Genomic DNA, 231,062 nt, shown 5'->3' on the forward strand with positions numbered 1-231,062 from the left:
GCCTAATTAGGGCAAGCCGTCTTCTTTTCTCAGCGTTGTACGCAGGGTAGCTCCCTCCTCCTCCCTTTTCTTTCAGCTGCCATAGAAGTCTATGGGAGCTTGCAGCGTATCATGGCGAAAGATAGGGCAAGGCCTATGTTTTTACGCGCCGTATAAAAAAAAACAGCTGAAAAAGATCGAGTAGGTCCTATTTTTTCTTGTGTGAATATTTTGCGCATAAAAACACATTCGTCTGAGAGAAGAAATTGAAATTCCTCGTAAGGAATCGTTCATTATTTCCTATGGGATCTTTAAAACATTGCATCGCACTCACATGCTGTGCAATTTCATGCGTGTGCAATGTGATTTTTACCATTGAAAACTTTTGGAAAAACTTGCATTTATTTCGCGAACATGAAAATCACAAGTACATGCATGTGATGCGTTTTATAATACGCTATTAAATTACGCTCCTCTGAGCCTGGCCTAATGATTTGGGCTTTTATTTTTGGCTCAATAGAGCAATCCTATACTTTCTAGTGATCATAATCACAGGCACTTCAAAGGACAAACTCTTGTCTGGTACTTGGTCCACTACAGTAAACTATTCAGAGCTCACCCTCTACCTATGCAGAACACATCTAGTGTCAGGCTGGGTTGCACAGGGCTCGCCAGTAAAATTAATTCTGGGGGCCCACTATACAGATACATGTATATATTACCTGATCCTCATTCACAAATTACACGTCTCTGCGTTCTCCATACACTTCAAAAGAAAGGTGGCCATGTTTGCCTGTAGCCATGATTCCACTGAAGTACATGAAGAATGCTGTGGGCAGAAATGGGTAAACTCCCATTCACCCAATATGTGCAGATCCTGTGCATAGGTTGTGTGGGGGTGGGGAACTGGTGGCCCAACCTGGCTTCAACCCCTCGGGAAATCACCATTGTCATATGAGAGCCTGGGCCAACCCAGGGTTCCTCTGATACTCTGCCAAACCAATTTTGCCCTTTCTACATTTTTGCAGATACACTATTCTTTCCTGTAAGATCACTTCAAGAGGAATAAGTTAGCGCAAGTTCAATCTGATAATATGTGTTGCAGATTCTGCATGGAAAATCGACGAACTACAATGCGATGCAGATGAAAGGGCTGTCAAGAACCAATTCACATCATGCAGGCAATCCATATAGCTATTAGGACGTTCAGAAAATGCTCTGCAAAAAAGTGGTGGCTTTCACAGAAGATTTCTCACTAGTATGAGTATAAGGGCTTATTCACACAAACGGATGCATAAATACGGTCACCCGTACGGAATGAATTTATGCATGAATGAATTTTTACTAAGCTCGACTTTTGATTGTAATTGGCATATTTAAAGCCATTTACACCGCATGCTGGTCAAAAAACACATTGAACCAATTGCAAGTAACAACCGTGAGAAATGCTCGGAACTAAAATAAAATGCCTAATTAGAGATCATTCACACGGGCGTGGAATTCACACAGCTGTTAGCTGCGCAAAAAAATCCGCAACTCTAGCTTCAGAAAAATTGTCTGAATGTTTTCTTTCAGATGGTTTTACCGCACTGAGGTCCTGAGCTTCAGCTGCTATCTTTCCACGACGAACGGGAGGGACTGAAAATATGCGCGGCTGGAGAGAGAGATGAAGGGGCTTCCCTTCATCTCCCCCCCCCCCCCACGGGGGCTCCCTTCATTGCTGGAGCTCCCTTCATCTCAGTGCAGCTGAAGCAGTTCCCCTGCAGGGGAGATGAAGAGACTCCCCAGCAGCACAGCTGGAGGAATTTCCCAGCAGCAGGGTTGGAGGGATTCTCCGCTGCTGGGGAATCCCTGCAGCCCCACTGGAATAAAGTGGAGTCCCAGTGATTAAGGGAACCCTTGGGGAAATGAAGTGGGTCCCCTGGGGCTTCCCTTCATCTCTTTCTCTCCAGTGAAGGGAAGCCTCAATAAAGGGGGTTCCCCAGGGGCTTCCCTTCATGGTCGGGGGCTCTCTTCATCTCAGCGGGGATGAAGAGTTTTTCCTGCAGTGGGGATAAAGGGATTTTTCCCACAGCAGAGATAAAGCGATTTCCCCCCACAGCGGGGATTAAGGGATTCCCCTACAGATAAAGGGGTTTCTCGCGGCGGGGCTTCCCTTCATCCCTGCGGGGATACAGTGCTTCTGGGTTAAGCGGTACAGCTAAACTATCTCCCCCTTTCTTTTTTTCCAGCTCCGATAGGAGTTTATGGACACTCCTGCACTTTATGCACCAAGGATAGGTCAAGACCTATATTTTCGCATAGCAGGGAATATCAGCTGCTGATGTCCTATCTTTTTAGGTGCGATTTTTTTGCAAGGCTAAAATTCCTTGGTCTGAATGTTTCCATAGAATACCATTGGTCCCAATAGTCACTTTCTTCGTGCATGTAAGTTAGCCACACAAATTCTCTTGTATGAATGAGTCCTTAGGTGGAGCTGTCTTCTTTTCCTTGCGTTGTACTCAGGTTAACTCCCTCGCCCTCCCTTCTTTTCTACTGCCCTTAGAAGTCCAGGGCAGCTTTCTGCGTAACAGAGCCAAAGATAGGTCAAGACCCACGTCCCGTATAAAAGATGCGTCCAAGAAACACGAATTTTGCACTGAAAAAACACGTTCCTCTGAACGATGTCACTGAGATCAAAGGAATTGCTTGGTCACGTTATGCATGCAAATTTTTAACGTGCGGAAATGCCCCCACAAATACTGTGCTTCCCCGAAAATAGCACACTGTCTTATATTAATTTTTGCATTGACAGCACCCTCTTCTTGGTAACGGGGGCTTTGAATACCCCCCTCCAGCAAGCGACTGCTGTGATTGGATTAGAGCCGGCGCTCGATGAACCAAATTACAGCCATTCAGTGATGTCATTCACTGAATGACTGTGAACGATCTAACGCCGTCTCTGATCGGCTGAGCCAGCAGCGCTCATGATCCAATCACAGCACTCGCTTGATGGAGGCGGGTTATTCAAAGCCCTGTTACCAGGTAGAGAATGCTGTCAATGGGGAGGACACAGCAGCCTGCTGCAGCGCCGGAGACAAGCGCGAGGGACCGGGATGCCACTACGCCAGGGCTATGTGAGTATTGCTTTTTTTCCAATCTAGTGTAAGTATATAGTCAGGGTAGGGTAGAGTATTAATGGTAGGGCTTATTATCAGGTAGGTCTTATGTTTGGGGAAACATGGTACATTTGTGTGAAATAGGCCTAACTTGGATGGGTGACTAAAAAAAGGAAATATTTTGCATATTGGATACTTCTCTTGTTGAATGATTTTCTGACAAAAGTTTCTTGCTAGTCACTCATACATATGGTGCTGCCCTTACCTTCTATAGTGAAGGTTCACACATACCATGCACGTAAATTAATGCCATGCTCACACACTATGATTTAGTTCGAATTTAGGTGTGGATTCCACAATTTAAACAAATCACAGAAAAAAGACATCAATTCAAAACCTCACTGCCAGCAACCATATTAATGTTTTTTTAAGACAACTGTATTTACGCGTGTTTTTACACGCGTAAAATATATGTGCTCAACGCTCAGAGAATAGAACCTCTTGGTGTCAGTGGGTTCGTTGTGTCCCGTGCCCATGTGAAATGGCCCTGCAAGTGCAAAAATGACAGTAAAATGTGCAAAAATTAGTGCAAAAGTGTATTGTTCACAGCGCGATTGCGCTGCGCTTATGCAAGCGTTTTTTCACGTATGCCCGTTTGAGTCCACCCTTACTAGTATACTGATACAAAAATACAATGACAGGTATGTACCAATTCTCAACAGCATGCAGACAGGAAAATTGCACAAGTGCAAAATACTGATGAACAACCACTCACACACCCACCACTTATTGGGAGGGGGATGGCTGTTAAGTATTAGGGACTTTTCACACAAGACGGAATATTCTGCAACAGAGTTGTGGAATATGCTGTCCCTGAATTCCTCACCAAAATTCGCAGTAACTGCAGATGTCCGCTCGGAGAGTAAGAGTGGGGAATCCGCTGGGCGGACCCCATTGACTATAATGGAGTCTGCCGCTTTCCTCCTAGGCAGACGGAAGAAAAAGCATTGCATGCAGCTCTTTTTCTTCCGGTATTTTCAGCCAGATCTGTGATGGAACCTCTGGCAGAAGGTTCTGACGCAGATGGGAAACCGACCTAAGGGCGCATTCAGATGACCGTATATCGGCTGGGTTTTCACGCCAAGCCAATATACGGCGTCTCTCTCTGCAGGGGGAGAAGGCTGGAAGAGCCAGGAGCAGTGCTCTGAGCTCCCGCCCCCTCTCTGCCTCCTCTCCGCCCCTCTGCACTATTTGCTATGAAAGGAGGCTGAACAGGGGCGGGGCGAAGTTTTTGGGTGAATTAGCCCCGCCCTGTCCCGCCTCTTCTCATTGAAAATAGTGCAGGGGGGTGGAGAGGAGGCAGAGAGGGGGCGGGAGCTCAGTGCACTGCTCCCGGCTCTTCCAGCCTCCTCCCCCTGCAGAGAGAGACACCGTATATCGGCTGGGCGTGAAAACCCAGCCGATATACAGTCGTGTGAATGCGCCCTAAGCCTGCATTGTGTACTACATGTATCAGTGGGACTGGCACCATTTTTATGCCTTATCTATGTGCAAGGGTATTACTAAACAGCCACCTCCCCAGTATATGGTAGGTATGTGAGGGGTTGTTCATTAGTATTTTGCACCTGTGCAATGCTCCTCCATATAGTAATCTGACAGTCTGCATTCTGCTGGGAAGTTGTGTCTATACCTGCCCTTGTATTTTGTACACCTGTGATACCTAAGATTGCATTAAATCTCCAATTTGCCCTAAAATATGTAGTCAAGCAGACACAAGGCTGCTTCATATAACTGCAATTTGGATGTATTTTTGAATCCATACTACAGCCCCAATACCTGGACCTCACATAGTTCTACTGAATGGTTTGCTTCAGCAGGTACTATAGCCATAATTATGGCTACTAAAATGCGGCCCCATTACAGCTTCCCTTAAGTAAGCTAGAGCCCACCCACACAGTTTTATTACTGTAGATTCCACACCAAAATCTGCATTGGAATCCATGTCATTTGTACATCCTATTGCATCCAGTGGGAATCCATACAGTAATTTGACTGTAAAATCTGCATTCCACAAAAAAGAATTGACTTGCCAATTTTTGACGTAAGAACCAGGTCAGGTAGCTGCATGGGAATTCGCTCACTGAAAGGAGCTGGATCTGTGTGTGGATCTGCATGCAAATCCGCAGCCTAATTTGAGGCTCAGATTCAGATTTTTGCCGTGGACGATTGTAGCAGATTCACGTTGGAAGAATCAGATGTGGAGCTGTAATAATAAACTCTGTTTGAATATTCCCTTACATACAGATGACACTCTTGAGGCTTCCTTTACATATACTTTGTAGTATTTTTTATGCTTGTAGAAAACAACATGAATTTCCGACTTTTTTACAAGCAATTTTGGGTGCCGTGTTCTTAGGTCAAACTATTTTGACGTGCATTTTTTTCAAGTCTTTCATTTTTTTTCCCAATAGAGAACTCTATAGGGAAACATCTGACATGAGACATACATAAAGTGTGTTATGTCTTGGGGAAAAAAAGAACAAAAGCTATATGTGATGTCACTTTCAAAATATATCAAATATAGCAAAGTTCATAAACACAAGTAAGTGTGCCTTAATATCTGGTCTTAACCTGCAATAATATTACGCAGCCCAAAAAGCTCCTGGACTAAGAAGATCTGCAAAAAACATGCAGTCTATAAAACTACAACTCAGGGCTCATCCACACAAGCGTAAGTACGCTTCGTATTACATGTGACTTTAACGAGCAAAATATGCAGTGAATTAAGCCCATGGCTTTTGATTGTGTAAAAAATAATGCAACGTGTCCTATCTTGGTGTTTATTACGCACCATAAAAGCCCATTGAAATCAATGGGCTGCAATAAATATGGAGGAAGCCAGTGTATTTATGGACAAAATCAATGGCATTGTGAGTGCTTTTACGTGCGCAAAAATTCGGTGTATTTCAGCATGGAAAAAAACTGCCGATAGACAGAAACACGCAAGGTATCCGTGTAATACGTTGCAAATTTACGTGCTGAAATACGCATACAGTCATGCAAATGTACCCTCAGTAAGGCTCGTCTGACATGACCGGATTTGAATTGTGGAATCTGCGATCGTCACCAGCGTGGACGACCCGTGGAATTCCGCACACGTTAAAAGAATAGAACATTCGCATATCCGCTCAGATGAGCTGATAGTGATTTCTGCAAGCGGACTTAAAATTGCAGCATGTTCTATTTTTCTGCGATGTCTGCCTGGACAGCTTCCGTTGAAGCCAACGGAAGCCGTCCAACCCGTGGCCCATCCGCAATTGACATTCTGGCTGGGTTGCGGGTACCTGCATCATCGCCTAGCAACAGCACAGGAAAAAAAAATTGAAAAAAATCAGTATTGCGCATGACCAACCGCGAGTCGCCGCGATCATCTACAATACAGAAAAGAACAGGTAGGAGGGTCGCCGGCCAGGGACACAGCCGGATTCTGCTGTGGGCTGCTTCATGTGGAAACTGACCTGTCCGCGTAAGACCGGCCTAAGTCAGAGTCTCTTTGCAGCTTTGCAGGATTCGGTGATTTTATAGCACAATTTACATAAAAATTCAATGATAAAAATGCTTATTGCCATATGAGAATAAGAAATCAAACTAATCTGTTGTGTGTTTATGAGGAGCATCACTATTTCTGACCATTATGTGACCCTGCATTTTAAGCAGTTTTTTCCCTCTGCAGGATCCATCTCTAGTAGAAATGAGCGAGTATACTCGCTAAGGCACATTACTCGAGCATCTCCCCGCTCGTCTCTAAAGATTCGGGGGCCGGCGGGGAGCGGCGGGGCAGAGCGGGGAGGAACGGAGGGGAGATCTCTCTCTCCCCCCCCCCCCCCACTCCCCGCCGCAACTCACCTGTCACCCGCGCCGGCCCCCGAATCTTTAGAGACGAACGGGGAGATACTCAGCTAAGGCACTACTCACTCGAGTAATGTGCCTTAGTGAGTATACTCGCTCATCTCTAATCTCTAATTTTCAGTTTTCACAGTTATACACAGATAGCTGTCAATCACTGATAGCTCCACCCATTGGACTGTTCAGCTTTGAATGAGTAGAGATATAAATGAATATACTACAAGTTCTACTCATTTCCCCATAAAACTAGATATCAATCTGATCGGCTCCTCCTGCTCTATAACATCATGCCTGCAGAATAGACTGCATGTTTGAGGTGACAAATTCCTTGAGGAACCTGCTGAGAGAGCAGCGATATGCATGGGGTATTTGCTCCTACATGGTCCTGGGACTCCTACCTTTATTTTATACCCATTTCAATTAGCACTAATGTTTAAGATTTTTTGCATTAGCATTCAGTGGTGGATTATAATATGGGTAATTTATATGTCTATTCTTGGCCCAAACCTTGTGGTTTTATTACATTTTTGTGGGGATTAGAGAAGAAAATGCTATAAAACTGTTTTGTGCAATGATCCCTGGTCCAAAAATCTGAAGCACCATCGTGGTTTTATCATGCTTTTTGCCAGAGTTTGGCAAAACTCTCAACAAAACTGCTTTGTGCAATGATCCCTGGCCCTTATGTGTACAGGACCTGCAGAAGGACCTGCACATATAAGGACACATGATCATATCTTATAACATTGCTGAATTTCTTGCAATTGTCAGGTTAGGGTTGTAGTAATTTGTGAGCTGCAATCTCAGCATATTGACTTCCATTATATTGCAGGGCTATACTGCAATCGTTCACTGCATGATCTGTGTTGTGGAAGTATTGCAGTATACTGACATCCTGAAAATGGAATCAGAGCAACAAAGGTCCAGAAAGGGAAGATAAAGTACAAGTAAGATACTCCTCCCCCCTCTAGTCCCGAGATAGAAACTGGGAGGTTACTTTAATCCACAACTTTATGTACTTTATACTCCACTCTTTTGTACTCTATCTACTGTTGTTAGTCACATTTGATTAGGAAGATTCAGTTTAAGGATAGCACTGCAGAATTGTTATGATGTTTTAATAATCAGTCAAGTCAGCACTATATATTATACAGCGTTAAAGGATCTGCCTGGAGGGAAGACCTGTGGGAGAGGACAATTATATTGGGGTGTGTTGCAGGTTTTGATGTTTTTAATTATGTTGTACCTTTTTTGTTTTTGACTGGACATTTTATTTTCATACAATAAAAGATGTGATTTATGCAACTTTGGTAAATTGCCTGGTGGATATAATCTTTTTCTTCTGTCAATTGTGTTAAAAATTGAATGAATTGAAAGAGAAGAACATTTTTACTTGACAGATTTCAATGACTGCAAACAACTAGACTTTATTATTCGTATTTAGTGACATGCATCCATTCCTGTTGGGCCACATTCAAACGTATTTGAGTTTCTATGGATATTCAGTGTGAATTCCACACCAAAGTCCACACTATTTGCACAACCCCATCATATGTAGTGGAAAATATTACCTAAATCAGAGAAAGTTTAAAATCAGATTTTCACTGAGAATTTCACCCTTTGGAATGCATAGAAGAAAAAAAATTGAGCAAAATCCATATACTAGTAGAACACATACCAACTTTACCACCGATTGGGATCAGATTTGCATCAAAGTCTGTTTCGTTCACATCAGTATTTTGGGTTCCGTTTTCCTGCTCTGTTGTAGCAGCAGCAAATCTGAGTCCACAGGCTGTACAAATCTGTTTTATGTCGGAACGGAATGTCGCAAAATGCATCCCATTGAATAAAATCTGTATTTTAATATAATTGAGCTGGAAGCTTGAAAAAAACCTTTTAACTGTTGTCATCATTTTTGGAAAACCGCTGTCTTCTATGAAGTAACTTGTGACTGCCTGTTATAGGGACACTGTGGCTGGCTCTTACAATTGACTGTGCGTGTCACTGTTATGGGGGCTCTGAGGCTGGCACTATCATGAAAGCACAATAATTGAATATGCTCAGCCAGGGCTAGCACAAAACATACATACATATATAGAGCTATTAATTAATATAGGTGATGGACAAAAATATGGAAACACTTGTACGAAATGCATGGGATTTTAATCATTAGCACTGAGCTGCCCTTTTGAACCCTGCTTGGCTGAGAGCTTTCCTGCCAAGTTTGTGTTCACTTCACCTCTTGCCCTGCTCTGGGTGGTTTAGAAAGCCAGCTGATTATAGCAGCTGAGTGGCTCAAACCCCTTACCAATGGAACCTTGTAGCTTGGGTAGATGTTTACATCTGCCAGGCAGCATTTGTGTTATATTACCTCCCTTTAAAATCGGTTTCTACATATTTTATTGAAATATGATTTATAATCCCATGTAACTTAAGACATGCATAATATGGTGTTTCCATATTTTTGTCCACCCCCTGTATGTTAGCAGTTCATTTTCCTTTTATTTATCATATTCACCCCCACTGCCCTCTTAATATTAATGTAATGTATTATACATCAATGAGGTGCCGTGACACCCATGTGATCTCAAATGACTGTGGCAACCAATGTCATGTCAGTATTTACTATGCTATAATAGTGTTCTAAGTCACATCACACGATCATAGACACCGATATTGGCATGTTCTGCTGATTTAATGTCCACCACTAAAGGGTGAATAGTATGGACACCTTTGGGGGACAAGTTTTAGAACATCTCAATTTTCCCAGTTATTTTTTATATTAACACAGTTATAGTCCAGCAAATATTGTGAAACAGTTCAAAGGTGCAAAAGGAAGTTAAAAACATAAAAAAACATTCTCAGTTTGTTCTGTCATTGTATTGACTGGCTTCAAGAATCTAACTGGTATACTAACGATCACCTAGAAAGACAGATGGCATCCCCACGGAATTTGACAGCTCTTTTACACACTAAGTTTACAGCTCTGCCGTTGGCACTCCGATCATCTTTAATATTTAGGGGATACTATTAGTATGTGGAAGACAAAACGGGAGCTGTTCCGTCACTCGTATCTTATGTCAAAATATTTTACATTTTGGGATCATCCGGAGTTCAGTCCCCGGAGAGATAATAAATTGTTTCTCGAGTGGAAAACAAGAGGCATTTGTCAGTTTATACAGCTGTGGCATCCTCAGGAGAATAGGTTTTTGACTTTTACAGAATGTACCACACAGTATAATTCAGGCCGCCACCATTTTCTTGCTTATTGGCAGTTAATTATGTTTATTAAGTCCAGACTCATAAATTGGGATAAGGAAACATGGACCTCAATATTTAATGAATGTATCACTTCTTCTAAAGCTAAAAACTTTAGTTTCACAATCATGGTAAATTATTGAATGGTGTACATGAGGCACAGACGGTTCAAATATTTAGATACTAGACAAAACATTTCCAGGACCCCGACTTTCCTTTTACAATTGTAGAAGGGTGGGATGTCTATGTGGTACAGACAGTAATCGTGGATGCGGGATAGGGAGAGACATTTTAAAGTGATTCACAATGCCTTCTATCTAGAGATGAGCGAGCATACTTGCTAAAGGACAATTACTCGATCGAGCATTGTCCTTAGCGAGTACCTGCCCGCTCGGAAGAAAAGATTCGGCTGCCGGCGCGGGTGAGTGGTGAGTTGCGGCAGTGAGCAGGGGGATGCGGCGGGGAGAGAGGGAGAGAGAGATCTCCCCTCCATTCCTCCCTGCTCCTCCCCGCCGCTCCCCGCCCGCTGCCGGCAGCCGAACCTTTTCTTCCGAGCGGGCAGGTACTCGCTAAGGGCAATGCTCGATCGAGTAATTGTCCTTAGCGAGTATGCTCGCTCATCTCTACTTCTATCCTACAGAGATATTGCCAAGAAAGCCAAGGGGGCAGTCAGTACAGTTGCCTATACCATCAAAGGCACTTGGCAACTGGAGGAAGAACTCAGGCAGACCAAAGACCACTACAAAAATCTAATGACAAATTTTTGAGAGTCAACAGTTTGCATGATTGGCGCCTCACAGCATAAAATCTTCACACACAGCTTAATGCAGCAAACAATAAACACATTTCAATTTCAATTGTGAAGAGAAGACTTCTATCTGCTGGTTTGACGGGTAGATTATTAGTACAAGATTGCAAAATAAGACTTGTCTGGGGCATGCAGCACCTCCAGTGGACTTCTGAAGAGTGGAAGAAGGTGTTATGGACTGATGAATCAGAATTTGACACCTTTGGTACATCATGCAGGGTTTTTGTACATCGTTTAGTAGGTGAAAGGATGGTTCCTGCGTGTGTGACACCAGTTGTCGAACATGGAGGATCAAGCATGATGGTCTGGGGTTCCTTTGCTAGTCCAAAGTTGGCAACTTGCACAGGTGGACTGGCACACTTGACAAAAAGGGCTTACCACAGCATTTTGATATGCCATGCAATACTCTCTGGTATGCGCCTAGTTGATCAGAGGTTCATATTACAGCAAGACAATGATCTGAAACATACTTCCATGTTGACAAAAGTATAGGGAGATACATAGAAAGTGATGAAATTACATTTTATTCACATTTTTCAATACAGTGTTAAGTTGCCTTTGGCCTCAATGACTGCAGTAACCTTCCTAGGCTGCTTTCCACCAAATTCCGATAGATGCATGGAGGGATTTGCCTCCATTCCTTGAAAGCTTCAGATACTGAGGCAGGGGATGATAGGTCTGTTGGGCATGCACAGATACGGCGTTCAAGTTCATTCCAAACATGCTTGATGAGATTAAAGGGGTTGTCCCGCGGCAGCAAGTGGGTCTATACACTTCTGTATGGCCATATTAATGCACTTTGTAATGTACATTGTGCATTAATTATGAGCCATACAGAAGTTATAAAAAGTTTTATACTTACCTGCTCTGTTGCTAGCGTCCTCGTTCCCATGGAGCCGACTAATTTTCGCCCTCCGATGGCCAAATTAGCCGCGCTTGCGCAGTCCGGGTCTTCTGCAGTCTTCTATGGGGCCGCTCGTGTAGAATGCCGGCTCCGTGTAGCTCCGCCCCGTCACGTGCCGATTCCAGCCAATCAGGAGGCTGGAATCGGCAATGGACCGCACAGAAGCCCTGCGGTCCACGGAGAGAGAGGATCCCGGCGGCCATCTTCAGCAGGTAAGTATGAAGACGCCGGACCGCCAGGATTCAGGTAAGCGCTGTGCGGGTTGTTTTTTTAACCCCTGCATCGGGGTTGTCTGCTTCTCAAACCAAGTCTCAACACTCTGTTCTGCATGATATGGTGCTCGGTCATGTTGGTAGAGGCACAAAGCTGTACCAAAGTATCACCACAGGGTGGGTAATGCCACATTGTCTAAAATGTCTCTGTACCACATTGGTGCTGAGAGTGGACTGCATTATAACCCATGGCCCTAGTCCTAGTCCCACAATAGAACCTCCTCCAAACTTCAGTGTTGTGATGATTCAGTTGCATGGAAACCACTCTCCAGGCAACCACCACACCCAAGTGTGGCCATCCAATTAGAAGATGGTGTACTGAGATTCATCTATCCAAAACCTTTACTTACAGTCATGTACAGTCTGAAGTTCCATGCACCATCACAGGTGCCTCTGTGCATTCACTGCTGTGACGTTAGGTTTGTGTGCAGCTGCTCTTCCATGGTAACCCTTCGCATGCAGTTCCCTACAAATGGTTCTGATGCTAATGGATTGTGAGGCCTACTGTTTCAGCGTAGAATGTGCATGATGCCTTCACAGTTCATACAAGGCTTTGTTGTCCTTCTTCTGTCAGTTTACAAGGTCTCCACAAACATGGCTGCACCGCACACACACCAGATGTTTGCCATTTTCAAATAACTGACAAAAGTGGACTTTGGAAGGCCCAATGTCCCATACTGATTGGTTGCTCAGGTGACATCCCACCATCAAACCCCATTGTCAACTCTACACCTTGTGACATTAGGGTGGTTTCTATGCTGGGATATGCCTGTATGATACTCTCCTTTATACCTAATGCTCACACATCCGATTTGCACATCCCCTTCGCATGACAACACAGGATTGGTGGATGTCCAGATACTTTTGTCAACATAGTATATTAGTGTATAATATATTGTAACATTTCTACAATTTGACAAAAAGCACTAATGCACTAGAAAAGATGGGGGAAGGGAGAGTGAATGTTTACATGCATACATTTTGTATAGACTCCATCATGGACAGGATATACTATATTTAATTCAAGGGAGCAATGTCTAAATAGCAATTTATGAATATATATTATATATATGTATAAATGAATTTGTGAATGTACCCACACATGGCCTTCTCTGTAGCTGTGGTTCCTGAGATTAATGCTCATAGACTGAATTATAGTTATTTTTCTAATATAGGTTATATGTTAGTGGCGCACGTCTTCATTGTTAAACTATCTTAATGTATCTTTGTTCAGCATACAATAAACAGTAATTATTGTAGAAGAGCACATATATATATATATCTTGTAGGTGTTATACAAAATTGGGCTATACATTCTTTGCTGAAGGCTTGCTTCATATGCATTCAAGGATAAAATATGCTGCCTCATTTCTTCTGGTATATAACTGCCCTTAAAGGGGTTGTCCCGCGCCGAAACGGGTTTTTTTTTTTTTCAACCCCCCCCCCGTTCGGCGCGAGACAACCCCGATGCAGGGAGGTAAAGAAAGCTCACCGGAGCGCTTACCTGAATCCCCGCGCTCCGGTGACTTCTCTACTCACCGCTGAAGATGGCCTCTTCCTCCGTGGACCGCAGCTCTTCTGTGCGGTCCACTGCCGATTCCAGCCTCCTGATTGGCTGGAATCGGCACGTGACGGGGCGGAGCTACACGGAGCTACACGGAGCCCCATAGAAGACTGCAGAAGACCCGGACTGCGCAAGCGCGGCTAATTTGGCCATCGGAGGGCGAAAATTAGTCGGCACCATGGAGACGAGGACGCCAGCAACGGAACAGGTAAGTATAAAACTTTTTATAACTTCTGCATGGCTCATAATTAATGCACAATGTACATTACAAAGTGCATTATTATGGCCATGCAGAAGTGTACAGACCCACTTGCTGCCTCGGGACAACCCCTTTAATCTCTCAGTAATAACAAACTAACTGGCCCCTCCTGTCTCTCCATTGTTAGAGGGAGAGGTTAAGGGGTAATCCAAAAAGACAACACAGAATGGCATTTTGCCTACCCAGCCTTGAAAACATCTTTCAGAAGCCTAATTCTTTCCACCACGTTGTTAATTTCTTAATTTTGACTGATACGTCCACTTAGTTCATTTTTAGAATTGAACAAATAAGTTATATTTTCGCATTAACCCTTTTTTAGCTCAAGAAGCATACTTCATTTGTTATAGTCAGCAACTTTTTAAAAGTAAATATGGAGACAGATCTGTGAGAAGGGAGGAAGAGATGAAGGAAGGGAAACATAAGAAAGAGGCTCGCTAAACAGGAATGACCTGGGGCCTCATTGAATTCTGTATGCAGAGTCAACTAAGAGTTACAGGAGCTGTGAAGTAGGAGAGATGAATGTCCTTAAGTACAAATCTATTTCCCCTTTCCAAAAAAACTCAACTATTACATAAAAGGATTACAATGTTTAAATAAAGTGTAATTTTAGCCAAAGAGAATATGTGTAATAACATAACAAAGAGTTAGAATTGTTATCACATTTATGTAAGTTATCTAACACCTATCTCACTTGTGAAAAAGCAACAACCTACTTACACTTAAAGGGGTTGTCTCGCAGCAGCAAGTGGGGTTATACACTTCTGTATGGCCATATTAATGCACTTTGTAATATACATCGTGCATTAAATATGAGCCATACAGAAGTTATTCACTTACCTGCTCCGTTGCTGGCGTCCACATCTCCATGGCTCCGTCTAATTTCGGTGTCTTCTGGCGTTTTTAGACGCGCTTGCGCTGTGCGGTCTTCTGCCTGGTGAATGGGGCCGCGAACGCCGGAGAGCTGGTCTGCACGTCGTCATCGAAGCTCCGCCTCCGTCACGTGGTGCCGATCAGCCAATGAGGTGGCTGTATCGGCAGTGGAACGCGGAAGACAGAAGAAGAAACTCCACGGTGCACCATGGGAGAAGACCCGCAGTGCACCGTGGGAGAAGACCAGCGGCGCCATCTTTAAAAGAAGAAATGAAGAAGCTGCAGAACGCTGATGCATGTAAGTGCAATGTGCTTTTTAAAAACTAACAAATGCTTTCTTTTTCACAGGGCATAATGCAGGGGTCCATTTAAAAAAAAAAATTCGCTTTCGCCGCGAGACAACCCCTTTAAAGGGGTATTGCCACAGCAGCCCATCATAGCCATGATGAAAATGCTCTTCTTTACTCCACAGCCAGTGTGGCTGAGGGCAGGGAAGCAGCCAAGTGGGCTGCGCTATGCTGTTTCCATAAACTCCATAAATGTGAATGGGAGTTACGGAAACAGCGTATCACAGCAAGTAATGTTGCTTCTGAAACTCAGAGCTATGGAGACAGCAGTTTGCTGTCCTATGCTATTTCTATAACTTCCATGCACTTGTTTGGAGTTATGAAAATAATGTAAGGACATGTTGACATGTAGTGGAAAATCTGCACCAAAATCTGTATCAAGACTGCGTAAAAACTGTGTTCAATTCAACATCAAAGTATGCACAGGGTGCAAAGTTTCATGCGGCTTTTTACACAGTTTTGGTGTGGATTTTTGTGCTCATTTTCGCTACAAAAATACGCACCATTTCCGCTACATGTGAACATACCCTAAGACAGCTTGCCTGTTTCCGTAATTACTGACCACTACTGCTGTGCCAGGGTTGGGGAAAGTGAATTCTGGACATAGGTCGAGTACCATAGTAACATAGTATGCTAGGCTGAAAAAAGAGAAATGTCCATCCAGTTCAGCCTGTTTCCACTCCCCCTTGTTGATCCAGAGGAAGGCAAAAAAAACCCTAATGAGGCTGTTAGGGTTGTGCTGGCTCGGAACTGTTGTACTACATGGTTTGCAGCAGCACAGTTCCACAGGTGGGGTTGATTGAGCTGGCTGGGTGTGGGATGCTCCAGCCAGCCAATCTCCCAGGTCTGCTGCTCATATAAGGCCAGCTCCTCAGCTTGAGGCTGCTGGTCTTTCCTCTGTTTATTCAGTGTGAACAGTGTTATGTTCCTGTGTGTCTGTGCAGCTTTCAGTATCTTCAGTGTGAACAGTGTCATGTTCCTGCATGTCTGTGCAACTTTCAGTATGTTCAGTATGAACAATGTTATGTCCCTGTGGGTTTGTGCAGCTTTCAGTGTGATCAGTGTCATGTTCCCGTGTGTCTGTGCAATTTGCCTTTTGTGTAGTGTTAACTGTGTCCTGCTGTCGATCCTTCATCAGCTAGGTTGAGGTAGGTCCTTAGGCTCCAGTGCGGGGTTGACCCTGTCAGGATGATCCCCCACATGCAGTTAGGTTTTCTTGGGTTAGTTGTCTCATTAGTGTAGGGACCCGTGAGATGAGGATCTGTGAAGTGGGCTCGTGGGCTTAAGTATCTTGGTCAAAATTCGAACGAATACCTCGTACATGCTATAGTTATTCCATCTGGCTATGTGTGCCGGTATGCAAGTGACTGTTTTGTGCGCTTGACAGTCCTTGGTTTATGCCTGTCTGTGAGTATCTAGTCCGTCTCTGTATCCTGTGGTTCTGTCCGAGTTCTCCTGAGTCCCACATTTCTGTGTTCTATCTTAGTTTGCCGTTTGGTGAGTGTGAAGTCTGTTTCTTTGTGTCCATATTCTGTGTGGTTTCTGCAATGCTGTACGAGTTCTGTCCGAAGTCCACTTGGAAGAAGTAACAGAGGCAGAAGCCAATTTACTCCATTTTGGGGGAAAGAAATTCCTCTCTGACCCCATAATGGTAGTCAGAATAATCCCTGAATCAACATTTGAAAAGTTCTTACCTGACTCCAAGTCCATCAGTCGGAAGACACCTGGATCAACAACCTTTCTGGATATTTAATGTCTATACCCTGTAATGTCGTAGTGCTCCAAAAAAACATTTAGTCCACTCTTAAACTCCTCTATCAATTTTGCCAACACCACGTCCTCAGGCAGAGAGTTCCACAGTCTCACTGCTCTTACAGTAAAGAATCCCCTTCTGTGTTGGTGATGGAACCTTCTTTCCTCTAACCATTGAGGATGCCCTCTTGTTACTGTTATAGTCCTGGGTATTAAATAGATCTTGGGAGTGATCCTTGTATTGTCCCCTAATGCATTTATATACAGTCATTTGGACGCCCGTTAAACGTCTTTTTTCTGAATAATCCCAATTTTGATAGCCTATCTGGGTATTCCACTCCACCCATTCCTTTTGCTAATTTAGTTGCCCGTCTTTGGACCCCCTCAAGCACTGCAATGTCTATCTTGAGTACTGGTGTCCAGAACTGTACACAGTATTCCATTTGAGGCCTGATAAGTTCCTTATATAGTGGAAGAATATTGTTCTTGTCCCTCGCCCCTATACCTCTTTTAATGTACCCCAAAACTTTATTTGCCTTTGCAGTAGTCTACAGTCAACTAATACCCCCAGGTCTTTTTCCATCTCACTTTTACCTAGCAGTGCCCCATTTAGTGTATATTGGTGACATCTGTTTCTCCTGCCCATGTGCATAACCTTACATTTGTCAATGTTGAACTTCATTTTCAATTTTTCTACCCAAGCCCCCAGTTTCTCTAGATTCTTTTGTAGCCGTACATTGTCCTCTGCTGTATTAACCCCTTCCCGCCCCATGACGTAAGGGTACGTCATGGGAGCGGGGTACTTCCAGCAAAATGACGTACCCTTACGTCATAGGGATAGCGGGAGATCATAGCAGATCTCGTGCTATCCCGCAGCAGGAGCCGGCTGTCAGTGATAGCTAGCGTCCCGCTGCGACAGCAGGGGGCATCAGAGTTGCGCCCACCGCAGTTAACCCCTTCCCTGTCTAAGTAGGGAAGTGAGTCACAAAGGGAGCGCGCTCCCTCTGTGACTCCAGCCAGCTCTCGCAATAACATCGCGAGAGCCCAGCTGGTTGCTATGGCAACAGAACGCCAGACACCGGCGTCCTGTATTGCCATAGCCTAAGATCACTGTAATAAGCGATAAGGTATGGCAGGAGAGAAGTCCTGCCATGCCTTATCGCAGCGATCTGCAGTGCTGTGGTGAAAGTCCCTCAGAGGGACATAGATGGTGTAAAAAAAGAGAAAAATAAAGATCAAAAAATAAAAATGTAAAAAAGAGTTAAAAAACCCTTTTTTAATGCTTTTTCTTATATTAGCATTAGGGATGAGCGAGTATACTCGCTAAGGCACTACTCGCTCGAGTAATGTGCCTTAGCCGAGTATCTCCCCGCTCGTCCCGAAAGATTCGGGTGCCGCCGCGGGGTGGGGAGCTGCGGGGGAGAGCGGGGAGGAACGGAGGGGAGATCTCTCTCTCCCTCTCTCCCGCCCGCTCTGCCCCGCTCCCTGCCGCAACTCACCTGTCAGCTGCGGCGGCCCCGAATCTTTAGGGACGAGCAGGGAGATACTCGGCTAAGGCACATTACTCGAGCGAGTAGTGCCTTAGCAAGTATACTCGCTCATCCCTAATTAGCATTAAAAAATCCCACATATTTGGTATTGACGCGTCCGTAACAACGCGTACAATACATTGAACATGCTTTTTTATCCTGCACGGCAAAAAGCATTTTAAAAAACGCTAAAAAACTGAGGCAATAAAAGTGATTAAAAAAAACATATGTACCTCAAAATGGTACCAATAAAAACTACAGCTCGTCTCACAAAAAATAAGCCCTCAGAAAGCTCCGTCCATGGAAAAATAAAAAAGTTATAGCACTTTGAATGCAGTGAGTTTAGAAAAAAATAATCATTTCCAAAAAAAGGGCTTTTATTGTGGAAAAGTGGAAAAACCTAAAAAAAAAGATAACAATTTTGGTATCGTAACCGTACCAACCTGCAGAAAAAAAATGCAGTGTATCATTTATGCTGCATAATTAACGCTCTAAAAAACCCCAAAAAAATCTATGGCAGAATTGATGCGTTTTCTCTCCCTACGATCATAAAAAAAAAATAATAAAAGTTTTACAATATAGCCTGTGTACCCAAAAATGGTACCATTAAAAAACTACAGTTTGCCACGCAGAAAACAAGCCCTTATACGGCTGTGTCGACAGAAAAATAAAAAAGTTATGGCTGTTGAAAAATGGAGATGAAAAAATACCAAAAATCGTTTGGTCCAACGCCAAAATAGGCCATGTCATTAAGGGGTTAATTATCTTGTATAATTTTGTATCGCCTGCAAATATTGATATTTTACTGTGTAGTCCCTCTATCAGGTCATTAATAAATATATTCAACATAATGGGGCTCAATATCAAACCCTGTGGCTCCCCACTAGCAACGGTGGCCCAATCAGAGTACCAAACATTTATTACCACCCTCTGCTTTCTATCTCTGAGCCAGTTCTTTACCCAGATACACACATTTTCGCCCAGACCAAGTTGTCTCATTTTATATATTAACCTATTATGCGGCACGTTGTCAAATGCTTTAGAAAAATCCCGATATACGAGATCAATAGACTCTCCCAGGTACAGCCTAGAACTTACTCTGTTGTAGAAGCTGATCAAGTTGATTTGACATGACCGGCCCCTCATTAACCCCTGCTGATGAGGAGTTATACTGTTGTTTTCCTTGAGATATTCCAGGATGGCGTCTCTCAGAAACACCTTGAATATTTTTTCAATTATTGAAGTGAGACTTACCGGCCTGTAGTTACCAGGGTCTCTTTTGGACCCCTTTTTGTATATTGGAACCACATTGGCAATGCGCCAATCCAGTGGTAGAACCCTGGTCTCAATAGAGTCCCTAAACATAAGAAATAGCAGTCTGTCTATCATGTCACTTAATTGTCTTAGAACCCTTGGGTGTATTCCATCTGGGCTGGCGATATTTCAATTTTAATCTTTTTTAGCTAGCTCTGCACTTCCTCCTGCATTAGGCAGGTGATATTTAGTGGGGGGTTCGTTTTATTCCTGTGCATCTTGTGCAACATTTTTTTCTCTAGTGAATATACTTAAGGAAAAACTATTTAATAGATTTGCCTTTCCCCCATTGACTTCTATGGTTTCTCCTGCATTATTTGTTAAAGGGCCAGTACTTTCAGTGTAAATCCTTTTACTGTTTTTATAATTGAAAAATAGTTAAGGGTTATTTTTGCTCTCTTTGGCAATCAGTTTCTCTGCCTCCTCTTTTGCAGTTTTTATCTTTTCCTTACATATTTAGGTTTTTTTCCTGTATGTTTTTAGCGTTTCTTCACTGCCTTCTTGTTTTAGTAATTTAAATGCTTTCTTTTTTTTCACTTATTGTACCCCTTACAGTCTTGTTGAGCCACATTGATTTCCTCCTATTCGTGGTACTTTTATTTTTGAAGGATATGAACTGCTCACATGAGATATTTAGAATGTTTTTAAACTTCTACCATTTGTTACCTGTACTGTTATTTTTGAGGACATTGTCCCAATTTATGTTGCCGAGAGTAATTCTGAGCTGATCAAATTTTGATTTACTAAAGTTAAGCTTTTTTGTCGCTCCCTGATAAGGCTTCCTATTGAACAACTGGAAATTTATTATATTGTCAATATTTCCCAATTGTCTCTAAACCTGCGCCCGGTGATTCTGTCCAGTCTGTTGGTTAATAACAAGTCCAGAGTGGCCCCCCCTCTAGTTCTCTTACCCATAGAGATTCATCTCCCATACCTATATCTTCTTGTAGTCTGGGCATTAAGTAGGATTTAACATAGAGACATATCCCTCAATCATTTCAGTGGTCTCTTCTGAAGAGATTGTAACCCTGGAAATTCACTGCCCAAATCGCATTTATCATCAAGCCATATTTTCATTATTTCTATCATATCGTAGTTTTCTTCAGACATTCTCGCTTCAAGCTCACCCACTTTACTGATCAGACTTCTTTCAGTCATTATCATACAGTCTGTGGTTGTTACTTGTATTCATTATGCTACTTATAGCCCTACTAGCGGCTATGTCAGTTTAAGCTGTACTAACTGCTCCCTCCTCCTGCCCACCCTGCTCAACCCCTATTTGCATTCCTTAGACCTGCTTTACATGGGCAGCATGGCATCGCCACAAGAAAGTCGCAGCGATATAGCATCGCTGCATTGTGCGATAGCGTTGCGTATTCTCGCAGCAACACCACGATTTTGTAGCGCTACAAAGTCACATGTAATGCTAGAAAGTCGCGCAACTTTGTAGCATTACATGTGAGGATTTTCGAGGGGGACACTTGAAATATAAGCCCTACCCCGAAAATAAGTTGTAGCTGAAGAAAAAAAAAAGTATACATCACCTCTCCCGTGCTATCCGGGGCGCCGCTGCAGCTTCTCCCCGGGTCCCGTCACTGATCATCTTCTTCATCTTCTGTCCGGGGATTGAAAAATCCCCGGCTGCTGGAAGCGCTGGCTGTCACTTGTTGACGCTTAGCCAATCACAGCCAGTGCTCGATGAATGCCTGTGATTGGTTCAATCCCTGCCATTCATTGAGCACTTGCTGTGATTGGCTAAGCAACAGCCAAACATAGGCAGCACTTTTTCAATCCCCGGCTAGAAGATGAAGAAAAGAAGCAGTGCCGGAACCCGGGGAGAAGCTGCGGTGGAGAGCGCTTCTAAGGTGATGTATGTATTTTTTTATTTTTCCCTGCAGCTAGGGCTTAGATTACAGCTTTGACAGTAGGATTTCCTATTGTCAAAGTTGCATTGCACCACACAAAAATCGCGTTTTCGTTCAATGCAATGCAACAGGGAGGAAGGCTCCATAGGGAAACATGGGCTACAAAACCTCACGTGTCACAGGCATAATGCTGGACCCATGAGGTTTTTGTGTCGGGTTGCTGCCTGCTGCAAAGCATCGCATGTGTGAAGGAACCCATAGGAAAGCATGGGCTTCTCATACATGCGATTCGTAGCATTACGACAATATCGCACGACTTTGTCACCCGTGTGAAGGAGGCCTTAATCCCAGAACTCTGACTATGCTATCTTCCTCTCTATTTCTCTTGTTGCCCTCTCCCCCAGTCCCTAGTTTAAATACTCCTACAGCCTGCTAGCCATCTTCTGCCCCAGCACAGCTGCACCATCTACCAGACTGTGGATATGTCTTAAAGTTTGAGATTGGAATACCTCTTTTTTTTGGGTATTGTTCCTTTATAACAAACCTTTCACCTTTCTTGAAATGAAGCCAGTACATTGATCAATGGTTCACCGCTGGTCTAGCTTCTGAAATCCCCAATGTTCAATGGCAGTTATGTCTAACCACACATTGCATTATTACATAGCGCCCACTCAAGTTGATGACCATCCAAGCATTGTATGGATGGACCAGTAGCTGTAGGGCATGTGACTAGCTAGCTGAGAGTTCTCCCAGAAATATCAATTTGCTGAGAGAAGGACCAGGGCACATTCTGAAGGGTGTTATCTCTGATGAGACAACACCTTTAAGAGTGGACAGTGGGAGAGCTCCTAAGACTTCATACACTAGCTTCGCCAGTGCCAAACCAACTGGGGCAATAGAGGTTGCACTTATGTGAATTCCATACCTCAACATCAAAATAAAAAAGTAGTTTCAGCAAATAAAATATTTAACAGCGCACAAAATGTGCAGCTGCAAGGCGTTTATGCTTTAATGACATATGTAGAGTAGAAGAATATATATATTATTATTCAATACTTGCCAACTCTCCCAGAACATCCAGGAGACTCTCAAAAAAAGAGAGACCTCCTGGAAGAGTTGGCAAGTATCCCATGTGCTGCAGAAATCTACTGAAACCTATTGGATCCTATTGGGCCCGTAAGGGTGAAAAACTGACTAGAACTGTGCAGTGTTTCTTATTAGGATGTTGGGGGGAAAAACTGTCTCCATACCTCCTGTTGAGGATATGGGGGCAGAGGTAACTGCAGCTACTCATACATCCTTCTCCCTCGCTGAAACAGAGGGAGACATTTTTATTTTAAACCAGTTATACATCCCCTACCAGAGGTGTAACTTGAAGCTCCTGGGCCCTAATGCAAAATATGTAACAGGGCCCCCAATTTTAATGCTTTGTTCAAAGTACTGCACTTCCTATATAAATAAGAGAGGCCTTATGGGCCCCCTATTACTTCTGGGCCTGGGTGCAACAGCATACCGTATATACCGGCGTATAAGGCGACGGGGCGTATAAGACGACCCCCCAACTGTCACCTTATACGCCGGTATACAGTGGAGAAAAAAAAAAATTCATTACTCACCTCCCACGGCGTTCTGTCGCGCTCCGGCAGGATGTCGCTCGCTCCGGCAGGATGTCGCTCGCTCCTCGTCCCCGCCGCAGCATAGCTTTCTGAATGTGGGGCTTGAAATCCCTGCTTCCAGAAAGCTAATACACACGCCGGCAGCCATGACATCATTGAATGGCTGTGATTGGCTAAAGCACACGTGGCTTCAGCCAATCACACTATTCAATGACATCATTGAATGGGTGTGATTGCTAACACGTGCGCCTTCAGCCAATCACAGCCATTCAATGCTGTCATGGCTGCCGGCGTGTGTATTAGCTTTCTGGAAGCGGGGATTTCAAGCCCCGCATTCAGAAAGCTATGCTGCGGTGGGGACGAGGAGCGAGCGACATCCTGCCGGAGCGCGACAGAACACCGTGGGAGGTGAGTAATAAATTTTTTTTTTTTACACTTTTTTTTTTTTTTTGTATTACCGGCGCATAAGACGACCCCCGACTGCAGAGCAGATTTTTCGGGGTTCAAAAGTCGTCTTATACGCCGGTATATACGGTACTCTGCATACCTTATAATTACCCCCCTTTCCCCTACCAATTCAGAGTAATTTGTATATTCATCACTAAATTACTATAATCTAATCCAGGGGTCCCCACCTCCAGTCCTCAGGGACCACCAACAGGTCATGTTTTCAGGATATCCTATAGTAAGAACACCTGTGGCAATGTCTGAGGCACTGACAATAATTACATCACCTGTGCAACACTGAAGAAATCCTGAAAACATGATCTGTTGGCAGTCCCTAAGGACTGGAGATGGGGAACACTGGTCTTATCTATTGTCAGTATAAGACTGTGCTCACAGTTTCTCTTCCAAATACCAGAAGAAAAACTGCAAAAAAACCTGTGTGTGTACCTTTCAAATTAGTTAAAAAATAAATTGTGTTAGATTATGGTCAATGACAAGTCATCTAATATGCTGAATTCTTTCATGTCCAAATGGGATGCTGTTAGGTTGGCTGCCGGGGTCTGCCATTCTTCTGCTATTGTGGGCAGACATGGGCGTCGCCCTGCCCCTCCTGCATGAATAAGTCTTTTACTTTCAACACTGCTGGAGTTAATCTTCCGCAGTGCTGTGTGCTTTCCACCAGCATTGCAGGAGTTAACCCTTCTCCCTGCTCCCAACCCAGCTGCAGGGTTAAAGGGCGATTACTCTCCTATTTAAGCTCCTTGCCAGAGTATTGGTGTTGTTTGTCTCCTGTTCCCACCTAGCTATTCTGATCTTTACCATGTACCGACCCTTGGACCTGTTTACCGAACTTGCCTGAACTCTGCCTACGTTGGCCTTAAGAAATTTTTCCTTGACTTGCTTAAACTCTGCCTGTCTTGACCCTCGGACTTGTGACCCAGATTTAATTTATATACTGCCTAAGTTATGATGCTCATAGTACAGGTTCCTTGGACCCAGGGGAGGTACTTATTTTACATACCTGCCCCCTGATGCCTGCGCTGTCAGCCCTGGAAGTTGGCACCAAAATCCCCAACAAAATCATGTTACACACTGATGGTAACTAGCCTTACAAGTTTAGAAAATATGCCCCAAACATCTGAGGTTTCCCTCACACAGACGTTTTTCTGCAGCGCTTAGCACTGCCTTTTCAGCGCTGCCCTAAACACTGTACAACGCTCCCATTCATTTCAATGGGGCTGTTCACACAAACATCAAAACACAGCGTGTTCAACGGTGTGCTTTGACAGCGAAGCATGTTCTATCTTTGGCCGTTTTCAGCCGTGCGTCGTCCATTGAAATAAATGGGCAGCAGTTTCAGCGCTGCTGAAAACGTGGCACAACTTGGTACCACCTTTCTGGCAGCGCAAAATGCAAGTGCTAGCTGCACTACTTTAAAAAAAAAAAAAAGGAATGTTTTCCGGAGCTCCGAACAGGCTGACTGTGACTTGTCAGGTCGACAAAGCATCTATTGCTAGTGATGGGGTGAAATCCCCGCCTCCCAGTGAGAGATTGCTCTGATTGGTTCAGGAGTGCCGCCAATCAGAACCGGTGCTCGATGCGCCAATCACAGCCATTTAATGAATCAGCTTCTTTATACCCCATCAAGCACTGCAACTTCCTTCCTGAGCACCAGTGTCCAGAACTGTACACAGTATTCCATGTGAGGCCTGACAAGTGCCTTATATAGTGGAAGAATAATGTTCTCAGCCCTCGCCCCTAAACGTCTTTTAATGCACCCCAAAGACTTTGCTTTTGCAGCAGCTGACTGGCATTGATTGCTCCAAATGAGTCTATAGTCCACTAGTACCCCCAGGTCTTTTTCCATATCACCTTTCCCTACCAGTACCCCATTTAGTCTATATTGGTGGCATCAGTTTCTCCTGCACATGTACATACATAACCTTAGGTTCATTACACACTGGGCCGGCTGCTTGTAGTTAAGGCCGGCTCACACAGCCGTATGAGTAAAACCCTGCGTGATTCACACAGGGTTTTTTCGCTGTGGAACCGCCGGTGAGTTGGCCTATCATTATGTATGGCAGGGATATTGTACTGCACATGACAGGGTATCTCATGCACACTGTCATGCATAGTCATCCTGTTTTTTTGGTTAAATTTCCCGCACTGTCAATTTGCAATGGCGGGTATACATGCCACCCATACGCAATGTAATTGCGTATAGGTGGCATTAATTACATGCCCATAGAGAACAATAGTGCTCTCTCGCACGTAATACGTGGTGAAATAGAACATGCTGTTATTTTTTGCGCTCTCTTTTTATGTATACGCAACGTATACATGCAAATGTGAGCGAAACAGTCTAAGGCAATATATATGCGATTGTTTGCAAATTGCTGTGTATCACATACATTGTGTGCATAATATGCAGTAAACGTATGCTTGCATGAGCCCTACCTAACTGTCAGTGACAGTGGCCAGACCAGTGTTAAATAAACAATAGAGTTTGGCCCAACATATACTCACAGGGGCGGTCAGCCCACTAGGAAGATTCCTGGTGGAATACATCGCCAATCAACCCCTGCTGGTGATTTAAGTGTGCTGGATTACGGTTTTCTCCAGCAGGTTTTGGGGTATTTTGTAGCTTCCGAATTGTATCGTGTGCACACATCGTCGAGCAAATTAGACATAAGCGATCAGCCTCATATCCAAAATGGCTCTCTGCCCAGAAACAGCCAGACAGGGCCTTTTATTGTAAAGACACACAATGGGCGTGCAACAGGTTACATCAGTAACATATAGGATTCTCATTTGTCGGATCATATAGAATCTCCCACCTCTCTACCCACCCTCCTCCAAGTGTTGATGTGGCACGGACTTTGTCCTCTATGCAGGCAACCTTAAGCAGTTTCTGTGTATGTGGCAACCCATTGTTTATCTAGCTTCAGGATGGGAGGGGTGGAGAGGTCTCTGTGTTATTTAGTAACTTTCTGTGTGGAGGCAGGGCTGGGGATTCATCCAAGATGGGCACAAGCTATATATATATAACACTGTGATTTAACTCTTTCCTTATGCAGCAGAGTTCCACATTAGGTTGAAGTCATTACAACAGCATAATACATTTGGTTTATACAAATCAATAGACATTTTATACTAATTAATTATCATGTCTACTACATAAGTCTATTCGTGATATGAATAGCTACTACCCCGCCCCTTTTTTCTACTCTGTCTTTCCTGTATATGTACCCAGGTATAACTATTTCCTAGTCATTACAATCCTTGAAACATGTCTCTGTTAGGGCAAACAGGTGTAATTTAGCCCTGGATATAATAGCCATTGTGTGGAGAATAGAGATGAGCGAGCATACTCGGTAAGGCGATATACTCGAGAAAGCATCGCCTTTTTCGAGTACCTGCTGGCTCATCCTTGAAGAGTCGGGGGGACCGTGGGGGTCGGGGGTGGCGCATCGAGCTGGAGTGGGGAGAAGAGTGAGAGAGATCCCTCCCTCTCTCTCTCCCTTCCGATCCCCTCTGCAACCCCCCGCTCACCCCCGCGGCCCCCCCGAATTTTCAGGGACGAGCCAGCAGGTACTCGAAAAAGGTGATGCTCTCGAGAGAGTATATCGCCTTACCGAGTATGCTCGCTCATCTCTAGTGGAGAACATTACTTTTTGTTCCAACTATATCAATTCTAACTTCAATGATAACAAGTTCAATTACATTTTCAGATGTTCTGCTTGTCTGAGATGAACAAGGCACTTCTGTTCTCAAAGATTAAAGGGGTTTTCCAGACAACTTCTATTTATGAGCTATCCTCAATAGTTGATTGATTTAACTCTTTCCTTATGCAGCAGAGTTCCACATTAGGTTGAAGTCATTACAACAGCATAATACATTTGGTTTATACAAATCAATAGACATTTTATACTAATTAATTATCATGTCTACTACAATCCCCCCTTAAAATGTCTATCCTTTAACTCTCTATCTAATTTTCACAGTTCTCTGTGCATGAGCCTATAACTGGAGCGCGTTGAAGGTTCGTTTTAGGGTCTTCAAGGGGGTGTAGGATTTGTCCACTCCTTCTGGGGATGCATCCAGCAAACTCATGGTGGGAGCGGCTTTTCCAGCATCAGTTTCACAGGTCTCTCTGACACAGGGGATAACACAGCAGACTAGAACAGAAAAGATAACCATCAGTTCACATACAACAGCGACGCCCGTCTGTGCCAGGATCCTTTACCACCCGCTCATCCATGGCGAGTGCTGGTCCCAAAAGTTAGCTCTTTTTAGTTAGCGCGGTCAGCTTCTTAATGGCAACTGCGTCTTTACCCACGGGTCACGTGTCGTCTAGGATGTAGGTACAACAAGTCTCCCCTATCATCTTACAGACACTCCCCTTTTTAGCTAAAGTCATATCTAAGGCCATTCTATTTTGAAAAGTCATAGTCGAAGTAGGTCCTATTGGTCGACTAGTCCCTATAAGGTGTCTCTAGTATAATTTATAAACCACTGCTAATTATAAAAACCATAATTAATCCAATCAACGTTTATTTACCATAATGATCAGGAAAATGGACTCACATCTAGTTTTAACTTGGTCTCTAATTTTTTTAAACTTGTCAGGTACCCCCCTTGGCTATCCTATGACGTCAATGTATACGTGTAGATCAAAACTACCACCAGGGGTCTCTCTTCTCGCTCTAGTATAATGCTACAATACTAGTAGTGTGCACAGGTACGCACGGCGTGGGACTCCCTAATCTTCACCCACACCAGTGTCCCTCCTGGAGATAGTCCTAATGGTGAACACGTCCAGGTCGCCTCACCCTGACCCTACACTAACTAGTGACAAGATTGGAAGGAACCGCCGTACCTATGCGGAAAACAAGCACAAGGTATAGAAGAGCAGCACTCCAGGGATTTTCAATGAAGTAAAAATCTTTATTGCCCCATAGAAACAACGTTTCAACTCTCTGCTGAGAGTCTTTGTCAAGGACAAAGACTCTCAGCAGAGAGTTGAAACGTTGTTTCTATGGGGCAATAAAGATTTTTACTTCATTGAAAATCCCTGGAGTGCTGCTCTTCTATACCTTGTGCTATTTGAACGATTGTCCAGGATCCAGGACCCTGAATGAGCGTGCACTGGCGGTGAGGATTATCTTCCCTTTTACACTATAAGGTGGAAAGTGTGCTGTGATCTATTTAATATTTGGGACTATGCGGAAAACAAGGATAGACCAACATGACAGGATAACCACAAAACACAGACTGTGTTGGATCGAGATAAAGTAACTATTTGGGGTAACCTCATTATCCTCAATGCTGTCTGACAGGATGTGGAGGAGCATAAGGGCTTTACTAAGGCACACTCCCCTGTCCAATTACCCTCCAGGCGGGTCCTCTACCTCATGTCTCCAAAAAGCCAGTAAACGTCTCCTAAGGACTGGACCTGATTCTACATCTATTCCCCTCCTATCGTACCGTAGGAGGAGCAATACCCGTTGGTGAGTTCCCCAAAAATCTCTCTCCACCCTGCCTATTTGCCTGGCAGGTGTAGTTTCCAGGGTAGTCAGTAATACTCTCTCTGGTGCAAAACACTTAAGTAGTTATAGAGTATTGCTTCTTCCACTTCTCACGGACAGTGTAATTAGTGGAAATGTTCGTGAAGAGACTAATAAACCACTCTTCAGCATCTACCGGGAGATTTAGGGGGACCATCCCCGAGTGTGGTCGGGCACTACTGCACACGCAACAGTTAGACTTGTTGCTCCTGTTAGCATTGTACCTCATCAACTCCAACCAGAGATCCTGGTCAGAGTAGCCAGTCGCTACTGTCAAGGTGTCCTCAAAGGGTAGGGTCGGCTATGATCATCATGTTCGTCAAGGTCTTTATCTTACGGCGGAGGGGGTTAATTATGGGCACGGGACTAAGTGAAGGCTTCCATTCGGGTGCATCTACCATATCCCTTATTTTAAACTTCCCTAAGGGATCTGTCCTCCCATACCGGTATGTCCCCAGACTATAAGTCCCCACCATCCCCCGGGCTTGGATCTCCCATGGTTAATGTAAAAACCGCATTAAAACCAAGCAACATACTAAGTTCAGCCTTCCAATACCTGCTGTCCTTATTATTTTCAAGGAGGGTTATGCGACTAATTAGGGATTTCCCGCTCTTGTCTTTCTTATTTAAGGCACTTCGCGGTTTATAGGACCAGTCTATTCCTGTGTTACATCCCACTAATCCCCAATAACGTCAGTCTTCTCCCCAGACGTTATCAGTGGCGCAAACATATTGTATTCCCCGGGTATATAAGTCATATAACCAGCTGGACTGAGCTAAATCTGGCCTGCGGTGGGATCTTGCGCCTAGACACGGGACCACAGTACAATAGTCGAAGGAATATGTGGCTACTTGAGCATTGGACGAGTTATACTAGAAGGTAACCATACCCTCATATTCTTCCGACTAAGGATTCCAGTTGCCACCCTCCTCTCTCACTAGCCCTAACCAGAGTAATGTCTTTGGCACAACTAAGACTGGTCTCCCGGATCTGAAGCTTTCTTACAGTATGAAGCATGGATCCATGTAAGTCTTTCGGCTAGTTTCACAGCTGTGGCAGTAGTCAGAAGCACCTGGTAGGGGCCATCAAATCGGGGCTCAAGAGGGTGCTTCCTGAGGAACTTCTTGACGCACACCCAATCCCCAGGCTGCAAGATATGTGTCCCAGTGTCTGCCTCTGAGTCTGGAAGAGAACACCTGTGCATAGGCTTTGGTTAGTTCTTTAACAACGAAAATCACATACTCAGTCAACACATCAGATTGTAATTGTAACTACTGAGGATAGTAACGACCTAGCCTTGGGGCTAGCCCAAACAATCTCGTAGGGAGATAATGTATGATCCCCCCTGGGTTCATATCTAACACTGTATAAGGCTATTGGATGACAGTCTTTCCAAAGTGGCGTCATTTTTAAGTATCTTACTTTTTAGCGTGCCACTACGTCTCTCCACCTTTCCACTACTCTAAAGATGGTACAGTATGTAAAAGGCCTGGGATACACCCAGAGCAGACATGACATGTTACATTCACCTGCGAAGTTTATACCTCTGTTTGACTCTGAATCACTTCTGGTACCCCATATTCACAGTTTACCTTGTTCATGAGCTTCTTTGCGGTTACCTACTTGTTTGCCTTGGTAACAGGGTCGGCCTCCAACCTGCAAAGACATCAACAACAACAAGCACGTATTCATACTTGCCAACAAGTGGGAGCTGAACGTAGTCAATTTGCAATCCCTGAAATGGGTAGAGTGTTCCCGGCAAGTGTGATGTGGCAAATTTACTTCTGCCCTGTCTCACCCATGGCATAGATCATGCTAAACTGGACAAATGATGCAGCAGCTACAGAGAACCCAGAAGTCGCCCATCGTCTTTCAAGCGTCGTCGTCATTGCTGGTTTACTAGGTGGGTCTTTCCGTCCATCAGCTGGGCCATCATGGGATACAGGAACTGTGGTGGGCAAGTGCTGTTGACTGTTCACCACACGCTGTCCTGTTTCTGCTGCTCCCATATTAGTCCATTTATTCTTTCCTTCCTTGCTGGCTTGTAACTGTAAAAGTCTTTTGCATATCAAAGTCCAAATTTTTATCAATGTCCAAAGTTTTTTACCACTGACTCATGCTGTCAGTATCTTTCTCTTCTTTCTTCCACGGCTTGAGGGCCGCTGCCTTTGCTATGCTGTCAGCGAGGGTGTCGTCTCTCGCCTCTCCAGTGTAGGAATCGGTGCGAACTCTCAACTTTGTCAGGTAGAAGTAGGGCCTCCATGCGACTCTGTACCGCTGCACCATTCTCAATTGGTTGTCCTGCTAAGGTAAAAACTGTCTGACCTTCCATATTGGGCCGTAATCATGAGCTGTGCCAAATGCATACCAGGAGTCAGTGTAAAGGGTTGCCGGTCTTACCTCTCGCCACTCTACTCGCCTCAGTGAGGGCCTTCCATTCCGCTTCTTGTACTGTGACATGCGGAGGCAGAGCTTCTGCTTCTAGGACATCTTGTTGTGTGACCACTGCATATCCGATGTGGAGTCATCAATCCTCACCCTGGTACCATCTGCAAAAAGCTCAACATATACATTATCAACAGAGGTTCTGGTAACTGTTTGCATACCTGCAGTTTCTTACCGAATTAGTACTAAATACTCGTGCTGATGTTCTATTTCACATGGCTTGGAATCTTGTAGCACAAAATCTTTTTTTTTTTTTTTTAAAAGCCCAATAGCTGATCTACAACACCTAGATCATCTATGACCCAGATCACCTATGCCTCCCCCCTTTTGAACCAGAATACTCAATGGAAAAAGAGTAATTGCGTTCAAATTAGTAAACCAAGAGGCACAAAAACAAGCACTTTGTAGGTCAAGGTGACATTGTATACAGCGAAGTCTGAGCGAAAATATCCTTTAGATTTTTTTTTTCCAGGTTGCAGTTAGCATTTTTTAACACAAGGGGGCGCCACACAATTCAAATTTTACGTCACCCAGTGTAATAGTATTTCAGGGAATGGCCAGCGTTTAGCTTTTACTCTCCTGTCGGAATATAATTGTAGCTTCAGTGTAGACTGACACTAGAATATACAAAAGACTTAAAGAAAAACTAAAGAATACGGATGAATTAACATCCTACTCTGGGCAATTCAGTCCCTCTTTCTTCACATAAAAAGTAAAATTACTTCACCAAATTGCGTGAAAAAGTTTGCTGGGTGACTATAGGGAAATTATTCCATCTGTAGGAGCCTTCCATAACATCATCTGTCTGAGCATCCATTGGAGAAGCGGGCAGTGGAAAACAGAGCCCCTGGGAACATTAGAGAGCGTCCCCTGTCATGTATTCCTGGCCTCTGCCCCCCATGCATCAACTCCAATCTTCCATGCACTATAAACCAGCTTAGTCATCTACTATGTCCCAAGCTGCATCTTCACAAAGGTTTGTTTCCCTGAACTTATCACACATCCAAAGTGGCCACATCTTGGAGCGCAACAAAGTCTGGTCAAACAAAACCTTACTTCAGACAATCATGATGTTAGCACTGGATACTGTGGCATTGGGGAATATAGGCCTCCCAAGTGCAGCAAAATGGCCGCCAGAGGCAGAAAGGGGTGGGGCTACAGATCTCCCAGGTGAGGCAAAATGGCTGCCGGAGGGAGGGGCGGGGCCAGGGGCAGCAGCACTCCCAGGTGAGGCAAAATGGCCGCTGGAGGAGGAAGGGGCGGGGCCAGGTCCTGTCCCGGATGGGGAGGGACCGGAAGTAACATCACACACCCTGAAAGTGAGCACATGGGGGGAAGTGCTGCAGAGTCACACTATGTGGAGTTGTAAACATTGCAAGCGCGGCCGCCATTACAGGGAGGGGCTGTAGTCAACACAAAGGCATTACATTGTTCATAAGCAATACACATACCCCGCTACATGCTTTCTCCTCTTAAATCTCTTAACTACGTTATACCAAAAAACTAGCTAAAAACGCCTTTCTTTCTGCTAGGCTTCCTGCTCATCTTCTGAAAACTTTCTTCAGTCTATCTTATCTGTCCATATTCATTTCTGCTTATCTGTCCATAACCTGACATTTCTTTTTGCAACTTTTCCTGGTCCTTCTCTTTGTATAACATTTCTACATGTTTTGCATATTCCAAAACATCCTGTACTGATCCCTCATTCTATTCTACCTGCTTATTCTATCCTATCCGAAGTTTATGGACACAGTAGTGTTTCTCTTATAAAATCTGCTTTCTTCAAATCCTTCCAATATAACCTCTCTTTCCCACTCAGATTACAATGCACATTAATTCTACAAAATACAAGACAAAGGGAACGGAAGGGTTAATTGAGAAATGCTTTCAGTCTTATCAGCAACCCTCCCCCCAATAATAAACACTGCACATTCTTTCTATAATACCAAACAGACGGGATTACTGGAGAATACCCACAACGGCTCAAGGTATATATCTCATCTACCTTTATAACAACCCACCGTCTACTAGTAATCCCCAAGAGCACTCCTTGTACACGATCTAGACAGGACATTTAGCTATACACAGAGACTGACGATTATTTTCAATGACCAAAACCTCAACAATATTCTGGAGACATCAGCCGTCACACCACGGCTATATTCCCGCGTATATACCTTTTCACATATGAGAACATAACACGCTCAATCATAAAAGGTAAATATGCGTATCATAAATCTTCCTAACCTCACACTAGTTTACCTAGGAGGAAGTGTCTCTCTCTCTCTGGCGTGCTCCCTCAGACTTAAACAGCCGAGTCCGCCCTTCTGACACATTAACCCTCACAGAATTTGTCTCTTGGTCTTGCATACACAATTTTTAACCGTCTCAGACACAACAGCTACAGCATACAAAATACCCCTTAAGCAGGTTAAAACGGTGGTCTTTTTTCCGAGTAAGAAAGAACTATATTACCTGCCTTTCATTGATTTATCGCTCTGGATCAGAAATATGCAGAAAAGCAGTCAGAACCCAGCTCACATCGGTAGATTTACATAAAGCAATCTTACCGTGTTCTGTAGATTTTCGGGCCCCTGAGTTCTGCGTGCCATCCGCCGATCTCTGTATTTTTCCAGAATGAAAGAAATCAAAATCTCTTAACTCGGTCCACCCAGGAGACGCCAATTGTGCTGGATTACGGTTTTCTCCAGCAGGTTTGGGGGTATTTTGTAGCTTCCGAATTGTATCGTGTGCACACATCGTCGAGCAAATTAGACATAAGCGATCAGCCTCATATCCAAAATGGCTCTCTGCCCAGAAACAGCCAGACAGGGCCTTTTATTGTAAAGACACACAATGGGCGTGCAACAGGTTACATCAGTAACATATAGGATTCTCATTTGTCGGATCATATAGAATCTCCCACCTCTCTACCCACCCTCCTCCAAGTGTTGATGTGGCACGGACTTTGTCCTCTATGCAGGCAACCTTAAGCAGTTTCTGTGTATGTGGCAACCCATTGTTTATCTAGCTTCAGGATGGGAGGGGTGGAGAGGTCTCTGTGTTATTTAGTAACTTTCTGTGTGGAGGCAGGGCTGGGGATTCATCCAAGATGGGCACAAGCTATATATATATAACACTGTGATTTAACTCTTTCCTTATGCAGCAGAGTTCCACATTAGGTTGAAGTCATTACAACAGCATAATACATTTGGTTTATACAAATCAATAGACATTTTATACTAATTAATTATCATGTCTACTACATAAGTCTATTCGTGATATGAATAGCTACTACCCCGCCCCTTTTTTCTACTCTGTCTTTCCTGTATATGTACCCAGGTATAACTATTTCCTAGTCATTACAATCCTTGAAACATGTCTCTGTTAGGGCAAACAGGTGTAATTTAGCCCTGGATATAATAGCCATTGTGTGGAGAATAGAGATGAGCGAGCATACTCGGTAAGGCGATATACTCGAGAAAGCATCGCCTTTTTCGAGTACCTGCTGGCTCATCCTTGAAGAGTCGGGGGGACCGTGGGGGTCGGGGGTGGCGCATCGAGCTGGAGTGGGGAGAAGAGTGAGAGAGATCCCTCCCTCTCTCTCTCCCTTCCGATCCCCTCTGCAACCCCCCGCTCACCCCCGCGGCCCCCCCGAATCTTCAGGGACGAGCCAGCAGGTACTCGAAAAAGGTGATGCTCTCGAGAGAGTATATCGCCTTACCGAGTATGCTCGCTCATCTCTAGTGGAGAACATTACTTTTTGTTCCAACTATATCAATTCTAACTTCAATGATAACAAGTTCAATTACATTTTCAGATGATCTGCTTGTCTGAGATGAACAAGGCACTTCTGTTCTCAAAGATTAAAGGGGTTTTCCAGACAACTTCTATTTATGAGCTATCCTCAATAGTTGATCGCTTGGGACCCATCGATCAGCTGTTCATGGCTGCCAGTGTCACAACACAATGTACAGAGCGGAAGCAGATAACCCAACTCCTGATAATTGCAGGCGCAGCTCCCACTGATTTTAATGAGAGCTGTGTCTGCAATTGGAAATGCCCTTTAGACTCTGACATAGAAATGCCTAGTTTTTCTGATTACAGACCAGCAGAACTTCTGAAAACGTATCTTACAAAACTGTCGGCTAAAAGTCTGGAATTGTTTTTGTGCAGAAACTACATTATTTTGTGACAAATCATTGGTTCTAAGATGCACCACATGATCAACTTCATTATCTCTTCTTGCAGCCTTGACAATATTCACAGTACATCTCTTGTCCCTACTGACTGTGGCACCTGAAAGACACCGCAACTCCTTCAGCACATCTAACTTCTGTTCTAAATCAACATCTCTAATGGTTGAATCACCAATAAAAGCATATTTTCTCTTCTTGATTATTCCATCGACTGCATTGGGTTGGTTAGTAACACTAGATACCTGATGCAGAACAACCTCACCCTTGTTAGTTACATTATCCTGCACATTAGGAACCCTATTTGCAGCAGCAGCTACATCACCATCAAGTTCTGAAATAACATAGGAATTATATACAGATAGTTCAAAATTAGCAAGTCCCACATCTCCAAGAACCAACTGTTATCCACTGCACCCCTCTACTCTGACGTCTTTTGAGGGATATGTGGCTGATTACAGGGCAGTTTAAAGGGGTTTTCGGGGAAAATACTATTGATGATCTATCCTCAGGATAGGTCATCAATAGTTGATCAGCTGGGGTCCATCGCTCGGGACCCTGACTGATCAGCTGATCGTGCACCCGCTGACAGCACTGCAATTACACGGGGGTCGGAGCAGAAGTCTCAGCTCTGACCTCTGTGAAGTGGATGGCGCTTGTAATTGAAAGCATGGCTCCCATTGAAATCAACAAGAGCTGTGCCTGCAGTTACAAGCGCTGGCCACTACACAGACATCAGAGCAGAGACGTCCGCTGCTTCTGCTCCGACCTCTGTTTATTTGCAGTGCTGTCAGTGGGCGCACAATCAGCTGATGGTCAGGGTACCAGCGATGTACCCAAGCCGATCAAGTATTGATGACCTATCCTGAGGATAGGTCATCAATAGTATTCTCCCTGGGAAAACCCCTTTAACAGTACTTTGCTGAGATAGCCTTATAACCTCACACTGACCAGCACAAACTAAAGACTGCAGCCTAGAAAGATCACCATGTAAACAAGACAACTGTATACATATCGGACAGCATCCCAAATTCCAAAGCATATTCTGAAAGACAGCAAAAAACAAGTATTGCACTGTACCAACCCAGGCATCCTTCGGTAAAAAAAAAAACTTTGTAAATCGGTAAGTACTCACTAAACTCCTGCTGTTTTCAAACTATTGCTGTTTTTGAAACTATGCACTTCTTACTTGCTGCTTGTATGTCAAGATGCACTCATAAGGAATAAACTCACATAGCAAGCTTGATATGGATACTAGGAAAAGCCATACCCCTAATTAAAGTGGTATAAATAAACTCTTAGATGAATTTGAAATTAACTTTCACTACAAGGCTCATTTGAATGCCTAATATTGCATATAAATTTACATAAACTTTAGACTGCAATCTAAGTAAGTCTCGTGAACTTTACCTGCGCTACCTATTTCAACAAAGCATCACTTAGGAGCATGGAAGCAATTTTTCTTGATAATGAGAGTCAGTCAATTAGAGCATTTAATATAAAGGTGCAGACACTGGCTTTGAGTGTTTTGCAAATTACGATGTTTGAATGATGTGCAATAACCAGACCCAGTTAGTGATCTTGCACCTTCATTCATTTAAGACAACTGTGCCATGGCATCTTAAACTAAAAATAATACCCCTGTATACCTAACCCCACTTACAAATAAGCCTTTAAACCACATCTACTCAGAAAGCTATGCTTGCAAAGGCCACCACACTAGGAGTATTACTACAATATAGAAATAGGAATACTGCCAGATCTAAGTGTAACAATAATTTGATAATTTTGTATACTGTATGTGTAATATGTAGTACTAGCTGATATACCCGGCTTCGCCCGAGTTAATTTGGTACTAGTGTTTATCTGGTGGTCACATGGAAATCTTATAAAGTCGTGGTTACTTTAGAGATACCAGAAAAACATATGTTCACCATTTTGCATAGTTCTCTGCGTTACCCAGGAAACACCACGGGAGGTAACCATGTGACGTTTCCTTTATATAAAATGACATCAGGAAGTGAGAGAATTAGATTTCATACGTAAAATGTGGACGCTAATTCTTTTGCGCATAGAATTGAATAATCGAGTTGGGACCTATTAGCTTTTCCTACTTAATGACATAATCAATGCTCGTGCCAAATTTCACATTTCTATGACACTGAAAAGTGAGAAAAAGACATTCAGTACGTAAAATTTGGACGCTAATTCTTTTGCGCATAGAATTGAATAATCGAGTTGGGACCCATTAGCTTTTCCTATTTATGACATAATCAATGCCCGTGCCAAATTTTAAGTTTCTATGTGAGAAAATTGCATTCCGTACGTAAAATTTGGATGCTAATTCTTTTGCGCATAGAATTGAATAATGGAGTTGGGACCCATTAACTTTTCCTATTTATGACATAATCAATGCTTCTGCCACATTTTGAGTTTCTATGACACCGGGAAGTGAGAGAATTAGATTCCGTACGTAAAATTTGAACGCTAATTCTTTTGTGCATAGAATTGACTAATCAAGTTGGGACCCATTAGCTTTTACTATTTATGACATAATCAACGCCCGTGCCAAATTTCGAGTTTCTATGACACCGGGAAGTGAGAGAATTAGATCCCGTCCGTAAAATTTGGACGCTAATTCTTTTGCGCATAGAATTGAATAATCGAGTTGTGACCTATTAACTTTTCCTATTTATGACATATTCAATGCCCGTGCCAAATTTTAAGTTTCTATGACATTGGGAAGTGAGAGATTTAGATTACGTACGTAAAAATTTGACGCCAATTCTTTTGCACTAGAATTGAATAATCGAGTTGGGACCCAATTACTTTTCCTATTTTGGAGATATTCTATGCTTGTGCCAAAATTCATGTTTTTTACGACATCGGGAAGTTGGAGAACTTTTGGCGAGTCAGTCAGTGGGTGAGTGAGTGAGTGAGTGAGGGCTTTCGTCTTTATATATATAGATGTAACTAGCTGATATACCCGGCTTCACCCGAGTTAATTTGGTACTGGTGTTTATCTGTTGTTCACACGGAAAATCATATGAAGTCGTGCTTACTTTAGAGATACCGGAAAAACATATGTTCACCATTTTGCATAATTCTCTGCGTTACCCAGGAAACACCACGTGGAGGTAACCATGCGACATTTACTTTATATAAAATGACATCAGGAAGTGAGAGAATTAGATCACGTACATAAAATTTGGACACTAATTCTTTTGCGCATAGAACTGAATAATCAAGTTGAGACCCATTAACTTTTCCTATTGATGACATAATCAATGCTCGTGCCAAATTTCCCGTTTCTATGACACCGGAAAGTGAAAAAATTACATTCCGCACGTACAATTTGGACGCTAATTCTTTTGCGCTAGAATTGAATAATCGAGTTGGGACCCATTAGCTTTTCCTCTTTATGACATAATCAATGCTCGTGCCAAATCTCCCGTTTCTATGACACCAGAAAGTGAAAAAATTACATTCCGCACGTAAAATTTCGACGCCAATTCTTTTGCGCTAGAATTAAATAATTGAGTTGGAACCCATTAGCTTTTCCTATTTATGACATAATCAATGCTCGTGCCAAATTTCCTGTTTCTATGACATCGGGAAGTGAGAAAAATAGATTCCGTACGTAAAATTTGGACGCTAATTCTTTTGCGCATAGAATCGAATAATGGAGTTGGGACCCATTAGTGTTTCCTATTTATGACATAATCAATGCTCGTGCCAAATTTCACGTTTCTATGACACTGGAAAGTGAGATAATTAGATTCTGTACGTAAAATTTGGACGCTAATTCTTTTGCGCATAGAATTGAATAATCGAGTTGGGACCCATTAACTTTTCCTATTTATGACATAATCAATGCTCCTGTCAAATTTCGAGTTTCTATAACACCGGGAAGTGAGAGAATTAGATTCCGTACGTAAAATTTGGACGCTAATTCTTTTGCGCATAGAATTGAATAATCGTGTTGGGACCCATTAACTTTTCCCATTTATGACATAATCAATGCTCGGGCCAAATTTTAAGTTTCTATGACATTGGAAAGTGACAGATTTAGATTACGTACGTAAAATTTCGACGTCAATTCTTTTGCGCTAGAATTGAATAATCGAGTTGGGACCCAATTACTTTTCCTATTTTAGAGATAATCTATGTGTGTGCCAAATTTCAGGTTTCTACGACATCGGGAAGTTGGAGAACTTTTGGCGAGTCAGTCAGTCAGTGAGTGAGTGAGTGAGTCAGTGAGGGCTTTCGTCTTTATATATATAGACTAGCTGATATACCCGGCTTCGCCCGAGTTAATTTGGTACTGGTGTTTATCTGGTGTTCACACGGTAAATCTTATGAAGTCGTGGTTACTTTAGAGATACTGAGGAAAAACATATGTTCACCATTTTGCATAGTTCTCTGCGTTACCCAGGAAACACCACGTGGAGGTAACCATGCGACGTTTCCTTCATATAAAATGACATCAGGAAGTGAGAGAATTAGATTACGTACATAAAATTTAGACATTAATTCTTTTGCGCTTAGAATTGAATAATCGAGTTGGGACCCATTAACTTTTCATATTTATGACACAATCAATGCTCGTGCCAAATTTCATGTTTCTATGACATTGGGAAGTGAGAGATTTACATTATGTAAGTAAAATTTGGACGCTAATTCTTTTGCGCATAGAATTGAATAATGGAGTTGGGACCCATTAGCTTTCCCTATTTATGACATAATCAATGCTCGTGCCAAATTTCCCGTTTCTATGACACCGGAAAGTGAGAAAATTACATTCCGCACGTAAAATTTGGACGCTAATTCTTTTGCGCATAGAATTGAATAATCGAGTTGGGACCTATTAACTTTTCCTATTTATGACATAATCAATGCTCGTGCCAAATTTCATGTTTCTATGACACCAGAAAGTGAGAAAATTAGATTCCGTACGTAAAATTTGGACGCTAATTCTTTTGCGCATAGAATTGAATAATGGAGTTGGGACCCATTAGTGTTTCCTATTTATGACATAATCAATGCTCGTGCCAAATTTCACGTTTCTATGACACTGGAAAGTGAGATAATTAGATTCTGTACGTAAAATTTGGACGCTAATTCTTTTGCGCATAGAATTGAATAATCGAGTTGGGACCCATTAGCTTTTCCTATTTATGACATAATCAATGCTCGTGCCAAATTTCTCGTTTCTATGACACCGGAAAGTGAGAAAATTACATTCCACACGTAAAATTTCGACGCCAATTCTTTTGCGCTAGAATTGAATAATGGAGTTGGGACCCATTCGCTTTTCCTATTTATGACATAATCAATGCTCGTGCCAAATTTCACGTTTCTATGACACCGGAAAGTGAGAAAATTACATTCCGCACGTAAAATTTGGGCGCTAACTCTTTTGCGCATAGAATTGAATAATCGAATTGGGACCCATTAGCTTTTCCTTTTTATGACATAATCAATGCTCCTGCCAAATTTCACGTTTCTATGACATTGGGAAGTGAGAGATTTAGATTATGTACGTAAAATTTTGACGCCAATTCTTTTGCGCATAGAATTGAATAATCGAGTTGGGACCCAATTTCTTTTCCTATTTTGGAGATAATCTATGCTTGCGCCAAATTTCATGTTTCTACGACATCGGGAAGTTGGAGAACTTTTGGCGAGTCAGTGAGTCAGTGAGTCAGTCAGTCAGTGAGGGCTTTCAGCTTTATATATATAGATATTGCTACACTTGTGCTAGTCTCTATGCCTGTGCCGGCTGCCCAGATTCGTCAGCAGCACATTCTGTTAATGAGTCTTACGTAGTCATAAAGAGAATGTATCATCAGAAAATGACCTATTGTTTAAATCGGCTTTTAATTTAAATATATCTTTTTAACATTTTCAATGATGGCTATTATTTTCCATATAACTATGTAGATTTTAACAAAATCTAAATATCTGTCATTTTTCACTAAGTCTAGAAATGGTCTGAGACCTCCTGTTCTGTACAGCAGCCCCAAAGGTCATAAGACACAATGGACAGGAAAGGACTAATTGACTTCTATGGCAGACTCTACTAGACATGTTCTGGGATTTGTACAGGGAGAGGAGGAGGTGATCTGTGACCATTACCTATTGTGAATGGTGGATCCTGTATCTATTTATAGGTGTTTAGCTGTCATTGTAATCCTGACAGTGATGACTGCTGAAAGGTGATCCCTAAATAACAGGAAATGTCAGACAATTATTAGCTTAGTGACCCGAAAACTGCGAGATATTAGGATTTTTTTTAAATATACATAGTGACGTAGAAAATGAAAAGAAAAAATACTAAAAATGAAGAAAAAAACACGTTTAACATAAAAACTTCCTTCAACCCTTTAATGACCAGCAATTTCTCAAATTTTTGTTTCTGCCTTTTCAACCTCTCTTCTCAAGAGCCATAATTGTGTTATTTTTCTATTGACATAAATATATGGAAGCTTGTTTTTTGAGTGCCAAGTTTTACTTTTTAATAGTACTAGTTAATGCGCCATATAATGTACTGAAAAACATTTTGGAGTGGGTTGAAAAGGAAAAAACCCAATTCTGCTTTTTTGGGGGGGTGGGGGTGTCTTTACAGTGCTCATGGTGTGACAAAATTACATGTTCAATGTATTAATTATATTAATATTAAACATATAGAAAATATTATTAATAATTATTATTGATATATGTTTTACTACTTTTAAGAAATTTAAAAAAAACCCTTTCTTTAAAGAAAATTGCTGTCTGTAGCCATAATCTAAGACTCGTGACTTTTTTATTCTTCCGTCGATAGAGCTGTGTGAGAGCCTGTAGTTTGGTACTAATTTGATCACTTAACTTTTTGATCACTTTTTACTACATTTTTTTAGGAGACAGGGTTCCCCAGAAATGCAATTCTAGCATTGTGTATTTTATTATAATATTCACTGTGTTGGACAAATATCGCAATCTTTTAATAGTGTGAACTTTTATGGAGGTGGCAATACAAATATTTTTTACTTTTATATGGAAAAGTTCTTTAATTTCATTTTTTTTTTAAATTGTAAAACGTAAAAAATTTTGCTTAAACTTATTTTTATACTTTTTTTCTTTGTCCCACCACAGGATTTGAACTTGTACAATATACTGGAATACTTTTGTAGAGTCAGCAATGAATCACAATTCTGTTTCAACAATGCTGATCACTGAGCAAGGGTTTGAGGACAATCTGGCAATTGGGCTCAACCTTCCATCATTTTAGAGCGACACATGGTTTGTCAACATGGAGTCATGGTTTCTAAGACAGTGCTATACACAAGTGCTCAGGACTAGTGTTCAGTGAACCGAACCAGTAGAACCCTGCTTCAGGTAGACCTTTGCTAAAAGCCCTATTCAGGTTTATGCCAAACTGAACTTTTAGCAAAGTTCAACCTGACACAAGGTTCTACTTAGTCAGCAGACATGTTTTGATCTCTCGCCCTTTGAAAATCTGTGGGACATAAATGGATGCAAATGTTCTCCTACAGCCTGAAGACAAACTGTATATGATAGTCAGTACAACATGGTCAACAATACCTTAGGAAAGTATTCGAGCACTCACTGAATTGATATTATGTCTTGATGACTGTATTGTCTAACATGGTGGCCACACTACTTACTGATCATCCTAATTATTGGGCCACAGGAGACGTGTAATTGTTTGAAATTAAAGGGGTTGTCTCGCGGCAGCAAGTGGGGGTATACACTTCTGTATGGCCATATTAATGCACTTTGTAATATACATCGTGCATTAAATATGAGCCATACAGAAGTTATTCACTTACCTGCTCCGTTGCTGGCGTCCCCGTCTCCATGGCTCCGTCTAATTTCGCTGGCTTCTTGCTTTTTTAGACGCACTTGCGCTGTGCTGTCTTCTGCCTGGTGAATGGTGCCGCTCGTGCCGGAGAGCTGGTCACAGCGTCGTCATCGTAGCTCCGCCTCCGTCACGTGGTGCCGATCAGCCAATGAGGTGGCTCTATCGGCAGTGGACCGCGGAAGACAGAAGAAGACACTCCACGGTGCACCATGGGAAGACCCGCGGTGCACTGTGGGAGAAGACCAGCGGCGCCATCTTTAAAAGAAAAAAAGAAGAAGCTGCAGAACGCTGATGCAGGTAAGTGCAATGTGCTTGTTAAAAACTAACACATGCTTTCTTTTTCACAGGGCATAATGCAGGGGTCCATTTAAAAAAAAAAAAAACGCTTTCGCTGCGAGACAACCCCTTTAAGCTCTAAACTTAGTTATCTGTGTGTTGAGTTTCATCTCATTTCGAGCATTTCTTCATGGTGTTGCATTTTCTCTGAGAGGTAATGTATTTGTTATCACCATGTTCATAAAAGTATGGGCTATTGAAATATTGCCCTATTTATCCTGCAAGATGAACACCATAAAAAAGTAGATCTGCATATTTGGTTACCCTGTCTCCTTATAAAATTGAATAAAAAGTTATCAAAAAGATATTTTCATCCTAAGGGCTTATTCAGACGAACGTATATCGGCCGGGTATTCATGCCGGCCGATATATGGCGTCTCTTTCTGCAGGGGAAGGAGGCTGGAAGAGCCAGGAGCAGAGGTTCCGCCCCGGCACTATTTGCAATGAGAGGAGGCGTGGTGGGGCGGAGCTAAGTCCAGAGAGCGTGAGTTGGCTCTGCCCCCATTTCAAATAATGCCGAGGGGCGGAGAGGTGGCGGGAGCTCAGTGCACTGCTCCCGGCTCTTCCAGCGTCCTCCCCCTGCAGAGAGGGATGCCGTATATCAGCCGGTGTGAATACTCGGCCGATATATGGTCATCTGAATAAGCCCTAAAATTGTACTATTAAAATCTGCGGCTCGTCCGAAGCAAAACAAGCCCTTACACAGCCTAATCAACAAAAAAATACGTTTAACATAAAAACTTCCTTTACCCCTTTAATGTCCATTTATGGGTCTCAAAATATGGTAACAGAAAACAATTTTTGCTTGGAAAAAAAAGCTTCTTTACTTTTAAAAGCAGTCAAACATAAAAAACTATATAAAAATTGATATTGTGAACTTTTCAGTAGATATTATAAAAGAAAAATGCCTCTTTCTCCACTTATGTAGTCTACTTCTCATGCTTTCAGCTTCCAAAATGGAGCATTCACTTGCAGTTCACTGGTAAAATATTTGTCTCTTACCAGATGGATTGGCTCACTGAGAAATTAGGTTACATGCTGCACATAGAAGTCTATGGAGAGGTGAAGGGGAAGATGGAGGAAGTATCTGGTGAGTGAGAGAACAGCAGAGAGAGCTGCTGCTGTAAACTTTAGTAAGTTTTTTATTCACTCCAGCGCTGGATTCCCAGCTTCACTGCTCAGTTCCTTTGTATAATGTCCTCCACACTGCTGCTGCTTCTGAGGGTATGGTACAGAGGTATAGGGAAGGAGGCTCTCCTCTTCTCTATGTGTGCTGTGTATGGGATGCATCATAGCAGCTAGACTCCACCATTGGCTTCACAGACAACAGACAATTAGAGATGGATAAGTGGGAAAGTGGTGAAAATGGCAGGTACAAGTCAATTAATGCCCCCAAATAGTGTTACTCCTCATGCAAAACACATACCAGCTTATTCTTAAAAGCCACCTGAAATGACAGGTACACTTTAACCCCTTGACAATAATAGACATGTACAGATGTTCTGTGTCGAACCCGCTCTATATGCATCGGGTATCAGATGTCTTTAGAGGTAACTCTGATCACTGCTGTTAACCATATAAATGCCGCTGTCAATTGTGACAGTGGCATTTAAAGTGAACAAATCACTTCTCTACAGCACTGTAAACTAAAGGCCCATTTACACTTATAGATGATCGCTCAAACGGTAGTTTGAGTGACAGTTTAGAGCGATCATCTTTCCATAAACTTTTAAGTAGCTAATTAAGAGTTAAATGCAGACGGAGCGGGATACTGCTGACAGCTCCGAGAACAGCAGCTGCTTTGTTCTCGGAGCTATCACTGAGAGCTTCGTGCTGAAAGAATGCTACAAGCTGGTATCCCGCTGAGAACTCAGTGCGCGGCGCTGATAAGGCTCATCGCTGACTTTTAGATTGCTAAAAGTTAACAATGTACAAATAGTGCGCGAACAGTGCATGATGGCCGCACATTTAGACACAACGATTATCGCTCAAAAGACGCCTGTTAGGGAAGCTGATGGAGAGTCGGGTGGTGTTTTTTTTTATACTTACCTGCTCCTTGGTTCCTGTGGTGAGCCCCTCTGAACATTGCATCGTGCACAGAAATCTTCCTCTTTTCAGACTGCCGTGTGCACGCTCTCCCATACAACCAGGAGACGGATGAGTATACAAAAATACATCAGGAAGCCTGCATATTCACTGCATATTTGCGCATCAAAACAATGCATTCTGTGTTTTTTTTGTGCGCATAAATTAGCTGCAGTAGGACTGAAATATGCAGTGAATAGGGGATTTGCGTATGTGCGTGCATAGTCACAGACTCAAAAACGCTTATGCCTGTGTCAATGAGCCCTAACACTGGCTTTTCCTACATCTGTCCGTAATCTCTCTCTACCATTGCCTTGTAACACAAGACCCCACTCTTCCATATAGAGCCCTACGTTGTCCCTATGGATAACTTTGTCTAAAACACTGTCAGTGAGAATAGGAGGACACTAGGGCCTAGACAAGAGGCTCAAACAGCGAATACAGGAATGACCCAAGGCAGACAAACCACAAACTAGGAAAGACAGATTGAACTAGAAAATCAAGGCACAAGACACACTGACTACCGTAGACAGAATAGACAAGACTGGAGCTAGACCTAGGATTACTGAATAAAACATGTCACAGCTATAAGATGCGGCACACTATGGAAACTAGCATTATTTAACCATACATGTACGGCCCTGATCCCTGGTCCTTAACTGCAATCCCGGTGATTTAACACATGTGGAATCCAGCTCTGCCAGCAGCAGCATCTGTGCGTACCTTGTCTGCTGCCGGGTAACCTGTATTGCGGATGGACGTACCGGCTATTGCAAATGGGTTGAACTGCTCCATTGACTTCAATGGGAGCCGTCCGCACGGAATTCGCGGAAAAATTGAGCATGCTGCGATTTTTCCACCGCTTGTGGAAACCCATCGGCGGATTCCGCAGGAAATATCCGCCCGTGGGCAGAATCCCTTATACACAGTGAACGGATTCCAAAAATAAAAAACAATGCCAGAATTGCATATTTTTTTTAACAGCTTGTCTCCTAAAATTGCAATAAAAACTAATATTGTCATCTACACCCCAAACTGGTACCAGTGAAAAGGTCAGCTGATGCTGCAAAAAACAAGGCCTCACACAGCGCTGTAGGTGGAAAAATAAAAAATACGGGTCTATGAACATGGCGATTAAAAATTGGCCCATAAGTGAAGTCCCAAAATCGGTAAGGTGCTCTTTTATTTCTTAGGCACGCATTTGAGCCATATTACACACTAGGCGCGCATTTGAGCCATATTACACACTAGGGCCATATTTGGCATATTTCTAAAAACTGTAGTTAATAAATATTACATTTTGTTTATCTGCTAACTTCTCTTCTGGTACAGAAAAAAATGATTAAAATGAACATTTTCAACTTTATCCTCTTTGCTTTAGTTCCTGTGAAACATCTAAAGATTTAAGAGAATTTGCAAATGTTGTTTTGAAAACTATGCGGGCTGCACTTTGTAAAACGGGGTTATTTATGGGGGTTTCTAATCTATAGGCCTCACAAGGTCACTTCAGAACTGAATTGGTCTATTAAAAAAGAGATTTGGGATATTTTCAGCAAAATTACCACAAAATATATACACTTTCTGACATCCAAAATAAATAAAACGCCGCTTTCAAAATATTAATAACACGCAGTGCCCATATGGTAAATGTTATTTATTAACGATTCTGCGTGACACGATTCTGTCTTAAGACTCGTTCACATGAGCGCGTTCTAAGCTCATTGGAGTGTGTAAAATTCGGCCCTGGCAGCAGCGGCGTCCGCGAGGCTCATGCACAGTACAGATTTTTTTTTTAAACTCCTGCTTTTCTCACTTCATCGCCTAGTGATGACGCAGAATCTGCGACCTTTCCAGGGGGGCTGCAAGTTGGATGGCTTCCATTGACTTCATAAGTAAAAACATAAGTAAAAGCATTCCAAAGTTATTTCCCCCTCCCTGCGCGCCATATTACCACCATCGCATGGAGGCCAATTATCTCAGGTGTGGGATCCCTCACCAAAAGAATCTCAGGGTGGGTAGAAGGTGTCCTCAAACCACTGGTGAGAAACACAACCAGCTACTTGCAGGACACCATGGACCAACTGAACAAACTGTCAACTGTAGGTCCTCTGCCCGATGGAGCTATCCTGGCCACCATGGATGTGGAACCCTTATACTCTAGCATCCACACAAGGATGGGCTGACTGCTGGCCAGGTACACCTTGAGGCCAATCGGGTTGCCTCTGAATTTGTGTTACAACACATATTCACTGCGTTCACAGTAAAGCATAGGCCTAAGTGGCTCGGTGAACAAAACATTTACATTTTAGGTCCATGGCCAGGAAAATTCCATTGAGAACCTGCGGTCAATCCTCAAAAACCAGGTGGACAAACAAAAACATAAATTGTGACAAATTTCAAGCACCGAATAGTCAAGAATGTGTTGCCATCAGTCAGAATTTGGGCCAGAAACTGATATCCTCACGCCTCAAATGTGCTTCATCCGGCGGTGCTCTAGAAGTGCTGAACAGCTGTGGAGGAAATCGCAAATGTCTGCAGACTTCCTCCACTACAAATTCATGCTCAGAACCTACAACCTCGCCCTCCACCACGCCAAACAAGTCTATTTCACCTCTCTAGTCTCCTCATTATCGCACAACCCTAGATGGCTCTTTGATACTTTTCACTCCCTTCTCAGCCCTAAACCGCAGCCCCCTGTGACGGATCTCAGTGCTGAAGAGCTGGCTGCTTACTTCAAAAAGAAAATTGATGACATCCGTCAGGAAATAACTTCCCAATCTCAGACTAGCCCGGACCCTAGTCTCATCAATACCTCATCTAGCTCCTGCTCACTGTCTGTACTGAGCCCAGCGACAGAGGAAGAAGTCTCCAAATTGCTCTTCTCTGCTCGCCCCACCACCTGCCCTAGCGACCCACTCCCCTCATACCTCCTCCGTTCCTTCTCCCCAGTGGTCATCTCCCATCTCACCACTATATTCAACCTTTCTCTGACCTCTGGCATTTTTCCCTCTTCTTTCAAACACGCCATCATATCCCCACTGCTAAAGAAGCCGACGCTGGACGCGACTGATGCTGCCAACTACCGACCCATCTCAAACCTCCCCTTCATCTCCAAACTACTAGAATGCCTGGTTTACTCCCGCCTTGTAAGCTATCTATCAGAGGACTCTCTCCTAGACCCCCTACAGTCTGGCTTCCAACCTCAACACTCGACAGAAACTGCCCTTACAAGGGTATCTAATGACCTACTGACAGCCAAATCGAGGGGCGATTACTCCCTACTGATCCTCCTCGACCTTTCCGCAGCATTTGACACTGTTGACCGCAAACTTCTCCTCAGTATGCTTCGCTCCATTGGCCTAAAGGACACTGCTCTCTCCTGGTTCTTCTCCTACCTATCTGACCGCTCTTTCAGTGTCTCCTCTGCTGACTCTCCCTCCCCTCCTCTTCCCCTTGCTGTTGGAGTTCCCCAGGGCTCGGTCCTCAGCCCCCTTCTTTTCTATATCTACACAGCCCCTATTGGACAGACCATCAGGAGATTTGGCCTCCAATACCACGTCTATGCTGATGACACCCAGCTATACACCTCTGCCCGTGACATCTCTGCACCTTTCCTCCAAAACATCACCGATTGTCTGTCCGCTGTCACTACCACTATGTCCTCTCTCTACCTAAAACTAAACCTCTCTAAAACTGACTTACTGGCGTTTCCTCCTTCCACTAACCGACCTCATTCTGACAACTCCATCTCAGACAACATGCCCGCTGCCTTGGGGTCATATTCGACTCTATCATTTACCCCCTACATCCAATCTCTGGCCCGAACATGTCAGCTGCACTTCAAGAACATTGCTCTTTTCTCACTGTGGACACGTTAAAAACGCTTACTGTTGCCCTCATCCACTCCCGGCTTGATTATTGCAACTCGTTCCTGATCGGGCTCCCCTGCACCAGACTCTACCCTCTACAATCCATCCTGAATGCGGCAGCCAGGCTCATCTTCCTGTCCAGCCACTATTAGGACGCCTCTGCCCTGTGCCAGTCACTGCACTGGCTGCCCATTAAATACAGAATTCAATTTAAACTCGCTACCTTCATCCACAAAGCCCTACACAGTGCAGCGCCCCCCTATATCGCCTCCCTCATCTCAATCCATAACCCAGCCCGGGCTCTCCGCCCTGCTAACGAATCCAGACTGAGCGCCCCTTTAATTTGAACTTCTCATTCCCGCCTCCAAGACTTCTCCAGAGCAGCACCGGTCCTCTCGAACGCACTACCAAAGGATACCCGGGCAATCCAGGACTCGCAGAACTTCAGGCGTGCTCTAAAAACGTACCTCTTCAGGGAGGCATACCGCATTCCCTAAACAAACCTCTCTGTACTCCGCCTGATAACATGATCCCTGACCTATTGACTGCAATCCCTGCTAGCCATCATAAACCGCTCCTGCAGTCATACCGATTCTGCCATCACACGGCTAAATGTCTGACCATTGTCTATGTGTATAACATTTCTCACTCTCCACCTCGCCATACCGTGCACATCTCCAGCCCCTTTACCTTCTGAATTCCCCCTACTATTCGTAGTATGTAAGCTCGTTGGAGCAGGACCCTCACCCCTATTGTTTCCATCAATTGATTACTATGTAACCGTGGTTCTGTAAGTTTTGTATTGTCTTTCTGTATTCCCCTGTCTATGTAAGCGCTGCGGAATATGTTGGCGCTATACAAATAAAAATTATTATTCTATCCAGCGTGCCAGAGTGAATTGCAGAAGTCTTGAAAAACAAGGGTTAACACTGTAAATATCCTGGATTCCGAGCACCTCCACACCACTCTGTTCCACAATTCACAGTTGGCGGCACAGCTCCGACCCCCTACGCGGCATCCCGGTCACCTGCCAAGTTAGGAAGCTCATAGCTAAAGAGGTGGAAGGGAAGAAACCTCAGCAGAGAGCTCCATGTAAGGAGTAGTGTGGTGCAGAGTGTTAGAGCAGCAAAACTGAGGTCCTAAGCTCTCGCTCACAACCTGAAGGTTGTGAGTTCAATTCCCACTTAGTTTAGGTAGCCAGCTCAGGGCTGACTCATCCTTCTGAGGTTGGTAAAATGAGTCCCCAGCTTGCTGGGGGATAAAAGATGACTGGGGAAGGCAATGGCAAACCAGTCTGCCAAGAAACCATCATGATGCTTGCACCAGAAGACTTTACCTTACCATATGGGTGGAGTTTAGGTTTGTGAAATATGCAACGCCTAAACTGCGCGTATTTGGTCCTTCTTGCATTTTTTGCACACATATTCACTGCGTTTAAAGTGTGCAAAAAAAAAAAAATGCAAGAAGGTCTCATAGACTTTTTCCACTTCACGTGTAATTATGCAGTGAATACGCATGATATGGGTGTACATATGCATATTCACTGCGTAACAAAGCACACGGGCGATTGCGATTTTGCTGCGAGAAAATTGTGGCAGAATCACATTTTTTTTTCCCACTCAATTTATGAGCGTCAGCGCTGCTTTTTCTTGTAAAATCATTGCTGTGGCTCGGGAATTTCTTAGTGAAAGTCAATAAAATCGCATTGCAACATAAGTTTATTGCGCTGTGATAAAAAAGAGGCTCCATAAGGAAACATGGGAGATAAAAAATATCGCACGTCGCAGAAAGATAGAGCATGCTGCGATTTTTTTTATCTCTTAACATCACATCAGTGAAAACATCACAGATGGGAAGGAAACCAGTGAAAATCATAGGTTTTATAATCTACTTTTTTACTGACTAACGCATCAGGCGAAAATCACACGGTTTTCTTGCCCGTGTGAAACCGCCTTTACGCAATCCTGTTTTTTAATGGCAATTTCAGTCTGTAATATGGACCAATATAGGACATGTTGTGATTTCTTTCACACACATATAATCTGTATTAGGCTACCTACACGCAGGCAAGCGCGAACTCGGCCTGATATTGCGTTCGCCAGCGTGTGCTTTCAGGCAGATAAAGGGCGTTTTTCTATCAAAATCACCTCCCATCACTTCTCTGATATTCCGATGCTGCGGCGCTTGTTTCACGCGTCGGTGGATCGGCAAGTATTTGTCATTGATTTCAATGGGAAGCATCACATCGCACTCGCTTGTACAGCGCACGGCATGCAATGTTTGGCTGTCCCATTGGAAACAATGGGCGATGTGTTCCAAGGGACGTCAAAAAATACGACGTGCTGCGATTTTTTTTACCTCGCAGCATCGCTTATGACTCGCCAAAAGAATATTCATATCTGCGCAATTTTTGTGCATCGTGCAGCACACAAATCTCAGGTGAGATTCACGTTCATGGGAATGTAGCCTTATGTGCATAAAAAACACGGGCGTAACAGAGAACACCAGTGTGGATATAAAAAGCCCTTTGAAGGCAACCATAATGCTGATGTGCCTTCAGGGAAAGTGTCTGCGCCCCCCATGACAGAGCATTCAGCCCCTCAGGCTACAGCCTGCACTTCACAGAAAGTGCACGTCAACCAACCCTCTACAGGATGCGTCATGCACGGCCTAACCTTTGACATCCTCACAAGTGCCAATCATCCATTAGCTCAAAGATGATTGGTAGTTCTTAGCGAAAGACCCGCCTCCGAGACGCCCGCCCTCCAACACTGCCAGCGTCGCTCTTGCATACACTAGTTCCGCCTTCCAAAGCCCTATTCATTAGTTGATTGGACAGAACGTCTGCCTGTCTCCTGGAGGTCGCCAGTGATTGGTGGAGAGCTGCGGTTTCCAGGTGTCGCGTTAGGTTGCGTTACCACGTCAGTGAAGTTTCCAGGGAAGACTGGAGCCGGCTTCTCGGTTGGCCCGTGTGGTGGACGTGGCGCTGGTCACTGGCGGCTCTGTGCTTGTAGCTGGTACTCGGTGCCAACCTACTACCCTGCGAGCCCGTGGGGATGTACTGCGGCTACAGCGGCTGAATGTGAAGCTAACGTCACCGCCGCTGTCTAGGCCGCCATTTTGGATTCGGGGTCAGCCCCACTGACAGGTAATAGTGAGGACACTGGGTGGGATGTAGTAGTGTGAGAGGTGTGCTGGGACATGGCAGGGGGTGTGTGGGGTAATGGCCGCTTCCTGGGGTGTATAGCACAATGCCCTGCGCCGTGGCAAAGAAATATCCACACCGCCAGCCGCTTTCTGCTCCGCTTCTAATTCCTTAAAGGAATTCTCCACCCTTATCTTCTTCTCACCCCGGACTCTCTGAGGTCATCGCTAATGTCGTAACGTGTTCAGGCGAAACTGCAACAAATGTAACTAAACTTGGCACAAGCGGTGCTGCTTATTCCATCCGGTGGAAGGGGTTAAATTCATTACTTCACACCGGCTGCTCGGAGTGCGATCTTGTATAGCGGAGCTTATTTGCTTGTCGTTCTGCTAGGCAAGATCCTTCAGAGCAGCCGGTATGTCTGTGTGTGAATGAATTTAACCCCTTCCACCAGCCGCAGTTTTAGGATTGAGGCTCAGCGGCTCTAAACGTGCTGGGGGATTTAATTATTGGAGCACTCAGGGGGGTCCTATTACTACATATAGATATCTAGGGGGTCCTGATACTAAGTGGGGCCACATACAGCACAGGCCGGGCTCACATGCCTGTTAGTGTAAGGCGTTTTCACACGGGTGACCCAATCCCACGATGCGACAGCGCTACCAATCACATATATGTGAGCCCAGGCTTTCCAATGGGCTCCTTCACATTAGCGATGCTTTGTAGGCTGCTACAGTGCAAGAGTACACAATAACGGCGTGCTCTATAGACGATGTGGGATGTTTTGTTTCTCCATGGAGCTTTCATCTGTGTTGCATCAAATAAAGTCGTGGTTTTCGTGCGGTGCAACTTTTACAGTAGGAAGTCCCACAGTTTGTCCCTAAAATAAGGCCTGGCTGCACAAAAAAAAAAAAATCTATACTTCACCCAACAGCTGCTGTCCGCTCCATCGCTCTTGTCCGCAGAGTTCTGCCAGTGCTTCCTGGTCAGGGGGTTCAAAAACCCCGCCTCCAGGGAGCGCTGGCTCTGATTGGTTCTCGAACGCTGAGGCTCAGCCAATCACAGGCATTCAATGCGGAGGAGAAATACAGCAGAGGAGACAGCGCTTGTAATGTATTGTGTTTTTTTTTTTTTTAATGCAGCCAGGGCTTATTTTTGGGGTAAGGCTTGTATTTCATGCCCCCCTGAGAATCCTGGCAAAAGAGTGCTACAAAGTCGTGTGAAATCAATGGGCTCTACTCCTACGTATTGCACAGGCACCATCTAACCTAAGGGCAGCCCTGGGCCAATGACTTGGCACGTTACACACAGTATTTATGTGAATAACTGTATTTTCGTGCCGCACGGGTCCAGGCCGCTATATTACAAATTGCTTTTATAGGGGAGGATACGGAGGTCCCATACAGCGGCACGTGTTACGCTGCACCTGATGTCTCTTACATAAGACCTTGGGTTACTGCTGGGGATGCTAAGGCTTTGTTCACACAGTGAAATCCACCATGTGGCTTCCGGCTGTAAGTCTGCAGCTATTCTGAGCAGACCCCACTGACTATAATGGGGTCCACCTGGATTCCGTCTGTAAAACCATGGCAGAAATCTCTGGCAATTCTGCTGCGCCTTTAGGCTGGGTTCCCAGGGGACGTATTCTCGGCGGAAATCTTGCAGTTTTGCCACAGCGAAAAACCGCAAGATTTCCGACAGGAAAGCGCAGCTTAAAAATTCGCAGCACTTAGCTGTGGGTTTTGCAGCGGCTTGGCGGCCGACTCCCCCATAAAAAGGAGCGCGGCTGCAACGGGGAAAAAAATAGACATGCTGCAGCCATGGAATCCCCGCCGCAGCGCCAGCTAATGACGGATTGGCCGTCCCGTGTGGATGAGATTTTGGACAAATCTCGTCCACATGGCTGGCTAATCCCAGAATTGGTGTCCGCAAGGGGATTTGCCGCAGAGAAATTCCGGATGGACATTCTGCGGCAAATCTGCCCTGCGTGAACCCAGGCTTACAGGTGGAATCTGTGTGGGAAATGCCGTGGCCTATTTCCCCCTCCCATGTAAAGGTAGCCTAAGGCCACATTCATATGTGCCCGGAGCCTCTGATGCAGATTCTCTATAGGCTTTCAGACACTGTGCTATTTAGTCTGGCAAGATGGCAGCTAGACGGACCCGTTGATGGTCACTGAGGTCCGTTCAGTACCGCTTGTGATTGTATCCAGCAGAGGAAGGGGTTTTGTTTTCCTGCTCCTACAATGAAGCAGGAAAGAGAAAAACGTGAACTGAAAACCGAACGCAGATGTGAATGAGTCCTTACACCAGAATGGCTTTGTAGGAGCGCTCCAGGTGGAAGTGATGCACTCTGTTACACCGACTGCAGGCTGGAGGGGCGCAGGGAGTCAAGAGAAAACCCCTGCATTATGCTCTGCCCCTCAAGATCAGCGCTGGATCATAAAGACCCCCATACACCTTTTAAGAAAGGTTGGCTAGCAGCATCAAACTATGTAATGTGTATGGGGGCCTCCTGACTCTCCTCCGACGTCAGGATTATGTATGTCACATCTGAGCGTCCAGTCCTTTTGTTTTACTTGGAGATAAGCGGCTGTTAAGGTGCTTATCATTTGGATTTGCGTGATCCAGCGAGAATCTGAATGATGATCATTCAGTGTAAATACATGCACCATTGGAAACCTATGCCTGCTGAGCGTGCGTGCGTATGGAGAAGTTGTGTGTCAGCCCAGCGATCGTTTGGCCTAAGGCTATGGACGATGTATGGGCACCTTAAGGAAGCGGTCACACGTAGCCGATTTTCCACACTGAAATGGTCACGACTTGGTTTGGATTTTGACATGAATCCACAGCGGATTTCACCCCTACAATTGAATGCACTAAATTCGTCTGGATTTGCGTCAAATCTGTATTAGATGGTGCAGATACTTCTTTTATGGAAAATCCCTGGCGTATCCATCATGTGTGAACATACCTTAATACAGTGTGTTCTGCCTGCAGTGGTCCTTATAGGCTCTGGTGCCGATCCAGTAAATAACTCTATACTGTAGTGAGAGGAGGCGGGATGGGGCAGGGCTAAGTTCTGGGAATTAGCTCCGCCCAGTCCCTCCTCTCCTCATTGAAAATAGTGCAGGGGGTGGAGAGGAGGCAGAGAGCGGGCGGGAACTCAGAGCACTGCTCCCGGCTCTTCCAGCCTCCCCCCCCCCTGCAGAGAGAGATGCCGTATATCGGCTGGGCGTGAAAACCCAGCCGATATACTGTCGTCTGAATGCACCCTTAGATAGGGGAATTTCACGGGTCAAATTCTGCAGTATTTCTGCATGAAAAACAGAGTCAAAATCTGCACTATTGGTGCGGCCTTTGACTTGAAATCAGCTGTGTTCCCGCAGTTGATTTCGGAAGATACAGCGCACATCTCCGAGGTCTTCAGCTGTCAGCGCACTCCTTCACCCGGTACCCAGCAGCGCTGCGCTCACTAGGGGTCACCAGGTAAGGAAAGAGCACTGACAGACGACGAGTTCGGAGGTGTGCGCTGTATCATTTGAAATCGGCTGTGGGTGCGCAACTGATTTGCAGTCGAAATCCGCCCCAATGGTATTTTGATTCTATATTTTGTATGCAAAGCTTTGAGCGGAATTCCCGTTGCGTACGTTCTGCAGCATCTCCACCCCGTGTAAACCTACTCTCAGGGTTGGAATCTGCTCATGAAATTCCACGTTGAATTCTGCCACATGAACATACTCAAACGCCACGTCACACATGCGCTTTTTACAGTGATTGCTATGGCGTTTTGAACGCCGCGGTAATCGCTGTACAACACTCCCATTAATTTCAATATGGACTTGCAGACCTGCACTTTATTTTCGAGGGCTGTCTGCTCTGTTTTGGCGCTTTTAACGCACATCTTTACCTATCACAATGAGGTGTGTTTAACCCCTTAGTGATGGCGTTTTTTTGCTTTTTTCCATTTTTGTTTTTTCCTCCTGCCTTAAAAAAAAAACAAAAAAAAAAATCGTAACTCCTTTATTTATCCATCGACGTCGCTGTATGGGGGCTATTTTTTTGCAGGACGAGTTGTATTTTTCAATGGTACGATTTATTGTAGCTTATAATGTATAATGCATCCTGTTTCCACGGAACTTTATTCTATGGGTCAGTACGATTACTACTTATATAGTTTTTTTTTTGCTGTACTACTTGTATTTTTTTCAAAGATATTACATTTTTTAAAATTATTTTCTGTCTCCATTTTCTGCGCACAATAACTTTTTTATTTTTCCGTCGACTGTTATGTTAGGGCTCATTTTGTGCGGTACGTCCTGTTGTTTCAGTTGGTACCAGTTTTGAATACAAACGACTTTTTGATCGCTTTTTATTACATTTTTTTCTTGAAGATAGGATGACCAAAAAAGTGCATTTTTGGCATTCTTTATTTTTTATTTTTTTCGGACGTCGTTTACCATGTGGGGTAAATAATGCATTATTTTGATAGATTGGACTTTTACGGACGCAGCGATACCATACACGTATTTTTGCTTTATTTAGATTCTTTTATTGCAAATATGGCAAAAGGGTTTTTGTTTTAAACTTTTTAAAAAAATTATTAATAAAATGTTATTGTTTTTATATTTACCCTTTTTTTTGAAGGCTGGGTTCACACAGGGCGGATTTGCCACGGTTTTGCCGTGCAGAATTTCGCCGCGGGAAATTCGCCCGCGGCCGCTAATCTCGGGATTAGCCAGCCATGTGGACGAGATTTCTGAGAAATCTCGTCCACACGGGACGGCCAATCCGCTCCGGTAAGTCCAGCTGAAACCATGGCTGCGGCCGCCGCAGCCACGGTTGCAGAATATGCAGCATGTCCATTCTTTTTTTCATTCCGCTACGGCCGCGCTCTCCTATATGGGAGCGCCAGCCGCAGCGAAAGAGCGAGCGGCCGGGCCGCTTCAAAGCCACCGCGCGCGGTTCTCCCGGCAGAAATCTCGTGGTTTTTGCTGCGGCCAAACCGCAAGATTTCCGACGGGAATCCGCCCTGTGTGAACCCAGCCTAAGCCCCCCTGTAGGACAACAACCAGCGATACTTTGATCGCTCCTGCAGTATGATGTAATGCCATAGCATTACATCATGCTGCATTCTGACAGGCAGCCTACCAAGCCACCCCACGGGGATGGCTTGATGGGCAGTCTGCCAAGACAGCCATGGGGCCTCTCAGAAGGCCCCCGGCTTCCATGACACCTTCACGGCTCCCCCGATCTCACCGCGGGGAGGCCGTACAGTACCCCCGAACATCGGTCATGCCGCTGTCAGAATTGACAGCGGCATTTAAAGGGTTAATAGCAGAGATCGGGCCGTGCGACTGATTGCAGCTATTGTCCACGAGTGTCAGCTGTAATAAACAGCTGACTCCTGCACTGTATGGAGGGAGATAGCGGCGCTATCTCCCTCCATACACATCCTGCAATGGCAGGATGTAAAAAGACTATGGGGTTAAAAAGCACTGTCGAATGCAGTAAAAAAAACGCTGATAAAAATCACGACCATTTTGATTGCGGCGTTTTGCCGATGCTGTATGTGACAGTGACCTAAAGCCCTTCTCGCACATGCATTCAGAAAATGCCGCTCATAATCCATGGAGCGTTGTATCGCAATTAGCGCGGCGCCTCGCTCATCGTGGAAAAAAGAGGCTGATCTGAGAGCGGCCTTAAAGGGCCTTTCAATGGGGCCTCGGAGACCAGTGCTCAAATGTGGGCTTTCTAACGCCGCGATTTCCAAGCACTGTCTGTTCTATTCTTCTGCATTTTTTTTAACTGCACCTTATCACCCATCACAATGATGGGGTTCGTTAAAAAGCGCTGTCAAACGCTGTACCATGTGCTCAAAATCGCCGTAAAATGCTGCGGTTTGGAGCAGCGTTTATTTGAACGCATGTGTAAGAGGGGCCTTGGCGTACGTGAATATACCCTCGCACCAAGCAACAGATTTATTCGCATGGTTGCGATTTTGTCCCAACTTTTAACAGAACGGCGGCACACCTCTGCACTGCGCTCAAGAAGTAGGAGACAAATTTGAAAGTGCAAATAGCCTTCCGTACGGTGAGGGCAGGCGTGTAGGTGTCATTGTAGCCTCTTCTCTGGTGGTTTTTTGCCTATTGGTAGTTTGCTGAGGGTAGAACCTGTTCCTATCAGACGTGGAAAGGCCATTGTGCAGAATGCCACAGGATTCTGTGTGGCACTGCATGATCTCCTGCACTTGGCTCTACCCAATCATACAGGCTGTAACTTACAGCTAACACAATAGGTAATGTATTTACAAAGCTGTATCTGCCCCTTGATGGTACCAGTGATGGCGACGTCAGTGCCTCAGCGATACGGTGGAAGACGAGTCCAAGCCCTTCCTCAGCCTGCTGGTGCCTAGTCAGTATGTCAGCACAGTCACTGCTATAATGTAGGCAGGCAGACGGTATCACTAGTGTCCATCAGGCCTCTCCAGGAAGAGGATCTGCAGACCTGGACGTATTTTTATTTAGCACGTCCCGCAGTGGTTTTATATCTACATGGGGGTCCAGAACCGCCGGTCATCTGGGGGACCAGACAGTCGCTTTAAATGTGAGTGTGCATTTTAAAGCTCTCCTCTAACACATCAGCCAGTCGGCGCGCCGTTGTTTGTGCGTGGCTCTTTATCTATAAATATTTTCATTGTTTTCTTCTGGAAAACATTTTTGACAAATTTGTTTTAGTTTTCTTCTCTAAATGTCTGCGATAATTTTGTGATTTCTCCTGTGCTTTAATCAGTTGTGTTTGGGCAGATGGTTCTCCCATGTGGACGCCACCTGCGCTTTATAACTGAAATCCTTGTGTTATTGGCTTATTGTTTGTTCCTTTTTTTGCCACAATTTTAATGGTTTTCTGTGTTTTCTCACGGCTAGCTAAATATTTGCCCGGAATTATTGAGCATCAGGTGTAGCGCCGTGCTGGCAGTGTGTCTGGTTACTCAAGCATCTGCTCATGTGCGAATCGCGGGGCTCAAGTCATTGATGTTACGTTTTTTTTTCTTTTTTTTTAGAACTGTTAAAATGGTGGATAAAAATATCTACATCGTTCAAGGGGAAATCGGCATCATTGTTGGAGCCATAAAGCGCAACGCACGATGGAGCATGCACACTCCTCTGGTAAGATCTCGCAGATTGTGGCTTCTGGCTACTGATCAGACTTGACTATTGTAACGTATAGCTGTGGTGCCAAAAAGAAGCCCTTTCATGGTATATGTCTGCTAATTTATGTTAAAATCACATGACATGTTGCTAGAGCTTAACATGCCTAATATTTCATTAAAGGGGTTGTCCAGGTATTATGCATTTAAAAAAAAAAACAAAAAAAAACCAAATCTATTAAAAGAATATAAGTAGCGGTACTTGCTTGCCCTGACCCCTGGTGATCCAGTCCTCCAAGTGTTTGTTATGAAAAAGCTGCCAGCTGACTGCTACAACTAGAGATGAGCGAGCATACTCGCTAAGGGCAATTACTCGATCGAGCATTGTCCTTAGCGAGTATCTCCCCGCTCTGGAGACAAGGTTCGGGTGTCGGCGCGGGGGGGAGAGAGAGATCTCCCTGCCCGCCGCCGGCAGCCGAATCTTTGCTCCCGAGCGCGCAGGTACTCGCTAAGGGCAATGCTCGATCGAGCAATTGCCCTTAGCGAGTATGCTCGCTCATCACTAGCTACAACCAATCAGAGGCTGCATTGGTCAGGTTCTGTTCTCCTAAAATCATTCTTCCCAGCATCTAAATAGTGAATGACATGTGACTGTTGGGTTTCTGACTGGCCACAGCGGTCAGGGGGTAGCCGTTCCAAAACACCGGGAGGACCACAGGGCCGCAGTGCTGGATTGCTAGGGGTGAGGATGGGTTTATACTGCTGGTTTATTGTTGTAACTTTTAACCATCCTATGTCCCCCTTATACTTCTCATTTTATATGAGGTTCAATTTTATTGGAGAACAGTTTGATAAAGGTTAAGAGTTTGGGATAAATTTTTAAAATCTTGTATAGCATCCGGACAACCCCTTTAACATCTCACTCTGGTTTCTGATCAATGTTATTGAGGGGGAATGTGCAGGGCATAGAGAAAAACATGTAACTTTCTTCGCTGCCTTGACGACTATTGTTACATGTAAATCTTTGTATACTGCCCTATAGCTACTGGAGGATCCATGCATTGGGGATTCGGCTTTCCTGCTCTGTTTGGGGAGAAGAAAGGGGGAATCTCTGCGGCCGATGGATTCCGTCTCTGGAAGGAACCAAACAGCACCAGGCGGACCCCATTGACTATAATGGGGTCCGCCCCCTTTCCTCCTAGCTGGCTGGCTTTTGGACGGAAGAAAATGCACTTTTTCTTCTAGTCTTTTTAGCCACATCTGTATTGGAGCCTCCAGCCGGAGGTCCCAACACAGATGTAAAACTGGCCTTGGTACCTGGCAATCTCTCATGCACTTGTCCGTTATATGGCGTGACCCAACCGTATCCTTCTGTTCAGCTAGGGCATATGGACGTAATGATGAGGATTAATAGCAAGAGAAGACTCCTAGTCTGTACTTTATATTACATTTGAGTGGGTGCCATGTAAATTCTTCATTTCTTGGGGCCCATTTCACACTACCATGTGCTGTCCGTGTATTTGACGGGCAGTACATGGACCCTTTGTACCCTCTTAGGCTCTTCATGTGTGAATTTTCACACAGCCTGATGGTCTGTGTCACATGCGTGAATCCATGTGCTATCCAATGCAAGTTATCCAACCTTAACGTGTGCCCTTGAAGACCTCCGTCGGAACGATTTTTTTTGCAGTTGATAGTAACACTCTGCTCTTTGAGATGTTATAAAAATGGTATGCGGTGCTACCAAAATTACACCTTTTTATTGTTGCGTATTGCAAGGGACTTTAAAAAGGGGTGTATGTGTCAAATGTCTGTTTGGGGGGCGGTTGCCATGCAGAGTTCCTTGTAAGAATGAAACGCATAGGGTATTTGAGTTTTTTTCATGTAATACACCTGTGGTTGAGTTGTATATACCGTAGTTAGTATAGAATGTCTAGGAAAAGAAGGTCTTGTAAGTCTGGCCAAAAGTGATGCCACTTTGCTGGCCCACCTATTTGTTTGGGTTGCACGGAGCATGAATAAGGGTGCTTAGTAGTGATCTGGCTTCTTGCTAATACTGGCATGGATATGAAGAAGCAGTGCATAATTGGAAAACATGGAGGCAGCTTACCTTTAGGGTTGCTGGGGCTCGTGAACGACTAAACTGCTAACTGGCTTCTTCCGATTCCCGTTTACTGTCGGCAGTGGGGTCCTGTGTGTGCTTGTAGGACTTGGGCTTAGTGTCTATGCAGGGAGTGAAATCGAGTCAGCTGCTGTCATCTCCTAAGGAGGTGACTAGAGATGATGACATGACTGCGCCTCACCTCCTGGGATGTAGCCCAAAGCAACCGGATATTCTTCATGTGCTCAATATTATGATGGATTACATTTGCCCACTTGATTTTCAGATGGCCCTAAAAGTCTGAAGATGTCAGGTAGGCAGGGAACTTCCAAATTCTATTCGGTGATATTGTGGTATGGCCGGTAATGGCTATGTGATAGTTCTTGGAAACCGTGATTTGTGTGATCAGATGTAATCTATATGGGAGTAAGGCAGGTTTCACATCTTTGGGAGAACCTCCGGCTGGAGGTCCCATCACAGCTTCGGCTGCAAATACGGTGCATGCAGTGATTTTTCTTCTGTCCCAAAACCAGGTGGAAAGCGGGCGGACCCCATTACAGTCAGTGGCGCCCGCTTGACGATGATCCGCTCCATCCACAGATGGAACCATTTGGCTGCTGGGATTCCTCTTTCCTGAACGGAGCAGAAAAGCTGAATCTCCAGCGCAGATGTGGAAGCAGTCTTAGAGTTATGGATGCTTTGAGTAAAAAGTATATTCCTGATCACTGGGATGGCATGTGTCTAGCAGTGTGAACAAGGTTGTCCGGTGCAGTGTGGAAGCAGGTAGTCGGTGGTCCTGTCTGTTGTAGTCGGTCTAGGACTGCTTGTTAGGGATTTTTGAGGTCCCGCTATAGTAAGTTGGATGTAGTGTCCGGGTAAGTAAATGACAAGTGTTAGTAGAAGCCCTGGTTAGGGAATGTGGGGAAAAAGATGGCAAGAAGAGTATATTGCTTGTTTGGTTATCATGTCGACTATGCAAAGAAAATGTACTTCTGGGTATGCATGTTTACGTTCTGGGGAATATTGGTATATAACTGCCTTTTACTTAGGCTAACCACACACCTGCCTTAGAGGTGAAAAGAGGCTTCGGCAGATTGCTATAACCAGGGGGCCTTCTATTCTGGGTGATCTCCCACCTTCCAATCCAAGGATTTTGATGTAAATCTCTCCTGGGCCAAATAAAAAAAATTAAGGTGAACAGTCTTTGCAGCAGAAGACATGCCATTCTCACAATGGACTGGAGCTGACCCATTAACTTCTATGAGAGTGTGTTATAGCCATGCTCTGTGACCTGTGCAGGAGGAGGGAGGAGGTGAGATGTGACCATTACCTATTATGAATGGTGGTGTTCTGTGTTATGTACACCACTCAAAAAATAAATTAATAAATAAGGGAAAAACTTTACTTAAAAGAAAACAAAAAAAAAATGCCAAAATCACACATTGGGTATTGATAAATTGACAAAAACGTGCAATTTTTCGTGCAATGTTGGAGGGAGTAAAAACATAGAATTATGGAACCAGTGATTTTCAATGGTTTCCTTCACATTTGCGATGTTTTCACTCATGCGATGTAATTTTTTTTTTTCTCTCGCATCTCCCATGTTTCCCTATGGAGCCTCCTTTCTATCGAATTGCAGAGCAATGCGTTTTAACATTAGAAAGTCCTATTGACGTTCGTGTGGCAAAATCGTGCGAGAAAATCGCCAGCGGCAGAGATGTTTTTGCAATGAAAGGCAGCGCTGGTGCTCAAAAATGATGTAAAATAGAAAAAAGATGCGTTTTTTTTCTTCGCTTCCTCCTGTTTCTCCTTATGCAGAGGAGCAGATACCAGTCCTGATGCTGAAGGTATTAGTGTATCTTAACGCCACCGGAAGCTAGGAGTTGGAAAGGAGGAACACCCCTAGCTCCCAATAGGGTCAAGAAGCAAGGGTCCTGGAAGGACTTAGGAGCTAGGGAGGCCACTTACAGCATGGGGGAGCTGAAAAGGGAGAGATGCTGCTGGAGGACTGACACCCGAGGACATCACTGACAGTGCTCCTGCCTGCTTTCGCCGCAGGGGGAGCCAACACGGGAGGCTACAGTGCGGAACTTCACCAGGGACAGGCATTCTAAGAGATTGATTCCCCTCCCATTTTTGTGTATTTTATTTTTGCCTATTTATTTTAGCGATCCTAATATGATGCCAGTAAAGGTACAAAAACACAAACCATGGCTGCAACCATTATAGTAACAAACACGTGCTACATCACTCATACACATTTAATATCTGAATAAAACTGCACAACTGCTTATGTGAACTGTATAAAAATAAAAGCTTCTTTAGTACATATTTTAATCAAAACATGTGGGCCCATACACCACATCCGGGTAAAAAGAATTTATATTAAAAATATAGTATAATTCAATGCAGAATTTGTTGCCATTTCCTTTTCATAAGAATTCAGTAAAGTTTTGAAATGTCCTTTAACCCCTTGAGCGGCACGCCCGGAAATTTTCCGGGACGAGCTCCACTGCTCATAGCCCGGAAGATTTCCGGGCTATGTATCACTATGGGAGCTGCAGAGCACAATGCCACAAGCTGTGACAGTGTGCTCTGCCTGCACAGACCCACAGAGAACAAAGCAAGGGCTTTGAAAAACCAGCAGAAGATATTGCCGATCTGCCGGCAATCTCCTGCTTTGTTTACAGGTTGCCATAGAGACCATCGGCTTGTCAGAAGCAAGCCGATGGTCTCTGTGGCAGGGAGAGCTTGGTGCTTGGCTGTCAGAGGACAGCTAGGTACTAGCTCTTATAGCAGAGATCAGAGAAAACCTCCGATCTCTGCTGTGTTAACCCTTTACATGCTGCAGTCTATGTGACTGCAGCATGTAAAAGGCTGTCACTGCAGCATGTGAAGGGCTGTCACCATCGGACCCCCGGAATGTGATCAGGGGGTCCTGATGGGTCCCTGTGGAAGTCCCCTAAAGGGACAAAAAAATAAATAAATAAAAATTAAAAAAAAAAAAGTGAAAAAATTATTTAAAAAATAAAAACACTTGTCTCCCTTTACTTTGTAAAAAATCAAAAATACAATCACACATGTGGTATCCGTGTGCGTCGTAATGACCCAGAGAAGGAAGTTAATACATTATTTAACCCCTTAATGACATGGCCCCTTTTTTTCTTTTTTCCCCATTTCTTATTTTCCTCCCCCGTTTAAAAAAATCACAACTTGTCCTGCAAAAAACAAGCCCTTATATGGCCATGTCAATGGAAAAATGAAAAAGTTATGGCTCTTGAGACGCAACTGCAAAATTAGTTGAAATTCAATGATTAGACCTTTTTAAAAAACCTGCCCTGGTGGGCACGACAGGGTGGTAGGAAACCCGCCACTCAAGGGGTTAAATATATTCTATTCATCTAAACCCCTATTTATCAAAAATAAGTAGGATCATCAACAGATGATGTATTTGATTTGGAAACTATTTGGACCTCACGGAGCAAGCAAAGCATTGAGCAGAGGAAGATTCCTTTCCCATAGAAAACAAACCCATCGATCAAAGTTCAACATAATCTATCACTAGCACTCGAAGAAATAGAACACTTCGACTGTTCATCAAGACTGGCTGAGCATGAGGCGATTCCTTTATACCCGGACATTGTCTGATGTTACTGCTATGCCGCCAATCCCAGGAAGTGTAGAGAGGTTGTTCTCTGGTCCTAAAATAGTCCAAATTTGTGGTCCTCTAGTGTCGGAAGGAGGATCTGATTGGGTCGATGCTATTTCTGAGACAAAATTTGTAGACTGCACAAATGTTCGTTACTACATTTCAGTTGAAAACTCTTTATTTTTTTTTTTTTTTTACCCCACTTACTAAACCCATCCTGTATCTCATATTTAAAGTTTTTAGTAAAGGTTTTTTGTGTTCTGACATTGTATTCCTATAAATATATTTTATGTTCTGTCTAAATGGTTTGGTTGTTTCATCATCCTGCTGATGTTACTATATTAATGCAGTTATCTTATCACATAAAAATCATAAGTCGTATACAAATGAGTCAGAGGTTTGGTTTACTTGCTTCACAGCTCTGGCTATGGAGCCCCAATCTACCCCTCCACAAACAAGATTGGTGAAAAACAAACGTTCCAACGCATTTAGTCATGCCTAGCTTTTTCTGCCATATGCAGCATTAGTGGTTTGGTACATACTGCACCAGGTAAAATGTTTAGTACACTTACTGAATGTAGCTGCCTTGAATGGGATACTGCTATTTGGCCTATAATTGCTGTATTGAGCTGACCTGAACTGAATGGATATCTAAGCTTCTGTTTGATACTTCATTATAAGAGTACCCTGATGAGCCTGCTGTAAATCATTCAAGTGAAACTCATGGGACTTTTTTTTTCACCAATCATGTGTGTAGAGGAGTAGATTAGGGTCTCTTTACAGGGTAACTCTTGTCAGGGCGGTTACTCCTTTGACGTAGGGACAATATGTGTTAGGGTATAACCAGGGTTAGTGTATTCCATAATCTGCCTTTTTAGGCCGCCTGCAGACGGGCGGGTCGGATCCGGCGGCGAGAATTCTCGCCGCGGGACCCGACCCCAGCGCCTGCAGGGAGCAGCGTGTACTCGCCCACACCCGGCGGCCCTGGCTCTTTCATGTGCCGGCTGCCTGGCAGCTGGCACATGCGCAGACCGGAGCCGGCGACCGGGTGAGTGACGTTTCTGTGCGAGGCTCTGCGAGCCCCGCACAGAAATAGTACATGGCGCGGTTTGTTTGCCGCGCGACATTTCGCGCGGCCAAACCGCGGCCCTCTGCATAGGAGTGCGTATTGTAATGCACTCCTATGCAGGCTTTCAGTGGCGGAAATCGCGCCGTGGGATTTCCGCCCGTGTGCAGGCGGCCTTACTGCGGTTAAAATACAATTATTTGACTGCTATAAGGGTTTACAAAATAAACTTCCCGTGACACTGTGGGTCTGGATTCCTTTTCAGAACTGGTTAGATCGTTTTCATTTATTGTATCTCCGTATGACTATGCAGCATGATTGGGGCAACATATTGTATATTATTTAATTGACTGTTGTTTTTATTAAGTTTTATTGCATATCTAATAATAAATTCTAAGTTTTATATATGGGCTTTCACCCAGCTCTATCTAGAGTATCTTTGCTGGTGAATTGTTGAACACTGCTGATTGTAGTCCTTTTTTTTCCTTCTGATTGCTTGACTCTTTCCAACTTCATTACTTTAGGATGAAGAGCAGGACCCCTTGTTGCACAGCTTTAGCCAGCTTAAAGACATACTGAATAATATAAAACGTGAGTATTTCACTCCATTATTGATCGGATTTTGTATTTAACCAATCATTGTCTTCTTTCTTGTAGTTAAAGAGGCTGTCCAGTTGTAAACTATTTGTGCCTTATCCTCAGGAAAGATCATCAATAGTAGATCATTAGGTGCTTGTCACCCAGGATCCCTGCCCAACAGCTGTTCACTGAGTTGGTGTAGCTGTGCATTGATTTTGGATTCATTGAAATGAATGGTAATGTGGCCTGCAATACCAAGCCTGGCCACTGCAGTAAGAACTGTTGCCAAAATCAGCTCAGTGCAGAAGTGTGCTGGCCTTTGCACATCGCACATCCTGCTTGAATGACCCCCGCAGCTATTGATGTCTTGTCCTAAGGATGGGGCATGCACAGTTTATAACCACACAACCTCTTTAACTTTACGTATTTTAGGTTTTTGTCCTGTCAAAACGACACATAACTAGAACTTTACACTTCTAATTGGTTACTTGTTCAGAAAAATAATATAGAGGAATTCATATTCTAGCTCTAGGTCATGTCTGCGACCAGAAGTGCTGATAGTATATTAACATGTGCCACATACCCTCTTAAAGCATGTGAATAACATCACTTGATCTGCACTAGAATCATATCATAGATTGGTAGAGTTGGAAGGGACCTCCATGGTCTTCGGGTCCAACCCCCCGCTCAATGCAGGATCACTAAATCATCCCAGACAGATGTCTGGTCAGCCTCTGTTTGAAAACTTCCATTGAAGGAGAACTTTCCACATCCCGTGGCAACCTGTTCCACTCATTGATCACCGTCACTGTCTAATATCTAATTTGTGTCCCGCCCCACCCCACCACCACACCCCTTTCAGTTTCATCTGATTGTTTCTAGTCTTTCCTTGTACAAATGAGATTATGGCTGATCCCTCTGCACTGTGACAGCCCTTCAGATATTTGTAGACCGCTATTAAGTCTCCCCTCGGCCTTTTCTTTTTGCAAGCTAAACATTCCCAGATCCTTTACCCGTTCCTCATATGACATGGTTTACAGAACGCTTACTGGTAGCTCTTCTCTGAACTTGCTCCAGTTTGTTGATGTCGTGACTTTTTTTTTTTGTCCAAACTGGACATTGTCAGACGTCATCTGGAATACTAAGAAAGAGTAGAGGGGGATAATTGCTTCATGTGATCTAGACTCTATGCTTCTCTTAATACATCCCTGAATTGTGTTTGCCTTTTTGGCTGCTACATCACACTGTTGACTCATGTTTAGTCTGTGATCTATTAGCATACCAAAGTGTTTTTCACATGTGCTGCTGCTTAGCTCAATTCCTCCCATCTGATCTTGTCACACCCATGTTGACCAGCTCTTGGGCCAAACCTAATAGGGCTGCTGCTTAACCAACCGCATGGTTAAAATGTATTAAATGTGCGTTTTGAAGATCTCCATAATTATTACATATAATACCCATGGACAGATGTGGAGGCAAATCTCTTTTCTTAATCCTAGACAAGAATCTATATATAAATTGTGTTGTGTAGAAGCATATAGCAACATTAGATTACGTATTGTTTTATCACAATCACAGCACTGGACTTATGCCATTACTTACACATGTCTTAAGAGGATAATACAGATTTCCAGCAGCAGGTAGGTTTAGAAAGGTCAGGGTAGTACTTGTGGAATTTGCACCTGCCATACTGCAGTGTGAAAGTATTACCTGAACTGCCAATGTGCTTTGATGATGTTGCGCAAATTTAGTTCTGTTTTACTTTGTATTTTGCAAACGAGGTCGCACGTGGTAGCAGGATATATAAACACGAAGTTTACATTTTTTTTTTAATTTTTTTTTTTGCATTGCAATATCTGAAAAGCTGCATTGAACATGTTTAAGGATTATTACAGTATCCAGTGTTCCTTTTTCCCACTTCTGATAAAATGCAAATCTGGAGAGTATTTAAGTCAGTGTGTTTTTAAAAGTGCCTCTAGAACGGAGGTTCACTGTAAAACAATACATTTGAGAGCTGCATTTATTGTAATCTAGCACTTTAGGATGCCCAGCCGTTCACGTTTAGGTCCTGTGGACCCACTAAAAGGCTATAGAATTGAAAATGCTGACCATGCTACTGTTAGAACAGCCCGCGTGTGAATGGAGCAATTCCTGCCATGTTACATAATTGCTATTTATATGTCAGCGTAGACTAATTTCTTCAAGCTGAAGATTTGTAATCTATGATTCTTGTAAACTTTATCTGAGACCAAAGGGGGTAAGTTCTCACATCATAATCTCAAACTCCTATTCATGAAATGCGGTTGAAAACTGTATCCTTATTGTTTTTTACTGTTTCTCCTTCAATGGAGAAAACCTCCCCTTATATTTCACATGTAAAAGCTGTGAAGCGTTCTCCATAGTAGCAGCCGCTAGTCTGCAAAACAGTCAGTCATAAACGTAGTTTCCCGCTTGACTTTTCTCTAGAATTGCTATAACTGATTATTACAGTTATTCATTCCAGATTTCATCAATTATAATAACGCCTTGCTGAGGTTTTTTTTTTCTTCTAGTGGTCTGCTGCTCCCTAAAGATTCCATTATATTCTATATGGATGGGATTTATGATCCTCTGATTATCCCTCTCCCACCCCCTAGCATGGTGCATATTTGATCAGGTGTAGCAAGAACAGCCACAGTCAAACTGTGCCCTTTAGAATTGTCAATATTATCCTTCTTTCTGTTTTCCCTCCTTTGGGCCTTTCGGGTTGTTTTATAATTTTGGGATTCTCTTCAGTGTCTGTAATACATTTTGTTCATTATTTAACCAAAAGCCTGCATAATGAGTACAGAGCAGCAATGTAAATGTTAGGTGTTGTTCCACTGGATTACTCGCCTGTTCCATTAGCACTCCCTATTGTGTTAACTCTTATTATTCTCCCTGTTTTGCCAATAGAATTTATAAAAAGATCAGAGGGGTTGACCAGGATTAGGAAAACGTGGCTACTTTTATTCCAAAAGCAGTGCCACGTCTTTACATGGGTTGTGTGTGGTACTGCAGCTCAGATGGATTCACTGCAATATTGTTGAGCTGCAGTACCAGACACAAGTTATGGGCAGTTGTGCTGCTGTTTTTATGCTTCTGTTCTAATCTTAAAATGGGCGGACTACTTGGCAGCGCTGCTCAGTGCACTGCAGTGGCAGCTTTCAGGTCTAACATCGGGGGAGGTAAGTGTAAGGCCTCATGTTAACGGGGAAAATCAGGCCCGCTACGGATTCTCCATGGAGAATCCGTAGCGGGTCCCTCCTGCCCTGCGGACATGAGCGCTGAAAATAAGAATTAACTCACCTCTCGCACGCTCCGGATCTTCCCTTCCTCGCGACTTCATCTTTTCTCCGTCGCGGCCGGATCTTCTTGCTTCGGCCCGGTGGATGTGCACAGCACGTCGGTTGCGTGCCGCACGCATGCGCCGGCCTGAAGAAAAAAGATCTGGCCGCGACGGAGAAAAGATGAAGCCGCGAAGAAGGGAAGATCCAGAGCAGGTGAGTATATGCTGATTTTGGTCTCCCGCGGATCCGGATGGCTTCCATAGGCTTCAATAGAAGCCCACGGGAGCCGTCGCCGCGGGACACCCGCACGAAAATGGAGCGTGGTCCAGATTTTTTCATGCTCCATTTTTTTTTTTAAAATCAATTTTATTGACCATCCGCAGGTCTTTATATACCCGCGGGTGGTCAATGCATCCCTATGGGGTGCGGATGCGCATGCGGGTGATCCGCTGTGGATCTTAAATCATATTTAGCCCGTGGACATGAGGCCTAACACTTACATCCCCATACTTGGAGGGTCACTAACTTTCAGCCTTATAATCTTAGTTTATAGCGCTAAAAGTAGGGGACAGTCTCTTTAAATCCGTTTTTGTGTATATGATGCATATTAAATCCTAATGATGATTAGATTCTGCGCATACATGTGTGTTTGAGGCAGGATCTCATAGGCTACATCTCTGTCTAGTGACGAACATTGCACTGCACTACATAAGTAGAGCAGTGTATTATGGAAGCAATCAATTTCTCACATCTTAAAGTCCCCATGTTAATTGACTTTTTACTACTTTTTTTAAGTGAAGTGTAAAGCCCATTTAAACACGACTATCCCTCAAAATTCACTTAAAAGCAATCTTTTGAGCGATAATCATTGTCTAAACAGGCGGCAATCATGCACGGTTCGTTCATCGTTGACTTTTAGCAAGCTAAGGGTGCCTTCACACGAATGTATATCGGCTCGGTTTTCACGCCGAGCCGATATACGTTGTCCTCATGTGCAGAGGGGGGAGGCTGGAAGAGCCCAGGAGCAGGAACTGAGCTCCCGCCCCCTCTCTGCCTCCTCTCCACCCCTCTGCACTATTTGCAATGAGAGGAGGCGGAACGGGGCGGGGCTAAGTTCCGTGAATTAGCCCCGCCCCCGTTCCGCCTCTCCCCATTGCAAATAGTGCAGAGGGGTGGAGAGGAGGCAGAGAGGGGGCGGGAGCTGAGTTTCTGCTCCTGGGCTCTTCCAGCCTCCCCCCCCCTGCAGATGAGGACGACGTATATCGGCTCGGCGTGAAAACCGAGCCGATATACGTTCGTGTGAGCGCACCCTAAAAGTCAATGATGAGCCTTATCAACGCCGCATGTTGAGTTCTCAGCGGGATACCAGCTGATGGCATTCTTTCAGCTGGTATCCCGCACAGAGCTCTTAGCGATGGCTCTGAGAACAAAGCAGCTCCTGCTGTTCTCGGCGCTATCAGCTCAGCGGGATACCACCCGACAGCTCAGAGAACAAAGCAGCTGTTTGCATATACAAAGCAGCTGCTGTTCTCGGAATGGTCATTGGTGTCCCGCTCCACTTGCATTTAACTCTTAAGTAGCTAATTAGCTACTTAAATGTTTATGCAAAGATGATGGCTCACAACTGTCACTCACACTGAGCGATCATCTTTCAGTGTAAATGGGCCTTAAAACTTGCACATTTTATCATATAAAGCTTTTTTTTTTTAAAGGTGGAGATTAATTAAGCACAAGACCTTTTATAAGGCTGCATTGGTGGAGATATAAAAGTTGTGGTTCTTGGAATGCAACATTGCTAAAGCAAGGACAAATTTGTACTGAGTGGTCACACAGTTGTGTAATTATACAATAACTGTCAAAAGTGCAAATCAATTTATTATGTGAAGCCATGTTTTTATGCAGAAAAATATCTCTAAAGGGTCTATCTTGTAATCTGCTGTCCAGTTCCTGTTGTCACGTGAAATCTGTCTCTACCAACAATGATATGGCGATTTGATTACAGAAAGTGTGTGTGTGTGTGTGTGTGTGTGTGTGTATATGTATGTGTGTGTGTGTGTGTGTGTGTGTGTGTGTATATGTATGTGTGTGTGTGTGTGTGTGTGTGTGTGTGTGTGTGTGTGTGTGTGTATATGTATGTGTGTGTGTGTGTGTGTGTGTGTGTGTGTGTGTGTGTGTTTGCTTGCCACTGTTTTCATGCTGCTCATAGAAGCCTTTGAATAGGGTAAGGCGGAACTGCTGGTGGAAGACAAGGATAGAGAGACACACAGAGACATGACTGCTGCTTTTAGTAAGCATTTTATCTGTCCCTGGTGCTGGATTGACATCCACACTGTTCGGTACTCCTGTATTATTTTCTCCATGCTGCTGTTTGGAGTGTGTGTAACATAGTGATAGGAGAGCAGGATCTCACCACCTCTATATGTGCTGTGTGTGGGGGACAACATAGCTAGTCTCCCCCCTCTAACTATGTAGAGAACCTGATGCATGTCTGCTTCTTTCTCCATTACACATGGCTCTAGAGCAGCAAACTGACTTGAGAAAAATCAAGTTGTGTAGTCACTGGTGAAAATGCACTGACTATAATGGGGTCTGCCTCTTTACCACCCAGCTGCCCGGCATTTGGATGGGAGAAAAAGCGCTGCATGCAGTGCTTTTTCTTCCTATATTCTCAGATGAATCTGCTACTGAACCTTTGACCGGAGGTTACAGCGCAGATGTGAAACCACACTTATACTTAGGCCTGCAACTTTCTGTGTGCATATAGATTGGCATCAGTGACTATGGGACTTGGTGCAGCAACCCCAGATAATGATCCGGCCTGACACTTGGGAGCAGAGGGGTTTGTTTTTTGGGATGGCAAAAATGGAATTTGATTATTAGAAAATAAATGACCAGGTTGTATTTGGATAGGAAAAGAGAAAACGAGGGAGCAGGTTTGTCAGAATCCATCCTTTAAGATGATCGGATAGAATAACATGTTGAAAAAATGTATTAATCCTTCCCAAACAGAAATGTATAATTTTGAGTGTGACCTAGAGTGTTGGTCAGGCTACAAGTTTATCATGTGTTTTTAGATCCTTTTTGAACTAGGACAGGCTTCACTGAATTGTGTATGTAATTAAAGTACATTGTGCATTCGCATCCAGTCTTCTCTGGTCATTCATGTGAAAAGCGACATCTCGGCATCTTGAATTCCCGTATCTTGGCAAACGGTGTTATGGTAAACGACATAGTTGACTGTCATCACTGAAAGTGACAGCTGTTTTCTGACTGTTACCAGTAATATCAGTAACAGTCATTTGAGATGGATGACATGAAGTACAAATAGCAGGTAAGTTTTAAATGTAGTTCTGGTTCGTTGAGTAGGGAATCCTTCTTTACGGTTGGCGGTATAAAGATAACTTCAACATTAATTCCTGTAGTTCCAAAATGTCCTAAACATAGCTTTGAAATCAGTGGTTTTTAATGTACTGTATGCATACACAAGAGCCTTTGCATTCTTTAATAGTAGCCAATTCTGCACAATATAGGCAAAAATATAATTTGCTGGAGTTCTTATACCAAATGTAATATTTAAGTGAACCCAAGTGATCGCTTAACAGTAGGTGGCGAAGCTGTGCATGCTCAGAGCTGCTTCTCCGGTCACTTAATAGAGGATTATCACTATAGCTAATAATAGTCAGCTGATTTAGCTTGCAGTATTGATTTGTATAACACTATGTAGGAGAAGGTACGAGTGTTAATAGACAAGTTTTAGTCTTCTAATTATTAAAGCGTTTTTTATAAATAGTTTTTTCTCAAGTGTCTTCACGAATGAAAAAAATGTCACACGAGATGCAGGGGAATAAAACGAACCTTCAGCTAAGTATTGCGTGCCTGACACAGAAGGAAGTGCGGAACCGGTTAAAATCGATAAATCGCGGGGCCCAGATGGAATACACCCAAGGGATCTAGGGGAACTAAGTGACGTGATGGCTAGGCTACTATTTCTTATATTTATGGACACTATTGAGGCCAGGGTTGTACCACTGGATTGGTGCACTGCCAATGTGACAACAGTATAACCCCTCATCAGCACGGGCTCATGAGGAGTCGATCATGTCAGACCAATCTGATCAGCTTCTATGATGAAGTAAGTTCTAGACTACATCTGGGAGAGTCTATTGATCTCGTATATCTGGATTTCTGTAAAGCATTTGACACTGTGCCGCACAATAGGCGGATATATAAAATAAGACAGTTCGGACTGGGCGAAAATGTGTGTAACCCTATATGTCCCTAAAAATCAAAACGCAGCAAAAAGAATTTTGGCAGCTGAAGGAAAAAAATCGGGTAGTTAAACCAGCACATGAGTAAAATCTCTAAAAAGGGTTTGGTCCTTAAGGGGTTAAGCTCTCCATGACTTCCTCTTACATTTTGTGTGTGGGAACAGGGAACAAATATTATAATGTAAACGACGATCATCATAATTGTACTTTTTAACTATGTCCAGTGGCAGATGTTTTCATTTTGTCCTATGTTCACTTGAGCACGATTATAGTCCTCACTACTTTAGCACTGCTATATAATGTGATTCTCTGGCAATAACCCATTGGTGAGCACTAGAGATGAGCGAGCATCGCTCTTCTCGAGTAACTACATACTCGTCTGAGCAGATTTGGGGGGGGGGGGGGGGGAAAGATATCTAAACCTTTTGATCCTTTGTTGGGTGCAATTGTGCCATCTAAGAGGGAGTGTCTAATTGTGGGGTCCAATGGAATTCTTTGGACCCGGAGGCCTAAAAATGGCCTCAGTGTCAGCCATTGACAATGGTTTTTATTAGGGCTTGTCAGAGACAGGGTTTAATAGACTTGTAGAGTATATAGCAACACTGTATGTCAATACTTCAATCTGTTAATTGGGAAACTAAAGTAAGTTCTAGCCCCCGAAAGAAGACTAAAGGAAAAATCCCTCACCTTTATCACCCCCCCTTTTTTTTTAAAGGAAAAAAAACCCACAGAATTTGTATTGACATGTTTATAACGACACTAATAAAAACTATTATTTAACTATTAAAACTTGCATGGTACATTTTGCAGATCTTACCTCCCAAAAAATGGAGTAAAAAGTGATTGAATAGTCTTATTAGCAAGAAAATGATGCCATTGAAAAAATGACATTGTCCCGCAAAAAAGTCCATAAACAGAAAAATAAAAAGGTATGGGTCTTTGAATGCGAAATCCGAAAACAAAAAGTGTTTCTAGCCTGGAAGAGTAGTAAAACAGAGAAAACCTATGGAAATTTGATGATAGTCAGACCCACAGAATTTAATTAAACAAATCATTTCTGCTTCATGGTGAATACTGAAAAAAAACCCTGGAAACTATGGCAGAGTAACAGCTTTTTTTTTTCTTTTTAATATCTCGCTTTAAAAAAAAAAATTGAATTTAAAAGTGATCAAAATGTCATATGTTTCCAAAAAATGGTATTGATAAAAACTACAGCTGATCTTGCAAAAAGAGCAAGCTCTGGAACAGCTCCCCTGACGGAAAAATAAATTATAGCTCAAACAATGCAACAATGTGAGTGTACTTTTAAACTTGCTGTATTCCAATAGTGTAAAAAAAACCTACAAAAACGTTATCGCTATAAGGGCACATGCCGACGGACATTTTCTTGAGCATTTTCTCATCACAGCCCATTCGCTTTATCGGCAGAGACCACGTACGGGTGCGATTGGCACTGCACATGCCTGAGATTCTGATGTCACAGACATGCGCAGTGTGACTTTTTTTTTTTTTTTTGCAAACTCCCCTGCTCTGTGTAGATTGGGCCTCCGTATTGAAGTGCTGCCCCTTTGTAATGCCTGCGAACGGGCAACATTTCTTACACAGCCCTTGCATTGCCTCCATTCACTGTGTGTTAAGCAGGAGAATACGAATGCGTAATACACGGTGACGATGCACCCTTGTAAATGAGCTCTAACAGAGACACCCCCCCCCCCCCCCCTTAAAAAAAAATAAAAAAATCATAGATATTTGTGCTGCAAAAGAAAAGAAAAGCATGCTCTTACGTAACTGGCTAAAAAATAAGAAATTTTTTTTGGGGTCATTAGGGCCTAAAATGGGTGTGTCATTAAGGGGTTAAATGACTGGACTTCTATTTTATGCTGTTTTGCACACTATGTAAAAATCTGTTAAAATTGTGGGGGATATCTTTTTCTGTACGTCTCAGGAGTCCCTAGAATATAACTATAGAATTAGGCTGTTTGGTCCCTCTGACAGTAACTTAAAAATGCATTATATTAGTAAATATTGGTATCTGATTGTGCAAATAGTCCAACATGGGCTTCCTTCTAATAAAGTATGTTTCATATAGCTTTTTTATTTTTTATTTTTTTTGCAGACTGTTGTGTATAATTTTATTTATTTTTTTAATATAGTATTTTAGTAATGACTGTACTGATAAGTGCCAAATGCTAAAATGTTCTGAATCTAGTTATCATTGTAAAGGGAACCTGTCAGCAGGAAAATGGTGAGTGGTTTGAGGGCACTATGTAATGGTGCCAAGCCACATTATGACCTGCGCTCAGGCCTCAGGCCTCAGGCATGTTTCGGATCTAAACGGGGCTTAACGGACCACATTGACTATAAGGGGGTTGATTCGCCATGCCTGACAAAACCTTCCAGGCCAAAATAGTGCAGAATGCTACGCTATTTTAGCTGAGATTTTGTACAAGATCTACCCTGGAGCCTTCAATGCAGATGTGAATGACGCCTTAGTTTTTCCTGTGTCAGAGCGGGGTGAGGGAGGAGAAGCCAGTATATTGGACGCCTACTTGTGATCGCCAGCGCAAAGTTCAGTGCAATGCTACAGATTAATGACCTGAATTTCTTATAAGGTCTCATGGGAATGAAAAGAGAAAAACATTGTGTCCCTCGTAGTAATGAGTAGAGAAAATGACTTCTGGTCCACACAGCAGACATCCTTGTGTGCGCGGCCGAGGATAATCCTGCTGGAAAATGACTCTTGGTGGCCGCTACGTCACTCGTTGTCACTCATACCAGTACTAGGGTTAACAGGCTGCCATATGCGAGGGCTATCCCCCCAGACCATCGTACCAGCTGGTCAGTGCTTCTTGCTTACTCTACTGACCATAGTAACAGCGGCACCAGGAATTAGCTGATTGGCAGCGTTCCGATTGTCTCAACTATTGATGACCTGTTAGTCATCAATAGAGAGAGTTTAGCGAAGTCCCGGAATACCCCTTTAATTTTTGCTGTTGGGTTTGGATTTGTCTTGGTTTTTGTGCGTGAAATTTGTTCTCATGTCCACATGCCTTTTTTTTTTTTCTTTTGTGCGCTCCAGTTTCCATACACAATCCTCAAACGTGTTGGTATGTTGATTGGCTTCAGGTTCCTTTTTCCATGCTACGTTTGTTTGCTTGTTGCAAGGAAGTTGGATAGTAATCTGCACAGGGGCAGTGGATGATGCGGATTAATGAACCTCCTCTGTACAGAGATGCTTTATGAGAGAGACCAATAATGTTTGTTTGCTGATTACTAGCTTTAAATATAAATATTCTAAATGTAAGCTTCGAACCCTTTTATTTGGAGAAGAGGTGATGAGACCTCCCTAGTGTGCTTATGGCAACATCTAAACTAAATAGAATAAATTGGATGCAGGTGGGGAATTCGGGATTGCAAATAAAAGAAAAAGACTTCTGAACAGCAGTATACTATAAATGACATCACTACATGTAGAGCCAGGCAGCTGCTACAAAGGCTTCGAAGAGTCTGGGATCTGTAATTTGAATATGACATTCTTTTCTTTTTTTTTCTTGTTAACTTGTCAGGCCACACTTGTTATGAACACTTTTTGAATCAAGAAGGGCAATTGCAGGGATGTTCAAGGAATCTAGAAAACCTCTTGCTTCTCCATGCTAACTGATATAATTATGGTGGTTCCTATTTGCATTCAATAGATATCCTGATTAGGGACACACCTCTTTGACGATGGGGACCGTAACACCCAGTTGTCTATTCATGCTCTTCTGGCAGTAATAACGGGAACGGTTGAATTATTTCACACAGAATGTAAGTAATTTACTAAAATGGTTTCTTAAAATAGGATCCTGTAAAGTCTTCCCAATCACTTACATTGTGCAAAAAAAAAAGTATCTGGTTTTCTTCAGTGATCGCGATCTATTTACCTGCAAGAAAACGTTAGGCTAGATTTGCTGATGGAGGGTTGCTAATACTCCACTACTTATGAATACTGTCACTGGTCTTCACAGGAGCAACAAAAAAACCAGGGTACTCTTTTTAACTAACATCCTGAAAGTACTGGGGAACGATCTAGCTTTGCACATAAACAAACTATTTTATTAGATATTCTCCCATAAGTGAAAATGCTATATACTTGCTTTTGTGATCTTACTAGAGAAGCCAAATGCCTAACCACTGGCAGTGGATTGCAAAGGTGCTTCAAGGGAGACCTCTAGTGGTAGGCATTTCAAATTTCATTTTCAGTGATTAAAACAAATACATTTTACAACATTGATACTTAAATGAGCATAAATTGTGTGAAAAGTTTGTGTTCATTCAAGTGAAAAGAAAAAAATTGCCACTCCTAAAGATGTCCATAGTCTTAAAATATTACCTCCATACTCCGGTTACATACATGTGGAAAATTAATGCATATTGAAATCGGAGGCTTTATGTAAAATTCTACAAAACTGGTACATGCATATGGGACATCTATTACATTGAATTAACAGACCATATGAGACACAAGCACAACAATCCAAAATATTGCTGCTTGACTAGTCGCAGGTATCTACCAGGTGATGACATGGGTATTAACCGTTTCCAATCCACTGACATCTTAAGACATTATGATTTAAGGCTGTACAGCTCCGATGTTGGAAGACATCCGTCTGGGTTCTCTTACTCTATATTTCCAGCCTCTCTGCTGACGGAGCCTATCCAACGTGTCACCTCATGCAGCACTGGCTTTAGCCAGCATATAGCGCCATTGTATAATGGAAGAAAAAAGTAAGCCCCCTAGGAAAACCAGGATACTAATTGGATTGGAAAGGGTAAAATGTGATGTTTGTTAGAGGTAGAGCCAGAACACTGGCCCCCCAGTGGGTCCTGGTGGGTAAGCTAGGATACTTGGCCAGGGTAACATACTTTTTTCAAATTTAAAGTGCCTCCTTTTTTTGTGCAGTTGATATTTAGTAATCTTTTTAGTACTTTTAGTCCAGCATGCTACAGAAGGCATTAAGTGAGGAGATGGGTTCTCGGTGAGTTGCACTTTGTTGGAATTCTTGCGTCTATGAGATGATGGACGGGGACATGTGTGGAGTAGGCTTTGCAGCTGGAGTTCTGTCACGGGTAGGGATGTGATGTGTAAATATAGCAGGAGCCGGTAGATGGAGGAGGAGATGGATTGTCCTGGGAAAGGAAGCATTGGCTTTTATTTGAAGAATATTTGGTTGCTCTTGCGGGGTTGCCCCTCTGCTCACCCCTTCCCCCATTGGTAGCACAGTAGTTATATCCATTTGTATGTATCTGTTTCCTGATTTATAACTTAAGTCACATTTTTGTTCTGCTTCATTTTTTTTCTAGTCTTTAGTGTGGGAGAGCAGGCAATAAACATCTTATCGGTACTACCTTATGGTCAGTTTATTACTACAGCTATTCAGTGTAGGTGTTGTTTTTTGAAAAAGGGTAACGGGGGGGGGGGGGGAAGAACCAAAACTGTTGGTTGTTTTAGATTCTAGACCCTAAATTCCCACATGTTCCTTCACTGCTGTAGTAGTTTTATGGTTACAGTCCTGGAGATGGGTGCTCACATTTTCAGCAAAGGCGGCCCAGGCAGTCGGTAAAGTGGTTATCCAGGGAAGAAAAATTGTCATATTTTGTGTAAAGCTGCTCACTGTGGTGGAATGACATTAAAAAAATCCTCTCCACCTCATCTAGTTTCCCCTGCCGCTCTTATTCTGCTGTGACTGATCCCCCACTACTCTCCACTCCCAACTGCAGCAGGGATGATGTCGCTGACAACAGGGACATGCCCCTGTGTTGTACATCATCGTTGCTAGAGTGGAAACAGTGGAAATTTACTTAAAACTTGCTACATTGGTGGAAAAGTAGACCTTTTCTTAGAAAAGTTTGCTCATGGAGGATTTTTTTTTTTACTTTATACACCAGGGCTGTGAAGTACGTTAGGTGTTCTCAGCATATTGCTGATAACAGACTACTAATTTAGGAAAACCGGAATTGAGAGTTTTGTTATTTCCGCCCCTCCCCACACACACACACACCTCCCAGGACGCTCGTGTCGGAAAAATGTAGATTAACAGAAACTTCAGAATCCCTTCATTTATACTTGCTGCTATAAGGACAGGCATCACCTGACAATAGGCAGTGGGCAGACAATTAGAAGGGAAACTCCCAGTGATTGGGACTTTTGTGTGTAGTTAAAAAAAAAACTACTAGTCAAAGGGAATTGCACATTTACTGGTTTTCACATTGGCTGTCATATAAGCACAAGTTGTTACACTATTAATGATCATTTCAGATATATAAATCCTATTCTCCTAACTTGCACTGTAGAGTCTTGGTGAAAACGCATCGCTATGGTGAACACTTGGGCTCAAACATTACTCAACACCTTCCTCTTAAGCTAGCACTAGAATCAGATTGGATAGATGATGTATTGGTGTGAATCAGTACTAGATACTTCTAGAACTTTTGTAAAACTTTTTGATGCCAGTAAAAGATTAATGACATGTAGGATTTCTTTCAGTCTATCATTTGAGTATACTTTCATTGTAGCTTCCTATAACTGAAACAATATCTAGTTGCAAGCAAAAATAAACAGAACCTAAACTGCTGCAGATAGATGTTGCTTTGTATTGAATAATGAAAAAAAATTCTATATACATTTTTTTTCTTTTACTTTTTTCTCACAAAATTCTGCTTTAAAGTCTGATATTTTTAGTAATGTCATGTTTTCAAGCCTTAAAGGATTATCCAGGAAGCGCTCCGATCCCTGTGTAGCGGCCATCACTCGTAATTGTAGGCACAACTTGCATTGATTTCAATGGAAGCTGCGCTTGCAATTACAAGCGCTGCCACTACACAAGGGCCTGAGCATCGCTTCTGCTCCAAACTCAGTGAATCCTGGCGGGTGCTTCCTGAATAACACCTTTTATAGGTACTATATGTGATATACTTGAGGGGTATTATTGTATCTTGTCACCACCAGGAAGTACTGGTGGAGACCAGATTGACGCCACCTCTTCCTAATTGGCCGGCGGCCGGCTCCTCTTCCTCAGGCTCGCAGGTCCTGGCAGTGAGAAAGTTTGTGGGCTGCTCGTCGAGGAAGAGAATTTGGACCTGGAATCATGGTCACAGCTGCAGCATGTAGAGGAGGCAGGGGAGCAGTGTCACTCTCCCCTTTACTGGGTGCTGTGTCACCGGCTGTCGTCTCCCACCTGCGCTCTCCACTGTAACTGTGCCTGGCTCCCTTGTAGTGGCCCTGCTCTCCCGCCAGATGCCCTCTCCCACCTCCGGTCCCCGCTGGAACTCTCCCCCTTCATGGGACCGCTCCTGCTGGCTGTCCTCTCGCACCTCCGGTCCCCGCTGTCACTCTCCCACCAGCGATCCCCTTAGCATCACCGCTATCAGTCTCCCCTGGTTGCTGGCGCTGCCATACACAGGTGGGGGCTGAGGAAGGAGCGCACTGGAGGGAGGCTTCTGTGAAGGGGAGTACCTGAGCTCTGCTGCATCAGCGCTCCCCTGTCACACCAGCGTCTGTATTGATTTTGGGCTGCCCTCCAGGGTTAGGGTTACTTTTCCTGGTAGGCTTACATTATTAGCTGTATGCACTTATCCTCTCAGACCCGTCCTCTGCCCTTTAAAATGGTTGATCACTCTCTCATCCCTTGGCATCACAAACTTGGCCCTTTCGCCTCGTACCTCACTCACCAAACGTTTAGTGTCTCTCACTTGCACACCACATCCTCTCCGTCTCTCTGTCAATGTCCTCATTGCTCCGTACTAGGACCCCTATTCTTCTCAATCTACCCTCATTGCCTAAAATTGCACATATAAGCCCATGGCTTTCAGTACCACACTTACACTGATGACACTCAAATGTATCTCTCTGTTATGCAGAATCCAAGAGTGTCTATTGGCCATATCTTCCACCTCCTCTTCCTACCTTTTAAAACGTAACATGGAGAAAACTGACCTCCTCAGCTTTCCCCCACCTTACTCTATGATCCCAACAATTATAGTCCATGGCTCCACTCTTTCATCAGTTCTACGAGTCTATTTGTTGCTGCTTTTGACTCTGCCCTCTCCTTCAAACAGTCCAAACTAGCCCTCGCTACCCGCTTCCGCCCCTGGCTTAAAAACAGCTCTAAGGGCTCTCACACCTGAGCGGTTTCTACAGTGTACTGTGCTACACAATGCATTGCATGCCGACAATCCCCATACAATATCTTGGCATGTACGCTCGTATTATGCTCCAAAATAGTACATGCTTTTTTGTGCGCTGTGTGAGAGGCATAATTCAAAGTAAAGATTGGTACTGCATATTGCACTCGCAAAACCCATGTGTGTAAGAGAGCCCTTTCAATCTTTCCTTAATCCTGAGTCAAGCAGCCACCCCCCTCATTATCAGGAGGCAGTGTGAGTGGCTGTCTTATCGGTGTCCTGCACAGGTATTATTGGCTCCTCCATTTGGTAGTCAGCAACCTGCATGGTTAGAGGAGGATGCATCTATATGCACTCTTCACTCAGTAAGTAACTGCCATTTTCTGTGATGGTCCTATCTAGACTACTGCAACATTCTCCCCTGTGGCCTCCCTTCCACCCCTCCACTCCATCCTCAACTGTGCTTCTTGATTTATCCACCGCCACCCCCCTCCTTCTTGCCACGCCTATCACCCAGAGCGTCCAGTTCGTTATTTATGATTGGCATTCAAGGTTGTCCACATGTCATCGGCCCCCAACCCCACATACATCTCTGACCTAATCTTCTAATACCTTCCTACTCTCCTGTAGTGTGCTCCTCATGTAATCATATCCAGGTTTTCTCCCATGTATGATCTCAACCCATCAGGCTCTCCACCTCTTGGGAAAGCTTCAAAAGGAACTGCTGCCACCACAAGATGAGCACTTCCTCCCCTTCCCTTGTATACTATAAGCACTTATGATAGGGTTCTGTACATGTAGCATTATCTGCTGCTCATATGTAGTGCAATAACCCTATTCTACAGTTGTACAACACCTTGGAAATAGTGGTGCTTTTAAAAATAAAATCTACAAGATATTTTTGTTTCTTTTACCGGGAGCAATATCTTTTTTTTTTTCTTTTTTTTTTTTTCAATTTCTTCGAGTAATGACCCTCCATAAAACTTCAATAAGCGTTGACTGATGACACTTTCTCCCAACCTCCCCAAATGCTTGACTGTTTGGTTCAGCGGAGTGTGCATGTATTGTGTTCACAAAACTACAGCCAAACATCTATTTTGGCAGGTTATCTCCAGGGGGAATAAAAGCATTGGGTATTGGATTTCAACTCTCCCAATCCTTCTTTCCCCCCATATTGTGTTGGGAGAAAGTTGAGTCCTCTACACACAGACTAGAGCCATCCAGCCCCGCTGAAACGATTAAATTCTAATGTGTATAGGAGGATTTAAATCTTTGTCCATACAAATGCCTCAAAGTTCACCATGGGCACAGAGAAACAATGTATCTGTAGAAGGGAGTCCAGGGAATTGTCAAAAGGGCTAAAATATAAGTTAGGCCATATGGCCACGGCTTTGTCAGATTCCACCAGTGGAATATCGCAGCGGAATCCAACACTGCACCCCCCAGAGACACCCCCCCCCCATACTTGCCTCTCTGGATCCGCCATGAGTCCCGTCCGGTGAACTGGCGCGCATGCGCAGTGCAGCGTATGATGCGTCGGCGCTGGGCGGTGACTCATATTCCCGCGATACTTCCACTGTGCTCACAGCGGAAGTATCACGAGATGGATGGCTTCTATTGACTGCAATGGAAGCAGTCCATGCAGGTTTCTGGTGATAATCTGTCCGTGGGCATTGGCCCTTAGTAATCTACCTCAGAGGTTGGGCATTCACCTGCTGACAAGCCCTTTTTTGAAAAATTTAATATTTCTAAATACTTGTGGGAAAAAATAGTTTGCTCTGAAGATCATTTCCACCAACACTAAGTTGTATTTGGCCAGAACTTGTTCACTGCTTAAAACCTCCAAAGCAGAATTGACTATCTGTGATGGGAGTGCATTATTGGGATGCTTCCGGCTATCTTGGCTGCACTGTGCAAAAGTAAATTTCTTCATGAGTGAATGTATTTTACGAAGTACGTATGGTCCATTATCTCACGGGAATCTCCCATTTTGTTAAGTCTTGATAATTGTTTTTTAGATATTCGTAAGAGTCTTAAGATATGTGAACCAGTGTAATGCAGCTAAATCTACTGTTTGCTGCTTGGTGGTCAGTTGTAAATCTGGTCATTTAATAGCACTTTAAAAAGAGACTGACAGCTCCGGGCTGGTTTGTAGAGGAGAGGGTCCACGTGGTGTTCTGCTTCAGTAGGTCTCAATGTGCTGAATGGCTGGAGGGTCCCAGACGAGTGTAATTAATCAGCTCGGGGTCTCTGAAGTGCTGACAGAAACACTGTGTAAGACATTCACAAAACAAACTTTTCAACAACAGCCACCAAATCACTACAATAAACCGAACCTTCCGCCATCCCCCCTGCAGGAGAAGAATTAGAGATCAGACAAAGAACCGGCTAATTTGTTTTCAGAGCCAAAGCAGTTGTTTGGGAGAGCATCTTTCCTTAAGGGTGAACCTACACAATGTCCACAGAGAATTACTGTACAATACAAGTGGATGAGGTTTTAAAAAGACCATACCTACAGAAGACAAAGTAGCAGAAATGACGCTCATCATATTCTGATATTTTGTACTTTTATTGCCATGGCAGTTTTACATGAAAATGGAAAAAAAAAAAATTGAACTTTTATTTTTTTATGTATAATAAAAATTTTGTGTGTGCATTATATAAATCTTTATTTTTCCCTCATTTAAACTGTTATTTCAAGTTTTAATTTGGGAACTTGAACTTACAATCTCCTGATTACTTGTACAATATACTGCAATACTTTAAGATTGTATTGTAGTTTTACTGACCTATTAAAGGGGTTGCCCCGCGGCGAAATCAAAAAATTTTTTTTTCAACATACCCCCACATTGTGCCCTGTTAAAAACAATCCCTTTGTTATTAAAAAAAAAATCGCTTACCTGCATCCCCGTTCGGGCAGTTTCTTCTTTTCTTCTTTTAAAGATGGCCGCCGGTGCTTTCCCAAGGATGCAACGCGGTTTTCTCCCATGGTGCACCGCGGGTCTTCTCCCATGGTGCACCGTGGATGTCTTGCGTTCCACTGCCGATTACAGCCACCTAATTGGCTGATCGGCACCACGTGACGGGGCGGAGCTACGATGATGACGCGCAGACCAGCTCTCCGGCGCGAGCACGCCGGAGCGGCCCCAGTCAACACAGCAGAAGACCGGACAGCGCAAGCGCGTCTAAAGAAGCCAGAAGATGCAGAAATTAGTCGGAGCCATGGAGACGGGGACGCCAGCAACGGAGCAGGTAAGTGAATAACTTCTGTATGGCTCATAATTAATGCACAATGTATATTACAAAGTGCATTAATATGGCCATACAGAAGTGTATAACCCCACTTGATTTCACGGGACAACCCCTTTAAAGGGGTTGTCTCGCAGCAAACATCAAAATTTTACATTCCCCCATTCCCCCTGTCACCCCCCCTGGCATAAAATAGCAATTTAAAGCGGTTTTTAAGCCGCTTGCTACTCACCGATCCGACGAAATATGAACTTTAAAAGATCTTCTCCCCAAGATGGCCGCCGGTCCTTTCACAGGGATGCACTGCTGTTTTCTCCCATGGTGCACTGCGGGTCTTCTCCCATGGTGCACCATGGGCTCTGCGCGTTCCATTGCCGATTCCAGCCTCCTGATTGGCTGGAATCGGCACACGTGACGGGGCGGAGCCAGAACGCCGCTCGTGCCGGACCGAAGAGAAGCCTGAAGACCCTTCTGCACAAGCGCGTCTAAAAACGCCAGAAGACAGCAGAATTAGACGGATCCATGGAGACGGGGACGCTAGCGACGGAGCAGGTAAGTGAATAACTTCTGTATGGCTCATATTTAATGCACGATGTATATTACAAAGTGCATTAATATGGCCATACAGAAGTACTTAACCCCACTTGCTTTCGTGAGACAACCCCTTTAAGTCCTGCCACAAGCTAAACTCCATAGGCTGAAATACGTGACAGTCCTGGGAACCTTCACAAGTCTTTGGGATACCCATCAGCTTCCTGCCGTCAGATCACAGTGAAGCAGTTTGGTTGCCGGAGAGGGCCCCCCCTCTCCCTTTGGCCAACTGCTTGGTCACCACAGTCTGCAGTGGCTGCAGCATTTAAGAAGTCATGATTGGCGCTAACTCAGAAACTGCTAATGGTTATCGGGAATGACGTGTGTTGACTCCTGGACCCACTTCATTCAACCCCGTGTGCCGTATTATGGATATCTCCATCATAGATCATAAAACAGGACATATGGGAAACTTGGTTTTTACTAGAGCTTCTCTTTTTTCTTTTCAATAATTTTTATTGGGTTTTATAATCAAACAAACAAAAAAGAGCTTCCCTTTTTGATGTACAAGATTTTTCTTCCAGAACTTGCAGATTGCATGATTTTTATTCTATTCTGTTGCTTGCTGTTTAGCATTTCAGGGACTAAAATAAGTTCATATAGCACTTAAAAGTTTTTGGAAATTTTACTGAGATTGGCAGTTTTACTCCAGTCTTAGCTTAACTTTACCAGAATACATCTGTATCGCTTGTCTGCAGGATGGGGGAAAGCTAGCTGTGGGTAACATGGCCTCCTGGCAAAACGAATGGAGTTGCAGTGTGCATGCTCTGGGACGCTTCATTTTGAGGAGTTGAGTTCGGCTATCTCCAGTGCTCCATTCATTTTGCCAGTTTCTCAGGAGGATACAGGTCCCTTTTCTGGCATTTGGTGGGGTGGGGTCCCAATATTCATACCCCCACTGATGAGCTAGTTATTGACTATCCTGCAGATAGGGGATCCCTTTGCCTTATTGGAATACCCCTTTAAGCAGCAGTTAACTGGGATTAAGATGTACCAAATTTGTTCATAAATTTGATCTTTTATGAGTCCATGCACAAGAAAGACAAGTCCTCTCCACTTACGAGCTGGGGTTGATCTGTGCTATAAATTGATGCTACTTTCTTCCTGCTAAGGTTTTGGTCCAAATTAGTAAACCTCTTTGCGTGTTATAGAAGAAAAGTATCGTCCTTAAAGAAGTTATTTAACTTTTTTAAGAAAAAAAATGTAAAAACTGCTGCAGGTTTTTATAAAACAAGAGACTGCGCTTCCTCTTTTCTCCCAGTGACCCAGCTCTGGGGTTTCTTCCATCCCTTGTTCACACAATCAGAAACACGTGACCTCTGCAGCTCAGTGTTCACGTGCCGTACCACTGGGGCATGGAACAATAAAGAATGGCCCTTGATGTACCCAGAGTCACCACACATTCCTATGGTGCCATTCTCTTACAGTAGGACCATTAGGAGGGGGGGGGGGCTGAATCTTTGAAGATGAGAATAGGTACTATTATGGTAATGGATGATTTCCACTAATATGGTGATTGTGTAGTTGACCTTTTTTGTGGACCCTGCTTAAAGGGGCTTTCTATGATGACCCTTCCATTTCTTGCACCTAAGCTTTATTTTGTATAATCTTTAAAAGGATCAACAGAATCTAAACTTTTTTTGTTTAGTATACAGTACTTTCAGGGAGCAAATAACTTTCTGCAGTAAAGGAGAAGCCATTATACGAACATGGATTACTTCAGTGGGCATACTACGGACAATGTGCAGATACAACATATCCTCTTGTCCTACACTCTCCATCTTTACGTTATCTAGGGAAAACTTGTGAGGTGTTGCTATAATCCTCAGTGAAAAGATTGTCTACATTGCGAGTGCCGCTGTGCATCGGCCTCAATGATGTCTTGCCTCTCTGGGAAATTGTCTTTTACTGTAAAGTGTTTTTAAAATGTTAACACCAAAATGGAAAGTAATTGCTCTGTGCCCCTTGGAGTTGGTCAACACTTACAGAGTTTGGTGTGGATAACAGTCATGCGTAAAATGCCCTAGTGTATCATGGCTATGCCCATGCCATCCTTGTAGTTCTCTTTTGTGTGCCAGCTGCCTGATGCAATTACACTTAAGAGTTTTTAGCTCTAATCCTTTGAATGCTGTAGTGTGTGTGTATAAGCCAATGCTGGGTATAATCTAGGAGAAGGATGTAGACCGGTTCAAGTATATTTTACTTACTTTAAGTGGTTAACTTTCTGTTGTATAGAAAGAACCCGCCAACTAATTTTTACCCGCCGTCCCCACTACCTCAAAAAAGCTGATGGTGCTAGGCGACGTTGAAAGTTGTTTAAACCTATTTATGTTGATGTTCATAGTAGGAACTTACCCTAGAGAGAGCAGTTTTAACCCTTTGAAGACCGAGAGACACACTGTCCCATAGTTTTAAACTGAACACAAATTTGATAGAATCTTTTACGGTCCTGAAAAAGCTACTCATGTACCATGATGTCGGGTGTCCACTGGGCGGTTCCTAACTGGTGAAGTGTCCTGAGCTTTTAGTAGCAAACCCTCCCATAAGATATTGGGTGGTAACTGTACTACTCCCCTATGTCTTATCACCTGCAGTCACTTGATGGGTGGGGTTTGAGTGTGTTAATTACCAAGGACCCTTCAATAGTTAACCGGGGATCCTCAGGATAGGTCATCCATGTCAGATGTGTAGGGGGGAGGCTCGACTCTTGGCATCTTCACTGATCAGCTGTTTGAAGAGACCATTGTTAGTTCTAAAATATACATTAATGAATAATCAGATCATGGTATTTGAAGGCTGCCTTAGATTTATGTTGACTCGTTTTCCTACAATACCAAGTTTGGGTGCTAACCGGGTGGAGGCTGCAGTGTATTCCAAGTACATAATTCACAGCACTCAACTGACAAAATCCTATAAAGAGATTTCCATTAGCAATCACCTCTTTGTGATATATAAATATACTACTCCATTAACAAATTCTCCCTTTTTTGCTCCTTTTTAAATTACGGTTATGAGATAAGACGCACATGTTTAGCACGTTGTCTTTTTTGCATTGACTTTATTACAATCTGTGGCTTTTAGGGTGGTTAACATCCAGATAACAGCAGAGTAAGTGTCCCGTTTTATGTAAGTGATCCATCTTCCATCTACCTTCTCCAGCATAGTGTACATAATCCACACTTTACAATAATAATTCCTGGCCTGAGCCGGAGACCTGAGAACTGTTATCGTTTCCTTCAGAGACACGTCTAAAAGAAATATTGCTCCCCGGCACGTTACATTAGTGCTACAAAGTCCCGAGTCGCTGTTTAAATGGAGTAAAATGCTTATATTTGTGCCTAAATATAGCAGTCGGTACGCGGTGTGTTTTTATTACTTGCAATTTCCTCAAGATAAAGTAGTTTGATTGGAGCAAGAGTCGGCCCTCTCCACTCCGCAGTTATGTCTGAGGTCGCTGCACTCATCAGTTTAGCCCCGGCCTGTTCTCGCTTTGTTTAGGTTTCTCACAACTGTTGCTACAGATTGACGTTCCTTTGCCCATGCAATGTTATAGACTGTATTCTCAACACTTGCGGAGTTACAACAGCCGGGCTTTCTTTGGCTGACCCTTATATGTCACTCTCTAGGGTCCAGGGTTTTAAATCCTTTCTAGATGCGAGGTTCGTGTTGAGTCTCATTTCTACACCTTATCTGTCACAGAACCTTTTGACAGTCCATGTGTGCTCGGAGCGCCGGGCAGCAGGTAAGTGCTGACATTTTGATTGGGTCAGCCGCATTTCAGAGACTGACAACAATGCCTGCAATGCTGTCCTACTAAAGGCCAAGAATTTACTTGGGACAAATGGAACCGGCCACTAAATGGAATCAGCCACTAAATTTAGCTGACATTAAAAATGAACTGAAAAGTGGCTAAGAGGTTCCTGTCACGGTCCACCCATATGCTTTTAACTTCAGAAGCTTGCTAATGTGTAAATGGGAAAGGTGCTGCTAGTTAGCGAGCCATCAAGATTGCCTGTGGGTTCTGTTATGCATTCTGTAGAATCTTTATGCTATCGATGGCAATGCCAGGATGTGTAGCTCCAAATATTGTACTTCTAGGCTGTATTCACATAGGCCATATTGCCGTGCGAGGTCTGTCCATCTCTGACTTGAATGGGAAATTCACTTGAATGGACTCATTCACACTCCCAATTTTTCATTTGGACATTTTGAGTTTGAGAAATCGCTGTATATGCGATATGATCCAATTCTTGGACAAGATTAGAACATACATGTGTTCAGTGTTCTGCACATCAGACGGGTGTCATTGTGCTGTCTGATGCGAGTTGCGCCCAAGAAACTCGGGCACACACAATTTGCTCTGAGCCGTGTGACTATTGCCTGATGGTACTATAATTCTTTTAGTTTTTTTTCTATGCATGTAGTGCCGGCATATTTACAATACTTTGGCAAGATCATCTGTGTACTGCTACATGTTGAACTGTTGATTAATAGTGAGAAAGGGCAGAAACATATGGCTTTAGCCGGAACAAACCTGGTTAAGACATACAGTAGCACCAGAAGTTTTGGTGGAAGACTAACCAGGTTTCATACCCTGTGGCAGGAGATTACATCTAACAATTGAATCCTCAGAACATTCAAGAAATGATACAAGATAGAATTTTCCTCTTTCTGGTCCACAAACTAAGCATGGCATAAAAAAAATTTATGATCAATCTGACACCTCCTAAACAAATAACTTTCAAGATCATTTACTTGATTTCTTAATAAAATTAAACTGAAGTTAACAAAATTTTAAAAATAACTTAAATTTTTATTTCATAAATGTATTTAATTTAGTATCCTTTTTTCAATGCACAATAATCCATAATGCATTTTAATAGAGGGAAGATTTTATGATGGAGACTCTTGATCTTCAACCACATGCCACTTCACAAATCTTAAAAATTCTTGAAAAGATTAGTGAGTAGAGATGAGCGAACGTGTCCGTTACGGACACATCCGCACCCGGACACCGGCTTTGCCGAACACTGCAGTGTTCGCGCGTAAAGGTCCGGGTGCCGCCGGGGGGCGGGGAGATGCGCGGCGGCGCGGGCGGCAGTAGCGGGGAACAGGGGGGAGCCCTCTCTCTCTCCCTCTCCCCCCCCACTCCCCGCCGCACCCCCCCCGCGCTGCCACGGCGGCCCCCGAACTTTTTCGCCCGAACACTGAAGTGTTCGCAAAGTTCGGTGTTCGGGCGAAAAAGGGGCGGGGCCGAACGTGTTCGCTCATCTCTATTAGTGAGTCCAAAATCAGAAAACTTCTCATCTTCAGTTTAACCCTTTATTATTCACAATATCTTGCACCCACACATGTTTATGAAGCTCATGGCAGAAATACTGGCCCACCTCAGACCTCAAAAGACAATGATTAGAGATGAGCGAGCACCAAAATGCTCGGGTGCTCGTTACTCGGGACGAAATTTTTGCGATGCTCGAGGGTTCGTTTCGAGTAACGAACCCCATTGAAGTCAATGGGCGACTCGAGCATTTTTGTATATCGCCGATGCTCGCTAAGGTTTCCATTTGTGAAAATCTGGGCAATTCAAGAAAGTGATGGGAACGACACAGCAACGGATAGGGCAGGCGAGGGGCTACATGTTGGGCTGCATCTCAAGTTCCCAGGTCCCACTATTAAGCCACAATAGCGGCAAAAGTGGGCCCCCCCCCTCCCAACAACTTTTACTTCTGAAAAGCCCTCATTAGCAATGCATACCTTAGCTAAACACCACACTACCTCCAACAAAGCACAATCACTGCCTGCATGACACTCCGCTGCCACTTCTCCTGGGTTACATGCTGCCCAACCCCCCCCCCCCCCCCCCCCCGCACGACGCAGTGTACACAGCGCACACCCTGCGCAGCCTTCAGCTGCCCTCATGCCACACCACCCTCATGTCTATTTATAACTGCGTCTGCCATGAGGAGGAACCGCAGGCACACACTGCAGAGGGTTGGCACGGCTAGGCAGCGACCCTCTTTAAAAGGGGCGGGGCGATAGCCCACAATGCTGTACAGAAGCAATGAGAAATATAATCCTGTGCCACCGCCATCAGGAGCTGCACACGTGGGCATAGCAATGGGGAACCTATGTGCCACACACTATTCATTCTGTCAAGGTGTCTGCATGCCCCAGTCAGACCGCGTTTTTTTATAAATAGAAAAATTGCCCGTTCGGCGTGATTACGTCAGGTTTCAGGAGGAGGAGCAGGAGGAGGATGAATATTATACACAGATTGATGAAGCTAAAAGGTCCACGTTTTTGATGGTGCTAGAGAACAATGCTTCCATCCTCGGGTGCAGCCTACGTATTGTTTACGTATCGCTGCTGTCCGCTGGTGGAGAAGAGAAGTCTGGGGAAATCCAGGCTTTGTTCATCTTGATGAGTGTAAGCCTGTCGGCACTGTCGGTTGACAGGCGGGTACGCCTATCTGTGATGATTCCCCCGGCCGCACTAAACACCCTCTCTGACAAGACGCTAGCCACGGGACAAGCAAGCACCTCCAGGGCATACAGTGCGAGTTCAGGCCACGTGTCCAGCTTCGACACCCAGTAGTTGTAGGGGGCAGAGGCGTCACGGAGGACGGTCGTGCGATCGGCTACGTACTCCCTTACCATCCTTTTACAGTGCTCCCGCCGACTCAGCCTTGACTGGGGAGCGGTGACACAGTCTTGCTGGGGAGCCAGAAAGCTGTCAAAGGCCTTAGAGAGTGTTCCCCTGCCTGTGCTGTACATGCTGCCTGATCTCTGCGCCTCCCCTGCTACCTGGCCCTCGGAACTGCGCCTTCGGCCACTAGCGCTGTCGGATGGGAATTTTACCATCAGTTTGTCCGCCAGGGTCCTGTGGTATAGCATCACTCTCGAACCCCTTTCCTCTTCGGGTATGAGAGTGGAAAGGTTCTCCTTATACCGTGGGTCAAGCAGTGTGTACACCCAGTAATCCGTAGTGGCCAGAATGCATGTAACGCGAGGGTCACGAGAAAGGCATCCTAACATGAAGTCAGCCATGTGTGCCAGGGTACCTGTATGCAACACATGGCTGTCCTCACTAGGAAGATCACTTTCAGGATCCTCCTCCTCCTCCTCAGGCTATACACGCCGATAGGATGACAGGCAAGCAGCATGGGTACCCTCAGCAGTGGGCCAAGCTGTCTCTTCCCCCTCCTCCTCATCCTCCTCATGCTCCTCCTCCTCAACGCTCTGATATAGACAGGAGGGTGCTCTGACTATCCAGCGACATACTGTCTTTCCCCGCCTCTGTTTCCGAGCGCAAAGCATCTGCCTTTATGCTTTGCAGGGAACTTCTCAAGAGGCATAGCAGAGGAATGGTGACGCTAATGATTGCAGCATCGCCGCTCACCATCTGGGAAGACTCCTCAAAGTTTCCAAGGACCTGGCAGATGTCTGCCAACCAGGCCCACTCTTCTGTAAAGAATTGAGGAGGCTGACTCCCAGTGCGCCGCCCATGTTGGAGTTGGTATTCCACTATAGCTCTACGCTGTTCATAGAGCCTGGCCAACATGTGGAGCGTAGAGTTCCACCGTGTGGGCACGTCGCACAGCAGTCGGTGCACGGGCAGATGAAACCGATGTTGCAGGGTGGGAGCGTCCGTGTGGGACTTGCGGAAATGTGCGCAGAGCCGGCGCACCTTTCCGAGCAGGTCTGACAAGCGTGGGTAGCTTTTCAGAAAGCGCTGAACCACCAAATTAAAGACGTGGGCCAGGCATGGCACGTGCGTGAGGCTGCCGAGCTGCAGAGCCGCCACCAGGTTACGGCCGTTGTCACACACGACCATGCCCGGTTGGAGGCTCAGCGGCGCAAGCCAGCGGTCGGTCTGCTCTGTCAGACCCTGCAGCAGTTCGTGGGCCGTGTGCCTCTTCTCTCCTAAGCTGAGTAGTTTCAGCACGGCCTGCTGACGCTTGCCTACCGCTGTGCTGCCACGCCGCGCGACACCGACTGCTGGCGACGTGCTGCTGCTGACACATCTTGATTGCGAGACAGAGGTTGCGTAGGAGGAGGAGGAGGAGGGTGGTTGAGTGGAGGAAGCATACACCGCCGCAGATACCACCACCGAGCTGGGGCCCGCAATTCTAGGGGTGGGTAGGACGTGAGCGGTCCCAGGCTCTGACTCTGTCCCAGCCTCTACTAAATTCACCCAATGTGCCGTCAGGGAGATATAGTGGCCCTGCCCGCCTGTGCTTGTCCACGTGTCCGTTGTTAAGTGGACCTTGCCAGTAACCGCGTTGGTGAGGGCGCGTACAATGTTGCGGGAGACGTGGTCGTGCAGGGCTGGGACGGCACATCGGGAAAAGTAGTGGCGACTGGGAACTGAGTAGCGTGGGGCCGCCACCGCCATCATACCTTTTGAAAGCTTCCGTTTCCACAACCCTATACGGCAACATCTCCAGGCTGATAAATTTGGCTATGTGCACGTTTAACGCTTGAGCGTGCGGGTGCGTGGCGGCGTACTTGCGCTTGCGCTCCAACACTTGTGCTAGCAACGGCTGGATGGTGCGCTGAGAGACATTGGTGGATGGGGCCGAGCACAGCGGAGGTGAGGGTGTGGGTGCAGGCCAGGAGACGGTAGTGCCTGTGTCCTGAGAGGGGGGTTGGATCTCAGTGGCAGGTTGGGGCACGGGGAGAGGCAGCGGTGCAAACCGGAGGCGGTGAACGGCCTTCGTCCCACCTTGTGGGGTGCTTGGCCATCATATGTCTGCGCATGCTGGTGGTGGTGGCTCCCTGGCTGATCTTGGCGCGACAAAGGTTGCACACCACAGTTTGTCGGTCGTCTGCACTCTCAGTGAAAAACTGCCAGACCTTTGAGCACCTCGGCCTCTGCAAGGTGGCATGGCGCGAGGGGGCGCTTTGGGAAACAGTTTGTGGCTTATTCGGTCTGGCCCTGCCTCTACCCCTGGCCACCGCACTGGCTCTTCCAACCTGCCCTGCTGCTGCCCTTGCCTCCCCCTCTGAAGACATGTCCTCAGTAGGCGTAGCAAACCAGGTGGGGTCAGTCACCTCATCGTCCTGCTGCTCTTCCTCCGAATCCTCTGTGCGCTCCTCCCTCGGACTTACTCCAATTACTACTACCTGAGTGATAGACAACTGTGTCTCATCGTCATCGTCCTCCTCACCCACTGAAAGCTCTTGAGACAGTTGCCGGAAGTCCCCAGCCTCATCCCCCGGACCCCGGGAACTTTCCAAAGGTTGGGCATCGGTCACGACAAACTCCTCCAGTGGGAGAGGTTTCGGAACCATTGCTGCCCATTCTGGGCAGGGGCCCGAGAACAGTTCCTGGGAGTCTGCCTGCTCCTCAGAATGTGTCATTGTAATGGAGTGAGGAGGCTGGGAGGAAGGAGGAGCAGCAGCCAGAGGATTCAGAGTTGCAGCAGTGGACGGCGCAGAATTCTGGGTGGTCGATAGATTGCTGGATGCACTTTCTGCCATCCACGACAGGACCTGCTCACACTGCTCATTTTCTAATAAAGGTCTACCGCGTGGACCCATTAATTGTGAGAATAATCTTGGGACGCCAGAAACGTGCCTCTCTCCTAATCCCGCAGCAGTCGGCTGCGATACACCTGGATCAGGAGCTCGGCCTGTGCCCACACCCTGACTTGGGCCTCCGCGTCCTCGCCCGCGTCCATGTCCTCTAGACCTACCCCTACCCCTCAGCATGCTGTATTACCAGTAGTGCAGAAACAGAACGCTGTAATTAAATGTGCCGCTTATTGGCCTGTGGTTGGAGGCTGACTTCGCTTACGGAACGCACAGCAGAGCCAGGAAACAATTTTGCGCACCCCTGTAGTGAGACGTAGGTGCGTATGACTGAGCTAGTGGAATTCACAGCGCAGAAGCAGTCAAGTGGCCAAAGGCCAGTAGTAGGCCTTTAGTATTTTGCTTCTATTTTTTTAAAATGCTGAGCTGATACAGCAGACAGATACTGTAGGCAGCGTATAATATTATGTATACTCTTTCCCACTGGCGGGATGACGGCGATCATGTAACAGAGACAGCAGATCCAGGAAACAATTTTGTGCAAGCCTGCTGTAACGCTTAATGCGTATTAATTAGGACTACTACCCCCAGCAGATATACTGTAGGCAGCGTATAATATTATGTATACTCTTTCCCTCTGGCGGGATGACAGCGCTGATGTAACAGACAGCAGATCCAGGAAACAATTTTGCGCAAGCCTGCTGTAACGCTTAGCTGCGTATTAATTAGGACTACTACCCCCAGCAGATAGATACTGTAGGTAGTGATAATATTACGTATACTGTTTCCCTCTGGCGGGATGACAGCGCTGATGTAACAGACAGCAGATCCAGGAAACAATTTTGCGCAAGCCTGCTGTAACGCTTAGCTGCATATTAATTAGGACTACTACCCCCAGCAGACACGCAGTAAACTGAAGACGGTCACAGGCAGCCCAAATATAGTATTTTTCCCCAATTTTTTTGAAAAAGCCCACTGCCTATATAGCCTGAATATCTCTTTCCCTGCCTCACCAGTACTGGCCCTATACTCTGTACAATGACTGCAGACTGCGGACGCAATGCTCTGCACGCCCGATATACAAAAAAAAAAATTGTGCAACACTGCTAAAAGCAGCCTCAACAGTACTGCACACTGTCAGATGTGGCCCTAAGAAGGACCGTTGGGGTTCTTGAAGCCTAAAATAACTCCTAACGCTCTCCCTATAGCAGCTCCGGCACCAGCAGCACTTTCCCTGATCTCTGTCAGAATGCATCTGTGGCGAGCCACGGGAGGGGCCGATTTATATACTCGGGTGACACCTGATCTCCCCAGCCACTCACTGCAGGGGGGTGGTATAGGGCTTAAACGTCGCAGGGGGAAGTTGTAATGCCTTCCCTGTCTTTCTATTGGCCAGATAAGCGCGCTAACGTCTCAGAGATGAAAGTGAAAGTAACTCGAACATCGCGTGGTACTCGTCTCGAGTAACGAGCATCTCGAACACGCTAATACTCGAACGAGTACGTTCGCTCATCTCAAATAATGATCATTCTATGGGCGACTTGTTGGTGGTAGCTCCTGCAGAAAACATTCTCCTCAATTGCAACTCTCTAAAGCAATTCGAGGTTTATTGAACATGTGGCAAAAAAACTTTTTTTGGTATGTTTTTATTAAACGTTTCCAAGACCTACATGAAAACACAACATGTGAAATTAAGATAATTGTCTCAACAAAGTTATGGTAGTAGATGGGGTCAATTCATCCGTGTCTGTTTTAATTTGCGCTGTTGGTTGGATGATATAATAAAGATATCTGTAGACATTTCAGAAGTAGGATTAGATTCAGATGCAGTTTTAGAAAAACTGTTTTTTTTTCTTTTTGTTTGTTTTTTTTCAATAAAAAAACAAGAAAAACAACAAGCCAGTCCTGCTATAGCCACAAAGTTAATGTACGCCTCCCTCCCACGCAGTGACGTTTCTGTGTGGGGCTCTGCGAGCCCCGCAGAGAAATAGAACATGCCGCGGTTTGTTTGCCGCGCGAGATTTTGCGCGGACAAACCGCGGCAGTCTGCCTAAGATTGCGTTTGCTAACGCAATCCTATGGCAGCTTCCAAGGGCGGAAAATCTGCGGGAAATCCCGCCACGGAATTTCTGCCCGTCTGCAGGCGGCCTATCCCTGATTCTCTGTGGTAAAATCTGGATAAAGCTCCCCCATGTCATAAAAGAGGACTGGACCATTCTCTCTTTTAAAGAGTGGTTTTTCGGCCCATTCTATTTGAAATAGGCCAATTTATCCAAAAATAGTTTGAAAAGAGATGCTGTTGGCTGTAACCACGTCTGTAAGATAGCCTTCAGACCTGCTGCCACTATGCAGTGTACCAGTTTGCGCGCCCTGCCGAGCAATGATATTTATTATGATCTAAGTGACCAAAAATCACCCACAGAGGTTCTTGCTGGCAAAAAATTGTCAGGTGTGTTGTGGTATAGATATGGACCCGTGACCAGAAGGCCTGAATTAGGGGGCAAGACCATAGACAATGGTACTTTACATTTAAAGCAGTTTGGGGTGGTATATATGCCGATGTGGTGTCCCTTTACAGGGAGTGAAGGCCCCATGCCTGCCATGCAGTGACTATCGGGGTTATTTCTAATGGTTTCTGGTAGTTCTGTCTATGGGAGTTGGAGGATGTTCTGCAGATGTGTAGGGGCAGACCTCTTTTGTTCTAAGGTTAGGTTTGTGAAGTTTGACTGACTATATCCAATCTTGGGTGATGCGGGTTTATGATGCAAGGCTATAGTTCTTTATGTGGGGGAAATTGATTCCTCCGTTAGATTTGTGTTTTTGTAATATTTTAAAAGCTGTGCGTGGCCTTTTTCCACCTCTTATAAATTTTCTAATCCTACTAATGATTAGATAATGCAATCCTATGTAGACAGCCGCGATTTGACTGCATGAAAACTCGCGCAGTAACCAAATCGTGTCATGCCCTATTTCTGCGCCAGCTGAAACATCGCAGTGCAGAGAGCGAAGACGCCAGATGGGTGAATAGAAGGTGAATGCCGAGGCACGGGTCGCATCTTGTTGCGAGAATTCTCGTGGCGGGATCCGACTCGGCCATCTACATGAAGCCTTAGTAGCTCCATTTCTCCTTGTTTGTTTCCCATGCTTTATGCATTTGTGTAAAAACATTCTAGTTTGTGATCGGTGTCTCTTGCTCATCTTTCTTTGTTTTTGTTTTTTTTTTGTCTTTGTTCTTCCTTTCTACTTCTAATAACAAGTTTCTCACATGTTTTAATTAGCTGTAGATTTTTACCTGGCGTTTCACTTCCCTTCCCATATTGTTCTAGTTTAAAGCTCTCCTAATGAGTGAAGCAGACGCCCACCAAATATATGCTTACCTGTTTTTGTAAGGTGCAACTCGTCTCTAGCAAGCAGTCTATCATACAGGTAATTCACTCCATGGTCTAGGAATCCAAATCTTTGCTGATGGCACCATCGACGTAGCCAGTCGTTCACCTCTAGAATCCTGTTCCATCTTCTTATTCCATGGCCATCCACTGGGAGGATGTATGAGAAGACAATCTGTGCTCCTAGTTCCTTCACCTTCTTTCCGAGGTCTTCAAAGTCTCTGCAGATAGTTGCAACGTCCTTTTTTGCAGTGTCATTTGTCCCTACATGTATTAGTAAGAATGGGTGGGAAAAGTTGTTTTATGGCAAATACCACTGATGCGAACGAGGCTGAGGAGAGGTAGTAATAGTCCTTTCAGGGCAACTGGAATCGATAACGAACTACAAATGCATTCCTCAATCTTTCAGAAAGCTCTCAAAGCATCACAACACTTGATAACAAATTTCCACTTGAGGATATACTCAATATCCTTCCGGTTTTCACCTACGACACTATGAACAATCAGAAAGCGGAATCTTGAGATCCTTTCTGCAAGAACCTTTTTCATGGACAGAATCTCACCTACTTTGAGAGCTCTTCATCTGAAAGGGGCTGACAACTTGGCTATAAGGCAGTAGATCCTGGGGAAAGGTATCTAAGTGACAGACTGTTTCACTTTATTACGAAGTAGTGGAGGTCTCTGGAAGTAAACTTATTTCATCATTCAAAACTATGCAAAAGTGCATCAGTACTTTTCTCTGAACCCAAGAGATGGGAATATATGCTCTATCCCACAGCTGACCATTTCACTTGATGAACACCTTCCTGCCTCTTCGCAGAACACTGCATAAGATAAACAGAAAGTCAGTGGTCCTAGTGCATGCTCTTTAGCCAAAAAAGGGATAGTTTGGTCTCTTAAACTCAAAATAACTAAACTATTGGTGCTTCTGACCTCTGAGGACTTACTGCGCCAGGGTCCCATATTTCATCCGGAACCCCAGAAGATGCATCTGATGTGCGTATTGAAGGGACTAGTCTAAGGGCTAAAGATCTTTCACAAACCCCTCGGCAAAGCGGAAAACTTGAGAGCAGTGCCTGTCACCTGGGCAGAGAGGGCTAATGCCTCCATTGTACAGATCTGTTACTAGGGCATTAGTTGCATACCTTTTCAAGACACTATGGACTTGATTTATGGTCCACCAAAGACCTCGTCTCTGGTATTATTCTTAATTTGGCATTCTCCTGTGGTAATCCCACCTGTTTGGACAGTATAGACGTATACTGGCCAGACAAGCTACAAGGGCTCATTTTCCCTTGCAGACATGCTTTGCGTGTACATTATAGACGCCTTGCCAATATATATGCTAAGTAGAAACCTACATCACAAACGGAGCCTCAGTTATCTAATATAATAACTAACATATAATTTTTAACTAGCCTGATAAAGATGTGTCCAACGACCAGTTCGCTGACTGTTTCCAGCAACCAGAATTGTGAATGCAGCTCTGCACTAAAATACAGGTGTCACTCCCAATCAACAGAAGATGGGAAATGAAGTGTAGGAGTAAAAATGTAATTCCGCCTTTTTATGTACATTATATTTAGCCTGTGCTGTAAAATTGTCATTTTGAATGTAAACCTACACTGTAACGTTACTTGATCTTGTGCAAACCTTACCTACTATGTGATACAATCCTTTCTGTCCTCCTATTTTTAGAGTTGTTCTTACATCTTCATCCAAGATATTAACTGTTGAGCCCACCTTAGTAAAGAGAGATTTATACTTTTGAGCGGAGTTGGCCTTTAATTTTATATTGGAACAGATTGATAAGTCCTGAAGGTCCAGATAGTTGGCGGCACATACAGCTTGATATCCTTTCTGATTTCTGTTTTTCCCCTATTGCTGCGTTGCATTTCTGAAATATTTCATTGTAAGATCATAGATCGCAGTAACTAGATCAAAAGTTGGTGTGGAGACAGTTATGTACCCACAGCAGAAAGCTAGCGGGGGGTATGGGAACTTAATCTAAATGAAAAGGTTATCTATTTGTGGGAGACCTCTATTCGCTGGCTGGAATGCTGTGCTGTCTATTCGTACTTGTTACCTTTTAGTAATTTTCTGTTGTGGTTGCTTGTGAAGTAAATTTTGTGTGTGTGTGTGTGTGTGTGTGTGTGTGTGTGTGTATTTTATGGTATGTAGTATGTTGATCACAATTTGAGAATGAACCCAGTTGCCAAATGTATATTGGGAAACTGGCAAATGTTCCTTTATGTCTCCTTAGCTTGTAGAGTTCTGACAAACTTTTTAATTTGGCACTTGAGCCATTTGTCCTATAGGACTATTAAACCCACTACTTCCAAGCCTTGAAATAATAGACCATATAAACTTTACTCTTTGTTAAAAAATATCCAAAAGTTAACTACTGGTCCAGCACCCCCCCCTCCCTCCCAAAAAAAAAAAAACACAAAAAAACATAGTAATGATACATGACCGTTTCAGTTATTGCTGAGTAACTCATTGATACATTCTCTACATATAAGCAGAGAGGAGGGTCTGGGTCCTGCACCACCTCTATGTATAATAAATTGTACATGTCTGTCGTCTGTCATGTAAAATAAAAGCTGCTCAAATAGAGGTGAGTGTTTCATTGGTTAGTCATTTCTATCTATCTGAAACTCCTGGCCTCTTTTTCTTAGATGGTTGTGTGATCTCAATTCTTACTAGTTCAGATTTTCTTAGGGTGATGTGTTCTCAAATTTAAGTCCGTTTCTGAGTCTGTGTGATGCTTTTACATGTACCTATCAGAGGACCTGGCTGCAGAGGGATGCTGACTCTCCTGTCAGTTACTGATGATGATCACTGTTATAATAGAGGAGATCATAGCTCATCTTCCTGACTGTATGTATACTTGTGGTCTGTAGTTTATTCAGTTGAATATAGAAGATAATTATAATTAAACAGGTATTTCAAGAAGAAGTAGTACAGCCATTCTGATGCATCACGGGATAGATGCGAAAGTGAAACTAAAATCTCTCACTCAGAAGATGGTGCCTGATGAGCATCATACAGGGAGCTGCCGTATACAGGGGAGACCACCAGAGTGTTACAGGTGAAGGGGCAGGGATGGAATAATGTGTTTTCACTCCAGTGGCGCTTTGAATTGAAAAAACACAACAGAACCACTGAAAAAAATCAAGTTTTAACTGTGTATCACATTGTGTCAAATTTAGGGTTTGCTATACCTGTAATAAGACGAACATAATCCATATTTTCATTTTAATCCCTAATGTTTAAATCACATGAACACTGTTGGGCTATGCGAAGATTATTCTGCTGTTAATGTGGCTTTAGAGGACCCGTTACCAGGCCCGGTTTCAATATCATCAGGCATCAAGGAAGGTTAATTAATTAATACGCCGTTTCACTGTAAAATCCCTTCTTCTTCAGAACATTAAACACATGGCTTATTAAAGTGAAGAGTTTCCATCAATAAAGCGCTAAGTATTGACTCGACTCTCTGTGACTTTCTACAGACGATGTTTAAAGTGCTTTGGATCTGGAAACCTTCCATTTCTGAATTTGAGAAAAGGTTTCCTTTGTGTTCTATTTTTCATAAGGCGATTAGAGATGAGCAACTCGGTAAGTTTATATAGTCTGTGGAGATGAACATAGCCAAAGCAACTGGAGAGAATTCTTTGTCCAGATGTCTTATGTAGACAGTCCTGCTCACCTCGTGATCGTAAGGGCCCTTTTAGAAGAGCCGATTATCGTTGGAACGAGCGAGTGACGTCCTCGTTAGCTGGTCCGCTATGTTTATACAGACTGATACATCGTTGGCTTGTTCAAATGAGGAATCGTTTAGTCTACCTTCACTTAAAGGGTTGTCCCGCGCCGAAACGGGTTTTTTGTTTTTTTTTAACCCCACCCCCCCCCCCCCCCCCCCGTTCGGCGCGAGACAACCCCGATGCAGGGGTTAAAAAAACAACCCGCACAGCGCTTACCTGAATCCCGGCGGTCCGGCGTCTTCATACTTACCTGCTGAAGATGGCCGCCGGGATCCTCTGTCTCCGTGGACCGCAGGGCTTCTGTGCGGTCCATTGCCGATTCCAGCCTCCTGATTGGCTGGAATCGGCACGTGACGGGGCGGAGCTACACGGAGCCGGCATTCTACACGAGCGGCCCCATAGAAGACTGCAGAAGACCCGGACTGCGCAAGCGCGGCTAATTTGGCCATCGGAGGGCGAAAATTAGTCGGCTCCATGGGAACGAGGACGCCAGCAACGGAGCAGGTAAGTATAAAACTTTTTATAACTTCTGTATGGCTCATAATTAATGCACAATGTACATTACAAAGTGCATTATTATGGCCATACAGAAGTGTATAGACCCACTTGCTGCCGCGGGACAACCCCTTTAAGCAGCAAATGCAAATATGATTTTGAGGCCTGCATAAAATGATGGTGGTTGGCTCGCGTTCCAACTGAATGATTATCATGCACTTTCGTAAGTAGATCTACGATTTACTCAAAGTTGTAGCATTTTTGTAATACAGTGAGCACTCAGTAGATTCAGCATACACTGAACCATCACAACCTGAAACCCCACTTCACATCCATTCCCAGAGGCTCCAATCAACATGGGCATTTCACTACTAACACCTAGATTAGTGAAGTACGTACACTGATTGGCTGGCTGCTCTCTATAGTACAGTGCGGTACTCCATGTCCTATTCTACTCTACCTGTGCCTACATGAACCGCTCCTCTTGGATACCAGGTGAGCATTTTATTTCCCTGCACTGTAAAGGACCCTGAAGATGATTTTCTATCCTTAACATAGAAACGTTAACTTTTCTATGTAAGGACTTGCTTTACTTGTATTAGTTATCTTGTTTTGTAAAAAAATTTTTCTTATTATTTTGGGTTGACATTTTGGCGTCTTTACAGCCAATGACTAGTTTTTCATAGTTACAATATTGTAGCTGATGGTAGTTTGGCAGAGTTCACACCTGCATCCACGGCCCGGCTTGATTCCTGTTGTTCAACTATGTCCTCCAAGTCAAACAATAGAACCGCTAGTACGAGCACATGCCCCTCTTCCTGGCGTATATAGAAATAACGCTTGCACCAATAACTGTACATATGACTCTTTGATAACACGTTTTTTTTTTTCTCCCAGAGACAGGGTGTTCAAAAAAACACCATTCTGGCTTTTTCTTTTTTTTATTTTCTTAATATATTCACTATTTGGAATAAACACTGGTACGTTTTTATAGTTCTGGATTTGGGGACGCTAGGACAGTCTTCTAAACACCACAGTTGGCCCTTGTCAAATTGTCCTGATCCTTTCACTTGCCCCTTCTTACCTGTTTCCAACTGACTGCTCACCTACTGCCTGATATACCCCACCCCATAACAAGTATCATTGTCACATGTATTCACCTATGAATGATTTTTTAATGTTATGGTTGATCAGAATAATTGATATTCCAGTGTCTGTCTTGGAATTGTACTGTGGTGTTATCTATCCCTTCCATCCAGTCTTAACAAATCTCTTAATTATGTAATTACTTTTATTTATTTATTTATTTTTTTTGAATCATCGCTGTTTCCATTGAATCTTTGGAGACATAGCTGTTTCCCATTACTTACATGGCAACATTATGTTCCTCGGAGCTGTATGCAGATTTTGCTGACATCAGCCACTCGCCCAAAGGGACTCATCCAGACTTCCCTATCATCTAGCTGTGATACAATGGAGCAAAATTTGATACAGGCATATGAAAAGGAAAAAATCGATGAGGTCTGTGTGTTACTACTGTACTAGTTGTAATATCCCACTTGGAGCTGGAAGCTCTGGCCGTGCCTTTCAGGGGTAACTGTCCAGCTCTGAGATTGCCTTTCTGTTTATTGGAGGTGACATGGGCAGTGGTGCAGCTGTAAAGAGGCCATGTTGCCATTGCTAAATATACATCCCTGACAGCCTGATAATAGGTTCCAGGAAGTTCAGTGGAAAATTAAAACAAAGCAACATTTATAGCTGATTGAACTTGAAAAGCCGTTTTCGTGTTGAATGGCAAATATGTGTACTTCAGCATTCCATGACACTGATGCAGTCAGATTGGATGGGCTTGACCTTGTGTGTGCAGAATGGAGTGTGGACACAGCAGCATGCTGAATGTTTTCATCCACTTTACCCGGGGAGAGATTTTTCTGCCATCGTCTGCAAAAGTAAACCGTATGACTATATTTATGCTAACCGGTCTGGGGCTCCAACATTTCTGCGGCATGCCTGCGCCGTATGTTAACGAAGAATGCAGTCCACAAAGGCAGTGTTAAAAATAAATACACTTAACTGTAGCTTAAACCTTCCCAGCTGCCTCTGCTGTTTTGTATATACATGATTTCAGCGCGGTTAGATTTCTGATTAATGCGGATGTAACTCGCGTAAAAGAATCTGCTGCTCATTCAGGGATTAAAACTGTTGTTTCAACAGAGAGGTAACGGCTATCGGGGCTGTCCGAGAGGCCGAACGCCGCTCATCCGCATGGAAAAGTGTTTTTTACTTAATTCTGTCTGAGGTTATACCATGGCATACTGTTGAGTGTCAACTATAGCATACTTGTAAAGGCACTTCAGGTAATTAAAAATCTGATTACTGTAGGAACTTCAAATTATATTTCAAAAGTTGTGTATTAATCCAACATTTACAGCTTTGTTTGTCACAACAAGAAGGCCATGTCACCAGTCGGGTCGTCGTTATCTCACAATTTAGTATCTTAATCCAGCAATCTCTATTGCAGAGCCGTGTTTTCTTTAAAGAGGTTCATGAAACTCTAGTTATATACACATTGATGGATAGGTTTCCACCCCTCTGTCATAGTAGCCTGCCATATACTGTCTTCTCTGCCCTCATATACCTTTTTCAGGCTAGAGAGTTTGCTGCCTCCTCCTGTGCGCTCATGCGCCATAGCTGTATACTGATGAGCTTGGAGACCATGCTGGAATAGAGTGTAGTGCTGATTAGCCAACCATCAGCCAGTCAGCGCTAGGCTTGTATACTGCATAATCCTAGTGCTGATTGGCTGAGGTCGTGGCCAATCAGCATTCCACTTGATTTTTGCACAGTCTTTCGGCTCATGGTCCATTCGCTGGTGTCCTCCACACCACTTATGCTTGGCTGTTATTAGCCCCACCCAGAGGGTGTGGCTAGTCTGACAATTCTGACAAAAGTTTCAATTGTGCCTCAGTAAAATAGTGATTTAATCAAATTAATTTAACTGCCCAGCTCTAGTTACAGGTGTCTGTCTGGCAGTGGCTCATAACTTCTATTGAGATCGCATGCTGTATATGGGAGTTGGACAGGCCGGAAGCTATTTAAGGGCGTGTTTTGTGCATGCATTCGTTGGAGCATGCTACATTTTTTGCACGGTTTTCCTGCACATTTGCGTATGAAAATGGCACATTGAAGTAACTTAAAGGGGTTGTCCCGTAAAAGCAAGTGGGGTTATACACTTCTGTATGGCCATATTAATGCACTTTGTAATGTACATCGTGCATTAATTATGAGCCATACAGAAGTTATTCACTTACCTGCTCCGTTGCTAGCGTCCTCGTCTCCATGGTGCCGTCTAATTTCAGCGTCTAATCGCCCGATTAGACGCGCTTGCGCAGTCCGGTCTTCTCCCTGGTGAATGGGGCTGCTCGTGCCGGAGAGCTGGTCCTCGTAGCTCCGCCCCGTCACGTGTGCAGATTCCAGCCAATCAGGAGGCTGGAATCGGCAATGGACCGCGCAGAGCCCACGGTGCACCATGGGAGGAGACCCGCGGTGCATCGTGGGTGAAGATCCCGGCGGCCATCTCGCTAAGGTAAGGAAGAAGTCGCCGCAGCGCGGAGATTCGGGTAAGTACTAAACGTTTTTTTTTGTTTTTTTTTTAACACATGCATTGGGTTTGTCTCCCGCGCCGAAACGGTTTTTGTTTTTTTTTTTTAAACACATGCATTGGGTTTGTCTCCCGCGCCGAAACGGTTTTTTTTTGTTTTTTTTTTTAACACATGCATTGGGTTTGTCTCCCGCGCCGAAACGGTTTTTTTTTTTTTTTTTTATTCAATAGGCCCCCCGTTCGGCGCGGGACAACCCCTTTAATTGTCCATTTCAGCAAATGGGAGCATGGGTGCGTGTTTTTTATCTTTTTTTTTTTTCTTTTTTTTTTAACGTGTGCAAAAAGGATTGTAGAACACGCACATGCATGCACAAATACACAGCACAACTGTGCACATTAATGCACTTACATCCTTGTGACACCGGCCTTACTCTGGAGTCTAGATGGCAACAGTCTCTCCCCGGTGCGCTGGATATTCAGCCAACTTATAGGATCCAAATCGACCTCTACACGTACTTATCCCCTACAGCTTGAATAGCAGCAGAAAGCGGATGTGCTTGATAATTTGGTTCTAGACCTTGTATTACCAGGACAGGGAGTGTTGTCTTGGGGACATTTCCAATGTGTCGCCTGTAACAGCTTGGTTAAGAAAGAGGTTTAAAAAAATTAATAAATCACAGGATCTTTGAGGACTTCTATATAACCTTTCTGAAAGTTATCCAAATGTCACGTTCCACTACTTGCATACTGGAAAGGGTAAAAGTCTCATCTGGACCCAAAGCAGTTATGTTACTGTTTAGGTACAAAGTAGTTTCGGGTTAACTACAATGTTAAAGCTGTTGAAGTTTAGTCCTCTCTCCTCCTTGTGTCGTATCTCTCACTGCTGCTTCTCCTGTTAAAGCGGCGACTGGCCTTTCATAAAAACGGCCAAGATTAATATTAATCCCCTTAATGCTGCTGTTCATGATATAGTCATTAGGTGACTTGAAACTAATCCTGCCCACCTAACTGGTGTGATTTATTAAATACACATGGAGGATTTAGTCTGAATGCAGCCTGGTAAAGTGGGCATCAAATAAATACCGCTCTCTGTCTGTGCTAATGCTGGCAGATTGGGACACAATGGCTGACAAATAGTATGTGGAAGTTTTCGCCCAAGACCACAGTGAAGCGGAGCACATCACAAAGGAAAGTTTTCTAAAATGTTTGACAAATGAAATTGCTTGCTGGCTCCTCTCATCTATTAAATTCCAAATCTCTCTTGGTCCTTGTTGCTGTCAAGAAGTCTGAGTCACTGATCCATAATTATCTACTGCTGCAAACTAGAATTGAATTCCATAACGCCATTCCAGGATCCTTTTACCTCTCTCATATCTCTTACCAACGCCCCCTCCTCTTCATCCCTTCTGGTGAAGGAAAGCTAATGAGACTCATCAGTGTTGTCTTACTTGGTGCTTTTGATCTTTAACAGCCATTGGTTATATTATAGTAGTACAGCGGTATGTTCTGATAAGGGGCTGTATGTATGCAACGAAGCATGGACTAGAATAAATCGAAATACAGTATATAGACGACATACAGGGAAGAGTCACTTCCATGACCATTCTGGCTGCTTTTATTACAGTATATCTGCCTAACAGATAATATAGAGGTCACTAAATACTAATGGGAGCCAGTCCTGTTTTTTGTGTAAAAGAACCTCTCTGGTGTCCCTGAAATGTTTTTTTTCTTTACAATAATATGAAAGAAGTCAGCAATGCTTTTTTAGTATAGTTACCCTTTTCATAATAGTCCAGCTACCTTCTTTTTTTTTTTTTTTTAAATGCATGCTTTTTTGTAAAATCGTTAATTTATTGTGTTGGCCAGTAATCCAAACTTTTATATTTTCTTAAACTATAATTCTTCCGTACACTGATAGTTGGACTATTATGAAAGTGCAAGCTGTGCTTTAACATAAGTGGGCAGCCTTTATGAAAAGGGGTAGTAACTGAGGCCGCACCTTTTTGGGATACACGTGGCTATTGAAGTCTATGGGTATGTGGTCAAATACAATGTGAACTTATAAGGCTTAGTGCAGGTTGCATCATATATTTAACGTATACGCCAATAAGGGCTCCCAGCATATATTGTAAACATCCAGAGTGCTCCTTTCACCTGACGGGGACCAAAATAATTTGGAGGGCTTGTGTGGCATATTGTGTTTTTTTGTTGTTTTTTTCTTTCTTTCTTTCTTTCTTTCTTTCTTTCTTTCTTTCTTTCTTTCTTTCTTTCTTTCTTTCTTTCTTTCTTTCTTTCTTTCTTTCTTTCTTTCTTTCTTTCTTTCTTTCTTTCTTTCTTTCTTTCTTTCTTTCTTTCTTTCTTTCTTTCTTTCTTTCTTTCTTTCTTTCTTTCTTTCTTTCTTTCTTTCTTTCTTTCTTTCTTTCTTTCTTTCTTTCTTTCTTTCTTTCTTTCTTTCTTTCTTTCTTTCTTTCTTTCTTTCTTTCTTTCTTTCTTTCTTTCTTTCTTTCTTTCTTTCTTTCTTTCTTTCTTTCTTTCTTTCTTTCTTTCTTTCTTTCTTTCTTTCTTTCTTTCTTTCTTTCTTTCTTTCTTTCTTTCTTTCTTTCTTTCTTTCTTTCTTTCTTTCTTTCTTTCTTTCTTTCTTTCTTTCTTTCTTTCTTTCTTTCTTTCTTTCTTTCTTTCTTTCTTTCTTTCTTTCTTTCTTTCTTTCTTTCTTTCTTTCTTTCTTTCTTTCTTTCTTTCTTTCTTTCTTTCTTTCTTTCTTTCTTTCTTTCTTTCTTTCTTTCTTTCTTTCTTTCTTTCTTTCTTTCTTTCTTTCTTTCTTTCTTTCTTTCTTTCTTTCTTTCTTTCTTTCTTTCTTTCTTTCTTTCTTTCTTTCTTTCTTTCTTTCTTTCTTTCTTTCTTTCTTTCTTTCTTTCTTTCTTCTCTCAAAATTGTCTACTGTGTGATGTGCATTGTTTTACAGTGGGTAATGTATGCCATTGTTAAGCCTCTAACATGTCCCACTGTATAAGCTTAGGACATTGCAAAGTGCACTGAGCCTAAAGCTCCTTTTTGAAGCATGTACAAAGGTGTACCCAAAAGAAATAGAATCTTCTTCTGGTGAGCGCAGCATTACTAGGTCCGGCTTCTGTTGCTAGGTGAATATCTGCGCAACTCTCCTTAGGTGGTATGCCAGCAAATAATGTTGGGAAAGGTTACGTTCACTTCTGGTGCCTTTTTTTTTTTCTGCCAACATTTTAGCTTTTTGCCTATTCTGTGATGGCTGATTCATACAAGCAACATGCAGCAGTGAAATCTTTTTTCCTTTTGGCGGAAACCCGCCCCCCCCCCCCCCCCCCCCCCCCCCCGGAAGCAGTAGTTTATGCTTCAAAGCGGTTTTAAGGAAGCTACTATGAGTGAAACACAAGTTTGCGATTGGTTTTTCAATTTCAAATTAATGATCAACCTCCGTTCCGGATGTTCTGAGGCAAACGAGTTACTGGTTCTTCCATTGTGACAACGCATTGGCCCACGCAGCTCTGAGTGTTATGCAAGTTTTGTTGAAAAACGGCATGACGCCCCTGCCTCACCCACTGTATTCATCCAATCTCGCTTCGTGCGGCTTTTCTTTCTCTTAATTTCCTTGAGTTAAAAGGGAACTCAAAGGAAAAACATTTTGCTGATGTGGAAGAGGTAAAACAAAAAATGGCACAAATGCTAAGAGACCTCAATAACGACGAGTTTAAAAACTACTTTGGATAGCGGAGAAACATTTGGACAAATGGAAAGGACTTGGAATGAGACTGAAGTTTCAAAATGTACAAATAGGAATTCATTTATTACAAATAATCTCTCTTCTTTTTTGTGCCCCCTTGTAGAAGATGAAAACAAAACAAGACCCCATAGGGCCTCCTCAGGAGCAGGTGTAGATCTGCACAAACATTTGTGACATTTTCTGCCTTTAGAATGGATAAAGTTGTCGGAATAGTTCTGGCTGTGCCCGCTCTGCTCAACTCCCCCTTTTCTCACTAGTTTTGAAAAGTGGCAAAAAAGACTTGCGCCAAAATTTGCGATTACTTTGCCAGAAAACAGGCGCAAATCTGTTAAAAAACCTCCCCTATGATCTATAAATAAAGTATCACATGACAGCAGCAATAGTTTTGTACTGAAGTCCCGCTCTTTGTCTGTATAGTAGACATACATTTGTAGAGGCCATTAAGCTATAATCACTGTACATAATCACATTATCACTCTTTAAAAAATGCCAACTGCCTGGCACAGCCCAATGTGGAATTAATCTCCTATCCTTTTGTCTCTGTAATTTACTTTGCTTACTGAACGATATAGGAGTAGTTAGGGTGACAAAGCGAGAATTTGTTAAGTAAGCTCACACGGAACATAAGTGTCTTGTCAACAGTGTTCCTTCCAACCAGTTACTTGAGCACTGTTAAGACCATAAGGATACAAGCTAATGGACCAAAGCATAGAGGATATATGAGAATTTAGCTGGCAGTACAGGAGTGCAAATCCTCCTGGCTTCTAGTCATTGTGCTGTATGATGTGATTGATCTCCTAAGGAAACTAGTTCCCAACCCCAAAGGCAGCCAAGACCCTGTGTTAGTGTACTCAAGAATCTAAGCGTGACGCCTTGAAGGATTTACAACATGATGATCCGAAAAATGTTCATTTTCAAGATTAGTTTAACTTTCAGCATGCCGCTTTATTTGTGACTCTTCCCCAGTACTTGTGCATTATGTAACTATAGATGGGAATTGGGGGAAAAAAGGGAATACAAAGTGCCGAAGCTTGAAATGGATTTGTAAGCGGTGTCTTACAAAGCAAAAACTTTGCGGCAGGATCCGTTGTGTGAACATACCTTTAGATGGCTAGGAAAAGCTTTTCAGGACTTATGGTATGAAAATGATTCATGGGATAATCACTTTACAGGGTTGCCTGACATTAACCCTTTCCAATCCAATTTGTATCCTGGTTTCCTGGAGCTTACTTTTTTTCTGCTGTTATACAACAGCACTATATGCATGAGGTGACACGTTGGATAGGCTCTGACAGCAGAGAGGCTGGCAATATACAGTAAGAGAACCCCCAACGGGCGTCTTCCAACATCAGAGCTGTACATCCTTAAATCATAATGTCTTTAGACATCAGGACAATGGATTGGAAAGGGTTAAAGGGGGTTTTACCAGAATGACAAGTTATCCCCTAGCTACAGGATAGGGGATACCTTGTTCTGCTAAAACTACTTGAAGAAATAATTAGCCTTTTCTAGAAATAGTGCTAATCATGGCGAAGGAATATGTCATCTGGTATTGCAGATAACTTTTTTTTTTTCTCCTCAACTCGGGCAGTCCCTGTTGAACCCTTTCCAATCCAGTCTGTATCCTGGTTTTCCTCGGGGGCTTACTCTTTCTGCCGTTATACAACATCGTTATCTGCTGGCTAAAGCCAGTACTGCATGAGGTGACACATTGGATAGGCTCTGACAGCAAAGAGGCTGGAAATATACAGTAAGAGAACCCCGACAGACGTCTTCCAACATCAGAACTGTACAGCCTTAAAGGGGTTGTCCTGCGAAAGCAAGTGGGGTTATACACTTCTGTATGGCCATATTAATGCACTTTGTAATATACATCGTGCATTAAATATGAGCCATACAGAGGTTATTCACTTACCTGCTCCGTTGCTGGCGTCCCCGTCTCCATGGAGCCGTCTAATTTCGGTGTCTTCTTGCTTCTTTAGACGCGCTTGCGCAGTCCGGTCTTCTGCTGTGCGCTCGCACCGGAGAGCTGGTCTGCGCGTCGTCATCGTAGCTCCGCCCCGTCACGTGGTGCCGATCAGCCAATTAGGTGGCTGTATCGGCAGTGGAACGCAAGGAAGGAGAAGACAAACCATGGTGCACCATGGGAGAAGACCCGCGATGCACCATGGGAGAAAACCACGGTGCATCATTGGGAAAGGACCGGCGGCCATCTTTAAAAGAAGAAAAGAAGATGCTGCGCGAACGGGGATGCAGGTAAGTGATTTAAAAAAAAAAAAACTAACGGAATTGATTTTAGCGGGGCAGAATGCGGGGGTAAGTTAAAAAAAAAAAATGTGGATTTCGCCGCGGGACAACCCCTTTAAATCATAAGGTCTTCAGACATCAGACAGTGGATTGGAAAAAGTTACAGGGGTATTCCCATCATGGCAAGTTATCCCCCTATCTGGCTATCTCTAGCAGTCCTGTTGAAGTGAATGGAGCTGAAGCACACATGCACGTTCTCTGCTGCTCACACTTTAGTGGGGATCCAACCACTCGGACTTCCCACCAACCCCCAGATTCAGTAAGTTACCTCTGTAGATAGGTGATAACTTGCTGTGTTGGGAATATCCCTTTAAGGACCATGCAGAGATTAGGGGCATGTAGCAGGGAGATGAGTCCCTGCATAGCTGTCATGTTTCTGGATATGCATCCCGTTCTCCTGCCTTAATGTTAGTTCTGTAGGACCTGCAGAGTCTTATGTATATAGTCTATGTGGTTGTATAAATGGGCCAGTGACTTCACTCCGGAGTATTTCTGCCCTGCTTTCCCACCAAGTCATACAAAGCCCATTGTGTGTCATTGTTGTATTCGCAGGCCTTTTATTTGAACATGTGCAATAGATATTCCTATTCCCTAGAGCGTGTCGCTCGCTGTCTGAAGGAATACAGCAGGTGAAAAAACAAGCGGAGGGAATGATGGTTTTATTTCTGTATTGCGTATCTTTGGTCGACGCTGCTGAAGAATACTGGTGTGAAATTGTAGTCAGAGCTAAAGCATGTGTTGTAATTTTCCAGGACTACTTTCTTCCAGCTGTGAATTAACCACTTATTTCCTCGCTCACACATTCTGCACTGTTGAGACCAGAACTTGAAAAGGATACAGATTTTCGAGGAATAGACTAGTTTGCTGTTCCTATATTGCTTCTAGTGTCCTTTGCAAAGCATAGTGACACCCATTCCGAAAGCTGGAACTATGTTGCTTCTTGTAGAGTTTATCCATGGGTATTGGAGCTGGTGCTGATGGGATCTCTCCTATACATCCTATTTATTCTATCTTGAAAATCAGAATGTTTAATTCTATAAACTTAGGTTTATGGAATAGTTTCAGTACATATGAGTCTAGTTGGGGTTTGTCTGTTGCTATTAAGCAGATGTCTGAATGTATTTCTAACAAATCTCAATTGATATCGGCCTTATGACAGGTTAACTTTTAAGTTCCCTTTTTACAAACTTACAAAATTGAAATAGTCGCAGTTTGGGGTTTTTGTAAACTATTCCCTTGACTGAATGTTATGGCCCATATCTGGGTTATGCTGTAATATTCTGATCAGTAGATGTCCAACATTTGTCACTGGGATTTCGTTGTATTTCTTTTCCCCTGTAGCTCAGCCCAACGCAAGTGATTGGGGATGTTACCATTAAGTGTATAGCTATATCTAAGGAGACCTCTGTGCACTTAACACTGTTACCCCTTTATAAGCATAGACTGGGGTCTGTGATGGTATAGCATTACTATGATGGGATAACATTTGCGGGGTGCTTCTTGTGACCTTTTTTCTTCCAGATATGTGCACTAAAGCCAGTAGAGGATCCAGCAGGACTTGTTTAAGCTAGCATCCAGCCTGCATTCAGGGATTAAAATTACCCCCCTTCCCCATTGACTTTAATTTATTTTATTTTGTTATAGATTGAAAAGCTAACCGTACTGACAGCCTACAGTTTGTTTTCCATATTGTAACTGAACAAATGGCGAAATCATTTGAAATAAATCTGGGAAATAAAGGATCAGTTTTAATTGTCTCTGCTCCAAAAACTGAACAGGGTGCTAGAAAGCCTGAACGCTAGTGTGATTGAGCCTCCTAAGGCCTCCTTTTGCATTTCTCCCCTTATATTTTGAATCCGCTTCTGGCTGTGATGTCAAAACTGCGTAAAAAAACAAAGAACTGTGTGTTAAATTAAGAAAAAAATTATAATCTTCTAAATTTCAGTAAACTTTTTTTTTTTTTTGTTTTTGTGGACCTGAAGGTACAGGCATGCCTTTATATGCAGCATTTCCTGTTCCTGGGATTGCTGAAGCCTTGTACACTACATTTCCCATAGTGCCTTGCATTTTGCATCTCATCCAGTTTTGTATCCTCTAGAAGCCTGCCCACTACACCCTATGGCACCATATTTTATCCTCCAAGTACTCTTCTCTTCAAGTAAACTCTTCCACTGCACTCTGCGCACATGTTCTGTTGATATGCGATTGGCTGGCACCTACCTGTTCACGGTACATATGGGAGTCATCACTTATCGGATAGGAAATATCACACAGGTGCAGTGGGTGAAAATGGAATATGCATGGCGCAAAAAAAAAACATGCATGTTTAGCAGTAGCAAGTCCAGCTTCATGTATGGAACACCAGCAGAAGCAAAGAGGAACTTTGGACCTGGCATCACATGATCCACAGAGAGAACTGGAACCTGGCAGACTTTTACCATTATAGTTCATATTTTGGGTATATTGGTTCTTGGGAAAACTGCTGTAAAATAGAACTGAATGACTGTAAATAAGATAAGCTCCTATAGGCATTATATGTGTGTAGTATAGAATTCTGAGTGGCTTGTCTGACGGGTCTCACATGAATGGATTTGAATTGCAGATCCCATGATCGCAGTCTGCACGTATAATTCATGGTCATTCGTGGGCATTGAAATGCACGGACTTTCGCTGGTTTGCTCACACATGCGAGTAAAAATTGTGGATTCTGCAAGTGGAAGAAAAATCACAGCATGCTCTATTTTACAGCAGATTCTGCACATATGAGCTCCATTGACCTCTATGGATGTCTTCAGTCTGAGCAATTGAATTGCATATGGACGCAGATTCTTACCCAAGTTACTAGGAGACCAGATAACAAATGGTATAAAGCGGGCAGGAATTTGTGGGCAGACAACGCAGGTCTGGGAGCAGCACACTAAGCCAGACTGCTGTCTGCAACCTTCACTTGTTCTTCTGGGCTGACCCTCTTCCAAAATAAGTAGTATATACCAACCGGGCCTGGAAAGCAGTATCCTGGTCTAAAGGCCCTCAGAACCGCTCTCACCATGACTGTGCAAGAGAACGTCACCTGGGTAATGGAAGGATGTTTTCAGGGTGCTGGGCTACTTTCGGATGTCATTCCCTGCTTGCGTTGGTTCTTCTGCGCAGATGATACGCTGTCCTTAAATGTACATTCGCATGAAAAACCTCACGCATACTTGACCATACGCAGTTTGCTTTCACGATCGTTCGCATTTCTTCCGCTGTGGATATCTGCAAACGGAATCTGACCCGTTCCTGTGTGCCCGACCTAATTTTTGAGAACAGTACTTAATAGAAAACCTCCCAGGTCTTATATTTGCTGGGGATTTTAGGTGGAAACGCTGTTTAATCTACCGAAGCACAACATGTGACGCTTTGAACACGATGAAGGCAATGTATTTTAGGGAAAATAAGTAATTTGTTATTTGAGGTCTCCCTTTTCTTCAAAAACCCCTTCACAATGCCCTCCAGGCTGGTGTTCCACAGCGCTAGGATAATGCCGCTTCTGTGTGAAGTATGCTACAAAACAAACTGTCTGTTCAAGAAAAACAGGTGCTGAATTGGCAAATGTATCCACCACCGCGAGCCTGGAGACTGCTGGAAAATACGCAACGTTAGCTTTCTTTAAATTCTGTTTTTAAATAGTTTTTTTTTTTTAAAAGTATTGCAATCTTTCAGTAAATTTGAGTTTAGAGAGGAAGCCAAAGTTTAGCAGTTGTGGTGTCCTCTGCACTGTGAGCTGTCATAACTCTTTCTGCTTCATTGTGGCAGCACTTGTAGGAAATGATCTCTACTTTCTCAACCGCAGTCTAGTGACTCCACAATGCATGTCCTCCGTATTACTCATTTGGGACCCTTCTTTCACTCATGATTTTTTTTGGTGCTCTTTTAGCATCGGACTCAACATGTATTGGCGCTAAGTTCATGTCTCATCTTTAACTCATTATATTCCTTGTTTCACATTTTAAGGGAATCTTCACATCACATTTTAGGCATTTATTGAAAAAAAGTATTAAAACCTATTGCATAGTGTAATGTGTTAAATATAGTTCAAAAGTGCATACTTTTGATGACACATGACCTCCCTTACTGCTTTTGTATACCTTTTTTGTGGGATAGAATAGCATTGCATACCATGCTTTTTTTGCCTCACAAAAAGTAGTTTTTTAAAGAAAAAAACCACTAGTCAATAGGAAAGGTATTTTGGAAATGCGAAGTTACCCATTTCCAAAGGTTTTAACAGATGTGTATTTTTTGCTTTTTTTTTTTCACTCAAATGCCTGTGTTCAACCTCCAAAGGTTTATTAAAGAGAATTTACAGTGAAAAGCATTTACATTTTTATGTAAAAACAGAAACAAACATATGACTGTACATTTAATGCCTGTGCTAAAAAAAATTGTATGCTTAAAATTGCATAGATTTTTTCATGTCGTCCATTAGTAAACCTTTCAGACTACTGTCAGTGCAGCGGGCTGGATGTCGCCATCAGTGGAGACGGCAGGAAGTAGGAAGACTGGATTCACTCCCATTGAAATCACTGGGAACGCCGCACTTCTCTTACACTTCCTTTTTTTCTTCTGTCCTGTCCTAATCATAAGAGAGAGGTGGCGCTCCCATTGATTTCAATGGAAGTGGAGCCAGCACTCCTACGTCCTGTCGTGACCACTGATGATGATGTCCTGCACAAAATAAGATCTGAAGCTGTTTGACTATAGTTTGTGTCTCAAGCTAAGTTAACTTGTTAAAGTACCTGCACTTTTACCTTTGTAGCGCTTCTGCTCCATTGGCTGGTTTTGGCTCCTCCTGGCAGCAGAAGACATCCCCATGTAACCCCATGTAGAACTTACAAAGTGCTGTATGCGCCTGCCTTCAGCTGCCAGAAGGAAACTAAATGGCCAATGGACCAGAAGCGCTCGGAAGGGGAAAGTGCAGGTGGTACTTAAAGGAGATGTCCCGAGGCAGCAAGTGGGTCTATACACTTCTGCATGGCCATAATAATGCACTTTGTAATGTACATTGTGCATTAATTATGAGCCATACAGAAGTTATAAAAAGTTTTATACTTACCTGCTCCGTTGCTGGCGTCCTCGTCTCCATGGTGCCGACTAATTTTCGCCCTCCGATGGCCAAATTAGCCGCGCTTGCGCAGTCCGGGTCTTCTCCTCTTCTCTATGGGGCTCCGTGTAGCTCCGTGTAGCTCCGCCCCGTCACGTGCCGATTCCAGCCAATCAGGAGGCTGGAATCGGCAATGGACCGCACAGAAGCCCTGCGGTCCATGAAGACAGAGGATCCCGGCGGCCATCTTCAGCAGGTGAGTATGAAGACGCCGGACCGCCGGGATTCAGGTAAGCGCTGTGCGGGTGGTTTTTTTAACCCCTGCATCGGGGTTGTCTCGCGCCGAACGGGGGGGGGGTTTAAAAAAAAAAAAACCCGTTTCGGCGCGGGACATCTCCTTTAAAGATTTGGCTGCAGATTCCATGCCGAAATCGCCCTTAAGTCTACACTCAATCCACATCACATACAACTGAATGGGGTGTTCATGAGACTGAGCATATACATTATTCTTGTAGGTTCTGCACAGAAAAGCTGCAAATTAGACCCTTTGAATGACTATAGGTCTGTGTATGTACCCATTGGAAACCATGGGCTCCACATACGTGCGTTTTGTAGCGATGTTGCATTGCTACAAAATCTCATGATTATGTAGCCCGTGTGAAACAGGCCTTATTCTCACATATAAAGTCTTTCAGTGTCTGGAAATGCAGATTACAGGTTTGCATACATTTCTTTCTAAACCTTTTCACTCCACATATTATAAAATTTTGAGATGCACATTGCAAAAATTGCCATAAAAATCTGCTAAATATTAGAACAATAAATCAGCTGAAATGTAAGGACGCTTCTAACCTAAAAGGTCATTCAGTAGAAAACCTATTAAGGGAGGTGACAGGTTATACATAGTTGAGGATGGTTTGTGTACACTTGGCTGTGTTTTGGGTGTTTTTCTACACTTCATACAGAGGCTAGCATCCACGTGCCCTTTGGGACAGGCAGACTGATTGAACAAGTCCACGTAAGAGCATGTGTATAGAGGAAAGTCCTCGGCAAACAGGCCTTGTTTATCCAGGTGAATTAAAGTTTGTGTGTTCCTGTCATTTTTAGGTCATTTTGATTGTGTTTTGTCCACTCTGTAAAAGCACTAATAAACAGCACAACTTCCATCGGGCAGATGGGGACAGGCGTCTAGAAGATATATGAAGTAATATAGTTGGGTCAGTTGTGGATGTACGTTGTCAATACAAGATATAAACCAGCAAAACTCCTCAATCTACTATAGAATGTGTATGTAAATAAAGGGCAACATTTGATAAGAAGAAACCTTGATCTGGAGCAAGGCCGAAACGTTGGCAGGCATGAATGTTTTCCTTAATATGCCTATGAAGAAGGATCAGATCTTTTCCCCCTAATCTTTATTTAATAAACCTTTCGATTGTCCATGGAACAAAAAACCAAACCTAAATGGCTACTTTTACTGCAAATGCTTCTAGTCTGTGTTAAACCTGATACGCACCTCTATTTTGGTGCTATATCAGATATTAGTTTAATTCTGGCCTTGTAGACCCTAAAAGCAGAATTTAATGTTTTTTTTTCTTACTCAATCCACTGTGAATGGCTCTAAAGCAACAGCTGTTGTGCAATATAAAAAAGCACGAGGCAGATCACTTTGTATCTACTGTCCCCATATCGGAGCAGCTGGACACTTTGTTTCGCCCGAACATGAAATGGAAGCAGCTGAAATTTGACACAGGTCTCCTGTCCCCTTTTTTAATGGAAGTTTTTCCCCCTTACACTGATACCCCTCTTGTGTTCACGAGCCTTTTTTATGTGTTGCAGTTGGTAAAATAGCAAAGGATCACGTAGTGTGTAACAAAACGCTCTCGCCAACATTTGGCATCTAAAATTAATTAGTTTTCCTATTTTAAGCAATAAGAGTTGTTGGTCTTGAAATTGTTTTACTGTAGTTGCAGAGTTTTATGCCATGTTGGGCAGTAGGTAAAGGGACATTAAAGTGGGCTCCTATATAGAGTATTTCGTAGATGTGGACACCGGGGCAACTCTGGGGAAAAAAATTAAAAAACAATTGCAGAAAAACTTACATTTGTGACTCTTCTCTATCGGAAGTTGTAGTTTTTCTCCTATTACATGGACTTTTTTATTTGTAGAAATCTTTACAAATATTTGTGCCATCAGAGACAATATTTTTTTTATTTATGAAGGTTTTTTGTGTGTCTATTGGCTCTTTTTCTCACCATCCGCATGAAGCATTGATTTAATGATGTTCCGTGAAAAGTCTTGTTTAGTGACCGAGAGAGAAGCACATGACATGGCAGGTTGACAAATGAAACTATTTGTTCTATTGTCCTTAAATTAGACAAATAGAAAGGACATGACAGCTTTGGATGCCCTCTGTCAAAATGTGTTTGCGTACAACTGGATATTGCCCACTTCCAGATCAGTAGGATCGCTCAGTGGGGGCCTGACTTCTGGAATAAAATTCTGCTCCATTTAATTAATGAGCAGTATATGACTACTCAGCAGTTGAAGACCCAGGTACAGGCGATATAAGGCTCTTTATAGATGGGTGGGGCTAGGATACTGTTAAAGCACTTTGTAGCCAGCGTCCATATTGCTTCTAGGTTATGCTGAAATCTGAGCTGTAGAATAAATGTAGACCCTTCGGTGAGGCACACGTGCCATGCTAGCTGCTGCTGAAGATATATGGAATGTTTACAGCTTCAAAGAGAAAGTGGCCATAGAGTATCACTGTATTTAAAGTATTAGGATACAGCGCGGTGCGGCAATGTATGGTATGTACTATGCATTGCTTGTTTGATAGAATGAAAGACATTCGATCAAACGGTTGTAAAAATATTCTTTGATGGCTGAAGTGGCTTCACATTTATTGTCTTTGCTCCTTCACTTGGGCATAAAGTTGGTAGACTTGTCATTTTAATATAAATTTGAGGCAGTAAATTGCTTACCATTACGTACATACTATTCCTCTAGGTGTATGAGCAATCTGCACGTACAGTTTCCTCATGGCGTCCTGTTATCTTGGATACATGGGATGTCCACCTGTTTTTATAAGTACACATCTAAGTGACAAACTACACAACTTGTAGCTCTACTCCATAAAGTAAAAAAAAAAACCAATGGATTCCACTAAAGTCAATGGGATCTGTCCGTGACCTTTTAGATCCATGTTTTGTTGGAATGTTTTTCACCACACTTTTGTGTTGCTGTACTAAAATGTTTGCATTTATTTAACATGAGCCTATTTTCTAGTAGAGGTTGTATTTAATTTGTAGTAGGGAAAAACTGACGTAACTGATGACTTCCCTCAACTGTACTGCTATAAGGGTGGTTTCAGATCGGCATCAGCATCTCTGACTGGAGGTTCCGTCGCAGATCTGGCTGAAAATATCAGAACAAAAAGCTGTGCATGCAGTGCTTTTTCTTCTGTCCAAAAGCCCAGACAGCTGGGTGGAAAGCAGCCGGACCCCATTATAGTTAGTGGGGTCTGCCTGGCACTGATGAACAGAGCAGGAAAGCAGGATCCCCAGCGCAGATATGAAAGCACCCCAAGTCTGCCTAACATTAAAAGGGTTGTCAAGTTATTGATGGCCTGTCGTCAAAATAGATCATCAATAGTCATAGAACTGCAGCATCCTATAGTGTGTGAATAATAATTCTTTTTATTGTGTAAAATTAAAAAAAAACGTCACAGAAAAAGTAGGCAAAATAGTGGCAATGCTTGATATCGCAGGCCTAGTTCCCATCGAAATGAATGGGAACTTGGCCTACAATACTAAGCTTGTGTACTGCAGTTGGAACAGAGTTGTCTGCTTCCTACAGAAATTGGTACAGTGCATAAGGGGATCGACACAGGTCTGGGCAGGAGCCCCCTGGTCTCAGGATAGGTCATCAATAGTAGATAATCAGTGGTATACATCTGGACAATCCTTTGAATGAATGGGGCTAAGCGCACTTCAGTCCATGCTACACTAGGGTGAGATACTGTGAACTAATGCTTATTAGTTGCTTATGATCAAAATAAAAAGAATGCGTTCTGCTTTTAATTTGATCCTGATTAGTGAGAATAACTGAAATGTTGCTAGACACATTCTCTTGCTAAAATGGTCAATGTAATCTTATTCTACAGTCAGGTGCATTATTGATATGACTGTCAAAAGAAATGCAAAAGTCAGAGACAAGTTACAGAATTATGTATTGAAGCTGATTTTGCAAAATGAGATTCTCGAAGCAAATTTTAACAATCCCTAAAAGAAAAAAGAATGGGAAGCATTTAAAGAGACCAGAATGTAAATACTAACCAAAAAAAAGTTTATCAAATGGAAAGAGGGGAGATCTATCTAAAGAAGACTATAATGCGGTCTACAAAAACTGTAGGGCAAGTGTCAGAATAGCTAAAGCTAATATTGAATTGAGGCTTGCAAGAGAGGCCAAAAGCAATAAAAACGGATTTGGGGGGGAAGGCAAAAGGAAAAATTCAAAGATTCTATAGGATTTTTACAGGATGAAAATTGTGAATTGGTCAAAAATGATGTTGAGAATGCTGAACTTTTTAAATTCTTATTTCATATCGGTTCTCTCTCGGAAAGCAAATGTAACATCAACTGATCTACCCTGTGTTATTGAAGCAATAAAAGAATCTTGACTAACTTAAATTAATTCAAGTGTCCGGGACCTCACTATAGTCAATGGGGTATGCCCGACACTGTTCTGTTCCCTCCAGAGACCGAACTTTTCGGCCACAGGGATTGGCCTTTCCTTCTCCCTGAACGGAGCAGAAAAGCAAAATCCCCAGCACAGATGTGAAAGCACCCTAGGGGTGGTTTCACACGGGGGAGAAAATTGCGATTTTTCTCCTGATGGATAACCTCTTTGGCTGCTATTACATGAGCACTAGCGGTAGCAGATAGCACTTGTTCATCCTAGCAATTGTCAGGAAACCACGGGTACTAGTGCTAACTGCTAGTGCAAGGTAATGGCACCCTTTAATTTGGGCCCCCTGTCCACGGCAGTGTATTCACCAGCGGTAAACCGCTGGCGAATCATGGCGGCCGACTGTTTCTATAGCATTGCTATGGAAAGTGTCGGCACCTGTCCAAGAGCAGAGAATCATTGCGATTCTCTGCTCGCGGCGGGCAATTCGCAGCATGCTGCGAATTGCACAGATTCTCCGCGGTCAGCCTATCTATTAGATAGGGCTGACCGTGTAGATTTGGCGGTGGCTCCCGCCGCGGGATACCGCATCGCCCGTGGACAGCCGGCCTTAGGTCATAGATTGTTCACTGTCATTTTTCTGTTGTCTCTAATTTGTTCTCTGGTCATCAACTTCATTTAAAGAGCTAGTTTGTTTTTGTATAAATTTTTAATATGTATTACTTTGATAATATGTATAATGAGATGAAAATGTCTGACATGAGACACGGTTCGGACAGCTGTTACTGAAATGAGGCATCATGGGGCTTTAAAGATGTTTTAAAGCAGGCCTAGCAATGAAAACATTAGCGCTAAGAAGGTTTTCTCTGCCCTGTGCTTACATAACTGTGTTGCTTAAAAAGTTTTGTAGTGTGTTATATGCCATCCTATACTGTTCTTAGAAGTTCTATAACGAATGAAACCGAGGCAGAAACCTGCATGTCGTCTACCGGGGTGGAAATAATGGGTTGAAACCTGAAGCTTAGCAAATCTGATGGAATATAGGTATCATAAGGTTCATATTGGCACAAGGAGCAGAGGGAAACCTAACTGGCTGACTTCAGGATACACTGGGGTCAGAGCGAAAGCTGCTGCTCTGACTCCTGTATAGTGGCTGGCACACGAGATTGCAGATCAGCTCTCATTGACTTCAATGAGAGCTGCTTCTGCAATTAAGCACTCCGGACATTAAATGAGTCAGAGCAGCGGCATCCACTCTGACACAGGTATATGCTGACTGTGACATCGGGTGTTGCCTGGAAAAACCCTTTAATACATAAACTGGAGGGCTACATTATTAGAGACAGACATCTTGTACCACTTTGGATCTTACTCTCTCTCATACACACACACACAATCCCAGTTCCTCCTCACCTCTCCTCTTTCAGAAGCTGTGTAGTATAACCACGCCCACTCAGTACTACACAGTTATCGCTCATATTCTCTGAGTAGCTGCTGGTCAGAAAATTCACTCAGTGAATTACCGCCCTCTGTAATAGTAGCTTTCTCTGCTCATCTGTCGGCATGATTTCCTCCGCCATTCCCTAGTGCTATCATACTGCCTTCTGTGCTAGGTCAGTGGAAAGGCAATGAAGAAACTTCACAACAGGGAAGCAGGCTAGGGGAGGAGCTCTGTTAATTCTGACAGAATTCGCTAAGATTTCAGTCCTCCAGTCTGAAGCGCCTTAGAATCCAATCCAAGCCTAGAAATCAAACAATTAAAATTTTTTAATTAAAGCCCATTACAAAATGTCTTCAGTTCCAAAAACAGATTGATTAAAAGAAAGCGTGCAGCGGTGTACATGGCACTGAACATCGGTTTCCATGTCTATTCCCCCCCACCCTCCCACCCTGCATATGAGGATGACGTTTATCGGCTCGGCGTGAAAACCAAGCCGATATACGTTTGTGTGAATCCAGCCATAATCTGTGACTTTGTCTTGGTTTCATTGTCTCAGGTAGTCTGATTTCCACCTTGGGCTGCGGATTTGTCCCCCTCCATGCTCTACACTGTAGTTCTGCTTTTTCAGATACTTTGTGTAAGCACAATTTCATCATGGCGTGTTCTTCTATTACCTTATAGAATGCAGAACATTTGCCCACTGAAGACTGTAAAATCCCTTTTCTTTGTATTACCGTTCAGTAACCAGGCCTGTGTGATCCTTTTGTACTTGTAGCACATCTTAATGTCTTTATTCATTCTGTTACAGATCTCTCTGAAATCGAGCCCACTGTATTTCTCCGGCCTTTCTTGGAGGTTATTCGTTCTGAAGATACCACTGGCCCCATTACAGGGCTTGCACTAACCTCTGTCAACAAGTTTCTGTCCTATGCACTAATAGGTAAGTGTCCACGTGATGATGATTATGTGCTGAGAATTGAGAGAATGACATTTGCATGACATCATGTTCTTTCAATCTTTGCACATTAGAATTTGTTCCCCACATATCGCCAACTAAAAGTTAAAAAACTGTTCTAATGCTTTTTCCATGTCATACACTTACTGCCCTCTGCTGGAATTCCATATAAGAACTATTCGAAATGTGTTCATAAATGACAAGTCCGATTCAAAATGATGAGCTAGTTTCCATATTCCTTTTTAATCAGATCATTTTGATTGAAATTATATTTTTGTATACAACTGCCCCTTAATTTCAAAGCTGTTTATGTGCATAAGTGTAAGGCTGCTTTCACACCTGCACTGGGGATTCCACTTTCTTGCTCTGGAGAAGGAAAGGGAAATCCCTGCAGCTGAATGGATCTATTGACTATAACAGGGTTCGCCCACTTTCTGCCAAGCTGCTCTGCTGTCGGATGGAAGAAAAAAAGCTGCATGCAGTGCTTTTTCTTCCTATGTTTTCTGCCAGGTTCTGATGCAGATGTGAAACCACCCAAAATATGTAGAACATACACCCCCCCCCCCAAACAATACAATCAATCATAACTATATTTAAGCAAATCCTATTCGTCCATTTTAGCTAAGAATTGCATACTAAACACTGCCAGGGTAGCATAAATTGGATTGGTTAAAATATAGTAAAATAAGTCTAAGATCGCTTCTTTAACTGCTATCCTACTACACTGATGGCTAGGAGTTGCAAATTGTATCATTACTGATGGGTCATATCAATATGTTCCTAGGCAAATCTGTGTAGCATATTTTGTATCTATTTAGACAAATGTATCAAAACATTAGATTTTTCCAATGTTTAAAAGATTTAATCCATGGGTATCGCTGATGGTTCTGTTCTGTAGATCCAGTCCATGATGGTACTGCTGAAGGAATTGAGAACATGGCAGATGCGGTTACACACGCCCGCTTTGTTGGCACCGACCCAGCCAGCGATGAGGTTGTGCTGATGAAAATCCTGCAGGTAACTCGAGAGAGGGAACTGCATCCCCCCTGTCCTTATTCAAGGGGCAATTAGATGAATTGCTTAAGCTCTTTGTATCCTGTTACACGGAGGCACGGGCCATGTTTTGACTCTGGAAGAGATTTGCGCCTAATGTTATTTTTAAACAGGGGTCTCATGTACCTGAAGTAAAAGCTTTTTCAAATAAAAGATAATTAAACGCTTCAATTAATTGATTTCAAGCATTTGTCAAGCTGCACCAGAAAACGTCCTGGGAGGGGAGGGCTAGGGAAACAGAAGTGCAGAGAATGCTGAAAATCATCAGTGTAATTGAAAGAGGAGGAAGCGCAGGCTATCTGTTTACTACGAGGGGCACTCTGACTTGTCTGGTCAGAAAATAATCACTAGGGTTTACATCCACTCACCTCATGTACTGGGCTTTTGGGTCAGATTTCCTCTTGCTTTTGAAAGACGAAACTTTTCAAAAGTTTTAAGAGGAAAACAAATGTAGTCATCTTTTTGTAACTTTTTGTACAAACCTATATTTCTTGAACTTTTTTCAGGTTTTACGCACCTTACTACTCACTCCAGTGGGAGCTCATTTGACCAATGAGTCTGTGTGTGAGATTATGCAGTCCTGCTTCCGGATATGCTTTGAAATGAGACTGAGTGGTAAGTATTTTTTGACAGATACAAAATCGTAGTCTTTTTGCACATAGGTATTTAAAGGGTATTCTGGCCACAGACTTGCACTGTAAAATTTAATATGCATCATCACAAACAGTTAATTTTGCCATGGGTTCACTGTACCTGGTCTAGCTACTTTCTTTCTACTTTTAGTTCTGTGACCCTCCGCCTGAAAAATATCTCCCTATGCTCATGCTTCATCAGGTTTTCTCTGGCACTTAGTGAGAGGGAGGTTGGTACTACCCTGAAAAATCATGCTAGGGTTTATTTTTGGGGTAGGTCATATTTTGAGGGAAACAGGGTAGTAAGGTGTAGGACCTGCAAGCTGTGGGCGGAGCTACAGCTCTGCCTGGGAGATCAGCTCTATGCATACTGGAAGTTTTAGGTAACAGTCTGCTGCTGTGTTTCCTGCAATTGTTTGCTGCAGAAGTGATGCATGTAAACACAGCTGCAGATAGAAGGCTGCACGGGATCATGAAGAGGGTCCGGAACGGTAGACAAAAAGTACAGGTTGCCGCTACTTAGCTGTACCTCCTAGATTTCAACATTTTCAGAATTTCCATTTTGTGTTTGGAAAATCCTTTTAAAAAGTTGGCTCCTCTGAACTGCATGCCACCATGCTAATAAGTTCATTATTCTAAGTCCTGGAGATCATCTAATGGAAAATGTCCCATTACACAACCTACTAAATTGAGTCGCTGACCATTTCCAGCAGAGACTCCTTCTATAAAAATCCATAGGGCAAATGGGGCAACAGATATAATGCAATCCAAAAGAAATGCTGTGGATGTTTGACAAGTTTGGGGCCTACCTCTGCAACCCTTTGTAATTGGGAGAACTAGAATTCCCCCAACCCCTCATAACAAGTGAAACCGCTACATCCACCTGCAGACTGAATGGGAATGTAGTCGCACGTGTACACAGCTCTCTCCAATCCAGTCTGGGAGATGGGGTCCTTTTACACAGAGCAATTAATTATTGGAATGAATGAACAAGTCGTTTGCTTTCAAACGACCTCCATTTACATGCGCAAATCTTTTTTGACATATTTTGTCATTCAGCTCATTCAGTCCATCTTTTTTTCTGAGGAGTCTGAGAATGGTTTGCGAACAACTGAGCGATCGCCTTTTACACACAGCAAGTGGCAAATGACGAACTATAGGGGAAGAAAATTTTGTTCATCGTTGGCCGTGTTTTATGCTGAATAATTATCAGTTTTGCTCGACTCAGCGATTAAGTGAACAATCTAATCATTCCTTGTAGAGGGGCCCTTCAAGAATGAGCCAAGCAAGTTTGTATGGCCAGCTCTACAATCAGTCTGTGACTGGATGCAGCCTCTGTTAGACCTTTGTCCTTCTGATAGGTGAGGTCTTAGATGAATAAATCTGATACCCCCTTAAGATTCATTCCGTTTGGAGCGTCAAGATAGTTAATGTTTCTACGTTAAAACTGAGGCCAAATTCTCATCTGCCCTGGAGCCTTTATTTGGGGCCCCCAACACAGATCAGCCATAAAAACCAAGATCCATCCAGAGAATCCCTCTTAAGAAATGTTTACTTTAAGGGCAGCCTCATACGAGCATAGGCGCATATATGCTCACTATCACGGGATGTATATGCGCAATGCATGGTGCACAAACGTTAGCTATTGCGTCTGGATCTGCGCATTTGCGCTGCTGAGACTGCTCATATTAGCGCAGTCCTGGAAGCGCCATGATGGAATAGGCTGGACTGCCTACTTAGTAGGCAGGGCCTCTGAATCTGGAGGCCCGGATGTTTTTGATTAGGCCTGCAAAGTCGCGCAGTGAAGTGTGCGATTTTGGTCAGACGACTGCCTTCTGTGCGCAATTGTGCAAAAAAATATAGCATGTAGTGGGGTGGGGGAGAAGCATGCGTGCAAAGGAACCCATTGGAGTGAATGGGTTCTATGCCCTGTTGATTGCCGTGTAGATTTTGTGACCACAAATATGTCCGTGTGAGGCCGCCCAAGAGTATCCAACGCACCATCCACATCCGTGTTCACATTGGAACCTGGAACAGTGGCAATGTACTGTATACTTATGTGTGTTTTGGATATGGATGGTTATTTTCCTCCACTTATTGGCTGTACTGTAATCCTAAACGGGCTGGGCGCGGTACAAGAAAGCCTCATCAGGACGCAGAAGGAGGTAAGTTTCAGGCTAGTAAATTAAAGCTCAGATTAAGAAGCGAGATGTTCTCTTCTGGTAGTCCTCTTACGATGATGCTCCAGTCGATGCCTTGCTTGCAGTACTTGGTGTCTGCATAGAAGGATCAGCTCCTCGGCACCACCTGGTGGTCTGTGCATGGCAATCAACGAGTCATGGGGTGAACACTGGCCTGGTTTTAATAAATTTGCCGTAATCCTTTGTAAACAAAGAATGGAGGGGAGACCGCTTGCAGAAGCCTCTTGATAATATCACACAACGTAATGACACCTGTGTTATTTGTTTTTGTCTTCGCAGAGTTATTGAGAAAATCTGCAGAGCACACTCTTGTCGACATGGTGCAGCTGCTCTTCTCAAGGTAAACCCTCTTGTGTTTGCCTGTGTCTTGCTGACACGGCCCCCTGAGGACTGGCATATTCTACACTTATATGGGGTCCACAGGGCAAGATGTGCCGATAGTCACTCATCTGTCTTCCTGGAGTGCGGACAAAAGGAAATAAGAGTAATTGTAGGACCTTGAGCACATGCTGCTAAACCCAAGTTCAAGGTTTGCTTGTTGACCTCCAGATGAAAAAGTCATTTATAGTGATCGGGTCTCAGTTTTATGGGCCACCCTTTTAATCTGTGATGAGCATTCTTAAAATGGATATTTTTTCTTCAAACACATGTATGATTTTATACGGAGACGTTTCGCTGCCCTGGGGTGGTTTTTGAGGCCATAACATTTCATTGAAAATATTGAACTTATATTAATGAAAACTCGGCATAAAACGAGTTAGTTGGGCTGACGAGCATATTTTTTTTCACCCTTTCTGTTGGAATTCTGGTGTTTTTGCAGAGTATTGTAGTCTGCAGTAATACCAGAACCCAGAGAAACACCACCCATTGTTTTCAATGTTACCTTAAAAACCATCGCATGGTACTCTCATGCTGTGGGATATGCGTGCGAGTGTGATGTAATGTATCCCACTGAAGTCAATAGGAAACCCTTTCAATCCTATCACGCGTGCGAAAATTGCAATTTCACAGAAGCGACACGATTTTTAAATCAAAAACGCTGTGCAAAACACATTAGCAAGCGCATTATTGGGCGGAGTTTCTCGGCCTGATATCTTGCACACCTGTGTGAATGTAGCCTAAGCACTTATTCATACGCCGTGATTTCGGCATGTATTACAGTTGCAATGCCCGGCCGCATGGCATGTGGTGAATGGAGTCCATAAAAGTAGATAGACTTTCTTTGGTCTGTTCACATTATCGATACGCACAAGAAATAGATGGCAGCATGCTCTATTTCTCGCTGTACCAGGCAGCGTGAGCCCTGTGCATTTGTACAGGCAGTGCATGCAATGCTGTCCATGCGCAATACATTGCGTATGTGCAGCGGTTTCATACGCAACCCGGCTCTGAAACAGAACGGGGAATTTTAAAATAAATTCAGTCCTACTGAGCATGACCGTGTGCGTGAGATACGCATTGCCCTCGCTGCCATACGAGGTCTCTGCTGGTGGAGTCTGTATTTATAAACAACACTAAAATGCGGTGGGAGACCCACATGGTCTTACAGATAGGGTCGTGGGGATGAGCCCTAATACTGATCACTTTCAGGGTCACATATTGCATGCTAATCAAGCTGTACATAGCCTTGTAAAGAAATACAGATTGCTCATGCGCACCTACAAAGTGTCTGTGTAGTTTGCATACTTTGTAAAGTCTCTTTAAGGAAAGAAATGAGAGGCAGAGCTTCATGATATTGGGGGATGTGTGGAAAATTTGCATGGCTGTCAAATGGTCACTAGAAACTCGTTAAGTAAAGTTTTAAGTAACATCGTTCATGATCCAACGGTCACCAGCCACATTACCTTGGCTTTTTGTACTATTAGGCCTCCTTCACACAGGCGACAAAGTCGTGCGATTTTCTGTCGTTGCTACAATCCGACATATCACATGTATGTAAAGCCCATGCTTTCCTATGCTTTCCTTCACATTTGCTATGTTTTGTAGCATGCGACATTGTGAGTCAAAAAGCTCGTGGGAAGTTGTGATATGTCCACAACTTGCGAGGTTTTGTAGCCCATGTTTCCCTATGGAGCCTTTCTCTCTATCGCATTGCAATGCAACTTTGAAAGTAGGAAATCCTACTGTCAAAGCCCTAAACTAAGCCATAGCTGAAGAAAAATAGGAACATGCATCACCTCCCCGACGCTGTCAGCTGCACCGCATCTTCTCCCCGGCACTGTTCTTCAGCATCTCTTCTGGCTGGGGATTGGAAAATGACCGTTAAAGGCAGCGCTTCCTGGAGGTGGGGATTTTTCAATCCCCAGCCAGAAGAGATGCTGAAGAACCGTGTCAGGGACCGGGGTGAAGATGCAGCGAAGCTGACAGCACCAGAGAGGTGATATATGTGTTTGTTGTTATTTTTTTCTGCAGGTAGGGCTTACTTTCGGGGTAGGGCTTATATTTGAAGTTCTCCCCCGAAAATCCTTGCATGTTGTGCTACCAATTGCTGCAGACTTTTTGGGGCACTCGCTGCATGCATGTTATAAATGTGTGAATCTTCAGAGCCCTGTGTCTAGTATTGGAGACTTCCAGTATGATCCATATTGTAACTAAGAACATTGCGGCAAAGTACCAGTACACAACACCGGATTGCCTCTCCATGATAGTCTGGACAGCCCAAGTTCAAGGATACAGTATGGTACATCTTTGTAGCTAAGTAAAGATAATCTACGGAAGGCCAGCTTATTTGGGTTTTTCTCTTCTTCTTTGGTATTTTTCCTTCTAAACTGGGGCTTTATGAAGCATCCAGATCCTTGTCACTTATTATGGTAATTAGGGGAGAACTTTTTTTTTTTTTTTTTTATCGGAAAGCAAAGCTGAAATGTATTTGTAGTGATTGGTCATGGTTTAATACAAAATATTCCCCTTTATACCCCGATGATGTATCTTGCATTCTGCTAGTGAGTTATGAATTGTCTGGCAGCAGTGGACGGCAACATACCAGTTTGTTGGCCTTAGAACTGTAGTTTAATTGGTGGTCTGCTTCCAAGGAAACTTCTTTGGAATTGGGTTTTTATCTCGAGTTTTTGTGTTTTAGCAGTTAGAAAATGGTGTATAATATATTTAGAATATTTATGTGTTTGTGTTGCAGAAATATCAGGGTTTTTTTTCTAGAGCATTCTTTTATCTTGTTACTTTTATATGGTTTTCGTTCTCAAATTAGTTCTACGTTTCCCCCCCCCCCCCCCCTTTTTAGTTTTCAAGACATATGTTTTTATATTGTAATTGCAGCCAATGGAAAAAAAGTGTCACCTGACATTCCCAGAAGCATGTTTTCCATTAATGATATGCCATTACAAATCAGGCAGGTGAAAATTCGAAACTGCAACTGCAAAACGCTGACCTTCAAAACTCAATTATCTCTGTGTGTCACGACCACAAGCTCCAACTCATAATATAAGTGACGTTCTCACTGGTGCAAAATGCCAGGCTGATGGCGGTAGAAGCTGATATTTCACTTTGGGTTTATTTTATTCTACTTGATGGGTTTTAAATTAGCACTTGAAAACACAGAGATTGGTCCTCCCCTCCCGCCACCAAAAAATGCTCTATGGATGAAATTTCTCCCTACTGCCCATATAGGTGTATTGACTATATCGTATAATGGTGGTTGTGTATGCAGATGTCATAGCACATACTACAGCGTGCAGTATTTCTCTTCTAGATTACCTCAGTTTAAGGAAGAATCGAAGAGTTACGTGGGAACGAATATGAAAAAGGTATTTAAATGTGTTTTTCCTTAGGTTTGGTTGCCTAGTGTGCATGTCTGCCATGGTGTACTCGTGTTACTGAGATATGTATTCCTGAGAATGCTCTGATGGGTTTTTTTTTTCTTTTTTGTATTTTAGGTTTTTGAATGTTTCTGAAAGTTTTGGCTTGTTAACTTTCGATCACCCCAGTGTTTTTATTTTGTAGCAATTTGTAGAGAAAATAGGCTATTAATTAATTAACAGATCTTTACAGACTATTTGTTATTGTGTTAATGCAACTTATGTCCAGAATAGCGATTTACCTGTAGCTGCGCAACCACGACAATGCTGAATGCAGTGGGAACCTTACCATTTACAGGCTATTGAGGCTCCTATATGGGTATCTTTTATATAATTACTAGGATATTGCACTTATGCTGTCATGAGTAGTGCAAAAACATACACAGCAATATAACTGCTCAAAGCGGTAAAGCGCTGCATTACACGCATACACTCGTGTGGGCCCGCCCCTACTGTATGGATATTGTATGCATTCTACCAAGCCACTTGTACATTATTTGCTGCAGTAGCATCCAGTGCAGCAGTGATAATTGCTGTTGACTGGAATACTGTTTACTAGTTTTCATTCCCTTCCATCTAGTATTTCTGGTAATGGTGAACTAAGCTGTCCACTTATGGCTCAGGTAGAGCTGCCTTTTAAAGGGGTTGTCCAAGATGAGAAAAAGGGCTTGCCGATTTTTCCAGGAATGGTGCCTAGTCTGTCCATGTAACTGGAGCTTTACTGCAATACCAGACAAAGTCTATAGACAGATGGGATGCGGTTTCCGGGGGAAAAAAAAATTCTAAAATTCCTTTTTTTTTCTCCTTTTCTTATAACCCTAGAAAACTTTATCCCATGCACATTATATTGGATTTATTGATCTCTTACAGCCTTAATTTAATTTGCATCATTTGTAGTTGGGTCGTATTCAGACAAGTGTGACTTGTGGCCAAGATACTTTTTAGGTAACTTGTATCAGACATTACTCACAGATATTAGTGTACCATCCGATTTTGTCTGTGAATTGGCCCAGTATATGACATACTGCGAGCTTATGTGAATAACGTAATTGGCTATAATGGGTCCAAGTACTGTCATGGGAAAGTCTGCTATCTGAATGGGCCCTTAGTGTCTCGAATTGTCAGTACCCCCTCTGCAAATGAATGTATTTACCATAATAGCAAGGCTAGAAGTGTTCTCTCTGAACATTGGCAGTAGTAAGAGTTCTTTGCCTCCTTTTATTACACATGTAAATACCAGCTGAAGGTTGTTCTGTTCGTAGTGATGCATATAGACACCCCCCTCCCCAATATGCTATCATTTCTGTCTGTTGGACCTTTTCCTTGTTTTAGCTTAACCTGAAAAAAAAACAACTTGTTTGTCTCCTCTTCCATGAGCATTGAATTATTGACTCTTTATATATTCTTCTTGGCTCATGTTCGGGTTCATGAGTCACTGGAAGAATCTGCATCCTACAGACTTGCTGTAGATTTCATCCTTTTGCTGAAAATCTGCAGTGGTAAAAAATCTACATGTTTTCTATAGCTCAATCTGCAGCGTCTGAACAAATCCTTGCAGGGTTATACGAATGTATTGCTGTGGTTTTCCTTCAATTTAGTAAAACGGATTGCCCATAAACCAGCCTATTCTGCACTCTAGTCCTCCAAAAACGTATTTGTTTTTGCTTCACCTTTGGGCGTTCTCTCTGGAGTTGTGATTCTTCGCTTTGATGAAGGCTGAAAGCCGCCAAGAAACTTTGCATCTACTTGGGACCATTTATTCCTTGAGCTGTCATTGCCTGGACTACTGCGCACAACTTGTAGCTCCAGCTTACTGCCGTTGTATGACTGTCCACAATGTTTCCTACATCCCACTGTATGTGTCCTTTTCCTACTTGCTGTACACCTTTTCTGTGTTTTCCTTTGTTTTGTTACATTTTTGTTTTCATTCATGCATTTACCTGTTTTCTGCAGATCTCTTCATGTCTTCTCTGCAAACTGGACAATAATAGTGGTGAACAATCCAAAAACGTCAACCAGTTAGAGAGGGTACTACTTTTTAAGAGCCTAAAGGTCTCTCTTCCGTTCCTCCCTATCTGTGCGGTGTACAACTAAGATGCAGGAAACTGTTTCTTCCTTGTAACCCGTTTGCTTCCCTTCCATCCTCATTGTAACCCGTTAGCATGGCTTTTCTGGTGGATGCATGAGGCGGAGGGGCTTTGCTGTGTCGTGACTTACACACTTGAGCTCCAGATGGTCACTTTGTTACATTTGGAATGTAGTTGCTAATTTGAAATTGATAAATTGGTCCTGCTTCCATCTGTATTGGATACTAGGTTTTACAAAGGGGGGACATGTATTGCCCTCAGTCCTGTATATGTAATGTCTACGGCCAGGTAGATTTCTCAGCAACAGTCTTCTAGTTCGAACGTACTTAAAATATGAAGGCTGAACATTAAAACAGAAGCTCCCTAATTTGTGTTAATAACAAGATAGTCTATCTCTATTGGCAACACAGGTAATACAAAAAAAGCAGATCAGTGGGGCGGTTTTCAAAACAACCTAAAATTGCCATCTACACGTTTTTGACAACAAAGTGTTAATTGCAGTGATCTATATTGCTCAGATGGGACGTGGACTTCTTCAGTTTGTTTGTTTTTTTTTTTTTTTTCCCCCCTGAAAAAATGTAAATTTTATGTATATTATTTTTATAGGAGAATTTCTAGATTCTCTCTCTGTTGCATCCACTCAACCCACTTCACAGTCTGCTAGCTTCAGATAAATAACGGGGTGCATTCACACGAGCGAGTGCGATATCTCCCCAAGAAAATCGGATTGAGATCACACTCACAAAGTTGCTAATCTTTTCTGCGAGTGCGATGTGTTTTGCACGTGAAAATCAAATGTTTCAATAGGAAAATAAAAAATTGCATCCCACTCACACGGATTTGCATGCTTTTTTTTTTTTTCCTTCTCCCATAGAAAGGAATGGGCGATATCAAGCAAACATTAGAACATGCTTCGATTTGTCTTGCAACATCCAAAACTCGCCTGTGTGAATACACCCTCAGGAAGAGTTACTTGGTTTGTCTGTTGCCATATTTCCATAATAGGAAAAAGAATAAAATCTATTTTTTATTTTTTTTTTTGCCTTATGAAAACTGTTTTAAGAAGTTTTTACTAGTTATTTTAAAGGATCTGCAGCTTAGACAACCCCATTACAGACTGCAGTTAACTCAGCAATCTTAGCTGGTTGCCTGGGGTTTCAGATTTTCCCTCCATATCTATGTACCCACTTAGGCATTTATGTAGAAGTTGTCTTATTTGGACATTCCCTTTTGTTCTGCTTGTTCTGCTACTTAACTATTGATTTCTATTTTTTTCTCCTCCTTGTATGTAAACTGGATTGGTAACTAATCTTGGCTTCTCTGATAGACCCTCAACTAGTTATGGGACTGGAGTGAAGGTCAAACTAGATCCGGTCATTGTGATAATGACTGCCACTCCTAATCAAGTTGTTTTTTTCTACTGTTTTCGCTGATCAGACTTTTAGGTGAACTTATGCAGTTAATGGTATCAGGAATCTCTCCATTTTCTGCTTGTCAAAACTCTTATGTGAATGAAACATGCAGACGGCCGGGTCGGATCCGGCAGCGAGAATTCTCGTCACAGGTCCCGACCCGAGCGCCTGCAGAGAGCAGCACGTACTCACCCGCGCCCCGCAGCTCTGGATCTTTCATGTGCCGGCTGCCGGACAGCCAGCGCATGCGCAGACTGGAGCCGGCGGCGGGTGAGTGATGTTTCTGGGCTCTGCGAGCCCCGCATAGAAATAGAACATGCCGCGGTTTGTTTGCCACGCAAGATTTCACCGGTTGTCCGCATAGGATTGCGTTTATTAACGCAATCCTATGCAGGCTTCCAGCGGCGGAACTCCCGCTGTGGAATTTCTGCCTGTCTGCGGGCGGCCCTAAATATATATTTTTTCCTCATTAGCTGCATAACTACACATCCTGAGGCAACTTTGAAGATTCCTCGGCCCACTTTGCATTATAAGAATATGTGCCATTTAGGGTACATCTGCTCATTCCTACAAAGCTCAGAGAGGCTTCCTTTTTATTTACTACACACTACAATTAGGGCTGGGCTCACACGAACAAGTTGCATTCCACATGTGGATTTCCGTAGCGGTAGACCTCTGATCATGCACGGAAAGTAATTGTGAATGATCGGGGATGCGAGCGTTTTTTTCCCGCGCAGATGTACACACTGCACAGCGTATCGTCCACGTGGAAGAATGATCTCTCTCCCCCCTACAGCTGGCATTCCAGCTTTTCCTTTTGAAGTTGCGAACGCTTCAGCTGCTCAAATGCAATGTTAATTGCATATGGGCGACGGAATGCTCGCATCCATTGACTTCAATCAGGGCCGTCCACACAGAATCTGCGCTAAAATACAGCGTGCTGCGATTTTTCTTCTGCTTACAGAATAAGCAATCCGTATTCACGACTGTGAACGAAAATGCACGCCTGTGTTTTACCATGGATCTTCTGCACGGATGGTGATCGCGGATTCCTGTGTGAGCCCGGCCTTATACTGCAGTTGTGGGTTTGTTTTTGATTTTTTTCTCTCTCCAGTTTTTGGGTGGGGAGCTGAGATCTTAACCTAGAGATGAGCGAACGTACTCGGTAAGGGCGATTTCGCAATCGAGCACCGCGATTTTCGAGTACTTCACTACTCGGGTGAAAAGTACTCGGTTGCGCCGGGGGTGAGCGGGGGGTTGCAGAGGGGAGTGGGGGGGAGAGGGAGAGAGAGAGGGCCCCCTCCCCCCCCGGCGCACCCGAGTACTTTTCACCCGAGTAGTGAAGTACTCGAAAATCGCGGTGTTCGATTGCAAAATCGCCCTTACCGAGTACGTTCGCTCATCTATAATCTTAACCTATGCAGTAAGGGGGCCTTTTGCTTTATTACTTGTACCTCCTGCTCTGACATAAGGAAACGGGTTTTTGAAGAGCCTGCTCTGGATACTTTGTGGTCACCCTAGAATATGGCAAGAAAGCTAGGATTTGGATGTATTGATCCTATCTTGTTGAAGTTGGGAGGCATTGCTGGAGGTGTCAGAGTGCATTTTAGTCTTTTTTATATTAGTATTCTTTTAAATAACTAGGAGAACTTTTATCACACAATTGAATACATTTGGAACCATGGAGTCCCCTTCTAAAGTGTGCATGTTGTTGTGCCCTAACCTTCACGTCTTGGTGTGTCAACCAGTCCCCTGTCTGCAAGCCAAATGTTTAGATATAGGCTCTTTACATGAATTACTAATTATGGCTCGTGCCATTTTTTCTTGAGGCTTACAATATCTTTTGGAAAAACAAACGAGTACAGGTAAGGAGGCTCGTAAAATTACCATCTCTCCTCCCTCATGACAGTATTTCTGCACCTTGTGAGTTACTGTGCATTCCTCAAACTTATAGTAATATGTGTAAAGTGCATTTAATGTTACCTTGTATTTTTTAAAGTGCATATAAGGTTTATCTCTTAAAAAAACAAGACTTTTAAATTCATAACGTTTCACATGTTTTATAGTATTGTGGTTTCTTCTCTGATTGCATCCCATGGATCTGGATAATCTAACCCCCAGTGATCTGTTATTTCATTTACCGCCGGGGATAACTGTTGCTATAAATTTCTATTCTAGCGGCCGCTGCAGGGGTATTATGGTAATAGTTACTATTCAAATGAATGGCTGTGTAATGCATGAACAAGCCAGGTCCACTGCAACGAATGCCACTACTAGGCTATAGCTGCTTTTTATTCAGCCTTATAGGAGAGGGTTCCTAAATGGGGAACCCCTCTCTGTTATCCATATGCCCTAATGGGAGCGTATGCTATGGTGTTGTCATTGTGAGAGGATCTCTACTCGGGAACTTTGATTATGTTGTGAAATGGCTTCAAAGTCCTTCAGTGTAATACCCATGTGAATTTCAAGATTGTCACTCAGTTCTTTGGTAAATAAAAGTGCCAGATTATCTGATTGCATTAAAGTGACTGCAGATTTCTTGTTATGGGTCATTTGCCTTAGTAAATGTCTGGTAATAATTACATGATGCCCAACTTTTTTTTCCTTCTTTTTTTCTATAAATATTCTACCACTGTAAGACTGGGTTCATATGGGACGGATTCCCAGCAGAATTCGCGCGGATTGGCCACACCGAAAAACCGGAAGAATTCCACCGGAAAAGCGCAACTGCGGCTTTTAAGTGGCTTCGCCGTCTGCATTTCTTCTGCAGTCATCTCTCCCCATAGAGAGGAAGGAGGCCGCTGCAAAAAGAAAAGAATTGACATGCTGCGTCTTTGTTTTCTGCACCGCATGGCCGTTTCCGCACGGCTTGGCCGCAGTGTGTGGATGAGACTTTTGCAAAATCTCGTCCACTTTGCTGGCTAATCTCGGGATTCGGAAAATCCGCAGCAATTCTGTCCCGTGTGAACCCAGCCTAACAGAAATCTGCTCTTACCCCTAGATCACTAAACATATTTTTGAGTTACACTGTCACAACGTATTAGTCTCACAGACTTACAAAATTAAACCTTAATGTTTTATTTGTCGTATTTATTAGTGAAAAAGTAACTTATATGAAAGGAAGTTTATTAAATTTACCTAAAAACTAACATCAAACTAAATAAACGTATTCCTTGCAGCCATTGCAAACTGGAACAGTGTGTGAGAACTTGGTCACCCTGTGCTCCTGGGATGGACAGAATGTGCAGATCTTGCGTTTGTATGACTATGCGTGGGAAGTACCCGCCACAACACTTTCAATTTTCAAAATATCTTTGATACTTGCTTGAATTTCTCTTGTCAAAAGTCACAGTATCAAAACGTTCCCGCAAACATGGCTCAGTGAAAGTATCTGTGATCTGGGGGTAAGGGGAACCCTATAAGCAAAGCTCATGGATTAAGAGTAGTAACCCGCTGAGTCCGAGGAAGCCGACGCTCAATGCACTCAGCCCATTCTAATTTCATAATGGGTGGACTACAGCGGTGTCGCTAAATGTAATTCAACATTGCTCACACCAGGGGAACGACTGGGAAGGTAAGTGTAACACTTACATCTCCATGCTCTGACTTCTTAGGAACAGCAGCCAATCAGAAGAGGCAGAGCTGCAGGGGACTTAAACCTCATGCCCACGGGCAAAAGAAGAATTAAAATCCGCAGCGGATTTTAACTCTTCTCCTGCCCGCAAAACCCGCCCGCGGGTAGATAAATACCCACGGATGGTCAATAAAAGTGAATTAAAAAAAATATGGAGCATAAAAAATAATGGACATGCTCCATTTTCGTGCGGGTCTCCCGCGGGCTTCTAATGAAGCCCATGGAAGCCGTCCGAATCCGCGGGAGACCAAAATCGGATTTTACTCACCTGCTCCGGATCTTCCCTTCGCCGCAGCTTCATCTTCTCTCCGTCACGGCCGGATCTTTTTTCTTCGGGCCGGCGCATGCGCGGGGCACGCAACCGACGTGCCCTGCACATTCGCCGAGCCGAAGAAAGAAGATCCGGCCGCGACGGAGACAAGATGAAGCCGCGGCGAAGGGAAGATCCGGAGCGGGCGAGAGGTGAGTTAATTCTTATTTTTAGCCCTCATGTCCACGGGGCAGGAGGGACCCGCTACGGATTCTCTATGGAGAATCCGTAGCGGGCCTGATTTTCCCCGTGGACATGAGGCCTTAGAGAGGAGCAGCTTGAACCAGTCTGGAGTATGCGTCTATATGCATAGGAGAGCATGATGTGTGCTGTGAATGGAGCGCTGTCATGTGTTCTCGTGACCATATTTACTCTGCTTAATGTACTTTTTTGATCTGCCGAGCTCATTCACATCAGGACACACCCACGCTGTTTTTGATCTAGCTGAGCAGTCTAATTAGTCCCCAGTATTATCAATTAACAGTGCGAAATCACGCAGTTACGTGCGCAATTTCTTGTAGGTGGGGTCTGCATTTTGCACATGGTGCCTTGTGTGTACAAATGCACACATTATAGACCATGTATATATTTTTTTCCCACACGGATGTGCATGCGCAAAAGGCTGTCTGTGAGGGAACCTGTTGAAATCAATGGGTTCTATTGTCAGCGCTTCGCTCAAGCGGTTTTGTGCGCACAAAATTACTTGTGTGAAGGAGTCTTAAGACTCCCTGAAGGCAGTGAAGCTGTAGATACCAAGCACAGTTGTGCCCTAAAGAAGCTGCGTTCTGCCCCATCAAACCCATTAAGTATACATTGTATAGCAGCTTACATCTGATTGAGCTGCCACGTAAACTTGCATTCACTGTTGAACAGTAAATTAGTTTTGTAGGGGTGTATTTTTTCCTTCATTCATAGAGTACGGTCTCTCAAGCATTGTTGACCTTCTGTTTACAAGAAGTTTGTCTTATAGCTCTTAAAGGGGTTGTCCCGTGGCAGCAAATGGGGTTATACACTTCTGTATGGCCATATTAATGCACTTTGTAATGTACATTGTGCATTAAATATGAGCCATACAGAAGTTATTGACTTACCTGCTCCATTGCTGGCGTCCCCGTCTCCATGGCTCCGTCTAATTTCGGGGTCTTCTTGCCTTTTTAGACGCGCTTGCGCAGAAGGGTCTTCTCCTTCTGGTCGGTCCGGGCACGAGCGGCGTTCTGGCTCCGCCCCCTTCTACGCGGCATCGCGTAACTCCGCCCCGTCACGTGTACCGATTCCAGCCAATCAGGAGGCTGGAATCGGCAATAGACCGCACAGAGCCCACGGTGCACCATGGGAGAAGACCCGCGGTGCATCGTGGGTGAAGATCCCGGCGACCATCTTGAAGAAGGAAGAAGTCACAGAGCGGGGATTCGGGTAAGTAATATATTTTTTTTTATTTTAACACATCCCTTGGGTTTGTCCTGCGCCGAACGGGGGGCCTATGCAAAAAAAAAACAAAAACGTTCCGGCGCGAGACAACCCCTTTAAATCACCCTGCAAGCAAACTGCCAAGACTTCTACTGCGTAGAAGCTTTGTAGGAGAGGCCCTGCATCTCTGCCAGTTACGACTGCCACCATGAGATTAAAACTTTTGGCTGTGGGTGACATGATGTGAAACTATTTGTTGGACAGAAAAGTGCACGAGTCATCAGAAAATGACCAATTGTTAAACCTTTTTTTTTTTTAATTCCATTTTCCATGCCACTGTCTATATTACAAAAACAAATCCTGAAATCTTGCAGTTTTCACACTGATCTTCATATGCCGACACTTCCTGTTCTATGGAGATCACTTCTCAGCAGTCATCTCATTATTAACCCTTTCCAATCCAATTTGTATCCTGGTTTTCCTAGGGGGCTTACTCTTTTTTTTTTTTTCCTGCCGTTATGCAACGACGCTATATGCTGGCTAATGCCAGTACTGCATGAGGTGACACATTGGATAGGCTCCGACAGCAGAGAGACTGGCAATATACAGTAAGAGAACCCTGACAGACGTCTTCTAACATCGGAGTTGTACAGCCTTACATCATAATGTCTTCAGACGTCAGACAGTGGATTAGAAAGGGTTAAAGCCTGAGATCACAATGACAGTTAACACCTTATGTAGATAATATAGTATCTGCCATTTACAATAGGTGAAGTTCACAGCTCCCCTCCTACCCCTCCATGTACAATGACCTCTGCACATATTACAGAGCATGTGCACAGTACTTTCCTATAGAAATCAATGGGTCATCTTTAGACTATAGTTTGCTATGGTCATTGTGGCTGCTGTAAAGCATATGTCTAAAAGCTGTTAATAGAAGTGAAAGTAATATCCCCCTTCCCCCAGACACACACTATTATCATGTACAATAAAAAATTCAGTAACGATTAGAAAGAACATTCTTAATATCTGGTTTTAATCAGTGGAAAGGGTTGATACCTTCCATTTTAAAGTGTTAAACTACTTGGGGCCAGATGTACACACCGTACCGTCACACAAGCAGGCGGTCTAAATAGTACTGGATGCTGTTAATGACCACCACAAGAATTTGCCAGTCACATAGCATAGCATAATGAAATTAGCTCTTGACTTCGGCAAAAGTCTACACTTGCCAGGCTTGGTCTCCCTAGTCTGGTGAGCTATCCCTACACTGCGACTTGGGCACACAGACCCTGGCGAATAATATCAGCGATCCCCCTGCCTGCCTTGTTTTATAGAATGGAATTAGAGGAATATATATATATACACAATATAATATATGCAGAAAATGAGTTCAGTTCACTTCTAACAATTATCTTCTATTGTCGGATCTACAGGCAGACAATCTGGTTTCCCAGTTCCCTGTGGTGGCCACTGTTTATATGTGTGCATCTAATTTAAGACATATACTGCTATGCTTCAGTCTGCTTCAGATGCATATATTTACAGCATCTGTTACGGGACACAAAAGGAAAAAAGTGCGAAGCTTTAGAGTATTTTTAAGTTTTGTTTTAAAGGGGTTGTGCTGCGTTTGAAAAAACATGTTTGCTTTCTTCCTGCTGCAGCACCACACTTAAGACCCATTTACACACATTTGCATGTAAAAGGGTCTCCAGGAGCTGTTTGCAGATCCCAGCATGTGATTAATCACATGCCCAGCTGCATTGTTCTCGTTATGGGTGTCGGCAAAATACAATGTTAACTCCGGACTCCCCAGGGAAATAACAGCTTGCGGTCTACTACCAGATAAAGCACACTGCTTTATCTCCAGTAGCTGGACGATGGATTTTAAGTTCACTTTAAAATCATCATTCAAATAAAGTGCACGATGGCAGCATTTACATGTAACGATTATCGCTCATTCGGTCGTTTCAACGAATTTTGAGCGATAATCGTTGCGTGTAAATGGGCCTCTATGCTTAGATGGTTTGTGGTATTGATTATTGCAGCTCCATTCTATTGAATTGAATAGGGTTGAGCTGCAATACCACACAAAGCCCACGGACAGTTGTGGCATTGTTTTTGGAAGAAAGCAGACATGTTTTTCCCCTTGGAAACCATTTTAATCCAGCTTTTTTTTTTAACACGATGCCCAACTTTTTAAAATTTATTTAATTCTAAATATTCTACCACTGTAACAGAAATCTGTTTTTGAGAGAGTTTGTCACCTACTTTTAGCCCTGTAAGCTAAGCTCATGGGTTACAAGTAGGTGACCCGCTGAGTCCGGGGATGGTACTGTTGTACTTTTCCCCAGTGGCAGTGTTGGAAGCCGCCGCTTAATGCATTCCTCCTCTTCTAATGTTATAATGGGCGGACTGCTGAACGCCGCTCAATGCACTGTAGCAGTGGATTGCAGCGCTCACACCGGGGGAACGACAGGTCTGGTAAGTATAACCCTTACAACTCCGGGCTCAGCGGGTCACCTGCCTTCAGCCCATAAGCTTAGCTTACAGGACTAAAAGTAAATGACGAGTCTTTTTAAATATTCACAATTCTTTAAGTTGTCCCTTTTGGATTTGACTACTTCTTTAGGTTGTGCCTACAGGTGGAATGCAGCTGTAAAGCATGTCTGGAAAGCCTTGCAATAGTTAACACAAAGTGTGTTGATCTGTAATGCTAACATTTATATGGTGTCATGTTCACAGTTAAAAATGAGAGCTGGCGGTGCTAGTGACTCCTCAAAATGGAAAAAACAGAAGAGATCACCAAGGCCCCCACGTCACATGACCAAGGCTATGACCGAATCATCTCATCAGCCTTCATCAAATGGCTCTTTGGCAGGTAGTGTTTGCAATGTAATTTTCAAAATGTGGCACATTAGTTATTGCCATTGTGAAACACTTTTTGGGGTAGATTTATGAAACTGCCTTAATTGTCCAGAGGAAACAATCACCGTTCAGCTTTCATTGTAGTACAGCAGAATACAAAATGAAAGCTGCACAGTGATTGGTTGTGGACAACTAAACGTTTTTCTTTTAGACTATTTTGTAAGACTCGGCCTTTTTGCCTTTCTAATTACTTCTCATTTTATCTCCTTTCTAAAGTAGCATTGTCAAGAAAGTCCATACAGTAATGCTGCTCCGATAACGGAGTATTGCCCCATACTTAAAAAATAAAAAAGATTGAGCAATACCTCTGCAGTGCCACCGATGCAGTGGTATTGTTCCATCTCCCTTATTTGCATATATTTCCCAGAGGAGCATGGATGGCCTTATAAGTCTCCTCACACACCTTCTAGTTGCTCTCCTTAAGTAGAGATGATACCACTCTCGGCCCGTACCTGAAGTCATCCCTTGTATTCTGCAGCTGCTTTATACTATCTATGGCTTCCCTTTTTAGGGGGTATTCCTTTCATGGAGCCTACTTCTCCAGATGCTACATCTCTCATCTCAGGTGGTAGTTCTGAGACCACATCATCTGTAGTCACCCCAACAACTGACAGTGGAGTAGGGTTGTCATCACAAGCAACATCTAAGGAAGATCTTTCCGAAATAATGGATAATGCAAGCCCTGTTGCTGCGGCTCTGCAGTCACCTGGAGATCTGTATGCATCGGAACCACAAAACCAGGATGAACACAAAGTAAGGCTTTTTGATTGATCTGATCCCATCTTAATTGTACAGGGCCAACATACGTAATGTTGAATGAGCATATGGTATATGATCCAGCAACTCTGTTCATTATCACGGGTTTAATTTTCAGCTAATGCTCTTACTTGGTTTACACTAAATTTTTGTATTTTCATATATTTTTCTTACACAAGTCTCATATTCTTTCTGAAGCCACCTGCCTTTACTAATACATGGATCTATTTTCTGCATGCCACTCGTAGAACGAAGAGTTGTTGCGAAGAAAAACACAATCTGCCTCAGTTGAATCCATTCCGGAAGTCCTAGAAGACAACAATTCAATAGCTGACCATTCGGACTCTGCCTCTGTTCATGACATGGACTATGTTAATCCTCGGGGAGTTAGATTTACACAGTCTTCACAGAGAGAAGGTGAGAGGTGGAGTACCGGAGTCCGATCACTGTAGTATGTGGATCCTGTGAACGTAGACCTTGCACTTCATCCAACCAGCCGTAGCAAACGCACAATGAAAATTCTGTAGTGTGATCGATAGAATAAACTTTCTAAAAACTTAAGGTTAAAAATGTTTTATCCACGATCTCGAACGGTAATCTGATATTTTACGCATTCTCTTCTTTACCGTTATTGTCTTTTTCAGGAGCTGTCTTAGTCCCTTACGGACTTCCTTGCATTCGGGAATTGTTCCGTTTTCTCATCTCACTTACTAATCCCCATGACCGCCATAATTCTGAGGTGATGATACACATGGGTTTACAGCTTATTACTGTAGGTTTGGAGTGTGCACCCATTGCAAACTACAGTTCCCTCTTGGGACTTGTGAAGGAGGAGCTCTGCCGACACTTGTTTCAGGTGGGGAAATTATTCATCCTATGCCCTAGGAACCTTAAGAGATTGGTCAGGAGCCTCATTTGTCAAGTGTCTAGAAGGCCAGGCTCACACAACCGTATCATAAAAAGCTGTTTAAAAATTGCAATGTTTTACTTGGCTAGGGAATCGCATATTGTCTCATATACCTGTGCACGACAGTGTGTTTTACGCATGCGGTCATACACTGGCTTGCTGATTTTTAAAAATTTTTTTTCTTAAACCACTTTCTCATGTCTCCTAACAACATGCATAAAGAAAAGTCGTGCATGCGCAATTTTAATTGCACATGCACTGCATTCCAAACACACCCATAAAAAACAATAGGGCAATATGCGGTAAAATAGAATGTGCTGTTTTTTAGTTTTTTGGGTTTTTTTTTGCATGCTTTAATATACGCAAGTATGAATGGAACAATAAAAATCAATGTACTTTCATTGATGCTATTCACCGCATACATTATGCGGGAAATACGCAATGTAAATACGTTGATGTGAGCCCAGTTTAATACAGAAACAGGCTTATTACAGACAGCAACCAGTTAAATTGCAGTTTAAGAAATAAAAACTGCGCTATGATTGCAATAAGTTCCCAAAAGTTGTTACGTAATTTTATTTTGTAGTCAAAATACACACTTAAGCCGGTCTCGCACAACCGTATCTCAATTGCAGAATCCGTGATTGTCACCCACGCAGATGATCTGCGATATTCTGCGCCTATTGAAAAAATAGAACATTTGCATACCCACTTAGATGAGCGGATAGCTAGTGCGATTTCCGCAAGTGAATTTAGAATTGCAGCATGTTTTATTTTTGTGCGGAATCTGTACAGATGGCTTCCATTGAAGTCAGTAGAAGCTGTCCGACCCACAGCCCATCTGCAACTGACATTGCATATAGTCTACGGTTACCTGCATCATCATCTAGCCACGGTGCCGGAAATACAAATATTTAGCAGCAAAATCTGTACTGCGTATGACTGATGGCGAGCGTTCGTGGTCATCCATAGTACAGCAAAAGCAGGCACACGGGGTCGCTGGCTGGGGTCAAAGCTGGATTACGTTGCGGGCTCCAACTCCCTTATGTGAGACTGGCCTTGCACTTGAGTGCTCGCTCTTCTGTATATTGTAAGGCTTGTCATTTGGGAAGTAGATTGTTGAATTTATTGTATCGAGTTAGTAACTTTTACAAATTATCAGAATTCTTTCTTTATCACAAGTGTTTCTTTGACATCTTCAGCTCTTAACCGGAGAACGTCTAAATCTGTATGCAGCCTCCTTGCGGGCATGTTTCTTGCTATTTGAAAGTATGAGAGAACATCTGAAGTTTCAGCTGGAGGTAAGTACATATGTATTTGTGTTTATACTGCTGTACCAGGGTGGTTTTCTGTAATTTAGTAGGGGGGTCCAAAATGTATGTATAAAGGGGTTGTGCCATCAGGTCAATATTCCTTCTTCTCTAAACCCTCCTCAATACTGAGATGAACTCAGGGAGCATAAAAATGTTCATACATTTTTTTTTTTTGGGTTTCTTTTTTTCTTTTTTCCTAGATGTACGTTAAGAAACTGATGGATATAATTACCATAGAAAATCCAAAAATGCCATATGAAATGAAAGAAATGGCACTGGAAGCAATTGTACAGCTCTGGAGGATACCCAGCTTTGTTACCGAGCTCTACATCAACTATGACTGTGATTACTATTGCTCCAACCTCTTTGAGGAACTTACCAAACTTCTCTCCAAGGTCTGTTTTGTACATGTATTTATAACTTGGAAACATGACAGAACAAGCTCAGTTCCTCTGTATTAACACTTACCAGTGAGAATTGTTAACCATCCTCTTTGTGAATAGGTTGGCTTTTCTCAGGTATGTTTATAGACTGCATGCGGACATAGAAATCTGTAGGCTCATATTGTACCTCTGTGTGCAGTCTATTTTACATGAAGGCACTAAATGTCCATGAAAGAAAAAAGGTGATATGCTCAAACGTATGTTTTATTACTCAGATATTCTAGTTTTTAGTGCAGATTGCTTCTGTCAGGCCCCACAAAGTGACCCATGGGCACTCTGTGCACTTCCATACAAGTTCATGCACAAGTTATTGCTGAGCATATGAACTCTTAAGTGTGAGAAATCGCTGAATTTACATCATCCAAGTGTTAATGAGTTTATAGGTCATTTTACATTAGGCATTAAGGGGGTTTATTTTCCATCGCCATGTCCTTATGTTACTGCACAGATATCCTGTGCTGCAGCGTAGCTCTTGCTGTAATAGCTAGAATTGAATGAATCTATAATCTCCGTTTTTAACCCCTTTGTTTGCTGTAGTGAAGAGTGACTGCATCATGATGAAAAAGGGTTATTTCTTCCTTCAGTTGAATCAATCGATTTACTGGTGATGCAAATGGGAACAGAGAACTCCCTATGTAGTTAGCCCTGGGGTCCCAGACAACAGTCTATGCCATAGTATCCAAGGGCATAAAGTGTTAGCATAGATGTATGGTAATAAATCTATACTGTAGCAATAAACGTAACATGCAAACCTGTAATTGCTTCATGGGATTAAAGAGGAGTAAAAAATGTAATAGAAACCCAAAGTATCTAGTATGAAATACATTTTTCTGCACATTACAATGAAAAAAACCTGTGGGGTCTCCACATGAATGTAATAGCCTAAAGAATTAATTTAACAGGTTATTTGATATAAAAATTGAACGCCAAAATAAAACTATGAAAAATAGCTTTTTTTCTATATCTGTGCTGCAAAAAATTATATAAATTGCACTACAATTTATATGTTGCACCAAAACCAAAAAAATTTCTCTCGTATAAAGGAATGCTTCATATAGCCATGTCAATTAAAAAAGGCAATACATAAAACTCTGTTTAAGTTCCTTTTTATTTCTTGCCCCTTATATGGTGTGTGTTGCATTTATTCCCCCCCCCAGAATGCGTTCCCAGTATCTGGACAGCTGTACACCACTCACTTGCTTTGCCTTGAAGCTCTGCTGACCGTCATCGACAGCACAGAGGCTCATTGTCAGGCGAAGATTTTAAGCAATACCTTACAGCAGGACAAGAAAGAAGCTGTCAAAAATGTTGCTGATGGTGCAGAAGTATCTGAAGATCCTGAGAGTAGTAAGTCCTGCTGTTCTTTATAATCGTATGCTTCTACATTTCTCATCCTTGTTTTCGTCATTTTTAGAAGAGTTCACTTTGAAAACTGAATCCTGAACAATTACGAAATTTTGTCTGAATGTTATTTAGCATCTGCTGTTTGGGTACCCGTAGTATTGTAGACCTGTTTCAATTGGAAAACCTTTCTTTATAAGGCACTGAATGCCCCATGGAAAATGATTCTCCAAGCATCAGCACAGAATTACCGGGAGCACGGCCCCCAACTAGTGGTCATCTTATGGCTGGGAAGATGACCCTTGGAGTCCTGGAAGCTGAGGACAGCGGAGATAGAGGTAAGCGGATTATAGAAACCAGATGTTTTGTGGCCTAAGAATATACTATGGTTAGATATTTTGGTTTGAAGAACGAAAAAGTTTGGTACTGTGTCAGCCAGTAGAGGAAAATGTGATTGTTCTCAGCAAGAGAAACCAACTAATCTTGTAGATATGATATCTTTTAATGGCTAACAAAAATACATAATGTTATAGCCAGCTTCCGAACCTCTCAGCGTTCTTCCTCAGCTACAATAAAATGGATCTGAAGAGGCATACATATATATGCACACATGCTTATGACAAGGGACAGACCTGGGGGGATTAATTTGCACTTAAAAGAATACCACAACAGGATGAGTAGAGAAATACATACTTAAATAGTCATTACGCCTGAGGAAGAACCCTGAAAAGGTTCAAAAGCTCGCTATAACATCATGTATTTTCGTTAGCCATTAAAAAGTATATCTACGAGATTACTTGGTTTCTCTGGCTGATAAAATACCTCAGGATAGGTCATCAATAATTGATCGTCTGGGGTCCGTCTGTCTCATTGGAATCAACTATCCTCAGGATAGGTCATCTGTAGTATAATCCCTGGAAAACCCCTTTAATTATTTGGTCACCATAAAATATAAATAAAAAAAAAAATATATATATATATATATAATAAAAATTATATTATGCCCCATCAAAGTCGTCGGCATGTTGTGTAAATCAGGTAGTACAAACCTGCCAGGAATTCATTTTAATTCTCTCTGATGCAGCTGTAGACCATAAATCCATCTATGCAAAGCAAATTAAATGTTGTTGCAGGGTAAAGGCTCTCTTGCACCCATGGCCAATTTTGGTTGCACTAGGTGCTTTTATTGTACCCTGGATGTAGCAAAATGTTTGTTTCGTTACTTCCAGCTTCTTTGTGGTTTATGTCACCAATACATGCATTCTTAGATACTGGTGTATTTTCAGCTGAGAAGCCGACCCAGAAGAAACCGCCACGTTTTTCAACATTCCTTCCTACAGTACAAGAACTGAATGATATAAAGATCAAGAAAAAGGTGTGAACCGCACGAGCATTTCCACTGGTCTCTTTTTTTGTTGGCTGTTAAAGGAAATAACATTTAATGACTCTGGTTGTTTCCTCAGCTCATCATAACTGGAACGGAACAATTTAATCAAAAATCTAAGAAAGGCATACAGTTTCTTCAAGAACAGAATCTCTTGGCAACACCAATGGATAACAAGGAGGTAGCTCAGTGGCTCAGGGAGAATCCAAGACTGGACAAAAAAATGATTGGAGAATTTGTGAGTGACCGCAAGAGCCTTGATCTACTTGAGAGCTTTGTGGGGTGAGTTACAGGAACTTTTATTTCATATTGATTAAAAAACTGAATCGTAATTTTGTTCAATAAAACCAATTCTAGTTCTGACGCCAAAACTCTTATTTCTGTTACAAATGTGTAGGTGAATCTGCAAGTGTGCTTTCAGTGGGATAAATAAAGGGCTTTTCCTTGTGAATCTGTGCAAATAATGAAGTTTTTAGTAATCTACATAGTTTTTTCAGGTTTTATGGTTTCTTTTGTAACTTTACTAAACGCAGGCCAAATAATATTTTGAATATTTTAGGATCACTTTGCTTTCAAGAAAGAATATTTAAAGGCAAGTAAGGAAGTCAGGGCTTCAGATAGTAACCAAAAATGATTGCCAATGCAATTAAAACTTTTCAAATTGTGATGAGAATTTTCAATCTGGTCCAGTTTGTGAAGGACTCCACCGCTGTGTCTTGCCACTGGAAAAAATATATCTTTTTTTTAAACAGACAGCCTTACACTGGACAAGCCTGTCAGATGACTTGCGCTCATATGCTCAGATTGCCTGCTGCGGCACGTCAGTGATATAAGCAAATGCTAGTGGTTTGATTGTATGTCAAGGGAGAATGTGAAGGCGAGGTGGAAGGACGGCTGTGTGGGGAAGACCAGGAGGTGGGAAGGACGGCCGTCTGGGGAAGGTGGGAAGGACGGCCGTCTGGGGAAGGTGGGAAGGACGGCCGTCTGGGGAAGGTGGGAAGGACGGCCGTCTGGGGAAGGTGGGGAGGACGGCCGTCTGGGGAAGGTGGGGAGGACGGCCGTCTGGGGAAGGTGGGGAGGACGGCCGTCTGGGGAAGGTGGGGAGAGTATGTGCAAGACCATGGACTGTTGGGAAGAGAAGTTCATGCAATTGAGATAACACTTAAGGCCCATTTACACGCAAAGCCAATCTTTCAAACGATTGACAGTTTTAGCAATCATTTTGCATGAAGTGTTATTAGATGCCGATGTCAATTAACGCTTTATCATCTTCATTTGTGTGTAAAAGGGCCTACAGGAGCATGTGGGCTGGGCTCTGCACACAGCTGCATTGTTCTCGTTGGGGATGCCAGGGAGAATACAGCGTGTGGTCTGTTGAGAGATACTTTGTGTCTCTCTCTCTGTGACTGGCTGAACAATGGATTTTAAGCTTCCCTTAAAATCATTGTTCAGACAAAGTGCATGATGGTAGAGTTTACATGCAACGATTATCGCTTGCTTGCGGTTGTATGAATGAATTTTGAGCGATAATCTTTGCGTGTAAATTGGCCTTTAGCCTAAGCTTCTCATTGGGGGCAGGGTGCCTGGCTACATTTGCTGTGATTACAGGGCTCTTAATGTGATTGTACTGCAGGATGAGGCTCTGTATGTGTACACTGTTGTGGCACTGTGCTCTTATACTTGGGGAAGCAACTCCCTAGGAATGTGTAGATACTTGCTGGGAGGAGTGTTTTGGATGATCTTGGTATAGTGTACTGAGGGGGCAATGTGGAATTGTATATGTGATTTACCAGTGCAACCTGGTAATTACCAGTGCAACCTGTGCGCTCTCTTTTGATTGTGCAGGAATCAGCTGATCGGTGGAGATCCAGAGCAGCACAACCCTGCCCATCAAATATTGATGACTTATTCTGTGGATAGGTCCTCAATAGTAAAATCCTAAATGTCTCAGACAACTCCTTTTAATTTTGAAGACTAATTTTTCAGTTTAAGTAATTTTTTAATCCTGGAACGCTGAAAGAGTGCGTGTCAGCAGAGATTAGTTTGTAGGTTTATAGACCCTTGAGAAAGAAGTAGAATATTGAATATTTGTGTTAACTAGTTCATTTACTTCTATTTAGAACGTTTCAGTTCCAAGGCTTGAGAATTGATGAAGCATTAAGACTTTACCTTGAAGCCTTCCGTTTACCAGGGGAGGCACCTCTAATTCAGAGGCTACTGGAAGCCTTCACAGAGCATTGGAGGGTAAGGAAAATAAAAAATGTAACCCCTTTGCGCAAGAGTTGGTGTATTACACTGGCCCTGAAGCTGGGCCCGCTCCATTCCCAGCAGCAGGTGACATCTGTGTTAAACAATCAGAAGAAGGCAAGGTGGCAGCATCAATCGGTGCACAAAGTAGATTTACAATTTATTCTCCCATAACACAGAAATATACAGCGATGTTTCGACCAGAAGTTAGGTCTTTGTCCAGCTATCTGTACATTTGTGTTATACAGCTGACACCCACCACCATTGAACTGCTTGGATACCGCAATTATGACCAGAGCATCTTAGTAGGCAGAGAGAAGGGGGACTGCCTCTCCACTGCCTAATTTCCTTTTTTTGCAGCACGGTCACAGTGAGACAATTGGTTGCCATAGCAGTCCAGGGCCTACTGAAGGCTCCCAGGCTGCTAATAGAATCAAGCCTTTTAGGTCCTACCTGTGGCAAGACCTAATAGGCAAAAGTTAAAAATACAATGTTCTGCAATAGTAGAGGTATTGCAGTATTTTTTTTTTCCATTTCTGTTTTTTCCTCCCCACTTTAAAATAAATAAATAAATAAAATAATTGTAACTCCTATATTTATCAATCAATGTTGCTATATGAGGGCTTGTTTTTTGCGGGACGAGTTGTATTTTTCAATGGTTCTATTTAATGTACCATAATGTACTGAAAAATTATTTAAAAATTCCAAGTGGCATAAAAATGATAAACTACATTCTGCCATCTTTCGGTGCGTCTTGTTTCTACGGCGCACAAACTGCAATAAAATGACATAACTTGATTCTATGGGTCAGTATGATTACTATGATACCAAACTTTTATAGTTTTTTTTCCTTTCTGTACTACTTTCATTTTTTTTCAAAGACATTTAATTTTGTAAAATTATTTTTTGCCGCCATCTTCTACGTGCAATAACTTTTTATTTTTCCATCAACGTAGTTGTTAGAGGGCTCATTTTTTGCATGACGTCCTGTAGTTTGCGATGGTACAATTTTGGAATATATATGCATTTTTGATAGTTTTTTATTGCATTTTTTGGGAGACAGGGTGACAAAACGTTAGAAATGCACTTTTTGGGGGGTTGTTTTCGGACAACGTTCATCATGCGGGGTAACGGAGCTACTTTGATAAATCAGACTTTTACAGACGCAACGATACCAAACATGTATTTTTGTTTTATTATTTAGATTCTTTTATTGTAAATGTGTCAAAAGGTTTTTGGTTTTTTATATTTAGTAAAACTTTATTGTTCTGATCTTTACTTTTTTTTTTACTTCTCTTCATACATACCCCGATCCCGCAGGACGTAACACTACGTCCTATAGCGGGAAGGGGCTAAAAAAAAGTATTGTATTTTATGAAAGTAGTAAAGCATGCAAAAGTATAAATATTTGGTATCACACTGAGCCACAGAAAAACATTGTCATCTTAGTGCTACATGATTGCTGAAAAAAACTAAATCCAAAGAACGATGCAATTGCATTTCTTTTCCTTTTCGCAGACGTAAAAATGTTTGTTCAGTGCATCTATACTATGAGGCACTAAACTACACAAAATGCAACTTGTCCTGCAAAAAAACCTAAAAACAGTTTTTATACTTTTATGTCGTATAAAATCTAAGTTATAGTTCTTTGAAGGCAGGTCAAAAAAGTGATAAAAAATGAAACTTGGCTCTGGAAGTGAAGGAGTTAAGGTGTTTTACCATTTCATGACTCGTTTCTACTTACCCATAGCTTAAATGCCCTTCAGAAAACTTCCTAAAGTGTGAAACATAAGTGTAAACTGCTGTATGGTAAAAGTGACAATATAGAAGTGCTACATATTTTCTTTCCCCTTCCCAGAAATCCAATGGAACTCCTTTTGCGGATAGTGATGCTTGCTTCGCCTTGGCATACGCAGTCATCATGCTCAATACTGACCAGCACAATCATAATGTCCGCAGGCAGAGTGTGCCAATGACTCTAGAGGTGAGATCAGACTTTGTGTCCTGTCATTTTATTTTGCTTCCTTTTGCTAATGTCGATACCAATCTGCAGCCCCAGATTACATCTCGAAGACAGGAGATTTTGGGGCACATTTATGATAGTTTTTACGTCACTTTCTGGCGTAAAAAAAAAAAAGATGCAAATTGTTGCATAAACATATTTTTCGTCTTTAGCTTTATGCACTGACCTTGCCAATGGTTCAGAAAATGGGAGGAGCATTTCAGGATGGGACGTGGCGCATTGAACTGACAATTTGTGTATAATTTATGCCAGAAACTGGCATAAATTATACCAGAGATGTACGCTGGGTTCGGACCTGGCATACATTTCTGATGAGGCAAACGGAGCAGTCGTGATACGCTAAATACATGAAGCAGACAGTATTAACTGTCTGTGCGCCAGAGAAAATCATGTTAAGCTGGCAAATGCTTTATAACTTCACTTGTTTTCATTTCGGCCTCCCTCACACAGGGCGTTTTTTACAGCGTTTAGTGCTGCCTTTTCAGCCCAGCGCTAAACGCTGTACAACACTCCCATTCATTTCAATGGAGCTGCTCACACAGGGCTGAAAGCGCAGCGCCTCCCAACGCTGCGCTTTGACAGCGATGCATGTTCTATTTTGGGGCGTTTTCAGCCCTGCGTCGCCCATTGAAATGAATGGGCAGCGGTGTTAGCACTGCTGAAAACGCGGCGACACTTGGTGCCTCGTTTTTGGCAGCGTTAACCGCTCGCCGATTTTCGGGGTGAGGGCTTGCAATAGAAGCCCTACCCCGAAAATCTGTCCCAGCTAAGCTAGAGGAAAAAAAAAAGTAATACTCACCTAGCCGCTGCAGTCCGAGTCGCGGCCGCTGGTCTCTGCTGCTGATCCGGGCTCCCCCTGCATTCACAAGTCTAGTGCCGTAGGCCAGGTTTGAGAACCCCGCCTCCGGCAATAGTGCTGTGATTGGTTGACGGCACGCTCCATGCCCAATCGCAGCCCTTCATTGACTGTCTCAGCCAATCAGCGCCGGCAAGCTCTGATTGGCTGACACAGTCAATGAAAGGCTGTGATTGGGCATCGAGCAAGCACCGACAACCAATCACAGCACTCTATTGCCAGAGGCGGGGTTCTCAAACCTGGCCTCCGGCAATAGACTTGGGAGTGCCGAGGAAGCCCAGATCAGCGGAAGAGACCAGCGGCCGTGACCCGGACTGCAGCGGCTAGGTGAGTGTTGCTTTTTTTTTTTCTTTTCCGCATTCTTGGCTGCGTTTTCAGCCGAGCTGAAAACGCAGCCAAAACGCTGCCATAAAGTATGCCAACGCTGCTGAAACGGGCGCGGAATCTGCAGTAACGCAGCGTTGAAAAACGCTGCGTTTCTGCAAACGCCCTGTGTGAGGGAGGCCGTCAGGAGGATTCTTGATAGTAGTAAACTCTCTAAAAAAAATCTTTAAAGATTTCCTTTCTCTCTCTTTTTTTTCATGGCTTAAAGGCAGCTATAAATGTAAACATGATTTATTAGCAATTAGACTTTAAAAGCTCTGATTTTGTCAAATATCACCAGGAGAGATTTTATTTAATTAGAACAAATCCATAGTGATTTTTTTTTTTTTTTTTTGCGCTCTATTTTTGTTGATGGGTTATCCAGCTATTGGATGAAAAAAGGTTTACATTACACATTAATTCCTCAAGGAGCCAACCCATATTGGCATTAAGCAGCACATAACTCCAATCCTGGCTGTTTAGCTTGTTGACCACTAGACTCCACTACGACGCACAGAAGAGATTTCACCCCGTTACCCGAGTCTGAAAGAGGGCGTATTATTGGGATGTGAGAAGCTGGATGGTCGTATCAATGAACTGCCGCACCTAGACCGTTCTTGCCAGACTGTCAGGAGTTGGGACCGGTGGATGTGTGAGGGGCTCACAAGATGACCAGTCTCAGGACAAGACCACCAGTAAAGAGGAGCATCTGATCATCCAACAAGCACAAGCCGCTTCATCTATTTCGTTGTCTTGACATCGAGACAGGTGATGCCATTATTACAGCCTCTGTGTCTGTCGGAACCATTTCCAGTTATTTGGCTGAAGGACATTTGGTCTCCCAACGCGCATTATGTGCACTGCCTTTGACACCCCCCATCTTCTCCATTTGCAGAGGTGTCGTGAATTATGAAACTGGACCACCCCCCATCTTCTCCATTTGCAGAGGTGTCATGAATTATGAAACTGGACTGCTACAGAATGAAACGGTTGTCTTTAGCAACAAATCCAGGTTTAGTTTGGGCACTGATGATGGCTGTGTTAGTGCCTGGAGACCTAGGTGTGAGCACCTCAATCCTGCCTTTGCTGTGGAGCGGCACACTGCCACCTGCTGGTGTGATGGTCTGGGGCGGCCATTGCATATGACAGTCAGTCACCTCTAGTAGAGGTACGAGGGACAATGACAGGTCAGCGATATGTTCAGGACATCCTGAAGCCACATGTGCTCGTCTCCTTGCTTCCAAGAGGCATTTTCCAGCAAAATATGCTCGGCCGCAAACGGGAAAGGTGTCGCCGTACATTGCCGTACTTTATGGCCTGCCCAGTCACCAAATTAAGAACATGCATGGGACCATCTGGGATGCCAACTTTAACAGCCTACAAGTTTGCATGATCTAGAGGCTCAGTTACAGCAAATGTGGATTCATATGCCGCAGCACCATGCCTGCCTGTATCACCGCTTTTGCCGCCTGTAGCTTGGATACGTCAGGGTACTAGAGCCTCCATAGTCACCCGTATTACATCTTGCATCCCAGCTGGAGGCGGCCCAACAGGGTACTAGAGCCTCCATCCCCATCCATATAAGATCTTGTATCCAAGCTAGAAGTGGTACAACAGGGTACTAGAACCTCCATGCCCGCCTGTATCATGTCTTGTATCCAAGCTAGAGGTGGTACAACAGTACTAGAACCTCCATGCCTGCCTGTATCATGTCTTGTATCCAAGCTAGAGGTGGTACAACGGTACTAGAGCCTCCATGCCCTCCTGCAGCACATCTTGTATCAAAGCTAGAGGCGGTACAACAGGGTACCAGAGCCTCCCTACAAGAGGGTCATTTTTCCTCAATAAATGATCCTTTTGCTCTGATATTGTAATCACTTATATCAACGCTACAATGGCATATAAGAAGTTTCATTAGATTCTGATAACTCCTGCTAGGGGAGGGATTTGGTCTTTTTACAATGATTGTATATTGAATTTTTTTTAAGCTGCTTACTAAGTTCATGCTTAGTGTAAAACCAAAAGTTCCAGTGCATATTATACTTCCCACTAACTTGAAGACTTCCTGTTTTTTGTGTTTCTTTTTCAGGAGTTCAGGAAAAACTTGAAAGGTGTCAATGGTAAGAAAGATTTTGACCAGGATATGCTTGAAGATATTTACCATGGCGTCAAGTAAGTTTTTAATTTTGTTTCCCTGTTTGGTGGTTCTTATTCATTTTCATAAACCATGAATGCGCCAATGTCCTCGGCAGGAATATCTACTGAACAAGTGTTGTATTCTGCAACTAGTCTTATATACCAACCTTTTTAAAAGTCGGGGTCTAGTAAAGTTGACTTTTGTGTGGCCTTTTAGGGTGTTTTAGGGGGGAAAATACAGAAGGAAAGTGGTGAAATTGAAAACACAGGAAGCTTTGTAAAATGGGATTCAGCAGAAAAGCATGTTTTTGGGCAGAATTGGAAAAGTCTCTTCTCTTTCATGTCACTTTGTTGTTACTAGTAATAGGATTGTACCGCGAAAAGCAAGGGAATGTCGGACCAGGATATTACTTGCATATTGTAATATTTGATATTCTGTTTATTTCCTTTCTCATTTGGCCTCTGTAGTCCACATAAGCAGTTGATCATGTTTCTGTTAGTTTTGTTCTGTCGTCACTGCACCTTGTCTAGTTGTTAAGAAGCCAGTCTCTTTCAATACTCACAGCTGTTTATAGGCAGCTAGGGCTTAAGAAGTGCTCAGAAATCCAGTCTGCTCAGTAAATCCAACACCAGAGACTTCAAAGCTCGGGGGATTACCATTCTCAGGAGACAGGATGTGATCTCTGGCACTCCTCTGCTTTCATTTCTTTTTCATGCTAGTAGCTTTAAGGAGGTCCGTCTCGGAATGTCCCGGGTAATGCACACACTTCTGCACTTAAGTATGGCCAATGGTAGCCCTGGCATATTCTGCGTTTAGACATAACGATTATCGTTCAAAAAATCGTTAAAACAAGCAAAAGTGAACAGTGATTGTTTGGATTGTTCACATCTCGTTGTAGTCAAACAATCCCACTCTGTGTTTTACATAGGAATGTGAAACGCTGCATGAGAAGTGCACGATTCTCAATGATGATCTGCTTGTCTAAACAGTTCGCAACAGGTTAGCGGTGACATCACACGCTTGCTCAAATGAGAATCTGCTCCTCTTAAAGGTGTGAAGAATTAATTATTATATGAAGCGCTCATATTGCTGACAGAAAGCAATGTTCTTTATGCATTGGAGACTTTGTGAAGTTTTCATTTTGTCTAGTTAGGGGTAACGTCCCTTGGTGCAAACACCAAGTCCTGACTAGGGTGACTTCACATGTGACATTTTCTTGGCAGACTGTTTTCGCGGAATGGTTTGCATTGCCTTCCCCAGTCATCTTTTACCCCCATCCCAGTAAGCTGGGTACTTATTTTACTGAGCTCAGAAAGATGGAAGGCTTGAGCCAGCTACCTGATTGAACCTGCAACCTTCAGGTTGTGAGCGAGCACTTAGGACTGCATTCCTGCTGCCCTAACACTGTGCCACACAAGGCTCGTACATTTTGTCTAATTTTAACTACATGGACCGATGCATATACTGCTGAATTTGGCATTCATTGTAGCAGGGACCTGAAAGGTTAGTTCAGACAGCAGTTTTTGCAAACCCCCTTCGCAGGTGTTGTAACTTTGCTGCAAATTGACAGTTTGAAAATCAGTAACACATTTTTTACATGAAACGTGAATGTGGCACAAAAGTTCACACTAGATAACGGCTTTATTATGATTTTAAAGGCTATGGAAACCATTTGTGCATTAAAAAAATCAATTACACACACATCGTACTGAGTGCCTGCAGAACAAAAATGATCTAACAATGGATATAAAGTCTGCACATCCCTGCTAAAATGTCATGTTTTAGTCATGTTAAAAAAAATAAATAAATAAATCTGACAAAGACAAATCATTTCATATTTGTTTCCACCTTCATCGTGAGCCATTATCTGTACAATTCCATTTCAAAATAAAGTGAAATCTTTCAGGGCGTGTAAAAAATACCTTAATGTGGTTGTATAAATATGCATGGCCTAAAACAAATACTTTGTTGATGTACCCTTGCAATCTTTGCTCACTCTTCCTTACAAAAGCACTCAAAAAATCTGCTCAGCTCCCTCTCTGCCTTTTCGGAAGCTGTGTACTTATAACCACACCCAGTCAATACTACACGGCTATCTCTCATCCTCCTTCTGAGTAGCTGCTGCTCATAAGAGCAGAAAATTCACCCAGAGTGAATTACAGCCTCCTCTGTTCTCTTGATTACCATCATACCCCAACACTAACATACAGTCCGTTGTAATCGCTCAGTGGAAAGGCAGTGAATGCACATTTACAAAAGATGAGCAGGCCACTAGAGGAGCCTTCAGTTTACACTGACAGAATTTGCTAAGATTTCAGTCCTCCAGTCTGGGGCACCTTGGAAAATAATACAAGTATAGAATTCAAACAATAAGAATTTTTTTAGTGAAAACCAATTGCAGAAAATCTTCATTTCCAAAAATGCATCAATTAAAAGACGGTGTGCATGGCCTTTAAAGCCAACCACAGGTTTCTGCTTGCTTTATTATATACTGTTGCTAGCTAAGATGAATGGATGTATGTGATGGAAAGAAGTTACTTGAGTTCTTAAATGACATTTGGTCTCACGAGAGCAAACAATACTTTTCTGCATGTGTAGTATGTCTTAGAATTCTGGTGACAACCTGTATTGCTGCCGTTACTGATCCTAAAAACTTTGTGCATAACTGATGCTGTGGGGCGAATCAACTTTTTACAGTATCACATCCTCACCTGCCCCAATATCACTGCTAACCAATGAAGATTGGCAAATTCTTTTTAGATTGTCAGTGTCTGCATAACAAATGTATACAATAAAGTACAGGAAAACGCATGTGGATGGGGTTTTACAAAACTCCATTTTGCATCGCTTTCAGATTTACTACAGATTTCACCCATTTCAGTGTAAAAAGCTGGGAAGAGTAAAGTTTCTTCTGAGGGAGAGCATCTAGTAGGTGTGACAAGATTTAGAACTGGGAAAGTTATGCAAATAGATGGAGCAAAGCCTATCAGTGCCACCTATTACAGAGCAGCATTCCTGCAAGCTAATGTCTGACCTTTTAACAGGACCTTGTAAGAATGACTGGGAATGTAAGCCAAAGCCAGAATCTTCTCTAGAAGCAAAAGGGAACCATGTGCAGTCAGGTTATTTTCGGGTTTTTGCCTCTATAACGAGAAATATTACCCCTCCAAACCCACATCATAGGCCTTTCAACCAGCCAGCAACCTACTGCACGCTGATGAGTGGCAAAAACATCAAAACAGCCTGTTTGCACATGATTATGTCTTCCACTGGTAGAAGACTCTCTTTGTTTTATATTCCCAGTCATTGTTACAAGCCTTGTTAAGTCAGACATTGACCTGCAGGACAGCTGCCTGCTAATAGATGGCACTGTAGAATCAGTGAAAGGGTAAGATCTTTGAAAGATTGCCTGTGTGTTTAAAAGAGCCTTCAGAACAATTGAAAGATTGACGGTTCTAGCGATCATTTTGCATAAAGTACTAATGGGCTCTAATTCCCTTTAGTACTTCATCAGGTTCATTTGCATGTAAATGAGCCTCCAGCAGCTGTTGGCAAATCCCAGCATGTGGTCTGGACTTTGCACTCAGCCGCATTGTCTTTGCATTTCAATGTAATGAGCTACTCTCATGGAGAACACAGCATGCGGTCTCTGTTATTTACTCTCTGGCTGTACTATGGATTTTGTGCTCACCTAAAAATCATCGTTCAGCTGAAGAGTGAAAGATGGAAGCGTTTACATGCAACGATTATCGCTTAAAAGCCATCGTTTGAATGAATTTGAGCCATAATCGTTGCATGTAAATGGGGCTTAAATGTAGTATCTTGAGGATTTTGCTGTGTGTACACATGGTCTAATGGTGACCATATTGATTGCTAGGAAGTTTTCCCTGGGTAGGCTATAAGTAAGAAGCAGTTCAGTAGAATGTGAAGACTCTACACAAGAGAGAACCTGATAACCTGTATTTACAAGTTATGTTCATGTGAGCCTGAATGCTGCAATTTCAATCAATCTTAGTCTATATGTTACCTGTTTACTTCAGGAATGATGAAATAGTAATGCCCGAGGAACAAACGGGCCTGGTGAAAGAGAACTACATGTGGAATGTGCTGCTGCATAGAGGTGCAACACCTGAAGGCCTCTTCCTGCATGTAACACCTGGAAGCTATGACCATGATCTGTTCACGATGACCTGGGGGCCAACTATTGCTGCTTTGTCATATGTGTTTGACAAGAGCATGGAAGAAACAATCATTCAAAAAGCCATATCTGGATTCCGGTAATGATTTTACATTACCTCACTGAAACCTCTGGGGTTCATTTTATGTGATATTTAATGATATGTACTTTTTTTTATTTTTCTTTTGATAATTCCTTAATGTGAAACTCTAGAGCAGTTTTCATAGTTCATAAAATGGACCTACTAAGCTCACTCAGCATACTGTGTTTCCCCGAAAATAAGACACTGTCTTACATTTACTTTTGCCCTAAAAGAGGCAGTGTCTTATTTTCAGGGGGTGTCTTAATACTTACCTAGCAGGCGCCATTCCTGTACCTCTCGCTGCTCTTCAGGCTCCCCGGCAGTCTTCTCTTTTATCCTCTGTGGTGAAAGAGCATTCTCTTCCTGGTAATGTGGGTTGATTACCCAGCCACCAGCAAGAGAATGCTTTGATTAGCTCAGGAGCGCAGCCTGACCCAATCACAGCTGACACTTTATAAGCCAATCACAGCCATTCAGTGGACGACATCATTGAATGCCTGTGATGAAGTGCCGGCTGTAATTGGCTCAGGCTGCGGTCCTGAGCCAATCACAGCATTTTCTTGCTGGAGGCTGGGTAATCAACCCACGATACCAGGAAGAGAGTGCTCTTTCAGCGCTGAAGACTACACAGAAGAATGCCAAACGCCTGGGGAGCAGCGACGGGGATCGGGGCCTGAGAGGGGAGTTGTTTTTTTTTTCTTCTTCATTTAGTGTAGCTAGGGCTTATTTCTGAGGGAGGGCTTATATTTTTTTGTGTTGAAAAATCACTAAGGGGTAGACCCCAAGTGGGCAGCACTTTCTCCTAGCTTGCTGTCCACTGCCTGCTTGCAAATGATTGACAGGAGACATGGAGATGTTAAAAGGAGTATGGGATACAACATTGTGCGCATTGGATTGTATAGGGAGAAGGGAGGGTGTGGAAGAGAGGGTAGGGGAGAGTCACACAGTTTTTAGCTGCAGAAATCACATCTTTACTGCTCACATTTGCTGTACACTGTTCTACATCATGATTTTATATCTGTGTGTGTGTCAGACAGAGAGAGCAGGATCTGTAGTTCTCTGTGTACATATCTGTCTACAGAATGCAACATTGTAGCCAGGCTCATCCCAACAGTCCTAAGAGCAGTGAGAAGAAAACATACAGCATGCAGAGGAGGAAATGGGGTAGAAATGCAGAATTCATGTCATATAATGGCCAGAAATGGTGTTATTCCCTATACTGTATACGCACATGGCAGCTTATTCTGAAAAGTCATATGACGTTAGGTAGGCTTTGTTTCTCTGTTCACTACATGTATTTCTCACATTATTTTAGGAAATGTGCAATGATATCTGCACACTATGGGCTGAGTGATGTTTTTGACAATCTCATCATTTCTCTCTGCAAGTTTACAACTCTTAGTAGTGAGGTAAGAGCGGAGTTGTTTCTTTTTCCCTCCTTTTTTTTTACTTCCTTGGCTTGATGTGAAGTGGAATACAACTTATATAATGTCTCCAAACTTAATAATAATCAGAACATAGAACAATGTGTTGTGTGGCTTTTTTTAATTTTTTTGAAGCGAGTGACATTTTTTCAATTTGCCGTGGTGCAGATTTGGCAATGTACAGTGGCCATATTTACTGTCCCTGCTATAGTACTTGGGAAGCAAAGGATATTCAACATGTTACACTTTTTTTTTTTTTTTAAAAAGGTAGTTCGACTGCTGATTTTGTACTCCCTGCCAATAGAGTAGATCCTGTTAACACTTTAGCAGAACTAATGTTCAAACTAAACTCTGAACATTATATGCAGGGGACTGTTTTGTGTTTACAAGCATGAATCCTATTAGTGGGTCCTCAATATGTTGATTGTAAGGTTTTTCTCACTAGTACACTACTAGAATATATGATTATCTGCAATAGAACTGTAGAATTAAGTTTTAATTTATTTGACTCCTTATCTGGCTTTTTCTTCAGGCTGTAGAGAATCTGCCCACTGTTTTTGGAAGCAACCCTAAGGCTCAGATTGCGGCGAAGACTGTTTTCCATCTTGCTCACCGGCATGGAGATATTCTGCGTGAGGGTTGGAAAAACATAATGGACTCGATGTTGCAATTGTTCCGGGCTGAGCTGCTGCCAAAGGCTATGGTTGAGGTGAGCAGTTTGTATGTATTAACCCTTTCCTGCAATCTGACATACTTGTACATAATAAGCAGGTGGTAATTCCTGCTGTTATGTAATTAGTGCAGGAGGACCGCTACCAAAGGTGCACTACCACTTATACCTGGGATCCTCAGAATGTCTGACCATAATCCATGTGGCTAGTATTTCTGACAAAGCAAGGGGATAGTTTTATGCTGTTAAGTTACCAAAATGCTTAAAGCAAATGAAAAGAAATAATGTGACAAATACAGCATATTCTTATCTGCTCATAATAGCACTCCCCTTTTATCTTGCATTTGTCTCAGGTTGAAGACTTTGTTGACCCCAATGGAAAGATTTCGCTTCAGCGGGAGGAAATTCCTGCAAACCGGTATGTGAAATATAATAAAAGTAATAGTGGTCGTCTCTTTGTATCCTTTTCTGTAGCATAAGAGGTGGCATACTATATGTATAGGTCTGTTTTTGTTTCCAGATGAAATTGTCGAATAGGCTATAGTGTTCGTAGCTGAACCCTTTCTTTGCTGCCATAAAGCAGTTTCCATTTGCTACTATTTATTCTATTAGTAAAGAATGAACGATGTCCAAACAAAACAACACCGCTGATCTGCTGCCTAAACCCTTCTGTGTTGGCTGTTTTTCTGTTCTAGCCAGGGAAAATGTAGTAATACTGTGGTCCCATATAAAACATGGTTGTGCCAAGTTCACCAGAGATATAGATGCTCTCTACTTTAATTAATATAGGGGGGCACTGCAGACAATCCCTTATAAATATCAAAAACCTAGACAAACTTCAGTTAAATGTAGCTTTTGTTTTTGTTCTCCTCTCTTAGTGGGGAATCTACAGTCCTGAGCTTTGTCAGCTGGCTAACCCTCAGTGGCACAGAGCAGTCCAGTCTTAGAGGGCCGTCTACTGAAAACCAGGAAGCAAAGAAGATAGCTGTAGAATGTATAAAGGTAATGTACTCACTAGCAATTAAAGTGGTTCTACCGCAGCCAATGTAATGAGCACCGATTGACATGTCTGTCAATAGGCTTTCGTTTTCTTTTACACCAGCAGATAATCTGCTTATGGGGCTGAACAATCACTAATATGATTGTTTTTCCCCAGGCTGGCTTGCTCTCTGCTTGTTTACATAAAGTGATATACCGCCGATCAGCAAATATATTTATTCTATCATAAATGAGCCGATCAAGCGACAAGCGTTTGCTTATTTGGCGGTCGACCGTTGTTCCCTTTTACATATAGACTGACTGTCAGGCGAGCGAGCGTTTTGAGGAATCCTCTGCCCTGATAAACAGACCTTTAGTTGCAGGTAGAACAAGTAAAACCTCCTATGTATCTATACTTGGTTTGGCGGAATGACAGATTTTGTGATTTATTGTTTTCTAGATTATTAACTGCAGCTGAAATATTTCGGACCCCAATTTGATGCGGTCACTTCTCCACAGATTACTCATTGATTATCATCGCTTGAAAACTGTTTTGTTTCTTCACTGCTTTTTATTCCAATTGCTTGTTTTACATTGTAGCTGTGTGATCCAGAAAAACTTATCACTGAGAGCAAGTTCCTGCAATTAGAGTCTCTACAGGAGCTTATGAAGGTGAGGATAATTAACGATCAGTTGCAACCAAAATCTATCACACTTGATAAATATTACTGCTACGGTTACTGCATCATAGAGACAGAAAATGCATCTGAACTGCTAAGGTTTGTCATCTGACCGGAAGTGCTTTGTCATACGTGTATATGTTTTACTTGCCCCAGCTTTTCAATAGAAAGTTGTGCAACAACTTTTAACGCTGCTTGGAAATACACAGCCTATTGTAAACCTTTATTATTCATGTCAAGTTATTCAGAAGTGCTCATTATAGGCTGCCTGTCCACAGGCGATGATCCGCTTGCAATAAATCGCCTGCGCATCACGCTATGAAAAGCTTTCCATAGGCTAACTATGGAAAGTGCAGCCCGACGTCCATGAACGGAGAATGATAGCGATTCTCCGCTCATGGGATTGAAATTGCGACATGCTGCGATCTGCCGTGATTCTCCGCAGTGAGCCCATCTATTAGGCTCATCGCAGCTCATAGTCGGTGCTCCCCCCTCGTCCCTCGCAGCGGAATATCGCTAGCAATATTCCGTCACGACCGTGGACAGGCAGCCATACACTTCATCATCGTGTCTATTGAGCAGGCAAGAGTAAAGTTTTTTGTTTGTTTCTCAACTCCAGGCCTCCCAACAGGACAGGTTTTAAGGATTTCCGCAGTATTACACGGGTGATGTAATTATCATCAGTGCCTGAGACATTGCCATAGGTGGTGGTATATAGGATATCCTGAAAACATGACTTCTTGGGAGGTCCTGGAGTTGGGAAACACTGAGTTACAGCACTATGCTACGTGCATGCAAAATCTGTCTTTATGAAAACGCAAACTTAAGGATTTGTGTTCACCATGTAAATGATTATAGGAAGACACTGTTTTCATGACAAGTGGTTTTTAAAGGCTATTTCCTCTCTCCTTAGGCATTGATATCTGTGACCCCCGATGAAGAGACATATGATGAAGAAGATGCTGCCTTCTGTCTTGAAATGCTGCTCAGAATTATTCTTGAAAATAGGTAATAAAAGCGGTGTGTCGAGAACTGAATAAAGACGTCTGTAAGCATAAAATTGTATAAACGGTGATTCATGACACCAACATAATACTGCTAGACCCTAGAGACAGAAGATACGTGAACTGCTAGAATTCCCTCATCCCACTGGAATTGCCAAGTCATACATTTATGCCTATACTTATTTTCCACGACTTCCAAGCTTTACACTCGTTTCCAACTGCTCTATTTACTGTGAACTGGGATGTCTGAAACGGCAAAATGGTGTGTTTGTAGATTGGGGGTGTTCTATATAACCAGAGGCACACGTGCTCATCCTACTTTTCAGCCGAAAACAAGGATTACGGTTTAGGGCTACACTGCAAACGGTACGTGGTTGAAGATTGCAGTGTAGCTCTGTGATCGTCTAATCTAATAGAAGTCAATGTGGGTTGTATGGCAGGTTGCAGGTTACCGCAACACTTGGATTGCAAAAAATCTAACAAGCCTGTGGATTACATTGAGTTCTTTTACATGCTAACCTGTAATCTTTGATTCTGCGACCCGTGTCGCAGCCAAAGTTGATGTGTAGTTTTAGCCATGGGTGCCCCTGCAAGCTGCGGAGGATCCGCTGTAACTGCCAGCAGATCAATTGCTGGGTGACTTAAATAGTGAGTCTAGGTGCTGCGTGGCAACTAACAGTGATCCTTATGCTGTAAGTATAGATCAACTGCAGCGTATATGGACACTTTTAACAGTGATATTAATTTTTACCTCTTAATAGTTTATTTTTCAAAGGATTATAAACCAGACAACCTCTTTTAATGCCTTTTTGTTTTTGTTCCATCGGAATGGTTTATTACTGGTCATTTAATGTATTGGAATTAATTATATGCTCTTGGTTGCCTAAGAAAAGGGGACCGATGCCATTCTGTTAGTCGCTGCCCACTGTGCAAGCTTTTCTAGATCTTTTTGAATACTCTCTCTTCCCTAGTGTTATCTATCCCTCCTAGCTTTGTGTCTTCGGCAAATTTGATCATTTTCCCACCAATTCCCTCCTCCAGATCATTTATAAAAATGTTGAACAACAGTGGGCCTAGGACAGAGCCTTGTAATACCTCACTTGATACATTCTTCTTCTTGGATGTGCATCTATTTATGACCACTCTATGAGTACGATCGCTCAGCCAGTTGTGAATCCACCGAACAGTTGCCTTGTCAATTGCATATTTGGTCATTTTTTCAATAAGTGTGCTATGAGATACTTTGTCAAATACTTTACTAAAGTCAAGATATACTATATCCACTGCATTTCCCTGATCAACCCAGTCAGTGATTCTGTCATGGAAGGAAATTGGATTAGTCTGGCATGACTTGTTTGTTACAAACCCATTCTGGCTCTGGTTAATTGCTCCATTTTCATTCAAGTACTTGCATACATGCTGTTTAATAATTTGTTTAAAGATCTTTCCAGGTATAGAAGTCAGGCTCACAGGCCTGTAGCTTCCTGGATCCACTTTCTTCCTTTTTTTAAAGATGGGGACAGCATTTGCCCTTTTCCAATCTTCTGGCACTTTGCCTGTTCTCCAGGAATTTTCAAAGATTATGGCGAGTGGTTCAGCAATTACGTCGGCTGCTTCCTTTAGCATCCTATGATGTAATTCATCTGGACCTTGAGACTTGAATTCATTTAAAGGAGATGTCTCGAGGAAGCAGTTAATTTTTTTTTTTGCCCAGTCCCCCCCATTAAACACACATTACTAAGCCCCCCTGTAAATGACATTTCTAGCTGGTTCGTACTTACCGTTCCAGCGTTTCAGCAAGTTATAAAAGTTTCCTCAAGATGGCCGCCGGCTCTTTCCCAGTCGCTCGCTGCAGCCCGACGTGCGCGCTCCCGAGACGCCGCCAGCTGTGTCTCCATGGCAACCGGACGCATCGCAGCCGCCGACCAGACGCCCCGCAGCCGCCGACCAGACAGCAGGTAACCGGCGCTAGCCCCCGGCTCCTCAGCGCTAGTTCCCCCGGCGCAGCGACAGCCCCCCCGGCCTAGCGACAGCCCCCCCCATCGCAGCGACAGCCCCCCCGGCCTAGCGCTAGCTCCCCCGGCGCAGCGACAGCCCCCCCGGCCTAGCGACAGCCCCCCCGGCCTAGCGACAGCCCCCCCGGCCTAGCGACAGCCCCCCCCATCGCAGCGACAGCCCCCCCGGCCTAGCGCTAGCTCCCCCGGCGCAGCGGCAGCCCCCCCGGCCTAGCGACAGCCCCCCCGGCGCAGCCCGGCGCAGCGGCAGCCCCCCCCCGACCCATCACTTACCTGGGAGGCTTCTCGGGGCTGCTGGGCTGGGCTGGTCTTCTCCGCTGGGCAGCTCCAGTTTCTGCACCTTCCTCTAACAGAGGATGGTGCAGAATGGCCGCTTCAGCGCGCTCCCGAGCAGTGACAGCTCGTCTGCGCATGCGCAGAAGAGCTGTAGCGGGGAGCACACTGAAGCGGCTCGTGCTGAATGGAGAAGACCGGACTGCGCAAGCGCGTCTAAAAAAGCAAGCTGCCAGCGAATTTAGACGGAACCATGGAGACGAGGACGCTAGCAACGGAGCAGGTAAGTGGAATAACTTCTGTATGGCTCATATTTAATGCACAATGTACATTACAAAGTGCATTAATATGGCCATACAGAAGTGTATAACCCCACTTGGTTTCGCGAGACCACCCCTTTAAGTTAGCTAAGTGTTCCCTCACCATCTCTCTGCTTACAAATAGCCTGCATTCTTTTATTCCCCCAACAGCACAGGGAAGATCAGCTGATGTTCCATCTACTTTCTGAGCGAAAACAGATGCAAAATAGGAATTTAAAAGTTCGGCCTTCTCAACATCATTCCTAACCAATTCACCATTTTCATCTTGTAAGCATCCAATAGCATCTTTGACTTTTCTTTTGCTTTTGACATACCCCTAAAATCCTTTTTTATTGCTTTTGGCCTCTGTTGCAAGCCTCAATTCATTATCCGCTTTAGCTTTTCGGACACTTGCCCTACAGTTTCTGCAGACTGCATTATATTCTTCTTTAGACATCCCCCCCCCCCCCCACCCCCCACCCTTTCCATTTGATAAACATATTTTCTTCCTTTTTAACACGTGTGCAAGTTCTGTGTTCATCCATCCTGGTCTCTTTAAATGCTTCCCATTCTTCTTTCTTTAGGGATTGTTAATGATTGTGCTTTGAGAATCTCATTTTGTAATATTTCCCAACCTTCTTGGACATTTCTGTTCTTAAGAACATCCAGCCATTGGATTCTTCCTACCCTCTTTCTGAGCTCCATAAAATCTGACTTTCTGAAATCCAACCTTGAGGTCTGAGTCTTCTCAGGTCTTCCTCTTCTTTTTATCCAAAATTCAAGAATAGCATGATCACTGCCTCCTAAGGCCCCTTCCACTCTTACTTCCTCAACCATTCCCTCCTTGTTGGTAAGAATTAGGTCCAAGATAGCAGATCCCCTTGTTTTCTCTTCAACCTTTTGGAAGATAAAGTTGTCAGCAAGAGCGGATAAGAATTTGTTGGATCCATTACTTCTACCTGAGAGAGATTCCCAACAAATGTCTGGATAGTTAAAATCTCTCATAATCACTATGTCATGCTTTTTTGAGAGCTATCAGGTCAGTTGTATAACATTTGTCCAAGGGATGGAGATACTTTATATGCTCATTTTTTAAATAGCTGTGGGAGAATAGAGCAATGCATTCTAGTCCAAGGACTATTTACATATGGTGATTTAAGTTTTGATGTATATTTCTATATTATTTTTAGCCAGTCTTATTTGGGGTGGGAGGGTTTTGTTTGTTTTTTTTTTCTTCTATTAACATTGACAATTTTTTTTTCGCTGAAGAGACCGCGTTGGCTGTGTTTGGCAAGTAGTACGAGATCATCTCTACCATCTTTGTGCTCATGCTGTGGAGTTTTGTTTCCTCGTTGAACGTGCCGTGGTGGGACTGCTGCGACTTGCTATTCGACTGTTGCGTCGTGAGGATATTAGCGCACAGGTATGCTACAGTAGTAACACTGGACTGGGCTCTTTCAGTTGTGCCAGGAGGGTTTAGAATTTTGTGTTTTCAAAAAGCGGAATCGTAACATGTAATCATGAGGTAATGACCCTGATGTTAACGTTGTCCTACATTTTAGTATTCACGATTTATGTTCTTGTGCATTCCATACACCATATATGTGAAATATATTGGTTTTGTCAAGTCTAGGTCTGTGAAATCTAATTAAAACCTACTACCCGGCTTAAGAACTTATAAGTACTGCAATTATCACATTCGTAGTCATAAGAAATCTAACCATGATTACTAGCTATGAAAAAAGCCAGAGACCAAGCACCGGTCACCGGGGTGCACTTCTATATTACTTTATTTGCTGTGACTCATCCAGCCCACAACTAATATGTCACCCTGGAAACCAAATTATTTTCTTGCGTAGCCTGAGACCTTGTAGGGAAAGTAGTGTAAAGATTTTCTTTCTTTGCAGCGTGCTGACATGAATTACTACACTTCTTAGACATAGGAAAAGAAAAGTTGTATATTAAACCTGTACAATAAGACTAGAAAAATGAATGTAAGTGTCAAAAAGACAGATTTATCAAATATGTTAAATTCTTGCTTTTAATGTACAATGTAATGTACTGAAAAACGCTAAAAAAAAAATTCTAAGTGGAGTAAAATGAAAAAAAAAAACAAAACACTAAATTCCACCATCTTTCCGTGCGTCTTGTTTCTACAACGCACAAACTGCAACAAAAATGACATAACTTAATTCTATGGGTCAGTACGATTACTACGATACCAAACTTATATACTTTTTTTTTTTCCTATACTGCTTTTTTAAATAGTTTTTTTGTTTTTTTTTTTTTGTTTTTTTTTTTGCTGTACTACTTTTTTTTCAAAGATATATTTTTTTTAATTCTTTTCTGCTGCCATCTTTTGACTACAATAACTTTTTAATTTTTTCGTTGACCTAGTTGTGCAAGGGCTCAGTTTTTGCGGGAAGTCCTGTAGTTTGCATTGGTACCATTTTGGAACACATACAATTTTTTTTGATCATTTTTTTTTATTGCATTTTGTTTCGGAGACAGGGTGACCAAAAAAGCCCATTTCTGCCATTCTTTATTTTATCGCCCTGGGGATTTAAATACCGCTTTCAGAATTAATGGTTAATGGCTCAGATGAGCCGTGCAGTATATTGGAGCTGTTGCCTGTAAGAAACAGCCGACGCCCGCGTTCTCGACACCCACAATCTCTCTTCATACATATCCCGAAGCTGCAGGACGTAAATGTACGTCCTATAGTGTTAAGGGGTTAAACCACTAATAGTCATATTAGCATTGGAAAAAAACCCGCAAGAATGTTCTGTTTTATTGTAGATTTTGAATTTATCTCATGTAAAAATATTTGGCACAAACCTTGGTCGTCTTAACTGTATTTTTAACCCCTCAGTGGCTTAACTAATTTTAGCTATAGGAACTAGTAAATCCCTTTATCCTTTTCTGCTCCTGCGATTTTAACATTATTTTTTCATTACTGTAGCTGTATGAGACCATGTATTTCACAGGCCAAGTTTTAGTTTTTTGTTTTTTTTTATGAATGTTAACTTTACTCTACAGGTCATTATTATCATAACACTAATTTATATAGGTTTTCTAATGTTCTATTACATTAGAATAGTATAAATGCTTTAATTAAAAAAAAGACTCACTGCCACAATATTCCTAGAGAGTGATTCTATTTTTTCAGTTGACAAAGCTGTTTGAGGGCTTGTTTTTTGGGGGTGGGGGATTACAGGATGACGTAAACAGATTTTTTTTGTTGGAGAAACTTTTTTGGGATCTTTGTTTTTTAGAAGAGAAAAATAAAAGTTTAGATGCCAAAGTCAGCAATGACTGCAGCATCTTATGAGCGATACTCGTTGTGCATTTGCACAGCAAGATGATCGCTCAAACGGCAGTTTGAGTGCCAGTTTTGAGCGTTCGCTTTGCATAAGTGTGTAAATGAAGGTTCATGTTTCATGCAGAAAACAATTCGGACTGCTATCTTCTGCATACAGCTGTTGTCTTCTCGGAGCGCACAGCTGGTATACAGCTGAGCGCTCCGAGCGGCGAATGCAGAAGACAAGTGGGGCCGCTTGTCTTCTGTATACAGCTGCTGTGTTCTCGGAGTGCACAGCTGGTATACAGCTGAGCAGTCTGAGCGGGGTATACAGAACACAGCTGCAGCGCTGTCTTCATACTCCAGCTGTGTTCTCTGAGCGGGGATACTAGCTGAAACAATAGTATCAGTGGTATCCCGCTAAGCACTCAGCACGCGGCACTGATGAGGCTTATCGTTCTATTTTAGCTTGCTGAAAGAGAACGATGAACGACTCGTTAACAAAAACTGCATGATGTCCATGCAGTTAGATCCAACGATTCTCGCTCAAAAGATGGCTTTGAGCGATTTTTTTGAGCGAGAATCGTTGGGTCTAAATGGGGCTATAGAGAAGTGATTAGATAAGTGTTCATCTTTTCACTCCCTTTCTGTGGAAATTATGCTCTCTGATTGATAAGCGGGTGTTAATGTGAACTTTAGTCCATGCTTCCCTTTTCCTTGGACAATGGACCTACAGAAAAATATCACAGATTCTTTCCCTGCTGCCTCTCCATCCCCCCCACCCACTCAGCACACAGAAGTAATATCAGTAAAGTCAGTATTTCTGACCCCACTTCAAATGGCTGTAGCTCCAACTGTAGCTTTAAAATGGCACCAATGGCACATCTGTAGCACTGATAGAACCGGAGCTGCAGCTGTTTTGAAGTAGAACAAACTCAGTTTGTCCAAAGCCGTTAATGTCCTTTTCCTGTAGAACGAGCTCTGTTCGTGGTAAACTGTAGGGGGATTAAAAGCCTCTTGTTCTTTTGCTCTGCAGGTTCTTCTTTCACTCCGTATTCTTTTAATGATGAAGCCAAGTGTCCTGTCCAGGGTGAGTCGACAAGTGGCTTTTGGCCTTCATGAGCTGCTAAAGACCAATGCTGCCAACATCCATTCTAGCAGTGACTGGTACACTCTGTTCTGCTTGCTGGAGTGCATTGGAGCAGGAGTGAAGCCTCCACCTGCCCTGCAGGTGACAACCAGAAGCGATAATGATGCAGGTACGTGGAGGATATGCTGTAATGAAATTCAATGCTCCGAGAGATAAGCAGCTGTTTTATGCCAGCTCTGAATTAAGTGAAGGCCAGATGAAGAAAATAAATATGCTGCTTAAGTCCATTAATAAAATTAAAAGGGTTCAGCTGTTCTTCAGTGTTTACAGCTTGAAATGTTCATGCTGGGTTTTTATATCCTCGGTAGTGGTGTGACTGAGAGATAACTAGCATTTCATTAAGTAGATATTTATCACCGCTCCACAAAATTCTGTTTTCCAAAAGTACATAATATATGCTATCTGTACTGAGGTTCCAAGCTGCCCTAGACGAGAGTCCTAATTAACCATGGAAATCCGTTTAAGAGATCATGTGTTGGGTCTGCCAAATGTTTTCCCAGTTAATCACCATAATTTCTAGAGATTATATCTATTCATTCTTCTGACCTATTTAAGCAAGGAAACATTATGTGCTTCTGCAAAATATGACAATTTAATCAGTTCATTCTTCAGATCTCCAAACAAAACATTTGTTGTAACATTTGGGCGCAAACTAGGAAATGCGCGATTTTTCTTTCTTATGACCACCACTGCTTTCCTTCTTCCGGCACTAAGTACTACTGATGAGATTAATAGGGAGAGATCGCATCACAAGCAGTAGTCTTAAGGTCCATTTACACGCAAAGATGATAGCTCAAAATTTGTCAGAAACTGACCGTCTCAAGCGACCATTTTACAGCAGGTGCTAATCGGTTAATCAGCTCATTTGTAGCTAACCAGCTTTATTTGCTGTATTTAGAGAACAGCGGGTGGTCTGTTCTCTAAATACATAACATTGTATGCAGCCTGCGGCATAACAAAAGCTATCAGCGCTGCCCGCGGAGAACACAGCATGCCGTTCCTCTTATCAAGGACAACTGCTTTTATACTGAGCCGAACTCTGTGATGGACGACAAGTGCACGATGGGCACACATTTAAACGCAATTGCTATTGCTCAAAAGCCATTGTTTAGACAAAGTTTGAGGGATAATCATTGCTTGTAAATCAGTCTTTAGGCCGGGCTCATGTGACCATATCTTGTAGAGAGTAGGCTGCTGGATACACACGCACAGAATGTCATTGCATACTGGCCATCGGAGTGTATGCCTGTGTAGTACGCCCCAAGATAAAGCATGCTGCCACTTTTCTTGCACGTATATTTCAGGCAAGTCATGTGAGTGATAACATGGCCGTGTATGGGAGATTGGTACAGCACATTCAGTGCATGGAATACACTATAGCGAGACACTCGTGTGAACCGACCATATAACTGTAGTTCGATTTGTTGAACTGAATCATTCTTCAAGCAGGAACACAACTGTGTTCCTTGTAGTCAATTACTCAGTGATCATTTCTTTACTTAACCTATGGGTAAACCTTAAATTTTTTTATTTTTTTTGCACTTTTGGGTGAGTGACATTGATTTAGCAACAGTTTCTTAAGAGAACTTCACATTTTCTCAATTTTTTTTCATTAAATGTACTTGGCTGTCTAATTTCATTTAAATGTGCCTGTGTATATTGCCGGAAACCATTTTAGGGGTTTGCAAACTGGGCAATTGCCATGGACTCCTATGTCTTAAACGATTTTCTCTCAAAAAGCTCCCCCAGCTGATTGCTACAACAGCGGCACGAGAAAAGCATCTTAGCAGGTCTAAAGCTGCCATGATCTTTTCCCATCTTAGCTGGCCACCCAAATCACAACTAATGAGAAACATTTTTTTTTTTTTGCAAAACTCATGTCCTATTATGTGTTTAAGTAAATAAGAGACACTTTGCAGCCTCTAAACCTAAATGTATGTTCATTGCTAGGTGCTCAGTCTGACAGCGAAGTCTCCTCTTATCACTCCACTGACGCTAGCTTGGATCGTGGATACACCTCAGATTCAGAAGTCTACACAGAGCACAGCAAGCAATCAAAGATGCACAGATCTGTCACGGACGTGGATATGGTCAACAGTGGCTGGCTTGTGGTAAGCAGACTTTTAATACTATTAGTGCGTTTCCAAAATGTAACACTTGACAGTGTTTAATAGTTCCACATAGTGAAACAATTAAACTACTAGCTATTTTATAGTGGAACGATTTAACTAGTAAGTTTATTTTCCAACAAATCCATTCTTGCCCCAACGGACAAGCATAACTTTCACCTTCAGCCTAATTTTTAATTACACCACCATTATATAGCTAGAAGTATTCCCTCAAGTTAACTTATTCTGGAACAACTATTGGAAGTAGAAAATATAGTAACTTGGACCATTACTCTTTGGAAAACTAGCAGCAGTTTCTGAAGTACGGGCAAAAAAAGATTAAAGAAATATAGGGCAGGTAAAGCAAGCATTTGCATAGAAAAGTCCCAAAAAGCTGCTGGAAGCTGGGAATCACTTTCTATGTAGCAGACAGGAGTTTCTTCAGAGTTCTGTAATGGTACACAGTGTGCCAGAAAATACAATGAAATCAACCTTGCATGACATCCAAAGGATCAGGTCATCCTGGCATAGCAGGTAGAGAGCAGTACAGAACATGTAGTACTGTGCTGCACTGTATAGAGACGCTACTAGACAGCCAATCGGTGCATGCACTTGAGTAATACAGAGGTTTTACCAATAAAATGCGTATGCTGATTGGCTGGATCTTCCAGGTAGTCACACATACTGCAGAAACGGACTGCCTTTGGCATTGTATGTTGCGTGTGGTTTAAACTTAGAAAGCCCATATATTGTATCTTGAGGGACCCTGGATTTGCTATAATGCATATGTATAATCAACACTGCCTTGCATATAAAATACACCAGGTCAGGCTCTGCAGTGTAAATCTCGAACTAGTATCATATTGGTTATACGCAGCTTGCACAGCAGCTCAGAACAATCCTTTGTTAACTGGTTTGCTCCTATTATACCTTTTGGGCTGTACTATACACTTCGCTGGAGTTTATTGCACTTTAATTGTATTCTATTTTTGCTGAAGCATTAGAATGGAGAGCTATCGAAATACTAGACAACTTCGAGACTTTATACCTCCTTATTGTTTACATTGATAATCCTATGTGTTTTTATTTCTGTGCAGGTTGGAAAGGAAGATGTAGATTCTTCTAAAATGACAACGGCCATGAACAAGCCAGGAACAAACACTCCAGTAAACCAGTACAGTTTAACGATTGGTCTTGACTTTGGCCCACATGATACTAAATCCCTCATGAAAACTGTGGAATCTCTGTCTTTTATCGTCCGTGATGCTGCACACGTCACACCAGAAAACTTTGAGTTGTGCGTGAAGACAATTCGGGTCTTTGTAGAGGCGAGTCTTAATGGAGGTGTGTGTAAGTGTTGCTCAGACTTCTTTCTTCTAAATGACCAAATAGATGCGATTTGTTGACAAGTGTGTCGTGCCCCACATATACAATTCTGCAGGCTCTTGTAGCATAACCGAAACTTTGTGGTCAACACATTGTTCATACTGTCAGAAGCATAAATCCACTATAAACAGTCAGGAATTTGTTTATTACCGTAGTATGGGCATGTGAATGTAAAAACACGTATTAATGCATTATTAGCATATACATCCTAAGAGAAAGGATAATAAAAGTTTCATTATGCAAACCATTAAAAATGGCTATTTAGTAATCTGTATTTTAATCTTAATATGCATTTTGTATGTCAGATTCTACATTTTTGATGCTTAAAATGAAGGTAAAATCTTTCTTCTAGACAGAGCAGTGTTGAGAGATGTCTGTGTACGCTGCTTACATATTTTTGCTTATATATTTGACACAATTTTCTACTTGAGTTTTGTCACATCCATTTGTTTCCCGTCATTTCGTTCTGTTGTGGGGTTAAGAAATGTTCTTGCCATTTTCAAAGGGTACAAATCGGAGAAGAGAGCGAAGAGCCACAAATATGATAGCAAAGCGAATCGCTTCAAGAAAAAAACGAAAGAGAAGGAAAATCCTGTGCGTCGCTCCAGGTTCACCAATCAGCGCCAGTACCGGTCACATAGTGATGATGAGGAGGATGAGAGTGTGCCCGCCAGTTACCACACTGTGTCATTACAGGTTAGTCACGACGTAAGTATGGCAGGCCTTTCCTCCTCCTCCTCCTTTTTGTATCTTCCCATTTTGTCCTGGATTACTGAGAAGAAATTAAGGCTCCTTGATTTTTTTTCAAGAAATTTTCTATTTTCTTTAGGTAATCATATAAATGATATGTAACCAATGATTTGACAAAGCACTGGCATTTAGGAATGAAATGTGATGTATCTCATGATTTCCATCAATGGTGTTTTATGAAAAATGTCAAATAGATTTGAAGAACAAATCCTGTTCCGTCTCCTCCTGTGTGATCTGCAATAGTGATTTACTAAACTAAATGCACCAACATTATGACTCCATTTGCACCAAAAACTGGTGGCCGTGCCATGCGCCAGATTTCTGTGTTATAGTCACGCTTTTGTCTCCCTAGACAGCATGGCTTAGTCCTAATGCAAAAAATCCTGTCCTAAATATAGTCCCTTTTTCCCTTCCCAGTGCCATCTCTTGGTCGGCTAACATATTTAGCAAGATGTACCTAATCTATCTTGCAGTGTGAACAGCTGTGATACATTTGGCATATCTTCTGCCTTCCCTGTCTAGACTTTAGTAATAAATCTCCCTTAATATCTTGCATCCCCTATGCAACTGGAGTTTTGCCCTAAAGTGACCCTATTTTACTGCCCCAAACTACCAAGAAATTTAAAATTAACCCCTTTACTGCCTTAGACCAACAGGGAATTGGCCACCAGTGTGTATTTGGCTATTGCTTCGAAACAGTCAGTAGATGCAGTGGGTGAGGACAATAGAGCTCCATCCTTTTCATGATCTGATACTGCTACTTGGAACCCCTTTTTTTTCGCAGTATTTTGCTGCATAGACATCCATAGGGGCAGAAGTAAAACTTTATTCCACTTGCAGAGTCTTTCCTTCAAATGAAGGAGCCGGTTATTAATAAATGGAATATGTGATGTGAGCTGATATCTTATAGAATACCAGTATGTGGTTTAAAAGAAAACAATCAACTTACTCCAACTTTTTCCAGTTTCCTAAATCCGCAGGTACAAACAATCCAAGAAGCGATTGGTAGTCATATATCTATCTACAGCATGTAAATCTTTTCTGTGTATCTGAATCTTTACCTTTGGATTCTGGTGATAGATCCCTGTTTTCTTAGCTTCCAACCAATATACCTGCCATTGTGTGGTGATCCACTGTTTTCTCTATTTTGGGATGTTTTTTCAAATGTCCTGTAAGCGGGCTTTACTCTTCTGGAATTTGTTCTTATCCTTTTCTTCCCTCACATTGAGGAGGACGTGGCCTGCATTACTCATATGTAATTGTCCATATTTTCTCGTTCACACCGCAGTAACATTTTGCAGATGGGAATAGTCGAGAAAACAATGACTGTATTTTTCTTAACTGTAAAACACGTGAAGATATTTTGTATCTAATAGCATAAATGAGACAGCAGACTGCATTCTTGTTCTCTTCCATCTAAGCATCTTTGCATCCTCTCATGTAGTCCAAAAAAGGGCTCTAATAAGTAAGTTTTTGTTTTTCCATCCAAGTATAATTTGGACAGTGAACATGTGGAAGAGTGATTGAGTTTCTAAATGACAGGGAATACTTGCACTCGTGTAAAAGAGTGTTTATGGCTTGCAACACCATTCAAAGATCGCTTCACGTCATTCTGTTTTTTGTTTTTTGTAGCTGCTTGATCTGATGCACACACTTCACACAAGGGCCGCCACAATATACAGTTCTTGGGCAGAGGAACAGCGCCACCTGGAGACTGCAGGAAAGAAGATCACAGCAGACTCAAGGACCCTCTGGTCAAACTGCTGGTGTCCGTTGCTACAAGGTAAATGCTCTTCCTACAGATCACCTCCAGCTCTCCTAAGTTAGATTATGGGCAGTCTTGCACCGATTACAGTATCCGTAGCTTCTCTTCATGCCCAGTGCTGTAAAATACCGGAGACTAACATGAATGGTAATGAAATAAAGCGTGCCAAAGTGTGAGTCCTACTACTTAGTATGTGTTAAGCCGAAACTGGTTTAACCCTCTGATTACTGGAGTCTAGGCCATTATGTTTGTGCAGTAGATTTGGTTACTCTTACAGAAGGGTTTCAGCGCATGAATCTTGTCTGTAGGGTATTAACTATGTTGAATAGAAGGGAATATATAAAATGCTAATCTGCTAGTAGTTTGTGTGGTAGGTTTGTTGTTTTCAGTCCTGGATTACTTTTTATGTTCACTTAATAATTACAGCATATTTTTTACAAGCTTAAGGCTGCCAGTCCACATGCGTTTTTGAATTGCGTTCCCCGTGGCGATAATCCGTCTGCGGAGAACGCAATGCACGCTTTCCATAGCGTTGCTATGGAAAGCGCCAGCCCCCTGTCCACAATTGGAGAATCATTGCAATTCTCCGCGGCCGGCAATTCGCAGCATGCTGCGAATTGCCGCGATCCTGTCAGATAGGCTGACTGCGGAGATACATCTGCAGGCTCCTGCTTCCGTGCGGCGAATGCCGCAACGCCCATGGACAGGCAACCTTAGGCTTTTGTCTGATAACTAATACACGGATGCTCTAGTTCTTCCAACGCTGTTAAATTCAGGAACCATAATTTTACTAGTTCAACCCACTTTACAGTTTGTCATCTAACACCAATAATACTCACTATCTGAAACCTTTTCTTTGACATGGTCCTAGAGTTGCCAGTTACCTAGTGACTTTTTCCTCTCACCAATCCATGGACATTCCTATCCACTTCTTCAGTGAGACCTGGGCTGTGTTCACATTGGAGTTACTGATTTTTGTGGCAGCTTGCCTCCATCAAAAATATCTGGGTCCTAAAATAAACCTGATATATACCCCATTGTAAGTCCATTGTGTCTGCCAGGTTTCACAGGTATCTGAATTTAAACGGATTGTATCATCAGAAACCTATTTGTATAAATCAAGGTTGAATATTAATATTCTTTTAAGGTTTTTTTTGCTTGTAATATCCTGGCTTCTCCTGGTTTGTGGAGAGAACTTTTCAGCAATCATCTCATCACAGGCAGGATAACAGAATCCACCATTCACAGTAGGTAATGGTCATGGCACATCTACTGCCCTCTCTATGACCCCTGCAAAGGTCACAGAATATGCCTAGAACAGTCCACCATGGAATTCAGAGAATCCCCTTCTGTCTGTTGTATAAACAGCCAAGAGGCTGTAAAGAATATCCTAAAGGGTACGTTCACACACAGCGGAAATGGCGCAAGTGTTTCGAAGCGGAAAGTCCGCTTCAAAATCCTCAGCAATGGTGTGGCTTTTGACTCGGATTTTTGTGTGGATCCACTTCTAATTTCACCCTTTCAGTAGTGGAGGTGAAATCCATGTCAAAATCTGCACCAATGCTTCAGACTGTGGTTTTTGATGCAGAAATGATGGGGATTTTAGTGCAGATCTTCCTCTGCGGACAATCTGCAACACTTCCCCTGTGTGAACATGCCCTAAAAGAAGCTGCAAATATATCTTTGCAGCAAAGACAAGAAAGGAGCTCCCATAGTCGTGTAAGGACAATAGAATAAAAACAAGTGGCAACAAGAAAATAGACCTTAGAAAAATGGAATATGTTTCACGATCTGGCTTTAGTTGATACATTTCCTTTATATGGACATGGCTGGTGTGCTTCTGTGTGAGCAGGGGCTTAGAGAGTCCTTCACCAGAGGTGCGCTGGGCCAGCATCAGGCTGCTACTCCAGTACGTATTTAGGGCCACCTGTTTTGCTCCCAGCATAGGCCCCATCTTCTGCCAGTGGAAGGCCAGGAGTTCCATTGTCTGGGGGCTGTTGGCTCAGTTACAGAGGCTGCGGTGTGCCCAGAAACTGACCAAGATGAACGGCTTGTGATTGAGAAGCACAGCAGGGATGGGCCTCCCGTCCCTTGTCGGCATCTCCCACTCCCTGTCAGCTCTTTTCTTCTGCCAGATGTGTAGTCTGATAGATGAGTGCTGTACATGACCGGCGAGTGGGAAAACTCAGCAGTAAATCATCCCCCAGGAAGAAGCTAAGACTAGACATCAACAACGGTTTGCGCTACCCACATGTAGTGATGACACCTTTACATAATATAATCATATACTGATTGCATGGCGATATGCCCTAGTGGGACTAAAAGAAATGCCAAAAAAGCTTTATCAAAAGCGTTACATATCAGGAAATAAAAGGGGGGGACCAAACAATTTTTCTCTTGCATGCAAAAATTGAATAAAAAATACAGTGGCTGTTTTTTTAAACACCTTGCCGCCAAAAAATGTAATTAAGGGCTTTTACCCACTAGCGTTTTGTTAACGCTGCGATATCTCTGCATTTTTTTTTTTTTTCAATAGGACTTTCTAATGTTAAAATCGCATTGCACAAAAATCGCAAATGCACAAACTTGTGATTTTTGTACGATGTGACTTTAACTTGAGAAAGTCCCATTGAAAAAAAAGGGAACGATATCGCAGCGTTAAAAAGAACGCTAGTGGGTAAAAGCCCTAAAAGAGATCAAAATGTTTTTTACCCAAAAATGTTACCAATAAACACTTCAGCTCACCCCGCATAAAAAATAAGCTCTCGTCAACGTGCTGGAAGAAGAAATAAAACGTTATGGCTCTGTGAATATAGCGATGCAAACAAGAAAATCACTGTAATCTTACTGGCCCACCAAATAGATGTCACATGTTGTTTATACCACACAGTAAGCAGTGCATAATTTTATATGTAAAGAAAACAATGCAGAAATCACTGTACTTCTCCATTCCCCCTTAAATAGTTAAAGTGGTATTGTATGCGGTAGGGGACAACTTGCTGATTGTAGAGGTCCAACTACTAGGACCACCACGGATCCTGAGACTGAAACGCTGGCACGTCTCAAAGTGTGGGCAGCGGTGGATTTGAATGCGTGCCTCCACTTCATACACTTTCATAGGACTGCCAGAGATAGGGGAGCACTTGAACTCTATAATTGTTATACATGAGCCATTTATGAGGGAGTTGCAGTGTAGAAAATAGGACTGGAAGTCTGAAGTTTGCTTACCCACTCAACATCCCTGCTAAAATCCACAGTCTGACATAGATTAGCCATTCAACTCAAAGCTTAAGTGCCCATATACATCAAAATAAAGTTGATGAAAATGGACGGCTTCAACCAAAATGATCTTTCAGTCAAGTGAAAGCTAACCATGAACAATCGTCTCAGGCATTCGATTACTCAGTCAATGTCTGGAAAGAAATCCGTTGTGTGTGAAATGATGGATGAAGGAGGTTTCGTCTGAGCGAGGCATATATATGTATAAATAATGTCTGTGTGTATATGTATGTATATATGTATATATATATATATATATATATATATATATGTGTGTGTGTGTGTGTGTGTGTGTGTGTGTGTGTGTGTGTGTGTGTGTATATATATATATATTAGTGTGTGTGTGTGTGTGTGTGTGTATACAGAGTATCTCAGCACAAGCACATTTTTGTTTTCATCTCTGCCCGCTCACCTAATTGTTTTGCACATAATGCCTGTCTCTTCTGCATATGGCAGTTGCTTCCTGGCAGTACAGCCTCCTGTCTGATGCTTACCATGCACCATTTTGATGCTGAGATTTCATCTTTCACTATTGTGCTGTCGATCCTATGATACATCAGCACAGCATTATCTGAGCAGCTAGAGCCTGTACCATCTGAGCTGTAGTAGTACATAAGCCCCAATATGTGCTGCTTGTTTGTAGTAATTATGTATTTTGATTCCATTTTAAGTAGTTTTTATTTTCTCCTCTTTAGTAAAGTTGTGTGTTTTCTTCACAGGAATCGCATGGCTCTGTTGTGATGCCCGACGCCAGGTCAGAATGCAAGCCCTCACTTACCTGCAGAGAGCGCTTTTAGTCCATGATCTACAGACTTTGGATGCACTTGAATGGGAAGCGTGCTTTAACAAGGTGAGAAGAAAACGGCTGCTTCTGTGACTTCGAATTACCAAATAAACCAAATTCTAATTACCCAAATGTTTGTTTTTTCTAAAATGACAATTATTACAGCTTTGTAAATTACTCTGGTTTCATGCAGTAATGTAGACAACACCACTAAGATGCAGAATACACAGTAGGAGAATTTTTATCGAGTATTTGCTAAGTTACTTCATTTTTAATATTGGATGTAGTGGAACAATAAAAGAAAAATATTGATTGGTAAGACTGACCTAGCTTTTTTTAACCACTCACATAACCTCTCCTTTGTTGGTGATTTTGCATAGGCGAGTGTTATTGACAAAAAGTTATAATTTATATTAATCAGTTTAATTTATGACTGCTAAAAAGAATGGGATTAGCACTCTTAGGGCTCAGTCAGACTCGTCTGACTGAGCCCTTAGGCCTGACTCACACAAGTGTAAATTTACCACATATTACACGTTAATTTGCAGGCAATCAACTATATTGCCTTATGCTGTTTCACTCACATTTGCGTTGCATAATAACGCAGCATGTGCTATTTTCTCACGTAGTACGCATTAGAGAACCCATTGTTCTCTATGGGTGCTTAATCCATGCCACTCCTACATAATTACATTGCGTACGGATGGCGTTATATATGCTGAGCGTGACAACGTGTGTGATACGCTGTCATGCGCAGTACAATATCACTGCCGGCTCCACAGCAGTAAAACCATGTGTGACTCACGCAGGGTTTAACGCATACGATCATGAGACTCTGGCCTTAAGTGGTACCCAACTAATGCCTGATATACAGTAGTAGCCTATGGTAGTTGTCCATACAATTCCACTTTCTTGAAATGTATATGGTATACATTGTCACCTCTTACTAATGCAGAATGTGTTTTTAAGTTTGCTATTTCTCATGCATTTCTCAATTTTGTTTTAATAGGTGCTATTTCCACTGTTAACAAAGCTTTTAGAGAATATTAGCCCTGCTGATGTGGGAGGCATGGAGGAGACCAGAATGAGAGCCTCTACCTTGCTTTCTAAAGTATGTGAAATTGTAAAAGATGTCTACCAATTAAGCTTTAATTAAATAAGTTATCCAGTAGGCCATCAATATCTGATCGGCAGTGGTCTGCCCACTGGGACCACCACTGATCAGCTGATTAAAGAGGCCCTGGTTCTGTGACCACAGGGGAATTAAAGTTTTACACATTGTTCATTGAAGCTAGTGGGATGTTTATTGCCAGACAGTACAGGTCCTCCAGAGCAGGAGACGGACTTTGTAACAACTCTTCATTGTGACCAAGGGATTAGATTGCTGAACAGGGAGACCCTTCTCTACTAACTCAGAATTTTATAGTGTACATGGCAATGAGATTTCTGGACTGGACAATCCCTTTTGAAGTGTTTATCCCACAAAGGCAAGTTATCAATAAAGTCCTGTGAATGGGGCTCCATTGTCATCCTGAAGTGAGGGCAGCAGCGGTCGCACATGTGCACAGCTGCTTTAGTCGTTTCAGTGGGACCGCTCAAGATGGCCAACCTCTTGAACTCGACTGTCTATAGCAGTTCCATTGAACTGAAAAGGGCAGCGGTGCACGTGTGCGACCACCACTGCCTTCACTTCAGGATGCGATGAAGTGTTGTTCTCTTCTCGTTATTGGTACAAGTCCAAGCAGTCAGACTCTTACCAACCAACATTCATTTCAGTGGGATCAATAGAGATAGCCAATTGCTTGAACTCTACTATCTTCAACCATCCCACTGAAATAAATGGTGTTGTGGTATGCATGTTCGAGCTTTGCTGCCCTCACTTGAGGATGTGCCAGAACTTCATTCTCTGGATCGGTGGGTTTCCCAGCAGTCAGAATCCCACCAATCAGCAAGTTATAGCCATCCCAAAGGATAGTAGGATAACTTGCTTACGTAGGATAATCCCTTTTGATCAAGTTTTATCCTTGCAGTCAGCACAGCATGGATATAAGCCTGCTCCATTTTCGTCCCTATGCCTTGCACTGTGTAACCCTGTTTTTTGTTTTTTTTTTTAATATATTTTTTTCATTTGCATTTTCATCACTTTTCCTATTTAATAAAAACAGAAATAAACAAAACAAAAGCGTTGGATTAATTCTGTAGGAACCCTGTTTTTTATGCAGAGCCCCTTTAATTCAGCAGACTAATTATATCATATATATATTACTGTAATATTATGACCTTTCTATAATCAATCTTAAAAGGATTCAAGTACCACCACGCTGCTTGCTCGCTGTTGCAAAGATGTGTTTGTGGTTAGAACAAAATGTTCCATTGGAAGGTAATTGCCTGGGAAATGTAAGATGTAATTTCATCCCAGAATGCATTGTGCCATCCTGGCCTTAGTAAATTATATACTATAGATTTATGTCTGCGGGTTGTTTTGATTTATTTGTATGTGCAGAATGATATAATTTAAAGTCCCTAATCCAAAAGCTGTTCTGTATTATGTGAGGGTTGTATTCTGTCTATATCTATATACTTCAATTATAGTCAGTCAATTTTATGGTGGTATATCATGTATTGTGTCCTGATTTTCATCATTAGTGCCCCTGCCCAGTGCCCTTAGATTGCAGGATTTAGCAGCTTCCTCTACTTGCTGACATGGCTTGTCATGTGACTTCAAGTCTATTGATAACCAACATGCAACATAATTGGTCTCAAAGTCTACGAGCTTTACCCCAACGGGCATTCACACATCGGTAACCGTGTATGAAAATATCATTGCAATAAACCTTTTTTCTCCATGTATTGCATATTTATTTTTAATGCACTTTTAATTCCAGGATGCTGTACTTATAAAAACAGGGCTTTAAACTCATTGCAAGTACAATAAACATGAACTGAATGGGTTACAGACCTGTCAGCGCCCGGAAGGGCTTACAACCTACATAGAGAATATTACTGTGTAAATATATGGCTGAGGGCATGCTCACACAAGCGGAATTTCATTGCGTATTATGTGCGCAATATATGCAGTGAATGGAGTCAATGGAAGTACACTGAATTTCATTAATACATTTACACTTGGGTATATAGATTGTGTTTAATATGTGCATGAAAGAAAACGCAGCATGTTCTATGTTTACTGTGTATTATGCACGATAGAGCCCTATAGTTCTCTATGGGTGCGCCTGAAAACGCTGTAAATGCGCAATTATATGGTGTATGTGTGGCGTTTTATACACAAGTTGCTGGTAAACAAAAGAAGGAAACTTTAAAAAAAATCTAGGAAGCCCGGTGCATGACAGCATGCCGGAGATATGCTGTCATGCCCAGGCATACCTGATCACAACTCTGCATTCCGGTAAAACAGTGTGTTTTACCATACGCTCGTGTGAGCCTGCCCGTACACTAGCTGTGCATTCGGAGCCTTTAGACTGCTGTGTCTGTATACTCATTATTGTGCTTATTTTGGTACATAGTCACCATGATTTTGTTCTTCCTTAGGTCTTCCTGCAGCATTTGTCTCCCCTGCTGTCTCTTTCTACGTTTGCAGCACTGTGGCTAACAATATTAGAATTCATGGACAAGTACATGCATGCTGGCTCAAGTGACTTACTGGTAGGTGTAGGAGCTGAAGAATTTAGTTACACTATACATCTATTAGAATTATTTTTATACAGATTGCAAATTACTTTTATAGTGGTGACAAGCGAGGAGTAAATCTGCTGTGCACAGCATGAGGTCATAACCTGTGTTGAGCTAACCAAGCAATTGTAACACTGTTTTGAGTCAAACTTTGCTAAATGTTTGGTTCGGCAAGAACCTCAACCTCAGGTGGTTCACTTCGGCTTAACTAGAAGATCATAAAAACCCTTAAAATTAGTATTGAACACTAAGATCCCTGAAACTGTGGCGGTGGTCCTTCGGTGAATGTAGATTATTGGTTAGCACTGTTGCCTTGTAGTGCAGGAGTCCTAGGTTCAAATCTGACCAAGGACAACATCTGCATGGATTTTGTAAAACTCCATGCAGAGGTTGTTCTTGTTCACATTGGAACCTAGAATTCTAGCACTACAAGGCAACAGTGCTAACCACTGAGCCACCACCATCATTTCAGAACTCTTAGTGTTCAATACTAGTTTTAGGGTTTCCTATGAACTTCAGGTTGTCGGGATTTTCGGGTCCCCCCTAAAAAAAACCCTGCAAAAGAACGCTACAAAATCGCAATATTGCTGCGAGAAAACACAGCAATATTGCACAGCATATCGATTCAATATCAATGCAATTTTCTCACTGTGATATCGCTGTCGCCTGTTTGAAAGCAATGTTGTACCAGATCAAATCTTTATGCATACCCTAGTCCCACCTAATATTATTCCATCATACTGCAGGAGCGATCAAACCATTACACCTTCATGTTCCCCATGGGGACTAAAGAAAAATGAAAAGATTTGTAAAATAAAAATGCAAAAAAACAAGCCTTGCTTTTTTTTTTTTTTAATTATATTTGGTAGCACTGTATCTAAAAAAAATAAGGCTGATCTATACTTTGCATGGTGAACATGGTAAAAAAAACCCCAAAAAACATCAGAATTGCTCTTTTTTTTTTAATCACCCTGCCTCCAAGAAAAAAATGTAATAAGTGATCAAAAAGTTGTACGTACTCTAAGATGGTACCAATAGAAACTACAGGACTTCCCTTAAAAAACAAGCCCTGTGGATGAATAAGAATAGGTGGGGGGAGAATGCCACATTGTTAAAGCCTGGTTTAGACCCAACAATCATCTCTCAAAAGACGTCTTTTGAGCGATAATCGTTGTGTGCTTTTAGGTGCAGAGGGATCGATCAAACGTTGAGCAATCACTTTGCGCTCAGATCGGCGGATGCAGAAGACAAGCAGGGCCGCTTGTCTTCTGCATCCAGCTGTTCTCTGCTCGTAGTGTCCGGCTGTTATACAGTTGAGTGCGGGGGATGCAAAACACAGCTGGACCGCTCTGTTCTTCATACTCAGCCTGTTATCAGGGAGCAAGATACAGCTGTAACAATGATACCAACTGTATCCCGCTGTGAATTCCTGATGAGGCTTATCGCTGTTTTTTAGCATGCTGAAAGACAACGATGAGCGACGGGGTAACAAAAAGTACACGATGTCAGTGCAGTTACACACATCGATTATCGCTCAAAAGATGGATTTGAGCGATTTTCGAGCGAAAATCGTTGTTTAAATAAGCCATAAGGGGTTAAAGAGAGTATGCAAAAATCTGCATGAACCACTGTGTTTGCACAGAAATGAAGTGCATTATGATGCAAGGTGGGTAATGGGAATAGTGTTTGAAGGGGTCAGGTTCTGAAGAATAATCTAGACAGGGACTGATCAAAGAAGAGTTGAAATAGGGAATGTGATGGGTCTGCCTAAAAAGATGTCTTTCAGGGCACAATTAAAGCTGTGGATGTTTGGAATCCATTTATATGGAAACGCACTGTGGGAAGCTGTATGAATGAGTGATGAGTTGGGGAGGGGTTGTTTCCTTGGTCTGTTTTTACATTTGTGTATAAAAAAAGTGTTCAAAAAATTACAAACATGGATTTAAAAAATGTTTTTAGTTGTGGGCAGGCAGGCAACCTGTTGCATGACTGGCACAGGGTGGGGGCATCTGTGTGGTGGCTGGACAGAAAGAGGAGCTTGGCTGCTGCATTGAGAATAGATGGCGGAGAGGAATTCGGAGAGCAATGTAGGTTATCCACAGAATATGAAGAACATCCATGTACTGGGCTGTAACTGCACTCTACTACATTTACATTTTTCAGATGGAAGCAATACCTGAATCCTTGAAGAATATGCTGCTAGTAATGGACACAGCTGGAATTTTCCACAGTGCAGATTCCCGAACTGGATATTCAGATCTATGGGAGATCACATGGGAGAGGATCGACTGCTTCTTACCTCGGCTACGAGAGGAGCTTTTCAAGCAGACAGTAATACAGGGTATGTGTCATCTTAATGTAACAGTATAGATGTGCACGCAAGGCGTTTTATAGCTATAAGGGTTCTCCCACTAACTAACATTGCTTCACAGTCACTCTGTGCTTTCTGCTTGCAGCTAAGCAGGGACATGTGACTGCTGCAGCCAATCACAGGTCACAGCAGTAATCTTCTATAGACACTGATTGGCTGCAGCAGTCTGCTGTCCTGCTCAGCAGCAACCAGAAAACATCAAAAAATGGTCCAATAATCTCTGTTGATAAGCCGCGCCACACTGTAACATCTAGTAAGTTCACATGATGGTCCTTCACAATATGCAGATCCCTAGTAGGTGCAATTGTGGCTGTTTAAATTAATTAAGCCATTTAATGTAAAAGTCCTCTCAATCCTGCAAATAGTCTTTCTAGGAAACTCTGCATCATCTGCACATCTTGCCAAGTTTCACTCACAAAACTGCACTCTGCGGTCTGGATCAACTTCATTGAGAGCACGGACTATTCTTTGGATGTAACTTTTCCAATAGCCATGCTTCAAAATGTGATAGAAACTTAATTTTTTAATTGTTCAAAGCTTAGTCAGGCTTCACCCAGTATTTCCAGAAAGATAACCTGAAAAGGAGTGAAAATCAAGTGGGGGAGCTAAACCAAAACTGGTGCTAAGGAAAACTTCCTTATGGCCCATTTACACGCAACGATTGTCGCTCAAAATTCGTTCAAACGAAGGAATTTGCTCAATAATCGTTGCGTCTAAATGTGAAGCTATCGTTCACTTTTCGTTTCAGCCTGCATAAAAATAATCGCTGGGTTGTTCACTTCTTGTTACATCTGCACACTCCCCGCTCAGTCAGTCACCTAGGAATATGAAGCACTAACCGAGAAGTTAGCGATTCTCAGCAAACTGCTTGTCTAAACGAGAATCGTCCCTTGTAAATGGGGTATTAGTTGCTTATAGCAGCCTATTGGGTCTGTGCTTTCATTTTCCAGCGGTGGAATCTGATTGCTACGGGCAACTAAGTCAGTTTTATCTTCCCCAGTAAGTTTTAAGCTGTCAGTGTGTATATTTTTGGGACACCCTGTACTTTTTCTGAAAGCAGACACCTGGCACGTTGTGACAATGCCACTCCGCACTTGATGCACACAGGCACCTGCATGCAATTTCTCGTCCGTATCATTGGGGGCCACAGCCTAGACCATGGGATATAGCCACTGCCCTAGGAGGCGACACTAAGCAAAAAAGTGTTAGCTCCTCCCTACCTGGCTATATCCCCCCTGCAGGCACTCAGCTAATTAGTCTTTAGCTTAGTGTCTGCTAGGAGGCAGACATGGAAAGAGCTATTCGCGGGAATCCGGGGAGTCGGGGCTTTTCCCTGGCTCTACTGGCCTCCCGGGGGAGACGCAGGCAGGGGGTGTCTCCACCACTACTGCGGCGTCTCACCCAGAGAAGAAAAAGGGGCCCGACCATGCAATGCGCATCTGAGTCGGTTACCCGCCAGCCATAGGGCTCCCCCTCCCTGGAGTAGCGCACTGTCTGACGGTGACGCGTAGGGGGCAGCACTGCTGGAGTAGTCGACGCAAGGGCAGGCTGTGGCTCCCAGGACAAAGACACCCCCGCTTGGGACTATGGAGCATTCCGGCGCCACACGGACAGACCGCACAGCCGAGCTTTGAACGCATACCTTAAGGAGCATCAGGACGTCGGCGGTGGCAACGGCGGGGGCAGCGGCAGCGGCGATGGCAGCGGCGATAGCAGCAGCAAAGGCGGCGGCAGCGGCAGCTCTCCCGGCCAGGGATAGAAGCTTGCGTGTCGCAGGACGCCGGGACGCCGGCCGGCAGGCCACCTCCGGGCACGGCGCTCCGGGGGGCGGAGCGCCGTCGTCACGGCCGGAAAGCGTCACTTCCGGGTCGCGGGGACGCTTCCGGGGCAGGCCACGCCCCCTCCGACCGGGGTGAGTGTAAAAAGACCGCCGGACAGAGGAATGGCCGCGCTCTGGGACACTTCATTGGTCTACACCTCTGAGCCCAGCACCTGCAGCTCGCCTGAAGCACACAGCAGCCTTCCAGCCGTTCAGCCCTGCAGTCCTGCAGTTTCCCTCTGCAGTTTCCTTCTGCAACGGAGAAAGCACCCGGACAGCAGCAGCACCTCCTGTCTCGGGCACCAGCAGCAGTAGCAACTCCGCAGCAGTCCCTGCCACAGCACCTGCCGGGTCACCAACGCCGCGAGATCGTATGGTACACCAGCGTCGACTTCCGACAGCATCCAAGCGTCAGGACCAGAGGCTCCAGCTGGACCGGGGGAACCGCAGAAACAGCTGCTAGACCGGGTAAGCCCTGCCCAAGGCAGCACTTTGCGGTGTTCCCCCCTCGCCCTCCCCATCCCCCCTGCAGGCATTCCTGTAACGGTACTTAGCTTTCCCGCTACCTGGGAATTGTTTTCTGTTGCCATGTCTGACCCTAGATCAGAGGGTTCCAGCCCGGCCAAGGGGAGGGTGAAGCATTACGCTTGCACTACCTCAGCGGTAAGTTCGCTTGCGGTCAAGTCGACCCCCGCTGCACTAGATGTGCCGCGGTGCGCGCAGCCCCAGGGTCCCCGGTGCCCCCCGCCGCCCCTGTGGAGCCAGGGCCCGAACCCCAACGGGCGAGGTCCCTGGCCGCTGCCGTTTTCTGGCTTGGCCATATCCTCTGCGGCGATGTTACGCCGGTTAGAGCCCAGCTCAGACGCGTCCTCCTCGGAATATGCACGAGAGAGGGCACACAAAAGGAGGAGGTCCCTTAGCAGCGAGGACACTCCCCATAGAGCGCGCCACACCGGGAGGTCGTCTGGACCCTCAAAGTCCAGACGATCCAGGGACTCTCATGGCTCTCATGGTCCAGGGAGTCCGTGCATGCTTATCATAGATCAAGGCATTTTTTTCACGGTCCCGGTATTCTGCGAGACCAGCCCGGGCTCGCGATGAGTCCCCTCGAGCATCTTGCTCATAGGCGCCCCAGGACACGGCCCAAACGGCAGGCAAGGGCAGTGGGTCTGAAGACTACGACCACTCTGCAGGCTCGTCAGTTTTGGAACTAGACGAGGAACAGGTGTCGCGCCTAGCCAGCCTAATGTACGGCCTCGTAATATCCATAAGGGAAACCCTCCAAGTAATGGAGGAAACAGTGCAGACGCCTCCTTCCGCGGTGTCATTTAGACGGCAGAAGGAGATCACGACAGGTCTTCCCAGACCATACGGATTTTTCGGAGGTTCTTAATAAGGATGGCAGAACCCGGATAAAAAATTTAGGCAACCCGGGAAGACTTGGGAAAGTACATACCCATTCCCAGGGGGCCTGAAAAAGGGGTTGGGCGGTACCTCCGGTAGTTGACTCGCCAGGGTCGTGTCTGTCTAGAAGCACAGCACTGCCAACAGCCAAGGTAGCAATGCTGGCTAATCCTCAAGACAGGAAGCTGGATGCGTGGGCAAAACCGTGTTTAAGCCACAGGCACCGCCTTACAGCCGAGTTTTGCGACCGCATGGGTCAGCAAGGCATCCATAGCCTGGGCCAAGCAGCTACGGAGAGACAGTGTAGCAGGCGCTCCACCAAATGAGTTGCTCGAACTGACAAACAACGTCATACAGGCAAACAAATTTGTATGCACAGCAGAGCTAGGCGCAGCCAAGTTCGGTGCCCGGCCATCCGCCGCATCGGTGACGGCAAGGAGAACTCTCTGGCTAAAAAAAAAAAAAAAAAAAAAAGCTGGTCAGCAGATACAGCATCCAAGATGGCCCTAACAAAATGGCCATTCGAAGGAAACAGGCTGTTTGGACCTAAACTGGATGACATGGTAAAGGGCGCTACAGGCGGCAAGAGCACGTCGTTACCACAAATGCCGGCAAGAAAGGAGAAGGTTCCACTAAAAAGGAAACCGTTCTTTCTTTTAGATCCTTTCGGCGTTTTTTTCATCCCGCCCAGGGTCGGGGCAGTGGTCCCAGTCTACAAGAACCCCGACAGACGCAAAGAGGGGCCCCTCTTTCAAAACAAGGCAAACATGGCGATCCCGACCCGGAATATCTAAAACAGCGGGATCAAAAGAGCGCGGCACGAGATGCTGCCCCCACCCAGTGTCACCAGGGTGGGGGGGGGGGGCAGGCTCTCCCAATTGCGAGAGACATAGGGGAGGCGCGTGAGTAACAAGTGGGTGCAGGAAATTGTGACATCCGGTTACGCAATCGAATTCACGACTCCCCCACGGAATTCGTTCTGCAGGTCCAGAGTGCCTACCACCCCGGAAGGAGTAGCCAACCTACAGCAGGCAGTGCGGAACCTTCTGGCACAGGGGGTTGTGAAACCGATACCGGAGGCACAAGAGAGGCAAGGGTTCTATTTGAATCTTTTTCTTGTACCCAAAAAGGACGGCAGAGTGAGGCCGGTGCTGGATTTAAGGAGGTTGAGCCAATTCATCAGAACAAAACATTTCCGGATAGAGTCAATCAAGTCCGTGATGACCTCCATGCAACCGGGCGAATTTCTGTCCTCAATAGATATCAAGGACGCTTATCTCCATATCCCGATTCGGGAAACGCATCAAAAATTCCTTCGTTTCGAAACACAGGGAAGGTATTTTCAGTTTACGGCGCTGCCATTCGGCCTGTCTACCTCTCCAAGGGTCTTTACGAAGGTACTAGCAGCAGTGATGGCGCCACTCCATGCGGAAGGTATATCAGCCATTCCATACCTGGACGATATACTAATAAAGGCACCGTCGTGGGACGGCAACAGCGTACACGTCACGAGGAAGATTCTAGAAGAATTCGGCTGGATAGTGAACCGCGAAAAATCATGCCTAATACCGACACAACACTTGGAGTTTTGGGCATGATATTCGATACCAGCCAGCACCAGGTCCGGCTACCTCAAGCAAAGGTAGACAAGCTCCGGCAGGGGGTCCGGTCCCTAATACAGGGGAAACCGTTAACCCTCAGACACTGCATGGCTATCCTGGGCCAGATGGTGGCAGCATTCGAGGCGGTTCCGTTCGCCCAGTTTCCAGTCAAGGAAACTACAACACTTGATATTGTCACGCCAGAATGGGTTCTGGATGACCCTGGAACAGCGAATCCAGATAACTCCTCAAGGCCAAAGGTCGCTGAAGTGGTGGCTGGAACCTGGGAGGCTTCAGGCGGGATGGCCTTTGGGCCCAAGTCGCTGGACAGTAGTGACGACGGACGCCAGCCTTTCAGGTTGGGGCGGAACACTAGGGGATCAGTCTGTTCAAGGAGTGTGGTCTCAAAAAGAGACAAGGCTACATATAAACATCCTAGAGTTGCGGGCCATCTACTTGACTCTCCGACACTTCGGGCCCAATCTCAAGAGAAAAAATGTACGTATTCAGAAGGACAACACCATAGCGGTGGCCTATGTCAACCGACAAGGAGGAACACGGAGCGTGTCGGTAATGAGCGAGGTAGCAGGCATACTAACGTGGGCGGAGAAGCATCTGAGCTCGATTTCCGCAGTCTACATTCCCGGAATAGAGAAAACTGGGTGGCGAATTACCTAAGCCGAGAAACAGTGGATCCCGGCGATTGGGGGCTGCACCCAGAAGTATTTCGGACGATATGCCGGAAGTGGGGCACGCCAGACGTGCACCTCAGAGCGTCCCGACTAAATTACAGGCTACGCCCATTTATGTCCCGAGCACGGGATCCACAAGCAGCGGCAACGAATGCGCTAACCATTTCGTGGGAGGAGTACAAGCTCCTATACGTATTTCCACCCATTTCTCTCATACCGAGGATCCTAGGGAAAATCAAGCAGGAAGGATGATCAGCAGTATTAATAGCACCAGACTGGCCAAGAAGAAGCTGGTACGCGACCATCATAGAAATACTGTTCGACACACCGTGGCATCCTCCAGAGCAAAGAGACCTGCTATCCCAGGGGCCTTTTTTTCTACACCCAAATTCCAAGTCTCTACATTTGACGGCTTGGCCATTGAGACCGAGGTGTGGAGGAGGAAAGGTTATTCGGAGAAGGTTATCCAGACTATGATACGGGCCAGAAAACCAGCCTCATCGGCAGTTTATTATAGAGTCTGAGAAGCGCTTCTTCACCTGTGTGAGGAGGGGCGGGTACAACCGATGCAATTGTCGGTGGCCAGAATTCTTGCATCCTTACAATCAGGCCTCGAGGTAGGATTGAGGGTAGGCTCGTTAAGGGCACAGGTGTCGGCATTAACGGTACTGTTCCAAAAACCAATCGCAAAGAGGATGGCAGTACGTACATTCCTGCAAGGAGTCGCCCATACGACACCCCCGTTTAAACCCCCGGTCCAAACTTGGGACCTTAATTTCGTGTTAGACACTATGACGGGCCAGCCGTTCGAGCAGCTGAAGGAGATTCCTATGCGACTACTGACCTGGAAGGTGGTATTCCTCGTCGCCATTACGGCAATCCGTAGGGTCTCGGAGCTGGCGGCTTTGGCTATGCAGGCGCCATATATGACCGTCCACCAGGACAAAGTGGTGCTGAGGCCATCACCCGAGTTTCTACCAAGGGTGGTATCACAGTTTCATACTAATGAAGAAAATTGTCTTGCCTTCTTTTTGTCCAGATCCAGTACACAAAGAGGAAAAAATGCTGCACCACCTGGACATAGTAAGGGCGCTGAGGATCTATGTGAAAAGTACAAAGGCGCTTCGTAGGACCGACACCCTCTTCGTTATTCCGGAGGGGACCCGAAGGGGCTTGGCAGCCTCAAGTCACCCTATCCAAATGGATAAGGTCCCTGATAACAGAGACGTATCGCACCTCAGGGCGCTCGCCGCCATTTCGGGTTACGGCCCACTCCACACGGGCGGTAGGGGCTTACCGGGCAGTCCGTCACGGAGCCTCAGCCCTTCAGGAGGGTAAGGCAGCCACCTGGACTTCCTTACATATGTTCTCAAAATCTTATAAGGTCCACACAGCTGCATCATCTGACGCCGCTCTTGGCCGGAAGATCTTGCAGGCGGCGGTCGTTGACCGCACAGCCGAACTTTGAATGCCCACCCAATATATTGTTTTCGGGACTGCTTGTGGACGTCCCATGGTCTAGGCTGTGGCCCCCAATGATACGGACGAGAAACAGATATTTTTGGTATAACTTACCGTAAAATCTCTTTCTCGTCGCGTTCATTGGGGGCCACAGCACCCACCCCTTATTTATTTAGGCGGTTGCTGGAACTTTCTGTTCTTCGGTCATGGTTCGGCAGAAAATTGTGCCAAAGAGTTCGTTTTGGTATGTATAAAACATAATATGTATAATTTTACTCCCACTGGCTTCCTACTGCTTGCAGACAGACTAATTAGCTGAGTGCCTGCAGGGGGGATATAGCCAGGTAGGGAGGAGCTAACACTTTTTTGCTTAGTGTCGCCTCCTAGGGCAGTGGCTATATCCCATGGTCTAGGCTGTGGCCCCCAATGAACGCGACGAGAAAGAGATTTTACGGTAAGTTATACCAAAAATATCTGTTTTGCATCTAAGTATGATAAGGGGAGTGGGACCCACATTCTGGAACAGGTTGTGTATGTCAGCACAAGCCTTTAGGTAAAATGACCCTGCGCAGGAAGATGCTATACCACCTACATGTACCAGTTGTGCTTGGGAGGTTGATAGCCGGTGCGTTCTGAGAGACTCCCAATTGATTGGAGTACAAAGGAGTACTCTGGACTGTGTGGGTGTTTCTCTTTATGTAGACAGTAGGTATTTCTTGTTCTGACGTAGTGTAACTAGAATTCATTTGATTGTATTGGTACTAGCATACAGTTATTTACTCCGCATGCACAAGAGACAATTTTATACAAAGCACAAGTTAACCTGAGCAGAAGAATCCCACATAGGAACCAGCTTATTGTCTTTCTTTTTTCTATACTGTTACACCCAAATAATTGTGTCTGTTTTTTACTTTTCCAGATCCACCACATATAGCTGCAACTGAACCGCATACTCAGAAAACACGAACGGCACACACTATTGTTCCTGCTGCCCCAGAGTCCAAACCTCTGACCCACAAAGTGCAGCCAGAGAGGCCAACAGAGCAAGCACATTCTGGTAATACTAAATAAGCACATTGGTCGGGCGCACACGTACCGTGCGTAGGAGTTACACCCAAGCCCCTCAAGTGCAACTCGCGTCAGACAGCACACAGCCATTTGTCTGATTCACATAGCACAGAGACACACATCAGCTTGTCTTATTTCTTGTCCATGATATGGACAGGAATAGGACATGTGATGAGTTTTTTAACAAAATGCACCCTATAATATCACCGAGTAGGTGTTTGCGACGCATATTAACTTATTCCACAAGACTCCTGCTCGATTCGCAACCTGATTGGTTGTTTGGGTTGGCCGATTCACCAATCAGGTTGTGAATCGAGCAGAAGTCTTGTGGAATAAGTTGATATGCGTTTGGGATACAGAGGGGGCCCCCTACTTTTGTTAAGTTCCCCTTATGTGGGACAACTTGCCCAGCGACTTTCGCTCCTACTCGTTCTATGAATAGAAGCAGAGTGGTCCAAAGGTATCTACCAAAGATTGAGCGTCCCCTGTTTACACGGGCGACAGTAGTTTGGCTTTTTTGATGAGCTAAAAACCAAGAAACTCTGACAAGTGGGCGATTTGTACTTCAGTGGCCTGTCGGCAGTTGCTTGTACATGTAACAACTATCGCCCAAATTAATTTCCAGCGATTATTCTGGTAGTAATTGCCCGTGTAAAGGTAACTTTAGGCAATTGAAATTCCTCTGTCAGTACTGACGGTTAACGTGTATGGACGGGGCTCGGCTCCCTGGTACTCTATGCACTTCCGACGTACGTGTACATAGTCTGTCGCCAAGGGATTTACTATAATATATATAGATCTATACTGTGGATAATGGCACTTGCAGCGGTGTGATGTCTTGCAGCATGAGCAAGTATGGAAGTAAAATTTCATTCTGTAAGGTATTGCAGTAGTACTTTTTATTCCTAGTCTGGCAAGTAGGTATTTCAGTCTGTAGGGTAGTTAATACTGAACTATCCAGCCTGTAAAACATTGTTGAGCTAGAAGATATGTAATATACCGAGGAAATATATGCGAACACTTAAAACATGTTACTGTGTGATACATTTTTTTATTAAGGTAGTCTTTGTATTCAGATGCTGTAAAGCAGTTGTATTTATTAGCAGTATAAAACTGTACTCGCTGTAGTAACCATTTCCCTTGTGTTTGTCTGACAGACGCGGACTCCAACAGCCCAGGACTATCTACTGTAAAAGGATCCAGTCCTTCCTGTACGCCAATGAGGATGAGCCCTGTGACAGACATACCTTCCCCTATAGCTCAGTCTCCTCTCATCTTGCACCCCTTGACTTCCCCATTACAGGTGGGAGTTCCAGCAATGTCGCTGCCAATCATCCTTAATCCTGCTTTAATAGAAGCTACCTCTCCTGTCCCCCTCCTGTCCACTCCTAGGCCTGCTGAACCATCAGCGGTCTCAGAAGTCAAGTGATCCCTCATTGATGAACTACGCTCAATTTACGCATGAACTTGCAGTGGCGCTGGCAGGGAAACCCGCTGCCACTTTTATTTAAGAAACCTAATTCTTCTACAATAAATAGACATTTGATGGGACACAATCACAGCGGATGAAATCTAGAATAAGCAACATTTTCCCCCCCATTTCCTTCTAATTGACTTTCTCCCTGGTGATCATTAGTCCACCGATCAAGGAATTCTAATGAACTCTGTACACTGTAAAGACATTTTATAACCCCCAAGACAGAATGGCTTGATAAAAGATGTAATGTATTGTAGGGATAATATGCGGTGACGCCCTGTCCCCCTTACTTCAGATGAATGTGCCAGAACCGTTGTTTGTGCTTAGACATTCCTTGTATAAAACAATTTTGATAAGTCTCATTTTCCTTAAATAGTCATTTGTGCCCTCATTTGTCTAGGGGCCTGGCCCTTTATTGGTAGTTCTCTTAGACCAGGAATGGACGGCTCTCCATGGCCCATGTTGTTTGCTAGTGGAGCCTTACTTTTGGGGTGTTTTATACACTATCAGAGCTGTTCTTGCTAGGAATGATCAGTCCCTGGAGTCTACAGAATTTTGGCCACCCTCGATTTGGACTGTCTTTTAACTTGCTACCTTTATAAAACTTTCTGTACCACCGAAGGATGGACAGGTGCTATGTTACTTCATAGTAGAAGTATAATGTAATACCTGCAGCGTTGTTACCAATGTGCACAGCCACGTCCGTATTGCAGTTGCTGCAAATGTTGTAGGTTGTATTTTAACGACTGTGTTAAAACATGCAGCTGGTACCATTATTGGAGAACAGAGATGGCTACAAAGGGGTTTAAAACACTTTGACTGAAACGCAGTAAACTTTGCGCAAATACTTTCCAAAATGCTGCAATTAAGGAGGCGATCTCGTCGAATGTTAAATTATTCAGGATGTTTGCACAGACAGATATTTAACTTTTTTTTTTATGCTGTCACTGTATTTTAAACTGTTTGTAAAACATGTCACCCAGTTGCATAAATTACCCCCATATCCCCCATTTATGTTGTGTTTTTTTTTTACCCATTGTATTGCTAATGATCCTAAATAATCACTTAAAAAATGTTATGGATCATCAAGAAAAATTCCCATCATCCATTGCCTATGTATCAGTGTGATACTCGTTTCCTTTTTAGACTTTTACCGTGCCGTTTGTTTTGCCTCTAAGTGGCAGAATTAAAAAAAAGAAAAGTCAGTTTTATTTCTCCCATTTTCCTGTTTTTTGTTTTTCTTTTTTCCTTTTTTCTTTTCTTTATGTATCCACACTAAGTTACAAATGAAGAACGTTGCATGTAATTTCACTATCCGTCATGTATTTTGAGTTCTATGGCTGCTCATACTGAAGTTTAAGGCTGAAAGACATTGTAATCCATTGTTATAAAAAAATAGATAAGTAAATATATACAGACAACACAAATGATGTACATAACAAATACAGGATGAAATTGTACTTTTTATGATGTAATAAAGTCATGGGATGTTTAATGTAACACTGATATATTACCCATTGTGTGGAGTTTGAAGATGTGGATTTTCAGTTTCTCTTACAGAATATACTCTTAGCTGATTTTCTGGATTTGAGGGGTAAAGCAGAGGACCCAGGGGTTGGATTGAGGTTTCTTGGGCCCACCAAAGGAAGTGATCCAGAGGGTTTACTTGTATATACAGAACATCATTATCATTGTACGTACCAGATGTATACTTAAAAATGGATTTATTGGTTATATATGAATCATCACATAAAGAATAGACACTAGTGACAAGTGGTTGTCTCAGGAGTCGCTTCCAATTATGTTGTCTTCCGCTATCTCATTGCAGCCAATTATATAGTCTTCTACTAGCTCATTGTGGCCAATTACTTTTTTGAAAGCCTGGGCCTACTGGAGTATTTCCTAGTGGGTGAGTCTCGCCCTGAAAGAACCCCTTTAAATGGGAAATACATCTTAAAGAGGTTGTGTGATTATAGGAATATATTTTTTTTAAAGATGGGCTGGTTTAAAAAAAAATATTTAGCTCTCCTATCTTTGACCTCCCCAGGACCAAGCTGAGTCGCTTCAGCTGCCCTGTTTTTGTCAGTGAATGGCCGCCGGAGATCGAGTGACCACTTTGTCCAATCGCAGACTGCAGCCTCGCCATCCAAACTCCTGGCATCAGCGCTCACATTCAGGGCACAATGATGTCAGGAGTTCACTGTGGCCTCTGATTGATCAGTGATCACCTGACTTCCAGTGGTCGCCAGTGAATGTAAACAAGAACAGGGCAGCAGGGGCGGCTCAACTATGTCCCCAGGGCTGCAGATAAAGCTGTATGCTGTATAAACACCCATCTTTAAAAAAATTAAATAAATAATGTTCCTATCACACAACTCCTTTAGATAAAAGTATCAAAGTGGAGGATATTTGACTGCATAGCTAGGCAGGCTCAAGGAAAACTGGGTTAAAACCCATGGGAAACTGTCATGGCAAAATTGGATGTTCCCAAGCAAGAATGTTTTGGGCTTTTTGTTCTCTAACAAATCCTTTCTCTCCTTCACAAATGGACTGCTTGCACTGGTGTCCTGCAATCTACAAGTAGTTGTGAGCCAAGGATTGTGTTACCGTAGCCCTTTAAATGCTATGGAATAGACAATTTGAAACCCTTACATTTTTTGGAAGATGGTAATGAGCTCAGAGCTCTCCGGTGAAATGCTTAATGTAATATGCCCTTCACTGGATGGAATCCTTAAAATATAACTTTTAATTAATTGATTAAAAAAGCTGTAGGGCTGAAACACACATACATATAGTGATCTAGGTCTTCTGTCTGATCCAGGTTTAGAGAATGGGAGTGTATCCTGATCTGAAGAGCAGACTGGGGTAATGTCATTTAATACGGTGGCGTTACTTCAGTTCTAGACAAAGGGAGGGTGATGGTGCAGAGATGGAACCGCTCCTTTTTTCATGCGCTAAGTTGGCTCCAAACAGCCTACGATGTAAATCCTATTGGACGCCATCCTTGCATATAGGTATAGCTGGTTAGCAACACCCTTCCCTATCTAATGTACTACATGTCAGACAGAGTTAGCCCCCTCTAGAAAATTTCATTCATCCAATCAATGTTGGTCTGCTTCCCTAGATACGTTGCAGAGTGTAGATTAACTCTATTACTAGCTGCTTAGTACATACTGTTGATCCCATATATTGAGTCAGGATAAAAAAGAAAATTACTAGTTTCTGAATAAAAGACTCCTAGTCAATACTTAAGATTCAGGGTTCGACACATTTCTTTGATTTATCAAATCATCAGGAACATCAATATTTAATTCGGAGCTACCGAAGTAGGAGCCTCAATAATAGATTCAGTACTGCCTGAATAGGGGTATAAGATAACCACTCAGATATCTATATATTCGAAGAATCTGTCCTCTGCAATCCTAGAATTTAGTCTGCCAGATTAGAAGTAGAACATAGTAAAGTAGAGAAGAGAGCAGCAAAAGCCGCCAACCCAGATGCAATTTGCACCACAAAACTGCCTTGCATGCTTTGTAACGTGTGTTAGGGGCATTTTTTTTCCCATTTTATTTGCCATGCCAGACAAAGGGGCATTGATTTGTGGGAAAGAGATCATGGCCTAAATGTGACCCAGTGCACCAAAATTTTGCTGCAATTTTTGGCATAAACTAAGCCATCTAATAGGTGGTATAAAGTTAGACTAGACAGCTTACAGATGTGCCAGATTTATCATTCACCATGAGCCACCAAATCCGGCGCATTTAAAGACCGTCTAGTCTAATGAAGAGAAGACCGCTTTCACACGGCCAAGATAATTGCATGAGACTTGTGTGTTGCGAGATGCACAAATCTGAACCCTATTCATTTGAATGGCGGCATACAAATGAGCGATGTTTTCCTGCATGGTACCACAATGTGATGCTATGTGCGTGATCTCGCATTGAGAAAATCACACAAGATTCGTGTGTTGCAAGATGCTTCTTCGTAATGGAGTCACATACTTGAGCGGCATATCCTATTTTTTGGATTCCTCAGAACGCATCTGCCATTGTTTTCAATGGAAAAGAAAAACACATCACAGGGCGTGTGATGGGCACATGAGTTAAAAACAATGGGAAACACTTGCCAATCCTCTCTCAGCTGAGCCGGAGGATCCCTACTTTGCCTGAAGTGATGGGAGGCATTGTTAAAGAAAACTGCCTCACATTACCGGGTAAATCGTACATTGGCAAGCGTGGTATTGGGCAGAGTTTTGCTGCCCGATATCGTGCTCAATCATGTGTAGAAAGCCTAAGGCCACATTTAGGTGGCCACATACAAGTTCTGCCCGAGAGTATCTGGTGCAGCGCACCTTGGACAGCACACACACCCATGATGAGAACCAAAATAAGACATGCTGCGCTTTTTCTTTTTTTTTTTTTTCCACATAGATCATTGGTCCGTATGAAAACTTGCACATATGAATAGCCACATAGGCTATAATGGGTCCGTGTGCTGTCTGCGAAATACAAGGAGAGCAAACAGATGGTAAACGCCTGTGTGAATGGGCCCTAAGGGTGGCTTTACACGGGATGACTCATCTAAATAATCGCTGAAATGAGCAGATGCAAATGACTGTTTCATATAAACTCTGCCAACAACACGGTGATGTCCGTTAATCTGATCAACAGTTATGTCTCTGCTCACCTAAATAGTAGATTGTTGATCAAAAGTCATGCGGTGTGAAGTTAGTTGTTCATATTTGAACTACTAGCAAACAAATTAGCGTTGGAGGCTCTTTTATAGTCCGTCCTTTTAGTCACAATGCACACAGGCATATTTGCATTGCTCTGGATTCTACAGCAAATACTGCCTATAGACCTGCTAAGCAACATAGCTTTTCCATGTCCACGAGCAAAACTCAATTGTGATTTTCTGCTCGCGGAGGAAAAATCGCAGCATGCCCTATTCCAGTGCAGATTATGTGCGGTTGGCTTCCATTGAAGTCAATAGAAGCCGCCCGATTGGTGGTCCTTCTGCAATGACATTGCAGAAGGGTCGCGGATTTTGCATCATCGCCTAGTGACACTGCGGCATTTTCTGTACTGCGCATGTGCGCTGGCGCGACGGCCAGCACATCTGCAGTACAGAAGAGACTGGTATGTGGGGATCCATGGCTGGGCACAGGTTCGGATTTCGCTGCGGGATCCAACCCGGCCATGTGCATTCAGCCTTATAGTTCTTATTCTTTTTTTTCATCCACTTCTGGCTTTGGCTCCAAAAAGTCCATCAAAAATTGCTGCGTGAAGCCGCACAAAGCACTCTTTTTAGGTCTGTGACTTTTCTGAGTGATAGCTGCTCATTGTAAGGCTTTCTTCACATGGGCAAGCGTGATATGGCGCTATGAATCCCGTCCCCATATCGCATTCCCCAGGGATGTGAGGAGTTTTCATGTGAAGACAGCCTCGCATCACTTCAAGGATGAAGGAATCCTGACAGCCCTGCTGGAGTGCGGCGTTTCTCCCATTGTTTTTAATGGGAGACCTCACATTGCATCATGTGCACCTAACACACGGTGCGATGCTGCCGCCAACCACATTAAAAACAATGGGTGCTTGATGTGAGAGCACGCAGAGAGTTAGAACATGCTGAGATTTGTTTCCCGCATCGCTCGTATGTATGACCCCATTCAAAAAATGTTCAGAAACATTTGTATTTCAATCAAGAGGGGGTGTCCTCCCTGCATTTGTATATTATATTTGTGCCCCATCCAAACCAGTTCCGTTTTAGCCTGAGGGAGGATCAATAGAGGATCCGGAAGCTCGCTGTAACACCATGTACTTTTGCTAGTCATTAAAAGGTATCATATCTACAAGATTACTTGTTTTTTTTCACTGAGGACAATCACACTTTGTGCTGCCGGGTAACACGGTACCAAACCTTTTTTTTTTTATTTGCATCATGTTAAAAATACGGTTTTCGTGCGGTGTGATGCAGCTTTTACAGTAGAAAATCCTTATGTTTAAGCCCTAAAATAACCCCTAGCTGCATTAAAAAAAAACACAATACATCACCTAACAGGTGCTCTGCCGCACTTCTCCTCAGAGGTCCCAGACACCCTTGCTTGTAGTTTTTTCCCAGGCATTCAGAAACCCCACCTCCAGGAAGTGCTGACTCTGATTGGTTTTTGAGCGCCATGGCTCAGCCAATCACTGCAGTGCTCGATGAACCAATCACAGCCATCGCCTTGAATGGCTGTGATTGGTTCGAGTGCTGCATTGATTGGCTGAGCTATGGTGCCCCAGCACCAATTGGAGCCAGCACTTCCTGGATACGTGACTTTTGAACCTCTGACCTTGAAATGCTGACTGAAAACTACCAGCAAGTGTTGCGGAGCTGCGGAAGAGAAGTGTGGCCGAGCAGACTGTGCCTGTTAGGTAATGTATGCTAGGTTGTTTTTTTAATGCAGCCAAGGCTTACTTTCGGGGTAGGGCTTATATTTCAAGTACCCCTGAGAAAATCCCAGCAAAAGAGCGCTGGTTGATAAAATTACAGCATTACCAAATTATATATTTTTTACGTTTTATATACTTTCGCACAATAAAATCACATAAGAGAAATAGTTTTATGTGTCACCATAACTTTCTATTAATGGAGTTGTGGTAAGGTTTTTTCCTTTTAACACTTTTTTGTTTGTTTTTTTTATGTGAAACTTTCACCATGTGGGATAAAGTAATAATTTTTAGAATGTGTCATCCCAAATGCAGGAATACCTCTTCTGTAGAGGTTATTTTTCCCCACAGTAGGGTGATCTACACACAGGCGAACACGATACCTGGCTGAGAAACTTGGCTAACATCACGCTCGCCAACTTGCATTTTTACGCAGGTGAGAGGTTTTTCTGGCAAAACCACCTCCCATCACTTCTTTGAAGTAGCGATCCTCTGGCTTTCAAGAGTGTTAGTAGATCGCGCAAAAAGTTAAAACATTCAGCGATTTAAAAGAATGGTATTCATATCTGTGCAGGTTTTGCGCGTCTCGTTGGGTCTGTATGAGTCCTACAAGGGGAATTTCAACATGTGATCACTTGCATAATACACTCCAACAGATAGACATGATACAATTCATTGCTTATCTGATAGGCCCTGCTAGTTTGTCAGGATATTAACAGACTTACACACATGGCAGACTTCCTTCCACACAAGGCCCATTGAGACACAAGGAAAATCGCTCAAAGCAGTCTTTTGAGCGATTCTCGTTGCGTCTAAATGCACCGGCATAGTGCAGTTTTCGTGCACGAGTCGCTGATCGCTCACTTCAAGTTTTCTTGAATTGAGCAATCAGCTGTTATCACAGCCAGCTGCGCTGATAAGAGTATCTGTTCCTGTTCCCTGCTGTGAATTCACAATGGGGCATGGGCTGTAAGCACAGAGAACAATACAGCTGTTTGCTTATGCAAAACAGCTGTATTCTATTAGAGGCTGTGTCGCACTCCGGCTGCATAACTGTATAGTAGCTACTTAGTTACTATAAGGTCTGCAAGGATGGCCGCTCAAAACTCACTCAAACTGTTGTTTGAGTGACTTTTGAGCGATCATCTGTCAGTATTAATGGAGTCTAAGGGGCCATTGGAGTAATAGAAGGAACTTCCTTTCTGCTCCAGCTCTCTGGTCACTATTAACGGCAACATGTTAGGGGTTAAATGTTCGGCCTCCTCCAGTAGTACCTTTCTGCTATCTCAAGCTGTGGATAGCCATGACTTTGCTCTTGAGCTAGTGTCAAGCAAGCCTCATAAATGGCCACTGGCAGTGTATACAGGGCGCAGAGCAGGAAGGGGTTTTCATGGTTTTTATTTATTTTTTTAAGGAATGAATGTTTATGCTATATAACTTAAGCAAAATGGTAATATAGGCCGCATGCACACTGCAGAGCCAGATTCCTCATTCGGAATCTGGCACTGACCGCGGCCAACGATCGTTGTCGTCCTTTTCTGTACTGCGGATGGTTCTGCCTTCGAACATGCGCAGTGTAGATTTTCCCGCGCTGTAGCTAGACGATGATGCAGGTCCCGTGACTATTCTACAATGTTATTTGCGAAAGGGCTGTGGGTCGGATGGCTTCCATTGACTTCAATGGAAGCTGTCCGTGCGGGGCCCGCAGAAAAATGGAGCATGCTGCGGTTTTTCCTCTACGAGCGGAAATCGCAATTGATTTCTGCTAGTGTGCATGAAAAATCACTTTGCCATAGCATGTTGTGGGCAGTATTTGCTGCAGAGTCCAGGGACTGATGCCCACCGCGGATTCCGCAATTCAAATCTGCCCATGTGCATAAGGCCATACTTGGCAAATAAAATTTCTCCCTACTTTTAAGCTCTTCAGATGTAAAGAACTATTTAATTCATTGACAGCAAGCAGAGGCTGAAAACCTAGAATGACCTTTTTTTCCCCTCAGATCTGAGACTTTGCTACAATTGTATCCAGCTTAAGCAATCCTTTGTGAGCTGAACTGCCTCGAGCAGGGGTCCCCAACTTCAGTCTTCGGGGAACACCAACAGGTCATGTTTTCAGGCTATCCTGTGGTAAGAACACCTGTGGCAATTAGAGATGAGGGAACGTACTCGTTTCGAGTAATTACTCGATCGAGCACCGCGATTTTCGAGTACTTCAGTACTCGGGTGAAAAGATTCGGGGGGGGGGGAGGCGTGGCGGCACGGGGGGTAGTAGCGGGGAACAGGGGGGAGCCCTCTCTCTCCACCCCCCCCCCCCCCCCCACTCCCACTCCCACTGAGGTTCCAGGAGGTTTCTGTAATTGGCTCCATCCACGGAACAGAACAACGAGAAGACTGAAATCTCTTGAGTTGATTGAACTATATTGACTATCATGAGGCTCATCCAGCTTCTGGCATTCCACTAGCATGCTGCACGGTTTCAAACTGTATTGTTTTCATTGGATCTGCTCTGTGGACTCTGAACAAGACCCCCAATGCAGATGTCAATTGGCCCTAAAATTTCTGTTTAAAGCTTCAACCCCATTCTGTTTCCCTAGTCTCATTATTGGCTAACTTACATACAGACTGTCCAGCAGAGGGAGCTGCAACATTTTGCTACTTTATATTTGCCCTTTTTTGTGACCGGTGTTTTAATTGTGGGCAAGATGCAGCTTTCACAAGGTAGCACACGGGTCCAACTGTGATTTCAGAAAATGTGCTAATGAGGTGGAATGATTACTACACACCACTGAAGTCAATGCCTTTACTTTATTTCTGGTTGCTTATAGTATATACTCCATAGTTCCTGTTCTGAGTGGAGCTCTCATATACGATGAGAACGATGGTTCAAACAAGCAAAAGTGAATGTTAACCATTCGCTTTTCACTCGTCTATTTTATGCCGTTATTTAAAAAATCATTGTTGGCTCATTCATTTGTCATTCGGTTTAAACAGCGCTCATTCAGTTGTTCTCATTCACTTGTACAGCGAATATGAAAGACTAAACGAGCCAACGATGTATCTGACCTCACTACTCTACAGAGTGAGGGTTACTTCACGTGGGCACTGCGATTTTTGGTCGCACACATCTCGGCCAAAATTCGCATGAACGACAGGCAGCCGTAACCAAGTTGCGGGTACATCTCTATTTTGGGCCGATTTTCCATACAAAAAAATCGCCAGTCTGAACAAATGCATTGGAGTCCACCGCTTCAGATGGTTGCGATTTTCAGCCGGTGTTTTATTGCAGCAAAATCACTGTGATAAAACGCCCGTGTGAATAAAGCCGGTGAGGGTGTACTTTTCTTTTTTAGTTTTGCATCTTCTGCTCTAGGCTAACTTCACATGGGTGAATCACGGCCACATATCGCGCTCCCCATCTTGTGAATTTGCTGCGGATGTGAGGCAGTTAGATGTCAAAATCACTTTGCATCACTTTGGGGATATAGCAATCTGCGGCCGCGACTGACAGCGTTTTTTAATTCAAGACATTGCATTGCGTGCACTTAGCACGTGGTGCGGTGCTGCTGTCGACCCCATTGAAAACAATTGGCGCTGCGAAGCGAAAGCACGCAGAAAAATGGAACATGCTGCAATTTGTTTCCTGCATTGCGTTGCTATGGAGGAAAACATCGCTCATGTGTATGACCCCATTCAAAAGAATAGGGCTCGTACTTGTGCGAGGTTTGTACATCTTGCAACACAAATCTCGTGCAACTTTCTTGCCTGTGTTAAGGCATCCTTAGGCTTCTTTCACATGAGCACATATCGGACGGCCGTTTTCACAGCTGGCAGATATACGCTATGTTGCGAGTGAAAAATCTGGTGAACGGGCGCACAAATTAAACGTCTGTGCGCCCTTTCATATGGCCTGGTGAGGCCGGCGCAAATGCGCCAAGCTCACTGGGCTATTGCCCATTTCCCCTTCCTCCTCACCGCAGGCTCACCTCTTGTTCCTCCCACTCATTCTGTGCAATGGGAGGGTGCGGAGCTAAGCGCAAGTCCACCCCGCCTCCTCCTATTGATGGCTATGGACAAGGGGCGGGGAAAGAGTGGGCGCTTAGCTCCACCCATGTACCACCCTTGTCCATAGCCATCAATAGGGGGGAGGCAGGGTGGACCAGTACTTAGCTCCGCCCCCATCATGCCCCCTCCCATTGCACAGAACGAACGGGGAGGAATGAGAGGTGAGCCTGCACAGTGAGGAGGAGAACAGAGGGAGGGAGTTTAGCAGCCACGCTGTTAAACTCCCTCCCACCTACGGCCGCTGCCATAAGCTCCCATAGGAGCCCACGCAGCGTCCGATGTATTCCAGCCCAAAAGATAGTTCCAGGACTATCTTTTGGGTTCGACCTAAAAACGCGCTATATTGGCTTGGCCGTGTGTTTTTACATCTCAGAACTACGCCCGTGTGATCTGATGCATTAGAATCACAGCGCATATCGACCGGTCGTGGAAATGGCCGGATGATATGTGCTCATGTGAAAGAAGCCTTAGGGTGTATTCACACTGGCGAATTCTACCCCATAATGATATGAACAAAACTCACATGTTAACACAATAATTTCAATGTGTTTATTCGTACGAATGATGCCTGAAAAATCATTGAGTGCCATATTTTTGGGTGATGCCTCGTAAAGAATCACTTGTTATTTCCTATGGAATCTTTTTTTTTTTTTAAACTGCATCTCATGCGCATGTGAGTGCAATACGATTTTTACTATTGGAAGCACCTGCACTTTTTTTTCATGCTTGTGAAGTGCACAGATGCAATGCAGTTTTTAAGCAAAAACACATCATGCTCGCATTCAGAATCACAATTTTACAAGTGCAATATTAGGGCTTATTTACACGAGGGTATATTGGTTGGGTTTTTTCACGGCCAGCCAATATACGCTTCCATCTAAGCAGTCCCCCCTTTCCTCCCCCGCATCAGCTCTCTGCTTCTCTCCTCCAGTCCAGCATTTGCAATTGGAGGGGGCGAAGCTAAGCTCCTCTCTGTCCCGCCCACTCCCATTGCTGGCTATGGACAAGGGGTCGGAGCTTAGCTCCACCCCTTCCCACCCACTTTCATTGCAAACCGCTCGAAGGGGAGGAGAGAGGCAGAGAGGCGGTGAGTGGAAGGGAAGGGGGGAACTGCTCAGATATAAGCGTATATCCGTCGGCCGTGTAAATAAGCCCTTAGTCCAAGTTTTTCTATAACAAAATGAACCCTTGTTTCTCTAAATCGCCTTAGCATTGATTCTGACCATGATAGCACATACACATACTGACGCTCCATGTAATCAGGACGCATACAGCCGATAACCATACCCCAATTGTCTTCTGACTACAGATTACATCACTGAGAATGAATCAAAATCATCCAGGGGCAGGAAAATGCAGAAATTGGATCAGCAGTATTTCTAGGCCATCATAAATTGATGAGTAGATTTGATCCTTGTTACTTGAAGAGCAGATATCAATTAGTAGCAAAGCACTCTTCCAAGCCGATATAAAATATTCAGTTACATTCGAACGAAAAAAATAGAATTGACAACACAATTTCAAGAGTCCTTGTTGTACCCATATCAAGTGGTCGGCTCCCAAAGAAGTTTAGGTTTGAATTCACTGTAATATATTAACCCCTTGGTGACGGCCCCATAGGGTTTTTACGTCCGAGCTAAGTGGGCTTTAATCCTCAGGGACGTAAAAACATGCATCCCCTGAGGATTAAAGCCCTGCAGGCCATGGACGTGACAGCTCCATGCTGTCGGTTAGCAGAGGTAGCCCACAACATGGAACTGTCATGGGGGACTGCGGGGTGCCCCCCTGGCAATGCAATTGGCACGATCGTAATAAAGTAAAAAGTGAAAAAAAAGTTAAAGCTTCAGCTGCCCTCGTGGATCGCATTCATGGGGGCAGCTAAACGTATTCCACCTTGTCCTCTGTGATGTCCTGTTGTGATGTTGTTCTCTGGGACCTGACGCTCTTTTGCACCATTACATCACCCGTTTGCGCAGAAGCCGGGAGATTTGAAATTTTCTGGTTCCTGGCTCCTGAAGGGTTCCCGGGCCTGTGATGCCCACTATCCAATGGATACCGGCGATCACAGAAAAGTTAAAAAAAAGATCAGATCCATGGGGGGCAGCTGAAAACACTCACCCTCATCCTCCGTGATGTCACGTGGCAATCTGGACCTGCCGTGTGCTTCTGTGCATGCGACGATGTGAATAACAGTGATCCATTGGATAACAGTGATCATGCAAAGTTAAAAAAAAAGTTAAAGTTTCATCTCTCCTTAAGGATCGTATCCATAAGGGGAGATGAAATTACATAACTAAAGTCCCCGGATTTCTCCCACAATGGGATCTTTATCCGCGGACCCGACCATGGCTTCTGCGTATGCAGAAGTCGAGGATTGCTCAGGAAATTTAAAATCTCCCAGCTCTTGGCTTCCAAAGTTGCTGAGAATCTGGAGATGTTACGGGGGTTGGGACTGCGGTGAGCGGTTCTTGGTCACGTGATCGAGGTTATCCAATGGATAATGGCGATCACGTAAAAGTTTTTTAAAAAGTTGACATTTCATCTTCCCTAACCCAATGCGATCGTTGAGAGGAGATGAAATATTTTACCTGAGGCCTCCGTATTTGAACTCTGATGTAATCCTCCTCCACTGACCGTACCCTGGATTCTGCACATGAGCCCACAGGCAAAATACCGGACACATTCGCAGGAGCCGGGGAGGCCTGGAAGTTTAAAATCTCTTTGCTCCCGGCCACCAACGGTAGCCGAGAGTTTTGAGCAGTGACTGTAGGCCTCGTTGAGCGGTCCCGGGTCACATCATAAAAAGCTACCTTAGGCCGGTCTCCACATGCATCCGATTCCACATGCAACTGATCTGCGCAGATACGCAGATCAATCAAATGCATTGGATTACACAATTCCGTTCACATTAGTGGGTCAGAATTACGTAATCCACTTGCAGAAAACAGAACGCAGCAGGTTCTATTTAACCGCAGCATAGAGCCCATTGTGCTCCATGGTCATGGATATACCCGCTGCCCATACGTAACTACATTGTGTACGGGCTGCAGGTACCCGTGTCATCGCTAAGCGACGGTGTGGGAAATACAAACAAAAAAAGGCGTACTGCGCATGACCGCCTGTGTGAATACACAGTTATGTGCAGTACATTACGTGGCCGTACGCAGCGCCACGGCCGGGCTCACAGCTGGGATCCGCTGCGGGCCTCCACAAGTGGATTCCACATCCAGACGTGTAAGCCCAGCATTATTCAGACCGCTACCTGTAATACATAATTTACAAGAAGCCCCAGGAACGCTCACCTTCCTGCAGTTCCAGGAGCAGCTTGTTGAGCGCCTTCTGTGTGAGACCGCCGTACCTCATCAAGCTTACAAAACTTCACAGAGCACCACTTTTTACACCCCCGCTGAGGTCAAGAAATACCCCCCAAAAAGTATAGGAGGAGGGGGTATACCCGGTTTTCTTGCCCCATGTGTCCATCCCAACCAGCCTCCGTAATTACTAGAGATGAGCGAACGTACTCGTCCGAGCTTGATATCCGTGCGAATATTAGGGTGTTCGGGATGCTCGTTACTCGTAACGAGTACCACGCGATGTTCGGGTTACTTTCAGTTTCCTCTCTGAGACGTTAGCGCGCTTTTCTGGCCAATTGAAAGACAGGGAAGGCATTACAACTTCCCCCTGTGACGTTCAAGCCCTATACCACCCCCCTGCTGTGAGTGGCTGGGGAGATCAGGTGTCACCCGAGTATAAAAATCGGCCCCTCCCGCGGCTCGGCTCAGATGCCTTGTGAGTTAGCTGAGGGAAAGTGCTATCGTGCTGGTGCTGCTGTAGGGAGAGCGTTAGGAGTTAGTGTAGGCTTCAAGAACCCCAACGGTCCTTCTCAGGGCCACATCTATCCGTGTGCAGTACTGTGGAGGGTGCTGTTAGCAGTGTTGCACAAATTTTTTTTTTTTCTAAATCGGCAGTCTGCAGAGCATTGTGCCTTGCAGTAATAGTCCAGGGATAGAAGTGGTGGTTAGGCAGGGAGAGTGTTAGTGAGTGTAGGCTTCAAGAACCCCAACGGTCCTTCTCAGGGCCACATCTATCCGTGTGCAGTACTGTGCAGGCTGCTGTTAGCAGTGTTGCATTTTTTTTTTTTCAAAATCGGCAGTCTGCAGAGCATTGCGCCTTGCAGTAATAGTCCAGGGATAGAAGTGGTGGTTAGGCAGGGAGAGTGTTAGTGAGTGTAGGCTTCAAGAACCCCAACGGTCCTTCTTAGGGCCACATCTATCCGTGTGCAGTACTGTGCAGGCTGCTGTTAGCAGTGTTGCATATTTTTTTCTTTTCAAAATCGGCTGTCTGCAGAGCATTGCGCCTTGCAGTAATACTACAGGGAGAGAATTGTGTAGGCAGGGCCAGAAGACATATATTATTGATTGAATATAGTCAGTGGGCCCTCCGTTTCCAAAAAAGGGAAAAATTGTATTTGTCCTGCAGTCTTGCGCCAATTTATTTCCTGCCTGGGAAAAGTCTCGGCTGTGCTGCACTTCATATAACTGCATTTCTGTGCAACACATATCTTATCTGATTGAATATAGTCAGTGGGCCCTCCGTTTCCCAAAAAGGGAAACATTCTATTTGTCCTGCAGGCTTGCGCCAATTTATTTGCTGCCTGTGAAAAGTAACCGCTGTGCTGCACTTCATATAACTGCATTTCTGTGCAACACATATCTTATCTGATTGAATATAGTCAGTGGGCCCTCCGTTTCCCAAAAAGGGAAACATTCTATTTGTCCTGCAGGCTTGCGCCAATTTATTTGCTGCCTGTGAAAAGTAACCGCTCTGCTGCACTTCATATAACTGCATTTCTGTGCAACACATATCTTATCTGATTGAATATAGTCAGTGGGCCTTTTCTTTTTAAAAAAAGGTAAACATTCTATGTGCCCTGCCTCTGTCAGTCCTCAGCGTTCTGTGTACGTGTGTGGTGGATGGAGATAGTAAACAAATCATACGCAGCCAGCTACGTTTAACAGCAGGCTTGCACCAATTTATTTCCTGCCTGGGAAATCAAATCACTGGTAATACACCATGCTGAGGGGTAGGGGTAGGCCTATAGGACGTGGACGCGGGCGAGGACGCGGAGGCCCAAGTCAGGGTGTGGGCACAGGCAGGGCCAGACCGAATAATCCACCAACTGTTTCCCAAAGCGCCCCCTCGCGCCATGCCACCCTGCACAGGTCAAGGTGCTGTACGGTGTGGCAGTTTTTCACAGAGACGCCTGATGACCGACGAACAGTGGTGTGCAACCTTTGTCGCGCCAAGATCAGCTGGGGAGGCACCACCAACAGCATGCGCAGGCATATGATGGCCAAGCACCCCACAAGGTGGGACGATGCCCGTTCACCGCCTCCGGTTTGCACCACTGCCTCTCCCCCTGTGCCCCAACCTGCCACTGAGATCCAACCCCCCTCTGAGGACACAGGCACTACCGTCTCCTGGCCTGCACCCACACCCTCACCTCCGCTGTCCTCGGCCCCATCCAGCAATGTCTCTCAGCGTAGCGCCACAGTTTGAGCGCAAGCGCAAGTACGACGCCACGCACCCACACGCTCAAGCGTTAAACGTGTACATTGCAAAATTGATCAGCCTAGAGATGCTGCCGTATAGGCTTGTGGAAACGGAGGCTTTCAAAAGCATGATGGCGGCGGCGGCCCCGCGCTACTCGGTTCCCAGTCGCCACTACTTTTCCCGATGTGCCGTCCCAGGCCTGCACGACCACGTCTCCCGCAACATTGTACGCGCCCTCACCAACGCGGTTACTGCCAAGGTCCACTTAACAACAGACACGTGGACAAGCACAGGCGGGCAGGGCCACTATATCTCCCTGACGGCACATTGGGTGAATTTAGTGGAGGCTGGGACAGAGTCAGAGCCTGGGACCGCTCACGTCCTACCCACCCCCAGAATTGCGGGCCCCAGCTCGGTGGTGGTATCTGCAGGGGTGTATGCTTCCTCCACTAAACCACCCTCCTCCTCCTCCTACGCAACCTCTGTCTCGCAATCAAGATGTGTCAGCAGCAGCACGTCGCCAGCAGTCAGTGTCACGCGGCGTGGCAGCACAGCGGTGGGCAAGCGTCAGCAGGCCGTGCTGAAACTACTCAGCTTAGGAGAGAAGAGGCACACGGCCCACGAACTGCTGCAGGGTCTGACAGAGCAGACCGACCGCTGGCTTGCGCCGCTGAGCCTCCAACCAGGCATGGTCGTGTGTGACAACGGCCGTAAGCTGGTGGCGGCTCTGCAGCTCGGCAGCCTCACGCACGTGCCATGCCTGGCCCATGTGTTTAATTTGGTGGTTCAGCGCTTTCTGAAAAGCTACCCCCACTTGTCATACCTGCTCGGAAAGGTGCGCCGGATCTGCGCACATTTCCGCAAATCAAACACGCACACTGCCACCCTGCGGACCCTGCAACATCGGTTTAATCTGCCAGTGCACCGACTGCTGTGCGACATGCCCACACAGTGGAACTCTACGCTCCACATGTTGGCCAGACTCTATGAGCAGCGTAGAGCTATAGTGGAATACCAACTCCAACTTGCGCGGCGCAGTGGGAGTCAGCCTCCTCAATTATTTACAGAAGAGTGGGCCTGGTTGGCAGCCATCTGCCAGGTCCTTGGAAAATTTGAGGAGTCTACCCAGGTGGTGAGCGGCGATGCTGCAATCATTAGCGTCACCATTCCTCTGCTATGCATCTTGAGAAGTTCCCTGCAAAGCATAAAGGCAGACGCTTTGCGCTCGGAAACAGAGCCGGGGGAAGACAGTATGTCGCTGGATAGTCAGAGCACCCTCCTGTCTATATCTCAGCGCGTTGAGGAGGAGGAGGAGGAGCATGAGGAGGATGAGGAGGAGGGGGAAGAGACAGCTTGGCCCACTGCTGACGGTACCCATGCTGCTTGCCTGTCATCCTTTCAGCGTGTATGGCCTGAGGAGGAGGAAGAGGAGGAGGAGGAGGATCCTGAAAGTGATCTTCCTAGTGAAGACAGCCATGTGTTGCGTACAGGTACCCTGCCACACATGGCTGACTTCATGTTAGGATGCCTTTCTTGTGACCCTTGCGCTACACGCATTCTGGCCACTACGGATTACTGGGTGTACACACTGCTCGATCCACGGTATAAGGAGAGCCTTTGCACTCTCATTCCCGAAGAGGAAAGGGGTTCGAGAATGATGCTATACCACAGGGCGCTGGTGGACAAACTGATGGTAAACTTCCCATCCGACAGCGCTAGTGGCAGAAGGCGCAGTTCCGAGGGCCAGGTAGCAGGGGAGGCGCAGAGATCAGGCAGCATGTACAGCGCAGGCAGGGGAACATTCTCCAAGGCCTTTGCCAGCTTTATGGCTTCCCAGCAAGACTGTGTCACCGCTCCCCAGTCAAGGCTGAGTCGGCGGGAGCACTGTAAAAGGATGGTGAGGGAGTACGTAGCCGATTGCAGCACGCCTCTGCCCCCTACAACTACTGGGTGTTGAAGCTGGACATGTGGCCTGAACTCGCGCTGTATGCCCTGGAGGTGCTTGCTTGTCCTGCGGCTAGCGTCTTGTCAGAGAGTGTGTTTAGTGTGGCTGGGGGAATCATCACGGATAAGCGTACCCACCTGTCAACCGACAGTGCCGACAGGCTTACACTCATCAAGATGAACAAAGCCTGGATTTCCCCAGACTTCTCTTCTCCACCAGTGGACAGCAGCGATACCTAAGCAATACGTAGGCTGCACCCGCGGATGGAAGCATCGTTCTCTCTCACCATCCAAAACGGGGACATTTCTGCTTCATCAATCTGTGTATAATATTCCTCCTCCTCCTCCTCCTGCTCCTCCTCCTGAAACCTCCCGTAATCACGCCGAACGGGCAATTTTTCTTAGGGCCACAAGGCTCACTCATATAATTTTTCTAAACAATTTTTATACGTTTCAATGCTCTTAAAAGCGTTGAAACTTTAACTTGAACCAATTTTTCGTTAAACTGGGCTGCCTCCAGGCCTAGTTACCACTTAAGCCACATTAACCAAAGCGATTAAAGGAGATGTCCCGAGGCAGCAAGTGGGGTTATACACTTCTGTATGGCCATAATAATGCACTTTGTAATGTACATTGTGCATTAATTATGAGCCATACAGAAGTTATAAAAAGTTTTTTACTTACCTGCTCCGTTGCTAGCGTCCTCGTCTCCATGGTGCCGACTAATTTTCGGCCTCCGATGGCCAAATTAGCCGCGCTTGCGCAGTCCGGGTCTTCTGTAGTCTTCTATGGAGCCGCTCGTGCCAGAGAGCGGCTCCGTGTAGCTCCGCCCCGTCACGTGCCGATTCCAGCCAATCAGGAGGCTGGAATCGGCAGTGGACCGCACAGAAGAGCTGCGGTCCACGAAGGCAGAGGATCCCGGCGGCCATCTTCAGCAGGTGAGTATGAAGACGCCGGACCGCCGGGATTCAGGTAAGCGCTGTGCGGGTGGGTTTTTTAACCCCTGCATCGGGGTTGTCTCGCGCCGAACGGGGGGGGGGTTTAAAAAAAAAAAAACCCGTTTCGGCGCGGGACATCTCCTTTAATGGGTTTCACCTGCCCTCTTGGTTGGCCATGGCCAATTTTTTGGATGTACATTAGTACTGTTGATACAGCAATTTTTGTGGGCCCTCGCCTACAGTGTAATCAAATGAATTTTTAGCCCACCTGCATTACAGCTGACGTTACATCCACTGTGTTGGGCAATGCAATGGGATATATTTATGTACCGCCAGTGGCTTCCTGGCACCCACCCATGCTGTGGGTCCACAGAGAATTATAAATGCATCTGTTTCCACATCTAAAGAACCCCAGTCAGACTGGGGCATGCAGTGTGGGCCGAAGCCCACCTGCATTAAGCACGACATTACTACCTCAGCTGTGTTGGGCAATGCAATGGGATATTTTTATGTACCGCCGGTGGGTTCCAGGGAGCCACCCATGCTGTGGGTCCACAGGGACTTCACAATAGGGAGTTGTACCTGCCTGTGTCTATGAATTAAAAACCGCGGTCTGACTGGGGCATGCAGACACCTTGACAGAATGAATAGTGTGTGGCACATAGGTTCCCCATTGCTATGCCCACGTGTGCAGCTCCTGATGGCGGTGGCACAGGATTATATTTCTCATTGCTTCTGTACAGCATTGTGGGCTATCGCCCCGCCCCTTTTAAAGAGGGTCGCTGCCTAGCCGTGCCAACCCTCTGCAGTGTGTGCCTGCTTTTCCTCTGGCAGACGCACTTATAAATAGACATGAGTGTGGCGTGGCATGAGGGCAGCTGAAGGCTGGGCAGGGACAGTTTGGTGTGCGCTGTGGACACTGGGTCGTGGGGGGGGTGGTTGGTCAGCATGTAACCCAGGAGAAGTGGCAGCGGAGTGTCATGCAGGCAGTGATTGTGCTTTGTTGGAGGTCGTGTGGTGCTTAGCTAAGGTATGCCATGCTAATGAGGGCTTTTCAGAAGTAAAAGTTGTTGGGGGGGGGGGCACTCTTGCCGGTATTGTGGCTTAATAGTGGGACCTGTGAACTTGAGATGCAGCCCAACATGTAGCCCCTCGCCTGCCCTATCCATTGCTGTGTCGTTCCCATCACTTTCTTGAATTGCCCAGATTTTCACACATGAAAACCTTAGCGAGCATCGGCGAAATACAAAAATGCTCGGGTCGCCCATTGACTTCAATGGGGTTCGTTACTCGAAACGAACCCTCGAGCATCGCGAAAATTTCGTCCCGAGTAACGAGCACCCGAGCATTTTGGTGCTCGCTCATCTCTAGTAATTACCTCTGTCTTCGGATATACCACTCAGTTTACATTATTACTTTTATCTAAGATTTGGGGAACGACAAGAAGGGCCACAATGGGTTGGTTTCTGAACACAGGACAAACAGGGGTATCCATTTTGGGGTGAAAGTCTTCATTCATATGTGTGCTGTACAAAAAAAACTTTTTAAAATGACACAATTTGTGCAAAAAAATGAAAATCGTTATTTTTTTCCTTCTGTTTTGCTTAGATTCATTCAAAAACTGTGTCGTCAAAATACGCAGCAGACCCCTAAATTGCGTTTTTTGTTAACGCGATTGTTAATTGGACTTTCTGTTGTAAAAAAAAACGCAACGCACGCAACTGCGTTTTTGCTGCATTGCGTTGCGTTTTTAACATTAGAAGGTCCCATTGACAATCGCGTTAACAAAAAACGCAATCGCAAGTGTGTGGGAGCCCTAAGGGGTTTATTTTTCAAAATGGGGTCATTTGTGAGGGTCCTCCATCGTTTTGGCCACTCAAGAGGTCTACAAGTGGGCAATGGGGCCTAAAACACCTTCAAGCAAAAGAACTGTTCTGAAAGCCCCCGGCTGCTTCTTTCGGTTTGGGCCTCATTGTGCATACAGATATAAGATTAAAGCCACAATGGGTATGTTTCTGAACACAGGACAAACAGTGGGATCCATTTTGGGGTGTAAATCCTTGTTTTTTATGTGCACTATAGAGAAAATACCTGCCTTTAAAATGACCTTTTTGCAAAAATATGAAATTTTATTTTTTCTTCTCTGAATTGCATTAATTCCTGTAAAAATACTCATGACACCCCTCAGTGAATCCATTAAGCCTGGGTTCTCACAGGGTGGATTTTCTGCGGTTTGCCATTGTATATCCGCACTGTGGCAAAACCGCTGCGTTTGCAGTGCAATGCAGTACAAATATGTTTGGGCAAAAAGCTGTTCTCACAGGACGGATTTTTTCCGCACAGCCGCAGTGTGGAAATGCAACTGCGGTGCGGTTTTTCAAGACGCATGTCCATTCTTTTGACTTTTCTTCTTTTGACTTCTCTGCGGCAAAACTGCAACGGAAAAAAAGCAGCAAAAGCGCAACAAATCTGCCCTGTGTGAACCCAGCCTAAGGGGTGTAGTTTTTAAAATGGGGTCATCATTCTATCATTCTGACACTTATGAGCCTTTGCAATCTTGGCTTGGCGCAGGAAAACAAATGTTGATATAATAATGGTTAAATTTGTACGTCTCCGAAAAGGTTAAAAAAAACGAAAGTTTTTCAAATGTGCATTCAGAATAAAGTAAACAGATAAAAATATATATCTCATCAAAAGTTTGTACAGTATGTTTGCACATATTTGAGATATCACAATTAAAAATGTGAAAAATGACAACATGTGACGAAAAAACAATGTCAGAATCACTTGGATATGCAAAACCTTTACAGAGTTATTCTATGTTAAAGTGACACATGTCAGATTTCCAAAATTTGGCCATGCCACCGGGGAGCAAACAGGCTTGGTCATTAAGGGGTTAAGATTTGTTTGGGGTAAATGGATCATGCACATAGCCATATTACAAATCTGTCATGTTGACCTATGGACCTTTTTCCGGAGGTTACAAGGCTTATGAAAACACAGCCACCACATACCTGGAGGATTCTCTGCAGACCTTTTAAAATGTCCCTGCAAAGATTGATAAGGACTGAAGTGGTTAAAACTCATTTGCCACCTCTCTGCCCAAGCCTCCAATTTATCCATATCCATTCGCAACCTTAAATTGTCCTCTTTTGTGTTAATTAATTTACATAATTTTCTATTATCTGCAAATATTGCTATTTTATTGTGCAATCCTTCTACCGCGTCACTATTAAATATATTAAGAAAAATTAGCCCCCAAACCACCCCCTGTGGTCCCCCACTAGTACCAGTGACCCAATCAGAGTATGTATTAACCCATTTACGACCAGCCACTGTATATATACGGCGGCTGGTGCTGGGCTTAAAGGACCACCGATCGTAAAAATACGGCGGTGCTCTAAGCCTCCTGCTCTGCAATCAGTCAGAGGGCAGGTATGGGTTATCAGCTGTTAGTGACAGAACCTGGAGCAGAAGGCAGGAGGGGTTTTTAACCCTTCCTGCCTTCTGCTTCCCAGATATACAGTGCTCAATGAACACTGTCAGGGCAAAGTGAAAGTAAGAAGTTCTTTCACTACGGGAGCCTCGGGGGGTCATGTGACCTCCCGGGATTCCCTGCTACTGCAGAGCTGGAGGATCAGACTTAGACCCTGGCAGCTCTGCAGCTGACTAATGTCACCACAGGGGTTGCTATCCCCTGTAACTGAGGGTCCTATGGACTGCCCAGCTACAGTGGGAAAATGTCAAATAAAGTTAAAAAAAAAAAAAGTGAGTGTCCCCCCAGAGGTCTTATATGACGTCATGGGGGACATAGATAGTAAAAAACACAATTACATAAATAAGTAAAACAAAACAACAGAATAAAACAACAAAACATTACTATACTATATATCAAAACGTCCGAAATAAATAGAGGAACCCATTTCCATACTTTATTTTAGTGTAAATATAAAAATAATTTTTTAAAAAACTATAAATGTTAAAAAAATCATTTTTTTTTAGCATTTTACCCCCAATAAAACTAAAAAACGGAAAAAAAAGTCAGTGAAAAAGATATTAAAAAAATAGTCCTATATGTCACGGAAAAAAAAACGCAGCAAAAATAATTTTGGTAGCTAAAGGAAAAAAAATAGAGCAGTAAAACCGCCACATGGGTAAAATCCCTAAAAAGTGTCTGGTCCTTAAGGTACAAAACAACCTGGTCCTTAAGGGGTTAATAACCACCCTCTGCTTTCTATCATTGAGCCAGTTACCCACTTACACACATTCTCGCCCAGACCAAGAATTCTCATTTTATAGACCAACATTTTATGTGTCACAGTAACAAACGCTTTAGAAAAGTCCAGATACACCAGATCCAGTGACTCTCCCCGATCCAGTCTAGAACTTACCTCCTCATAGAAGCTGATCAGGTCGGTGTGACAGGAGCGATCCCTCATAAACCCATACTGAGTTATATGGCTATTTTCCTTGAGGTCCTCCAGGATAGCATCTCTAAGGCTGGGTTCACACAAGCGGATTCCCGTTGGAAATCTCGCGGTTTGGCCGCAGCAAAAACCGCGAGATTTCCGCCGAGAGAACCGCCGCGGTTTAAGCCGCTGCGGCTTTGAAGCGGCCCGGCCGCTTGCTTTTCCGTTGCGGCCGGCGCTCCCATAGAGGAGAGCGCGGCCGCAGCGGAATGAAAAAAAGAATGGACATGCTGCATATTCTGAAACCGCGGCTGCGCGGTTTCAGCCGGATTTACCGCAGCGGATTAGCTGTCCCGTGTGGACGAGGTTTCTGAGAAATCTCGTCCATATGGCTGGCTAATCCCGAGATTAGCGGCCGCGGGCGGTTTTGCCGCGGGCGGATCTGCTGCGGCAAAACCGCCCTGTGTGAACCCATCCTTAGAAACCCTTCAAACATTTTACCCACAATTGAAGTGAGACTTACCGGCCTGCAGTTTCTGGGTTTATTTTTTGACCCCTTTTGAATATTGGCACCATATTTGCTATGCACAAGTCTCATTAAGTGATCTGACAGTGAAGCTGGACCGATGGCTTTGTTTTCCTCTTCTATCTCTTCTCCTGAACATGCAGCAGTGCTGAGTGTGTGTGTACCTGCCTGTAGCAGTGCTGAGTGTAACTGCGTGTAGCTGTGCTGAGTGTGCGTGTACCTGCCTGTAGCAGTGATAAGTGTGTGTACCTGCCTGTAGCAGTGCTGAGTGTGTCTGTGTAACTGCGTGTAGCAGTGCTGAGTGTGTCTGTGTAACTGCGTGTAGCAGTGCTGAGTCTGCATATGTACCTGTGTGTAGCAGTGCTGAGTGTGTGTGTACCTGTGTGAAGCAGTGCTGAGTGTGTGTGTGTGTGTGTGTACCTGCTTGTAACAGTGCTGAGTGTGTGTGTACCTGCATGTAGTAGTGCTGAGTGTATATATGTACTTGCGTGTAGCAGTGCTGAGTGTGTCTGTGTACCTGTGTGTAACAGTGCTGAGTGTGTGTTCCTATGTGTAGCAGTGCTGTGTGTGCGTGTGTACCTGCGTGTAGCAGTGCTGAGTGTGTACCTGCATTTGTGTGTGTACCTGCATGTATGTGTAGAGGTGTTTGTGTACCTGTGCTGTGCGTACCTGCGTACGTGTGTACCTGTGTGTATGTACCTGCGCTGTGAGTGTACATGTGTGTGTATGTATATGTATGGGTGTATATGTGTGTGTATGTATATGTACGTACATATGTATGTGTGTGTGTATATATATATATATATATATATATGTATATGTATATATGTATATGTGTATATATAGGTGTGTGGGGCCATGCCAGACTTCCCCATACAGATTTCCTGCTCTTAACTGATGGGAGTCTGCCAGGCTATGAGCGCTGTGTGTCACCAAGGAGGAATCCAGCGTAGGAAGGCGCGCTGTTACCCCGTTCAGGGAAGGACTCTGCCAGCTGTGGTGGGGAGGAGAAATGCAGTTGCGCTGAGAAAGCCTCCGACAGAGGAGGCTGGCGGAGCGCCGGCACCCCGTGCAGGGAAGTACTCTGTGAAGAGCTTGGGGAGCACTTTCGCCGGCTTTCTTCTGGTGATGCTGACCGCTGGTGGATCAACTGTGCTACGGGCGGTGAGTGATAGGTGAGTCCACGTGGATTTGTTGCTGAGGAGAACAGCCACGAGCAGAGCTAACGGCTGTTCTCCTCATATCAACATTGCTTAGCAATGCGTCACTCTCCGTAACCGAGCGCCACTACAGTTAGCCGCACACCCATAGACTTAACATTGGAAACATTTAAACTGCTCTAACAGGGGACTTGCTGTACCAAAGTCTAATTTTAGGATTTTACGGCGGTGGTGAGAATGGTATAAATCCATTGACATCAAAATCAGCTACAAGAGATCTCACAAAGCCTGTAAGCTTATTTATATTAAATGTATTCTTTCCCTTATAGCTTTTGGGTGCTGCTTCGCTGCCTTCCTGTTTTAATAGTTGAAATGCTTACTTTTTGCTGTTTATTTCCCCTTTTACATTTGTATTTAGCCACATTATTTTCTATTCCTAAAGGCCCTTTTACATACAACGATTATTGTTCAAATGAGCGAAACTGAGCGATAATCGTTCATTGTAAAGTGAAAATATCACTCACTTGTCGTTTGTGGTCATTTAAGCTGACTTTTCAGTCAGCTTAAAAATCTTCGTTAGCACTCGCTGCCTTCTCATCCCGTGGACAGCTCCCCGCTCAGCCATAGGAAGAAGCGGACGAGAAACCCACGAGCCGCCGGGAGAACTTTCAGTTTGAAAGTTTTGCATGAGCGTCAGCGCTTGTACAGTCGCTTAACAGACTGCCGGCCCGTGTAAAAGGGCCTTAACCCTATTATTCCTGTAACGTATTTATCTTTCACAGTGGATATTTAAGATGCTGTTAAACATTTACCTGTCTGAACCTTTGAGGACATTGTCCCTGTCAGTGAGGTTAGGGGCATCTCTAAGTTAATCAAACTTTATCTAAAAGTTCATTGTTTGTGTGGCTCCCTGATAAAACACCCCATTAAAACACAAGTGAAAATGTATATTATTATGCGCACCCATCCTAGGTGCCCCTTGACCTGAGTCTACTGGTTAAGGTGAAGATTAAAGCAGCCATCTCTCTGGTTAGGTCCTGCAGGAGTTGGGACAGGGAATTACCTTTAGTTATTGATCCCCACATTTCAGTTTCCCACTTTAGACCTGGATAGTTAAAGTCCCCCGGAACACCTACATTATTGTCATTTGCTGCTTCATTTACTTGCCTCGGTAATAGATTGTGGGTTCTCTTATACATGCTTTGTCAAAAAAGAAATCTGGGCCCCAGGAGTTGTCACTTTGCTGTAAAACCCGGCATGCAGTTACATCTCAGCCAGATCTACAAATGGTGAGAGTTATGGTGATTAGATGAACGGTCTTGCCACCTGAGGCCCTAAATGTGGTTCCCCCTTGGCCTATAAAAGGCCCTCAGAGGCTCCTTGTGTGTAGTGACCTCTTCTTCCGCTTGTGTAGAGCTTGTTGACCACTAGACGCCTCTACGATGCAGAGAAGAGATGTCACCCTGTTACCAGAGTCTGAGAGGGGGTGCAGTATTGGGATGTGAGAAGCTGGATGGTCGTATCGATGAACTGCTGCCACCTGCATCATACTGACCAGACTGTTGGGAGGTGTTGGGACCAGTGGATGTGTGAGGACCCCCCAACAGACCCCCAGTAGAGAGGAGCGTCTGATCATCCGACAAGGATGAGTAGCTACAACTGTTTCGTTGTCCACTATCCAGAGACAGGTGGCGCCATCATTACAGGCCCTTGTGTCTGCCGTAATCACTAGTACATGCTTGGCTGACATTTGGTCTCTTGGCGTCCATTACGTGTGTACTGCCTTTGACACCCACCGTCTCCTCCATCTGCAGTGGCGTTGTGAATGATGAAACTGGGCGCTGGGGAGTGGAACCGGGTTGTCTTTACTGACAAATCCAGGTTTAGTGTGCGCACTGACGATTGCCGTGTCCATGTCTGGAGACTTAGAGGTGAACGCCTCAATCCTGCCTTTGCTGTGGAGCCGCACATTGCCCCCACTGCTGGTGTGAGGGCCATCACATATGACAGGTTCACCCGTAGAAGTGGTATGAGGGACAGTGACAGCTCAGCGATATGTTCAGGACATCTTGTAGCCACATGTGTTCCTCTCATGGCGGCTTCCGAGAGGCATTTTCCAGCAGGATAATGCTTGGCCGCACACACAAGGGGGTCATAGGAACCTCCACAACATTGTCACACTTCTGTGGTCTGCCTGGTCACCGGATGTATCACCAATGTATGGGATCATCTGGGATGTTAACTACTGATGAAGCACTGGTGACTTACAGTTACAATGTCATCTGCAACACGTCCACATTACAGATTCGCATTACGGACGTGTTACAATACGCTCATCTGAAACTGACCTAAATAAGCATGTAGACAATTCAGTGACAGCAAAGAGAAATCTTGAATATGGTGAGGAACTGAAATACAAACTGCATCAGCGCTCATTCACCTTGGAGCTTCGGGGATCCGTTTTCTTGCTGCATTAAGGAAGGAGGAAAATAGTATCCAGTAGCCAAATGGAACCGTCATATCACAGAAGCGAACAGCGCCAGACTGACCCCATTCACTATAATGGGATCCATTTGGTTTCCGGGTGGGCTTATGGCATTTTACAGGACAGTATAGCTCAGCATGCGGCACTATTTCACCCTGTTTTATAACAATTCAAACAGAAGCCGTGATGCCAACGAGCCCTTAGACAGCCGCAAAACGTTTCATTATATAATGGTTATTTTTTAGTTCAGACCGGATTCACACGAACAGATTTGCGCAGCGCTTTATGCACAAAAAATTTGCACAAGCAATACGCAGTGAATAGAACCCATCAATTTCTTGGGTTGGTTCATATAAGCATATTTTGTGCACATATTTCATTTGTGCAAAAAATATGCACAATTCTCTTTGTGCACGAAATAGCACATATTGAACTAATTAACTTAAAGGGGTTTTCTGTGGAAATACTATTGATGACATCCTCGGGATAGGACATCAATAGTTGATCGGCTGGGCTCCGCCGCTCGGGAACTTGACCGATCAGCTGTGCGGACGTATGCTGTCAGCACCGCAACAACAGAGGTCAGAGTGGAAGCCTCTGCGCCGACCTCTGTGTAGTGGTTGGCACTTGTAACTGCAGGCACTGCTCTCACTGAAATCGGCGTACCCCGGCCGATCAGTTATTGATGACCTATCCTTAGGATAGGTCATCAATAACTGATGTCCTTAGGATAGGTCTGGTGGCCTTAGGATAGGTCATCAATAGTATTCAATAACTGGTGGCCTTAGGATTCAATCGTATTCAATAACTGGTGGCCTTAGGATAGGTCATCAATAGTATTTCCACGGAAAACCCCTTTAATTGCCCATTTCAATCAATGGGAGCATGTTTGCTTGCAATAAGTACAGTAAAGCACACACAGGCGTGCGCAAAAAGTGCAACGCCCATTGCACAAATACACAGTGCAAATGTGCCCGTACGTGCGCTTCTGCCCGTGTGATACCACCTAACACCAAGTTGTGAAACTTCATATAATAATAATATGCCAGAAGAGATAAAGCAGCTGAATACTAACAGGTAACAGAAGAAAGTCATCACAGGAACACTCAAGTACAAGAGCATCTCCAGGAAGTAGAAGGATCCCCTCATTATTACATCTCCTTCTCGGGAAAGTTGGCTGATACCAGTATACACTTTTGGGAAAGCTGGGTACGCCAGAGTACACTTCTGGGAAAGTTGAGTACATCAGTATACACTTTTGGAAAAGCTGGGTAACCCCAGTATACATGCTGGTAATGTTTGGTGACACCACTATACACTTCTGGGAAAGCTGGGTGACACCAGTGTACATTCTGGTTAAGTTGGGTGACCAGTCTACACTGCTGGAAAGATGGGATACCCCAAATATACACTTCTCAGAAAGTTAGGTGACTCCCTCCCGGTATACACTTCTGGAAAAGCTGGGAGCATCAGTTTATACTTCTGGGAAAGCTGGGTGACACCAGTGTACATTCTGGTAAAATGGGGGTGACCAGTATACTCTGCTGGGAAAGCTGGGTGACCCCTAATATACACTTCTCAGAAAGTTAGGTGACCCTCAGCATACATTTCTGGGAAAGCTGGGTGACCCCCAGTATACACTTCACAGAAAGCTAGGTGACATCCCCCTGTATACACACCTGTGAAAGTTAGGTGACCTCCCCCCAGCCTCCAATATACACTTCACAGAAAGCTGGGTGACCCTGAGTATACACTTTATAGAAAGCTAAATGACAACCTCCAGTATACACTTCTGGGAAACTTAGGTGACCCCCAATATACACTCCTGTGAAAGCTAGGTACCCCCCCCCCCCCCCCACACACACACACACACACACACAAGCTGGGTGACCCCCAGTATACACTTTACAGAAAGCTAGGTAATTCCCCCTCCCCCCCCCCATACACTTTGAAAGTTGGGTGACACCCAATATATACTTCTCAGAAAGTTAGGTGACCCCTTCCCCCTCCAGTATACACTTCTAGGAAAGTTAGGTGAACCCCCCCTCTCCACACACACAATATGCACTTCTGGGGAAGCTGGGTGACCCCCCAGTATACACTTCTCAAAAAGGTAGGCGACACACACACTATACACTCCTGGGAAAGTTGGGTGACCCCCAGTCTCCAC

General features: G+C 43.7%; 1 protein-coding gene across 5 annotated transcripts; it reads left to right on the forward strand.

Annotated features, from left to right (window-relative positions):
* Window positions 1–53,054: 53,054 nt before the first annotated feature.
* GBF1 (golgi brefeldin A resistant guanine nucleotide exchange factor 1) lies at window positions 53,055–202,884 on the forward strand. Of its 5 annotated transcripts, none has more exons than XM_066600528.1 (40): window positions 53,055–53,299; window positions 60,359–60,464; window positions 67,786–67,852; window positions 126,284–126,415; window positions 127,329–127,447; window positions 127,990–128,098; window positions 130,596–130,656; window positions 134,023–134,077; window positions 145,724–145,859; window positions 146,418–146,659; window positions 146,911–147,079; window positions 147,307–147,518; window positions 148,772–148,870; window positions 149,083–149,277; window positions 150,483–150,672; window positions 150,867–151,004; window positions 151,935–152,041; window positions 152,130–152,332; window positions 154,171–154,294; window positions 156,156–156,281; window positions 159,629–159,711; window positions 163,717–163,953; window positions 165,251–165,344; window positions 165,892–166,068; window positions 166,383–166,447; window positions 166,908–167,031; window positions 167,608–167,679; window positions 168,601–168,695; window positions 172,548–172,701; window positions 175,616–175,838; window positions 177,680–177,840; window positions 178,935–179,187; window positions 179,729–179,931; window positions 181,606–181,756; window positions 185,737–185,867; window positions 186,811–186,912; window positions 189,351–189,464; window positions 191,655–191,832; window positions 199,759–199,896; window positions 201,065–202,884. In XM_066600528.1, exons 2-40 carry the CDS (start codon window positions 60,369–60,371, stop codon window positions 201,334–201,336), a joined length of 5,607 nt encoding a protein of 1,868 aa, XP_066456625.1. In that variant the 5' UTR covers window positions 53,055–53,299; window positions 60,359–60,368; the 3' UTR covers window positions 201,337–202,884. The 5 variants fall into 5 exon arrangements, with proteins under 5 accessions (XP_066456625.1, XP_066456627.1, XP_066456626.1 ...); XM_066600530.1 differs by having other exon boundaries at window positions 179,729–179,919; XM_066600529.1 differs by having other exon boundaries at window positions 178,935–179,181.
* Window positions 202,885–231,062: the final 28,178 nt, after the last annotated feature.

Source organism: Eleutherodactylus coqui, chromosome 4 (genome assembly GCF_035609145.1).
Source record: "Eleutherodactylus coqui strain aEleCoq1 chromosome 4, aEleCoq1.hap1, whole genome shotgun sequence".
NCBI lineage: Eukaryota > Metazoa > Chordata > Amphibia > Anura > Eleutherodactylidae > Eleutherodactylus > Eleutherodactylus coqui.

Coding starts and splice junctions, on each gene's coding strand:
- GBF1 (XM_066600528.1), top strand. CDS start 60,369: ATGGTGGATAAAAATATCTACATCGTTCAAGGGGAAATCGGCATCATT. Junction 67,853..126,283: donor CATACTGAATAATATAAAAC/GTGAGTATTTCA, acceptor ATTCTGTTACAG/ATCTCTCTGAAATCGAGCCC. Junction 167,680..168,600: donor CTCTACAGGAGCTTATGAAG/GTGAGGATAATT, acceptor CTCTCTCCTTAG/GCATTGATATCTGTGACCCC.